The sequence below is a fragment of the Leopardus geoffroyi genome, chromosome A2 (genome assembly GCF_018350155.1).
Source record: "Leopardus geoffroyi isolate Oge1 chromosome A2, O.geoffroyi_Oge1_pat1.0, whole genome shotgun sequence".
Taxonomy (NCBI): Eukaryota; Metazoa; Chordata; class Mammalia; order Carnivora; family Felidae; genus Leopardus; species Leopardus geoffroyi.
The window spans coordinates 1,655,260-1,921,046 of record NC_059331.1 but is presented as its reverse complement, the minus strand read 5'-3'; the positions used below and the strand labels follow the sequence as shown (position 1 = coordinate 1,921,046).

The 265,787-nt window shown below is 56.0% G+C and overlaps 7 protein-coding genes and 2 long non-coding RNA genes across 21 annotated transcripts; 4 read left to right on the top strand and 5 right to left on the bottom strand.

Moving 5' to 3' along the window:
* Nucleotides 1-16,069: 16,069 nt before the first annotated feature.
* ZNF555 (zinc finger protein 555) lies at nt 16,070-29,789 on the bottom strand. The gene is made up of 4 exons (XM_045491386.1): nt 29,624-29,789; nt 19,522-19,648; nt 18,903-19,086; nt 16,070-17,792 (listed from the first exon to the last, which is right to left on the bottom strand). Exons 1-4 carry the CDS (start codon nt 29,624-29,626, stop codon nt 16,232-16,234), a joined length of 1,875 nt encoding a protein of 624 aa, XP_045347342.1. The 5' UTR covers nt 29,627-29,789; the 3' UTR covers nt 16,070-16,231.
* Nucleotides 29,790-37,342: 7,553 nt separating this feature from the next.
* On the bottom strand, nt 37,343-52,689 carry ZNF554 (zinc finger protein 554). Of its 5 annotated transcripts, none has more exons than XM_045491392.1 (5): nt 52,354-52,689; nt 43,433-43,505; nt 41,063-41,189; nt 39,476-39,667; nt 37,343-38,705 (listed from the first exon to the last, which is right to left on the bottom strand). In XM_045491392.1, the coding sequence occupies exons 2-5, from the start codon at nt 43,463-43,465 to the stop codon at nt 37,546-37,548; spliced, it is 1,512 nt and encodes a 503-aa protein (XP_045347348.1). In that variant the 5' UTR covers nt 43,466-43,505; nt 52,354-52,689; the 3' UTR covers nt 37,343-37,545. The 5 variants fall into 5 exon arrangements, with proteins under 5 accessions (XP_045347348.1, XP_045347345.1, XP_045347344.1 ...); XM_045491389.1 differs by having other exon boundaries at nt 43,455-43,505; nt 52,354-52,406; XM_045491388.1 differs by lacking the exon at nt 52,354-52,689 and adding an exon at nt 50,254-50,772.
* Nucleotides 52,690-74,078: 21,389 nt separating this feature from the next.
* THOP1 (thimet oligopeptidase 1) lies at nt 74,079-95,711 on the bottom strand. 2 transcript variants are annotated; one of them, XM_045491383.1, is made up of 13 exons: nt 95,459-95,643; nt 92,540-92,752; nt 89,629-89,777; nt 88,200-88,307; nt 85,352-85,454; nt 82,393-82,553; nt 80,802-80,937; nt 79,986-80,352; nt 79,439-79,640; nt 76,506-76,692; nt 76,213-76,341; nt 75,009-75,145; nt 74,079-74,570 (listed from the first exon to the last, which is right to left on the bottom strand). In XM_045491383.1, the coding sequence occupies exons 1-13, from the start codon at nt 95,472-95,474 to the stop codon at nt 74,412-74,414; spliced, it is 2,067 nt and encodes a 688-aa protein (XP_045347339.1). In that variant the 5' UTR covers nt 95,475-95,643; the 3' UTR covers nt 74,079-74,411. The 2 variants fall into 2 exon arrangements, with proteins under 2 accessions (XP_045347339.1, XP_045347340.1); XM_045491384.1 differs by having other exon boundaries at nt 74,080-74,567; nt 95,459-95,711.
* Nucleotides 95,712-97,357: 1,646 nt separating this feature from the next.
* On the top strand, nt 97,358-114,944 carry SGTA (small glutamine rich tetratricopeptide repeat co-chaperone alpha). Of its 4 annotated transcripts, none has more exons than XM_045491379.1 (12): nt 97,358-97,486; nt 104,757-104,896; nt 105,185-105,291; nt 105,513-105,597; nt 106,594-106,693; nt 108,147-108,251; nt 109,126-109,264; nt 109,941-110,003; nt 111,085-111,122; nt 111,997-112,086; nt 112,295-112,417; nt 113,744-114,944. In XM_045491379.1, the coding sequence occupies exons 2-11, from the start codon at nt 104,797-104,799 to the stop codon at nt 112,407-112,409; spliced, it is 942 nt and encodes a 313-aa protein (XP_045347335.1). In that variant the 5' UTR covers nt 97,358-97,486; nt 104,757-104,796; the 3' UTR covers nt 112,410-112,417; nt 113,744-114,944. The 4 variants fall into 4 exon arrangements, with proteins under 4 accessions (XP_045347335.1, XP_045347333.1, XP_045347336.1 ...); XM_045491377.1 differs by having other exon boundaries at nt 112,295-112,441; XM_045491380.1 differs by having other exon boundaries at nt 97,466-97,796.
* A 2,887-nt stretch (nt 114,945-117,831) lies between these two features.
* LOC123605067 lies at nt 117,832-120,104 on the bottom strand. The gene is made up of 3 exons (XR_006715567.1): nt 119,976-120,104; nt 119,066-119,175; nt 117,832-118,297 (listed from the first exon to the last, which is right to left on the bottom strand). It is a non-coding gene; the product is annotated as an uncharacterized LOC123605067 (long non-coding RNA).
* Nucleotides 120,105-120,309: 205 nt separating this feature from the next.
* SLC39A3 (solute carrier family 39 member 3) lies at nt 120,310-129,619 on the top strand. 4 transcript variants are annotated; one of them, XM_045491373.1, is made up of 4 exons: nt 120,442-120,653; nt 122,151-122,482; nt 124,781-124,844; nt 125,539-126,221. In XM_045491373.1, exons 1-4 carry the CDS (start codon nt 120,518-120,520, stop codon nt 126,102-126,104), a joined length of 1,098 nt encoding a protein of 365 aa, XP_045347329.1. In that variant the 5' UTR covers nt 120,442-120,517; the 3' UTR covers nt 126,105-126,221. The 4 variants fall into 4 exon arrangements, with proteins under 4 accessions (XP_045347331.1, XP_045347329.1, XP_045347328.1 ...); XM_045491374.1 differs by lacking the exon at nt 124,781-124,844 and adding an exon at nt 121,412-121,529 and having other exon boundaries at nt 120,544-120,653; nt 125,539-129,619; XM_045491375.1 differs by lacking the exons at nt 120,442-120,653; nt 124,781-124,844 and adding an exon at nt 120,310-120,401 and having other exon boundaries at nt 125,539-129,619.
* Nucleotides 129,620-133,661: 4,042 nt separating this feature from the next.
* DIRAS1 (DIRAS family GTPase 1) lies at nt 133,662-139,686 on the top strand. 2 transcript variants are annotated; one of them, XM_045491381.1, is made up of 2 exons: nt 133,662-133,779; nt 136,416-139,686. In XM_045491381.1, exon 2 carries the CDS (start codon nt 136,484-136,486, stop codon nt 137,078-137,080), a length of 597 nt encoding a protein of 198 aa, XP_045347337.1. In that variant the 5' UTR covers nt 133,662-133,779; nt 136,416-136,483; the 3' UTR covers nt 137,081-139,686. The 2 variants fall into 2 exon arrangements, with proteins under 2 accessions (XP_045347337.1, XP_045347338.1); XM_045491382.1 differs by lacking the exon at nt 133,662-133,779 and adding an exon at nt 133,829-134,627.
* A 2,301-nt stretch (nt 139,687-141,987) lies between these two features.
* GNG7 (G protein subunit gamma 7) lies at nt 141,988-261,908 on the top strand. The gene is made up of 4 exons (XM_045491371.1): nt 141,988-142,038; nt 170,802-170,859; nt 255,505-255,623; nt 259,081-261,908. The coding sequence occupies exons 3-4, from the start codon at nt 255,543-255,545 to the stop codon at nt 259,204-259,206; spliced, it is 207 nt and encodes a 68-aa protein (XP_045347327.1). The 5' UTR covers nt 141,988-142,038; nt 170,802-170,859; nt 255,505-255,542; the 3' UTR covers nt 259,207-261,908.
* Nucleotides 199,750-201,346, bottom strand: LOC123605063. Its single transcript, XR_006715566.1, has 2 exons — nt 201,066-201,346; nt 199,750-200,217 (listed from the first exon to the last, which is right to left on the bottom strand). It is a non-coding gene; the product is annotated as an uncharacterized LOC123605063 (long non-coding RNA).
* Nucleotides 261,909-265,787: the final 3,879 nt, after the last annotated feature.

Below are 265,787 nucleotides of genomic sequence, written 5' to 3'. Positions count from 1 at the left end.
ATAGAGAAACTTTAAAACTTACTTATATATCTGAATTTTATTTCATTTCACTGATTACTCAATAAACCTAAAAAGTTGGCTTGATCCCAACCTTTCCATTTCATGCAGTATGGAGCTTGCACAAACTTACTAAAAATAATCGTAAAGGTTTCCAGTTTTTTCACAAGTAGGAATTTAATACACGATAATTATGTGCCTCTTAGAAGTTAAGTAGAACCCGCTTGTAAATCTGCACCTCACAGGCCTTTATATTTCATTACACACAGACTGGGGAGCCCATACATAGGCACAAAAAAACCACTACGGCATGCAGGGAGACAGGCACTGACACTCCTGCCTGGACACAGGGACTATCATCACCAGGATGATGGAATACATGGAACCTATCGGACAGACACATGTGGCCCTGCAGACAAACATACAGAATCACCCAGCCTTCATCACTGGAAATACCGATGGCACCCCCAAGCACACATCCTAGGCACAGCCTCAGAGATAACGGTCCCAGAGGAAGGAAGACTCTCCCAGAGGCACACACAGCTCAGGCCCTCAGCACACCCCTCCCCTCGCATTGTTTCTTCTTTTGAGGAATCACCACCATCCGCACAGTGCGTACTTTACTTACATCCTTTGTATTTTCTGTATCCTAGAACGTCCGCTTCAAGGGGATTGTGATATTTTGCCTGTTCTGTTCACGACGGAACCTATACTACGATCGGTGACACGGGAAAAATCAAGAAACACCCATGGACTGTCCGGGCCCAACAGACGCAAGAACGCAGGTGGTGGCGCACCACCGTCGTCGTCGAGCTACACCCACTGCAACTTCAGGAAGTGAACTGGTTTTCGCGCGCAGCCCACGCGGCAGAGGCCCCCACACCCAAACGCAGGTGCTTCAACCAGCCTGGTGCAGAGGGGCGTTCCTGAGCCATCACTGGCCACCTAAGAACTGACGAATGGGGACTCTGGGCCCCTGAGGCTCAGTGGTCAGACACGACGGCGACAACGATGCCCCAGGCCCTCCCAGAGAGCTGCGATCCTTCCAGGAGCAGGCCCTTCTTCACTCGCGTCTGTCCCCTCGTTCAGCCACAGGCCCTCCACGGCCGTCACCTCTGACGCCATCACCTCGGCTGCAGCGTCCTCCTGCACCCGTCGCGAGGACTCCGTCGGACTTCAGGGGCCTTCCTCGACAGTCAGCGCTGTCCCAGCACAGGAGGATGCGAGCGGACGGAGGCCTCAGGAGCTAGGGCCACCGGGCCAACCGCCACTAACTCACGGCCCACCAGAAGCCGGGGTTGGGGGAGCGGGGGCGGGACTCCCACCGCTTCCGTTACCACACCCGCCTTGAACCCCTTCGCGGGTCGCCACCTCCAGCGGGTGCGCCTGCGCAGTTCAGCGAAGACGCACTCCCCGGCGTCTCCAGGGCACAGCTGCTTTCCACGCAGGCCAGCGCTGCATGCTGGGAAAAACCTGAGTGGCTGGACTCCCAGCATCCGAGGGGGCCTCCTTTCGGAACTACGTTTCCCACAGGCCAATGGGCTGCGTCCTGTGCCGTCGTCGAGGCTCCACTCGAGAAGAAGTGCGCGTGCGCCGTGGCTGGAGGCCCGGAAGACTTGCCCTGGAGCCCGAGGATAAGGAACGCGCGGTGGTGCGTAGTGGGCGTCTTGGGGGCGCAGTGTCAGACCTGAGCAAGCGGAGAAGTCCCTTCGGTGACTGTGGGGGAGTGGGTGTGACAAGCAGTTTTGAGACCCTGAGAGGTGTGATTGTACTTGCGGGTCATGAGATGTGTATGGGGCTGCAGGAGTTGCAATGGCTGGGAGTCGTTTTGTACCCACAGCGTGTGTTCTGTCACCGCTTCTTCTTCCCTCTCGGCTCGCCGCCACGTGGGGCTGCTACAGTGGTCCCAAGGGATGTCGGGATGAATACTGGTGTTTCCCAGCAAGAAGGCGGGGGACTCGCTTGATGACAGGGTTAGAGCTGGAAAGGCGTGATGCTGATGCCTAAGAATTCAAGACAGGCCCCGGAGAGTCACGATGCTGGTGCCCAAGGGTTAGGACGCCCCCAGGTAGGGTCCTCCTTGGGGAACAACCGAGAGGTCCACCTTCAGGTTTCAGAACCAGAGCGTTGCTAAAGGTCTGATCCAAAGAGCCTGGTGTCAGATTAAAGATGGATTCCAGACGAGGTCTTACTTCCCTCCAGGTATGTGTGTGAGGCGAGGGCCCTAGACAGTGTTTTCTAACTACTAACTGGCTTCCCAGAAGGGCCTGAGAAGTCCTTTCCACATTATGAAATTCTTCCCAAGATACCAACGTGATGGAAATGTCTTGTTGTACACCTATGTATCAAGGTTGAGGAGAGTTTTAAACTTCCTCTAAGCGTATGAAAGCAGTTTTGTTTTTTGGTTTGTTTTGTTTTGCTTTGGTGGCTGTTCATTTTCTAGTAATTCAGTTTTTTTTTTTAATTTTTTTTTTCAACGTTTATTTATTTTTTTGGGGGGGACAGAGAGAGACAGAGCATGAACGGGGGAGGGGCAGAGAGAGAGGGAGACACAGAATCGGAAACAGGCTCCAGGCTCTGAGCCATCAGCCCAGAGCCCGACGCGGGGCTCGAACTCACGGACCGCGAGATCGTGACCTGGCTGAAGTCGGACGCTCAACCGACTGCGCCACCCAGGCGCCCCTAGTAATTCAGTTTTAATACACATATATCAAAATTCATTATTTTAAGTGTAGTTCTATCAGTTTTCCAAAATGTACACTTGCACTGCAACAATCAAGATACAGAACGCTTGATCACCACCCAGAAAACTCATGGTGCCCATTTGTAGTCAGCACCCCCACCCTTAACCCCTCATCTGTTCCCAATCTCTATACCTTTGCCTTTTCCCAAAGAATGGCACATAAATGGAACACTACGTTGCCTTTTCAGTCCTATGTGTAAGTTGTGGTGTCATATTTTTAAAATTATGTATACTTAGTTTACAGAGGTATTCTGAGTTTCAGGTTTTTGAACAATACCCATCATGGTGGTGGCCTATATTATACAAAGTGACAGATTTCATTATTATTATGAACCATGTGAGATCAGAAAAGACTGTGCCCCGTTGCTCAACTTTTTTCACATGTACCATGATAGAGATGATGTGAGGCGGGTGGGGGTCAAATGAGATACTAATGATTATCAAATCACACTAATTCCTTATTTTAAGAGGTTTTTGTTTGAGAGAGAGAGTGCGCATGTGCACACAAGCAGGGGCGAGGCAGAGGGAGGGAGGGAGGGGGAGGGAGAGAGAGAGAGAGAGAGAGAGAGAGAGAGAATCTTAAGCAGGCTCCATGCTAAGCATGCAGGGCTCCATCCCATGACCCTGGGATCATGACCCAAGCTACAATCAAGAGTTGGAGGGGCGCCTGGGTGGCGCAGTCGGTTAAGCGTCCGACTTCAGCCAGGTCACGATCTCGTGGTCCATGAGTCCGAGCCCCGCGTCAGGCTCTGGGCTGATGGCTCAGAGCCTGGAGCCTGTTTCCGATTCTGTGTCTCCCTCTCTCTCTGCCCCTCCCCCGTTCATGCTCTGTCTCTCTCTGTCCCAAAAATAAATAAACATTGAAAAAAAAAATTAAAAAAAAAAAAAAAAGAGTTGGATACCCAACCCCCAAATCACATTAGTTTCTGCGGCACTGTGAAAATATAAGTTAACATGGAGAAATGGACAGATTAGACTTTATTTGTTCTGTAATCAAGCAGAATGCTGTCACATTTTTTTCTCTTCCCTAACGTGCTAGAAATATATCCATATAGAACTTACACCTGTGAAAAGTAGAATGGGGCTTTTGGACTTTATGGATCATTAAAACAAAAACCTTCCACCTTCTATAAAAAGCATTAAGGGGCGCCTGGGTGGCGCAGTCGGTTAAGCGTCCGACTTCAGCCAGGTCACGATCTCGCAGTCCGTGAGTTCGAGCCCCGCGTCAGGCTCTGGGCTGATGGCTCAGAGCCTGGAGCCTGTTTCCGATTCTGTGTCTCCCTCTCTCTCAGCCCCTCCCCCGTTCATGCTCTGTCTCTCTCTGTCCCAAAAATAAATAAACGTTGAAAAAAAAAAATTAAAAAAAAAAAAAAGCATTAAAATTTTCCCTGCTTGAGAATATCAAGTATACCTTTTTTACTAAATTGGAGTATTATTCAAAATGGTACCAACTGCAGATCATCTCAGTTTTTCATAGATAACTGTCCCCCTACTCATAACTTACCTTGCTTCTGAAAGAAGGTTACAGTCTACTTGCGTTAATTCACTATACTCATAAGACCATGATGGGGTAGAACTGTGCAGTTGACCATAATGCTTAATCAAATTAAGTGCAACCTATGGTTTTCTGGGGTACAAATTGTGTGAGTCAGTCTACAGTAGCAGCAAAAATATTTCAAGTATATAATACAACTTACCTTTTTTTCCCCACAAGAGTATTAAACACCCACACCCTATACTCTGCATAACTGGGAAGAATCTGGCCCCAAATACCCATGTCCAAATTCATGGAAACATATCACATGCTTTAAAACATTAACCATTACAAACATTAAGCTGAACCAGACCTATACCTTTATTTTTATGGAGAATCATTATGGTTAACTACATGAACGCACGACTGTCCATATCATTCTCCACTATTTACAAACAGTGACTATTTGAAACAGTGCTTATTAAAGACCTATTAGATGATGGAAAGATAAATAAATTAATGATGAAATCTTCACTCAATGAGTTTCTCATCCCCCACAAAAAACTACACACTGGAATCCCTGCATTCTCTATTAGCTCCCTTGTCTTTGTTTCCTTCCCAAACTTCTTATGAGCCTAAGTTTTACCACTTGTTAACCACTACTTTTTTCCCATAAAAACATAAACACTAAGACTGCAACAACCCGTGTGTGTTTCCTGCCTCTCCATTCAACATAAAACAACATAGAGTACATTGGTTACTTTTGACTATAGCTGTTTAAATACTGAGCCTACAGCACATGTCATATATGGATGCTCAACATTAGCATCAAGTAAATAGTATGGTCTCTGAGTAGTAAGAGCTTGAAACCTGATTATGTCTTTGTCTCCTGCTATCTTTGAGATCTCTGGTAATTTATGCAAACTTGTATTTGTCAGTTAACTCATAAAAGGGCATAGTGTATTCCCTGTCTCACAGAGTTTGCTGAGGAGTAACTGAATTTCTATATGTAAAATGAGTTACTCAATGAAAAATACTAAAAAGCGTCCGATGCAGATTGCAGTGTATACAGAAGCAGCCCAGACAACCCAGAGTTGGCCTGGCAAAATAAAGAATCTCACACAACACCATCATTAGACAACACCATTTGGTGACCAAACTGGATCAAGACAAAAACAAAAACAAATGCACTCTAAATAAATCTGTAAAAAGTAAAAAAAAAAAAAAAAAAAGTCCCCAAACTCCCCTCTTCTTGTTAATATAACTGACTGCTGCTTCTTTAACAATTAGTGTTATCACCACTCCATTCTTCTTGCCTTCTGGATTGAAACTTAAAATTCCCAATGATGAAATTACATTCAACTCCTGATAGCATCCAATAGAGAGCAAATTCAGCTTCCTTGAACATAACCCAAATCAACTAATACAAGCAGAAGTCCTATGATAAGTCTTTTTTAAACACTGGTTTAACCCACAATCATTAATGGCGTGTTTCTAGAACTCAGTACACCCAACATCTTTTACCACAGGTGTGATCCTGGTGGTCTTTCTCTAGAGGACACCAACAAACCATTAATGTTTCACTGTTATTAATAAGAAGCTATCTTAATGACAAAAACTTGAAGTATATAAAAATAAGGTTTATCTGAAAGAAAAATGCCTAAACTTATATGCATCTGGCAATATTGACTAAGAATTTATAATGTTCAATTTGACAAAGTTACAAAAATCTTCACACAAAAAAAGGCCAGCAAACTAAATCTACCAACATCTTAAAATGATTATACATCATTACCAAATGGTATTTACCCCAGGAATGCAAGATTGGCTTAACATTGAAAATTAAGTTAGGGCACCTGGATGGCTCAGTCAGTTAAGCATCCAACTTCAGCCATGATCTCACAGTTCATAGGTTCAACCCCCACGTCGATCTCTGTGCTGACAGCTCAGAGCCTGGAGCCTGCTTCAGCTTCTGTGTCTCCCTCTCTCTCTGCCCCTCTCCAACTCGTGCTCTCGCTCTCTCTCTCTCTCTCAAAAATAAATAAACATTAAAAAAAATTTAAGAAAAGATAATACACCATATGAACCTCATAAAAGTTAAAAATCACATGATAATCTCAATAGACATGGAAAAGCACTTTGGTAAAATCTAATACCATTTTATGATAAAAGCACTCAGTGAACTAAGTAAACTCAGTAATCTAAGATGAGAAGGGAACTTTCCTAACCTAATTTTAAAAAATCCCAAACTAACATCATACCTAATACTGAACGACCAAATGATTTCCCCCTAATAACAGAAACAAGATAAATATGTCTGCTGTTGCCACCTCTATTCACCATTGTAATGAAGGCTCTATCCAGAGAAGACAGGCAAGAAAATAAAGGGCATCCAGATAAGAAAGGAAGAATTAAAGCTAAGTCTATTTGCAGATGGCATGATTTTTGTCAGTAGAAAATCTTGTACACTAATTAGGACTGATAAACAACTTCAGCAAGGTTGCAGGATACAAGATCAAAAGGCAAAAATTAATTGTATTCCAATACTTTTGTAAATCAATGAAAAAGGATACAGGGTCTGGAAATAAACACACATACTTAAAGTCAACTGATTTTTTTTTTTTTTTTTTTTTTTTTACAAAAGTGTTGAAATAATTCAATAAAGAAAGTGTAGTCTTTTCAACAAATGGTGCTGGATCAATCAGATACCCATATGTAAAAAACAAAACAAAAAAGGGGTGCCTGGGTGGCACAGTCGGTTGAGCGTCCGACTTCAGCCAGGTCAGGATCTCGCGGTCCGTGAGTTCGAGCCCCGCGTCAGGCTCTGGGCTGATGGCTCAGAGCCTGGAGCCTGTTTCCGATGCTGTGTCTCCCTCTCTCTCTGCCCCTCCCCCGTTCATGCTCTGTCTCTCTCTGTCCCAAAAATAAATAAACGTTGAAAAAAAAAATTTAAAAAAAAACAAAAAAACAAAAAACAAAAAACTCATGCTGTTTACAAAAAAACTCAAAACTTATAATAGACCTAAATGCAAGATACAAACAATAAAACTTCTAGATGAAACAAAAGCAGGAATTTCACTGTGACCTCAGCTAGGCAAACATTTTTAAGAGATGACACCAAAAACAAGGTTCAACAAAATTAATGAATTAGAATTTATTCAAATTAAGCTACTTTCCCAAAGACACCACTGACAACAGTAAGCCACAGATACCAAAATTCTCAAATCACATCGCTGGTAAAACATGTGTGTCCAGAACACATGAATTCTGGCAAAGCAATGACAAACACCTCAATGAAAAGTGTGACCTTATTTAGAAATAGGGTCTTCAGATGTAATCAAGTTAAGAAGTCATTAGAGTGTGTCCTAATCCAACATGAATTGTGTCCTCGTAAGGCAAGGATAAAACATACAAAAGAAAGACACACAGGGAGAATGCCATGTGATAACAGAGGTAGAGGTTGGAGTGACGCAGATCAAGGCAAAGAATGTCTAGGGTTGAGGGCTTGCACCAGAGGCTAGGAAGTGACAAGGAATGATTCTATACACAGTCACAGAAGAAGCATGGCCCTGCTGACAATGATTTCAGGCATCTAGTCTCCAAAACTGTGAGAATAAATTTAAGCCACCTACTTGGATGGTCTGCCCTACATTCTGGAAATGCATGCCTTCTTTTTCATGTAATCCTTTTTCACAAGAGTTTTAACTGCCCCAGGTAATAGTCATCAAAGCTGGCTTCCATCACAAAAAGATAAATCGCTTCCTTTTTGACATTTTGAGGGTGATCCATGAAAAGGATGTGAGCCCAGAATGCAGTAGCACACATGAGCTCTATTCAGGCAATACTCTGTCAGGTTTGCCTGTAGGGAAAGTCCCTCACAGCATGAGGCCGTCCAGAGGCAATGGCAAGGGAGCTACTACCCAGAAAGGGAGGTGCGCAAGAGAACTCCCAGGGAAGAAGGGTATCAGAGACTTACATGGTTGGGTGAGGTCGCTCTGCAGCCCAGATGGAAGTCTTTGGATCAGAGAGTTCCAAAGGGCAGCAGCAGCCTGGGTCTTTCATAGCTACAGGGATTACCCTATTTATGGCTAGCAGCTGTTGGGCAAAGTTTCATGGGGTAGGCATGAAAAGCAAGCAGGCTCTAAATAGCTAAAAATGCACTTATTTGAGCTATGTTTAAAACAGATAAGTAAAAAATTGAGTTTGGCACCACTGGGCTTTTGAACCACTGGTTTACAATGAAGAAATAAACCACGGAGGGACAATATACAGAGGCCATCTTTGTCTCATGTATACAGAACCTCCAGACTCTATGTGCCTCCAGGTAGAAATACTCAAATAATATCTAAATTATACTCGTCAAAATATCAGACCTGAATACGGTCACACCTGTAGATCTAACTTGCAATTACTTGCAAATATAAAGAACAGAAGACGTTTGGGGCGCCTGGGTGGCGCAGTCGGTTAAGCGTCCGACTTCGGCCAGGTCACGATCTCGCGGTCCGTGAGTGAGTTCGAGCCCCGCGTCGGGCTCTGGGCTGATGGCTCAGAGCCTGGAGCCTGTTTCCGATTCTGTGTCTCCCTCTCTCTCTGCCCCTCCCCCGTTCGTGCTCTGTCTCTCTCTGTCCCAAAAATAAATAAATGTTGAAAAAACAAAAAATTTAAGAACAGAAGACGTTAAAAAACAGCATGGAGATATAATTAGAAGACCCATTCTATGAAAATTTCTACATGATTTATTCAACAATTACATTACAAAGAAATACATGCTAAGGGAACTATAGATTAGATACAAAGGAGATAGATATTAAGTTGTAAAGTATGGGTCTCATTAGATCCCAATGCAAACAATCCAACAGCAGAATTTTAAAATTATGTAAAAAACTAGGAAAATTGACCACTGCCTATTTATTTGAATATATTAAGGATAATTGTTCATTCCAAAAATTTTAAGATTGAAATGATATACTGAGAACTGCTTCAAAATTATCCAGAGGAAGCCAAGTGTTGTAACGAAAACTGATGGAAATTGTTGAAGGCAGGTAACAGGTATAACAGATTTTCCTAAACCATTCCCTCTACATTTACAGAGTTTGAATTTTTACAAAATAAAATTTTGTTAAGTTTATTCATTCTGAGAGAGAGCGAGCGAGTGAGCAGGAGGGGCAGAGAGAAAGGGAATGAGAGAATCACAAGCAGGATTGGCACTGTCATCACGGAGCCTGATGCGGGACTCGAACCCATGAACCATGAGATCATAACCCAAGCCAAAAGCAAGAGTCAGTTGCTTAACCGACTTCGGCTCAGGTCATGAGTTTGAGCCCTACGTCGGGCTCTGTGCTGACAGCTCAGAGCCTGGAGCCTGCTTCGGATTCTGTGTTTCCCTCTCTCTCTGCCCCTCCTCTCTCTCTCTCTCTCTCTCTCAAAAATGAATAAACATTTAAAAAATAAAATAAATGATTAAGGTGCACCTGGGTGACTCAGTTAATTTGGTTTCAGCTTGGGTCATGATCTCATGGTTTGTGAGTTCAAAACCCTGCTTGGGATTCTCTCTCTCCCTCTCTCTCTCTATGGATCTCTCCCCTACTCACTCTCTCAGCTCTGTCTCAAAATAAATAGACTTAAGAAAGAAAGAAAGAGGGGCGCCTCGGTGGCGCAGTCGGTTAAGTGTCCGACTTCAGCCAGGTCACGATCTCGCGGTCCGTGAGTTCGAGCCCCGCGTCGGGCTCTGGGCTGATGGCTCAGAGCCTGGAGCCTGTTTCCGATTCTGTGTCTCCCTCTCTCTGACCCTCCCCCGTTCATGCTCTGTCTCTCTCTGTCCCAAAAATAAATACACGTTGAAAAAAAAATTAAAAAAAAAAAAAGAAAGAAAGAAAGAGAAAGAAAGAAAGAAAGAAAAAGAGAAAGGAAGGAAGGAAGAAAGGAAGAAGGAAAGAAAGAAAAACTATTTATAAAAGGAAGTTTTGGTATGGTCTCTATAATTATGCTAATGCAACCCCTTTCTTAAAAGGATATTCAGATTGTGTGGTAGATTTTCCAATCCCCTGTGAAACAATCTAGCAATGTCCTCATGATAGCACAATAGTAATTTTTCTTCCATTTTGAACCATGTGACTCACTTAAGCCAGTGCTATGTGAGCAAATGTTATGGCAGAAACCCTAAAATGTGCTTTTGGCTTTCCTCTGTTCCTCTAGTGCCTCATCTTGAAGAAGCTTCCCTGAGCTGGTGCTATCCATTCACTTTCAGCCCCAGAATGGACATCTCAGATCAGAGCCAATACAGCTTCCTGAAAACCCACCACTTGTCACAACCCACCCAAAGTCAGACCTATGAACATGAAAATAAATGCTTACTGCAGCATGTAATAAGCAAAATCTGACTAATGGTTATTTGCACAATTGCAATTAATGACAACATTTGCACAATTAGCAAGATGTTGGACAAAATATGCTATTTATAAATAGAAATGATGTGCTCTGGGAGGTCAGAGAAGGAAAAGAAATTTATACAACTGACAAAGAGCCAAGAAAGTCTTCATGCAGGAATGGTTAGTGAGTGCTTGCATTTCCCCATTTTGTGGAATCAGATGATACGAATTTTAAATATTTGGAAACAAAATGTTATTGAAATGATACAGAATTTAATTTTTTCTAAGATTGAGTAAGTTCAAACTGAAGTGCAAATTATTATCCTCTTGCCACATAGAAGTTTCTCTTAGTGATCTACAGGAAAAACCAAATAACAAGATGGCATTGTGTCAACCATATTACCTTATTTGCTCTTTGGAGATCCATTTCCGTGTCACCTGTTCATTTACTTTAAGAATGATCACAATCTAAAATACTTCATCACATGACAATTATCATTCAAGAGTTTATCTGAACCACCGTTGGTGTTAGAAACTTGAAGTAAAAAATCAACAGATAAGGAAAGAAACTTAGGTGTGAGAAATTCTAGAGAAGTCCAAATTACTGCCAGCAGGTGCTATGCTGTTAATCTAGGACTAAGCACTCTGTAGAATGTTGGAGCTCATGAAAACCTACCAAAAATAATTGTGAAGCTTTCTCTTTTTAAATATTTCGTTAGAATTTATTACAGTAAATATTTGACTCTTAAAAGTTAAACACAAGTGACTTGTAACCATCTGTTTTTACTGTGTATTTGGGTTTCCATGCACACAACTGCGCAAAAACCCAGAGAAAACACTACAGCCATGCAGTAAGAGACGCGGACGATAACAGACACTCCTGCCAGCACAGGAACCACCACTCAAACATCTGAACTCTCTGACATATGCACACGCTGCAGCGACAAAATCACAAAAACTGTCACTGGGACGACACACATGTGGACATAACCAGACAGACACAGAAACTCAGACACATTGGCAAAGATGATGTCTCCAGAGAAAACTAATTCACTCCCAGGGATACACAGGCCCTCTGAAAACCACCCCCCCAACAGCTCTCTACTCCAGACTAATCCGCATCAGCTACACTACACGTTTTACTGCTGTCTCTCCTCCTGGAACGGGGACTTCACACTTTCTGAATCTGTGCGGTAGGGAAAAACCTCTCTCGATAAGAACCCCTACACAGGAATCCGAGGAAGTGGAAGGGACCCTATATGGCTGGGGTTATGGTGTTCCAGCCCCACACGCTGCTTTTAGGATTCTTTGAGAAATGCACTCATCACTACTTTGACCTCTTGTCACTGCTTTCCAACTGGAAGCTCGGTGAAGGCAATAACGCTGCCCATCTCGTGGACCGGCAGCCACCGTGTCCTGCACTGCGGTCTTCCTGGCAGTCCTCCCCTCTCCTGGTCTCATGTGCCCACACACCTTGCTCCATCCACCCTGGGCGGCCCCAACCTCCTCCCAAGACTCCACGGGTGGACACCTTGGGCACTCAGGAGCTCGTCCCACACACGTCTCCCAGCCACTGAGCCACCCATAGCAGAAGCCAGGCAGCGACGGGAACTGAAGCCCAGGGGCGGGGACTCCACTTCCCTCTTCGCTGGTGTAGTGTCTTCCGCGCGTGCGCGTGCACGTCCGCCCCGCCCACACGTGCCTGCGTACTTCCGCGTGGGCTTCAATCCCTGGTGGCTCTGAGGAGTACTTCCTCACGGGGCGCACGGCATGCTGGGAGGAGTCTGAAGGGTGGAGCTCTGAGCCTCTGTGGAGTCTCTTCCCGAGACCTCCACTTCTCACAGGCAGCAGGGCTAAGACTACGCAGAACCGGAACGCAGAGCACGGGCGTTGGTAGAAATGCGCATGTGCACTGGTGAGGTGGCGTTGTGGTCCCGGATGGGCGGCGGGTAGGCATGAGCTGTGGTGAGGAGTCCCGGCGCCGACAGTGCTTGTGCCACAGCCTCAGTCCTCAGGCCAGAAGATTCCAGAACACTGGGCAGGTGAGTGAGGGACAACAGGTGTGAGTGTGCATGCACCTACCTGAGGGCCCTGACCAAACATCCATTAGTGACTTCACTGAGGGTTTGAGACTGTTCACACGGCCAAGGTGGGGAGCGATGAGCAGGGGCTCCTGCGGGAATAGGGGCTGCTGTGGCCATGGGGCACGTGCTCTCAGCCCGGTGGGGCTGCCGTGACGTCCGAATGGCATCAAGTTTTACAGACTTCTAAGACTATATACAGGCATTCCTTTTGTGAGACATGACAAAGACAGGGAACTAAGATCACTGACTAGGTTTGGGGGATTTGAAAACAAATGGGCACCTCTGTTCGAGAGTGATGGTGTATTCTCGCTCTCTCTACCTCTTGCTGGCTCATACTCTGGCTCTCTCTCTCTAAAAAATAAACAGAAAAAAAAAACTTTTTAAGAACTAAAAGGCAACATATTCAATAAAGGATTAGTATCTAAAATATATAAAGAATATATAAAACTCAAACACCCAAAAAACAAAAAATCCAATTAAAAAATGGGCAGAAGACATGAACAGACATTTCTCCAAAGAAGACCTACAGATGGCCAACAGACATATGAAAAGATGCTCATCATCACTCATCATCAGGGAAGCGCAAATCAAAATCACAATGAGGTATCATCTCACACCTGTCAGAATTGCTACAATCAACAACACAAGAAAAAACAAGTGTTGGCAAGCATGTGGAGAAAAAGGAACACTCGTGCATGGTTACTGGGAATACAAGCTGGTGCAGCCACTGTGGAAAACAATATAGAAGTTTCTCAAAAACTTCAAAATAGAACTACCTTATGATCCAGCACTCGCATTACTGGGTATTTACCTGAAGAATGTAAGCACACTAATTCAAAGGGATACGTGCAGCCCGATGTTTACAGAAGCATTATTTACAATAACCAAGATATGGAAGCAGCCCAAGTGTCCACTGATAGATCAATGGATAAAGATGTGAAGATACACACACAATGGATCATTCAGCCATAAAAAAGAAGGAATCTTGCCACTTGCAACAAGGATGCAGCTGGAGTATTATGCTAAGTGAAATCAGTCAGAGAAAGACAAATACCATCTGGTTTCACCCATATGTGGAATTTAAGAAACAAAACCAGCAAAAGTGGGAAAAAAAGAGACAAATCAAGAAATAGACTCTCAATTATGGAGAACTGCTGGTTCCCAGAAGGGACAGAGTAGGGGGATGAGTTGAATAGGTGATGGGGATAATGTACTTGTGACGGGCACCGTGTGCTGTATGAAATGTTCAATCACTATATTGTAGACCTGAAACTAACATAGCACTATGTTAACTGGAATTAAAATTTAAAAAAATTTTTTTTAAAAAAACCTTCTTCTCAATGACTGCTCTACCAATTTTAGTTAGCTAAATTCAGTTCTTTCTGCCTTCTACAATCACCAAACACAAGCCAAAATCTGAAAATATATCCTTTCAAACACCCTCTGGCTGATACATCCCACTGTCCATGTGTTCACTCAAATTGCTTGAATTCAATGCACCCAATTTTCATTGACTACCAGTGTGTTCCCAGCGGTTTGAGTTAGAAAGCTTTGACAAAACAATTATTTAAGGTTTTATTAGCAATGAGTAAGAAATCAGTTTAATGGGAAATTCTTATGCAACAATAAAAAAAGTTACACGACAAAAATGTGTTAAGTTTGTATGCACCTGGAAATACTGACTTAGAATGTATAATGCTTACCAAAATTACAGTTGATCTGGAATGCATAATTGCCATGGGATATTTTAATGTGTTCTCTCAGTAAATGAAAAACAGTATAGCATTTGGTAGAGTTACGGGTTGAATTGTCCACCAGTCCTATCCCCAGCACCTCAGAATGTGATCTTATTTAGAAACAGAGTTACCACCAGTATAATTAGAGGAGGTGATACTGGAATAGGATGAGCCCTAACTTGATATGTGTGGTCCTTATAAAAAGAACCCCAGATGAAGAGATAAACACGCATGTGGGCAGAATGCAGAGTAAAGATCAGTTATATCGCCCCAAGCCAATGAACTACCGAAAGCTAGGAGAGGGCTGGAGCAGACCCTTCCTTAGCACCTTCAGAGGAAGCATGGTCTGGCCAATACTTTGAACTTAGACTTCTACCTTCAGAACCATCAGACCAAAATTTCTGTTGTCCTAAGCCACCCGACTGTGGTACTTTGTTACAGCAGCCCCAGAAAAGTAATCCTGTAAGTGCACAGATGATAATAAAAACACTGTAAGCTGTGTATTTCTAGGAAATATCTACAAAAGATTTCCCTTGATAAAATACATACTGTTTTTAATGACACATAATCAAACATAACAGTAAAACCCTTAGCAAGAAACAGCATTTGGCTCTCCCAAAATCTAGTATACGAAGGTGTTTTTTTCTCACGTCGAAGGACTGACTCAGCACACTATAAGATGTAATAGGTTAACTAAGTCCCATGTGTTATTTTGCTTTGTAGCAACACTGTAGCTTTTATGGCAGAATCAGGATCACGGAGTCACTAGAAGTATTGAAAATAAGGCGTTCACTATACAAATTAGACCTTATACACATATGTGAAGATCTAGAGAAGAGTGAAATCATAGTATCAGAAAAGATCACTAACCATGAGTCTGAAATAGTGGTCTAGAGGACACATCAGAGTTTGTAAGAATATCCAAACTGTGAGCGCAAGACCACACAAATGGATCCTTTATACGTAGCTCAGGAAGATATTCATGGAAGCCTGCAACTCTGAGAAAAATGGGAATCAAGCACATGGCATTTCTTTTGCATGATACTCTTGATTGGCAGGGCCAAAATCAGGGGGGAAAAAAGCTCCTTTGCATCTATCACACTTTAATATGGCTCCAAACAGAAATGGCTTCTTCACTTCCACCCTCCAAATCTCGTGCCAAGTTAGGCTATTGGTAAATCTGAACGTAAAGGGAAGGGTTTCTGGGAAATGTAGTTCCCAACACTGCCCACGTTGACATAATACAATCTGGAAGAACCACCTCAAACTCTGTCTTATATCTCATGGTTGCAAAGTATCTCTCAAGTAAAAGCCTACTGTCCAATTTCCAATCACACTCAAGGGCAAGGAGCAAAGGGAAAAAGTTGAAAGTGACAATTCACATGAGACTATGCTTTGAAGAACTCTGCATAATTATCCATTTCTGCAAACTATTTGTAGAGCAAATGCAATAAGGCTCCTCTGGCCAAATTAAATAAATAGATTCTCAGTATGGCAGAAAATACGTAACAGGTGATACCCAGGATCTGCCACACCAAGCTAGTAAGAAAATCCCAAGAAATACCAAAGTGTCATTGTTCCAAAAACCCCTTAAAGAATTTAAAGAACTAAAAAACTAAAACTACTTATGTATTAAAAACACACTTCAAATCACCAGGAGTCCAACAAACTGTAAAGATAGGTTTATTTACTGAAATGTAGGGGAAAACATAGTATTTGCAAACTTTCGTATGAAAGCTAAGAGTACTTGGAGAGCTATTCTGCACCCAAGTTTTTATCTGTAAAAGAACTGGAAATGCACACCCCATGGGTCCGCTTTGATGGGGTTCTCACAAAGGCAGTACCATATTTACAACTTTTATCAGATTTCTCTCCTGGTGTGGATTTTCTGAAGCATGGGGCATGAATTCATCTGCAGAATTTCCCGCAGTGCATAAGTAGTGTCTCTCGGTAGTGTGTATCCTTACATGTCTTCTTAAGGATGAGGAACAACTAAAGGCCTTCCCACACTCCTTACATTCATAGGGTTTCTCTCCAGTGTGCACTCTCATATGTATCGGCAAGGATGACGGCCATTTGAAGACCTTCCCGCATTCCTTACATTCATAGGGTTTCTCCGCGGTATGTGTTCTCACGTGCTGCTGCAGGAGTTCAGGCCAACTGAAAGCTTTCCCGCACTGCTTGCATTCATAGAGTTTCTCTGCGGTGTGCCTTCTCATGTGTTTCTGTAAGGATATGTGGCAATAGAACGCTTTCCCGCATAGCTTGCATTGATAGGACTTGTCTCCTGGATGCATCCACACATGTTCTCGAAAGCAAGCAGACAAATTGAAGGCTTTCCCACACTGTTTGCACTCGTAGGGTTTCTCTCTGGTGTGTGTCCTCATATGTCTTCGTAAGGAGATGGGCCAGTTGAAAGTTTTGCCACACTGACTGCATTCATAAGGTTTCTCCCCAGTGTGCACTCTCATATGCCCTCGAAAGGACGAGGGATGGCTGAAGGCTTTCCCACACTGGCTGCACTCATAGGGCTTCTGTCCACCATGAGTCCTTTCGTGTCTTCGAAAGGACTGGGGATAAATGAAGGTTTTCCCACACTGTTTGCATTCGTAGGGTTTCTCTCCAGTGTGAATCCTTTCGTGTCTCCGGAAGGACTGCAGGTAAATAAAGGTTTTCCCACACTGTTTACATTCGTAGGGCTTCTCTCCAGTGTGTGAGATCATGTGCCTGCGAAAAGCTGAGGAGTAGCTGAAGGCTTCTCCACATTCCTTACATTTATGTGGTGTCTCCCCAGTGTGTGAGATCATATGCCTCCGAAAAGTTGAGGAGTAGCTGAAGGCTTCCCCACATTCTTTACATTTATAGGGCTTCTCTCCAGTGTGCGTTATCATGTGTCTCCGGAAAGTTGAGGAATAACTGAAGGCTTTCCCACATTCCTTGCACTTATATGGCTTCTCTCCAGTGTGAGTTCTCACATGACTAGTAAGACTTGAGAAATCAATGAAGGCTTTCCCACACTGCTGACACTCATAGGTTTTCTCAGCAGTGTGAATCCTTACGTGCCGGTTGAGGGAAGAGCTACGAGGAAAGGTTTTTCCACATAATTTACACGCGTAAGTTCTCTCTCTGTTGTGGGTTCTCACATGCATTCTTAGGTGTGCACGACAGGTATAGGCCCGCCCACACTCCTGACACTGATACGCTTTGTGTCCAGCGTGCATGGCGATGTGATTCTCGAGGGAGTGACGCCCGAAGACTTTCTCATACTCACTGCATTCATCCTCTTTAACTCCACAAAGAGTTTTCTCATACAGATTAAGATTTGGAATCTGACTGGAGCCTCCCCTGCACTGACCATTACTTTCAGAGAGTCTCTCCACCACAGGATATCTGTTAAGAAGAAGAAGCATGTTATCAACAGTTTGACTAATGATTTAATATTTACTAATAAGTATCAGCATTACATTCTTAGGGGCGCGTGGATGGCTCAGTCGGTTAGGCGTCCAACTTTGGCTCAGGTCATGATCTCATGGTTTGTGAGTTCAAGCCCCATGCCAGGCTCTGTGCTGACAGCTCAGAGCCTGGAGCCTGCTTTGGATTCTGTGTCTCCCTCTCTCTCTCTCTCTCTACTCCTCCCCTGCTCATGCTCTGTCTCTCTCTGTCTCTCAAAAATAAATAAACATTAAAAAAAAAAGGATTACATTTTCATCAATTTCAGTGAATGTGTAGGCTATCTGATAAAGCAGAGTAAACAATATCATGAGGAGATTGAACCATAGGCATGATGAAAACAGTTTCTTTTTTTTTTTTTTTTTTAATGTTTACTTATTTCTTTTTTTTTTTTTTAATTTTTTTTTTTTCAACGTTTATTTATTTTTGGGACAGAGAGAGACAGAGCATGAACGGGGGAGGGGCAGAGAGAGAGGGAGACACAGAATCGGAAACAGGCTCCAGGCTCTGAGCCATCAGCCCAGAGCCTGACGCGGGGCTCGAACCCACAGACGGCGAGATCGTGACCTGGCTGAAGTCGGACGCTTAACCGACTGAGCCACCCAGGCGCCCCAATGTTTACTTATTTCTGAGAGAGAGACACACACACAGAGCGTGAGGGAGGGAGGGGCAGAGAGGGAGACACAGAATCTGAAGCAGGCTCCAGGCTCTGAGATGTCAGCACACAGCCCAATGCGGGGCTTGAACCCACAAACCATGAGATCATGACCTGAGCCAAAGGCGGGTGCTCAACGGACCGAGCCCCCCAGGCTCCCTGAAAACAATTTCTTAAACATGGGCTTTTCCTCCTAATTGTTTCCAACTGAATTATGTTTCTAACACTCAACATCAACATCATATTTAAGGAAATTTTTTTTTGTAAAGATTCTCACTGAGTAAACAAATTTGATCTAGGCTCCTGTGGGTGACTTGTTTTCTTTGCTTTTTAAATTTCATGACATACTAGGATTCTCTCCTGGAATACTGCTTTCTTTTGTGAGTGCAGCTCACCTCAGGTGTCTCCCCTGGTTTGTGGGCTGATCTTCCGTGCTGAGTTCTTCCCAAATTTCCCCTAAAACAGAGGCCCAGGATTCATTTCTGGTGAACTTTGCCAATTTGTTTCCCTTGGATATTTTATTCCCATAAGCATCCTGCTGAGAAACAGACCCATTGGCCTTCAATTGAGTCTCATCATCTGAAAGCAAAAAAGGGAACAAAAGTTTTAAAGGAAGAAGGTAGCTGTTAGTTGAAATTTCACTGAGGACTTTAGCTGTATCGGGACTTCACCGATACAAGTATGAGGGCTCAAAACGGTAAGCAATTGAACGAAGGCAGTTGAATTCTCATACGGTTACATAAACTTCATTGGGCTCCTTAATGACCCATGAAATCGGTATTTTCTGATGACGCAAAGGGAGCTTGCTTTATAGAAAGAAAAAAAAAATCAGCTTAATACAAAGATTCTCATTCTCATGCAGACATTATAAGATTCTAGCTCTCTGATGGTTGTGACCCTGGCTTACTAATTAATAAGCATTCCCTTTCCACATTTAAAATCTTGAAACAGGCTTGATGTGTAAGAAATGCTTATTCTCCAAACAACCGCGTGAAGGAACGAGGTCACTCTTACCCACTGCGGCCAGGTTTTTCAAGTTTTCCAGCATCACGTCTCTGTAGAGCTTCCTCTGAGCAGAATCCAGCAAAGCCCACTCCTCCTGGGTAAAGTCCACAGCCACATCCTCAAAGACCACGGAGTCCTAAAACACCCGACATACGTGCAGAAGGAAAGTTGAGACTCCAGAGCGAGTCGATTCAATTCACAGGACATTCAGACAAGACCCTGTGGTCACCCAACGTCCACTCTATGACTCAATCATCAGATCTCTCGCTCTGGCCACACTTACATCCTCCTCACAAGTTCAACAGTACCACTCACCCTACTGAACTTATCTTTACACTCTTACGGCAACCACATCAAATCTCGTTCTCCTTTAACCAAAGGGTTCGGACCACAATGGAGAATTCACAGAACAGCTCTCCAAATGAATCAAATACTTGCATTTTAAGACCCACCGGTCCTTTGTGATACAAACTACTTTCGCTCCTTCCCTGTTGCGCACCATGGCAAGCCCCAGGTCAAACGTGGGTGAGGTTTTTTGAAATAAGAACACACTCAAGGATTGGGGACTTTTCCTTCCTGAGAGACTTGGGGGAATCCAACTTGCAGCAGGGGCCCACTGACCACAACATCTTAACTCCAGGCCCTAAGTAGACAGGTCCTACTGGGTAAATGACAAAATTCTCTTGAGGAAGTACTGTTTATGTATTTGTGTCATACAGGAATAGGACAGAAAGTTGTTGAGAGGTCAGAGCTCAGGGGAGAGGAAACAGACCTGCATCCATTCATTCCCCACACCCCCGAGTCTCAGTGCGACTGCCCGCCGGACCCCCACCAGACAAACGTTATCTGGTGACAAGCAGCTCTTTCCACCAGAAACATGGAAAAGTACTGAGGAGAAGGTCGAGTCCCATCCCACCAGGGGGTTAACTGAAGTCAAAAACACCCATCAGTGAATTCGCCCGTGATGATAAAAACAGATCCGGTTAGGCAGTGCCTTCCTACAAAGGAAACCCTCCCACGTATCAAGTTGCAGGTAAAAGCTCCCCCCTCCATACATCATCCCAGAGGCCATGCTCTCAATTCCTCTCCTCCCCCTGTCCCTCCCCTGCTGGGCACGTGAGCATGTCAGGCCAACCCCTGAGAGCACAGGACCCACTGAGCTGCATGCCTCCCTTGAACCCTGGTCTAAGTTCATCGGCCCACTGACATCTATGAGCAGGAGAAAATACTCTCAGTCAGCAGTTCTGCTGCCAGAATTTACCTGTTCAACAGGGTAGCAGCTGAATGGGAAAATCCCCGTGACGCACACAGGGAGCAACCAGTCCCTGAGTCAGCTGCAGTGAATCCCCACTCCTAGTGTGTACGAAACGTGCCATCAGGGGCCTTAACTTTATTCGTAGACACAACTCCTGGCAAGACTGGTGTCTGGGAACCTGGGTTTCAGGTTTCACACCAGCCTGACTGATCTCACCCATGGAGTCTAAACTGCTGTGCACGTGACACGTTAATACACAACTCCTGCCTTCCTTCTGGGAGTCTGGAGTCAAAATGCCGGGCGCTGGGTCTCTACCAAGACTCCCTGCGTGACGGTACCTCCCGCGTCGTCAAGACTCATTGCTGGGCGCCCTCCGTGTGACTCCACCGGGAAAGAACACTTTTCCCCACGTGCCTGTTCCCTGTGCTAGCTCTGCTGTGTCTCCGTTCGTTGTAACAGATCACAATCACGAGTAAAACTATACGCTAAGTCACGAGGGTCCTACTCGCAGGACACAAGGATGGTCTTGGGGGACACCGGACACAGTTGGCATCAGAAGTGGAATCTGCTAGAACACCCCTGGCTCACTGAAACATAGCAGAAGCCATGTGTATGGAGAGAAGGTATGGAGAGACAGCTGAGCTGCAGTCTGTCATGAATCAAGAGTTGACAGAGGTAAAGATGACAGAGGTCCATCCCCAAGGGGGGCTGGCGCGCTGGGTATACTGCTGCTTTGGGCCATGCTATCTGAGCGAGAAGACTTAAACAAAACACAGCTTTGGTGAGGTCTCTGATTTTTGTTCTCTCTTCCAGGCAGGAGGAGAAAGGGCCCCCAGGTTCCCAAGGGTAAACTATGGATGGGCAAAATATATGAAAAGTTTGCATTGTGCTGGGAGAAAAAAATTAGTTAAATCAGTTTCCAGGACTGGAGCAGAACTTCAGATAAACCAAGGGAACAGGGGCAGGGACCCTCTCCCCATCCTTCTGCCTCCCGGCCCACCCCTCACATGGCAGCCGGGATCGTCCCTGGCAGCTGTAGTGTTACCCAGTAAATGCTGGACTCACTACGAGGGCCTCATCGTGGGTTACGCTGTCTCCCAAAAAGGTACGCTGAAATTCTAACCCTTGGTATCTATGAATGTGACCTTCCTTGGAAATAAGATCTTTGCAAATGTAACCCAGTTAAGACAAGGTCGGTAGGATGGGCCCAAATCCAATCTGGCTGGTGGCATCCTGAAGGGGGAATGCCAATGCAAAGTCAAGGACACGCAGGGACGGCAGCCACGTGAAGATGGGGTGCAGAGATTGGAATTATACCGTCACCAACAAAAGAACACCCGGGGCTGCCCGAGGCCGTAAGACACCAGGATGACACAGAAGCACAACCCTTCGCCATCTTGATCTTGGGCTTCCAGCCTCCAGAATCTGAGAGAGTAAGTTCTGAAGCCACCCAGTTTATGGTCACTTGTTACGGCAACACTACAGAACTCAAACGGCTTCAAATAAGTTTGTGATGAGGAAAAAGGGAAAAGGTTGTTTTGTGGGTTTTTCACTTAAATTGGTTTTGTTTTGTGGCTACTGCATCTGCAAGTAAGATAAAAATGGACGCACATGCCTGTAATGTAATAAATGCTAAAGGAATCATCCCAACCAGTGCAGGGAAACAGTGTGGACAGGACACGACCCCCTTGCTTGTTGCCACTGGTGCATGGGGTGGAATTTAAACTCCTAAGTGGTAGAACAAGTTTAGGTTTTTTACTGAGTTTTTACCTCCCGGAGGTTCACAACCAGAGGTCTGTGAAGCAGGCAATCTCTAAATGGAGAGATGCTTTGGGAATTTTAAGTACAAGTTTTCAGCTTGCCAAAGAGCTCTTACAAAAACCTACTTCTTTTTCTTTCTTTTTTTTTTTTTAAGTTTATTATTTTTGAGAGGGTGAGAGACAGGGCGTGAGCAGGGGAGGGGCAGAGAGGGAGATACAGAATCCAAAGCAGCTCCAGGCCAGCTCCAGCTCTGAGCTGTCAGCACAGACCCCGACGCGGGGCTCGAACCCACAGACTGCAAGATCATGACCTGAACTGAAGTCAAATGCTCAACTGACTGAACCACCACCGAGGCGCCCCACCAAAACCCATTTCTGATGGCCGCTAGAGGCAGACGACGGTCCGGCAGTGTGTCACGTGGACTCCGATGAGAGCAGGGACCACACGTGCAGCTTGGAACACACAGTTCTGACCCTGCAGCGTCTCAGCTCTGCTGCTTCTAAAAGAGGCCCCTGGTGATTTGGGGAATTGCGAACCGCCTGAACTTGACTGCAAGCTAATGGCCCGCAGTGTCCGCAATGGCTGTTTTAGCCTCACTGCACGCTGGGCTGCTCTGAAAGCAGGTGCAAGCTCCAGGAACAGGACTCTGACTGGGAACCCTGCAAACTTAGGACACTTGTCTGAGGTCCTAACCCACGACAACCTCCAGGTGGTCCATCTGGGTCACTCGCGGTTGCCGGTGATGAAGGCCTTGTTCTCCAATGAGACAATCTGAAATCAAGCTGTTCGTTTCCGTTACTTTCCACACAGACCACCCCCAGATGCCGTCCCCACCGGTGAGGTGGACGAACTAGTGTTGTGGGTCACAAAAGTGTCTGAAGGTGACCACCGCAGGCATCCCTGCTAACAAGGACCAGACTGCGTTACTTCAAATAGGCTGCATTGAGGGCGCCCGGGTGGCTCAGTTGGCTAAGCGTCCGACTTCGGCTCAGGTCATGATCCCGTGATTCGTCAGTTCGAGCGCCATGTTGGGCTCTGTGCTGACCGCGTGGGGACTGCTTGGGATTCTGTCTCCCCCTGCTCCTCCCCCATTCACCTCCACCCCCCCCCACCCCCACGGCCCCTTCTCTCCCGGTCTCTCAAAATAAATAAAGTTAAAAAAATAGGCTGGGGCGCCCGGGTGGCTCAGTCGGTTAAGCGTCCGACTCATGACCTGAGCCAAAGACGGATGCGGTCATGATCTCGCGGTTCGTGAGTTCAAGCCCCACACCGGGCTCTGTGCTGACAGCTCAGAGCCTGGAGCCTGCTTCATATTCTATCTCCCTCCCTCTTTGCCCCTCCCCCACTCATACCCTGTCTCCCTCTCTCTCAAAAATAAATAAAATTTTTTTTTCAACTTTTTTTAATTTATTTTTGGGACAGAGAGAGGCAGAGCATGAACGGGGAAGGGGCAGAGAGAGAGGGAGACACAGAATCGGAAACAGGCTCCAGGCTCTGAGCCATCAGCCCAGAGCCTGACGCGGGGCTCGAACTCACGGACCGCGAGATCGTGACCTGGCTGAAGTCGGATGCTTAACCGACTGCGCCACCCAGGCGCCCCAATAAAAATATTTTTAAAAACAATAATAAATAGGCTGCACTGAAAACTCCAGGGCAAGCCCCCCCACCCCAGAGTCCACAGTGGGGACCCGCTGACCTGGCTGCCTAACGCATATCCCATCAGGGCGCTATCTTATCCCTGAAAGACACTCAGAAAAGTCAGCCAGAGTTGTGCCATGCCAGAACGGACACCTGAGGCCAGGTGAAAATGAAACAATACAGAAATTTTGAGGATGAAGCCTCCTAATGTTCTAAGACCTTTACCTTTATGAGCAACGGGATTTGCTTGAACTGGACAAGTCAGGACCCATAAAGGGCATGACGAAAACCAATACCACAGACTGGTCTCACTCGGCTACACAAGGTGCCACTGATAATAATTTTGCTGTAAAGATGTCTTGTCCAAGGGCCAAAGGAACGGACTGTTCAAAAATTTTTTTTGATGTTTTTATTTATTTTTGAGACAGAGAGAGACAGAGCATGAGCAGGGGAGGGGTGGAGAGAGAGGGAGACACAGAATCCGAAGCAGGCTCCAGGCTCCGAGTTGTCGGCACAGAGCCCGACGCGGGGCTCGAACCCACGAGCTGTGAGATCATGGCCTGAGCTGAAGTCAGACACTCAACCGACTGAGCCACCCAGGTGCCCCGGAATGGGCTGTTCAGAAGTGTTAACTTAATAGGCCTGAGTCCTGCTCCCAAGGTTGGCCCTTGGCTGGTTCACAGGAACTTGGATTTGGGAAGGCTTCCCACCACCCTGTTAGGAGAGGCTCCCTATGTCTTGTTATGCTAGTCATGTCTTGTGCTGAAGACCAGCTTTCCTTCTGGGAGTCTAGAATGTTGGTGCGTGCTAGGCATAGGGTGTCTCCATGACCCGGTACCAGAGTCTCTCGTTAGCTTCCCTGGCAGACACCATTTACATGTGCCCTCACTCCGGGCTACTGGAAGGACTGAGCATATCCTGCATGATGTCCCCGGAGGGGACACCTGGAACCCTGTGGCTGGTGTCCTCGGGACTTGGCCCCAGGCACATTTCCCCTCTGCTGACCTGGTGCTGTATTCTCTCGCGCTGTAATAAATCAGGGCCGTGAGTGCAACTACGTGCTGAGTCCTGGGAGTCCTCCTAATGGACCTCTGAACTTAAGGGCGGTCTTGGGGACTGCTACGGACTGAAATGTTTTTGTGCCAAAATTCAGGTTCAATCCTAACTTTAGTGTGAGGGTACTAAGAGGTGGGGCCCTGGGGAGGGGATTAGGCCAGGAGGTTTCAGCCCTCATAGGTGGGGTGAGTGCCCTTATAAGAGGCCCGAGAGAGCTCCCTCGTCCCTCCCGCCATGTGAGCACACAGTGAGGAGACCACTGTCTGTGAGCCAGGAAGAAGGTCCTCACCAGACACGAATTCTGCCAGAAATCTGCCAAATCTGACATCAAGACACCTTGACCTTGGACTTCTCGGTCTCCAGAACTGTGAGAGACAAATGTATACTGTTTAACGTTTATTTATTTTTGAGACAGAGAGAGACAGAGCATGAACAGGGGAGGGGCAGAGAGAGAGGGAGACACAGAATCTGAAACGGGCTCCAGGCTCTGAGCCATCAGCCCAGAGCCTGACGCGGGGCTCGAACTCACGGACCGCGAGATCGTGACCTGGCTGAAGTCGGACGCTTAACCGACTGCGCCACCCAGGTGCCCCAAATGTGTATTGTTTATAAGCGCCTGGTCTGTGGCATTTTTTTAATGTTTATTTATTTTTTAGAAAGAAAGACACCATGAGTGGGGGAGGGGCAGAGAGAGAGGGAGACACAGAATCGGAAGCAGGCTCCAGGCCCTAAGCTCTCAGCACGGAGCCCGATGTGGGGCTCGGACTGACAAACCGTGAGATCACGACCCGAGCCAAAGTCGGACACTCAACCGACTAAGCCACCCAGGCGCCTCAATTTTATTTTATTTTTAAAATGTTTATTTTTGAGAGACAGAACGCAAGCTGGGGAGGGGCAGAGAGAGACCGGGGGGACACAGAATCTGAAGCAGGCTCCGGGCTCTGAGCTGTCAGCACAGAGCCCGATGCGGGGCTCGGACTCACAAACCGTGAGATCATGACCTGAGCCGAAGTTGGACATTCAACCGACTGAGCCACCCGGGTGCCCCTGGTCTGTGGCATTTTTGTTACAGCAGCCCCAGCAGATGGAGACAGGGACTCCCAACACACCTGGCTCAAATCCACCATCTTTATGAAATTAATTTTTTAAGTGCCATGCAGAACCCAGTGTATGCAAAAGATTCTGCCAAAAGCCTCGTATGCATTAGCTCGGATATTCTTAAAAACTCTGCAAAGCAGGTATTATTAAAACTGGCTCACGGCAGAGGAAATGCAGGACGGTCGGTAACATCCCCAAAACTCCTCCAACGCCTGCACTCGTACACATACCGTGTGGTGGTTTCTCTGTTGTGACTGCTGTTTCCCAGTGTGGTAAGAAGAATGCACTGACTTCTGCCGGGCACTAAGGTGAGTAGGCAACAGGAACCTCTCCTATTGCCCTCATGCCCTCACGCTCCTGCTCGTGGCAGAGCCCTGTGTCCCTGCAGGACCGCTCTGTCTGAGGACCTTACCTCTGGCTCTTTTGCGGAGTGAACTGTATTCAGGTCGCGGTTACTTGGGTCCTAGAACCTGCGGGCACCGGGGCTGCAGCGCTGAACAAAACAAGAATTCTGAACCACGTGGATTTTAAATTCTCTTGGGAGGAAAATGATAAATAAGAAAATCAAGTTGCCGTACTACGGGAAATGTGCCACACAAGCGGGTTCGGAAGAACGTATATATGTTGACGTGTGTGTTTGTGTGTCATTCATTGATCTCTGTGTGGCTATTGACATAGATACATATGAATGGCTGCAGGGCAGAGGAGAGGAGAGCAGGGAAATTAATCATTTCAGATTATGCTGCAGATGGATACCTAAATCGCTAAAAAACATACACACATGTACATGTTACATACACACATGTAACGATATGCGTGTACGGAACTCTATGGGCAGAACCACAAATACACACATACAAGTCTTCATATACTTCTACGTATTCGTTACCCCTGGAGAGGGAGAGGGCCTGCCTGGGGTTCACTTCGAGTGGGGCTTCTCGTGTGAAGCCTTGTTCTACATTTACGGCTGAATTTCACTGCACGGAGGGTTCTTTCTTAAGGTATCTGTCAACTGAACCTGTGTCAAATGCATTTTCCTGCATTAGTGCTATATTACACAACAGACTATGCTAAAACCAATTCGTGTGATTTACGTGTAATGCTCCCAAGAGACGTCAAAAGCCATTTTATAATATTCAGCAATCATACGTAAAAAATCTTACCACTGGGAAATGATGGTAACATGCCCAACCTGGTCAAGGAGAACCAATGAAAGAAGGTTCAAAACAGAACAAAGATCATATAAAACGGTATGAAGCTCATTGTTTCCTCCAAAACAATTGGGTACAAATCAGGTATGCCTGGCACCTCACTCTTGATTTAATCAACATTATACTAGAGATCTGATCCGGTACCACCAGAAAATAAACACAGGTCCAATACTAGAAAACAAACACTGGTCTTCGTGCCTAAGCTTAAAAACGGTATATACGGGGGGCGCCTGGGTGGCTCGGTCGGTTAAGCATCCGACTTCGGCTCAGGTCACGATCTCACGGTCCGTGAATTTGAGCCCCGTGTTGGGCTCTGTGCCGACCGCTCAGAGCCTGGAGCCCGTTTCCGATTCTGTGTCTCCCTCTCTCTCTGCCCCTCCCCTGTTCATGCTCTGTCTCTCTCTGCCTCAAAAATAAATAAACGTTAAAAAAAATTTTTTTTTAAAAACTATATACGGGACACCGACGTAACAAAAATGACAGTCACAAAATAAGGTTTTTAACAAGATTCCAGGATAAAAATTCAATATGAAACCAAATTTCATTAACAGCAAGTCAAAAATTCATTTAAAAAAGATAACACATACCATGGTGAAAACCAAATTTCAGTAGTATCAAATAAGTAAAATGAAAGCTATAGAAAGAGCCAAATGGAAAAATCTGAAACCATTAAGGGTTAATACCCAAAAAGAAATAAATGGAAAGAAAGCACAGAGACAAGATCTCACCGTTACTAAGATACCAACCCTCCCAAGACAGACCTACAGTCTTCGGAATATTCTATTAAACCCACAAGCCCAAGTGTGGTTTTTTTTGGGGGGACTAGACAAAGAGTAATTCTGCAAATCTAACAAGAAGAACAAATGTTCAAGGACAGGCAAAGTGTTCTAAATAACAAGGCAGGGCCTGCCGACACTGGGGATTTTAAGGCAACAGCACTCCGCCATGATGGAAGACAGCCGAATCAATGGGAAACGGGTCCAGGCCTACGGGGAAACTCGATTCACGGCGGGACAGACCCTGAAGAGCGGAGGCAGAAATGATGAACACTTTAATTCATGAGACAGTGACAGACTGACTTCTAAATAACAAAGATGCTTGCATTCCTACCCCTTCCATGGACACTAATTTGTTGCACATTACAGCAAAGTGCATCCGAAATAAAAGGAAAAGGTACTGTCACAAATGCTCCACGCGGCCAACTCAACGAGATTGGCCAACCGATCTCACAGACTGGTTTATCCTTCTAATTTACCAACTGACCTACCACGCTTTGCGGAAGGGTATTCGTTCCTCCGCAGCCCACGGGAAGGGAGATGTTCTCTATTCCGCGGACACTCTTTTCCCCAGAAAGGCTTTCCCGGGGAGGCCCGGGATTCCACCTGTCATCACCCAAAGGCACAGACCTGAGAAACTTACTACACACGGGGACGGACTTCCAGAGAACGTTTAACAAATGGAATGTAAGGCATTTTCTTATTTTTCTGAAATCCACTCCTTTGAAAACATTTCATGCTCGCCTTCGCGCTATTAACTAAACGGGTTTGACATCTGCTAAAACACAGAGGATCCGGTAAGTGAATACATCTTCTGGGGGGGGGGGGGGGGGGGAACGAACCAGGCAGGCGCGGTGCAGGGCCCCCGCACTGCACCCCCGAACAAAGGGCGCCGACCCCGGGCCCGCTGCAGGTGTTGAGGGGAGGGCATGACGCGTCGCAGGAGGCCGCACCAGCCCCCCGCAGGGGGGAACCCAGGCGCCGGAACCGCCTCTCCCCTCAGCCCCAGATCCAGTCGGCTGTCTGCCACGTCCCTTCCAGGAGCGGTTACCTGGGGCCAATGATCTGTCAGGGGGTCCCCCCCACCCCGAGCCCAGGGCCCCAGACAGGTCCCCCCACACTCCTCGCCCGCCCCCCGAGGTGGGGGGCAACCCAGGACTGCGAGTCCCCAACATCCCCCCCCTCCCTCGCCCGAAGGCGGAGACTCGGGTCGGGAGCCCCGGGGACGGGGACACCCGGGCCGCGGCCTCAGGGAGCGGGTTCCGGCCGGATGGAACCAGCTACTCCCGGTCTCGGCCCGGGCCGCGCGCACTCACCATGTCGGGGCCCGGCTCCGAGCTCTCCGGGGAAGACGTCCTCCCCCCGGGCCGGAGGGCCGGGCAGGTGAGAGGACACCTGGGTCCGCGCGGGCAGGTGCGCAGGAGCCCCCGGGACCTGCCCGGAGCCACGTCCACGCGGCCGCAAGCGCGCCCGCCCCCGCGCCTGATTGGACGGTGTTCCGGGCCCCCGCGCCCTGATTGGATGGTGCTCAGAGTCCTCCCTCTCCCAGGGCTCCTGATTGGATACTTTTCCTAGACCCGCCTCTGGTGCCCTTGATTGGACAGTGCTCCTCACTCAAGTCCCTGATTGGCTAGTTATCCAGGCACCGCCCCCGGGGCCCCTGATTGTGTTTCGAGAAACGCCCTTGTCGTTCTGATTGGACGGTTCTCCGTGGCCACACCCCTGCACCTGAGCGACAGGCCGTCCCGACACACGTGGCTGACCCGCTCGCTCCGGATGTGCGCCGGGAGTTGAGCCTCCTGGTGGCGCGGCGTGGCAGGCCCTGACCTCCTGACTCGGTTTCCCCGCGGAGCGTCCCCTGCCCGGAGCTGGGACCGAGAAGACAGGGCCGGAAGGCCCGGAGGCGAGGTGACCGTGGACGAGTACTCTTTGTTCAAGAACAAAGACCCTACGCAGTGACGTCACCGCACGGAAGGCCGGGTCGGGCTCGGGGTTCAGGAGTGACCTTTGACATCTGAGGCTCCGGCCCCGTCCCGGTCCTGGAGGTCCGCTAATTGCGGGGGATCGGGACCTGGCGCCCCGCTCCAGTGCGGGCAGCTTTTGAAACCCGCAGGTGTGCGTTTTACGCTGCAGAGACATGTATTTCGAATCAGGTTTCTGTTGTGTCCCCAGGGAATTCTGCAGCCTAAAAGCGTGATGTCCCCGAGGCAATTGAGTTCCTATCTTAACTGATTTGAAACAACAGGAAAGCTTCCGTAAGGCTTTGGGACGGACCTGCAAACACTTAATAAATGGGGGCTTAACACCCAAGGTATCTAATAAGGCCTACCCGCTTAAGAAAACTGTGCCTAGGCTGGGTCTGGACGTCCAAACGCTTGGTACCACTTACTTGATTTACAAACAGAATTAAAAAAAAAAAAAATCGGGGGGGGGGTTGCAAAAAGGTTTTATACGCTGTCATAAAAATGAGTGTTTAGAAAATTAATACACAAAAAGCTTCGAGTTAAAAATAAATGACTTGTTGGATTCATAAGCTATTTAAAGTATGATTATATACTTTTTTGCTTAATATGGATTAATAATGAAAGCCAAATTTCGATAAATCAGCATGAGATTTAGAAGTCTGCCTTAAGACTGGGTTCTGGCATGAACCTCCAGCACCGTCTGCCCGCCATAGTGTGTTCAGATAAATACCCTGTAAGCATCACTCATAAAGGACATGTCATTTCGTTCATTAAGGTGAAAAATGAGGCTGATCTCGGAATTCTTCACAAAACATTCATTGCACAGAGAAGAACGTAAAACTAGCAACCTGAGGGGAAAGAAGTGTGAGTCAAGTTATTTGAGATGTGATTCATGTGCGGAGGTAACAAAGGCATTCTCAAACGCACGAGTCACAGGACGGGAAGGAGCAGACCCCTTCTCCCTCCTGCGGCCTCCATCCACCCTGCGGTTGGAGAATTCGGGGAGCCGCTGGCGAAGTAGAAATGTGGTTTCCTGCATGTTCAGCCCACTTCAACCCCACGTCATAAAGCCAAGTATGAAAGATGTGGCCAGCAGAATGAAGGTGCACACGTGGTGATCACCAGAACCTGTGAACATGGCCCCGCACATGGCAAAAGGGACTTTGCAGAAGGGATTAAGGACCCTGAGGTGGGGGTGACCCTGGGTTCCCAGGCAGCCCAGCGTCCTCAGGAGGTCCTCAGGAGACAAAGGCAGGGGGTAGGAGTCAGAGAGATGGTCAGACCCCCAGCTGCTGGCTGTGAGGATGTCGGAGGGATCTCAGGCCAAGGAGTTTGGGTGGCTTCTAGAAGCCAGATAAAGGTGAGGGAAGAGATTCTCTCTTAGGGTCTCCAAAAAGAAGACGGCCTTGCCAGCACCTTGATTTTAGACTTCTGACCTCCAGAACTGTTGTAAGAAATTGGTTAAGTCACTAAGTATGCAGGAATTTGTTACAGCAGTGACAGGAAGTTCACAAGATGGCTCTGAAGCAGAGGAAAATGCCTCAGCATGGGGCACAAAGAACGCCTCTTCCCAGCCTGATTTTTTTTTTTTAATTTTTTTTTTCAACGTTTTTATATTTTTGGGACAGAGAGAGACAGAGCATGAACGGGGGAGGGGCAGAGAGAGAGGGAGACACAGAATCGGAAACAGGCTCCAGGCTCCGAGCCATCAGCCCAGAGCCTGACGCGGGGCTCGAACTCCCGGACCGCGAGATCGTGACCTGGCTGAAGTCGGACGCTTAACCGACTGCGCCACCCAGGCGCCCCGTCAGCCTGATTTTTTGTGAGACGACTTTGAACTTTCCACGGGCTCCTTCCACATGACTCTGCTCCCACAGCGGCACATCTTGGAGGGATCTGACCGTTTTTTAGAGAACAATGTCTTTGCATCTTTGTGTTTGAAAGGTAGCACTTTTCAGATAGATGATATTCTGACTAGAGATTTTATCCAAACCGTAAGCATCCATTCGTAAGGCGTTGGGAGGGCTGGTTTTTGCATTCCTCAAAGAAGTATCTCCTAATGATAACCACAACATGGGGAGCAGGGGAGCACTTTCAACCCGTCACCCAACATTTCAACCATACAGAACATGCCACAACATTTTCAATACTCATGTATCTACTGCCAAGATGTATGAAATCCTGTCGGTTTACCATCCTCTATCAGATTTCTTGAAAGAAATCTGATAATCTGATACATTACAGGGGCGCCTGGGTGGCTCAGTGGGTTGAGCATCCGACTTCGGCTCGGGTCATGATCTCACAGTTCATGGGTTCGAGCCCCGTGTCAGGCTCTGTGCTGACCGCTCAAAGCCTGGAGCCTGCTTCAGATTCTGTGTCTCCCTCTCTCTCTGCCCCTTGCCCGCTCACACTGTCTCTCTCTCTCTCTCTCTCTCTCTCTCTCTCTCTCAAAAGTAAATAAACATAAAAAATAAATAAGATAAAATAGAAAGAAAACATCACAGATAGAGTTGAAACGCCCTGTGTATCACCTCCAGAATCCCAAGATCCCTTCCACGTCCTCCCAGAGGAAACCATAATCACAAATTTAGTGCGTATTATTGCCACGACATACATTTGGATCCACAAACTATATATAACATTTTCCCGACTTTCAATTTTAAAGTGCCCTTATATACTATACACACTCTGTGACTCGACCTTTTTATCCTACAAAAGCTGCTTAATATTGATAATCACTACAGGTTTCATTATAGGGTTTAATGTAATAAAATAAAATGCCAAAAGAAACTGAAGCAGGAAATACACCTTCCAAAAACACCAGCAAAGAAATACACTCCACCAATACAAACAACAGTAGAAGACAGAAAATAAAAGCTTCAAAAATAAGAAAAACGACATAAAATACATCAGAATTAAAGCCAACAACATTTATCAAAGCAATAATTGGCATAAATGTGTCCTTTAAAAACAAATGGATTTTCTGCTTTGAATCGTAAAGCAAAATTCAATTATGTACTAAAAATGAGAGATGCAAGGAATTTTAAAGGTTGAAATTCACAGGAGGTGAAAAATTATTCCAAAATTAAAGGCTAGTTTTGTTTAAAAAGCAGAGGTGGGGTGCCTGGGTGGCTCAGTCGGTTAAGCATCCTGATCTCACGGTTCGTGGGTTCAAGTCATGATCTCACGGTTCGTGGGTTCAAGACCCACGTCGGGCTCTGTGCTGACAGCTCAGAGCCTGGAGCCTGCTTCGGATTCTGTGTCTCCCCCTCTCTCTGCCCATCTGCTGTTAGCATTCTGTCTTTCTCTCAAAAATAAATAAACATTTAAAAAAAAATTTTTTTTTTTAATTTTTTTTCAACGTTTATTTATTTTTGGGACAGAGAGAGAGCATGAACGGGGGAGGGGCAGAGAGAGAGGGAGACACAGAATCGGAAACAGGCTCCAGGCTCTGAGCCATCAGCCCAGAGCCTGACGCGGGGCTCGAACTCACGGACCGCGAGATCGTGACCTGGCTGAAGTCGGACGCTTAACCGACTGCGCCACCCAGGCGCCCCTAAAAAAAAATTTTTAATGCACATTACTGGGCACCAACTCTTACTTGTTAAATCTGAACGTCCTGACGTGAAATTTGACAGCCAATGATTAAAAAGGTTGATGCAGCAGGCAAGCCAGATTCCAAAGCATAAAAACAAAGAACACAGCTTCTCCCCCAAGATCTAGAGAACGTTTTAAAACTTGATCACAGGGTACACCACACAATGAAACTCAACACGTTTCAAAGATTCAGGACAGTAGACACATTCTCAGACCACAGCACAATAAAGCAGAAACTTAACAAGATAATAAAGATAATGGGGATCTACAGAAAGCCCACAGAAGTCCATGGTGAAGGACTGAATGCTTTTCCCTAAGATCTGGAATAAAGCAAGGAGGTGTGTTCTCAACACTCCTGTTCAATATTGTACTAAAGGATTGAGCCATTGCAATCAGACAAGAAAAAGAATTTGTTTTTAAAGAGAGGGAGATGGGCATTTAAACACCAAGAAATTGAAAATATATATATACATTCTCTCTCAAAATACTTTGAGATAAATAAAAAAAAATGTTGTAAATATTTTTCTTAATGGGCTCCGTGTCCATAATCTCATAACCTTGAGATCAAGAGTCACACACTCTACTAACTGAGCCAGCCAGGTGCCCCTCTAAATAGTTTTGAAATATGTGAAAACAAAGCTAAATGAAAGCTTTCCTCTGGTTAAAGTCCTCACCTTGGAAGCCCCAGTGACTCACATTTCAAATTAAATATCAGGTTGTCAGAAAGGCCCCGAGGTTAGTCACTCTCTTTTTATCTATCACGGCATCATCCTGTTTACGTCCCCAAGAGCACCACCAAAATCTGCAATTATTTAATTAAAGTATTTGGTTAGCTATTTCACATCTGTCCCTGCCCCTCACTCCATCATGGATCTGGCTATACAATGAGCAGAGTTCACTGCAAAATGAAAACATAGCAGGGGGATCCTCTGAATATCAAGATGGGGGGCACCTGGGCGGCTCAGTCGGTTAATCGTCCAACTCTTGATTTTGGCTCAGGTCATGATCTCATGATTTGTGGGATCAAGCCCTGTGTCGGGCTCTATGCTGATGGCACAGAGCCTGCCTGGGATTCTCTCTCCCTCTCTCTGCCTGTATCCTGCTTGTGCTCTCTCTCTCAAAAATAAACATTAAAGGGGCGCCTGGGTGGCGCAGTCGGTTGAGCGTCCGACTTCAGCCAGGTCACGATCTCGCGGTCCGGGAGTTCGAGCCCCGTGTCAGGCTCTGGGCTGATGGCTCGGAGCCTGGAGCCTGTTTCCGATTCTGTGTCTCCCTCTCTCTCTGCCCCTTCCCCGTTCCTGCTCTGTCTCTCTCTGTCCCAAAAATAAATAAACGTTGAAAAAAAAATTTTTTTTTAATTAAAAAAAAAACAAAAACATTATATATATATATATATATATATATATATATATATATATATATATATATATATATATGGGGCACCTGGGTGGCTCAGTCGGTTAAGCACCAGACTTCGGCTCAGGTCATGATCTCACGGTTCGTGAGTTCGAGCCCCATGTCAGGCTCTGTGCTGACAGCTCAGAGCCTGGAACCTGCTTCGGATTCTGTGTCTCCATCTCTCTCTGCCCCTGCTCAGCTCATGCTCTGTCTCTCTCAAAAATAAACATTAAAAAAAAAAAGAAGAATATCAATATGGATACACTAGAGTATTTAACCAATCACAGGACCTTTGTGAGACACACTTGGGTGACTGCACACATCACAACCGACGAGGCCGTCCTGCTTCCCCACTCCTCGAATATATGTGCAGGGAGGGCAGACACCTCATCCACCTTACTCACAGCCACTAGCACAAGGAGTTCCCAACAACTGTTGGAGGGAGCAAGGGATAGAGACCGGAAAACAGTGCGCTTGTGACACCCCGACGTCAGCCAGCCCTCAGAACTGGATGAAAGCTACAGATGCTTCCCCAGATGACGCGCTATGCCCCAACATACATCCTGCATCGAGCACAAGACTGTTCGTGGAGCCCTTAAAGAAACGTATCCGTCAGCCCAGTAGGGTCTACACAGACCCCAGATGAGGGATCCCTACTTTTGAGAAAGGCAGCAACAAACGACGTGATCAGGTACCACTTAGGTGAGAGGAGACCCGACAGGCAACCTTCCTCATCAGCCGCAGAGACAGGGGAAGATCTAGACGAAGGTCAAATGACTTCCAAGGGAGAATTTAGAAAGCACAGTCCCCCTGCATCCAAATGTGGCACGGGCCCTTGTACAGGTCGTTCAGGTTCAAATCCTGGGTCCGGCACCGTCTAGCCATCTGACTCTGGACAAGCTCCCTTATTTCTGTTTGCCCTTTTGTAGTGTCGGCAGGTGAACAGCTACTATCTCTTGGGCTTGGTGAGAGTCAATGATGAACCACACAGAAGTGCTGGAAACAGAGCAAGCAACCAACAGGTGACGCTGGTGCTGGTGCCGGTACACATCAGAGCTCTCGGTCTCCACTCAGGCAAGTCCGCCTCGCAGGTGGGATTTCTCCCAAGCTGTCAAAGGCTGCTCCACTCCCCCCTGTCCCGAGACCGACTGCACTCTACCCTCCCCACCATGGCATCGGCAATCCTGATCAAAGAAACCTGATATCCCTTGGGGTTGTTTGATTTCTATGATTATAGCAACGCCAGACAAAATGACAAAAGGCAGGAAACCACACATCATCAGATAACTCTGACAAACCCTGTCCAGTTCCTCCACATCTCTGCCCAGCCTTTGTCCGTTTATGTACATATTCAGAATACACTGGACGGAGTCACACATACCATTTTGCACGCTTTATTTTTCACTGTGCACCCAGGGCTCTTTCCGTGTTAGCACAAGTTCTGTGTTGACACAGCCGGGCACGAAACAAGTTAGCACCTAGCTAAGGGACCGACAGGGGCAGAATGACTAAGTAAAATACTGAAACAGATATTGAAACAAAAGTACTGAATGTGGGGGCACCTGGGTGGCTTAGTCAGTTAAGCGTCCAACTTCGGCTCAGGTCGTGATCTCGTGGTTGGTGGGCTCGAGCCCTGCGCCTGTGCTGTCAGCTTGGGATCCTCTCTCTCTCTCTCTCTCTCCCCGTCTTTCTCTGCCCCTCTCTTGCTAGCCTAATCTCTTCCCATAATAAACATTTTTTAATACTGAATTTTGAAACAAAAGGTATTCTGTTTCAACAACTAAATTAGTATGACGATTCTTAGCAAAATCCCTTTCCACATTGCTGTTCACATTTATCAATCTTTTCCAAAAGGACACGCCCCACTCGGCACAGCTCAATGGCAATTTCCCCCACTAAAAGGTCCCTTCTCAGATCTAGACCTCGGAGCTTTTCTTCAAGAACGTGCATGGGGCACCTGGGTGGCTCAGTCGGTCGAGCGTCTGACTTCGGCTCAGGTCGTGATCTCACGGTCTGTGAGTTCGAGCCCCGCGTCGGGCTCTGTGTTGACCGCTCCGAGCCTGGAGCCTGTTTCAGATTCTGTGTCTCCCTCTCTCTCTGCCCCTCCCCTGTTCATGCTCTGTCTCTCTCTGTCTCAAAAATAAATAAACGTTAAAAAATTTTAAAAAAAGAACGTGCAGAAGCCTACTTCTTTTCAAACAGTCCCATCAGAAGGGCAAAATCTAACCATACTTCTGTAGCAGAGAGCTAAAAGGTACCTTACAGGCAGCAAGTGGTCTCTAAAACCCAATGAGGTTGCTGCTCTGATAGAAAGCTTTCCCACAATCAATTATTTTATAGGTTTTCTGACTGGCGTGAGTTTTCTGATGTGTGATAAGGGACGAGCTCTGGCTGAACGCTTTCCCACATTCGCTACAGCCGTACGGTTTCTCTCCGGTGTGAGTCCTCTCGTGCCTAACGAGGGAAGACCTCTGACTGAAGGCTCTTCCACACTGATTACATTCATAGGGGTTCTCACCGGTGTGAGTCCGCTCGTGTTGGTTAAGCGAGGAGCGATCACTGAAGGCCTTTCCACACTCGTTACATTCATAGGGCTTCTCGCCCGTATGCGTTCTCTTGTGCAAGACCAGGTAAGAACTCTGGCAGAAGGACTTTCCACAGTCTTTGCATTTGTAGGGCTTTTCCCCTGTGTGAATCCTCTGGTGTTGGGTGAGAGACGAAATCCTGTTGAAGGCTTTCCCACATTCGCCGCACGCATAGGGTTTCTCTCCAGTATGAGTTCTCAAGTGTCGTGTGAGGGTTGAGCTGTGCGTAAAGGCTCGCCCACATTCCTGACATTCATATGGTCTCTCTCCTGTATGGATTCTCTGATGTTCACTCAGGGAATGCCTCCGGTTAAACACTTTCCCGCAGTGGTGACATTCATAGGGTTTCCCTGCTGTATTCACCGCGTTGTGTGTTGTGAGAGCCATACCGTGAGGAAATGATTCCCCGCTTTCGGCGGCTCCGTTGTGTTGACTGAAGGCACTATTGTGGCTGACGTCTTTTCCGCATTCGTTCCCTTCACAGGGTCTCTGATCTGTATATGCCATCTGATGATGGTTTGAGAATGGATTAGCTACCAAACTCTCAGTATCTAGACCACAGTCGTGGGAATGTTCTTCTATAGAACCTCCTTGAGATAAAGCAAGGTCGGAGCTCATACTACAGGCTTCCCCAAACTCATGCCAGGCAGTGGTCTCCCTTTGAGCAAACACCTCCGCCTGGGGGTACGCCAGCTGCCTCAAAAGCCTGTGCAGGGCTTCACGATTCTCCTCAAGTTGACCATAGCCCCAGTCTCCTTTGGGAAGCTCTACTATAGTCATACCACTGGGTGGTTCTTCCCCCCAAACCACCTTCTTACAAGATGACTCTTGGCTTTTCAGTATAGCAGCCAAATCTGAAATAAATTGAGAAAAGGGGGGGAGAGAAGAAACTTTTAACTTAATAATGGCGGCACAAAAGTACTTCCAACATGCATGAGGTACATGTGAATCCGCGTTCAAGTATCAGCACTCAACACAGGGAGAAAACAGGAAAAGCTCCCGAGGCCAGGACGCAGTGTGAGAAGTTTGCCGATGATGGAAAACAGGGGGGAATGTAAATGTAGAAGGGATGGCCGTACAGAGGAGGGGGGATGAGAATGGCAAAGAGAAAGAGTTAACAAGAAGGCAGAGAGGGAAGATGCGTAACAAGAAACACAGGTAGAATAGCTTCCAGAAGGAAATGAAGGGCTCAGTCGGGTGAGCGTCCGATCGCTCAGGTCACGATCTCACAGTTCGTGGATTTGAGCCCCACGTCGGGCTCTGGGCTGACGGCTCAGAGCCTGGAGCCTGTTTCGGGTTCTGTGTCTCCCTCTCTCCCTGCCCCTCCCCCACTCATGTTCGCACTCTCTCTCTCTCTCTCCCCCTCCCTCAAATAAACATTAAAAAAAGAAAAAAAAAGAAAAAAGAAAAGAAAGAATTGAGATATATTTCCTCTGCACCCAAAGGCTTGTAGAAGCCAGCGCACAGGACAAGCCTGCTGGAGAATGAATGAAGGTATCTGGGAAACTGCAACCAAAGACCTCAACCTTCTCCTTATGCAAGAGGGCGTCTGTGGAGAGACCCGTGACCTGCAGTCCCCAAGACGCCGCCCCCATTCAGTGGCTCGTATCTGCCTGGCTCTCACCTGAACAGGAGGTTTGGGGAGTTCCTTCCCCCCCCATCCACACAGCTGCTCCCTCCTCCAGCTGGAAAGGCACCACTGGTAGAAAGAGTGAACCCCCCACCCACGGGGAAGGACCGGCGGCCTGAGAGGCTTGGGTTGAGGACAGTGCACCAAACTCAATGCCTGCATCAGCACTTCCGGTCTTCAAGGTTTCTGGAAGAGACAAGAGAACACTGGAGACGTGGCGTGTTGACCAAGCTGAAGATTTTATTTTCCTAATTAAAAACTTGCGGACCTCGGGGCACCTGGGGGGGTTCAGTCAGTTAAACACCCGACTCTTGATCTCGGCTCAGGTCGTGATCTCACGGTTTGTGGGTTCGAGCCCCGCGTCGGGCTCCGTGCTGACAGCTCAGAGCCTGGAGCCTGCTTCGGATTCTGTGACTCCCTCTCTCTCTGCCCCTCCACCGCTCATGCTCTGTCTCTCGCATTGTCTCAAAAATAAACATATAAACAAACAAACAAACAAGGGCAGGGGTGCCTCAGTGGCTCAGCTGGTTAAACGTCTGACCTCAGCTCAGATCATGATCTCGTGGTTTGTGAGTTCCAGCCCTGCGTTGGGTTGTCTGCTGTCAGCACAGAGCCCACTTCAGATCCTCTGTCCCCCTCTCTCTCTCTGCCCTTCCCCCCCCAAATAAACATTCTTTAAAACTTAAATAAATAAGGGGCGCCTGGGTGGCGCAGTCGGTTAAGCGTCCGACTTCAGCCAGGTCACGATCTCGCGGTCCGGGAGTTCGAGCCCCGCGTCAGGCTCTGGGCTGATGGCTCAGAGCCTGGAGCCTGTTTCCGATTCTGTGTCTCCCTCTCTCTCTGCCCCTCCCCCGTTCATGCTCTGTCTCTCTCTGTCCCAAAAATAAATAAACGTTGAAAAAAAAAAAAAAAAAAAAAGCCTTAAATAAATAAATAAATAAATACGAAAAAAAAACCAGGAAGGACGTCCTGCCACCTGCCACCACGTGGAGGGACCCGGAGGACACTGTGCACAGTGACAGAAGCCAGACACAGAAGGACACGTCCCGCATGACCCCACTCACAGGGGGTCCCTAGAGGAGTCCCGTCCACAAAGGCAGAGAGTGGATGGTGGGAGCCAGGGGTGGGGCAGGGGGTGGGGAGTCAGTGCTTTGTGGGGGCAGGGTCTCAGTCTGGGGAGATGGAAAGTTCTGGAAACAGATGGTGGGGGTGACTGCACATTTTGAATGTAATTACTGCCACTGAATTGTATACCCCAAAAATGGTTTGAAAGGCAGACTTTATGTTATATATGTTTTACCACACAGACAAAAACATGTTTCATGATGACTCTGTACCCGAGGGGACTCGGGGACATTATCTAAGCCTCAGGTGAGATGGGCGGCTCGGCAGCAGCTCTGGGAGCAATCGGGTCACTTGCAGTGTTGAAGAAACCAGTGGACCACTCACCCCACAAGGGCAGGGGCCACACAGCTGCCTTATTCACCAACAACCCCCACTTCCTGACACGGCTCTGGACACACCGCGGAGGCTACGTGCGTGTGACCCGATGGGCAGGTGCGTGCACGGCGCTGGTCTTACCCAGTGCGGCCAGGTTCCTGTAGGTCTCCAGCATCACCTCTCTGTACAGCCTCTTCTGAGCAGGGTCCAGCAAGGCCCACTCCTCCCGGGAGAAGGCCACAGCCACATCCTTGAAGGTCACTAACTCCTAAAATATCACATCGATTTTGCTCAAGAAAGGCCCCCCCCCCCGCAACCTTTTTACAAGAGGGCCGAAGGCCGTGGCCAACAGGAGACCCACAGGGAGCAGGGAGCGAAGCCCGGAGGTCAGATTCTGCTAGCACTCAGATCTCGCGGGAACACATGCCCCGTTGCCTACTGAACTGGTGAGTCCCACTTTTGGATCTGTGAGCCCAACATTCCCACGTGAGAATCTCCCCCTGCTTATTCTAGAAAGAGGTAGCTTGTGGGATCGGACATGTATTACTGACTTTCCAGGACGTGGCCTCCTCATCTGCTCAATGGAAGGAAAATGGAAGAAACTCTTTCCGCTTCACGGGGTGCAGTGAGGCTGAGTAGTTCACGCCGGTCGGGGCATCTGCTAGCGATACGGTCAGAGAACCCAGAAGCCACGCCTGCCGATCCGCACGAGCGGAGGAATGTGTGGCAAGAGCGCTGATGGGCAAAGGAAGGGCACGTGGAGGAGGGATGGCGAATGTGTGGCACCTGGCTGTCTACTGCAGCCGTCCTGGCTGGAACCAGCAGCTGGGCTGCTGTCTGTCGTGAGGGGAAAAGTTACCTATGGACTTTGAAAGCGATGGCTCCCACCCCAGGCGAGCAGGCCCGCTGGACCCGCTGGCTGGTTTTGGCCATTCTGGCTGAAGTTAAGGTGGTTTTTTGTTTCGTTTTTAAAAAGCACAGTCCTGAGGCTCTTGGGTGGCTCAGTCGGTTGAGCGTCCAACTTCAGCTCAGGTCATGATCTCCTAGTTCGTGGGTTCGAGCCCAACATTGGGCTCTGTGCTGACAGCTCGGAGCCTGGAGCCTGCTTTGGATTCTGTGTCTCCCTCTCTCTCTGCTCCTCCCCTGCTCATGCTCTGTATTTCTCTCTCTCAAAAATAAGCAAACATTAAAAAAAAATTTTAAATAAATAAATAAAGATGCAGGCCTGAGCTGCTAAGGGGCTCCCGTGAAATCCTGCGTGGCCTGGACAGGCGATGACCCTCCGGCCTGACCACCTAGGTCTGCGTGGCTCCGTTTACTTAACGTGAAAAGAGATAAGAAGGGACCCTGCCTGGCCTCATGGCATCTCAGCTCTCCTGCTGCCGAGGGACAAGCCACAGCTTTGTTTGGAACCCTGACCCCACAGGTCCCGGGGGCGGCGTGGGCTCCAAGCTGAAACCTGACAGTGTCCCCGGGGGCTGTGCCAGCCTCAGCGAGCACCAGGCTGGCCTGAAAGTGGGTGTGCCTGCGATGACCAGGACTTCCATGCAGGGGCCAGAGCAGATCAAGTACCCCTCTCCAGGGGGCCCCAACAAGGACAACATCCAGGACACTGACTGGACCCTTGGGATCGCCTGCAAATGCCCACAGGAAAGGGCCTGTTCTCCCAGGGACCACCTGAACCTGAGCTCTCAGGCGGCCCTATATTTCTGGCGCAGACACTGATCACTTTCTCAGACTTGTGGCTGCCATCCGAAGCCGAGAGCTAAGGGACAGGGACCCCATCTACCAGTCCCCACAGATGTGTTGTCCCAGTGGATGGTGGCCTCTGCTGTCCTGATGCTCATGGCCTGTAAGGCAGCTTCACATTAAACACAGCTCTTCCAGGCTTATAAAGACTGACCCAGCCTCGGGAAGGAAGGACGTCCTGCCAGCTGCCACCACGTGGACGGACCCGGAGGCCACTGTGCACAGTGACAGGAGCCAGACACAGACGGACACGTCCGCGTGACCCCACTCACAGGGGCTCCACAGAGACAAGAGAGCGGATGGTGGGAGCCAGGGGTGGGGCAGGGGGTGGGGCGTTGGTGCTTCATGGGGACAGGGTCTCAGTCTGGGGAGATGCAAAGTTCTGGAGACGGATGATGGAGGCAGCTGCACGACACCGTGAGTGCGCTTGGTGCCGCTGAGCTGTGTGCTTAGAGAAGGTCACGATGTAACCTTCGGGTAACGAGACGGTGCTTCCCAGGCGGCCCCCCGCCGCGGTGGGGGAAGTGCTCCCTGCCGAGGACAGAAGCTCAGCTGTCTTGCAGGGAAAGACGCACTGAACAGCACGTCTGTGCTTCTGCTTACAAGAAGCAGAGGTTCTCGGACCCAGACGCTCACGGGGAAGGCTCCCCGAGCTCCCACACAGCAATGGGGCTCCCTTCCCTATCTGGGAATGCACTTCTTGTAGGAGTGCGTCCTCTGGGCACACTGGACACTTTCGGGGAAGAGGAAGGTCCCGCTCACCTGGGGCCCGGGGGACACGTACTCAGCAGCCATCCTCTTCTCTTGGGAAAAGCAGGATCCAGGGCAGGCAGAGCTGCGGGAGGAGAGGGGACCGTGAAGCCCAGGCCCAGGCCTGTCCCTGGTCCCCAAATCCTGGACCTGGACACCTCTGGCACAATCCAGGTACACCCCCCCCCCACACACACACACACAGTGTGGTCAACAGAAGCCAGGACAGAGGCCACAGGCCTGAATGGCCCCTTAACCCATGCACGGACCAAAATACTGAAGGTCTTGGAAGCTTACAAAGTATACCAATTCTATCACGGAGGAGTCTGTGCAAGTGTCCTGGGGGCACTGAAATAAACGACCACACGCTGGGGGCTTAAGACAGCAGAGATTTATTCTCTCACGTTCAGGAGGCCAGAAGTTGGATCAGGGTCTCAGGGCCAAAGCCCCAGAACAGGGTCCTTCCTGCCTCTTCCAGCTTCTGGGACTCCAGCTTCCCCTGGGCTTGTGGTCACATCCCTCCAGCTTCTGCCTCGGTGGTCACGTGACTGTCTTCTGACTCTGTGTCTCTCTTCTTATAAGGACGCCAGTCGTTGGATTAGACTCACCCATTCCCATATGACCTCATCTTAACTAATTACATCTGCAAAGACCCCATTTCCAGATAAGCTCACATTCCAAGGTTCCGGGTGGACACGAATTTTGTGGGGAACCCCACTCAACCCAGTAGGACCTCCCAGCCTCGAAGCCCACAGGCCCCCACCCTTGGCGCCTCCCAGACTCATCTCTGCCTTCCCACAGCCCAGCCGGCTCCCTGGGGCCCCTCTCCCGGGCCCCCTCCTTTGCCCTGGACTCTCCTACCGGACCACCCCAGCTCTGCAGCAGGAAGGATCCAGATGCGCCTGTCCCACCCGGAAGGCACGGGCCGGACTGTGAGCCCTGCACACTCCCGGGAGGCTCCCTTCCCTTCCAGGCTGAATCTGGTGCTGCCTGGTGGCACCAAGGACCCTCTCTCGCCTCTCTGAGCCCTCCGTCCAACTAGGCCTTGACCTCTGGGCTTCTGAGTTCAGCTCAGATGCTCTGTTTTAGCCAGAGCCCTGCTAAGCACTTCAGCTTGCAGCCCCCGCCCCGTGTCTGATCACCCTGGATATCCGGCCAATTTCCTCCTGCCCCACCCAGGTGGCGGGGGGTTGGGGGGGGTGGGGGGGCGGTGGGGATCACCCAGAATGCCTGCAGCAGCAATCCTGTCAGGTCTGTTCAGCCAGAATCCCCCGTGATGCGTCCTCACGGCAAGTGCCCGTCTGCTGAGCCCCACCTACTCCCTTGCTGTAAACCCCCGCTTGTCCACACCGCATCGGGGATGGGGCCCAGGTGCACCAGAGGTCCTTCCCCACTGCAACAGGTCCTGAACGGGTCCTCGTGCTGTAAGTACTGTCTGGCTGTGGCCCTCTGTTAACAACGTCCTGGAGCAGTCCTGCCCTGTCCCCACTCACTACACGTGAGCCACCGGCCTGCTCTGGGTGATGTCGTAGGCGTGAAGTCTCTTGTAAACGCAAATTCTCAGGCAGACTCATGAGGAATGAATAGAGGCCAGTTACCGGATACTTATGACGGGCGTGATCTGGATTCCTGGATGAAAACTTCAAAAATCACCACCCAGCCCCGTTAACAGAAAATCACCATGGGATTTTCATGGGAACACCCCCGGTGGTCATCCCCGCAGACAAGGCCCACGGATGCACACGTCATTACCGGGGACACTCCAAGGAGAGGCGGGACATCGGGTAGCAGAAAAGTCACACCTCCAAAATACTCGTTAATTACCGCCATGGTGTTAACGCATCTGTAAATTCTTCCATGGTCCTCCCTCCAGGACGCGGAGCCTCCCCTCCCCCGCGCCATCCACGCGGGTTCACTCAGTGACTTGCTTCCAGCAAATAGTGCGGATAGAGTGAAGAAGGGGAACTTTATTCCTGGAGAAACCTGGCGGACCCCGCCCTGGCCAAGTGATGAAGATCAGTGTCACTGTGATGAGGACAGGACGCCTGCTGTGATGTCCCCTGATGTGACCGGACACCTCTGGGCCACCTTCCAGCCAAACGGTAACCTCAGTGTAATCACGAGAAAACATCAGACGAACTCAGTCCAAGGGACCTTCTACAAAGCACCTGGCCACTGCTCTTCAAAAGCGTCGAGGCCACGCAAAACCAGGAAAGTGTGAGGAAAGGTCACACTGGAGGAGCCCCAGAAAACAAGACGAGATGGCGAGATGGCGAGATGTCATGTGGGACCCCGGATGCGGTCCTGGCCCAGAATGAAGGTCCTGGGCTAGTGGGAAACCTGGTGAAATCTAAATGAAGTTTGCAGTCTGGTTAATATTCTGAACCAAGGTTGATGTCTTGGTGGGTTGACGTGGCTTCTTTTGTTTAAGTTTATTTATTTTGAGAGAGAGAGAGTGAGAGCGAGCGAGCAGGGGAGGGGCAGAGAGAGAGAGGAAGAGAGAGAATCCCAAGCAGACTCCACGCTGTCAGTACGGAGCCCGACGTGGGGCTCGATCTCACAAAGTGCAAGATCACGACCTGAGCTGAAGTCAAGAGTCGGACGCTTAACCGACTGATCCGCTCAGGAGCCCCAGTGGGTTGATGTTTTTAAAAACGGTCTGTGGTAAGAACGCTTAACATGAGATTTATCTTAACAAATTTTAAGCGTAGAAGGCGCTGTTGCTGACCGTGGGGACGACATCATCTGGTGGCCCTCATCTTCTGTCACTGAGACTTGATGTTGCCCAGCCCCCTCCCTCGGCCCCCGGCGGCACCGCTCGGGGGTCACGTCTTGGCTGTGAGAAATGTCCCACAGTGAGACGTCAACATCAGGCGAAGCGTTCCCGCTACGGCGATGTTAACCCTGAGGTAGCACAAATCGGTTCTTGGGACAGGGAGGGGAGAATGTAGAAAGTATTCTTCTACACGCATGCAGAACAGAGGCAGATACGGGCATGTCTCATTTCATTGCACTTCACGGCCACCGCGTTAAGACTGGAGGTCTGCGACAACCCTGCGTCACCCCGTTGGCACCATTTTTCCAACAGCATTTGCTCACTGCGTGTTCCTGGGTCATGCGTTGGTGATTCTCACGAACTCATGATCTTTTTTTAACTTTATTTTGAAAGAGAGAGAGAGAGAGAGCACACGTGCAGGAAAAGGGGCAGAGAGAGAGAGGGAGACAGAGAATCCTAAGCAGGCTCCATGCTGTCGGCACAGAGCCCGATGTGGGGCTCGATCTCACAAACTGCAAGATCATGACCTGAGCCAAAACCAAGAGTCGGATGCTTAACTGACCGAGCCCACCAGGCGGGTCTGCACTCATTATTCTTATAGTTGTTACGGTGATCTGTGACCAGTGATAGGACTGGCTCACAGTTCACATGATGATAAGCATCTTGTAGCAGTTGAAGTACTTTCAAATTAAGATATTTACATTGTTCTTTTATTTATATTTTTGAAAAAGTAGTGATTTTTTTAACGTTTATTTTTGAGAGAGAGAGAGAGAGAGAGAGAGAGAGCGAACGGGAGAGGGGCAGAGAAAGAGGGAGACACAGAATTGGAAACAGGCTCCAGGCTCTGAGCTGTCACCACGGAGCCTGATGTGGGGCTCGAACCCATGAACCGCAAGATCATGACCTGAGCCAAAGTCGGAGGCTTAACGGACTGAGCCACCCAGGCGCCCCTACATTGTTCTTTTAGATACAGTGCTATTGCACAAGTCCGGCAAAAACATAACTTTTACATGCGCTGGGAAACCAAACAATTCATCTGACTTGTTTCGCTGCGGTCGTCCGGAACCGAACCCACAATATCTCCAACGTTATGTCTGTACGCATATATCTGTTGTCACGGGTTAATCTGTGTCCCCTCCAAATTCATACCTTCCAGTCGCAACCCCAGGACCTCAGACGGTAAGTGTATTTCAAGATAGGGCCTTTAAAGAGGTATTAAGTCGGGGCGCCTGGGTGGCACAGTCGGTTAAGCGTCCGACTTCAGCCAGGTCACGATCTCGCGGTCCGGGAGTTCGAGCCCCGCGTCGGGCTCTGGGCTGATGGCTCAGAGCCTGGAGCCTGTTTCCGATTCTGTGTCTCCCTCTCTCTCTGCCCCTCCCCCGTTCATGCTCTGTCTCTCTCTGTCCCAAAAATAAATAAACGTTGGAAAAAAAAATAAATAAAATAAAGAGGTATTAAGTCAAAATGAGGTCGTTAGGAATGGGCCTGGATCCAGTAAAAACAGTGTCCTTATAAGAAGAGAGGATTAGGACACAGACACGTGGAGAAGACAAGTCTATTGTGGGAGCCGTGCAGCCCCAGCACCCAGACGCATCTCTGCTACGAAATTTTCATGGCGGGGGCGGGGCATCCGGTGGCTCAGTCGGTTAAGCCGCCGACTCTTGAGCTCTGCGCTGACAGCGTGGTCTGCTTGGGTTCTCTCAATCTCTCTGCCCCTCCCCTGTTCACACGCGCTCTCTCTCAAAAAAATAAACATTAAGATTTTTTCATGGCGTGGGGGGGGGGGGTCAATACCCACGTGCGGCTTTGATCCTACGCTATTGTCAGGAGACAGGCCAAGGGGGCGAGCTGGGTGATGGGTGGGTGGGACTCCAGCCCATTTTTGCAACATTGTATGAGTCTAGAATTAAGTCAAAGCTGAACGTTTAAGAAAATAGCCGCCTCCCCACCAGGAAAGGGGGATCGGGGAACAAGGTTCCTTGGGGTGAGGCTGAAGGAAGAAGCCGGCGGAGAGCACGCACGAGGAGCGGTGGCGAGGCACTCAGGGCCCCCGCGCACGCCTCTTCCGGAGACGGCGACTCACTTCCTAACAAAGAGCTCCCGGAAAGAACAGGCACTTGTCCAAAGGCGACACGCGAACGACCAAGCCGCATGGAAAGGATGATCGATCTCATGAGTCATCACGGAAATCAGACCCACAGTGAGGAGGCCCCTCCCGCCCAGCAGGATAACTGGAGGCCACAGGACAGGAACAGGTGTCGGTGAGGATTGGGGGGGGGAATGGCCACCCTGGAGCAAGGCCGGGGGGGGGTGGGGGGGAGGTGGGTCGCTGTCCTGGAAGACGGTCTGGCGGTTCCTCAAATGGGTAAACAGTTTCCACTGGACCCAGGGATGCCTCTCCTACCGTCTGCCCGAGAGACACGAAAACACACGTCCACACCAAAACCCGTCCACGAATGTTCGTGGCGGCACGACTCGCGGTGGCCAAAGAGCGGAAACAACCCCAGTGCCCATCAACGGATGAACGAGGAAGCACAATGTGGTCCAGCCGTACAGTGGAATATCACTCAGCCGCGAGCAGGAGCGAGGCGCCCACAGCCGCTGCCCCGCGGTCAGACCCGAACACATGACGCTCAGGGAGGGAACGAGACACGAGAGGCCACACGGGGTGTGTGAAACGTCCAGAACGGGATCATCCAGGGACAGGCAGGGGGCTCGTGGGGACTAGGGGAAGGAGGGTGACTGATGGAGACAGGGTTTCTTCTGGGGTGATGGAATGTTCCAGAACTAGGCAGACACGATGCCTGCACAACTCTGTGAATACACGAGAAATCACTGAACTGCATACCTGAAATGAATGAATTGGTTTGTGGACTATATCTAAATAAAGCTGTTAGCCAAAAATAAACCTAACAAACCTGGAAAAAAATACCATGGCTAACTCCAGTAAGCATGTGTAACTTTTTTTTTTTTTTTCTTTTTTGGACATGTAACTGTTTAAAAAAAATTTTTTTTTAATGTTTACTTTTTTAAGAGAGAGAGAGAGACAGAGCATGAGCCAGGGAGGGGCAAAGAGAGAGGGAGACACAGAATCCAAAGCAGGCTCCAGGCTCCGAGCTGTCAGCACAGAATCTGACCTGGGGCTTGAACTCACAAACCCTGAGCCAAAGTAAGACACTTAACCGACTGAGCCACCCAGGCGCCCCATAACTGTTTAAATTATCTAGGAAGGGGCGCCTGGGTGGCTCAGTCGGTTAAGTGTCCGACTTTGGCTCACGTCATGATCTCACAGCTCGTGGGTTCGAGCCCCGTGTCGGGCTCTGTGCTGGAGCCTGGAGCCTGCTTCGGATTCTGTATCTCCCTCTCTCTCTCTCTCTCTCTCTCTGCCCCTCCCCCGCTGGCTCACGCATGCGCGCGCGCGCTCTCTCTCTCTCTCTCTCCCTCTCTCTCTCTCTCTCTCAAAAATAAATAAACATTAGGGGCGCCTGGGTGGCGCAGTCGGTTAAGCGTCCGACTTCAGCCAGGTCACGATCTCGCGGTCCGGGAGTTCGAGCCCCGCGTTGGGCTCTGGGCTGATGGCTCGGAGCCTGGAGCCTGTTTCCGATTCTGTGTCTCCCTCTCTCGCTGCCCCTCCCCCGTTCATGCTCTGTCTCTCTCTGTCCCAAAAATAAATAAACGTTGAAAAAAAAAAATTAAAAATAAATAAATAAATAAATAAACATTAAAAAAATTTTTTTAATAAAAAAAAATAAATTACCAAGGAAGATGTGATCTGTAAGGGCAACTTCTTATGAAATGAAACAGATAAAGTAGAACAAAAGTCTGAAAATCTATAAGATGAGCCGGAGTGCCTCAGAGTTCTCGCGGAGAGCCGGCCCTGCCTTGCTCTACGCCTGTAGCTTCAGCTACAAAGGGGAGCAGGCTGTGCCCGGCCATGCCCCCAGGACATCAGACGTGTCTTTACAAGGACACGCATGCTTCACCCTGACGAAACATCTGCTGATGACACTGAATCAGGTCCTCTAAAAGACACGCTCCAGCCCTGACCCTCTGGTACCTGTGAAGGTGACCCCCTGTGCAAGCAGGATCTTCGCAGATGAGATGAAGTCATATAGGAGTAGAGTGGGCCCGATGCCACGGGCTGGTGTCCTTAAAAGAGACGCAGACACACAGGAAGAAGGCCATGTGACAATGGACGTAGAGGCTGGAGTGACACAGCTGTAAGCCAAAGGACCCCAAGCCAAGGGACCACAGGGAGCTGGAAGAGGCAGGAAGGGTCCTCCCCTGGAGGCCTGCTGACCCTGGATTTCAGACTTCTGGCTTCCAGAGTGTGCGAGAGGAAGCTTCTGGCGTTTCAGCCACCCAGTCTGCCCCGGGACGCTCACAAACACCAAAGGCAAACAGAGGGGCAGCGTTCCTTGCCCCCCCCCCAACCCCCTAGCCTTGCTGCCAGGGAGCCTCACGCAGGGGATTCTGTGCCAGCGCCTGAAGGCATCTACCACGGCCTCCCACGCCGCATGAACTTCCATCTTTGCTCTTGGGACTTTATAAATATTTTTGTTAATGTCTGAGGGACAGAACGAGACAGAGCATGAGCCGGGGGAGGGGCAGAGAGCGAGGGAGACAGAATCCGAAGCAGGCTCCAGGCTCTGAGCTGTCAGCACAGAGCCCGACGTGGGGCTCAAACTCCCGAACTGTGAGATCATGACCTGAGCGGAGGTCAGAGGCTTAACCCACTGAGCCCCCAGGCGCCCCGGCTCTTGGGACTTGAAGTCGCAGCTCAGGGCAATGGGTCCAGGTCCCCCAGCCCCTTCCTAGGTCTTGCAGAACAATTCTCTCCCATCGTCTGATGGTTCGAAGACCCTCCTACCTTGTGGCAGATGCCAGTGGTCCCTTCAGCCCCCTCCTTCGCCTAAACCTGTGCCACATGGCTTGGGACCTTCCCTTTCAATGTTCAAACCACAGAAACTCGTCATTTCTCCCCAGGAAGGGCCTGATGAGGCCAATGAGGAACTCCTCTAAGGATAAAGTGTAAGTCGGGATCTCAGCATTGTGAACGGCGGTTGGGGTCGTTCTCGCCGGGAGGCGGGGGGGGGGGGGTGCTCTTCTGGGCACTGGGAGGAGTTGAGCAGCGTCCCTGGCCTCACCTACTCCTCCCCAGGGCTCAGCAGGGTGACAACCACAGATGTTCCTAGATACCACCACGGTCCCTTAGGGACAGAGGCACTCCCCAGTGAGATCTCCCTGGTTTAGGGGAGTCTACCCGCCCCCAAGACACTTTGTGTGCCATCATTATCCGCTCTACGGAGGTCCCAGGAGGCTGCACACAATTAAATACACACACGGGGGGGGGGGGTCACTCTGGTTCCTACTGTCTGACCCTTTGGGGATTTATTCTGGTGTCTAGTGAGCAGGGATCGGACTCAACTGGTTTTCCAGATAATTAACATAGGGTGTCTCCGCCTCAACCCTGTGGACGCTGGGGCCGGATCATTCTCTGGGGTGGGGCCGTCCTGGGCACTGCAGGGGGCTGAGCAGCATCCCGGGCCCCCACCCACTCGATGCCGGGAGCGTGCCCCCAAACACTGCCGCCCCCCCCCCCCCCGCCCCGTCATGACAACCACCAACGACCCCAAGCACTGCCAAGTGTCTCCTGGGGGATGGGGCAGGCAGAAAGGTCTGGGGGAGACCCCGGGTCAGCCAAGGAGCCCTAGTGAATTCACATTCCCAAGTCTGAACGTTCCGACCCCTCTCGGCCTTTAAGAGCAAATAGGGTTTATTCCATTTCCCTTTCAAGTGCGGCCCCTCCCTCACAGCACAGCGCGCCCCCTGGGTCTCACGCTGGGGCCCCCCCCCGCCGGGCAAGGGTCAGATGTCCCATTCTGGGCGCTGGGCGGCCTCCGTCGCCCCGAGTGACAGACAGGACAAACGCCCACGGGAACGCCTCGGCCGCCCCTCCCGCCGGACCCCCGCCCAGGGCCCCGAACACCCGTCTTCAGGCGCGGTGACCCCGGGGTGGGCGCAGGTGCCAACCGGGGCGCAACGCTCGGGCGCCACCGGCTCCCGCCCGGGCCCGCCGCGGCCAGTCCCGGACGCCACCTCCCTCCGCCCCCCGGAGCCCGAGCCCCCGCCCCCTCCCTGCGCCCCGTTAACTCACGCCGCGCCGCCGCTGCCGCCGCCTCCCCGACGAGCGCAACCAGGACGGTCTCCGCAGTGCGCCTGCGCACCACGAAGCCGCGAACTACAAGTCCCAGGAGGCTCGGGGGTGGAGCTGGGTGTCCCCCGTCCCTCTGGGGCAACGAGTCGAGTCACAGCGCCATCTGCGGGCGGGAGGTGTCTCCGCAGGACTGAGAAGCTTCCCGCAGCTGGGCACAGCCGCCGGCCGCAAACGCGCGCCCGCGCCGTCGGGCAGGTGCGCGGAGGGCTCCGCCAGGCCTTAAATGAGGGGCGAATTGCCAGCCTTCCATTTGGCGCGGTGCCAGAGACATACAGATTTGCCTATTGATTAACAAATCATGGAAACGTATAATCCGTTTTTTGCTTGCTAACGTTGTTTTAATGATACTATTTCTTACTAATACCAATATGTTGATTTGTGTTATCAATAATATGTTGCAACAATAAAACTACCATAATTAATGTATTAATGTATTGGAGTTTAGTAATATCTAATGTTGTAATTAACTATAATATTCTGTATAGTACAGTAAATGTAACCAACCTTCTAGACGCGTCTGGGTGGCTCTGTCCACTCTTGGTTTCAGCTCAGGTCACGATATCACTGATTGGGTCTGAGCCCCGCCAGGGGCTCTGCACCGGCGGCGGGAAGCCTTCTTGAGATTCTCTCTTTCTCTTCCCTCTCTGCCCCTCCCCGCTGGCTCTGGCTCTGAAAAATAAATATTAAAAAAAATGTAACCATCTAGTAATAAAACAGTAATAAATTATATAAATATGTGCTAAATTCTACATTTAAAGAATTCTTATTATTGGTCCAAATCGTGATATGTATTATATGTATTTCTGAATATCATTTCTCTTTTTTTTAATGTTTATTTATTGTTGAGAGAGAGAGAGAGACTGCACAAGCCGGGGAGGGGCACAGAGAGGGAGACACAGGATCCGAAGCAGGCTCCAGGCTCCGAGCTGTCAGCACGCAACCGGCGTGGAGCTTGAACTCACGAACCTCGAGATCATGACCTGAACCGAACTCGGACGCTCAACCAACCAACGGAGCCCCCCAGGCATCCCTATTTGCCTTTCTCACTCTTTCTCTCTATGCAATGCCCAAGCCCTGAGCTGCGTGTTTGCCTTAGAGAAGAAATGGGGTCCCCTGAAGTGGAGAGAAGTTGGCAGTGTTTCCTCCATTACAACTGATGCTTTACTGGAACCGGAGATGGTGTGTCACGTGATACGTAATTATAAACATCATGCTTGTGACTTTGTCACCCGATCTACAGGCACTGGGGCAGAACGGATTAGGATCTTTTCTCCAGAGTTGCATCTTACTTGTTTCAAGCCTAGACTGGGAATCTAGTCTTCGAGTGGCTTTGATTTAAGTAGGATAAACATCAGGTGAAGGTCCCAAGGGTTGGATGAATTTGTGTGACAGATGGCCCAAGCCAACGCAACAATGCACATTATGTGTGTTATACCTGAATGTGTTCCCCACCCCAACCCACCCCCAAATTCTTAGGTTGACACCTGGTGGCCAGTGTGATGATATTAGGAGGTGGGGGCCTTTGAGAGGTGGAGTCATCACGGATGGGATTAGTGCCCTTATGAAAGAGACCCAAGAGAGCTCCCTCGTCCCTTCTGCCATGTGAGGACACAAGGAAGAGGTCGGCTCTCTGCAGCCTGGAAGGGGGTTCTCCCCTACCCGGGCCAGGACCCTTTATTATGCCAGCCTGAACAGGCTCAAGGTGTTGAATGATTTCCCAACCCCACTTTTTCAGTCTGGTTTTTCCAGTCTTAGCCCGTGATGCAGAAGATACGCTGTCCAGACTGCCTGTTTAGGACTGGAGGATCTGTTCCTCCTCGTACCCCTCCACACTGCTGCTGGCAGTCCTGGGCTTTCAGCCTTGATTAATAAAAAATAATAGCAGTGGTTCCCCGGGGTGGCTCAGTCGGTTCAGCGTCTGACTCTTGATTCTTCAGCTCAGGCCGTGATCTGAAGTTTAAGCCCCACATCGGGTGACTGAGTGAGTTTAAGTGTGAGTTGAAGCCCCACATCGGGTGAGCCCCTTCTCTCTCTCTCCCTCTCCCTCTTGCACCAATTCTCTCTCTCTCTCAAAAAAGAAAAAAAAAAATCCCTTTGCAGCCAGCCTACTCCTCTACTGACCACTCCTTTGTGGTCTATTCAATAAACTTCTATCTCCTCTTAAAAAGTCACTTTAATTGTTACTGGTTTAAATACCTAAATTAAAAGTCATAGATTGTCATATAAAATGGTAAGACCCCAAAATGTGCTGGCTACAAGAAATGCACTATTTATTTATTTATTTATTTATTTATTTATTTATTTTGAGAGAGAGAGAGAGAGCGAGCGTGCAAATGGGAGAGGGGCAGAGAGAGAGACAGAATCCTAAGCAGACTCCACGCCTGATGTGGGGCTCGATCTCACGACCCTGAGATCATGACCTAAATCAAGAGTTGGATGCTCCACGGACTGAGCCACCCAAGCACCCCAGAAATGCACTTTAAATATAAAGACCAAATAAGTTAAAAAGACAAGGAAACTGAGAGACACAACATGCTCATACTAGTCAATAGCAGGTAAAAGTAGCTATAGTTCCATCGAAGCTGATGTCAGAGCAAACAACACGAGCATGGAAGTTCCATTGGGGTCACAGAAGCATCAAATAAATCAAAAGGACATAACGATCCAAGATATTTATGCGTCTATTAACAGAGCTTCAAAATACACAAAGCGGGGCACCCGGGGGGCTCAGTCGGTTGGGCGTCCGACTTCGGCTCAGGTCACCATCTCACGGTTCGTGGGTTCGAGCCCCGCGCTGGGCTCTGTGCTGACAGCTCGGAGCCGGGAGCCTGCTTCGGATTCTGTGTCTCCCTCTCTCTCTGCCCCTCCCTTGTTTGTGCTCTGTCTCTCTCCCTCAAAAATAAAGACTTTTTAGAATTTTTAAATAAATAAATACAAACAAAATACACAAAGCAGAAACGCAAGGAGAAATGGGTAAGGGCACACTTATCGTTGGAGATGATTTCAATATTCCTCGTATCAATCAGAGTTCCTGGAGGCAAACAGGGTGGTTAACTTTTAGGAACTGCGTTATGTGGTTACGGGGGCTGACAAGTACAACATCCACAGGGCAGGCTGGAGACCAGGGAAGAGTAGCCGTTGTAGCTCAAGACCAAAGGCCGTCTTCGTCCTGTGGCGGGATTCCGTCTTCCTCGCTGGACCCCAGCCTTTCCTCCTTGAGGCTTCCAACTGATTGGATGAGGCCCCCTGACATGACGGAGAGTAATCTCTTCACTCAAAGCGGGCTGATTTAAATGGTAATCACACCTGGGGCTCCCAGGTGGCTCAGTCCGTTGAGCACCCAACTTTGGCTCGAGTCATGATCTCACAGTTCGTGAGTTCAAGCCCCAATTCGGGCTCACTGCTGTCAGCGCAGAGCCCGATTCAGATTCTCTGCCCCTCCCTCTCCCTTTGCCCCTCTCCCACTTTTACTCTTGCTGTCTCTCAAAAAATAAAAAAAAAAACATTAAAAACAAATAAACGTTAATCACATCTAAAGATTCGACCTCCGCAGCAACATCTAGACCGATGTTTGACCAAACAATGGGTACCATAACCTACCCCAATAGGTGCATAAAATTAATCACCACCCCCCCCCCTCTCTCTCTCAATAATTAACAGAACAAGTGGGCAGAACGTCAGCAAAGGTGTCGATTTAATCAACCCTATCGACAAACTTGACGGGACTGCCATGTATGAGACACTCTAGCCAACAAGAGCCAAACACACATCCTTCCCAAAAGCGCACAAAGACAGATTATATTCGAGGCCATAAAACTGTCTTCGATACATTCAAAAGGATTCAAGTCCTACAGAATAAGCATGATTGGCTAATGTGTCTTAACACAGTACTGGGCTCCCTCACGCTGCTTCCAGTGGGGGAATACTGGACCCCACTCTTCTCTTCCCCTTCAGATCCCTGAGGGCCCTTTGGATCTGCCCTTGAATGGCAAAGCTGTTTCCAGCTCTGCATCAGATGGCGTCCAGGGATGCCGTTCTGGTCCCAGACGCGGTGGCCGTGTTGCCGCATGGTGGCCGGACCTGGGTGGGGCCGTGTGTCTCAGATGACAGGAAGGGGAGCAGTTCCTCTGGGATTTGAGGAGGAAACGGTCAGGAAAGGTATCTTGCACAGCCTTGTACGGAAGGGATTCCCGCCACGGAGCGATTCCAACCTCTCTCAGAATGGATTCCCAGAGTCAACGATTTAACAGCCAACGTGACTTTCGTTTGTGGGGACACCCGTTCTCCGATCAGCTTCCACGTAGGTGGGATGAACACCGTCATCACACAGAAGGTGTGGGCCAGGCCACCCCGAGGGACTTCACCGCCGGTGGGAGAGACTCCACGCTTGACGCTTTCCAAGGGACTCTTGCCTTTTCACACCAGCGTCCTGAAATTCCTGGTTTCTCACGTTTGATACAGACGGTTAACCCTCCTGAATACCCACAAGACGTCATCCTTAGGGAACGCTGGCGATTTTATTTCAGGTGGTCATCGCCAGGATCCGCCTGCAACGTTTTGGAGGGATGCCCACAGGATGCGTCTTTGGAGGACACACGCCCGCACTTCTATGACAGAGTCCCGTGTGGCTCCCAGGCCCTCCACGAGACGCTCTTCGCCCGGCCAGAAACGGGGTCTGTGGGTAACTCGAAGGGTCCGACGGTGCCCCAAGTGTGACCACTGCCACCGCTGCGTTTGGAGCCTCAGCAACCACAGTCCATCGAGAATGCCTGCCGGCGACAATATGCCCTCAGAAGGCCAAAGGGGCTCGGTTTTAATGAACTGGCGTTTTCCTCAAGAGTTGTGGGGATATCTGTGGTTGCATTTTCTAGGCAAGGACAAAGAGCGCCTGAGCTGGAAATGGCCCTGAAGTAGACGGTGCCTCTGGGTGCAGGAGATTTCATAAAGCAGAACTCAGTATCAATCCTTTGCTGCCCGGAGAATCTTAATAACCAGTCAGATCTGCTTTGGTCAGTGGGATGGATTTCCCAGCCATGATGTCTTGTAAGGATGGTGTGAAACGAACCAAGTCCCCCTTCGTGCAACTGCTCTGAAGAAGAGTTTATCCATTTTTTAATTTAATTCTACGAGCACTTTAAGGAAAAACTTTTGCTCTCTCCTTTTTTACAAATGAAGACATTGGCTCTTAAAGGGTCAACTACCCAGGAGCTTTAAAATGTAAGTTTTTTTTTTTTTAAGTTTACTCATTTATTTTGAGAGACTTAGAGAGAGAGCGGGAGAAGGGCAGAGAGAGAGGAAGAGAGAGAGAGAATTCCAAGCAGGCTCTGCATTGTCAATGGAGAGCCTGATGCGGGTTCCGAACCCATGAACTGAGTGATCATGACCTGAGCCGAAGTCAAGAGTCGGACGCTTAGCCAACTGAGCCACCCAGGTGCCCCTAAAATGTAGGTTTTATTATCTGGGTGTGGTGGGGCCAACAGATCAGGAGAGAGCTGCCATGGAAAAGACAGTTCATTGCCGACACTTCCCAAATGGAGGGAGCATGCCACTGGTGGGGAGCACTCCAGGATCCATCAGGAGGCAGGGGTGTGGGCAACATGGGCGGGGACCTTCATTGTGGTTTCCGTGGGAAGAAACAAGTGAGGCGATCAGACACAGCAGGTTTAGGATTCACTGATGTGAAGAATCTCAGCGGGCTGGGGAGCGTATGCGTTGTCCCTAGTCGTCTGGAAACTGGCCCTGGAATGGTTAGGGCAGGGGGAGAGTGACCCAGATTGTGAGAGCCCCACATAGGAGGCGATGGGGCGTCGACCTGGAATTGATGGGTTTGCATATGAAAGGGACACTGCAGGTTGAGTTGTTGCCGATCTTTAGGAATTAGCCCCGGGAGGGGCTGTCCCCTCCGGGATCAGGGAGGTCTCAGAGATCAGAGCACCAGAAATAAAAGGCAAGGTTAACACACCAGCCCCCAGGTCCTAGAGTAGTCTGGATTTGAAGCCAGAATGTTCTGAATCCCTATCAGATGCATAGATGGAGCACCTCAGTCAGTTAAGCGTCTAACTTCAGCTCAGGTCGTGATCTCACGGTTAGTGGGTTGGAGCCCCGAGTCGGGCTCTGTGCTGACCTCTCAGAGCCCAGAGCCTGTTTCAGATTCTGTGTCCCCCCACCCCATTCGCGCACACTCTCTCTCTCTCTCTGTCTCTCTCAAAAATAAATAAACATAAAAAAAGTTACCAGATGTGGGGCGCCTGGGTGGCTCAGTCGGTTGGGTGTCCGACTTCTGCTCAAGTCATGATCTCATGGCTTGTGGGTTCGAGCCCCGCGTCAGGCTCTGTGCTGACCCCTCAGAGGCTGGAGCCTGCTTTGGATTCTGTGTCTGCGTCTCTTTCTTTGAAAGATGACAACAGTGCTGGTGACCAGGTTTCTTTGGACAAGAAAAGAAAATATGTGGAAAGATAACGATATTCTTTTTTTTTTTTTTTTAATTTTTTTTTTCAACGTTTATTTATATTTTTTGGGGGCAGAGAGAGACAGAGCATGAACGGGGGAGGGGCAGAGAGAGAGGGAGACACAGAATCGGAAGCAGGCTCCAGGCTCTGAGCCATCAGCCCAGAGCCCGACGCGGGGCTCGAACTCCCGGACCGCGAGATCGTGACCTGGCTGAAGTCGGACGCTTAACCGACTGCGCCACCCAGGCGCCCCAGATAACGATATTCTTAACTATGGAAATTTTCCCTTGGGACTGGGACTTGAGACGGAATGACATAGTATGTACCCCTGGCAAGCTCACGGTCAAGGCTGGACCATCCAGGAAGACACGACTGAGTGGGCCGTGGGGCTTCTTGAGGTTGGATGCCATTTCAATGTTGGATTTATACTTCACACAGATGTTTGAGGAGAGCATTCCATCAGGGCAATCACAGATTCCGTCTCATTTCAGGTCCAGATTTATGGCGAAGCAAAGACTTTTCAATTTACGTAGACTTCTTTCTTACGCGTTGTCCAGGGGCTAAAGAAATACCACACTCACACATACAGATAATTTTTCTGTAATTTTTTATTAAGCTAGTATTCTGTGGAGAACCTTGTGATTCCTACAGATTAACTAAATAGATTGACTTCTTTTTTTTAATTTTTTTTTTCAACGTTTATTTTATTTTTGGGACAGAGAGAGACAGAGCATGAACGGGGGAGGGGCAGAGAGAGAGGGAGACACAGAATCGGAAACAGGCTCCGGGCTCTGAGCCATCAGCCCAGAGCCCGACGCGGGGCTCGAACTCACGGACCGCGAGATCGTGACCTGGCTGAAGTCGGACGCTTAACCGACTGCGCCACCCAGGCGCCCCAATAGATTGACTTCTTAAACTAAGCCGTTTGAATGTGCAGATACTTGATAAACACCTGGGGCTAGACCATGTATCACATTAAATGAATGTGCTCCTACATTTAAACTACATATTTTGTTCTAATTTAACTGTTTCTTTATTGGTGGCATTTGAGTTGTTTTGAACTTTCCGTGATTACAAATAATGCTACAATGAACATTTTACGTACAGCTTGACCAAATGTGTGTGTACTTCATCAGACCCCTAGATATGGGATGTTGGGGTGGAGTGCGTTTACATCTTAAATTTTAATAGATAATATCAAATTACCCCCCGTAAGGCTTTGTCAGTTCATTCCTTATCCCAATCCTGATATTATCACATTTTTAAAAATGCTTCCAATCTGCTGGGTGCCTTATTGCATGATCTAATTAGATATTTCAGTGCTACCCACATCTCCTGTGTTTTGGAAGTGCGAATTTAATTGTTATTTGGCCCATATGGCTTCCATTCAGCTTTGCAATATGGATTGGTATACCTTCTCCCCCCCACCCCTAAAACCATGGACCTATTTTCACTTACCTGTTATTTCCCTGATCATATGTATTGCCATTGTCGGGTCTGCAACACAGCAATTTTTGTCCATGTGAAAACACTATCATTATCTTTGTGAACCATTGGCACTCCCCCTGCTGCTAGCAAGACACGTGTCTGTTGGCAGAACTCGTTTTCAGACTCCCCTCTCTGTGCGCAGCGAGGGCTGTGGTCCCGGGTTTACGAAAAACCCTCAGGAGAGGATGCCTGCCTACTGCTCGCAACGCCCTTGTCCACATGGGGAGGGTTGCAGTCAGACAGGTGGGCACCCGCAGAAGCATCTTCTCTGAACACCCCCCAAGCCTTCCTTCTCAGCCCACTGGACTGGCCGTGTCTCGTGCCTTTATTCTTACACCACTCGTTCCTTCAGGAAGTGCGTTCTGTCAACCTGTCATAATAACTATTAGGACACTTTCACTCGTTTGGAATGCCCTCGCCACTGCCTAGAATCCTACCTAGGGCCTAATCAGGAACTCTCTACCCTTGAAAGGTCATTGAGCCCTAATGCAACTCAGCAGCTACGTTTAAGAAGCCAAACGCTCAAGTTTCAGGAAAAGGAAGAGTACAGCGACTGGACGGAGGTGAGCTGTCCAGGTGCTGAAACAAGATACGGAGTGAGACAGGCGCCAATTAAGAATCGTCTTACGTTGCAATAAACTGTACCTGTGCTCTAAATGGACACAGCACAGATCAGAAAACCGTTAGCGATCTAAGCCAGACACACTGCAGAGCACACACGAAAAGGAAAACTGTTGCCACTGTTGCTACCCCAAGAAATTCTAAAGGAAATCACTGTTGCCAGGAAGTAAGAACCACGTGACGCCTCCAAGCGCTCGGTTCCAAAGAGAAGCCTTCAGGTGAGAACTCTCTGGTCCAGGGGACCAAGGTCAGGTGCCTGCACCCTTGCTGCAGCGGAGAGCTCTAACGTGAGCTCTGAGTCCTACCTCAGAGGTAGAGTATTCATGAGATGTAACTTTCTCCACACGTAGGAAGGTTAACCCCGAAATCAAGCCCAGCCATCAAGAGAACACACACATCTCATACACAGTCACACGCCGAGTCTCTTCTCTTGTGGGAGTTATTTTGAGGAAACTTTTGCTTTCAACCCACACGGCAACCCCATAGGGTATTATCATGACCATGGTTTTACTAAAAGAATTGAAAACACGTGGAAAAGTAAACGCCTTTGTAAGCCGCAGGGCCAAGATTTGACTCTGAACCTACGGATTCGGAATTGCCTTCTGTTTCAGGAATGCCACCCTGGAGGGTCACAGTCCAGTGAATGAAGGGTTGCAAATCAACGGAGCCCTTCACCATTTTGTGAAAGGCTGTATGAGAAGCTTGTATTGGGAGCTGGACCAGGACACAGGGAATGAACATGACAGTCTTGAAAGATCTGGGAATGGTTGCCAAAGGAAATGATGCTTGAGCTGAGTTTTTGTCCCTCCTGACCCCCCATACACCTGTTTCTGTCCCGCCCTCTGCGCTGGGAAACGGACTTCTATGGATTATATCAACGGAGCCCTGTCTTCTGACTTCTATTTGGGTTTGGCCAACCTGGAGCAGTCTTGCTGGCTCCGTCCATGCTGGGTCATGGTTTGTCCATGGCTGATTGCCTAGTGAAAGGTATGGTCCCTTTGTGCTGGGTTCTGGGATCAGTTCGTCCACTTTTCCCTTCGGATCAGAGGTGGTAACAGCTCCCACTCTTGCAGAATGCTGCAGGGTCTCTGTTGGCTCTCTTCAAACATATCCACACATTCACAGACACTCCTCTCATTCAACTTTCTTCCATCATCCCCTAGAGGGTGCCATCCACTTTCTACAACACCCTTACCAACAGAGAGGGATCTTCAGGTCAGAGAATATGTGCGAGGGCACAGAGAAGTGAAAGGCCTTGGGGCATCTGTGGAATTTCAAGTTATAAGAGTGCCTTTCCTGCTAGGCTAACGAGTGTAGACTTTATCCAGAGCACACGTGATCAGTTTTAAACAGACTCATGATCAGATTTACATGCTTAAGCAGTCACTTCATTAGTGGTGCTCTTGTAGGAGGGGATTAGACCCGGAGGTGGGTACCACCTGGAAATCCACTGCAAGCAAAAGGAAGGGGCACAGTGAATATCCTTGTGTGTTTTTGCACAAGTGGCTGGGGTTTCTGTAGGACGGATGCCTGGAGGTGTGGTACTGACCTGTCCGTATGCACATATGCTTGTGACCTTAAGCCTCTTTGGCACATTTTACCAAACTGCTCTTTCAAATTCTTGTACCTATCTATCAAAAACCTCATCCCTTTATCCCTTTAAAACTAGATTTTGCAGGCCACCTGGGTGGCTCAGTTGGTTGAGCATCCGACTTCGGCTCAGGTCATGATTTCGAGGTCTGTGAGCTCGAGCCCCGCATCAGGCTCTTTGCTGACAGCTCAGAGCCTGGAGCCTGCTTTGGATTCTGTGTCTCCCTCTCTCTGCCCCTCTCCCACTCACCCTCTGTCTCTCTCTCTCTCTCTCTCAAAAACAATAAACATTTAAAAATTTGTTTGAAAACTGGATTTTGCAATTGTAAACAGTTTGGCTAATCTACTAGGTGACAAACAGTATGCCATCATTTTACTGCACATCCCTAGATTTTCCTTAAGGGTGAAGACCTTTTCCTAGATGTCTTCGCTATCTATATTCCCCAAACTACCTCTTTATAGCCTGTTTTTATTACAGTATTGTTATATTCTTACTGATTTTAATAACTCTTGATAAATATTACTCCTCTGAACCAGGTCAGTAACTCTCAACACTTTTCCATACATATTTTATTTTTGTATTTCTGATGCATTTTAAAATAGTTTATAGACTTAATAATATCTCACCTTTATTTTTTTTTAATTTTTTTTTCAACGTTTATTTATTTTTGGGACAGAGAGAGACAGAGCATGAACGGGGGAGGGGCAGAGAGAGAGGGAGACACAGAATCGGAAACAGGCTCCAGGCTCTGAGCCATCAGCCCAGAGCCCGACGCGGGGCTCGAACTCACGGAATGCGAGATCGTGACCTGGCTGAAGTCGGACGCTTAACCGACTGTGCCACCCAGGCGCCCCTAATTTTTTTTTTTAATGTTTATTTATTTTTGAGACAGAGAGAGACAGAGCATGAACAGGGGAGGGGCGGAAAGAGAGGGAGACACAGAATCTGAAACGGGCTCCAGGCTCTGAGCTGTCAGCACAGAGCCCGATGCGGGGCTCGAACTCACAGACCCATGAGATCATGACCTGAGCCGAAGTCGGACGCTTAACCGACTGAGCCACCCAGGCGCCCCAATATCTCACCTTTAAATGCTTCAGCATCTAACTCTGAAAAGAGGTTATGCCATCATTAAATGGCAATGCCGTTTTAATATCATGATCACCCTTAGAAATTAACAATAATTTGGGGCACCTGGGTGGCTCAGTCAGTTAAGGGTCTGACTCTTAATTTTGACTCAGGTCATGATCTTGCAGTTCGTGGGATCGAACCCCACGTCGGGCTCTGTGCTGTGCACGGAGCCTGCTTGGGGCTCTCCCTCTGCCCCTCCCCTTCTCACAATCAATCTCTCTCTCTCAGAAATAAACGTTACAAAATCTTTTAAAAAATTAACAATAATTCCCTGATATCGAATAGATTATTAGTATGTTTTTTCCCAGCCTGAGATACAATTGACATAGAACATGGTATAAATTTCAGGTGTACAACATAGTAATTTTATATGTATAGAGAGATGTATACACATATCTCGCCACATATGTGTCACTGAATGTGTGTTATATATGCATCACTATGTATGTGCATAGAGTACATATGTGTAGTGATATATGTATACGATATGTACATATAGTGATATATATACATATATATATACACAAATATGTACCCAAATACATATATATATAAATGATCACCACAGTAAGACTAGTTACACATAGGTACAATTTTTTTCTGGGGATGAGAATTTTCTTTTTCCAGTTTTACCACTCTAAAATTGACATATGGCAGCGTGTAAGTTTAGGGTATACAGCGTGACGACCCACATACACTGTGCGAGGATTCCCAGTTAGTTAACGTCCACCGTCTCGTAAGGGATGTGAACTCTTAGGATCCACGCTCTTAGCGACTTCCATACGGACCGCACAGCGGTGTCCACTCTGGTCCTGCCGTAGATCATGCCTCCAAAGGGGCACTTGGCCAGCCCCACCTACTTCTTCCGCCGTTTCCCCTCCCCCCTCCCCAGCCCATGGTATAATCACAAGTATGGTGTCTTTTTCTGGATCTAGTTTCCTGTGTTCTTACGGGGAAAAAAAAAATAATCCCGGTCAGGTAAGGCTGTATATATGGTATGTGACCTAGAGAAGTAATATGTAAGGTCTAAGAGTCTATTATAATTTCAAAATTATTTCCAAACGAGGGACAGTGAAATGGCTACCTTCCACAGTGAAACGCTAGAGGAAATATTTTGTCCATAAAACCACATGCCAGGGAGCAGTGTAGACATGGCCCCACTGGGTAGACAGTGTGTCTATTTTTATCACGGGAATCGGTAAGAAATGCTGAACGGAGGGGATGGTTTCTGCTTCGTTCATCGGATGTAGAGAAATGTGTGAAGGGTGCAGCCCGCGGGTACGCACGGATGGCCGTGTCCGGAAGGGGGCGTGCTTCCTAGCTTGTAAAGACCCCCCCGGGAGCGGCTCTGGCCTGCACGACTATGCGCCTCCCGGTCCTCCGGGCTGTGGTCCTGGGGTCTTCAGGAAGCACCGAGGCACTCTCCCACTCAAAGCCAGCAACAGGGCCCTCGGCTACGTCCTGCTCAACTCCCCCACCTTACAGTTCATCGGCCGTCCCGACACAGCCACCCTCGTGCTCCAGCAAGCCGCATTTGGAGTGGTTTCTATCGTGGCTGTTTGCACTGTTACGGCCCAAACCATCACTGTGGCCTTGGTCTTCAGGGTCACTGCACCAGGGAAGAGAGGGCGGCTCCCTGAGCCCCAGCTCCCTGTGGGCTCCGGCTGGGAACCTCGCCCCGTTCCCTGACACAGACACAGCCCGAGCCTGGGTATGTCCTCCTCCTGTGCAGCAAGGGCTCCGTCACTGCCCTCTGCTGTGTGCTGGGATGCCTCGGCTCTGGGCCCCCAGCTCGGTCACTGCCCTCTTCTGTGTCCTGAAATGCCTCGGCTCCCGGGCCCCGGACAGCTTCATGGTGGCTTTCCTGACACCTCCAGCAAAGCCAAGTTCCTGACATCCTGGCATTCTGTGGCATCCAGGCCACCCTCCTCCCCGACCAAGGGCAAGGTCATGGAGTCTGGGGAGATCGTCTCCAGCCCGCCTCCGGCGAGGGGCTTCAAGGCTGCGTCTTTGCCCCCAGGGGCTACGTTATCCTCCCTGCGGCCTGGCCAGGACACCCCAAGAGGGGTTATGGAATAAGGTTTGGGGGACAATAAGCCTGCCAGATAAAAGACTAACACTTAACCAACAAATCATACTTTTTCACAAAGTCTTATCGAGCAGGGTCCCTGGGGGGCTCAGTCTGTTAAGCAGCCGACTCTTGATTTCGGCTCAGGTTGTGATCTCACAGTTCACGGGTTCAAGCCCTGCGTCAGGCTCCGTGCTGACAGTGCAGGGCTTGCTTGAGATTCTCTCTTCCTCTCTCCTGGTCTCTCTGACCCTAGCGCACATGCGTGCTTGCGCTCTCTCTCTCTCTCTCTCTCTCAAAATAAACTTTGGAAAAAAAGTTTTGTTGAGCAAAAAATGGAATGTACTTACCCAATTAAAAAGTGACTGCCTGGGGCGCCTGGGTGGCGCAGTCGGTTAAGCGTCCGACTTCAGCCAGGTCACGATCTCGCGGTCCGTGAGTTCGAGCCCCGCGTCGGGCTCTGGGCTGATGGCTCAGAGCCTGGAGCCTGCTTCCGATTCTGTGTGTCTCTCTCTCTCTGCCCCTCCCCCGTTCATGCTGTGTCTCTCTCTGTCCCAAAAATAAATAAACGTTGAAAAAAAAAAAAATTTAAAAAAAAAAAAAAAAAAAAAAAAAGTGACTGCCTGCCTGGGGCGCCTGGGTGGCTCAGTCGGTTGAGCGTCCGACTTCAGCTCAGGTCACGATCTCGCGGTTCGTGGTTCGAGCCCCACATCAAGCTCTGGGCTGATGGCCCAGAGCCTGGAGCCTGCTTCCGACTCTGTGTCTCCCTCTCTCTGGCCCTCTCCACACTCTGTCTTACTCTTTCTCTCGAAAATAAACACTAAAAAAATTAAAAAAAAATTTTTTTAGTGTTTATTTTCGAGAGAGAGAGAGAGAGAGAGGGAGACAGAGCATGAACAGCGGATGGGCAGAGAGGGGAGTCACAGAATCCAAAGCAGGCTCCAGGCTCCGGGCTGTCAGCACAGAGCCTGGCGTGGGGCTCGAACCCACAGACCGTGAGATCATGACCCGAGCCGAAGTCACCCGCTTAGCCGACTGAGCCACCCAGGAGCCCCTGTTCTCATTTTCCATCCAATCACCTCTCTAGCCTAGGAACCAAATGACCGCTGCAAACTGTTACTCTGTCTTCTTTTGCATGTTTTCCTTTTAGAAAGAACAAAGAGAATGTGTTGTGAGCATGGAGAACGTCGGGGAGACAGGCCTCCAGTGACCCGCACCTGTTATTCACGCCCCGTGTGGCTCCCACGTGCACCGCCTAGAGACTGGTAACCGGCAGGGCGTTGGGAACGTGACGAGTGTGACTTCCGAGGCCAGGTCGCAAGACACCGAGGCTCTGCCTTGCTCACTGTTGGGTGACTCAACTGGGAAAAGGCAGCCACCATATCGTGCGGACGCTCGCCACCCCTCAAAGCTCCCCACCCTGAGATCCTGCAGCCCCGGGATGGTGTTCGGATGATGTTAACCTCACGAGAGACCCCAAGCCAGAAGCCCCGGCTGAGTGGCTTCTAAGTTCCTGACCCAAAGAAAGCGTAAGATAGTATTTACTGTTGTTTCAGCTGGGGGATAAGGTTATGCATCAACAGCCAACTCAAGCAACAGGATAGAGGTGTTTCACCAAAGACCTGGAAAGCCAGCGTCCCAGACACCTGCGGCAGAAAGGACAGGGTGGGGGGCATTCCCTACTTAAAACCCCTCAAGCCAGAGCGGACTCAAGCTCAGAACGCTCTTTGTCCGCTGGCTCGGTTGTGGTCTTGCTGGGATGGATGCACGTCGTTAGCCAAGGCGACGTTTGTCCTCCTAACGCAATCGTCACTCCTCCTGCCTTTTACACCCTGTGTCCCTGAACCCTCGAATGTCTTCATCTTGAAAGTGTCAGCACTGAAATCTTATCATCTCAATGCTTCCTGAGGTATTTGTGACGTTTTAACCAAAGAGTGGATGTCGCTGGTCCCCATCAACCCTAAGTCAGCTTCACTTATAGGAAGAGTGGAAGCATCACGCCATGGCCCCTGGGCTGGACCAAGGATGAAGGTCCACGGCCTTCGCCCCCCGTGCCTCCCTTGTCATTCCTATCGTTATTCCCATCAGCTCCTCGAGGGGCCCTTCACTGGGATGGGAGAATGGGGTACAGGGCGGGTCATCACGAGGGGAGAGGTGATGCTTCTCCAGCCTTCGAGGGAGCCCAATCCCATCTCTTAGCCCAGCCAGGATCCAAGGGGATCCTCTAGATAACGATCAAGGTTGACTATTCCTCCCTCGACCTACTCCAGGACACGAAGAGTCTGTTCTTGCAGACATGCTCATGGCCAGGTACAAGATGTAGTCCTCTCCCCACCGCAGACTTCCAGGGACCACGGAGGTTTTCCCTGGTGCCACCCAAGCCGCAATGCTTTCCAAAGCACGGGCTCTTCTCCTGGGCCCAAGCATTCCAGGGCCTGCCCGCTCACAATGACACGGTGCCTCTGCCCGGCTGTATGTAGGCTCTACGGCCACTCAACTGGCCGCCTTCCACGTCTGACCCCAGACACGCCGGATTTGGGGACCTTAGCCTGCTCCACTTTGACTGGATGAGGGAAGCTGAGGCCAGTGCCCATTCGTCCGTGTGTTTCTCAGGACCACCCAACTCCGGTCTCCCTGCTGTTCACGTGGGACGCGCACCATCCCAGGCTTCAAGGTCTTTGCGCAAATCTTTTCTGCCACCACCACTGCTGCCCCACCAGGCCTGGGTATTTATTGCATTTGGCATTCAAGTTCCCTAGCAATTAGGTCACAACATAAGCTCCAGGGTAGACCACCCAGACACACAGGCCCCAGCCGCGGCTGATGGAGAGGTCTCAGAGCTCCATGCGACTGATATGAGCTAACTGCCTTCACCAGGCCAGGTGGTTTTTCTGGAAGGGTCCAGACTCTCCTTCACAGGGGTTGATGGACAGCAGAGACCGTCACCAGCCTCCGGTTCTAAAACACATTGCGACAGAAACTATTCCTGGTCTTGCCCCACATGCTTGCATAGAATACCCTTTGGGTATTCCACGCCCCTGCCTCCCCTGCGCAGGAAACCTCTCTAGTCCCGGGACTCTAGAACGCCACCCCAGGGACTGGAACTCTCAAGCAGAGGGACCCTGATCTTCCCCGGTCTGGCTTTCCCGGTACCAACAAGACGGAGACACATTATTTGCATAAGCTTTCATCGTTTGCAAGGGGGTTCACACATACATTTCTGTCACTTTCAACAAGATTTACTGCAAGACTTTACATGTTGGAAATCTGAATGACCTACTTTGTGGCCAAACAACAGAATCTCCTGGGGCTGTTAAAAGAGTTTTCTTCCTTAATCTCCACTGGACACTACCACCCATAACCCTGGGACACCTTCCCCACAATCTACTGGTGACTGACGCTCAAAAGGAGGGATCCTGAATCTGTATGGATGGAAGTGATGCAGGTGTTCAACAGCACAATCCTTGGGCCCTATCTGGTTGGGCCCACTTAAGAAAACTGGTCTTAGAGTTCTAAAATGTTTTCATCAATATCAAGAGTGTTTATTCGGGGCGCCTGGGTGGCTCAGTTGGTTTAAGCATTCGACTTTGGGTCAGGTCATGACCTCACAGCTTTTGGGTTTGAGCCCCGCATTGGGCGCTGTGCTGACAGCTCAGGGCCTGGAGCCTGCTTCGGATTCTGTCTCTCTCTCTCACTCTGCCCCTCCCCCCCTTATGGGCGCTCTCTTTCTCTCTCTCAAGAATAAACATTATTAAAAAAGGGGGGGGGGCCTGGTTTCTTTTCACTTTTGAGAGAGCATGCAAATGGGGGAGAGAGGCAGGGAGTGGGGACAGAGAGGCGGGGGGTGGGAAAAGAGAGACAGAGAGAGAGACAGAGAGAGAGAGAGAGAATCCCAAGCAGGCTCCACACTCAGCATGGAGCCCAACACGGGGCTCGATCCCACGACCCTGGGATCATGACCTGAGCTGAAATTAAGAGTCAGACGCTTAACCAACGGAGCCACCCAGGCACCCCAGGATGCTGATTTCTTCTAAGCGTCTCTGGATGCATCATTCCAGGCCAATTCCTTTAGGCCATCGATAAAATATTCAGTATTGTTTGATTTTAGTTTGCAGCTACAAGTAACAGAATATGCAATTCAAACTAGCCTTGTAAAGAGGAAGTTCTGTTTGCACAGAAAATAGGGAAGAAGTCCTAGTCCCAGGGTCAGCTGTATCAAGCACTCGTCAGCCTCATCTGCGAGGCAAGCTCATCACGTCCGTCTTCCACCTCGGTGGCTTGCTGAGGTCACACGTGGGAGGCCCACAACACGGGCCAAGTGTGGAAGGTCCTCTCTGACACCGGGTTGGAGGCACAGGTGTGATCAGGAAACACACGTTACAAGAGGAGCAGGGCACAGAGGGCGTCAACGGGAGTGACAGCCTTCCCACGCAGGGTCCCGTCTGGTGTTTTCTGCCCAGGTCACGCACCGTACCATCAAGAGACATCAGCCCTGGGTGGCTACTGAGCCTTGAAACCTGGCCAGTCCGTGCTGAGATGAGCCGTGTTATGAAACAAGATGCTGGATTCTGAAGGTTCTGTTCCCCCCAGAAATGTTTCTCTGACGGTGTTTTCTATCGATAACACATTGAAATGGTATTTTGGATACGTTGCATTAAGTAAAATATTAACTTTGCCTGTTCTGTTTGTTTGACTACTAGATTTAAATACTGTTGGGTGCTTTTTTTTTTTGGGCTTGTCTAGGAGATCGAGACACCTGTCCTCCACCTTAGAAGGACTTCCATCCAGGGACCTTCTAGAGCGTTCTCTGAGGTGTGAGCCTTGAATGGCTGCATGGGGCACGGCCCTGCCACCCTGTGGACATAGCCCATACTGCAGCCCGCCTGCTGGGTTCATTAATTCTGCAAATACCCACCACTCTGATGGGTTGACGCTGGGCAGCACCACGTAAGGCCGTACGTGGGGTGGGAGAAGAGATCTGAAATATTTGCTGCCCTTCGGCATCTAGCTTTACGATCCATTTAGTTCTGTTTTTGTGCGGGGCATAAGCGGGGGGATCAAGGTTCGGGGTTTTCTACCTGCAGGTCCACTGGCTGAAAAGGGGAGTCCTTCCCCCAGCGACGCGTAGTGACATCTTGGGTGCGAATGCAGGTGTCTCCTGTGTGTGGGTCTGTTTCCGGACTTCTGGGTCTTTTGCCCCACCAGTGTATTTGTCCATCCCTCTGCCCAAGCCACACTTGCTTCATGACTGCAGCTTTCTAAGTCTTGGCGACTAACTGCTTGTCCCCGAAATTTCTGCTCAAGGCTGCCTCGGCTGTCCTAGCTTCTTCGCCTTGTTATATACATTTTAGAATCATCAAGTCAGTTTCTACCGAAAAAAAAAAAAAAAGAAAAAGGCTGCTGGAATTTTCGTTGGGAATGCATCGCGTCTGTCGATCCGCCGGGGGAAGCAGCAGCACCTTCCCAGCCTCTCCGCTCCGTGAACGCGCTCCGTGTCCCTCCCTCGCCGGTTCTTTTAGAGCAGCCGCACGTCTTGGTCCGGCTTTTTCCCAGGTGCGTAATGTTTTCGACGCTATTATCAATCACCATCTTTCAAACATGCGACTGTTTCTGGTCCCGACTACTTAACCGCCAGTAGATAGAGACAGGTAAGAGACCCGGACGCCTCACCGGGGAGCTCGGATGGCAGACACACGTGTGGAGAGCCGCTCACTCGTCAGGAGGCAAGAAAGAGCGAAGTAAACCCGCGACCAGACGTCCACGTGAAGGCGGTACACAAACGTCCTCGGCAGTTTTATGAACAGCCCCAAGCCGGGGCCAACCCCAGAGCAAACCAGATGAACACGCGGACGCACCCACAGAAGGGAACACAACGCAAGGCGCACACGGGGCCTGCGTGGACGCCCCTCAAAATAGCCACCCGCCCGGCACCCGCCCGCCCGGATCACCTCAACACCCCCAGTCAGAGGGGGGCTCCCGGACAGCCCTCGGAGGCTGAGAGGCCGGTCTGTTCTGGCCAGCCCTGCTTCAGCGGCCACATCCCTGGGGCGGGGGAAGGGCAGGGTCGGCGGGGACGGGGTCAAGGGCAGAACTCTGGGTTACGGGTGACAGAGGGCTGCTCAAACTGGCTGAAGCAGGAAAGGGAACTCACTGGCTCGGCGCGAAGCTGGAGCGGGCACCCAGGCAGCGTGTGGAGCAGGCTGTGGTCTCCCCCAGGGCCTCCCGGCCTCACTCGTCCAGCGGCTCCATGCGGGCCACAGTCTGTGACCCCAGTCTCAAGTCTGGGGCGGGGGACACAGAATTTCTCCTCCCGGTTTCAACAGAAGTCACGAGGGCGCCAGCACCGGCCCAGTGATGCTATTTGTCACGGTGAACTGCACTCTGGCCCGAGGGCTGGGCAGTGCCTTACTCTAACCTGGCGCCCGTGGGCCCCTCTGGGATTAAGCAGAGCCCCACCCTGTCTCACATGCTGCGGGGCCGGCAGGAAAGCTCACGGGAAGTTCGGGGTGTGTGAGCAGCCAAGGTCAGCTTGCTTTCCCGGGTCACACGGGCTCCCACCTGGCCCAGCCTGTGCCCAAAGTGCACCTGGGGCCCCACTCATGCAACAGTGCAGCCCCGAGATCCAGCCCGGGATCCCCCTGTGGGCTCCCAGACAAGCAAGCCGTGCTCACCAGCGAGGCCGCACCGGGCCATCTCTCGCCCGGCTGGTGCTGCTGGATGGGGATGCCCAGGAAGGTGTGGACCCCGACCCCGGTCCTGAGACGCCCCACCTGCAGCGGCCCCCAGGGGAGGGCGAGTCAAGATGGCTGCTCCAGCCCACCAACCAGAAGGATCCAACGGCTCTCTCTCCCCAGCGTCCCGAACGGACCTCGAGAGCAGGTGCGGGCGCACAAAGCCCGCGGCCCTCAGCCAGCGGGCAGCAGGCAGCACCGAGCGGGCCCCGTGTGCCAACCCTTCATCTGCCCACCCGGGGACCCCCGAGGCCTGGGCATCCTCCCTCCCCGGCCCCCGACTGCCCAGCACGCCGCTGGGGTGCCGGCGCCCCACCTGGACTTGGCACAGGGACCAGGTAGCGGCCATCTGGGGTCTCTGTGCAGGAAAGAGAGCCCCAGCCCCCCAACGTGACTACCACTGGCCAGAGGCCCCTGAAGCAAGCCCTGCTCATCTGTGTTGGTGTCTTTGCGCCTCCTTGGGCCCCAGATGGTTTAAGAGTAAGCAGCAGCAGCCTCACATGGGTCTCACCCCCTCCCTCCTAGCAGAGCCCTCACATGCCAGGGGCTCACCCACCAGCCAGGGGCACACGAGCTTCGGGCCCTCGTCCCTGCACAGAGGTGGGAGCAGGAAGCGAGCTGGGTGTGCATAAGGGTGGATGCCACAGTCCAGGCCACAGCCGCCCAGCCCGGGCCTGCTGAGGATGGGCAGGCAAGGGGGCCCCACAGACACAGCTGCCTGGTTCCTCACTCCCCTGACCGGTCCCTCTGCAAGGGGCAAAGGACTGGTGGGGACCATTCAGGAGCAGGCGGCAGGGCTCCCACGGAGCTCAGAGACCAGGGAAGCAAACACGGGATGGCCCAGACCAAGTGAAGGCGGGATACGTACCCGTCCTGCTCAAGAACCCCTTCCGAATTCCCAATGCCACCAGAGAGCATGACCTAAGGCGTTCTGAACAATTTCCAGAGGCCCCAGGAAGGCCCCCGGCCATTACCGAGACTTGGCTGCGTTGCCACCAGCCAGACGGGGCTGGGCCAAGAGGGCCACACATATGCCTTACTCAAGGTCACACGGACCAGAAGGTCACAGCCTGGCTTCCAGCAACTGTGCCCGCTAATCAGAAACCGTCACATCACAAATCCCTGAGTGTGTCCAAGGGGTGGGGACAGGAGCTCTGCCCAGTAGGCTGGCTCAGGGGCCGGAGGGCAGGCCACGGCTCGCTGCATGCTCCAGCCACCCCCCCTGCATGGGCACAGGCGGGCGGGCGGTCTTGGCCTTGCGGCTTCGAGGAAGGGCTGAGCCTGGTCCTACATGGGCTGCACAGGAAAGGGGGCAGCCGGCAGCAGCTTGGAGAGCGGTATGGCCACACCCGTGCCGCGGGTCTCCTCCGCAGGCCTGTCCCCGCACGCGCTGTGACAGCTCGACCAGCTCCCAGAGACCCACACCCATCACCATCCAGAACACTTCACGCAGAGCAGCTGTCCCTGGCCCGGGGGCCGATCACAACCACATCTAGGGCTTACTGAGCACAGTAAGCACTCCATCCACCTGTGACAGCCTGCTCTTCGGTGGCAGGAGGGACAGAGTCAGGGACCAGGCCGACAGTCTCACTCTTTTCTTTTTTTTTTTTTCTTTTTAATGGCTGCATTTCAAAGAACCATTTTTCACTCAGAAAACTTCCCGGGAAGGGATGGGTTAGTGCAACAAAGTGGCGGGCTCGACTGCTCAGAGTTCTCCAGGCACCTTGAGAAGACCTCGCCAGCCCGGGCCGGCCACCGAGGGCGGCCTGTGGAGACCGGATGCGGGGAATGAACAGGGAGGGCGAACAGCGCCTCTCCTCGCCCCACCCCCGCCCCCGGGGCAGCAAGCACCCCGTTTCCCGGGCGGCGGGAGCTGGGGCGGGGCTGAGCCCGCGGCCTGGGGCCCTCGGAGCCCTGGCGTGTCAGCAGGCCGGCGGCTCGCTGCTGTCCACGGGCAACCCTTTGCTCAGGAGGAAGGCGTCCTGCTTGGGGTCTCGGCCCAGGAAGAGCTTCAGCATGACGCTGGCGTCCTGGGAGCCGCCGGGTCTCAGGATGCAGCTCCTGTAGTCCATGCCGACCTGCTGGGAGTAGACCCAGATCGGCCCTCGCACATCCCCTCCCTCCCCTCTCCCAGCCACAAGCGGGCTTGCGGGCGCCCGAATCAGCACCAGAGAGAACGCATGGGCACGAGCGCACGTGTGCAGGAAGCCCGTCCTCAGAAACTCCTCGGGGCCCTTCATCTGCACAGGGAGTGAGGCCCAGGCCAAGCCCCACAACACGGGTGGTCAAGCCGCCATGGTGGCTAAACACAGGTCTGGAGAGCCGGCTGAGCACCCGGCCCCGGGAGGGTCTAGGGTGGCGGCCCCTCAGGGCCGAGCACCTGGCAAAGACCAGCAGGTGCCTCGGCTCTCCCAGCCTGGTCCTGGGCAGCGGGGAGCAGAGCTGAAAGGTCACCTGCTCCGTCCACGGGCAGGTGTGCCCCCGCCCCCCGCCCCAGTGAGCGGCCGGCCTTCCCTCACCTTGCCGTTCAGGACGCCCTCCTGCTTGAAGCGCGTGTGGAACATGTCCATGGAGTACACCTCGCTCCACAGGTAGCCATAGTACTGGGCGTCATAGCCACCTGCCAGGTGGCCGAAGGTCGCAGGCATGTTGGTCCCTGGGACAGATGCGGTGCGGCTTTCACTGCGGCCCCAGGCATCCCCCGGGCCCCATGAGAGACGACCCCCACACACCCGCAAGGAGAACTGGCCCGACACTTCTAGAAAGCAGGAGCTGGACATCTTGGCTCGGGGAAATACATCTTTGCCCACTATCTGCTGACGCTCAACAGTTTATGCAAAAGGAGGGACGCTGGGTGGCTCAGTCGGATGAGCATCCGACTCTTGATTTCGGCTCAAGTCACGATCCCAGGGTCATGGGATCGAGCCCTACGTTGGGCTCCGTGCTGAGCATGCAGCCTGCTCAGGATTCGCTCTTTCTCTCTCTTTCTGCACCTCCCCTGCGCACATGCGTTCTGTTCCTCTCTCTCTACAATAAAAATAAAAAAGCTTTTTGAAGGAACTTTCTACACGCTATGGAATAAACCAACGCCACACGCCCTACACCAAAATGCCGATTGTCTTCAATCATGTTAATCCGAGCATTTGTGCTGACGGACGAGCATACGCGTTAATACTTTATCTACTATCTCCAGGGTGTGAAATCCCTGGTCCTTCCCGCACCTTTCCAGGCTTGTTCCAAAGCGACATGTCGGAGGGCACAGGTGTCAGTGGCGATGGAGCAGCACGCGGCCTGAGCAGTAGGAGGGACAGCAAGAAAGGGCAGAGCTGCCCACACGCACCCGCGGCCGGCCTGAAGCCGTGTGCTTCCTCCTGGGCCTCAGCTGCAACCTACAAATTGGCCTGACTCCCTTCAAACATCACTAGATCCTTCCGGGGCGCCTGGGTGGCTCAGTCGGTTAAGCGTCTGACTTCAGCTCAGCTCATGATCTCACGGTGTGTGAGTTCAAGCCCCGCTTCGGGCTCTGTGCTGACAGCTCAGAGCCTGGAGACTGCTTTGGATTCTGTGTCTCCCTCTCTCTCTGGCCCTCCCCCGCTTACACTGTCTCTCTCAAAAAGGAATAAAAACATAAAAAAAAAAAAAAAAAAAAATCACTAGATCCTTCCAACTCGGGGAATGGCTGAGCCCCAACCCCCAAGGTGGGCCCAGCCCGCGAGCAGCTACCTGGTGTGGCTGGGACCCCAAGGATCTCCTGGCAGAGGCGGGCATATTCCTCAGCTGGGTCTGCAGACGTCTGGGTGTGCAGGGCCTGGTCCACCTTAGCCAGGACGATCTGGCGCAAGTTGAAGAGACCTGGCGGGCGGAAGGAGATGGGGAGGCTGGCTCTGTGCTCCTGACTAGGCGGTGGAGAAAACCCATGAGGGCACACGCCTGCCCTCACTGGGTGAGGCGTGAAGGACTCCCTCCCCACCAGAGGGCTGGGCAGGAGAGCGGCCCCCCCCCCCCCCCGCGGGTACCTGTGTTGGCCTGCCGAGACTTGATGAGCTTGTCGAGCAGCTCCTGGGGGATGGTGTCGCCCGTCCTGTAGTGCTGGGACATCCTGAGCAGCGGCTCCTTCTCCCACACCCAGTTCTCCAGCATCTGTGAAGGTGCCTCCACGAAGTCCCGCTCCACGTGTGTCCCGCTGAACATGGCGAACTCCGCCTGCATGGGCGGACAGAGCCACAGGAAGGTCTGGACCCTGCCCGATCCGTTCCTGCCCACTGGCCTTGCCTGGGCACACGGGCATGCAGTGCCCCCCTAACAAGCACACCAGGGCGAGCAGACAACAACTGCGCGAGGCCCCAAAACCTGAGGCTCCTGGGGGGCTGTCAGCCCGGTACATGAGGCGGCGGGGAGCATGCCCACCCTTGAAGGCCACCTATGCTCCCTTCTTCCACCTATAAAGCCACTGCTCTCAAAAAGCCCTACACTCCAAAAGGCATTGGCCCGGAAACGAAGGGATCTGGAAGGCAACATGGCAAGGCACCCGGTGTTGTCTCCACTTTTGTCTGAAATTTTCCTGAAAAACACGGCGCCTGGCCAAGTAGTGCTAGAACCTGGCTCTGGCAGCCAAATGAGCCACACGACCTTGGGCGAGTCCTTGCCCGGCCCAGAGTGAAGCAGGGCAACGGTGGGGGGCTGGGGGAGGCACACGCTGCCCTTGTTACTGACAACCGCTGTGACCTCACCTACTTGCTAGACTTTTTTTTTTAATATTTGTTTTTGAGAGAGACAAGAGACCATATGTGAGTGGGGGAGGGGCAGAGAGAGAGGAAGACACAGAATCCAAAGGAGGCTCCAGGATCTGAGCTGTCAGCCCAGCGCCCAACGCAGGGCTTGAACTCATGAACTGTATGATCACGACCGGAGTTGAAGTCGGATGCTAAACCGAGCCACCCAGGCACCCCTACTTGCTAAACTTTTCAACCCAAAACCAACACCTGCGGCACTCTGTGACCCTTTGATGCTCTGCCTTTGGGTTTCAGCTCTGACTGTAAACCGGTGTCCTTTTCATCAACTACCAAGAGCCCCCCCACCTTTTTATTTGCATTTTTGTTTTTGTACGTGGTCTGCCTGAAACGGATCCCAACTGTCACGCGGAAGCACTGTCTGGTGTTCCTGAGCACGAGAAGGCCGTGACGGGCCGAGATAGCACACGGGCCAGAGGCCCTTCCTTCAGGCACGAGCTATAGCACCGTCGGCCGTGAGTTCAGTGTTACGGCAACGACGCAGGAAAGGTGTCTTTCAACAGAAACGCGTGACATGAGGTTACATATCGGTGGGTCATGACCAGAGGCTCGCAGGGACCTGTGTGTTCCCCCAGGAGCGGTGCCTCGGTACCCGCGAACTCCGTGTTGGCGGCAACTTTACACAACTCTGAATGGTGGTAACGTGTGTCCGAAGAGGCCTGAAGGAAACGAGGGAGCCACGAGAGTTCTAGTTTTGGGAAATAACCAGTAAGAGCACAGCGCAGAGGCAGGAAGAGGGCACGTGAGCAGAGCTGACAAGGAGACCAGGGTGCACGGGGCTAGTGCTGTGTAGACACTGGCTGTGCCCTGCGTGGCTGCTGTAGGTGAGGGCCGACCCCCAACCTCACACCACATACGACACTTAACTCACAGTGGACGACAGACCAACACAAAGAGCTGAAACTGAAACTTCTAGAAAATTAGGAGAAAGACTTAGTGTCTTGGATTAGAAAATGATTTCTTCAACAAGACACAAAGATGCAAAATGTGAAAGAGAAAAACACGACAGTCAACATCTGCTCAAAAGATACTTCTCAGCGCTGTACCCACGCACACACATGTCCCCTGGCCGCGAGGAGTGAGGCGCCCACACCCGCTGCCCGGCGTAAGGATCTCTGAACACACGATGCTCAGGGAGGGAACCAGACACAAGAGGCCACACAGGATGTGAGTCCACGTATGTGAAACGTCTAGAACAGGTTCTTCCACGGACGGGAAGGGGGCTCGTGGGGGCCGGGGGAGGAGTGGGAACAACTAAGGGACGTGAAGACTCTTTCTAGATGACGGAAATGTTCCAAAACATCTAGTTGGCAGCTATACACCTTGGTGAACAATCACCAAGGTATTCAACTTAAAATGACATCACTGGGGTGGTCCTAATCCAATGACCGCTGTCCTTATAAGACATGAGGGAGGCACCTGGGTGGTTCAATCAATCAGTTGAGCGTCCAACTCTTGATTTCGGCTGAGGTCATGACCTCATGGTTGTGGGACTGAGCCCCACGCCGGGCTCTGCACTGACAGCATGGAGTCTGCTTGGGATTCTGTCTCTCTCTCTGCCCGACCCCTGCTTCTGCACACGCATGCGAACTTTCGACGTGAATAAATATTCTAAAAAGAGAAATAGGGGCGCCTGGGTGGCGCAGTCGGTTAAGCGTCCGACTTCAGCCAGGTCACGATCTCGCGGTCCGTGAGTTCGAGCCCCGCGTCGGGCTCTGGGCTGATGGCTCAGAGCCTGGAGCCTGTTTCCGATTCTGTGTCTCCCTCTCTCTCTGCCCCTCCCCCGTTCATGCTCTGTCTCTCTCTGTCCCAAAAATAAATAAACGTTGGAAAAAAAAAAAAAATTTAAAAAGAGAAATAGATGGGGACGCAGACATGCAGAGAGAAACGACCCTATGAAGACAGGGGGAGAACACAACTGTCTGCACCCCGAGGAGAGCGGCCTCACGAGGAACCCGCCCTTGGACAGCTGATGTCAGACCCCCAGCCCCTGCTGCTACCCACGAAGCCGGCCGTCTGTAGGGCTCCATGCTGGAAAGTGGCACAACAGGGCATTACTGTGGCCATGGGGACATCAGAGGAAGACTCCACCAGGGAGGAGGCTGCCTCCGGACCCGCTAACCAGCAGCGCCGCCCGCCCCCACGCACCCTGCACCCACCTGAGAGCAGAGCTGGTGCATCACGTGCCCAAACTCATGGAAGTAGGTCTCCACCTCGTCGTGCTGCAGCAGGGAGGGGGCATCCGGGGTGGGCTTGGTGAAGTTGGCCACCATGGCCGCGATGGCGATCTGGCGGCTCCCGTCCTGCCGCAGGCAGCCCGGCTGCAAGCCAAAGCAGGCCGCGTGCCCGTACTTCCCTTCCCTGGGGAAGGAGGCAGTGTCAGGCCCAGCCAGGGATCTACTCCATCCCCCAGCTGGCCCAGAGAGGCCCATAAGGGTCCCTGATTCCGCCACTCTCTGCCTCTGCAGCCCCTAATCAACCCGGACGACTGGACAGATTGAGAGGCTCAAGCTTCCTTCTCAGGAGCGGGGGTCCTGCCCCACCACCCGTCCCCCCGACTCGGGCAGAACCTCCCGGGCACCCACCCGCCTCCCTGGACGGTGAACGTTCCCGGCCCCTCACCTGGCCCCGCGCTGTGGCGGACACAACCTATTTCACAGATGGAAACGCTGAGGCTCAGAGAAGGGTCGCCCAGCTCACACGCACCTCGGGTAAAGGTCCAGGTAGAACTTCCCGATGACCTTCCCGGAGGCCGAGTCCCTCACGCAGTACAGCTTCACATCTTCGTGCCACACGGTGGCGTTCTCCTCCAGGTTGAAGGTCAGCCCTAGCAGCTCCTGGTAGATGCTGAGCAGTCCCTTGGTGACCACCTGCATGGGGAAGTACTCCTTGAGCAGGTTCTGGTCCACGCTGTAGCGGGTCTCCTCCACCTGGTTCATGTAGTAGCGCATGTCCCAGGCGTTGATGCGCCCGTCGAAGTCCAGGCCCCGCTTCTCGCACTCGGCCTTCTTCAGCTCCAGGATCACGGCCCGCTCCTGCTCCCCGAGGGGCTTCAGCTTCTGGGCCAACTCGTCTGGGAAGGACAGAGGGGAAGGCAAGGCTATAGCTCCTGCGGCGGCCGCCCCCACAGGCCCCAGGCCGCGGCACGATGGCCCCGGCGCCCCACCCGGGAGGAAGGCCCGGGCCGCCAGCACAACTCAAACACGGGTGATACATCGCCCTCAGCAGCCAGGGAGGCTCTGCCCTGTCCACGAGCGGGAAAGGATGGCCACAGTGGGGACGCTGGCCCAGAGCTCATGCCAGGAAGCCACAGGGCCAGGCGGACTCAGCCTCACCCCAGAGCCCCATGCTTGACTGCTGGGCTGGGGCCCCTCGAGGCTGAACAGGGTTAGGGAGGTGTTGGGGTTCCCTCTGGGGTGGACAGGACACGGCTCTCCGACGCGTTTGCACGTCGCAGTCGAGAACCACCCAAACCCCGCTCCTGGAACCCATGGCAGGAGGCTGAGGGGAGGCAAGGCTTACCCAGGAACGTGGCCACCACCTGGCTGCTCTTAGCCATGTTCATCTCCAGGACGTAGTCGGCGTGCGTGCTGAACCCCAGCAGACTGGACTTCTGGGCCCGCAGGGTCACCAGCTCTCTGAGGATCGCACAGTTCTCCTAGAACCGACCAGCAACCAGCTCTGTGGGCGCCGGGCCCACCACTCCCACTTGGGCCCCGTGGCCAGCACGGTTCTGGACCGCCAGGACCCAGTTGGCTCGTTTCCCTCCCTCCTTTCCCTGGCCTAGATTTCGGTGCCCGCCACGTGACCCGGCCATAACGCCTGAGTCTCTATGAACCCTCGAGTCTCATCTGGACCCAGTAAGAGCGTACACTGTGAGGGGTTCTGAGGCCGTGAGCGGAGAGCAACATGGGGCCGGGACTGCAGAAGAGCCTCGGGGGGTGTGCATGGGGAGCTCCCCACCGGCCCAGGCCTGGCCCCAGGCACCTCCGAGGGGCTGACCCAGCCAACCAAACTCACGGGACCAACACAAAATGAAACGCATGGGACTCGTTTCCAAGGGAAAGAGAGGGTTGTGCAGAACGCAGCACTCACGGGGTGCCTGGTGGCTGCTGGGTGAGCGTCCGACCCAGGACTTGGGCTCAGGTCATGATCTCACAGTTCATGAGTTCAAGCCTCACGTTGGGCTCTGCGCTGATGGCGCAGAGCCTGCTTGGGATTCTCTGCCTCCCTCTCTCTGCCCCTCCGCCAAATGTTAAAAAAAAAACAAAAACAAAAAACAGAATGCTCCCACCAATCAGGTCCACAAGCAGGAAGTTGAGTGGAAACCTTCCTGACCAGGGGGCTCAGGGCCACGGCACCAGACAACACGCCAGCTCCCTCAGAGCTCTGGGGTCGAGGCTGGGGGCGGGACGGGCCACGAGGACGAGGTGATGTCGACCCCACCAGTCCTGATCACAGACCTGAGGGCTCTGCTCTCAACAGTATAAAGTTGCTGCTGACACCCCAGAAGTGGCACGTCCCCACCAGAACCAGAATTCCCGGCTCCTCCACGAGCCACCACCCCTGTTCCTGCAGCCCCTGCCCGTGTGAGCGGGCTTCTCTAGGGCCACATCTCGATCTGAGGGAGGTGACCTGAAAACATCGTTTCCTTAAGGCCAGCATGGTCGGTCTTCAGTCCGGGAAGCGGGGAACACGGGACCTGAGCACACGCTTCCCTGTCACCCTGTAAGGGGCTCAGCCTCCAGCCGGCGGCTCCCGTCCCCCAGCCACGCAAGCACCGTGGTGTCCCCACGGAGGCCGAAGGGCCCCTCCATCACCTGCTGCAGACGCTGAGCAGGAGGAGTGAGGCCGAGGCCACGCTGGGGTGGGGACAACAAACACAAGTGTCCATGTGGGAACAGGTGTCTGAGCGGTGAAGACGCCCAGGGCTGCAGCTCGAGGGCCCAGGCCACCACACAAAACAGAACAAGGGAGCTCGAGCCCGGGGAGCACCACCAGACACAGGGACAAGCAAACGTAAGGCCTGGGAGCAGTGGCCACGGACGGCCTGCCAGCCACCGAGCCTGGCCCAGAGCATAGGCCTGGCGATTCCCGGGCGCTGCCCCCGCACCTGCTTGCACCGACAGTTGAAGGCCTCCTCCACCTTCCTTCTGGTCTCCGGCACATGGCACTTCTTCAGGAGGGGAAAGTAATGTGGGTACTTGAGGGTGACTTTCAACTTGTCATCCCCAGCCTTTTCCAGGGAGTTCAAAAAGTCCTCCGGGAGACCTCCTGCAGGAACAAGACCAGGGCTGCTGAGAGCCCGACAAGCTGCCAGGCTTCCCTCCCACACGACAGGCGGGGACGGGAGCCTGCAGGGGACACGCCCTGCAGGGGTCACTCGCGGCGTCCCCACCCTCAGCCCCTCCTGGAAGATGTGGCGCTACGGCCCTCCCACCAGGCTCCTAGGGAGGAGCAGCGCCACTCGGCTCAACCCTGGACAGAGGGCTTCTGGGGGTGCAGTCTCTTCCCTCACCCTTCCCTGGACAGCAGCACCTGCAGAGGACAGATGACCCCTGCGGCCCTCGCCATCCCGGTGGCCACACTTCTGCAACAGCCTCCCCCCCCGGCTCCCCACCCCAGACCCCTGCAGCTCACACTGAACATCTCCAGGGGCCAAGGCCTCACACCCCTGGCTCTGACCTGCCCACACCTCCTTGAAGGCCAGGCTGGGGCCCTCACCTCAGTACAGGTGGGAAGGGACGCTCTGGAGCAGGGTGGACGGTGCCGGGCAGGGCACAGCTTGGGAGGTCACAGCTTCCAGGCTCAGCGTGTAAACACAGGCGTGCAGACGCCCATTTCTACTCCGCCACAGGGCCTGGGAGCAGTGAGCACACCGGCACCCACAGCTGTTTCTAGACATCAGGCAGGGCAAGGACAAAACGGCCTGGGGCACGAGTCCCAAAGAAGCTGCTCGAGAAAACACAGGACACCTCCACCTGGAGGAGCTCTCGCGGTTGCACTGAGACCATCTTGAGCGTCGAGTTAATAGAGACAGCAGCAGACCCCAACCCACCGAATGACGGGCCCCGTCCACACTGACGACTGCTGATAAATCTAGTAAGTGGGGGAGGGAAAGCCGACTTGTGAGGGACAAACACAAGGAACGATGGGGTCAGAAGCCTGTCCACAGGAGCTTCCCCTCACGGTGCGGCATGAGCAGCAGCAGCCCCAAGGCGCCTCTTGGGGGCCTGTGAGCTGGGAGAGCAGCTGGGACTCGGGGAGGGGGATACAGAGATAGAGGCAGTGCTGTAACTGAACAGCGACTCCCTCTTTGGCAACCGGAAGAAAACAAGCACCACCAGACTCCTGGCCTTGGTCACTGCCCCGCCCATCCCACGGCCGCCAGAGCTCCGCGGGGGTCCCCGGCCGCCTATACGGGAGGCCGGCCCAGTGGACGGCGTGGGTGAGCAGCTTCGTCTGCCCAATTCCAGAGACCCAGGACCCTCCCCTGCCTGGGAAACATGGTGGCCATCTGTCCTTAAACGTGGGGTCCACGGGGAGGGACCCGCCGCCCAAGGCCCCAGGAAGGACCGAACCAGAACGAAGGGCGACAGAGGACGGCGCCGAGGGACCTGCCAGCCCCTGTTCAGGAGACTCGAGTCCGTGGCACCCCTAAGAGAAAGCTGCCCTCAGGGGCCTCTGGCAGCCAGGCCGAGGCCCCGGCCCCCCATCCCCGAGACGGCCGCTACAGGACCACTGCCACAGTGCTACACCGCCTCACAGGGGACGGGTTGGAAACCCGGTCCCCGAGCCCCTGGCAGGGCTCTCCCAGGCGGCAGCAAACCCACCCGCCTGGGCTCTTCAGAAGTGTCCACGGCAGGAAAGGTGGGAAGAAAACACTTTCGTGAACAGCTGAGGAGTGGTTCAACAAGAAAGGAGCCCGTAAGGACAGGATGCTCCCTGACATGACTCTGACTGGGAAGCAAATACAAACAGTGTCCTCGGGGGCACCTGGGGGCTCCATACGTTAAGCATCTGACTTTTGCTTCAGGCACGATCTCACTGTTCATGAGTTTAAGCCCCACATCAGGCTCTGTGCCGACAGCTCACAGCCTGGAGCCTGCTTGGGATTCTGTGTCTCCCTCTCTCTCTGCCCCTCCCCCCCCACCACACATGCTCTTTCAAAAATAAACATTAAAGGGGCGCCTGGGGGGCTCAGTCGGTTAAGCATCCAACTTTGGCTCAGGTCATGATCTCCAGGTCCGAGAGTTTGAGCCCCGCTTCGGGCTTTGTGCTGACAGCTCAGAGCCTGGAGCCATTTCAGATTCTGTGTCTCCCTCTCTCTGTCCCCCTCCCCTGTTCATGCTCTCTCTCTGTCTCAAAAATAAATAAATGTTAAAAAATAAATAAATAAACATTTAAAAAAAAAAAAAGGCACGTCCTTGGGACAGCAGAGTAAGGAAGCCCAGACGGGTCTCCTAGGAGGTCTGCTGTTCAGGGCTCCACCTCCCAAGTGCAAGATGTACACGGAGGTGCCCCAAGGATGGCCTCAGTCCTGGGGAAGGCTCACGAGGCCGCGGACAGGGGTCTGACAGCGAAAAGGATGCGTGCAGCAGTGTCCATGTAAACACAACGTGCGACGTCAGCTGGGGGCCGGCACAGGCTGAGTACACAGGGCTTCCCACTGTGCTGTTCCTGCAACTTTCCTCCAGCTGTGAAATTTTTCAAAACTAGACATTTGGGGAAAGGGGGGAAAAAGTAAAAACTGAACTTTCCCTTCAAAATGCCCACGTCCGGCCGGATTTGGGAGCAGCAATCAGCCAGGACTCAGCCCAGCCCCCCTCGGAAGGTTACAGCGAGAAGGGCGGCAGGTAGGGGCCTTGTGGCTGAGACCTCCTCGGCCCAACCCAGCGCTCCTGCCGCTGCCCAAGGAAGGATCTAGAAACGTTGATTCCAAAGTGCTGAGCGCTCCAAGTGAAGAAACCCCCTCCCCAGGGCAGTGAGACACAAATTCCCCCCCCACTTGGGAAGCCTGTGGGAGGTCAGCACCGCCCCTGCCCCCCGCGCCCCAGGCCCTGGGCCAGTACCCAGCTCCTCTCGACTGAGCGGCAGGAAGGTCGTGTCCTCATTCAGGTTCTTGTTGAAGTCGATGCACAGAAGACTCAGCTTCTTCTTGATGCTCTTGATTTTCTGGAGGGAGGAGCACAGCCGTGAGGAGCACAGCCTCCGGGACTGGGGGCTCCCCCCTGCAAGGAGAAGTGGGAGAAGCAGGAAAAGCAGGTAGAACCGTCTGCACGCAGATACCCACCGGCCATGCCGAGCGGCCTCAGTGACCCCGGAGACCTCGGGCTTGCGTCCCCAACTGTTGTACGTCCCCAGCCAAGAGCCTTCTGGACCCTATTCCCTTCAGAGTCTGCAGTTTAGGCATTGGATATTTTGAGAGGACCGGGGCTAAGCCTCAGGGAGGAAACTTCTGATGGGGGCGGGGGGGGGGGGGGGGGCGGTGTGTGCCCTGGGGTCACAACATCTGTCCACCACTGCCTCAGGGGGGGCCCTGGAGCCCAGCCCAGGCCTCGGGCATAACAGCTGCTCTGTGCCGGGAAGGTCGGGCAAGTGTGGCTGACAGCTGTGCAGTGACCTGGGGGCTCCTCGGGTGAGACCCGGGCTCAGAACCAGCCCGCATGGGTGCACTGAGCCTCCATTGGCCATGACCCTGCGCTGGGCACTTCCACTTATTTCCTGATCTCGCTGAAGCCTCACAAAACCAAACGCGGCCGTGCCAATCAAGGTTCTAAGGCGTGAAAACAGCTCGTGCCCCAGGAAACAAGGCACGGCTTCGGCTTCAGGGTCCCCATCCAGCCCACGGCCAGTGTCCTTCCTCCACCCGGAGCCCCCCGTGTCCCTCCCCGTGCAGCGGCTCTCAAGTCACAGTCAGGACTTTCAACGACGTGACGACAAAGTTTGAAGCACAGCCCTGCAAGCGTGTGGGTGGCCCAGTCGGAGGAGCATGAGTCTTGACCTCGGGGTCATGGGTTCAAGCCGTACGTTGGGCATAAAGTTTACTTAAGGGAAAAAAAAAAAAAGTACAACTGTGCTTCTGTTGCTCTGGCTGAGTTTATCACCTGCGCCCACAGAAGCTGAGACACCACACTGGATTCCAGTTCCAAGATGGAATTCGACTCAAGTCTTACCAGCACTGGTTTTTTTTTTTTTTTTTTTTTTTTTTAATTTTTTTTTTTTTTTTGAACGTTTATTTATTTTTGGGACAGAGAGAGACAGAGCATGAACGGGGGAGGGGCAGAGAGAGAGGGAGACACAGAATCGGAAACAGGCTCCAGGCTCTGAGCCATCAGCCCAGAGCCCGACGCGGGGCTCGAACTCACGGACCGCGAGATCGTGACCTGGCTGAAGTCGGACGCTTAACCGACTGCGCCACCCAGGCGCCCCTTACCAGCACTGGTTTTAACCACAAGCACGCCTCATTCCCCTGATTCTCCAACCAGAAGGTAGAATCAGTTCTAAGTGACAAGAGAGAGACGGTCACTGAGCTCTGGGTGTGGATCTGGTATCTGCTTTAACTGTGTCTTTTGTCTCCTGTGCCCTGGTGCTTTCCTATCGGGGGCCTTGCTGACCCCGGAGGGAGGGCTTCTCCTGAGGGTGGCCAGTTCCAGGGGATGGTACCCAGCTCACCCATATGTGTGCCTCATGTGCAAACCAGCCAGCCCAGAGCCCACGCTCCGGCCATCCCCTCTGTGTGGCTGCGGGCCCTTCAGAGAAAATGGGAAGGGAGTGGAGCAGACAGAGACCCCCAGCGATTAACCCAGGACGGGGGCAGGTGCAGCCCTGCTCGCCCTCTGCTCCAGAAGGGAATGCCGGCGATGCCATCCACGACTGGGGGTTTTGATGAGCAACTCATATATGCAGTCTTCGTTCCCATTCCTGGCACACGGCTCCTAAACCCTTGGAATTAGTGACAACACGACACTGAAAGAGCTCAAGAGATGAGGTGTGGGGACCACTGTGCTATCTCTTACCAGCCCTTTCCACCACACTTGAGTGCAACCTAATGAGATGCCTTTGGAAAGCCCCTAGGATGGGGGCGGGTGGCCAAGGAAGTCCCTCCTGCCTACTTAGGGAGTCAGTCACGGATGGAGTGACTAGTCGGGCTGAAGTGATGTGGCGGCCACAGAAGCCCTCAGGCACAGGGTTAAGGGAGTTTCCAGTTGGTGAACGCGTGGAGGTGCCCATGAGGGCGAAGCACACAGGGTACCGAAGCTCCGTGCCTCTCCCCCGCCGACCTGGCCCTCCCAGCTGGCGGTTCTAGGTGGTACCCTTCACGATAGATCAGTAAGGGCAAGTAAGCTTTTCCCGAGTTCTCTGAGCCACTCTGTCGAATGAATTAAACCCGAGGGAGGAGTGCCGGTCGGTCAGAACCAAGGGACACCCTGGACTTGTGGCCGGTGCCTCAGGTCGGGGCGGCGTGGAGGGGCCGAACCCTGATGCTGTGGTTCCTGACACTACCTCCGTGTACACGGGTCAGAACTGAGTGCTGGCATCACGGAGGCCAGCATGGTGCGGGCCCCCCCCGCCACCCCTCCGTGTGGGGTCAGAAGGAAGCCATGCCGTCGCAGCAGAGTCCTGAGAACAGGAGACCCACAGCCAGAGCGAGCTTCTCCTTGCTGCCATTGCACCCAAGTCACGGAGAGGACCCCCTGAGCCCTGCCACCTGCCCCATGCGCTCTCCCCGCGGCCGAGGCAGCGCCACGCTCTCAGGAAAGCCTCACCAGGACCCCGGAGGATCCGAGGCAGAACGGGTGCAAAGAGAGAGCTGCTCCACACAGACCGCCCTGCCCGGAACCGAGGCAACAGAGCGCACACCAGGACTCAGGCGGTGCCCGCGATCGCAGGGGCCCACCCCCCCCAGCTGGCACTCACCTCCTGAGTGTCTTTGGGCAGGTGGAGCCCATTCCTTCTGCCCAGCTTGATCAGTCGCTCCAGGTACCGCATTGCCTCTGGCCTCAACGAGTCCTTCTGGATTTTTTCCTGGAGTAAGAAAATCAAAGCTGTTTATAACGAAAAGCCGTGATGCTGCTGGATGTTGGTGAGGCAGCAGGGAAACTGGGTCACTCACTCCAACATCACCGGAAGGAGCATGAAATGGGGCAGCCGCCCAAGAGAGCAGTTTGGCACAAAACGTGCGACTACCACCCGACTCCGCAGTCGCACTCCGGGCGTTTATCCCAGAGAATGAAGACTGGGGTCACACAACACCTGTTCCCAAACGCCTGCGGGGAACAGCCCAAACGAAGAGCAGCCCAGAGGGTCTTCCCCTGGTGAACAGTTACATGGGAATGAGTCTGGGGGGTTGCATCAAGGTCTTTAGCCCGGTGGTGACACTGACCGGTTCTGCAATACGTCACGTGGGGGAAACCGGGCAAAGTACAGACAGGCGCTCTCCGAGCTATTTCTTCCCGCTGCACGCTGGCCCGCAAAGATCTTAACACAAGAATTAAATACAAGACACCGCTGGTGCTTCCACAGGCCACCCGCCTGTCTGTGCACCAAAGCACACTCGTGTGCCTTCCTGCCATCGAGGGGACACGGCAGCAGGTGCTAAGACAACGAGCAGAGAATCATCTCGGTCCACTTCCGACATCGGCAGCCATGGCCCAGGAGGCAGGACGATAGCTCTACAGGGCACCCAACAAGGTCAGGAAAGTAAAAAGATGTGCTGGACGGAGGGAAGGCTTAGAAAGTCCTAGGCACAGGGCACGTGAGCGCGGTCAGTTAAGCGTCTGACTCTTGGTTTCGGCTCAGCTTATGATCTCACGGCTCGTGAGTCTGAGCCCCACGTTGGGCTCTGTGCTGACCACAAGGAGCCTGCTTGGAATTCTCTGTCTCTCTCTGTCTCTTTCTGCCCCTCCCCAACTCGTGAGCACACGCTTGGTCTCTCAAAATAAATAAACGTTAAAAAAAAAAAGTTTTTTTAGGCATTTTATATTTTATTTTTGCATTCCTGCCCACTTCTGCCATTTTTTTCATGTTTTTTATCGTGGTAAAATACAACGTAAAACTTACCACCTTAGCCACTGTTAAGCGCGTGGTTCAGCGGCGTTAAGTGTACTCACACTGTCACACAGCGATGCCCACCAGCCACCCACAGGGCTCCTCACTCTCTACCTTTTAAAGTCTGAGGAACAGAACGATCACACCTAGAGAGGTTCTGACCCTCCAGTGCCACCTGGACACCGGTCTGTCCCCCCACCTCCCGCCCCCCGTCTTCCACCTCCAGCGGGCCTGGTGCGTGCCCCATCAGCCGCGTCCCGGGGCTGAGCGGACGCTGGGCTTGTCGCTGTCCCCTCACCTGCAGCCAGACAATCCTCTGGTATACATCCTGCCTCATGCTCATTTCCACGTCAAATTCAGACAGCTTTTTGTCTGCCTCTGTGCTGGCCGTCCGAATGTCCTTGGATGGAGAGACATGCTGGGGGAAGTCAAGGATATTCCTCTGAACTGAAACAGGGAAACAGGACAGGTGTGAAAACGGGCCCCAGGTAGAAACTGGCAAGTACCGACCTCACCCTGGCCCGGCACGTAGCCCACCCGCGTGTCTCCATGTTCCGTGAACACTCTCCACACCGGGGCCTGGGGTGGGCACTGGAAGAAAGGAACACTGTCACCCATGTTCTTGGGGACCTCACAGGCCAACGGGAACAGACTCAACTCACAATACTCCAAGGTCCATGAAGGACCGTAACAGAGGAGTCTGACAAGATGGGGACAGGCTCCAGTGGCTCCGGCCCAGGAAAGAGCCACGGCTGCTGAGAGCAGTACTTCACGTTCATAAACAATTTTCTAATTTACAGAGCATGCTGACACTTCGTTAAATAAAGGGAACATGGTAGGGGGGAGGGGGGGGCCTGAGGGGCCCAGTTAGTTAAGCATCCGACTTTGGCTCAGGTCATGATCTCACGGTTCATGAGTTTGAGCCTCGCTTTGGGCTCTGTGCTGACAGCTCAGAGCCTGGAGCCTACTTCAGATTCTGTGTGTGTGTCTCTCTCTGCTCCTCACTGGCTCACGCTGTCTCTCAAAAATAAACATTTAAGTAAATAAATAAAGGAAGCATGAGTAACCATAACAATGTAAGCTTTAATTTTCTTTCTTAATTCTTTTTAAGCTTATTTATTTTGAGAAAAAGAGAGGGTGCATGTAAGCAGGGGAGGGGCAGAGAGAGAGGGAGAGAGAATCCCAAGCAGGCTGTGCTCAGCACAGAGCCCAACAGGGGGCTGGACCTCACCGACCTCAAGATCATGACCTAAGCTAAAATCCAGAGTCAGATGCTTAAGCAACAGAGCCACCCGGCGCCCCATAAGAGCATCAGCTTTAACAGGTATCACCTGACCCAGCACCCCACTCTCAAGCACCCACCCTCGTGAAATGAGAACACGTGATCACACAGAAATCACATACATGCACAGCAGGAGGCCCAGTAATGACCAAATAGTAGAAACGGCCCAAACACCCATCAAAAGTGCACGGAGACACACGTGTCTGGCACGCACAGCAAGTCACTTGGCCGCAAACAGGAGCGAGGCGCCCACACCTGCTGCCCCGTGGTTGGACCCTGAACACACACTGCTCAGAGCAAACCAGACATGAGGTGTGTGAGTCAAGGTGTGTACGATGTCCAGAACAGGCTCATCCACAGATGGGAAGGGGGCTGGTGGGTGCCAAGAGCTGAGGAAGGGATGGGGAGTGACTGCTAATGGGGACAGGATTTCCCTTTGGGATGGCAGAATGTTCTAGAATTAGAACATGGTGATGCTTAGGTGACTATAAAAACCACTGAAACATAGGCTTCAAGTGAGCAAATCGTTAAGGTCTATAAATCAGATCTCAACACAGCATTTACGTTTTAAAAAGCACATACTCTGGGAAAGAGCTGCATTCAAATCGCAGCTTGGTCACGCCCGGGGGCCCCAGGGCAGGCCTACCGCTGGCTGCCCGAGAGGGGACAGTGAAAAGACAGAAACAGCATCCGTCCGTCTGGGATTTACAGGCTCACAAGCGCCTGTGATCGCACCAAGCACGACAACAAAACAGTGCATGCTGTCAGATCAACGCAGGCAGCTGTGTGAGCAGAGGGGGTGCAGGAAGGGGCTCCTGCGGGGGGTTAATCTGTGATCACAGAGAAGCCCAACATCCTGCAAAGCGGGGGGTGTGGGAAGCCCCGAGACGGGACAGCGTGAGCAACTGCGAGGCCACGTGGCCAGGCACAAAGTGCAGAGGCGGGTCAGAAAGGGGGAACCGTGCAGCACACAGACCACCACCAAGGACCCTGGCCTCCGTCCAGAGGGCAGTGCAAAGACAGAGGGGCTGGCTGGGGGGAAGGCCATGATCCAGTCTTAGTCTCCTCTAAAATTCCGTGGGCTACTGAGAGGAGACAGAAATAAAAGCCTGCGGGAGTGAAGTGGGGGAGAGACTAAATGATGGCTGGCAGGGCCACGCCCAAGAAGCAGGAATTAGCATCAGGCAATGCCCGCGAGCCTCTCTGGAAAGAGATGGGAAGGGGAGCCTGAGGCACACCCGCATGAAGGCGGAGCAGCCCCTGCCATCTGGCACACCCCCCCCCCCCCCCCCCCCGCACAGGAGGCTCCTGGAGAACCCCGCTGCCAGGATTCCCAAAGGCCCCCCGGAAAAGGACTTGTGCTAGAGATCCGGGGGCTCGGAGTTCTCCGTCGCAAGACTTGCTTGGTCTTCTGTCCCCTTGCCATCAACCTCCACACAGGGGCTCTGGGAAGCAGGGCTGAGCACCTCATCCTTCCCTCACAAAGGGAGCAAACAGACCCCAAGGGGGAGACAAGGATCCAGGCGGGTGGTGATGAGGACACCTGACGGCATCAGGTTGCCCAAAGCACAGGGGGGAGGCAGCGGGGAGAGGAGGCAAAAGGGGTCCAAGTTCAGTCGCCCAGAGAGAAAACAAAGCTCTCCTGTGACACGAAAGGGGTAAGAAGGGGCTCTGGTTTCGGGGCTGGCACCCGAGCTGACTCCTGGAGAGAAGAGCGGTCACACGTGCTGTCCCGCTCTGGGCCCTCAGATGACACAGCCCAGAACTAAGTGTGCCAGGCCACGAGTGCAGTAGGGTGTGTAGGAGAACCAGCCCTCCAGGCTGCCCCTGGCCTGGCCGAGGGATCCTTTACGCCCCTGGGGAGTAGGCCGCCTCCCCCGCGGCTGGGCGCTTCCGCCTCCCCGCCTGGGTCCTGACCTGGATTTACCTGTGTAGGACACCTCCGCGTCAGCCAGCGCCTTGAGGGTGCTCTCGTAGGACACGTCTTCAAACTTCTGGGAGCCCACCTGGTCATACACACGCTTGGTTTGCTCGATGAGCTCCACAGTGAGCTCCCCTATTTGCTGGGCGCTCAGGTCCCACCGCAGATAGTTCACCTCAGAGCACGGGGCCGCTGTGTCCAGGGCATCTCCGGCACAGGCTAGACAGAGAAGACAGAACCCCACACTGAATGTGTCTGCTTCAGGGGCAGAACTAGGGTTAGAGTAACTAGGGGCTGGAGGGCAAGGCCAGGAGCACCGCTTCCCCATGCAGGTTGACAAGGACCCGGGGCTCTGTGGGGGTACACAGGTTGATGGATCCTCTAAAGCACATGAAGATTCTGCACCCGGGAGACACCGGGTGACCTGTGGGGATGCTTGCACTTGTCACGACGGGAGAGTGATGCGACTTCATCGGGCGGCGGGGTGTGGGGATGCTGCTCAACACCCCCAAGCACCTAGGATGCCCCATGATGACCCAGCCCCGACATCGGCCGGCTGGGGCGGATGCTTGGCATACACCTGCACTCCACGGGGTTCATTTGTTTGATTACTACCTCCGACGTCCCTTGTCGTACTGTGACGTTTGCACCATGTTACTTACCTAAAATAGGGGAATTCCCGAGTCCTGAACGTCCCTACCACGAGAATTTTTGAAGAAGGGATTATGGTCTAGAACTGCTGTCACGGGAACTGCTGTGTGGCGTTCAGGGTAAAGATGTTTTGCTTTCGTTCCCTCACTGAATTCACGGCTCTGTACTCTGGGACCTGTGTGGCCCCCATTTTACAGACGGGGGTCCTGAGGTTTGGAGAATGCAAGTCTCGTGCCACGATCCCACACCACCAAGCAGCAGAGGCGGGGGCTCAAGCCCGTGCAGTCGGACTTCAGCTCCAACGCTGCGAACTAGCATACTGGGTACACCCCACCTTTCTAAACGTCTCATTTGCAGGTGGGGCTGCCCCTTTCCCTTCCCAGGGCTCCACCCACACTCAGGATTACAGTCCAGCCTTTACTGGAGTCTGTATCAGAGGCTGGCAAAGTCTGTCTCTGCACAGCCCATAAGGTAAAGGTGACGGAGAAGGAGACTATGTAACTTGCCAAGACTGAACTAATTAGCCCTTTACAGGCTGGTCTGCTGACCCCTGGTCTAGATCATCCCAACTCCACTGGGTCCTGCACGGCAGGTTTGGCCAGTTGGTTTTGCCAACTTCCCTGCGCTCAGGCACACTGGCTTCCTTCAAGGTATCTCCCAGGCCTTCCCACAGGTTGCCCCCTCTGCCCGGAGCCCCGACCCTGCCAATCTTCCTTTCTTGAATGTCCTGCTGGCATCCCTGTAGCACCTGTAGAGCTCAGACGGCTACACCTTCCCCCAATTACTTGTCGAGTTAATGAACAGAGGCCTGTCCTGTGTGAGCCCCCAGCAGAATACGCAGAAGCCGCTCCAGGAAACACCCACCTGTGCCCCATTTTCCCCTTCCAGCATGGCGGGGAGGGGAGCAGGGCCACAGTGGTCCTGGACAAAGGGGGGCGGATCTTCGCAGGGTGCTGTGTTTGGCATCCCTAGGACAGGGCTTTTAACAGTATTATCAACACCTGTGTCTGGGTCACGCTCTGGGGTGGGGGCCACCCTGGGCACTGTACCGTGTTGAACAGCACCCCTGGTGCCCATCCACTCGACGCCAGGAGCACCCCGAGTCATGACAACCACAGATGTCCGCAGACATTGCCCCAGTGTCCGCTGGGGAGGCACGATCTCCCCAGCTGAGGACCACTGACATCTGCTACGTGGGAGAAAAAAAAAAAGTCTCTTAGGCCAAGACAGGCCAGGTATTCTGGCCACGTGACTGCTTCGAGCTTACGGAAAATCTTTGTGCCTGCAGAGCATTTTGGACTTCAGAACCGCAGCAGAGAGAAGCTGTGCGTCTGGGTTAACTGGTAGCCGAGGGCTCCAGACGCTCAGGAAAGGTGGGAGACCCGTGTAAGCCAGAACTGTCAGCCAAACTTCCCGGAGGGAGCTAGGATTTGAAACACTGGAGCAGACGCTCCCGTTCTGCAGTATCTACAGATCCCCACCCCCGAGCTGGGTCTCCCAGCTAACAACCCGGCAGCACACAAGGCAGACAACACTCCCCGAATAACCCTAGTTGTGATTTACCATTAAATGCAATTATCGTCACAGCCAGCTGGGAGAAAGAACTGGGGGAAGACAAACCGGCAAGAGAAAATTCCAGGAGGCATCATACGACCCCCGGGGAATTTTCTATAATCCGGCACGCACATCCTATCCCTCCCATAACGAAAACCCTTTCACGACGCCCTTTGCCCTTCCAGGGCTGTGCTCCGGCCAGAATGACTTGTTGCTACGCAAACGCGTTTACCCTCGCAGCTCCTGCCACCTGGGACAGGCCTCACGCAGGTCTTGGCGGCACCGCCGCTTCTCCACTTTGGGTCCTGGCTGATATGCCGCCTCCTCCGAGAAGCCCTTCAGGACCGCCCTCAGCCCCACCACTGACCACTCTCTAAGGCGCTCGCTTGCTTTCCTGCTGGTTGAACGTCTGTCTCCGACTCTGGAACTCCGCCTAGAACTCAGGGTCTCCCCTGGAGTCGGCACCCCCTGGGCCCGACCCGCCCTTAGCGGCCGCGACCTGGAGTTTGTTGAATGAGTGAACCGCTGGGAAAGCTGGTCCATTCATTCGGCCGCCGAGGGAACGGGATCTCCGGCTCACCGACCCATCCCCGCCAGGCTCCAGTCACTCGGGGGTCACTGGGCTCGGGTCCTAGGCCCAAGTCGCGACCCCGGGAGGCGAGAAGCTGGAGGGGATGCCGGGGTCCGGGGAGCGGGGCCCCGCCTCGCGCCAGCCAGTACCTGCGGGGGGCTTCATGGCGGGCGGGTGTGCACCGGCGATCCCTTCCTCCACCTGGTCTGCCTCGGTCCGCCTCAGCCGCGGCGACCCGCCGCTTCGGTCCGCTCAGGGGCCGCAGCAGCCGGGACTGAGGTGCCCGCCGCCCGCGCGCCCGCTGAATGCTGGGAGCGCGCGTGCGCCGAAGAACAGAGCGCACGCGCGCCCCCAGCACCGCCCACACACCCGTGGCGGGGCTTTGGCACGCTATCGCACTCTGCGCACGCGCTGGAGCCCTCCCTGGTCATCATTGGCTCTCGTGGCGAGGGGGCGGAACCTCCGGGGAGGCCCGGGAGGGACGTTTCCATGGAAACCACACACAGAGGTTGCTTCAAAATCTGTGTGCATGCGGTTCTTTCTGCCGGTAGTTCTCTGTCTGGGCTTCCAGCCTCAGTGTTAATCCGTGCTTGTCACCTTTCTATTTTACAGTTGTGTATTTGGCTAGTTTTGCAGGTTTCCCCTTCACCTAAGGATCACGTTAGTGATCCCTTACTATACTCGTCTCAGGCTCTTTTTGTAGATTATCCCAACCAGCATCCTGCCCAGCTTCCTGCACCTAACGAAGATGAGGCGCTCCACGAGTACCAGCAGAATCCGGTGAATCAATTAAACACACTTTTTTAAAAAAAATCGGGAAAGCTTCAGAAAATGAATCCACGAGTTCAAACAACAGGTGTTTTGAGACGGTGCAGTATCCTAACCTGTAACTATTGTCCATTAAAACGAAAAACGAAATCTTGATCTAAGGCGTCCAGGAAGAAAAACATACCAGAACTAAAATGGCCAAAAAACACACTCCCCTTATTTCTGCAAAAGAAATTAAATCCCCGGGCTTTAAACACGTATGCGTTTTAAATAGGATAAAAGTGAATTCGGAGAACCCTTCTTGCAACTTTAACGGTGGTCAGTTGTGGGTCTTCCTAGAGACCGTCCTCATCGCTCACCCTCTATTAAGCACAGCAAGTTTTATCCTACTTAATAATCATTTCCACTGTTCTCCATACCTGGAGGGTTTTTTTAAGGTTATTTTATTTTATTTTTTTTTAAAGAGAGAGTGCTTAAGTGAGGCAGGTGAAGAGAGAAAGAGGGAGAGAGAATCCCTGGTAGGCTCCGTACTGTCAGCCCAGAGCCTAGGGCTTTAATTCAGGAGCCATGAGATCAAGACCTGAGCCGAAACCCAGAGTCAGATGCTTAACCAACTGAGCCACCCAGGCACCCCATACTTGGAGGTTTTTTTGCCTCATCCTCCAAATCCACATCTACAAGAAAGATCTTCCTTAACCATCACAGCCAGATTACCTCCCCAATCATAATCACCGCACGCCGTTTTATTATCAAGCGAAAGGTGTTTATTTACATACTAGTTTACGAGATCGTCAACCCCAGTAGGAGTAACGAGAGCAGGCACTTTCCTGGTTTTGATAGTTGCTTTGCAACTGCTATTAGGCACCTGCTGTAAACAAATATATCTGTATTCCTTTACGTCTTATAGATGGAATGAATGAAAGAATGCATTTGTGGCCTCGCGGGTGGATGGGTGGGTAAATAAACGTGAAACATAGCGCGTAACAGTCACTGGCATTCACAGAGCCCCTGCGCTGCTCTGGGCGCCAGATACCAAACTGAGCCACCCCACGTGGCCGGCTCGGTGCCACGTGACCGGCTCTGCCAAACGCGCGGGAGTCCGCCACTGTCCCACAATGCACCGCGCTGTTACCGCTCGAGAGGGAACGACAGTCCTGATTTCCGGCCTCCAATCGGTCGCAGAGGTCAGTTGCCCTAACGACCAGCTAGCCCCTCCCAACCCCCCCCTCCAACGTCTGAATTACGTCACTTCTCCCCACGCCCGTCTTGATAATTGACGCGCTTGCGCAGAATGAAAGCCAACGAGCGCCGCCTCCTTCCGCGCAAGCGTCGCGGCCGGGGGCGGGGCCGGGTAGCGCTGCGGTGCGCACGCGCAGCCGTCGGCGGGTCGGCGTTCGGCCGCCAGTGAGGTGAGTGGGGGGTGTTCGGTGCTGAGCCAGATGGGCTTAGGGTCCGCGGCTTGGAGCTCCCGGGGCTCAGAGGCCCGTAAAGAGAGCTGGGGCTGGGGCTGGGGTGGCCGCGGTCCGCTGGGTGCTGTGAGTGGGCGGCGCGAAGGGGAAACTGAGTCAGGGCGGCGTCGGGCAGGCCCTCGCCAGTCCTGGTCCGCCTCACCCGGACCCGAGGCCCGGCAAGTGCTGGTTCGAGGTGAAACTGCAAGTGAAAGTGCCCCGCAAGCAACGAAGGTGTCTTCTGCCCGGAAATACGGTCCCTTTGAATCAGGTATCCCGTTAGTGGGGCTCCGGTCGGTGTCCTGTCCCAGCGCCGCCACTCTCCACCTGGCTGACCTGGCCAGCCTCTTGGGTTCCCGGAGCCTCATTTTCCCCCTCTGTAAAACGGGTGTAGTCACGGTCCCTGTCTGATGTTTGTGGGTGGGGGCGGTGGTCCTTGGGAAGATTGAAGCCACAGGGACCGGCGCAAAGCCAGAGCTCAGTGGGGTCAGCAGGTGTTAGGTCTTTCACACCCAGGGGCTTCTGTATATTGACCTAAAGGCGGGAAGAGTCCGCCCCACCACCTCTCGCTGGCTGTGTGAGCTTGAGGAAGTCGCTTGCCTCTCTGAGCAGCGCTTTCCTTCTAGAATAGGGGCCGTAGGAGAATGCGCTTCTTAGGGTCACTCTGCGGTTAAGTAAACAGAACATTCTGTGCCCAGGCTCCTGCTGCTTGTTAAGAGCATACTGGAGAACCGCTAGGTTTCTTATTAGGTGTCAGAAAACGTGTGCGCAGCCCGCATCCCTCAGGTTGCAGGATCTTCCCGTGCCCTTTAGTTTTCCATCTCCGATTATTCCGTCTGCTTTTCCTCTCCCCAGACCGGTGGTTCTGTCACCCTGGGGGACACAGGGCGGTGTCTGGGGGACATTTGTTGTCACGACTGGGTGTGATCTTGGCGCCGAGTGGGTGGGGCCAGGGTGATGCTCAACACCCTGCGGTGCCCAGGACGGTCCACGAACGGTCCACGGTGTCCTCAGTGCAGAAGTTAAGCCCTGCTCCAGACCAGTTGGAGTCAGACTGCTGGGTTCAAAAGTCCGGGTTTGTGTCTTAGCTGGGTGACCTTGAGTGGCACCCCCATCTTTCTAGTGTCCGTGTTTTTTTCTGCAAAATGGGGACGGGGTAGACGAGCCAAGGTCTCAGCAAACTGTGATTGGGGGGGCCAGACCCAGCTGCAGCTTGTTTTCCTGAACGAAGCCACGCCTCCATCGCAGACCCCTTAACTGTGGCTGCTGTTGCACAAGAGGAAAGTTGAGTGGTTGCCACAGAAACCCTGTGGCCCGGGAAGCTTACGTGGGCCCTTTTCAGAAAATGATCACCTATCCCCTCCATAAGCCATTGTGTGAACTGCACTTAGCTCGGGCCTGGAAGGCGCTCAACACTCCGAGGATTTTGCGTGAGGCTTGTAATTTGGTCTTATTGGAAGGGTGAGCCAACTCCAAAGATAGGGTTATAAGCTCCGCCTCAGATGGAGAGCTGTGGTCTTAACTTGGATCCTACATCTTTATTTTATTTTTTTTGCCAAGAGCCAGCACTGGCCCCTGTGGGAAATACTCAGGAAGAGGGTTGAAGGAATAAAGGGAATTTTAGTAGGGAGGCAAGACCCAAGGTTTGTTGTCTCTTCTGCTTTTCCCAAAGAACTTGGTCAGGTGGCTCTGAATTTGACAGGGATCTAACATTTTCCCAATACTATATGGATCAAACACTGCTCGGTGCTGGGGTTCAAAGGGAAGGTGTCTGTCCAGTGGCTCATAGTCGGGGCAAGGTCAGGGGACAGATGACAGACCAAGGAGTTTCAAAGCCCACTAAGCCAGTGATAAGACTGGTACTTGGACTTTGCCAGAAAAAGAGGGCGTCTAGCTCTGAGGCAGCAACCTTGCGGCTCGGTATTGAAAGGAGTTAGAGTTTCCAGATGGGTTGGAGCAGTTGTGTTTGAGTGGAGCCCCTGAGGGTTTGGCAGAGGGCCTCACGCGCACACGCATGACATTTCGGGGGGCTTTTGACGGTTTTAAAGCGTACGGGGCATTCTGGTGGCATTTTAGAAGAACACAGGGCTGCGGTGAGGGTCGTGGGCTCAAGCCTTGAGACGGCCCTGCTCGGACACTGGAGGTGTGCTAGGTTGAGACACAGGAGTAGAGCACTGACCTTGCACACCGCTGTTTGTGAGCAGGGCTCTGGCTTCAGGATGGAGGCGGAAGCCCTCGGCAGCGGCAGCGGGCGGTTCAGCTCCCGAGGTGGGGGGAGGCCTCACTTTTTTTTTTTTTTTTTAACGTTTGTTTATTTTTGAGAGACGGAGCATGAGCGGGGGAGGGGCAGAGAGAGAGGGAGACACAGACGAAGAGGCCCCAGGCGCTGAGCTGTCGGCACGGAGCCCGACGTGACCCTCAAACCCTTGAACCCTCTAACCGCGAGATCATGACCTGAGCTGAAGTTGCACACTTAACTGACTGAGCCACCCAGGCGCACCAAGGGCTTGCTCATTTTAGCAAGGCATGCCGTTTTTTTCCCCTTTCACCAGTTCTAGGCTCGGAAATAAAAGGAGTAGAGGCTGATTTTTTCGTTGTTTAATGATGAAATGAAAAGGTGGACCGAGAGCCGGAAGGATTGTGAGGACCACCAGCGGGGCTGGCCCCAGGACCCTGCCACACCCTGGGACTCTGTCCGTCCACCCTCACCAGGCTCACCCGAACTGGGCCCTCCGTGGTGCTTCCTGAGAGCTCATAAAGCACTCACTGTTCAGAGAGCGGGCTGCTTTTGAGAATTTTGTCCAGTGGCCAAAACCCTACAAGTCGTGATTGTTCCGGGTGCCTGGTAGGAGTCGAGGGAAAGTGCTGTCCTTGTGTTTTGCTGGGCCTCACTCTGTGGCGAGCAGAAGGCTCGTTCGTCCCAAAACCCCTGCGTGGAAGTGAGATTTGCAAACTGTCTCGCAAAGAAGCGACAGTTTCGTGGACCACCTGTGTCAGAGGCCCTGTGGGTCCTTGTCGCACCTTGGGGAAGTAGTCCTCGGAAGCAGACCCATGCTCCCTCTGCTGCAGGCCTGAAACCCAAAATGTTGCGCAAGCAGGTTTTCAGAAAGTGTGCAGCAAAGTCATTTGGCCAGAAAAGTCTGACTTGTACTGACTTAGAGCCTTCCAGTGACTTTCACTGGGGGGTTTGGACATGTCTGGGACATCTGTGGTTGTTACCACTGTGGAAGGAGGTGCTCCTGGCATCGAGGGGGATGGGGCCAGGGATGCTACTGAACCCCCACCGTGTTCAGGACATCCCCATGGAGAGCGACCTGCTCCTAAGGTCAGCAGTGCTGAGCGGGAGAGACCCTGCATTGATTATTTGGGAAAATACTGAGTCTGGTCCCTGCCCACACTAGACACCAGAGTAAGTCCTCAGGGGTCAGAGGGTACAAACCAGGGCCGCCCCGGTGCCTGTGGGTCACCCTCCCTCCCTCCCTCCGCTGTTTGTGCGTATTTCTATATGTGCAGCATCCCAGGACCTCAGTAGTCAGATGCTTACAGAACACAGAGACTCCTGGGGGTGTCCCTTGGGGGGGTGATTCTGCCCCCCGCCTCGGGGTACACTGGACAGAGACGAGGGATGCTGTTAAACTCTTCAGTGAACAGGACATCCCCCTTGCCACACACACACACACACACACACAGCAAAGAATGATCTTACCCCGGATAGCAATAGTGGAGAAAACCCGAGTTAGGTCTTTTTTTTTTTCTTTCCACATTTATTTTTTGAGAGAGCACAAGTTGGGGAGGGGCAGAGAGTAGGGACAGGACCTGAAGCAGATTCTGTGCTGACAGCACACTCAGGAACCACAAGATCAGGACCTGAGCCAGTCGTATGCTCAACCGACTGAGCCAACCACACGCCCCGTAGGTCAGAAGTTCTTGGAACAGCTGTTAAGGACATCTCTGTTACCCCATCTCATAGGAGAGGGAAGTGAGGGTATCGGCTGGGACAAAGCAGTCCTGAGCTTAGGAGTGGGGAAAGTGACCTGAAACTGTCATGGGGCAGAAATGGCTGAGCCTGAGGCTGACTCCAGGCCCTTGTCCTCCCAGGCAAATCAGGCTCCCTGGCCTGTCATCCATACACCAGGCCCAGGGCAGGCTCCAGGGGGCGCTCTGACCTCTTGACAGTGAATCCCTTTGGAGGGGCCACCGTTTGGGAGAAGATCAAGCGACAGACCTGGTGAAGCCCAGGAAGCAGGCAGTGAGAGCTTATCCTGGGGAGATCAGGCCAGAGTGCCTCAAATCCAGTGGGGACAAGGGATCCTCACGTGCAAACGCCCTGAGGTTCCAAGGGCCAGGGGCACAGAAAGGAGGGTGACTTGGTCTTTTAGTTTTTTGAACCCTTGCGTCCATGAGCCTTGATAGTCTCATACACAGCACCCCCCGCCCCCAGCTTCACCACTTGGTCCGGGGGGGCAGACTTCTGCTAAAGACCAGATTTCCTTCCTCAGTCTACTCTTTTTGTGTGTGTGATAACTTATTTTTGAGGGAGAGAGCTTGAGCAGGGGAGGGGTGGAGAGAGAAAGGAGGACAGAAGCTCCAAAGCAGGGTCTGAGCTGACAGCAGCAGGCCCGACACGAACCGCGAGATCGTGCCCTGAGCCAAAGTCAGATGCTCCACCGACTGAGCCGCCCAGGCGCCCCTATCTTTCAGCTATTGTAAATAATGCTGTCAAAACAAATACCTAAAATGAAAACATTTTGACGTTTTTGGCAGCGTGTGTCTGTTCTTTTTAGATCTGGCTGTCAGCAGACTGGTTTGCTCTCCGTGCCCTCTTAGCTGGGGAGCGTGACTCCCCTCTTGAGGCTTCCCCCGAGATGAGTGGGATGTGGTGGTTGATCTCTGTGGGTCCCTCTGTGTCTCCTAAGGTCTTCAGGGCCGGGACTGGCTGTCTGTCCTACAGGCTCTGGCGGCCCATCCTGATCCCAGACCTTGCAGTTCTGGGGAGGCTCTTCAGCCAAAGGCACTTGCTGGGTAAAGGGTCATTGTGTCCAGAAATGGGAGCGGGTGGGGAGGAGGGGGGCGCTCATTACCAGCCTTAACTTTAATTCCCTCGCCAGCTTTATACAACAAGTGTTTTAAGTTTTTTCCTTACTTAAAATTGAGATATAATCTGTATACCTTGAAACAGCGGATTTTGGTAGATTCACACTGCTGTGGAAACATCAGCTTTTTCTAAGTCCAGAACGTTCCACCTCAAAAAGAAACTGTGTCCCCATCAGCCATCCCTCCCCAGCCCCCACGAACCCCCTTCCTGTCTATGGATGCGCCTGTTCTGGACGTTTCACACACGTGGAGTCACATCCTTGTGGCCTCTCGTGTCTGGTTCCCCCGCCTTTACGAACGAAGCAGCTGTTGATGGACGTAGGTTCCCGTGAACCGGAGACAGAGAGAGGTCTCTGAGGCCGGCCAGCGCCAGGGGTCTTGACGGCGCTTGCCCTGACCAGCCGTCTGCATATTCACATCATCTGAGTCTGATGCCAGCCAGTTTGTAGAGCCTGGGGCCTAATGACTGACTCTTCCTGGTTCTGCGGGGCATAGAGGCATTTTGGGGAGACCAAGGTGCTTCATGCTGCGGGTTCTGGCTGCACGGGTGGACTTGAGCCGCCTCGGGCCGGCTGCTCCTTGTGGACCCCCAGCCCCCACCTGGTGCCCTTCTCAGTGGGAGCGACCGTGGAGGTCATGGTCCAGAGGGAAGGAGATGGTGTTATGTACGGTGCTTGGCCCATCATAGGCCTCCAGGTGGTGGACCCCTCCCACCAGATCGTTCCACACCAGGGCTCTCCCCTGGGCACTGCTTATGCTGGAGCCAGAGAGCTCTCCATCACGGGGACATCCTCGGTGCCAGGGGGCTAAACAGCATCCCAGGTCCTCACCACTCACCACTGGGAGCACCCTGTGGTGATGGCCACGGATCTCCCCAAACCTGGTCCACAGTCCCTGGGGCAGGGTCACTCCTGGCCTGGGAATCCAGCACATCGTGGAGGGACCAAGAAAAGGCTCTCTGGCTGCCAGGAAAGGGACCGGTGCCTCTGGGCCCTCCCCCTACCCCAGCCCATCCCCCCACTGCTCCCTGCCCCCCACAACACTTGTCCGACCCCCTCGTATTCCTCGGGGGTGTCAGGACTTGGAGAACCGTCAGTTTGTTTTCTCAGCCTGAATGGAAAAGCAGGTGGGTCTGTGGTCCGCCTTGTGCTTAGCTCAAAACTCGGGGTTCATAGACCTGCAGGAGTAGTGCTGGCAGTCTGGCCCTCCACACCCCTGGGAGCCCCCGTCTGTGAAAGGGTGGTGATGGTTAAGGCCACGTCACTTTCTTTCTTTCTTTTTTTTTTTTTTTTTCAACGTTTATTCATTTTTGGGACAGACAGAGACAGAGCATGGACGGGGGAGGGGCAGAGAGAGAGGGAGACACAGAATCAGAAACAGGCTCCAGGCTCTGAGCCATCAGCCCAGAGCCCGACGCGGGGCTCGAACTCACGGACTGCGAGATCGTGACCTGGCTGAAGTCGGCCGCTTAACCGACTGAGCCACCCAGGCGCCCCACATTTATTTATTTTTGAGAGAGAGAGTGCGAGCAGGGGAGGGGCAGAGAGGGAGGGAGACACAGAATGGGAAGCAGGCTCCAGGCTCTGAGCCATCAGCCCAGAGCCCGACGCGGGGCTCGAACTCACGGACCGTGAGATCGTGACCTGAGCTGAAGTCGGCCGCTTAACCGACTGCGCCACCCAGGCGCCCCGCCACGTCACTTTCTTTACAGTAATGAGGCAGGGTTGCCTGGGGGGCTCAGTTGTTCGAGCGTCCTGCTCTTGATTTTGGCTCAGGTCTTGTTCTCATGGAATCGAGCTCCGAGTTGGGCTCTGTGCTCCCACTTGGGATCCTCTCTCTGTCTGTCTCTGTCTCTCTCAAAAAATAAGTAAAGCTGAAAAAAAACTTAGAATAAGGAGGCAGGAGGCTGGAGCAGTCCTCTGCCCATGAAAGCCCCAGCATCTCATCCGTGAAATGGGGGTCGTAACCATTTCCCCTCACTTGTCATTCAGATTAAATTGTTTCGTGTGCCTGAAGCGGCTTCCGCAGGGCCAGGCCTGGTGAGCCAGGGCCCAGCAGTCCAGGGGCGTAGAGCACTAAGCACCCCAGGCACAGCGGGGAGGGGCACTGCCCGCATGCCCTCTGCTTCGGTCCACAGATCCCGAGAACCCCTGGGCGTTGTCTCTTCCTGTCACAAGATGGATAACAAGAAGCGCCTGGCCTACGCCATCATCCGGTTCCTGCATGACCAGCTGCGGCACGGGGGGCTCTCGTCCGACGCCCAGGAGAGCTTGGAAGGTACGTGTGGGCCACTGCCCTCCCTCCTTCCCGCCGTGCAGACCCTAGTCTCCTGCAGGTATTCTCGTCACTACCCATCTTTCATCGAGGTGCGGTTCCAGAACGTTCTCCACCACTACCGCATGTGTGTGACTCCAGTGATCAGAGAAAGGCTCTCTTGAAAGAGGGGGTAGGGCAGCCACGGTGCCCGGAAGCCACGTGGGGCTGAGGGTGGGGAGGCCATCTGACCCCCAGAGTCACAAAGTCGGGATTGTGTTCAGAAGGAAACACCTCTGTTCTCCCTCACAGTTGCGATCCAGTGCCTGGAGACTGCTTTTGGGGTGACCGTGGAAGACAGCGACCTCGCTCTCCCTCAGACTCTTCCGGAAATATTCGAAGCAGCTGCCGCGGGCAGGGTGAGTCTCTGGGCTTCCCAGAACAAGAGCACCAGCGCCAGGCCTGTGGGCAGGGCAGATGGGGGCTCGGCCCGGCCACCTGGCCCAGGGCGGCTCCCTCGGAGCTCAGCTGCCCTCTCAGGCGGCCTGAGCAGGAGGGCAGCCAGAGGTGCGGGGCTGGGAGGAGGAAGATGGCAGGGCTCCCAAGCCCGTGAGACGGCTCATCCCTGCCTTGGACCCAGGAGGCGCCACAGGACCTGAGGAGCCCTGAGCGAACTCCGCCTTCAGAGGAGGACTCGGCCGAGGCAGAGCGCCTCAAAACCGAAGGTGAGACAAGGCGGGCCGGTCCCCAGGGTGTGGCGGCCGGGGGGCTTGCTGTCACGCGGCACCGCGGCACACGGGCTTGGGGGCCGGGGGCCGCAGAACATGCGGATGTGAGGATGTGCACAGGGTGGGGCCCCCGATGCGGCTGGTGGGGCGTAAGCGGGCCGTCGCCGTGGAAGGCGTTCTGACGGTAGGCGGTCACCCGATGGTGTGGTGTGTGGCCCGGCCTCTCCCCTCCCGGGCAGAGCCATGGGCCCAGGAAAAATGCAGGCGCGTATCCACAGCAGCAAAAAGGGAGAACAGCCCTTGTGTCCACAGACCAGTAAAAGGGATAAACAAAACGTGACACATCCATAGTCAGGAACATCACTCGGCCGCCAGCAGGAGCGAGGCACCCACACCCGCCGCCCGGCAGATGGACCCTGAACACACGACGCTCAGGGAGGGAACCAGACACGAGAGGCCACACGGGGTGTGAGTCCACGTGTGTGAAACGTCCAGAACAGGCTCGTCCGTGGACAGGAGGGGGGTTTGTGGGTGCTGGGGGAGGAGAGCGGGCGATGGCTGATGGGGACGGGGCTTTCTTTAGGGGAGAGGGAATGTTCTGGAAGTGACTACAGTGATGGACAACTGAATATTTTAAAAACCACCGAGCTGCACACTTTGAAAACGTGACTTTTATGTTATGTGAGTTACACCTCGTTAAACTTGGCTGTTTCTGAGGGGAGAAGCAGAAGTGAGGGTATTGGAGACTTGTCTCCAGATGTCACAAGCAGCGACAGTTGTCCTCACTGGGTGCTGGCTTGGGCCACGAGCCCCGAGATGCCGGACGCAGCCGCCCCCTTCTCCCCTGCCGCCGCCCTGAGCGACTGAGCGCTGCGTCCCGCCCAAGGCTGTCCTCACGCCTTCCCACAGACGCCCGGGAGAGCGGAGCCCGTGTGTCAGAGCCCTCGGGTCTCGTGTGAACAGCGGGGGTCACCAGTTTTCCTTTGTTTTTAGGAAACGAGCAGATGAAAGTAGAAAACTTTGAAGCTGCCGTGCACTTCTACGGGAAAGCCATCGAGCTGAACCCCGCCAACGCCGTCTATTTCTGTAACAGGTACCAGCCGGGGCTCACGCGGGGCGGGGACTCCCGTGGGGCCTGGGCAGGCAGGTCGCGTGTCCCCAGGAGACCAGGAGAGGTGTCCGAACAGTCCGCTAGGGGTTGTTACACCGCAGCCCCTGAGAAGCAGTCAGTGGCAGGTGGCCAGGAATGTGTCAGTAAGCGTTGACAGCGGCCTTAAAATTAGGGAGCACCATCCTCCACGCGGGTGTCGCGACGAGAAATAAGCTAACGCTTGGGTGGCGTTTCATTCCTGTGTTCACATCAGCATCGTCGCCAACTGTGAAGAGTTGCATCTGGCTTGTACTTTAGTTAAATTTTTTAATGTTTAGTGATTTTGAGAGAGAGAGAGACAAAACGTACGCGGGGGCGGGGGGGGTGGGGAGGGCAGAGAGAGAGAATCCCGAGCAGGTTCCGTGCTGTCAGCGCAGCCAACGTGAGATCGTGACCTGAGGCAAAACCAGGAGTAGGATGCTTAACCAACTGAGCCCCCAGGCACCCCTGGCTCGTGCTTCTGAAGGGAGCGCCGTATCACCCCAGCCTCCCAGTAGGGACTTTCTTGCTCACGAGTGGTTCTTGGTGACGAGAGGGACTGGATGGGACGTGGGACAGAACCGCACGTTCATGTGAAAGGCACAGGAACCAGCGGAGAACAGAGACCGGAGGGGGCACCAGACGTCATCCACGTGGTCTGCAGGGTGAACTGCTTTAGCTTTAACGTCTTTCTCTTTTTGGGGCGATCACACAAACGGGTGGACAGAAAAGGTAGGCACGTCGTACAGAGTCCTGTACCCCGCTTCTGCCAGCGTAGCCGCTCCGTGCTTTCTAGCTGATGTCTTTCTGTACTTCAGAAACTGGGGGAAGCGTAAAGGGGAATATTAAAAAACACCCAGTGAGGGGCGCCTGGGTGGCGCAGTCGGTTAAGCGTCCGACTTCAGCCAGGTCACGATCTCGCGGTCCGGGAGTTCGAGCCCCGCGTCGGGCTCTGGGCTGATGGCTCAGAGCCTGGAGCCTGTTTCCCATTCTGTGTCTCCCTCTCTCTCTGCCCCTCCCCCGTTCATGCTCTGTCTCTCTCTGTCCCAAAAATAAATAAACGTTGAAAAAAAAAAAAAAAGGCCCAGTGAGAAAAACTATCAAATGCGGCAAGTCGTGAGCGTGGACAGGGGTCTCGTGGCGGATCAGTTATTTTCTAGTAGGTTCTCCCTGACGCACAACAGGCACCAGCCCTCCAACAGTGGCACCGCCCCATGCGGGGCAGGGTTGGGCCAATCTGTTCTGCCTCCTTCAGCCTCGGTTTCCCCGGGAGGCTGCCGCAGCCCCGGCACAGCTGCTCCGCAGGCAGAAGCCTCGGCAGCCCCGCGTCCGCCCCGCCTGACAGACGGGGAAGCTGAGGCCCCTCTGTGGCAGCGAGCCAGGCACACGACCCCTGACCTGTGCTTTGTCTCCCCAGAGCGGCGGCCTACAGCAAACTGGGGAACTACGCAGGGGCCGTGCAGGACTGTGAGCGAGCCATCTGCATAGACCCGTCCTACAGCAAAGCCTACGGCCGGATGGGGTGAGTGCGCCCGTACGGTGTGTGGTGTCTGTCTTCCCAGACCCCTCCCCTGCGTCCCGTGCTTCCTCTTCCCATCACCCCTGCAGTTCGCTTCAGTCCTGACTCTGCCCAGACCAAGTGTCACACCCCACAGGGTGAGGACTCGGCCCCACTCACGTCTGGGCCTTCCATACTTCTGATCCGCCCGCTGTCTGGGCTCCTGCCACTCTCGCTCTCATGCCTCCGTGGTTTGCGAGAGCAGGTCGCAGGACTCAGGAGCACGCCCGTGCTTCCTGCTTGATCGAGGGACGTGGGTGAACAGCCAGACGAAGAGGTCCACAGGGCAGGGTGCAGGGGATCCCCCTGGAGTGGGGTGGCCTCCCTCGCAGCATGTGGTTACCTTCACCAGCGGGGACCTTCTCCAGATCTCATTGTTGAAGAGTTTTATAGCCTCTCCAGCCTTCTCCCTCTCAGAAGTTTGGGGGCCATGAGATTCCCCCCAACTCAGATCTGAAATTTGGTCTTCCTGGCCACCAGCCCCACCCTGAGTCACATCATTGGCATAAACTCAGATGGGGTTCAAGGGGCTCGTTACAAAGAACAGGAGACGCCTATGACTTAGGAAGTTTAGGGTTTTAAGAGCTCTGTGCCAGGAACAGAGACCACATCCGACCACCCCGCCCTCTGGTCCCCTGCTTCGGGCCTTCAAGCTCTTTGTGTGGGTTCCTCTGGGCACCAGCCCTTGTGCCTTTGAATTTTCATACGCCTATACTCTCGGCCCCCGTGGCCCTCGCATGCCATTCCCACTGGACGCTGGCCACAGCGACACTGGAGCAGTTTGGGGTGTCGGGCAGCTTCCCAGGCCCTCCCCCACGTCGCGGTGCCTCTCTCCCAGCCTCGCGCTCTCCAGTTTGAACAAGCACACCGAGGCAGTGGCCTATTACAAGAAGGCCTTGGAGCTGGACCCCGACAACGAGACCTACAAGTCGAACCTCAAGATAGCCGAGCTGAAGTTGAGGGAGACGCCAAGTCCCGTGAGTGGCCCCGGGGAAGAGAGGGCCCTGGCAGGCAGGCCAGGCAGACACTTAGGGCTGGCGGCTTAATCCGGTCCGGCAGGAGACAAAGACACAGAAATGCCTGTCACAAAGGAAAAAGTTTATCCCCACAGGCCCTGGAAACGGGAGGCAGGGCCACACACAGGAGCTCCAGGGTCGGCCAGGAGGCCAGTGCCCCTGTGGTGATTTCCGGGGGAGGAGCAGGGAGGCAGGGGATGCAGGCTTAGGATCAGCTAGGCGAACAATTCCAGCAGAGTCCGGGGTATGGGGGCCAGCCCTGGTGGCCGAATGCCAGTCCCTGGGGAATGGCTGACTGGCTCGTGCACTAAAGGTGGCCCGCAGGTGACTGTTCACTCTCTCTGGGAATTACTCACCCTGAGGGACCATCCTCCAGGGTTCACGGGGGCCCAAGACATCAGAACGCTAGAACGTGAAGGACGGCGCTCTTGTAAACGTTCATAACTGGTTTGTGCCTTTCACGAAGTGCTCTCTGGCCTCGAGGCCTGGCTGCTTGGTTGGTGGGATGTCTGAGCCGTATGCCTCTTAGAATTTGGACAGGCCCCGCGTGGGGTGTTGTGTCTCAGTTCTTGGTTCCTGGGGGCGGGGCCGGCCACCGTGGTCCTATGACCACTCACCTGGGCTTTTCTCCCCACAGACAGGAGGTGTCGGCAGCTTTGACATTGCTGGCCTGCTGAACAACCCAAGTTTCATGAGCATGGTAATCCGCACTGCCCCCTCTCTCATGGGTTCCGGCTCCTCTGGGGGCCATGACCTGGGCGCTGGGGGCTGAGCAGCATCCCCGGCTCCACCCCTGATGCCAGGAGCCCCCCAGCGTGACAGGCACAGACCGCCCTTGTCGCTAGGGCAGCATCGCCCCCAGTGAGACCCCCTCAGCATGGAGCACAAAGGACAGACTGGGTCCTGCCTCTCACGGTCGCATGACCCAGGAAAACAGCATCCCTCTCTCCAGCTCGGTTTCCACCTCACACTGTGGAGACCTGCACCTGCTCCTCGGAGGAGGAGACACCGAGGAGCCCGGGATGCCACCAAGGTGGAGGTCTCACCTTCCCATGCCAGAGACTTGAGTCCCGAAGCACCTGTTCTGTGCAGCGCTGTCCTTTGAAGGCAGGCACCCGCCTGTGTCCTTGGGGCTGGTCCCACATATGCAAGTTCTTTCACAGTGGCCACAGGGCCCAGGGTTTCCAAGTGTCCAGAAGAGGGAAATCCTGCGCCTTCTGGCGGTCAGAAGCATCCCCACTGCAGCAGGAGGCGGCCAGCCAGGCATGGCGATGGGCCGGGCATCACTTTGTGTTTTTGTCGGCACACGGCCACACCCGTGCAGTGACGGCGACACAGGGCTGTCTGGTTGGGGCAGGGATGGGCCCATAAGGCCGAGAACCTTGACTCTGGCCCTTCACAGAATTTAGCCAGCCCTCCTGAGCCACGTCAGGAAGACCCCGCTTTAGCTGCCCACTCAGCCACGTCCTGAAGTCGGTCCTAGGGAGAGAACCCTCGGGGAGTTAAGTTTAAATGCAGGCACGCAGGGTAGTGATAGTAACTGAGGAAACAAAAGAGGCCAACTGTGCTGACAGATCTGTTGGCCGGAAAAATGGATCTGGATACATCTACACAGCAAAGAGTAAGCAGCCAGTAGGAGATGACGAGGTGCCTGGGGGTCTCTTTAAAGACAAGTCTTACGCGGGATGGAAGCGCGTCAGGAAGGCCGAGCGCCCTTGGGAAGCGTGTGCGCGGGAGCCCCTGGGCGCCTGCTGTGTCTGATCATGTGTTCCTTTCTGCAGGCGTCAAACCTGATGAACAACCCCCAAGTTCAGCAGCTGTAAGTGACAACCGTGTGCCTTTGACCCTCTTGTGGTTACATTTTCCATTGTGACAAGACACGTGACTTAAAACCTGCCTGTTGTAACTGTTTCAAGGTTTACAACGCAGAGGCATTAAGCATTTTCAACGTGTTGTACAGCCGTCACCGCTGATTAACTTCAGGACATTCCATTATCCCAAAAAGAGTCCTTGTCCCCATTATAGGCATTTTAAACCCCGCCCCCCCCCCCCCCCGTGGTTCCTGGCCCCCACAAACCCCCTTCCCATCCGTGGACGAGCCTGTTCCGGACGTTTCACACACGTGGACTCACACCCCTTGTGGCCTCTCGTGTCTGGTTCCCTCCCTGAGCGTCGTGTGTGAGCGCCTGTGTTCAGTTCTTCTGGGCCAACACCCAGGAGTAGACTTGCTGTGTCGTGTGGTGATTCTGTGTCACTTAAGAATTGCCAGACTGTGGTTAAATCTTAAAGCAAAATTTCTGAAGGCAGCACTGCTAACATTGGGGCAGTCACTTGGGGGGGGGGGTGTACCAGGTGCCGTGGGGGCTAAACACACGCCTGGTCAGCCCCCACCCCTCACTGCCAGGAGCCCCCCAGTCGTGAGGACCACAGATGTCCCCAAACATGGGCCTGTGTCCCCTGGGGCAGAATTGTCCCCCTGGTTGAGGACCACTGTCTTTAAGCCAGAAACGAGTGTTCCCGAGTGAGCCGGTGGCGTTCACAGCAGCCGCTGTCAGAGGACGGACGGGTGGGCTGGGCAGCTCTGGGCCCCGCGGGGCCGCCAGGTGGCGGCAGAGAGCAGCTCGTGGTGGAGGCGCAGGGCCCAGCTCTGCCGGCCAGGCTGTGTGTGCACGTCGTGGGCTCTCTCCTTGCAGCATGTCCGGGATGATTTCGGGCGGCCACAACCCCCTGGGGACTCCGGGCACCAGCCCCTCACAGAATGACCTGGCCAGTCTCATTCAGGCGTGAGTAGACGTGCCTGGTGGGACTCTGGGGTGGTGGGGGCCCGCCCTCGAGAATAAAAGCGCAAATGCTGTGCCCCTGGGTGCTCGGTAAGACCCCGCTACTGGGACCCAGTGAGTAGCCGCACTGCCTGTAGGGGCACGCGCCTGGGAAGTGGCCAGGAGGGTGCCCCGGGGCCACCAGCTGAGCCCGGGCACGCCCTTCCTGCAGCGGCCAGCAGTTCGCCCAGCAGATGCAGCAGCAGAATCCGGAGTTGATAGAACAGCTCCGAAGTCAGATCCGAAGTCGGACCCCCAGTGCCAGCAACGATGACCAGCAGGAGTGATGGCCCACGTGAGTCCACTGTGGCCGTGAGGGGTGAGAGCCTTTGCTTGACAACCCGGGTGCACGAGGTTGGGGGTGGTGTCTGGGGCCATCGGGCCCCTTTCCGAGGTGTTTCTGCTCGAATCCTGTCTCTCCCTTCCCAGTTCCCTTCTGTGGGTGGGTTTTATACAGAGGGGCTGAAAGCCCACCACTCCCGGACAGGGCTGCTGCCCGAGGGCCTGCAGAGAGTGGGCGGCCACCACGATGGCCAGGGAAGTCTCCAGGGGTGGGATGACAGGCCAGCCGTCCCCTTGCTTCCCGTGCTCCCCTGGGCTTGTGTGCATGTGTGTCTGTGGTGAGTGGATGTTAACGAGGGACAGCTGGAAAACAAATGGGGTGTCCCAGAGGGCTCCTGGCCACCTTGGCCTCAACCTGTGTCCACTAGCCTTGCCTCCTGGCATAGTGGGCTTCCGCCCAGAGGCCTGGGCATTTCTATCATCCCATTTCTCCTTTAACCGTGATTTTTCTATTAAAAATTTTGAAGGACGGGGGCGCCTGGCTGGCTCAGTCTCAGAGTGTGCAACTCTTAATCTCAGGGTCGGGAGCTCCAGCCCCGTGCTGGGTGTAGAAGTTATTAAAAAAATAAACAAAAAAAGTTTTAAGGATTTTAAAAGACAAAAATATTAAGAAGCAAGAATAACAACTTTGATCTCTCCGCCCACGACACCTAACGTTAGTTATTTGGGCACTTTTTTCCAGTTTTTTTTTTTTTTAGCACTCTTTTTTTTTTTTTTTTTTTTAATTTTTTTTTTTTTTTCAACGTTTATTTATTTTTGGGACAGAGAGAGACAGAGCATGAACGGGGGAGGGGCAGAGAGAGAGGGAGACACAGAATTGGAAACAGGCTTCAGGCTCGGAGCCATCAGCCCAGAGCCCGACGCGGGGCTCGAACTCACGGACCGCGAGATCGTGACCTGGCTGAAGTCGGACGCTTAACCGACTGCGCCACCCAGGCGCCCCTTTTTAGCACTCTTAAAAAATAGAAGGAAACATAGTTAAGATCAATTTTGCATTTGTTGTATGTCGTAAGCTCATCTGCATGACACCTCTGCCAATGTTTCCCTGTCTGTGGCCTCAGAACCTACAGCGCAGTTCTGTGTCTGTGCTGACGTGGTGCCGCCTCCCCCCACCCCATTGAACATGGCCGTGGGGCCACGGAACCACAGAGATTTAGGCTGAAGCGTCACAGGGCTGGTGCCGCCTGGGCCGCAGCCGTCCCCATCCCCACGCCTGAAGTCTGGCCTCCACCGTGCCCAGACTCCACCCTGACTGGGCCCTCGTGTCCTCTCCCCACAGCCCTCCCAGCATCGCCAGCTCCTTCCCACCGACTGGAAGCCTTCTCGCGTCTTGCCGTCTTCTCCCCTTGGACTGCCCAAGAGAGAAAAAGAAAAAGAAATTGGACCTGCATGTTAAGATGGATTTTTATTATTTTTATTTTGCCCTTCATCCTTCCTTCCCTGTTTGTAGTCTCCCATGGCCCCCTACCCCTCTCGAAACAGAGCCAGCAAGCTGTGAATGCAGACCAGCTCCCAGAAAAGCCAGTCACTAAAGTATTTTTTAGACTGTTCCAGGGCGGGGGTCGTTCTCGAGCCCCTGTCCAGGAAGCAGCCAGTTTTATGTCAAGCCACGTCAGGGACACCCGTGGCTCTCAGAGCCCCGTTTTGCAGCCCCCACGGTCTGTCTTCAGAGGCCTCCGCAGCCCGGTGAGAAGACACTTCTGAGTCAACCTTGGCCTCCCCAGCCGCGCCCTGCTCAGATGAGCTCACTGCCAGCCGCGGTCTGGGCGCCAGTGTCTGCCCTGCCCCTCGGACTGCGGGTTTTCGCGTGAGGAGCTCTTCAGATGCATTTTCCTCGATGACAATTTCCGTTGCCTCACGCCCCAGCGGGAGCAGGGGTGGGACCGTCCTGGGGCGCACAGGACCAGGTACCGGGACTTCCGATCGAGCATTTTGATGGACACGCATCTCATCTCCTCTGACCCTTTCATCCCGGTACTCGTGACTGACAGATGCAGATCATGACCTTCCAGCCCGTCCCCAGCTGGGTGTCCCAGCCCCACTGCCCTTCTGCCCACAGGTGACCCTGCTGGCCAGCATGTCTAGGTTCTTGGCAAGTTCTGTCCTGTTCAGGGCTGGGGGCTGGCGGGGGGCCCTGGTGCCACCAGAGCTGCTTCCAGGGTGGGAAACCTGCCCAGGACACAAGGCCACCTCAGACATCCCCACGGCCTCTGCTGGGGGCAGTGGGTGGGGGTTGGGGGGCAGGTCCACTAGCCCCGCTGTACCAGCAGCGACGTGGACAACTGGATCGTTCGAGGTTCCCTGGTGTCGTCGGCTGTCTGCGAGCAGACCCAGTACCGTGTGTGTCGTAGGTAACTAGTAGGAAGACGGGCCACTGCCAGCCACCGCGGTCCGTCCTGCGTCTGGCAAGATGTGTCATAACTCTTGAGTGCTAGCCATGGTGACAAGCATAACGTGTGGGGAATAAATAGACATCGTGACCTCTGCTCAGCTCTGCATTGACCTCTGGCGCCACCCTTACCCTCTTGCCCCCGGTTTCTAGAAGCCCCCAGCCTGGAGTTCCTACCTCTGGCACATGCTGGGTGTGGATCTTGTCAATGCCTGGTGTGGCGAGGCTGGAAGCAGTTTCTCTGTCCAAGATCACAGACGATTCCAGAAACAGGGAATCTCTGGGCTGGTTCTGTATTTTCTCTCCCTTGTTTTCCTCTCCCATCACCCTCCCCTGAGGGGCCAGCCTGGACTCCTGGCCTCTCAAGAACAGGGAGACTCTTCCATGTTCTTTCTCTAGTGTGTTCTGAGAGTCCACCCTTGGGTAACCCCCGGGGCCTCCCTTTATAACTGCTGCAGGCAAGGGAAGTTGTCCCTCCAGCGGCTCGTCCTGGCCCCCACCCCGGTGCTCTGTGTCAGCAGGGACTTCCTGGGGACCCCACTCTGCGGGCGGCCTGCTCCATCCGTGGGTGGAGAGACCCAGTTTCCAGGTTTGCGGCTGCCCTGGGGAGCACCCGTCTCATGAGCACGAGGTTAACACGCATCTCCGAGGGCACGTGAGGCTCCTCTGGGCTCACCCGGGCGGCCCTGCCCTGGGGATACCGGTCTGCGTCAGGATGGCTGTGGCCGTGGCAACCACACTCCTGGTATGGAGCGGGTGGGGGCCGGGGATGCTGCTTCGCCAGCCCCCATCGGTTCTGGCCTTCACGTGGGCAGCCCAAGTGGTGCTGATGCATCTGTTTGGAGAACCCTGCTCTGAGAAGCACTGGCTGGCACGTGAATACCAGCCATACGTTCTGGAAACATCTACATATGTCTTCGGTCTTCCCACATAATCTCATTTCTTCTGTCTTGTGTGTCCGTCCCTGAGCGGCCCCACACCCAGCCTAAGTGTTCAGGAAAGCTCCAGAAACTTTGTGTTGGAACCGCTGGCAGAGTGGGATGAGGGGAAGGAAAGGAGCGGCTGTCAACATCTCCTCCCAGAAGCTGGCAGCTTCTCCGTGCGCCTTGACAAGAAGTGTGTCACGCTTAATTACTGCCCGATCCCACACGAGGTAGAAATAGGATCTTTCTGAACATTGCTGTCAGAGGTGCGTTGAGGGGGAGAAAAAAAACGGCAATTAAGCACAGAGTTAGCATAAGTCGTGACTTGGAGAAAGCTCCCGGGAGTGGATGGAGCTTTGGGATGCAGGGCAGCAGCAGATGGAAACGGGGGTCTGTTCCCGTCCCTGCACCCCCAGGCTCCTGGGCGCCGGGCTGCAAGCCCACCCAGCTTCCGTCCCAGGACGCTGAGGGGTCTCCTGCGGTCAGTGCTGCCCCTAGGGGACCGGGCAGTGTCTGGGGATGTGGCGGGGGTGGGGGTTTGTCACAGCTCAAGGGGCTGGGGCCAGGGATGTCAACCAGCCCCCCGCAGTGCCCGGCACACCCCCAGAGGACGACCGTCGGTATTGCCGGCACCTGATGTGCCCTACGTAAACTTGTCCTAACAGTTTGCCCCCACGAAACCAGTCTGTTTGCTGGCTCTAGGGGGCTCCTGTAAGTCTGCAGTACAAACTTTGTGCGCCAACCTGGGTGACTTGAAAACCCCAAACTGAGCTGGCTTTCCCAGCACCCCTCCACCTCCTCTCCCTTTTGAAAAGCGATGATTTCAAAGGGACTCTCGTGGGTGAGACGCTCGGGCCACCAGGTGGCGCACCGGCACCGCGGCCTCCCGCGTGCCTCCATCCCAGGGCTGGCGCGCGGCCTCTGGACAGAAAGAACAAGGCTACATCCATTTCTGAAACTACCTGGGCGGGAGGCTAGAAACTGCCATGGCCCTGGGGGTCAGAGCCGTGCTTTCAGACCTGGTTCCCTTTCAGGTTTGTAAATCCTCACAGGCACGGGCTTTCTGCTGGGCGCCGTGCCACGACAAGGCCGCCGTCCTGGGGTGCCTGGTACAATATAGGGTTGGAGATACAGACCCTTCTGTGCCCAGGTCGGAGAATGGAACCACGGATTCTGCTCGGCTCGTGGCTGTCGGAAGCTCTTTGTAAGGTCAGGTAGATACGGGGGTCCACTCTTCTCTCCCTCCTTACTAGGCTGCTCTTTTCCTCATAGCGTAACACAAGCACATAAGTGCACACATCACGGGCAAACAGCCCGATGAATTTCCGTGCAGGGAGCATGCCCTTGTCATCGGCACCGGGGCCAAGAACAGAACCCAGCCATCTCCCCTGATATCCCCCAAGGGTAACGCTGCCTTAGTGTTTATTGCCATGGGTTAGTGTGGCCTGTTTTTGAATGTGTGTAAAATGGAATTTTTTTTTAAAGGCAAAATTATAAAGATCATAGAAGAAAATTTAGAATATGACATGAGGTGGGCAGATTTTCTTAGAGCATAACGTTATGATAGTTAATTTTTTAACGTTTACTTTTGAGGGGGTGGGTGGGGAAGGAGCAGAGAGGGAGACACAAAATCTGAAGCAGTTTCCAGGCTCTGAGCTGTCAGCACAGAGCCTGACATGGGAGTCAAACTCATGAATGGTGAGATCATGACCTGAGCAGAAGTGAGACACTTAATTGAGCCACGCAGGTGCCCCCATAATTTTATGTATCCACTTGGGCAGGCAATGATAACAACAGCCCAGCTTCCCAGTCCCTCAAATACAGCAAGTTCTTATCTATGTTTATACCAACTGTCCTCTGCTGCCCTACATTACACACACACACACACACACAGTGGACTTGGTTAATTCACACACAAAACTCTTTCTCTTCAGGGCTTTTTTTTTTTTTTTTATAAGAGAGCGCAAGTGGGGGAGGGGCAGAAAGAGAGGGAGACACAGAATCTGAAGCAGGTTCCAGGCTCTGAGCTGTCAGCACAGAACCCAACGCGGGGCTTGAACCCGTGAACTGTGAGATCACGACCTGAGCTGAAGTCGGATGGTTAACGGACTGAACCACCCAGGCCCCCCTCTTCAGGGCATTTAGTACAGCCGGTAGTTTTTCCTTTACGTATGTGCATTACCTAGTTACCTTCTACCTAACAAACTACCCCCCCCCCCCAACTTAGTGGCTTTGAAACAGCAACATTTGTTATCCCATAGTTTTTGTGGATTAGGAATCCAGGTCCCTCAGCTTCAGGGTCTCTCAAAGTCTATAATCAAGGTGCCCACTGAGCAGCAGTCATCGGAAGGCATGACTGAGACAGGACCCCCTTCCATGATCATTCATGATGTTGGCAGGATCCAATAATTTAACAGGCTCTTGCCCTGAAGGTCTGCTGACTGTTGGCTGGCGGTCATCCTCAGCCCCTTGCAGTGTGGGCCTCTCCGGCATCTCAGCTTGCTTCGTCAAGGCATACAAGCTGAAAAGGCAATGGAGTTGTGCTAGGAGGACAGAAGTCGGTGTTTTGTAACCCAGTCAGGGAAATGACATCCCATTCCTCTGCCATATTCTGTTTGTTAGAATCAAGTCACCAGGGGCAGCCCAGAGTCGAGGGAATCGCACAAAGGCATGGGTACTAGGATGTCGAGATCATGTGGAACCATCTTAGAAATCTGTCCATCGTGGTGTGCTATTAATTCATTTATATTTGTCTCTCTCACTAGACTGTGAACTGTGAGGACCTAGGGTTCGTTTTATACTCCATTAATGAAAATTGGGGGGGGGGGGCGCCTGGGTGGCTCAGGTGAGCATCTGACTCTTTGGCTCGGGTCATGATCTCACAGTTTGTGGGGTTTTGCCCCTCGTTTGAGCTGTCAATGCAGAGCCTGTTTGGGGTTTTCAGTCTCCTCTCTCTGCTCCTCCCCCGCTCACACTCTCTCTCTCTCTCAAAATAAACAAACATTTAAAAAAGAAATTTAAAATTTTTTAGTTGTGGTGAGATATACATAAAATTAAATGTACCATTTTGACCACTCTTAAGGGCACAGTTCAGCAGCATCAGGCAACACTCACACTGTCATGCAGCCACTCCCACCATCTGTCTCCAGAACTTTCCATCTCCCCAAACTGAGACTCTGTCCCCATGAAACACTGACTCCCCGCTCTTTGTCCCAGCACTGGATCCCACCACTGCTCTGGATGGGATTCCTCTAGGGACCCCCTGTGAGTGGAGTCACACAGGAAATACCTTCTGTGTCTGTCTTCTGTCACTGCACACAGTGTCCTCTGGGTCCATCCACACCGTGGCACTCTGTGCTTTATTCTTAGCAGCTCTCTCCATGCCTGGCTCATAGTACACTGACAACAAGACTTTAGTAAACAAATGAATACAGTCTTCTCTTTTATAACTCTTATTGCTTTAAAAAAAATTTTTTTTTAATTTTTTTTCAACGTTTATTTATTTTTGGGACAGAGAGAGACAGAGCATGAACGGGGGAGGGGCAGAGAGAGAGGGAGACACAGAATCGGAAACAGGCTCCAGGCTCTGAGCCATCAGCCCAGAGCCTGACGCGGGGCTCGAACTCACGGACCGCGAGATCGTGACCTGGCTGAAGTCGGACGCTTAACCGACTGCGCCACCCAGGCGCCCTAAAAATTTTTTTTAATTATTATTTTAGTATATGTGCTGCCGAAGTGAGCACATAACTCTGGTTGTTTTTATAGGGCAGTGAAACAAGCTTTTTAAAAAAGTATTATCTTCTCTCCGTCTAAAGACTATCAACAATTCTCAGTCTTCATCTTATTTGGCCTGTTAGCAGCATTGATACAATAACCAAATGATTGTGTTAAAAGATGCTGGATCTGTCACGTCTCTGACCAAAACTGCAACTGCTCCCTATTTCCCTCCAAGGCCTCTTGTGACCCATGTCCTCTTATCCTGTGCTTTGGCCACACTGGCATTCTTGGTGTGTGTCTTGCCAGGGCCTCCGTATTCTCGGTTCCTTATGTGTGCGACGGTCTGCCTCCATATACCCGCTGGACTAACTTCTCCATGTTTGCCTTTGCTCAAACATTAAGCATCTTACTTAAAATAGCAACCCATACCCAGCACTTTTGATAGTTCCTCATTGGCTCTTTTATCCCAGGGCACTTGTTACCTTCCGACATAATTCCATTACTTATTATGTTTACTGATTATTTTCTGTGTCTTCTCCTAGAATGTAAGCTCCAAAGTTGGCGGGGTGTGGGGAGGGTGGCGGATCTTGGTTTGTTCACAGATGTTCTTCTACAAGAGGCCCTGGAACACATAGAAGGCAGGGATGTGGACACAGATGAATCTGCGTCTTAAATTGAAGGGAAGGACACCAGCGTCGTGGACGCTCAGGGAGAGACAGTCTCCCGTAGCAAATGGTTTCCCATCAATGGTCAAACCTCCCTAGAGCGGGATTCAGCACCAGGCACCCCTGGACAGCTCTGGCAGCCAAGTCGTACCGGAACCATTCCTCTAGGGCTGGAGTTTCCCGCCGGAGGCACCTGCTGGCTGTACCTACCGCTCCGAAACAGGAAACTACTTTCCCATGCCGGTAGGAGAGGTGGCGGGGGTGGCGGGGGGGGGGGGGGGGGGTGGTCCACAGGATGAGTGGCAACCACAGCGGCTAATGAACACGATGCACTCGGCCCGTGGCGCTCGGGGTAGCCAATGAGCAGCGGCGTGGGCGGGGCGTGGGCAGCCGCGCGCGGAGCCGGGGCCGGACAGGAGCACGGCTTGTGGGGTCGAGACCGCGCGGCGGTTGAGCGGCGGGAGGCGCCGGCGGGCGGGCGAGGGCCCGGCGGAGGTGCGTGCGGACAGGGGCCGGGGACCGGGGGCCTGGGGCTGGGTGCCAGGGCGGGGCGTTTCGGGGTCTGGCCGGCTCAGCCGCCCGTTAGCGGAGGCCCGGCTGCGGCCCCGAGGCTGGTTCCCCCCCCCCCCCCCCCCGATCGGCGAGGTTTGTCTGTAGTAATTAGCTTTCGAGTCCCCCGGCAGAGCGCGAGTTGCTCCCTCCCCGGCGGAGCCCTCTCGGCCTCGGCCTCGCCCTCCCCTGGGCCCCCGCTGCAGCGCGGGCACACAACAGACGCTCGGTGTGTAGTGAGTAAATGAATGAATGCGCCTGTGCTGTCCTGGTCCCACCCCCATCAGCCCCCGGGTTGAGAGCGCACAGCCCCCCTCCCCACCCGCACTGCACAGACCGGGGCATCTGGACACCCGGCAGGGATTTACGCGATGCCCGCCGTCGACCTGACTGTGCACTGGGTGCTGCTGGGGGGCCCGCCTCCAGCAAGACAGGCTCTCTGCCCGCGCAGAGCTTGCAGCCCTGAGCAGGGGAGCTCATTCAGGGACTCTGAGTTCTGCAGTTTCCTGTAGCACAAATAATGCCAGAACTTCACGCCAGGGAAGGGGAGGGAGAGGCCCCTCCATCCGGTGGCATCTGAGCTGAGACCTGAAGACCTCAGTGAAGTGGGGTGTGGGCAGTGAGAGCTGGGAGGTTAGGAGGAAACCAAGGGACAGAGGAGCAGCCAAGGGCCCTTGTACTAACAGTGACGCTTTCGAGTCCAGGGCGAAATCTGCACCACTTGGGTTCGTGGAGTCCTGTAAAGAGGTCCACATGCTTCATTCAGCTCACCTGTTTGCTTGCCAGTGGTTACTGAGCATCTGTTCTGCACCAAGACTCGCGGTGGGTACAAGGCATACAGTTTAGGGCACAGGTCCGCCAGGGGAGGCCCTTCCAAGGCATCCTGGAGGCAGTGACCTAAAAGACAAGACATCATCGGGAGGTCAGGGGGAAGACGTGTTCCAGGACAAGAGAACAACCCATACAAAGGCCCTGAGGCAGGAACGGGCTAGGCATATTCAAGGCCCACAAGAGCCCATGTGGGGTGAGTGAAGCCGATGGTGCAGGGCCTTCTGTACAGGGTATGGTGCTTGGTTTCACGTACGGGCAGTGGGAGACCAGTGGAGCAGCACCACCCGATAGAACATTCTGCAGCAATGGAGATATTCTCTGTCTGCGCTGTCCAGTATGGTGGCGACGGCACTTGTGTGGCTATTGGACACTTGCAATATGACTGGTGTGACCGAGGAGCCGAATTTTGCCTTTCATTCAGTCCTCCTTAGCTTAAATAGACACACGTGGCCAGTGACTCCCATACTGGGCAGTGCAGCCGTGGATACTCCTGTGGAAGGCAGGGATGCGGGCCACGCCTGGAATGGAGCAAGGTCCTGGGGGTGATGGGCTTGGTCACTAGAGCTGGGCAGGTGATCCAACAGCTGACGCGGGTGCCCCTGGCGTTCACAGCGGATGTCCCGAGGCATGAGCCCCCAGCCCCGTGGCTGGGCCCAGTAGCACATCGTGGGACGGGAGTGTGCGCCCACACATGGTTTGGCCCTGCGGTGACCGGAGCAGCCTGGGCCACCACCATGATGAAGTTGTTGGTGGCCAAAGTCCTCTGCATGGTGGGCGTGTTCTTCTTCATGCTGCTTGGCTCCCTGCTCCCGGTGAAGATCATCGAGACGGATTTTGAGAAGGCCCATCGCTCAAAAAAGATCCTCTCGCTCTGCAACACCTTCGGAGGCGGGGTCTTTCTGGCCACGTGCTTCAACGCCCTCCTGCCCGCCGTGAGGGAAAAGGTAAGGGGTCCCCGGGGGTAGGCGCCGCCCTTGGCACCTCATGGCCAAGGGTCACTGACGTTTTTTCACGAAAGCCACCAAGCTGGGTGGAGCCTTGACACTGTCAGAGTGACAGGAAATGGATTTGCTGTGTGACCGCGCATTGCTTGCTTCTTTTCTCTGGGCCTCGTCTGGTAAACAGGGGGTTTGAACTAGACACAGGGTTCCCCGCTGGCGAGCTCACCCGTTGCTACCTGAGCAGACTGCCCACCATGGCTGCCACACACTTTGTCCTGAAGCTGGCAGTTTGGGCCTCTCTTCAACACCTGTATCGGTTAGCTGCTGCTGCCTAACGAGTCACAACAGACTTAGCATCTTAACCGGATACGTGTTTATTATCACAACTTTTGTGGGGCTGGAGTCTGGACACCACCTAGCTGGGTCCCCTGCTCCGGGCTCTCTCAGACAGCGTTCCGGGTAGCCGTGGGCTGTGTTCTCACCTCAGGGTTTGAGGAGACGGGTCGCTTTCTGAGTTCATGTGGTGGTGAGGCAAGTCCAGCCCTTCCCGGTTGTCAGACCCAGGGGCCTAGTTTCTCCCCGGCTGCTGGCGGCGGATGGCCCTCAGGCCCTGGCCACGTGGGCCTCCCCGACACGGCCGCATGTTTCATCAGCAGGCCACAGCCGGTGCCTGCATCTTGGGCGTCCAGAGCTGTGAGTTGACACGTTTCTGTGGCCTTCCGCTGCTAACCTCGTGCTCCTTTGTTCACAGTGTGGGCGACTCACACAGTCAGCGTCCAGGGGGGATAAAATCTCAGAGTCCTCAGGCCCAGACTGCTGTGATGGTGCATGTGGCCCTTCCACGGTCCTCCCAGAGCCACTCCATGCCGCACGCCTGCCTGCACCTGAGCCTTGGCGGGTCAGGTCCCTCCCCTGCGGCCCCTGGCCAGCCTCAGCTGGCACGGTCACCCTGCAGAGAGCAGTGCTGCACGCTGTGGCTTTTGCGTCTGCCTTGTCTTCCTCGATCTGATCTGACCCGTGTTCATCCCTGGGGTGGGGGGTTAGTGCTCCCCACGTGCTGGTGTCTCCCCAGGGGTAGCACACGCAGGCCTCTGTGAGATGTTTGGCAAATGAACGACGCGGCTTCTCTACAAAACACGGCCTCTGCTGCAACGGGGGTTCCCCTGTGGGGGACGACTCTGCCGCCAGGGGACACTGAGTGATGGCAGGTCACTGGGTCAGGGGGTCTCACCTGGGCGTCCTACCCCCAGGGTTACTGGATGATGTCTGGAGACATCTGAGGTCATCACGACTGGCGGAGCTCCTGGCATCAGGTGGGTGGGGCCAGGGATGCCGTTCAACACCCTCTCCCACCTCCCTCTGGTGCCCAGAACGGCCCCCGACAGAGAATGACCTGGCCCCGATGCCAGCACTACCCGTCGCAAGTCGTGACGACCAAAATGTCCTCAGACTTTGCAGGTGTGCCCTGGGGCAGGATAGCCCCCAGTGTGTGTGTGTGTGTGTTCCCGGGCTGTCACGAAGGCTGTGACACGAAAGAAAGGGGTGCCACGAGCATAGTTTGGAGCGCCTGGCTCAGGTGGAGCCCTCGGGAATTGCGTGTGCACGTGAGCATTGTGCAGCCGTGAGTGAAAGTGGAGGGGGAGCGGTCCAGACGGCCGACAGCTCACCCTGCAGCCCCCAGGCCGGACCAGCGTGGAGTGCACACACACCCTCGTGAGCAGGGGCCACCCGACCCAGCTGTGAGGAGTGGCAGCCTGTTGTAGGCCTGTCCAGTCACGTTTCAGTGACTTAAAATGAAACACGGTTCGACATGCCCGTCCTTGGCCGCACCAGCCACGCCTAAGGTCCACGTGGGCCACGCGCGGCTAGTGACTTCCGTATGGGTATCAGCACAGACAGAAAGCCTTTCTGTCACTGGAAAGCTCCACTGGACGGGGCTGGCTCGAGGCATCTGCTGGGGTGCAGGTGGATGTCTGAGGGGTCTCCCTCGTTCCCAGCTTGTCCACCCAGGAGGCCGGGGTGCCTTGTGCAAGCAAACCCCACGCAGGCCCCAGGGCTGCAAAGGCCAGTTGCCGTGACCGTGATGGAGGCCAGAAGGCTGAGATCACCGTGTCAGCAGGGCTGGGTCCTTCTGAGACCGTGAGGGAGGATCTGTCCTGTGCCCTTTCCCTGCTTCTGGAGGTTTGTTGGCAATCCTTGGCATTCCTTGACTTGTAGGTACATCACCCCAGTCTCTGCCTCTGTGGTCACATGCCCGTCTCCCTGTGTCTCTGTGTGTCCTTTCCTTTTGTGTCTCATAAGGACACTGTTGCTGGACTTAGAGCCCGCCCTGATTTAGGACGATCTCGTCTCGGGATCCTGATGCGTGAGTTTCCTGGGGCTGCTGTAGCCATGTACCACAGCTCAAACCGTGGGCGTTTACTCTTGGTCAGTGGGGAGGCTGGAAGTCCGAGACCAAGATGCCGGCAGGCCTGGGTCCCTCGCAGGCCTCTCTCCTTCCTGCCTCTTCATGTGGTGGTCCCGTGTCTTTCCTGTTCCCGTAAGGACTCCAGTCCTGTCGGCTCAGGGCCCGCCCTAACAGCCTCACTGTCACTGAATCGCCTCTCTCCGAGTAGGGTTAGTTTGGAGATTCTGCGGGCTGGGAACCTTTAACATACGAATCTCTCCGCCGGGAGCACCTGAATTACATCTGCAAAGACCCTTCTTCCAGAGAAGGTCACGTTCTGAGGTTCCACGTGCACGTATCTTTAGGGACCACGGTTCAGCCCGCGGCAGCACAATTAACGTTACTGGGCCGATTGAGCAGATGTCACGTAAAGCCTCACAACCCCCTTTGTAATAGGGTTATTTTTATGTTGTTGTTGCTGTTTTTTCCAAATCCACCAGAGGCTGAGTCCACCTTCCCCCGTTTTTAGCCTCTTGTGTGAACGGGGGGCCTCTGTGCTTTGCTAGCTGATCAGTGGGATCTGGGGACCCTGTTGTGTTGGTGGCGGGTGTCCAGGCCTCCCGCCTCTGAACCCCTCTCCCCCTTCTCCTCCCTCGCACATCCTCCGCTCCAGCTCCAGAAGGTTCTGAGTCTCGGGCACATCAGCACCGACTACCCGCTGGCCGAGACCATCGTGATGCTGGGCTTCTTCATGACCGTCTTCCTGGAGCAGCTCATCCTGACGTTCCGCAAGGAGAAGCCGTCCTTCATCGACCTGGAGACCTTCAACGCCGGCTCGGACGCTGGCAGCGACTCGGAGTACGAGAGCCCCTTCATGGGGGGCACGCGGGGCCGTGCGCTCTACGCGGAGCCCCACCCCCACGCACACGGGCTCAGCGTCCAGGAGCTGTCGCGCTCCAGCCCGCTGCGGCTCCTCAGCCTGGTGTTTGCCCTGTCGGCGCACTCCATCTTCGAGGGCCTGGCCCTAGGCCTGCAGGAGGACGGCGAGAAGGTGGTGAGCCTGTTCGTGGGGGTGGCCGTCCACGAGACGCTGGTGGCTGTGGCCCTGGGCATCAGCATGGCCAGGTGCTCCATGGCCCTGAGGGACGCGGCCAAGCTGGCCGTCACCGTGAGCGCCATGATTCCCCTGGGCATCGGCGTCGGCCTGGGCATCGAGCGGGCACAGGGTGTGCCCAGTAGCGTGGCCTCGGTGCTGCTGCAGGGCCTGGCGGGCGGCACGTTCCTCTTCGTCACCTTCTTTGAGATCCTGGCGAAGGAGCTGGAGGAGAACAGTGACCGTCTGCTCAAAGTCCTCTTCCTGGTGCTGGGTTACGCTGTCCTGGCCGGCATGGTCTTCCTCAAGTGGTGAACTGCCCACCGCCCGCCCGCCGGACACAGGCGGTCCCCCAGCCCCCCGTCCCCCAGGCGGGGGCGCTCAGGCCCCGGGCTTCCGCCTGTGCACGGAGGGGCTGCGCCCCAGATCCTATGCCCTGAGCCCGAGGCACCGCGACCACTTTTAAAAATACTGCTCTTGTAATTACTTACCAAAGCTGTGTGGCCATGTCGTCCTCTGGCATTGGGATCTGAGGACTCGCACAGGCGCTGGGGCCTGGGCACTCAGAGGGGGTCGGGCTGGGACCCTCCCCTCCCCCGCACACTCCCACCTGTGTACAGGACAGGGATATGGCCTATCTGAGCCACTGAGCCCAGTCGGAGGCTTGAGACTTGCGTCCTCTGCTCCCGGCTGGCTCTGTTCCTAACAGAGGAGCCCGCCAGCCTGGAGCGTCTGACCAGGGATCACAGGGCAGCTCTAACTCCTGCCACCTGACGCCGTGCCTCCTGGGAGACGGGCAGGGTCCTGGGCACCTCAGGACTCCCCTCCTCCCTGCCTTCCTGCGTGCCCCCTCCCACACACCCTTGGTGGGCCGGGTGAGCGTGTGGGTTCTTTAAGGGAACAGAGGCCCATGGACCCGAGAGATGCGCAGGTGGGGCCGGGGGCCAGCGTGGTTGGTTGGTTGTCAGTCCTGTCCCCGGAGTGAGACAGACTTCCGTGGGCTATGGGGGCAGGGCCACACGCCATTCACCTTGCCCGACGCACAGACACATGCAGCCAGCACCTGCCTCGGGTGAGCGTGGGGCTGGTGCCAACCCTGGACGTCGGCTCCGTGGCAACCTGTTGTCGCAGAAGCCCAGAGCCGTGCCTCTGGGAACGGAGTCAGGGGTGACAGCCTTTCCCAGCGGATTCCGCGTGTCTGGCTTGAAACTGCCAGAGGTGCTACAGGAGGGAGGGCGGGCCGGGTGTTGGTGGCCTCAGCCTCGCAAGCTCCGTCACGGGCACTCAGGCCTCCTCACTTGGCCACTCAGCTGCGGGCACGTGGGCCCCAGAGCGCACCTTCCCGGGACCCTGGATCTCCACCCTGCGCCCCTCACGGCCGGCCGGCGGCCCTTCCCCCCCCCCCCCAACCGCTCAGCAGATTAAGCCCTGGCAAGCACAGGCCCCTTCTGCCCCGGGACGTGAACTGCCTGCCCAAGGGAGGGTGGGTGGGCGCACCCGTGCCCCGGGGGCTGCCTGCTGCCACCACTCAGCCCCTCCCAGCACAAGGCCCGAGGGGACACCTGTGCCGTGGCCCTGGCCCCCTTGAGTTTTGTCACAAGAGGCGGGGGGAGTGGGGATGTGTGTCCGAGCCCCCCCACTTGTGCTCTGCCTGCCCCCACCTTGTCATGTGAACTGTCCCATTGCTAGAAACTTCTTTTCTTCTGGGGCCCCATCTCTGAACCCCACACGGCCCGCCCTGTCCCTGTGCTGGGACGATGACCGCCATGGGGGTGGGGGCCTCCACCCTCCTTTCCACGGTGGCCTAAACCCAGTGTTGGCAGCCTCTGCTGCCACACTTTACCCCACCCCGGAACTGGAAGTTTCCACCCATTTGGCCTTCTCCCCAGGGGTGGGGAGGCAGGTGTCTGTGGAGCCACCAGGTTCTGTAGCCCACCTTCACCTGGACCGAGGAAGTCTGCTCCAGGGTCTCAGCCTTGTATCCCCCATCACTGCCAAAAGCACACACACAGCAGGGTCTCCCCTCCTGCCAGCCATCAGCTCCATGGAGTGGCCCTGGGGACACCACAGCCTGACTGACCATGTCCCCCCGCCGAGCCCATTGAGGTCCCCAAGGCCATGTTGTTCCCTTCACCCTGAGCCAACTTCCTGACCAGCCAGCCCGGGAAGGGCACCGTCACGCCAGCCAGGAACCTTGGGGTGTGGGAAGACCCGGGTGCCCCTCTGTGGGCCCCAGGCCAGCCACCCTGGTCCCCAGCATCCTAACCCTCTCCATCTGCTGGGCCATGGCCACTCCTGGCTGACCTGCTCTCCCTGCGGTCCCACCAGCCCCAGCAAAGCTGCTTCAAGGACCCCGGAGCCCCGAGAAGTGTGAGGGGGCTATGTTGGAAGAGCGGACACAGACTGCCACAGGAGCCCCCCAAGGCCACTCCCGGCCACCCCTCCTGTCTTCTGTGGTCAGCGAAGCCAGGATCCGCCCTGGGACCTGCTTATGGAAGCTGCCACGGTCGGCCAGCCGTGAGGGGTGACAGTGTCTTAGCATTGGTCAGCTTTCCCCGCGTGGGGCGAGGAGCAGACTGTCCCCACGTCAAGGTCGGAAGAGTGGCTGTTTTGCCCTCTGACGGAGGCCCCGGAGGAGCAGCACTCACTCTTGAGCTTCCCTGGCCCCTGGTGGCCCTGTCCCCCCACCAGCTCTGACACAAGAGCACTGCCACTTGCTGACAGGAGCTTTGTCTTGAACAAGACTGGCTGGCTCACCACCTGGCCCAGGATCAGCCCCCCTACGAGACTGGACGTCAGCCGCAAAAGGCCATCGCTATGCAACTTTGTCATATTGAGGGAACGTCGGTGGAGATTCCCGCCTCCTGGGGGTCTTTCTCAGTAAGGGGGTGACCCCCTAGGGCGCACCAGGCAGTGTCTGGGGACATCTATGTTTGCCACATGGGGGTGTCCTGGCACCTGGTGGGTGGGGCCGGGGTGCCACTCAGCCCCCGCAGTGCCCTGGACACCCCCGCAGAGGATGCCCCCACTGGGCTGAATGTCCTTGGTGCAGACAGGGAGAGGTGCTGCTTTGAGTCACAGGAAGCGATGGTGAGTTGCGCGTAGAGGCCAGTTAGCCGTGAGATCCTGTGTGTGTGTGCGAAAGAGGGAGGCGCACACCTGCTGACAGACAACGTAGCACACTCGGCCGGGACTGGAGGCGCTGCCGTCACGGCGTGGATGTGAGTGCCCAGACCGCACACCCTGCTTTCTGTCTTAAATAACCGCAGCCTCAGCTCAGAACACCGGGCACCAACCTTGTCTGCGTGGACTTGGCAGGGTCGGGGCCGCCCCCAGCCACCTGATTGGCCCTGACCCGGCAGGTTCCTGCATGGGCAGGATTAGGGGGGGTGCCCTGGGCTGGGGGCGCCATTCAGAGCTCTGCCAGGAGGAGAGTTACCCCCAACCGGGCTCTGGTCGTCGGCCAAGCCCACTGGAGCGTTTGCCTCCACCAGGAAGTCCCTGGCCCCACCCTCAGCCCTCTGAGGTCTGCTGTGCGTAGGGGTTCACGGCACAGGCGACAGCTGGATGGAGTCACCCAGATTCCCCTCCCTCATCTGGAGACAGGAGGAAATTACGAGGCGGCACCCAGGCCTCGTGGATTGAATCAACCTTAATAGCAGCGTGTCAGGGCTTCTGTTGTCTGCTGTTTGCATGTCTGGTGGAGAAGTTATTAGTGTGGGGCGGGGAGGGGCAGCACCGGTTCCCGGCCGGTGTCTTTCCAGCCCCCAAGACAGGCAGTGGATGGGGTGGTGCCTCCACGGATGGTGTCAGACCTCCCCTGGCCACTAGCTCTGGACCCTCGGCCCTGTCAGGAAGAGGGAGGCATGCGTCCCACCTGGCCCAGCCTGCGCCTGCCCTGAACTGTGCACCAGCTTGTGGACGAAGCCAGTGACCAACCTTTCTGACCTTCCCAGAGCCTCCTGCAGGCGGAGAGGGGTCCACTATAGGACACGGGTGTCATTCCAGAGGACCCTGGAACTGTTCTCTGGGCGGTCAGGTGCTGAAGCCACACTAGGCCGAAGCAGGGAGAGGCCCTTCCGTGTCCTGTCACCCCAGAGGCCTCTGTAGCTCCCGGGGCAGGGACCGCTGACCTGGCTGGCTGCGGTGTCCCAACTGCGGGCTGTGATCGCGGGCTGCCCACCCTGGCTGGACAGATGGGCAGTTCAGAGCTCCCACTTCCGCAGCGCACGGGAGGCATGACCAAAGTAGACTGCTGCCACAGCTGGTGGGGCCTCTCCCTCAAGGGACCGGCTGGGCCTCCCTCTGACCCCTTGGGCTGATGGCCTAGAACACTGTCTCCATCTCGGCACCACAGACATTTGGGACGGTCTTGCCCAGTGTAGGGTGGGAGCAGCATTCTGGCTGCGGGGTGGGGCTGCCGGACTTGCATCTCTGCCAAGCCCCCCGGTTATGCTGGTCTGGGGACACGTTTGGAATCCATTGCCCTCCTCTGGGCTCTCTCCCCCAGAACTGCCGACACAGGACTGTCCTGGGCACTGTGCAGGGGCAGGGGGGGAGGGAGGGAGCAGCATCCCCAGCCCCCGCCCACGTGATGCCAGGAGTACCCCAATTGTGGCGACTACAGATGTTCCCAGACACGGCCCCGTGTCCCCTGGGGGCAGACTCACCCAAGGGTGAGGCCCACCACCCTGGGACGCATAGCAGCTCACCTAGTGAGGGGACAGATGACACCCACGTGCAGTGCAGTATCAGGTGACAATGACAGAAAAAGCAAAGCGAAGGGAGAGAGACAAGGAAAATGGAAACAATGTTAGCAACATGGTCTGGGAGGAAATCTCTACGAGCCACTGGAGTCCCAAGAAGATGGGGGAAGAACTTTTCCAGTGGTGGGGGGGGGGGGAGGTGGGCAGGCTGTGCAAAGGCCATGAGGTCTCTGGCAGTCGTGGCCCTTTTTTCTGACCGACCACAGCCACCCTGGCATCACAGGGCTTTATCCTGCCAGTGCAAAGACTTCAGTGACCCCGTACTTGGGGAGGAACCCCGGGCTGCCTCCACTGGCCCGCCAGGTGGCTTCGGCGAGGAACCATCCTCTTTCAGCCGGGGCTGGGGTCCAGCTGCTGCAGAGACTGACTGGCAGGAATTCGGGCTCGGGAGGGCCAGCCCATTCATTTTTCAAGGCAAACTGAGTTTTGACAAATGATTTTCTTCCTTTCAAATGTTGACACCAAACTTAAAAAAAACAAACAAAAAAGCCTTTGTGGGGCAAACTGCATCTGTTAGGGGCTGCGTGACACTCAGCCTCTGCTTTGCCCACCTAATTGCATTAATCCTGGGAGCACAGAGCCAGAGAATGCATCTCAGCCACCTTCCTCCCCCCACGGTACCACTGGGAGTGGGGTGGGGGGGGGAGGAGGGGATGAACATTGGGACAGGGACAATTCCCACGGGCTGCCAGGCCAGGCCAGGCGCTGGGACTTTGCAGGTGAACGCTTGTCCATTGCAGCGGAGAGGGCTTCTGCAGGACAGGGATGGCCAGCCAGGGACAGCAAGAAGTCTGGGTGGCGGCTTCAGAGCTGGAGGGACTCGAGTTCCAGCCCCAGCCGGCCTCTTGCCAGCACATACCCATGCTCACGAAGGCCAGGGCCCCCCGGCCGGCCATAGGCAAGGGTCACGGCTATCCTAGTTTGGGGTGCTCTGATGGCGATTTGGGCCCCCGTGCCCTGGGGAGAGCAGGGAGGGGACTCGGGCCTGTCCTCCCCCAGCTCACAAGGCCAAGAGCCTGGCCTGGGAGCTATAAATAGCCACAGAGTGGAGTTGCTGGCTGCGCCCACGCTCCTACGCATGAGTCAGCCTGCCCTGGCCTGGGCAGGCACCCGGAGGAGCCGGAGAGCTGGCCAGAGGCTGGAGGCCCAAGCCAAGTGTGGGCCGGTCGCTCAGGAGACCACGGCAGGCAGGCCATTGGAGTGGAAGGGAGCGGGGCTGTCGCCGCGGGGTGCCCATGTGCCTGGCAGCCCCACGTAGGCGGACGTCATCCGGATCACTCCCTGCGGCCCTGAGAGACAACAGTGATCTTCATTCGCAGATGAGGAAACTGAGGCTCAGAGGGGCACTTGGCTGGGACATGGCATCCCAGACCAAAAGTTCTTACCTATCTGCCGATCAGGCTGTCTTCATCTCTGGTTGAGGGCACCCCAAGATGAGGGGCTGGGGCCAGATCACGCTCTGAGGTGCCCCAACAGGACAGGAGGGAAGTGTCCCCGGGGAACAGCTCCAAGCAGCCCCCAGGGACCAGGAGGAGCGCTCAGGCCAGGCCTCAGAGGAACTTGAACGCCAGGCTGAGAAGCTGGCGAAGGGAGCCACAGGCAGCATTAGAGTATTAGAGGCCCGTGTTGGAAGCTGGGCATTCAATGCCCGGGAGGAAGGAGGGTTGGAGGGGTGATCCTGGGAGACCAGGAAGGAGGCAGGTGAGAGAGGCCTGCAGATGAGGGTCTGGAGGGTCTGGATCGGGGAGAAATGGGGGCCTCTGAGCCCCAGAAGCAGGACGAACCTCAGCCCAGCCTCTGTGGGAGCCAGGTGGCTCCGAGGGACAGTGAAACAGTGGCCACGTTTCCAAGGGGAGCAGGAAGCATCCACCTCAGTCGGAGCCATGGAGACGATGAGTCAATGAGGATCCAGAAGCCAAAAGCCCGAGGGGCCTGTAGGCTCCAGCCGACCATCTGCTCACACACCTCATGATGGGGAGCTCACCACCTATCAAACACCATTTACCCTCCCACTGTTCTGGCCCCAGAGAGTCCCTTCTCGTGGGACCTTGGTGTCGACCTTCCCACCAAGGGGCACCTTCCTCCAACGGGCTTTTTGGAGCCTGGGGCTGTCATGCCCCCACCTGACAGTCCAGTCTCCGAGATGAGCCTCTGGCCTCCATCCTGTTTTTCAGGAGCTATCTTGTTGCCTTAAACCGGACACACGGACACCAAACGCGCAGGCACTTCAGAAAGGCAAACATTTATTCCCAGCGACAACTCCTACCAGAGGAAGATAGACGTTTCCGACAACAAAGCCACCAACCCGGCTCCGAAGCCCCCTTTGTTCACCCCTCCATTCAAATGGGCCCCCGGTCTTACAGCTGCCATCCCCCCCTGGGTGGGCTGCACTTAGGGGCACCGACCCAGACCTAGCCGGTCTTCACTTCCTCTCTCGCTCCCCTCTGCGGCCCCTGCCGGGGCGAAGCCCCTCAGGTGGGGTTGGGGTCTCCAGGTACATTCCCACTGCCCCCCAGCCGCTGCCTCAGACATCTCCTCGTCGGAGATGCCGTCTTCATCCCAGCAACAGCCCCACTCTAGTGTGGGGCCCCACCAGCCCGCCCCCGCCCCCGCCGGCCCCTTCTGCTCCCCCAGCCCCTCACGTGCACTTCTGCCAACGGCCCCCTCCCTTTGCTCCCCGGGTGACCTCGACTCTGCCCGGCTCTTGCCCAGCTCCTGGCTCCGGGGTGACCCTGGGGCGCAGGGGCCCCCCGGAGGCAGACCCCACCCCACGGCGCCCCCGCGGCCCGGCGGCTCCCCGGTGCGCCGGCAGGGGCGCGTGTGCGCGGGGCGGGGGTCGGCGCGGCGGTGACCTTGGCCGGGCGCGGGTCCCCGGGGAGGGGCGGAGCGCGGCGCCCGGCGGGCGGGGACGGGCGGGGACGGGCGCGGGCGCGGCGGCGGCGGCGGCGGCGGCGGCTCGGGCGGGCGGGCGGCGGGCGCGCGGGGGGCGGCGGCGCCCGAGCGGACACGAGCCGGCCAGCAGCAGCCGCGGCGGCGCCGCAGGACGAGCGCCCAGGTAGGCGGCCTGGGCGGGGGGCCGGGGCGCCGGGCCCCGCCGCCCCCCACGCGCGCGCCCCTCCTTTGTCCGAGCCCCACCCTCCCGGCCGCGGGGCCGGGCCCTCCTCCTCCCGGCGGCCCCCCCACCGGAGCCCCCTCCCCAGATCCGAGGGGCCCTGGCCCTCGGCGCGCCCACCTTGGACAGCTCCCCCTCCGCGCCCTCCCGCCCCCGCGGTACTTGCCGGGCGCCCCTGGGCCAAGCCGGCCCCTCCCCCAGGTCCAGCGCGGGGCCCCTCTCTGGGTGGGTCGGTCCCGCTCAGTCAGAGCCCCCTCCGCGCGGGGCCAGTTGGGCCCTGGGCCCGTCTTCCCGCGGGGCACCGGCTCAGCTTCCCGCCCCTCGGCCGAACCAAGCCCCTCGCCCGGGAGCCCCTCCCCTGGTCGGGCCCTTCCCCCACCACTGAGATCCTCCGCTGGCCAAGGGGAGCCCCGTGGGCAGGTCCCCTGAGTGTGCCTCCCCTCCCTCAGGCCCCCTGTCATCCAACCCCTAGGTCCCTAAGCCAGACCCCTCCCCCCATTTGGTTGAGCCCTGCGTGTGTGTGTGTGTGTGTGTGTGTGTGTGTGTGTGTGTGTGTGTGTGTGTGTCCTATGCCCTCCCCTGGGCCCCGGCCTGTTCTCCTGGCCCCAGGAGTGTTGGGGAGGGCTGCCTTGCACAGGAGGAGGTCTGTGTAGCCAACCAGGGCCCAGTTCAAATCCTGCTCTGCTCTGTGACCTTGAGCTAGTCCCCCCCCACACCCCTGGAGCCTCCTGCCGTGCCCCCTACCCCCACCCCGCAGGAGGAGGAAGAGGGTGAGATTCAAACAGCACAAGGTAGGTGCCTGGCATGGGTTATTGAATGGGGGCTCCTACCCCAGGGTCGCAGGGCCCTTTCTAGAGGACACCATGCTGAGGGGCCTGGAGTCCTGCCAGGGGGTCTGCACCCAGAGCAGGACAAGGGCGGTCTGGGTCTCCCAGCCAGTCATGGCGGTGCCTGGCTGCACACTCACGTGCCCACTTCTCTGGGTGCCCACCCAGGGAAGGGCAGTGCCTGCCGAGCTGGCCGGTGCCCCTCGCCACCCCCCTCCCCCGCCACCGGCTCCCAATGGTGAGAATTGCTATGCACATCACCACCGTGCCTATCCGGTCTACTAGGAGGTAGTACTGGGAAGCCTGTAGAGGCAGGCCTGGCACGTAAGTGGGGTATGTGTCTGCTGTTACTTTTATCGTTCTGTCTCTGGCGAACCTGGTACCTGTGATCCTTCAGAACCTGCCCTGAGCCCTGGTGATTGACAGTTACGACCGCCCATCTTTACCGGGAGCCCCCGTGTGCCGGGAGCCTGGCCACGGGCTTTATCCGGCTCCCACAGTGCTCGCCCCAGCAACCTGTGGAGCAGGCAGTGTGCCTGCTCACATTCACAAAGGACAAAACCACGGCTTGGGGGCCCCAGCTGACCTTCCCGGGTTCTCCCCACCTGGTCTTACACCCCTACACACCCGAGGGAGGTGACTCGGTCCAGGTGCGATCTTATGTCTCCTCTCTCCCACTGTGGACCTACCTCCGTACTCAGGGACCCGCAGAGACAGCTGGGAAGAAAGAAGGGAAGGGGTGTCCCGCTCTTCCTAAGTAAGGACATAGGCTGGGGACAGGCCTTCTGCTATCCCCACCCCCCCCCGCAGCCCAGGGCTCTCCCCTCACCTCCGTCCTTTCAGGTTTGTTGTGCTGTGTGAGCTCCTGAGGCCACTGGACCTCTCTGACTACAGGTGCAGAGAGACATGATAGGGGGATGCCCTTTCAGGAGGTTCTGTTCCTACAGACAACAGCAGACCCGAACCGGAGGCCAGGACAGGCCAGACTATCCTCTGGGTGCAGAGTGCAGAAAGTAGGGACCTTTCTCTCTGGGCTCAGTTTAGTTTTCTCACCTGCAATCTGGGCTGCTAGCAGAAATCAGGGCCACGATTTGCAAGATTGTGACTCTTGGACCTCCAGCATCAGGATCGCACTTACGGGATAAGAGAGGGGAGCGGCTTTACAGTGCAAGTTCCCTGGGCCACCAGGTTTGTCACTTGCGGGCCCAAGCGGACAGGCCTGTTAAAGACACGCGGTTCCCGTGAGCTTCAGGGGCCTCTGGGCTGGGGGAAGGGCAGGGAGCCTGTGGTTGTCGGAGAGAGGCACCAGGTCACCCACTTCACGGAAGAGGACACTGAGGCTCAGGGTCACAGAGCCAGGTCTGCTGGCCTCTAAGAACTCACGGCCGTCCTGGGAAGGGAAGGAGAAGCCAGGGCAGCCTGGGGGAGGGGGGACGTGCAGGTGGGGAAAGAAGTTTGTGCACTGCACGCCGCATCCCTGCACCTCTTCCAGCCCAGGGTCCCCTGGGAAGGAGCTTGGGCCCCAGGTTGTGTCGGGGCTGGGAAGCAAGCGAAGGAGGCTGGCTCCAAGCCTGCCTGCAGGGTAGAGTTGCCAAGTCAGCCAAATCAACCAGAGGGCCTTCCCAGGATGCGGGAGAAGCGCCGTCTCCTCTGAGAAGCTGCCCCTTGTGCCGTATCACCTCACCCCCAGGGGCCCAGAGCCGTCCCCCTCCTGCCCGGGGCCTTTCGTGCCTGACACTCCTCTCTGTGCAGGGTCGGTCTGGGGTTCTAGCAGCTGGCACGAGCCCTCCCGGCCCTGACCCCCACCCACCGCGTGGAAGATGCCTGAACAGAGCAACGACTACCGAGTGGTGGTGTTCGGGGCGGGCGGCGTGGGCAAGAGCTCGCTGGTGCTTCGCTTCGTCAAGGGCACGTTCCGGGACACCTACATCCCCACCATCGAGGACACCTACCGGCAGGTGATCAGCTGCGACAAGAGCGTATGCACGCTGCAGATCACCGACACCACGGGCAGCCACCAGTTCCCGGCCATGCAGCGGCTGTCCATCTCCAAGGGCCACGCCTTCATCCTGGTCTACTCCATCACCAGCAAGCAGTCGCTGGAGGAGCTGGGGCCCATCTACAAGCTCATCGTGCAGATCAAGGGCAGCGTAGAGGACATCCCCGTCATGCTGGTGGGCAACAAGTGCGATGAGACACAGCGGGAGGTGGACACCCGCGAGGCCCAGGCCGTGGCCCAGGAGTGGAAGTGCGCCTTCATGGAGACGTCGGCCAAGATGAACTACAACGTCAAGGAGCTTTTCCAGGAGCTGCTGACGCTGGAGACGCGCCGAAACATGAGCCTGAACATCGACGGCAAGCGCTCCAGCAAACAGAAGAGGACAGACCGCGTCAAGGGCAAATGCGTCCTCATGTGAGCCCGGGACGCCCGCCACCGGCCGGTCCAAGCCTCTCCCAAAGCCCCTGCTCCTCCTCCTCCTCCTCCTCCTCCTCCTCCAGCCCTCTGCTCCCGTCCCTCGATCGTCCCCGCCATCCTCCCCCTTCTCCTTCTCTCTCCCTCTCATCTCTCTTCTTCCCTTCCTTCATCCAACACCTCTGCGGGGGGGGGGGGGGGAACCGAGGCCCCAGTGAGCCCACGGCAGGTCTGGGGCTCCAACCTGGCTCTGCCGCACGGCTCTGCCTTCCCTCCTTCTCTGCCCCCCAGCCCTGTCTGCACCCCCCAAAGCCCAGTGCTGGAGGTGGCCCCCTGGATCCGCACATGAGAAAATGGGGAAGCTGCCCGTCCCCGCTGAGCCTGAGGACGCCAGGTCTCCCCTGTCTCTGCCCATCTCTGTCTCTTTCCCTTGGGTGCCCCGAGCCAGACCTGTGTCTCCCCCATTAGATCACTGTGACCTTGCTGGGGGCGGGGGGGGAGAGTTGAAATGCACATGGACCTCAGAGTTCGGTTCCTCCTTTTTGGTGTTTAATATACACTGCCCCTGCTCCACCCTTCGTGACTTCTGGCCTGTGCCCCCACCCCAGGTCCCAGATCAGTCCTCACCTCTGTCCCCACAGCCTCGGTTCGGGGGTGGGGGCAGGGGGGGGAGGCTTGCAGGATGGGTCTCAGGCCACCAGGCAATAACCACAGAGCCTGCGACAGCACCCCGCCAGCCTGGAGTCCCACGGCTCGCCCAGCCTGAGGTGAGGCTGGGGTGCAGGTAGGGGAGGCCTAGGACTGGCCCATGGCCACAGCACAACCCAAGGGGACTGTCCAGCGTGAATATGGAGGGTGTCCCCAGACAACGGCCCACAGACTGGCACAGTGTGTCACCACCGAGCCTCAGGCAGGGGGACATGGGGTGCTGGGGAGGCGGTACCCGGGGCCCCATCCAGGGACAGGCGGCTGGACCCAGCACCAGCAGGATCTGAGGGGGCTCAAGGCAGAGTCTGTCTCCCACCAGCTGTGCCCCAGAGAGAGGGGGTCTGCCCAGGAAGGCGTGTCTCCTGGGGTCAGGGCTTTACCTCCGCCAGGAGATTCTGAGTGCTCCAGACAGTCTAGATAACGCCACACTCATGGGACCCCGTGGGACTGTGTCTGACAAGCCATGAAGTGGGCTGTAGGCCTGGGGGGGAGGGGGTGCGGTGACCATGGGTGGTGCATTTGTGCAACTTGGCGTGGACAGGCAGATGGCTTGTGTCTACGCTTACACTCGTGTGTGTTTGTGTGTGTGTGTGTGGCTGTCATTCGGGTAGGGTGTTACTGTGGTAGTCTGTATATGTAATGATGGTGTAGGCTACACGTAGGGGTGGGCAGTGCAATTGTCCATAGGAGTGGATATTTGTGTTGGTGGGAACCTTTGTACCAGCGTGTGATTGTAAGTGACCGTATTTGGGGGAGCGGGGGACGTGGCTCATAGGACAGTGTCTGTAAACCGTTTCGTTCTGCCTGAGGAACACGAGGCCTGTCTGACTTTGTAGCAAGGGGGCTCTCGGCTCGAACTCTGTATCAGTCAGATGATGCTGCCTAACAAACACATGGCCACAAATCAGCAACTTGAAACAACACACGTTTATCACCTCCATCCCTGTGGGTCAGGAGCCTGGGGGTGGCTCACCTCGTCTCCTACTTGGGACCTCACGAGGCTGCGATCGGAGCACGGGCTGGCTGCAGTCTCATCTGAAGGCTGAGCGGGGAACCGTGCGCTCCCAAGCTCACACGGCTGTTGGCAACATTCAGTCTTCTGCTGTCACGGGACCAAGGGGCTCAGAGGCTCGCTGGACGACAGCCAGAGCCACCCTCGGCTCCTCGCCACATGGATCTCAACCTGGGGTTGCTGGCAGCGTTGGGACTGACCCGTGTGTGTGTGCGCACGTGTGAGAGAGAAAGGCCCTGTGGCTGGACAGTCGTGCGACTGCGTGGGGACTGTTCGTAGGCAAGAGGGGCTGTTCGTGTCCATCTTGGTAGCAGCGTGTTTGACTTTCCCTGTGTCCGTGTGACTCCACAAATGTTTACTGAGCACACTGTGTAGAGAGGGAGGGAGTGTGTGTGTGCACGTGTGTGTCACCACCTGGCACGTGGACGGGCCCTTGGAAGAGCTGGCAGCATCCTGCCTGGGCACAGCTGGGCTCCTTCATCCTGTGGCGGGTCCAGGGCCCAACAGCATCTGGTGATGCTCCCCCCACCCCCACCCTGGGAGCTTTTCCTGGGCCTTGCCGGGCAGGTGTCTGCAGCCCTTTCTCAGGGACACACCCTGATAGCACAATCTCCCTGAGACCCCGCCCACCTCCAGGCCTTTCCCACCCCAGGCCCTGGTTCCCTGGGGAGAGGGATCCTGCAGCAGGAGGGGTAGGAGCCTGCGCCTGCTGCTGGCCCTTCCTGCCTGGGCATCCCTTGTCCTGGGGACCGTGCCAGGTCATGCTTGCTGTGGTTCCACCCCTGCCCCTTCTCCCCCCCGCATGTGGGTGCCCCCTGCCCCCCATTGTGGGGTCTGTGTAGCATTTGCTCTAGAAATAGTCTTCCTGCAATAAAGAAGTGGATCCTGCATTCCCCATCAGTGTCCTTTCTTTTGGGGGGGGGGAGGCAGCCCTGCAAAAGATGAGAAACGTGAAGGGTGGGGGCAAGTGATGAGGAGGAGGTGAGGGATGAAGGATGGAGGAGGTGGGGGATGGGGGTGAAGGGTGGGGACAGAGGGAGGGGCTGTGGGAAGAGGTCGAACGTTTGCCACGAAGACAGTTCAGCATTCCCCCCGGGGGGCCCCCCCACAAGAGACCTCACAGGCGCTGCTGGAGCCCATCCTCCCTGCAGCCACTTGTGAGGAACGAGCAGGTGCATCGAGCCGCCTTTCACACGGGGAGGAATCCGCGGGGCCCAGCTTCCCCATCTGCTAAATGTTGGCTTGGGGCAGAGTTTGCAAACTGACGAGCAGGGGCAAGATGAGGGTGAGAAGACTGAGGCACTCGCTAGGAGCACAGAACTTGAGTGGGGGATGCCAAGAACTCAGCCACGGAGATACATATGTCAAAGCAGTGTTTAATGCAAAGGAAACCGTGGTGAACACATACCGATGTTTTAAATAAAGACAGGATCTGTCAGGGCCTGGGAGAAGCAAAGCTCCTGGCTGGTCCAAGTGCAACGTCAGATCTTGTCTTTCCTAAAATTTTGGTATTTTGTTCTTCCTGGATCATTTCTGCATTTATTTTGAATTTTTAAAATATTGCAGTAGCACAGTATTTATCTTGATAGCAGGGTTTTGGTTTGTTTTTCATGGGGCCCCTTTAGGCTTTGGACTTGAGGAAAGTGCTTGCCTCACCGCAGTCCCGGTCCTGCTCTGTCTTTAGGGCCACATGATGATGCCCTTGAGTGCTCAGCCACGTCACCCAAGTGGCCCAGGAATGGCCAGACCTTCCTTCTGATCTTTCAAGGGTGCCTGGAAATCCAGATTTCTTCCTGTGAAACGTCCTTATTTTTAAATGTTGGCAACAAACTTACACTTTTAAAGCACTCTGGGGCCACATCTCATCCGAGGGCCACCAATCTGTGACCCTCGTTTAGGTAACAATTCCTTTGTGGAGATGTGGACTGTGGAGTGAGAGGCTGGGCCCCAGGCACTTGGTTCTCTCTGTGCACTGCAAAGGGTGATCGGGAGGTTCCTGCAGGGAAGACAGGAGCCCTGTGGGGGCTCAGCTGGGAGGCCAGAGGCTCAGATCACAGAATGTCAGCTTTGCAGAAAGTTCTAGAAGTCCCAGAATCTGGAGGTCCGTCATCCCCTGTGAGAAATTCTCCCCTCCGTGATTGCTGGATAATTTTGGAGACAAACCGCACGTGTTTCAACATCACCGGGGGGGGGGGGCTTATTAAAAATACACATTCCCCTTCAAAAAAATAAACATGCACATTCCAGGGGTCCAGTTCTTATAGGATTCTGTACCATTCAGTGTGGGTGGGTGCCTTGGAAGGTGCTTATTTATTTATTTTATTATTATTATTTTTTAATCTTTATTTTTTTATTTTTGAGAGAGAGAGAGTGAGCGGGGGAGGAACAGAGAGAGGGAGACACAGAATCCTAAGCAAGCTGCAGTTTCTCTGAGCTGTCAGCACAGAGCCCGACATGGGGCTCAGGCTCACGGACTGTGAGATCACGACCCCAGCTGAAGTCAGCCTAAGTCAGACGTTTAACCGACTAAGCCACCCAGGTGCCCCAGCTGCTTTTTTAGATCCAGGCCCAGGAGTTAGGAAATTGAGAAACCCTGGAAATTATGAGCTAGGCTTAGGCAAATGACCTTGGGTTTAACTTCTCTGAGACTCGGTTACCGCCGCTGTAAAACGCAGACAATGGAATTTCACCTCTTAGCCTTATGCAGAAGATTCAAAATAAGGGAGCAGTTATTACTGTCCTGCTGGTTAGGAAGCGATACACTTCTCCCTCAAGTGAGGCTAGGATGTTGGATTCGAACTCGCAGCCCCGCTGGGGATTCGAATTCGCGAAGCGCCTCGCACCCCGCTGACGTCATCGAGTCACCTCTGGAAATCCGCTGGTCGTCAGCAGTGGAGTCCACCACAGCGGGACTATTTGCATATTAGCATAGCGCCGCCCCCCACGCCGTGCTCTTCGTTCGCGGGTGGCCAGCGGCGGTGCCATTCAGCGCTCCGCCTCCTGGCCCCGCCCACATCGCGGGCACCGCCCCCTCGCCTGCGCGCAGCCTACCCCGCTGCCTGCCCTGCGCCCCGCCCCGGCCGGGGCCTCCCGCCGCCGAGGCTCTCGATTGGCCGAGCTGGCCGCCAGTGCCCGCCCCCCGGGAGTAGGCCCCGCCCTGCGGTGGGAGCGGGCGCTCGCCGGCTAGGCAGCGGGTTCGGCTGCGCGGCGGGGCTGAGGCGGCCGCGGCGGCCGGAGCGCAGGTAAGGGCGCTCGCAACCGCGGGCCGGGCCGGGTTCCGCCGCCCTCGCCTCGGGCCCGGGGGACAGGGTGCGGCCGGGGAGGAGGGCTGGCGGGGGCGGCCAGCCCAGGGAGGGCGCTCCGATTTGGCCGCGGACCGAGTTGGGGGTCGGAGTCAGCTGAGGAAGGGGCTTGGGCCGGGGGTCCGGGCTGGAGTTGGGGGTCGCGGTCAGTGAGGAAGGGGCTGGGGTAGGGGTGCTGGCCAGAGCTGGGGGGTCGTGTTCAGTGAGGAAGGGGCTGGGGGTGGGGGTCCTGGCCAGAGTTGGGGGTCGCGGACCGTGAGGAAGGGGCTGGGGTGGGGGTCCTGGCCAGAGTTGGGGGTCGCGGACCGTGAGGAAGGGGCTGGGGTGGGGGTCCTGGCCAGAGTTGGGGGTCGTGTTCAGTGAGGAAGGGGCTGGGGGTGGGGGTCCTGGCCAGAGTTGGGGGTCGCGGACCGTGAGGAAGGGGCTGGGGTGGGGGTCCTGGCCAGAGTTGGGGGTCGCGGACCGTGAGGAAGGGGCTGGGGTGGGGGTCCTGGCCAGAGTTGGGGGTCGTGGACAGTGAGGAAGGGGCTGGGTCGGGGGGTCTAGGCCAGAGTTGGGGGTCACGGTCAGTGAGATAGGGGCTGGGGTGGGGGTCCGGGCCAGAGTTGGGGGTCGCGGACCATGAGGAAGGGGCTGGGGTGGGGGTCCTGGCCAGAGTTGGGGGTCGCGGACCGTGAGGAAGGGGCTGGGGTGGGGGTCCTGGCCAGAGTTGGGGGTCGCGGACCGTGAGGAAGGGGCTGGGGTGGGGGTCCAGGCCAGAGTTGGGGGTCGCAGACCATGAGGAAGGGGCTGGGGTGGGGGTCCTGGCCAGAGCTGGGGGTCGTGGACAGTGAGGAAGGGGCTGGGGTGGGGGTCCTGTTTCCTGGCTGGAGTTGGGGAGTCGTGTTCAGTGAGGAAGGGTCCGGGGGTCTAGGCTGGGGTTGGGGGTCGCGGTCAATGAGGAAGGGGCTGGGGCCAGGGCCCCGGCTGGAGTTGGGGGTCAGAGTCAGCAGAGGAGGGTCTGGGGCTGTAATTAGGGTCTGGGCTTGGATTGGGATGGAGGTCCTCTGAGGAGGGGGGTGGGGGTGGATTGGGGGCTGGGCCAGCAGGGGAAGGGGATCAGGGTTAGAGTTGAAGGTGGAGGTTATTTGAACCGGGGCTGGGAGTGGAGTTGCGGACCGGGGGAGGGGTGATTGAGGAGTCCCTGGTGAGGGTGAGCTCAGAAAGGGGGCACTGGGAGGGGAGGGCTGAGGCATGAGGGTAAGGCCGGCCACTTTGAGTAGGAGTCCCAGGGCCGTGGGGACCCATGCTGGAGGCATAGAGGGCTGGGAAGCCTGTGCAGGTGTTTGGGGGGGGGTGTGCCTAGTCAGGAGGAAATGGGGGGTCTTGGTCAGCTACTAGTATCGTGGAAGCCACTCGCCCCCTACTTTTTGGAGGCTGATCATTTGGTGTCGAAGGTGGGGAGGCAGAGACCCTGTGGCAACAGTGAGCAGGAGGAGACATGGGTCCAGCATACTTTGGGGGGGCTGCTCCTAGGACGTAGGGTGTAAGGAGAACGAATGTCCTGGAAGCAGAAAGCCTCGTGTCGGGGACTGAATATTTCAGGAATTTTTGGGCTCAGGAGTCGAGGAACCAAGGTGGGAGTTTTGGGGACGACGGTATTGACAGATGTGGGGATGTGGGTGGCACTTTGTTTTTCCTGGGGGGCGGGGGTTGCTAGGGGCTGGAAGGTGGGTGGGAGAAGGCAGGCGTGAGGACGCGCGGCTCGGAGGCTCCCACTGCTGCTAGGGGTCCAGGATGCAGTTCAGAAACGTGTCCCGTCGGATGCTGAGGTCTTGCAGAAATGCAGAGTGGAGTGGGCTCGGGAAGGCCGGCCTGCGGTCCCCCCTTCAGCTCCAGCTGCTCCGGGAGTCTGCCTTGCTTGTCCGTGAAATGGGTGTAAGAAAGCAGCAGGAGGCACCTCACAGGGCTGCTGGGGGATCAGAAGAGGGAAGGTGCCACCCAGCACGCTCCTGGCACGTGGCGAGGGGACGTGAGACATCGATAATAATGTTCTAAATTAAGGCTTTTTTGGGAGGGGGGGAAGGTGGGTGGATAGAATTACTGCGTTGTCACAGAGGGTGGGGGAGGGAAGGAATCAGCTGGAGCTTGACTCTAGTCCTTCAGCCTTGGGGTGCAGTTGACAGTCACCCCTGAAGCTTTAAGACAGAATTTCCGGAGGGGAAAGAAAGGTCCGTGTCGTTAAAAGTGAGGAAAAAACGAAAAAGGAAGAAGGTTCTGACACCAGGAGATTCAGAAGGTTTGTCCAGAAACAGGCACATCCACTTAAGAGAAGGCTGCACGGGTCATTCTGATTTAGGGGTACCCCCCCCAGGAGCCATTCCAACGTGTACCCCAGGGGTCGCAATCATATGCTCTTTAAATATGTGAGCTCTGCTTCTGGAGCTCATGTGATGGACCCGGGTCTCTCCACTCGGCATCGCCGACACTGGGGCAGGGCACCCGTTGGGGGTGTCCTGGGTGCTGTGGGGAGTGAGCAGCGCCCCTGGTCCCCACCTGCTCCATTCCAGGAGCGCCCCAAGTCGTGACAACCACAGACGTCCCCAGACGTCCCACTGCCCCCTGGGCGCAGAATCACCCCCGAGACCCAAGACCCAAGTTAGTTTCCCTTTTAAAGCCCACACGTCGTCACCTTTGATCCTTAGGAAGTTCAGCCATTCAGATTTGGGGTCGCCTTTCGATCACCCAGTGTTCTCGTTTTGAGTGGAAAACCGCACGTAGAGGCTTCTAGAAATGCTGCCTTCTCTCTCAGTGCGTCTTTTGTGTGACTTTCCAACCCTTGCTACCGTGATTTTATACACGGGGCGAATGGATACGTCGCAGGCATTGAGAGGCACCGGCGCGTTCGAGTCGTCTCCCCGTTTTTAACCCAGCGCATGAGGCTTCCAGAGACGCCACAGTTGTTTGGGCAAGTCTTGGTCTTATTTAGAAAATACCCGTGACTGATGCCATTGTTTCCTGTTTTTGTTCCGCGCTTCGTGAAGCCTGGGCCCTATGGTTTGAAGGGAGGGACGGCTGAATACGAATTACCCGAACACACAGACCCAGCTCCGTGTTTACAGAGTGGAGGCGTTATTTTTGTACACCACGTAGCAGAGTAAAAAGCTCCTTCTTCCGTTCAAGGTGTTGTTACGAATTTTCTCATTTGCATCTGGAAACCGATAACAGGCTTTAAAAAGAGGCATTTTACTAGGTCCTTCCTTCTCTTGAAGCTCTTTGTAGTTTCTTACAAAAGGGCTGTTGTGTGTGGCCTCCGTGACTTTGGAACTTTCTGGAGCTCTCTAGAGGGGACGGTTACCAGGATAGTTGTGGGATTGCCGGGCGTTGAGTTACAGCTGCCTTCCTTTGTGCCCCACGGTGGCAGCCAGTGGGTGACTGCCCAAGCGGAGTCTTTGTCCTGGGAGGGTTTGTCTCCCGTGCCACGCACGCCAGAGTCCCACGGCCCCTGCCATCCAGGGGGCCTCCCTCAGGTTCCCACGGGTCTTTTGGCCGGTTCTGGACCTCGCTTCCCATGGCTTCTGTCTTGGGCCACCCTTCGGCGTGGCCTCTCTCTCTACAGGCTCTGGAGAAAATTCACCGTGCGTGTTGCCCGCCACACCTTAGACACCAGGTGGAAGAGCCGAAAAGGTGGAGTCACTTGTCCCGGAGGGTCCCTTCCGTCCTCCCCCTGGTCCTCCCTGCCAGCTGGAGTGCAGGGGGGACTTGGGGCAGCTCTGAGACTCTTCCAGAAGCGGCTATTAGCTTTCCCTGGGAACTTGGCAAAGTAGAAGATCTTACTGCTTTTCACTTTTTAAATTGGGGTACAATTTCCATGTCATAAAACTCAGCCAGTTGAAGCATAGAGTTCAGTTTTCTGGGAAGTTTATGGAGCTGTGCAACCTTCCCCGTAAACCTTTAGAACCTTCCATCACCCCAGTAAGATCCCTATAAACGTTAACCATCACTCCCTGTTCCCCCCCTCCCCAGCCCCCGGCCCCCACGAGCCCCCCTTCCTGTCCCTGGATGAGCCCGTTCTGGACGTTTCACACGCGTGGACTCACACCCCGTGTGGCCTCTCGTGTCTGGTTCCCTCCCCGAGCGTCGTGTGTTCGGGGTCCGTCCGTGGGGCGGCGGGGGTGGGCGCCTCGCTCCTGTTCATGGGTGAGTAATATTCCACCCTGTGGCCAGACCATCCTTGTCTATCCGTTCGCCTGGCAGTGGGCTTCTGGGTTGCCCCCATGTTTTGGTACCGAACCATCAAGCTGCTATTTAAGTGGCTTTTTCCTGGCGCTTGGTGGCCTGTTCAGTTGAAGCTTGGGGGTGGCCCGGGTGTCAGCCATCCGAATTCTGCCTCTCTCTTTTCCGCCTGAGTGAAATGCTTCGCCGTCTCTGGTTCCACGCATGCTAGCTGGTGGGCTGGCTTCACGGCCCACTCAGCAGGTGGCTCCGCACGGCCAGAACCCGCTCTGTAAAGGCATAGACGTATCGTCAGTTCCCGGCCACCTCTACCAGCTCATCCCCCACTTGACAAGATCGAAATGCCTCGTGCAGCCTTGGTGGCACCACACAAGTTGGCCCCGCCTCACCTTTGCAGAGTGACCTTCACTTTGGCTGTAGGAACCCGCCCCTCCTGGTCCTCCCTGCCACCCGCCCAGCACTCCCCCTTTCCTGGATGGTGCGGTTTGCTGTCTCCTTTGTCTGAAGCCTGCCTTCCTTCCTTCCTTCCTCTCCCCAACAAAGGCTGCTTGTGTGCCTATTTTAAGCATCAGAACGGGTGCCAGGCTCCGGGAGTACCACGTGAATGAGACGCTTGTGTGCATGCGTGGGGAGGCGTGGAGACAGGGGACCCAGGGCCGTTCTGTCCCTGGCCTGCTGTCTGAGTGGGGGTCCCGGGGGGTGGTGGAGACAGGCCCAGGCCTGTGCATCCCAGGAACTCCATAAGTGCTGTGAGAAAGGAAGCCTTCTGGGGGCGGGGGGGGGGGGTCCTGCGTGAAGGACAGGCCAGAGACAAGCTTCACACTGGCCAGTTTGCCAGGTGGGGGGTGCAGCCCACCTTGTGCGAGCCCCGAGGCAGGGCTGAATCCTTCCACGTCATTTCCCTCAGGGTCTCCCCCTCGGCACTGCTGACATTTGGGTCAGGTTGTCCTCCATGGGGCGTCCTGCAGCATCCCTGACCCCACCCCCTCGAGGCCAGGAGCACCCCCATCACGATCACCGCAGATGTCCCCAGACATCACCCAGTGACCCCAGGGGAAATCCCCGCTGGTTGGGAACCATTGGGCTGAGCGATGATTTTATGAATCTGTGATCAGATTAAAGTAAAAAGGCACATTGGGGCTTTTTTTTTAAAAATAGACTTTATTTTTTAAAGCAGTTTTAGGTCCACAACCAATTTGAGCAGAAGGATTTTCTGTGTCCCCCTTGGCCCCCACCCCCCAGCAGGCCCCCACACTATCAAAGTCCCCCGTGAGATGGGGCATTTGTTACAGGTGGTGAGCCTACAGCCGTGTCCTTAGGCTCACTGTTGGTGGTGTAGTGTGGGTTTGGGCTGATTCATAAAGACACATATCCGCCATTAGGGTCCCACACGGAGTGGTTTCACTGCCCTAAAACATCCCCTGTGCCCCACCGATTCATCCCCTCCTCCCCCCTCCCCCCCCCCCCCCCCCCCCCCCCCCCGCCACACACACACTATTTTGCTTTTATGGGCAAAGGGATAAGAATAGCATAGTAACCTTGAGTACCTTTTGGGAAAGATGTAACCCTGTAGCCTATGGAGTCTTCTGCGAATTATTCTATACTCTCCACACCAAGAAACTGTACTGTTGAATAGAAACAGGATTCTAGAGGGGCATCCGGGTGGCTCAGTTGGTTGAGCATCCAGCTTCAGCCCAGCTCACGATCTCACGGTTCGTGAGTTCAAGCCCCATGTCGGGCTCTGTGGCCGACAGCTCGGAGCCTGGAGCCCGCTTCCGATTCTGTGTCTCCCTCTCTCTCTGCCCCTCCCCTACTCGCACTCTGTCCCTCGCTCAAAAATAAATCAACATTAAAAAAAAAAAAAAAACTTTGTAAAACCATATAAACTGAAACAAACAAACAAACCGGATTCTAGAAACATGATCCCACCCTGTGTTGGTAATTGGAACCATTCGGCCAGCCACATTCAAAAAGGCAAAATAGGTGAGAGTAATCTTTTTTTTTAATTTTTTTTATTTTTTTTTTAACGTTTATTTATTTTTGAGACAGAGAGAGACAGAGCGTGAACAGGGGAGGGGCAGAGAGAGAGGGAGACACAGAATCAGAAGCAGGCTCCAGGCTCTGAGCCATCAGCCTAGAGCCTGACGCGGGGCTCGAACTCACGGACCGCGAGATTGTGACCTGAGCCGAAGTCGGAGGCTTAACCGACTGAGCCACCCAGGCGCCCCGAAAGTAATCTTAATGATATGTTTTACGTAACTCACGGTATGCAAAATACTAACATTGCAACGTGTAATCAACATAAAGAAGGTACGATCAAGCTACTTTCACTCTCTTGTATCAAGTTTTCAAAATCTAGTATGGATTCTGCACTTGCAGAGTTGTAAGTCTCAGGATCAGCCACATTTCAGGTGCTCGGTACCACGTGCGAGATGTCACAGGTGTAGGACGGGAATAGGGGAAATTTTAGGAGAAAATGGGACCTCTCCAGGCGTATGAATGTAGCTTAGCGTTTGGACACGTTGTGGGTCGTTTTTAGAGCTATTGAAGTATCTGCCGATTGAAAATGAGGATTGAGGGTCTCAGAAAATCAGTTCTGGAAGGACCTCCTAGACTGTCCGGTCCAGGGGATGGCAAGCCGTGCCCCTCGGGCCAAATCCAGCTCACTGTCTGTTGTTGTTGTTGTAGTTGTTTTAACATTTATTTATTGTTGAGAGAAAGAGACAGAGCACAAGCAGGGGAGGCACACAGAGAGAGACACAGAATCCGAAGCAGGCTCCAGGCTCTGAGATGTCAGCACAGAGCCCGACATGGGGCTCAAACCCTCGAACCGTGAGATCATGACCTGAGCCGAAGTCGGACGCTTAACCGACTGAGCCACCCAGGCGCCCCTCATCATCTGTTTTTTATGTGGCCCTCAGGCTGAGTATGGTTTTTACATTTGAAGTGGTTAAAAAAACCAAGACAAGCATAATTTGTCCTGATATATGAAAACTGTATAGAATTCAAGTTCCAGTGTCCATCAATAAAGTTTCATTGTCACAGAGACATACACATTCGTTGACAAGTTGCCTGCGGTGGCTTTCAGGCTACAACATATGAGACCACGTGATACCGATTCTCTGGCCCCTACAGAAGAGGTTTGTCAGCCCTGCTAGACTAACTTGTGTGATTTACAGACGAGGAATCGGCCGGGTTTCCTGGGCTCACGGCAGTGCTGGGACTTGAACTTGGGGGTTTCATAGTGCAGCTTTATCCTTTCAATTTAGCACTGCCCTTGGGAGAGCAAGTGACGCTCGACTTCAGAGAGCTGCCTCTGCCGCTGTCCTTGGGCTCTTGTACCCCCTGCAGCCTCCTGGCTGAGCAGAGGTTAATGATCTGGGGACAAATGCACAGCGTGATTTTTTTTTTTTCCCCATCGCATGGTGCCCGTACTTAGGGAGGCTGATCATTTAATTTCTTTAGGGTCACGACACAGAACAGCCGATTTTAGAGATAATGGGATCTTAGATTTGATGAACTATGACATCTGATAGCTCCAAATAGATCCCATTTGAAAATGCCAGTGACATTCATTATCATGTTACTTAAAGACGCCCGAGTGTAACACTGCATATAAATGTCTCCTGCTCGTGGCTTTTAGTGATAAATCGAGAAAGCCTGTCAGGTAAACAAAAGTAAAAACGGCAACACAGTGGTTGCCAAATGCACATTCAGACGGACTGTTTTGATGTCAGGCGATGGGTGTCGTTCAGAACGATGTCCAGGAGTGACAGTTTGCCCCGAGAGCCCCCGTTTGAAAAGCCAGTGGGTCACGGTGAATTTCACCGTCTGCAGCCAAGGACGATTGTGTGTTTGACACCCACTCAACTTAGAAATGCTTTTCTCTTTAGGTTGAGCACAGACAAGCCGTGAATTCTTCAGGGAGGCTGAGTTTTAAATATTTGAGGCCAGGGTGAGAAGTGGAAGGTTTGTTTTGGTTTGCTTTCGTCTGTCTTTTGGCCAACCGCTGCTTTGGGAATGTTCAGTTATTTCATTTGGCAACGAGAGGTGATGGGAGGAAATGGGCCGGGGGGCTTTGTGGGCAGGCCGGGCATTCCTTATTGTTTGAGAAACAGATCGGCGCCTGTCTTTCTTCTCTCCCCCTCTGCGTCTGTGTGGCACTGAGCGGTTCCAGGAGGCTCTCAGCTCTGTGTAAAGAAAACGAAGGCATGTCCACGCTGTTCACAAGCTTCAGACACCTGTATTGGGGCTCAGAAGGACGGGGGACCAGGGTTACAGAATCTCAGTCCCAGCCTTGCCTCTCGATCCTAAATTGCCCAGGTCCCTGACCCTCTCTGCTCCCCTTCCCCTGGCTGAGAAGTGGGGCACGGGGCTCGGGGAAGTCTCTGAGGGAGCCTCTGAAAAAGATCGTGCCCTGAGTTCTGAGACCTGTTTTTTTGTTTTTTTTTTTTCTTTGATAGAATGTCAACTTTGGGCTAGTTTTTGGTGTACAGACAAGTCACGAAGGCAGTGCAGGGCACCCCCGTGCTAGCTAACATCCGCACCCCCCCTGGTGCCTGCCACCCTCGGAGGTTAATGTGTCTGTGTTGCTGCTCTCCAAGGCCTGTGCTTCGTGTGCACGTCACTACTTTTCCTCTAATGTCCTTTCCTGTCCCAGGACCCCATCCAGGGCCTCACGTGACACTGGGCCCCTCTGGGCTGTGACAGCCTCTCTGACACCCCTTGTCTTTTACGCCTGGACAGTCTTGAGGACACCTGGTTAGGGATTTTTTCACCACGACCCCCAACCTGGGTTTGTCTCATGTTTCCTTGTGATCAGACCAGGGGTTACGGGTTTGGGGGTAGAACACACAGTGGTGAGGTGCCCTTCTTGTCACATCACACCAGGGGTCTCTGCCACCCACATGACATCACTGACGGTGTTGACCTTGGCCACCTGTCACAAGCAGTGTTTGCCTACCCACCGGGTACTCAGAGCCCTGGATTAGTCTCTTTTTACCCTTCCTTCCTTCTGCAGAGAGGAAGGGGGGGGTACACCTGCCTTTGCTCTCCGTGCTGGGTTCCCCATCCCCTGTCCTGCCAGCTTTGTGGTCTGTCTTCACAGCCCGCGACGTTGACTTTCTCCCGGTTCCACCACACCCGCACTGGAGATAGTCTGGGGAGTTGGAAAATCATCATCTTACACGTTGTGGCCGCAGACACTGCAGGGTGTTGGGGAGAACCGTCCCCCTTCCGATCTGAGACGCACGGGTCCCACCCGTCCCAACCCCCTGCGTTGGTGAGGAGCGTGGATGGGTCCCAGGGCTGGTGACAGAGCGTCCATCCCAGCCCTGCGTAGATACCACATGTTAACAAAAGTAGGGTGTGCTTTCGGTTGGGGGGCAGAGTTGGGACACTCACGGCCAAGGCCCGAAACCGCCTGCCGGCGCCCACGTTCCTACCCTCTCCACCCTACCACCTGCCTCCCAAAGGGACACGGTGGGTCTCAGTCCACCTGTGGATGCAGCGCCCAGGGAAGCGAAAGATTGCTGGAAAGCAGGCAGTTTTGTAGGGAGGTGTTTGCGGGTCCTTTGGAGGCAGTGGGGCCCCCCCGGGGGAAGGGCGGGATTCCCTCCAGCCGCCTGTCCCACCGCCTGCAGCACTGCGTGGTCTGGCCGCGCTGAGGCCTTTTCCTCTGTGGCCTCACGATGCTCAGCCACCAGCCGCGGGATGATGCCAGGTGCTGGGTGTACGGCCATCCCCTGCCATGCGCCCTGCCTCCGGGGGGAGGGGACCTGTCAGCTGTGGCTGTCACCATGGATGGGAGCATCCGTCACACATCACACATCGTCCCCGTTTACGTGTCCATCTCTGCTCCGTGCGGCACCGGCGTCCCACCCCGTTCCCTGGGCCCGCTTCGGTTTGGGCACCCGTAACATCCGGCTCGCCATGGGGACCACTTCCAAGCACACGGCTCAGCGACGTCAAGCACAGCCACCCCCGCCGTCCACCTCCAGAACTTTCCGTCTCCCCAGACTGAGACTCTGTCCCCATAAAGCACTGACTCCCCTCTCCTCCCCCACCCCCAGCCCCCACGAGCCCCCTTCCCATCCCAGCCTGTTCTGGACGTTTCACATGCGTGGGATCACACACACCATGTGACTTCTCGCGTCCGATTCCCTCCCTGAGCGTTTCGTGCTTGGGGTCGGACCACGTTTATATTTTATGGCCGAATAACATTCCGTCCTTACCACTATGGGCACGTGGGCTGCTTTCGCTCTTTGCTGTTGTGACTTGTGATGCTGTGAACGTGTGTGTGCAGACGTTTGTGTGGACAGATGCTTTCAGTCCAGGGTGGATGGCCAGGGGGTGGCCTCGTGGGGCCCATCCCCTGTTATTAAACTTATTGACTTCGTGCTTCTGTGCCTGGCGGGACTTTTGCCCATTTGCCGCTTCTTTCGCAGCTCAGCCCTGGGGGCTCTGGGAGGATTCGAGTGCCTCTGCTCTGGCCGATCCCGTTTGTTCGTTCTTTCCTTCGCTCGCTTGCTCGTGGGCTCCATCCGGGTCCGTGGCCGGACCCTGCGGCAGCCTGCCCCAGGCGGCTTTCTCAGCACAGTTGATTTTTCTCCCTCCCGCCCCTGGGGTCTCGCTCCCGTCTCCCTGGCCTGGAGTGCCCTCTGCACTGGGTCCTCCGCCCGCTCCCTGCCAGCCCGCCCCTCCCGGGGCCACGTCTTCACCTGGCCCTGCTCTCCACCCGCCCCTGCGTCCGCTGTTCTCCCACCACCAGCGCTCTGGGCCTGCCGGACTCCCGGCCACTCTGTCTGCAGTCGCCAGGGGGCCTGGCCCAGTTTTCTTTAGACTGAGCTTTAGTTTTCCTTGGTTTGTCTGTCTCGCCCTCTCCGTCCCCCTCCTCCTGCTCCCGGTCAAGGTGACTTCCTGGCCACCCTTGTCTCCCGTTTAAAACCGTGTGTGGTGGCTTCTACCCAACTCCCTGAGATGCCCTTCTGAGGGCCAATCTTCAGATGAGTCAACTGAGGTTCAGAATGAGAGCTTAGCCAGGAAGGACCCCAGCCCCCGGGCTCCCTCACTTTGTAGCTCTTCCTTGAGAATGTTTCTGATTGTATCGACTGCCTTTTGCCCGGGATTTGTATGTCTCAGGGTTGGACCAGCCACACTTCCTTCTAGCCATGGAATTGTGTATGTGAAGCCGGCTCTGGGGCACCTGTTTCCTAGTATTAAAACATTTTGGTGTCAGGGCACCTGGGTGGCTCAGTCGGTTGAGCGACAAACTCAGGTCTTGATCTCAGGGTCGTGAGTTCAAGCCCCACATTGGGCTCTACACTGGGTGTGGCGCCTGCTTAAGATTCTCTCTCCCTCTGCCCCTCTCCCCTGCTCGTATTGAACCCCTGACTCCTCTCTCCCTGTCTCTCTCTCTCTTTCTCTCTCTCTCTCTCTCAAAAAAAAAAAAAAAAAAAAAAAGTGACCCATGGAGTTTCCATCTGACCAAATGATTCCACTCCTGGGTATCCATCCTGAAGAAACTAGAGCATACGTCCACACTAAAACCTGCACACACATGTTCACAGTAGTGAGGTTCACAACAGCTAAAAAGTGGAAGCAACTTAATGCCCATCCATGGATGAATGGATACACAACGTGTCTACATCCACAGATGAACGTGTCCACCGCGCACGCGCGTGTCCCTCGGCCGCGAGCAGAAGTGAGGCACCCGCACCCGCCGCCCCGCGGGCAGACCCTGGACACACGACGCTCAGGGAGGGAACCAGACACGAGAGGCCACACGGGGTGTGAGTCCGCGTGTGTGAAACGTCCAGAACAGGCTCATCCCACTGCTAAGAGGGACGGGGTTTATTTTTGGGGAAATGGAATGTTCCGGAACTAGATAGAGGTGATGATGGCACAACTGTGTAAATATACTAGATGCCTTTGGAACATACACCTGGGTTACAATCGTAAATTTTATATTATCGTATTTTACCAACTGCCCCTCCCTACAAAATATCTCTTAGTCTAAGTGGTCATATTTTGGAGCATGTGACCATTGACGTCCTTAACGGGCCTTGGGGGAACAGCCCTGTTTTCCTCGGAGAGCCCTCCCCTCCCCTGCCTTAGGTCAAGCCCTGTAGGGCTGTGATCACAGGCATGTTCTCATTTTAAGTAATGTCCTTGTGAGTCCACCACAAGGGCGTGAATTCCTCTGCGTCTGGGTCTGCTAAGCAGTCACACCCTTGACTTAGGTCTCGCCAGGCCCGGCCCTGACCGGCCACAGGAGGGCAGAAAGGTGCTCCTGGGTCTCTGGGAGAAATCAGTGAGTGAGATGTGGCACTGCTGAAAATTCTGTCCCTCTTTGAGGAAGAGGGACCCAGGGAATAAAGTAGGTAGGAGGTGAGATGTTGGGAATTATGGAACTTTCTGGAACCTTCTGGAATGTGGAGGGCGTTGTGGCATGGTGAGGCTGCGGGTTGGAATTCCTGCTCACCCTGGATGACTTTCTCCCTGTGTGATTAGACCTTCCCTGTTTCTGTCTCCTTGTGGGCAAAAAGGAACAGGAATCATCACCCATGTTCGTTCTAAGTTATGGGATGGTGTGCGAGCCGGTGACCCGCCTGTAGTGATCGCTGTTCTGTTTGGGCTGTTGTTCTGCTGTGTGCTAACATAGCCTTCTGTCTGTGCCGCCGTCGCCACTCCCCAGCCACCACCACAGGCATGGACCCAACCAAGGGTGGGATTAGGCCCGCCCCTGCCGACACGGTGGCAGGATCGCCCCTCTTTGTAAAGGGATCAAACCCAGAGAAGACGTGTTTGAGATTTGAGGCTGCTCTGGGACATCCAGTTGATGGAGTGACACTTGGGGCTTAGACAGCTGGGCTTAGACGGCTCTGGAGATGCACCGTGGAGTCCGGTCTCCAGGTGATGCTCCCGGCCAGCCTCCCTAAGGAAACTCTCGGTGGCCCACATGGAAATGTAATTAAGTGGCCGTTTTCCCCTCTGTGGTGATGACACAGATTTGGCTCTGTAATAAAGATGAAGGAATCCCTTTAGATCTGAGGGCCAGACCCGGCGGGGTCCCCCACCGCCCACCCCCAGCCCCGCCCTCCTGACATCGGGGCAGGTCACTCTCTGTGGGGGCACAGCAGCCATCCCTGGCCCCACCCCTTCGATGCCAGGAGCTCCCCCACCGTGACAACCACAGATGTCCCCAGACATTGCCTCACGTCCCCCGGGGGCAGAATTGTCCCACTTCTCCCATTGAGAACCATGTGCAAGGAATAACACGGTTTTCGTGTTTGTCTTTTGTGCCCTGTAGGACCCTGGGGAACTGCTTTCCTGGCAGTTCTTTACGCATCGAGACCCACACATGAACCGATTTAGGTCATGGCTGTCCTTCAGAGCTGTCCTCATGAGAGGGGCCATGCAACCTGATCTTTCTGGTCTCAAAGCAGCCTAGTTTGGTAAATGATGTTCCCTGCTTTTACCTCTGAGCAACACCCCCTCCTCCTTGCTGGCCTGCATTTCCTGGTCTTTTCAGTTGCAAGTTTTCATTGGATAACACCGAACTTGGCCATAGCACTGTCCCTTCATGTTCCCCGAACCCGGGTGTCTCACGGAAGCCACACCCCCACTTTCTGTGATGGTTCGGGGGGTTAATTAGGCCCCTCTGGGGGCAGAGAGACACTTTAGTCTCCACTGTGCGTCTGTCCCCAAGAACGTGATGTGTTTTGGTTCATTTACGAACACATCCAACTGTTAGGCTGGTTGGCACGGTTGCAAATATGTTTGAAGAATATAAAGCAGTTTGCAACCCCATAGCATTTCCCATGTGTTAAAACATTACCAATCCCAAGTGTGTAAAAATCTGGATTTTTATCTATTCTAGTCTCAGCCAGAGGGGGAGGCGTTACAGCAGTTCTGTTTTAAGAAAAGTAGTACGAGATATATATATAATGTATAGTGTTATTTCCTGAATCAGTTTTTCTTTTTGATGATATACAACAGAACAGCTTTCGAACTCCGTAGTGCAGAAAAACCGCCTGACGGAGTAGATGCTGTTGAGCGCAGGAATCTGAATTGTGAGCGTCCGCTAGGGAAATCTGTGTTTTCTTCACCACCCCCAGATCTCCCATCAAAGCAGGTGTCCTCCACATTCTCAGTCACCTTGGGAGAATGTGCACCTCGAGCCGTCAATTCCAAGCAGTTGTGAGTGCCTTCAAGAGCGGGCTGTGCTGCCCTTGTATACTTCAGCTATACAGGTTTGTAGGTTTCAAATAAATCTCGGGTTTTCATCTTTTGCGGGTAGAGACAGCTTGTATTTGTCTGCTGATGCTGCATAACAAATCACTACAAACTTAGTGGCTGGAAACCACACGTTTATTGTCTCCCAGTTTCTGGGGGGTGGGGGCAGGGATCTGGGTGCAGCGTAGCTAGGTCTTCTGCTCAGCGTTTCTCAGGCTGCAATCAAATTGCCAGCCCGGGCTGTAGACTTAACTGGGAAAGAAGACTGTACCTCCAAGCCCGCTCACGCGGCTGCTGGCATGGTTGAGTTCTTCTTGGCTGTTGCCTGGAGGCCACGCTCAGTTTTTTGGCTGCTGGTTGGTAGGCAACCTGCTTTATCACAGCAGCAAAGGGGGCGGTCTGCTAGCAAGATGGAAGTTACTTTGTCACGTCGGATAATCGTGGAAGTGACATCCCATCACCTGTGCCATATTCTAGAGGTTAGGAACAAGCACAGGTCCTGCCCACACTCAGGGGCAGGTCCGGACACAAGGCATGAGTACCAGGAGTTGGGGATCACTAGGGAACCATGTCAGAGTGCCTCCCACCCAGCCAGAGGTCACTCAGTGGTGAGTAAGGTCAGTGGTCCAACAGGAAGGGGTCAATTTTGGTCGAATGGGAGATTCATTGCCAAGTCCTAGGACTGTATTTCTCAGGTATAAGAGTCTTTTCTCCTTCCAAAGGTGATTTCTGAGGATGCATCCAGAGATGTCATGAGATGGCATATTGCTTTGAAATAGTTTCCCAGAGTGGCTAGTGGAAGGGGAGAATAAATGACTTAATTCTGTCATGTAGGTTGATTACCCAACTTGTATCACCTTGCTTGGATCACCTGGTTTGTTAGTGGGGAATTAGAGGCCAGGCTTTGCATGCTCGGAGGAGGTGAGGACGGGATAAGAGAGAGGGAGGCATGCTCATGGTGTTTCTAGATCCGGAGTCTTTCACGTGTGGCTTGCATCTGGACCGGCTGTTCACCAGCTGTGTAACTTGGGCAAGTCACTTAACCTCTCCAAAGCCTTATCTTATCAGCACAATGGAGATGTTAAGCCTTAGTTTATAAGGTGGTTCTAAGGATTAGGGACAACAGATAGAAAGTGTGATAAATGCACTGTGGCATCCTAGATGGCATCCTAGAACAGAAGAGGGCCATTAGTGGAAAAACCAGTGAAATCTGAATAAACTGTGGGGTTTGGTTAATAGTAACGTAGCAATGTTGATGTCTTGGTTGTGACAAATGCACCCTGAATATGTGAGTTGTCAACTTTTAAGAGAAGCTAGGTGAGTGATATATAGGAACTGTCTGTATTATCTTACAACTCTCCAGCATATCTAAAAATATTCCAAAGTAAAAAGTTTATTGCAAAAACAAAAAACAAAAAACAACACCCGAGAAGAGTCTATTTTTCACCTTTAAAGTAGGTGAGGAGTAATAAACAATGATACAAGTGTTGATGAGGGTGTGGACAGAAAGATAGTATAAAATGGAGTAATCTGTTTCAACAATAACTTAGTAGTGTATTTTTAAAAATCTTAAAAATATTTAATGCTCTCTAATCCCGTAATGCCATCTCTAAGAACGTATACTAAGAAAGTAATTAGAGACAGGCATAAAGATGTTCACTTTAGCATTATTTATAAAGCAGAAATTGGGAACAGTCTACATACTCAATAGTAAGGAAATTGGTACATCACTTATGGTATATTATTAACTCATTGTAAATATATGGGCAGCCATTAGAAAATTGTTTTCAAAGAATACTTAGAAAATGCCAATGATAGAATGTTAAATAAAAGTGGCAGAGGGAAAAATACCTAGATTTTTCCCTTTATAATTTAGAAGCTATTTTTGAGGCCAAAAGCTCAGAGCTAAAATCTTCAAGTTTGCTTTTCTAGAAAGCTTGTGGCCAACACCCAGTAAATTATGTGTGGAGGTGTTCTGTACGGTGTCTGCTTTTTGTGGGGGGCACTAGGTTCCTTCTTTGTGTGGGATAGCCTGTTCATTGACTGCATGTGACTGTACCGCTGCCTTCTGGGAAGCAGATTCCTAGAGCTCAGGTCCACATAGAATCCATCTCCATGGAACAGTCTTTAAAGCATGGGTTGGGCTGTGCACTTGAATTGAAATTGATCCTCGTGTTTCCTGTGGGGTAGTCCATAGCTGCTACTTTGTTTGATTTCATATCTTGGATGCCATCTCTTATCCCCAGCTGTGACTGACTCATTCTGTCTTACATATTGGTCTGCATTGATGGTTGCCTTTGTTTTTCCCTCTTAATCATGAGTCTTTCTCATGTTTCCCATTTCTCTGCCTCCTTTCCCTGGGGAGGTAATCTTTAACACATCACTTCTTCGGTGGTCATTTCTTTAAATTATATTTGCCATGCATCTGGGTTTTTCAGTCGAGGCACTGTTGGCATTTTGGGCTAGGTAATTAATATAATCATATCCCCAGTTAGTAGAATTAATTTTTGAACTATCAATTATGCTCATGGTAAATAAAATTTGAAATTATATATAAGGACATAAAACAATGAATAAATCTCCCACCCCTCAGTCCTCCTCACCATTGTAACTGTTAATAGTTCTGGTGGTGTTTTCTTCTAGAATTTTTTTTCCTTTGCATATACAAGTACGTGTACAAATGTATCTTTTCAAGAAAATGTTGTAACTCAGATGGCTTGTGCTAGTTGATGTACTTGTCTGTAGTTCTTGGTACTTACCAATGTCTTGGATCTCCTACAGTGTTAGCACATATAGGTCTGGGTGTATGATAAACTATTACTCCTTCCCTGTCCATCAAGGGCTCACGTCTTTGGCACTATGGACATTGGGGCTGGGTCATCGTTTATGGGCCGTCCTGGGTACTGTAGGGATTGAGCAGCATCCCTGGCCACACCCCTTCCATGCCAGGAGTACCTCCAACATCTCCAGACATTGAGTGTCTCCAGGGGAGATCCACCAGGTCGTAAGGCATCTCTCCCTTTGTGAGCTTCGGAGTTAAACCTCAGTCTGAACTCTTCCATTCCTTTTACTGGCTTTGGGCAGTGTTTTAGGTTTTGTGTAGCTTAAAAACAAGCAAACAAACAAACACAGCTTTTTTCCTTAACTGAGACAGAAAGGGAGTGGTTCCTGATCTTGTAGCCATATTGACATGAGGGTGAAGTCATCAAGATCCTCAGAGCCCCAGCTCAGACAGCAGCTGTGGTCACTGATACCACTTGGGAGTGGTGTCCACTGATGTGGTTTCGAGGCCCTCCTTGGCTGAGAGGCTGCTGGGAGGCCAGGGACCTCTGTGCCCCTCTGCACCATTGAGGGCTGGGCTCGCGCCCCCCAAGGGGCTCCACCACCTTCTATTTGTGTCATTGCTCTCCTACCTGGGTCCTGGGTCTGCTGGTTCATAGATTAAACCCTGTCCACATGCCTGGGAGCTTGGCCATCCCAGCAGCTTTTTAATTTCTAAAAACATGTTCATGGCTATATATTTATATTTCTCTGATGGTCACTTTTGAGAACAAGCCCACTGAGTCTGGAAGACAAATTGGGCCTTCCACAGCAAAATATAAGGCCGTCGTGAACATCCTGTGGTATGTTACAGCAACGCGCCTGGTTTGCAGTTTGCAAACCAGTCTTTAAAATAAAGTTACCTGGCGTGGTTTTGAATTTGCAGAAAAGTTGCAAAGACAGTGCAGAGAGTTCCCACGTGGCCCACGCCCTGGTATTGGCATCTTACGTTAGCGTGGTGCATTTGTCACAATTATTGATCCAGTATCAATACGTTATGATCAGCTCAAGTCCATACTTCGTTTGGATTTCCTTATTATTTCCCATTTCCCAGAAAACGTCTCTTTTCTGCCCCAGGACCCCACATAGCATTAGTTGTCACGTCTCCTTAAGGCTTCTCTGGGCTGAGACGGTTTCTCTGACTTTCCTTGTCTTTTATGCCTGGACAGTCGTGCAGAGGACAGGGCAGGAGTCTTACAGAACACCCCCCATCTGGGTTTGTCTGGTGTTTTCTCCCAGTCAGACGAGGGTTGTGGTTTTGGGGTAAGGACACACAGAGGGACACATGCTGTCCACAGGGCTTACCGTTCTTGGTGTTGACCTTGATCTCTGACTGAACCAAACCCAGTGGTTTTAAACTTTGAATTATTCCCAACATTGAAAAATCTGGAGATTTTATAATAAAAGACCTCCCAGCTCCTCAGGATACTTGGGAGAGCTGATGACATCAGGCCACTTCCCGTGCGGTGACAGAGCTGGGCTGGAAGAGGTGCCCCCGTCCAGCGAGCCAGGACCCCCATTGTCACCACCTGCCTGCCCTGGGGCCCACCTCCCTCTTGTGACCCCAGGATGGGCCACTAGAACGTGGTAAACTCCCCCCGCCCCCGCCACTGTGGCCTTGCACCCTCGTGGAGGAATGTCCTCGTGCACCGCTCGTTCCCAAACACAGTCCCCCAGGAGGTGGCCGTGAGTCAGAAAAGCATGTTGGAATGTAGGGGAGTGAAGGTTACCTGGGCACATATTGTGGTTCATCTGAAGGACACGGCTGGCCACTCCGGCCATGTGGGGCTCAGAGCCACTGGCATCTGGGGCAGAAGGAGGGGTGGCCTTGAGCCTCCCACTCCGGAGTCGTCATCGTTGGCCACTCCTGGGTCGTGGACTTCTGGCCTCCAGCGCTGGGAGACAAGTCCCTGTGGTTTTAAGCCGCCTGGTCTGCGGTCACTTGTTACGGCCGCCCCGAGAAGTGTGTAGAGTTGGTGAGGACCAGATCCGGAAGTATCCAAGCTACAGAAAACAAGGACCGACCAGATCGCGTGTTTGGAACTTGTCGGGCGCAGAATGTCTCAAGATGTCAGGGGCTCTGCGCTGGAGTTTTGGTTTCGTGGAGCCCCTGAGCTCCCCTGGTTCAGCCTCTGGTGGAGTCGAGTCCAGCATGAACACCCAGCAACTCCTTTTATGGAGCGAGCAGTTTCCATATTTGCCACCGGCCAAAATCTGGGGACATTTTTCGCTGTCACGACTGGAGTGGTCCCGGCTTCGGGTGGGTGGATCCAGGGGTACTGCTCAGCCCCCAGAGTGTCCAGGACACCCCCTCCCCCAGAGCATGACCCGCCCCCAGTGCTGGGGGCAGAAACCACGGAGCGAGGTGACCTTCAGATTCCAGAACATTCTGTGGGTCCCAGCACCGGGGCCCAGAGCTGTGCCGAGGCAGCTGGAGCCCCCGGAAGATGAGCTGGGCTCGTCCTCACTCAGCACGTTTTACCCTCTCGAGGCTGCAGGGCTGACCCACGGAGTCAGGCAAACACCACAGCTCGGAGCAGAAGCCTCCGCTCCATCCCACGCGAGAGCAGGGTCGAGGTGACAGCACAGCCCACACACCAGGGCCTCCAAGGCACACGGGCTGGCGTGCTGCCAGCTGCCACTCACCTGACAGTCCCCGCACACCCACAATGACACGCGCTCCCTGGAAGGCGGGTGGGGAGGGAGGAGAACACAGGGCGGGCCTCCTTGGCCAGAACCAGGCAGAACCAGGCCAGACGTGCTTCCCCTCCGGGGAGGCTGCCTGTGTTGTCTGCATCTCTTCAACAGCACATTCCCTGGGCACTTGGACTGCGGGGCCTTGGAGTGGTGGTGGAGGGTCTCCCTGTGAGGCGTCGACAGACTTTCTGTAAAGGGCCAAAGGGTGAGTGTTTTCAGCTTTCCAGGCCAGAGGCTGCAGTTGCCGGGTTCTGCCTTTGGAGGTGCAGCTGTGCCTTGGATGGTGTATACGTGAAGGGGCATGGCCGTGTTTGAATAAAACTTTATTTACAAAGCAAGTGGTGGGCCAGATTTGGTCTCGGGTCTCTGATAGGTCAGCGCTGCCTCCTTCCCAGTTCAGAGGCCTCTCCTTGTTAGAAGTGGTGTTCGACACGCATGACTGTCCCCTTCTTCTCTAGCTCGGTGACCTCAGGCTGGTTTCATCTCCTCTCTGAGCCTCCGTTTCCCCATCTGTAGAGCAAGGATAATTATTTTTAGGGGTTGTAACTAGATTGTTAGGCGTCATAGGACAGTAGTTCTCATCTGGGGTGATTTGGCCCCGGGTCATGTGGTTGTCATGACTGGGGTTGCTCCTGCCATGGAGGGGGTGGGGCCAGGGATGCTTCTCAGCCCCTTCCCCCCCCCCCCAGTGCCTGGGACGCCCCCAGAGAATGAAGTGGTTCTGAATGTGTGTGGGGCTGGAGGGGAGAGACCCCGGTGTAGGCGGAAGTATCTAACAGGGTCACGTGCAAAGACCAGGATGCCATATTAGTTGTTAGTTGTCTTTCTTTCTTTCTTTGGCCCACAGCTTCCCTCTTATTTTCCAGAATTCCCCATCCATAAAACCTTTGCCCTCCTCCAGGCCCGGGCACTGGCTGCAGACTCGGCAGGCCTTGCTCGAGTGCTGCTGGACGCCACGGCCCCCTGAGTGAATGTGCCCTGTCGCCCGGGTCTGCCGGAGACGTCTCAGAGCCTTGCTCCAGCAGGACCCGGGGCCCCGCTCAGCCACCTTCTCCCCTCCTCCCCCCTTCCTGTCAGAAAAGCAAACTTCCCTTGTCGATTAGCATATCCTGTTTTTGGCGTCTTTCTCTTCTAGGTTTTATATAATCGTGTCATTATTAGACGCTGTCACAGGGACTCAGTGCTCCCCCAGTCACACTTTGAAGCGTTCCCTAGCATCAACGGCTAATTGCCTGTCGTCACTCTTCTCTTCTCTTGTTCAGTAAACTTTCACTTTAGAATAGTTTCAGATCCTCAGAGGAAGTGGGAAGGCAGTACAGAGTTCCCACGCAGCCCGCAGCCGGGGCCCCTTTGGCCAACACCTTCCATCAGAGCAGTGCACCTGTCACAGTCAATAGGCCCATATTCCTATGTCATTATTAACTGCGCTCCATGCTTTGGACTTCTCTGCTTTCCCCCTAATTATCTTTTTCTGCCCCAGAACTTCATCCAGGACCCCCACATGACACAGCCCCACTGGGCTGTGGCAGCTTCTCAGACTTTCCGTGTGCAGAAACCCTGTCCCACTGGGCGGTGGCGGGGGAGGGGAGCGGCGGTCATCAAGGGCATTACCGGTGGCGATTTCATTCACCAGACCTAGATGTTTAGGGCACCCTTTGCAGCCAAGGTTTGCTAGCCCACTGATGAAGAGGTATTTACTAGAAAGTCGGGTGATGGATTTTTTTCAAGGTGACCTTCCGGGCAGCAGCGGAAGTGGCCCCTCTGTGGTTGTGGGTGTTTTGTGTGGCAGGATGGTTGGAGGTAATTTTGCTGGGTGACAGTCAGGGGCAGCGTGGAGCTTTTCCATGTGACCCAGGGTCTAGCTTCAGGATGAGATGGCCATGGTCTCTCTGTGGTGGCGCCTGGATATGAGAATTTGTGGCTAAAATAGTGCCATGTTAAAAAAAAAAAAAAACACCCTGTTTTTAATGTTTATTTATTTTTGAGAGAGAGAGAGAGAGAGAGAGACAGAGTGTGAGGGGGGTAGGGGTAAAGAGAGAGGGAGACACAGAATCCGAAGCAGGCTCCAGGCTCTGAGCTGTCAGCACAGAGCCCAACACGGGGCTCGAACTCACCTTGGGATCATGACCTGAGCCAGAGTTGGATGCTTAACTGAGAGAGCCACCTAGGCGCCCCTAGTGCTGTGTTTTAATAGACTGACTTCTGTTCCGGGGGTCACAAACTACAGCCTGTGGGCTGAATCCAGGCCTCCTGCTTTTGTAAATGAAGGGTGTTTTTTTTTTAATGTTTATTTATCTTTGAGACACACACACACACACACGCACACACGCACACGGAGTGTGAGTGGGGGAGGGGCAGAGAGTGAGGGAGACACAGAATCCAAAGCAGTCTCTGAACTGTCAGCACAGAGCCCTGACATGGGGCTCGAACTCTTGAATGGTGAGAGCATGACCTGAGCCGAAGTCGCACACGTTACCGACTGAGCCCCCCAGGTGCCCCTGTAAATAAAGTTTTATTGGCACGTGACCGCACCTGTTTGTCTCCCGCAGCCACGTCGAGCGAGCAGTAGTGACAGAGACCACCTGACCCACAAAGCCAAAAATAGTGACCATCTGGCCCTTCCCGGGAACACTTTGCTGGACCCTGGTCTTGTCAACAAAGCAGATCACACGAGTCCTGAGTAATGAAGTTGTGGCATGTAACTTACTCTGCAATACGTATCATATAATAAGGAAGTTCTTTTTTTTTTAACGTTTATTTATTTTGAGAGAGGGAGAGAGAGAACCCCAAGCAGGCTCTGCGCTGTCATTGTGGAGCCTGATGTGAGGCTCGAACCCATGAACCGTGAGATCATGACCTGAGCCGAAGTCAAGAGTCAGATGCTTAACCGACTGAGACGCCCAGGCGCCCCTAAAGCAGTTGTATACTATTAACAGTGTCAGGTGCTGATATAAGCAGCTTATGTATGTTCAGCTATTTAATCTGAAAAACACTCACGGGGTAGGTGCTCCCATCATCTCTGTGCTGCAGATTCAGAAACTGAGGCACAGAAGAGTCCATAAGCCGTGAAGTCAGGACAGACAGTGTTTGGCAATGCTGCCTCTCAGATATAAGGATATATGTCCCCACCACCCCCCTTCCATAGGACTCGGTGTAGTTTAATTTCGAGTGGAAAAAGAAATCTGTTTTTACACATTTTGTTTTCTTTCTTTTTTTTTTTTTTTTCTGTTGGAAATTGGTCGTCTCCTAAATCAGTTGCCTGTCCCCCCATATGCTACAGTTCCAGGCGGTGTGGGTTTGATGACCGCTGCCTCGTACAGGGAAGCGGCCCTGCCCCCTGGGACAAGGGGCAGTGTCTGGGGATGTCTGTGATCCTCATGACTGGGGGACTCCTGGCATCGATGGGGACGGGGGCCAGGGACGCTGCTTAGCCACCGCGGCACCCAGGATGCCCTGCAGAGAACCACCCAGCCCAATGTCTGCAGTGCGAGGTTGGCGGGGGGAGACCCTGTGATGATAACTTGGAAAACAGTCGAGTCAGGTCCCTGACCACGTGTGACAGCAGAAGAAACCGCGGCGGTCCTGGTCAGATGGTATGGAGCAGGTGACGCCCCCATCCCCCCCAGTCTGGGTTAAGTGGAGGAGGGTCTGGAGGACCTCCAGAGGCACCACGGACCTGGGATCAAAGGGCGGCGGCACTCCAGCTGCCTTCTTGTGCTCAGCAACCGGAGACCTTTAACCCTGGGGTCAAGCGAGCGGTGCCCTCGTGTCCCGTCTGATCAGGGGTGTGATGGCGCCTGATCTGGGCCAGTCCTGGCAGAGCCCTCCCTCCACCAGCCGCCTCACCTCCTTTCCCCCCCCCCCCCCCGCCCCCCGTGCCTCCCCACTGGTGCCTTCCCCCAGGCTCCTCCTCCCCCAACTTCATTTGCAATCAGAATCAGTCAGGGTGACATATTTAGATGGTTGCTGTGGTGACGGGGGAAGGCTGGGGTGATTGTGGCAACGAGTGCATGAAGGACAGCGGCTGCATTGCTATCTGGAGCCTCCCTGGAGGCCCGCACTCCTGCTGCCTGCGGGGGGGGGGGGGTGGGCATCAGTGTGGGGAGCTAGGGGGCTCCAACACCCCGGTCCCACCCACTCCGTTCCCGGAGACGGAGACGTGAACTGTGGCCCAGGCAGGGAAGATCTGCCTGTTGCCAAGTGCTGGGTCCCCGCTTGGAGGGGGGGGGGTGTGGCCTGGGGAATGTTTGTGGTCATCGTGACTGGGGTGCCCTTGGCATCGCATGGGTGCGGTTGAGGGGTGACGCTTGATGCCCCACAACGCCCAAGATGGCCCCCACAGACAGTCAGGGGTGCTGGGGCTGGAGGGAGAGACCTGCTTCGCAGGGAAGGAGATACAGGCAGGGGCTTCCTTCCATTTCAGAAAGGAGGCGCTGGCATTTACGCTGTGGTAATTCGCGAAATTCCAAAGGCTTCCTTTTCTCACCCCTGTTGTTCTGCTGAATCTCCTGGGCCCCGTTGGGCTCTTGTGTCTCCCCAGATTATCAGGTCGATAGACATTGGGAAGACAAGAAAACGAAAACCCCAGTGAAACTCCAGTGCGGTTCAGTGCTCACCATTAGAAAAAGGTAACGGCTGCCAGAGGTGAAGGTGGAGACGTCAGGCGAGTCAGTGCTGAGGGCAGGAGTCTCAGGTCTCCGCTGCGGTGTCACAGCGAGCCGCTCCGAGCCCCGCGGGGACCACGGACAGCGAAGGGGTAGTGTGCCGCTCGGTGCCGTCTTGCAGAAATCCGCTTATCCCCGGCCACAATATGCTTTCCGTTGGCCAAATGGGATCTGGGAGTAATCTGAGGGAGGCGGTTTGGGACTGATTGTATTAGGGCTCTTGTCTGATCCACTCATGGGGCTGCTGTGGTCCCTGGGCCGGGGGCGGGGTGGGGGGGCAGCGGGGAAGATGGCTCTGGTGTAGGTTTTTCCCGGCCTGAGCGGTCAGGAGAGTCTGATCCTTGCCATATCATACTGTTACATTACTTGCAGAGGCTTCCGGGGGGGGGGGGGGGGGAAGTAGGCAATGCATTTGGCCAAGACTGACCCAGCTTCTCTGTGGGTCTGGTTCATAACAGCTCGTTGAAGCAATCACTGATGAATGTGAGCACTTTGCGATCATCTGGTCTAAGACAGGCTCCCTCTCCCCTCTCCCCTCCCCCCTCCCCCTCCCCCCTCCCTCCTCCCTCCTCCCTCCTCCTTTCTAAATTCAGAATTCTCCTAATTTGTCTCTTCAAGATCTTCTCTTAATAGACTGCTTTTTAGAGTAGTGTTAGGTGATGGAAAAATGCAGAAAATAGAGCTCCCACATACCCCCTGCCCCCTCCACATTTCCCCCGTTGTCACCATCTTGCCGTAGTGGGGCACATTTGTTGCAGTCAATGGGCCAATATTAATACGTGACCGTTGACCAAAGTCCTCGTTGACATTCGGGTTCAGTCTTTGCCTCGTCCCTCCCCCGGCCCAGGAGGTCGGTAACAGGGTCCTGCCCGAAAAGGGGTTTGCTTCCCAGGAGGACACGGGGCGCTTGGACATGGCGGCAGCTCCCGAGCTAGTGTGTCCCGCTGGGCACAGACTCTCAAGTAGAAGTCGACCTGTCGTCTCCCCTAACACGTAGTTTCACGGCCCTGTTTGGGGCAGTTTGGGGTCTCCAGGTGTGGGAGCTAAGGGTCCCCCCGCCCATGTCCCAGCTCACCGTGCGGAGATACTAGGCTGCAGATCTGTGGAGCCCCTCCAGCATTACGGGGGGAATAGAAACCACCCCACTGGGAAATTAATGGTGGAAGACCCAGCGCGCCTTTGGTTTGTGATCCGCGGGTTTTGTCTTCCTTTATCACGTTGATACATAACGCAGCTGCCAGCAGCGGCTGACAACAGGGGCTCCCTGAGCCCCTGGGCCCGTCCCGTAGGCGTGCAGCGGGGTTCCTGCCCGTTCCGTTCCAGAGGCGAGGCTCGGGCTGGAACCGGCCCACAGGGAGCAGCTCTGTGGGGACGGCCTGGTCTCCCCTGGGTCCTCTGGGCTCCGCAGGCTTTCCCGTAGCACCAACCGGGACGGGAAACCCCAGTGGTTACTGAGCACATGCCGAGTGCGCGGCCTGCGGTAAACCGCGGCCCAGGCACTCCGGGGTCTCCCTTCTCCCAGGACACACGATCCTAGCAATGCTGGCGGGCGCGGGGTCTCTTCAGGGGGTAACGACCACGTCCTGCAATCAGCCCAGCGTTCGTACAACCTCGCAGATATCCTAAAAGCCGCTGAATCGGACACTCGGAAAGGGTGGCTTTTATGATCGGTGGATCACATCTCAATTTAAAGGAAAAGAAAAGAAAAAGGAAGCGCGTGGACAAGATGGGGGTCCCAGGTTGTAAGAACTGTGGCCCAGGATAAATGGAGGTGAGAGTCCTTCCCACGCAGGCGCCCCAGTGGCCGCAGTCACGAATGGTGTCTGTTTCCAGAGTGGTTTACAGCCCCCTCGGCACGTGGCCCTTCCCACCAGCGTTTCCTTTGTTGGTGTCTGTGACGGTGCTTCCCGGCAGTGCCTCCGGCGGGTCTGTGTGGGGTCGGCAGGCCCCGGGGTACCAGCGTCCCACCTCTTCATCCCACTGCTGGTCCTTCAGGATGGCCTGTGGGTCCCCCTGATGGGGAAAGTGAAAGCCCAGCATTTTTGCCTGGGTGAAGGTCACGGGGACGGGCAGGCGCCAGCTGGTGCCACTCACAGCCTGTCTCGTGGGCCGCGGGCGAGCTGGTCTGGTTGTCTGCGGGGTTCTCCTCAGTGCTCAAGTTCAGGTCCCAGGGCTGGAGGACAGCCAGCGGCCGGTGTTGAAGGGCTAGGGACGGGGAGATTTGCAGTTGGCACGTGTGAAGGCAGAGCTGAGAAACCGTCTTTAAAAGGCGTCGTGACCCCACGTCCACAGCAGCACGATTCATAGCAGCAGCAACCAGGAGGTGGAAACGCCCAAGTGCCCATCAGCAGCGAAGGGGTACACGCAGTGTGTCCGTCCATGCACGGGCACATGATTGGCCGTGAACCGCAGCGAGGCGCCCACCCCCGCCGCCCTGCGGACGGACCCCGAACACACGACGCTCAGGGAGGGAACCAGACACGAGAGGCCACACGGGGTGTGAGTCCACGTGTGTGAAACGCCCGGAACAGGCCCATCCAGGGACAGGGAGGGGGCTCGTGGGGGCCGGGGGTGCTGGGGAGGGGTGATGGCTGATGGGGATGGGGCTTCCTTCAGGGGTGATGAAAAAGTCCTAAAATTGTTTGTGGCGATGGTTGCACAAGTGTGAAAATAGTAAAAAGCCCCGAACTGTGTGTTGTGTGCGAATTGTGGCCTGAGGACCGTGTCTCGGTAAGAAGGCCTTAGAAAACAATGCCTAGTGATGGGTCAGTTTCCTGGGTCGGACAACGGCCCCTGGTTGTGCAGGGAGCCAGCACGGTTGGAGCTGGGTGCGAGGTGCCCAGGACCCCTGGGCACGGTTTTGCACCTTCTCGTGAGTCTTTAATTGAGTCAGAAATAAAAACTTGAATGATCGTATGTGCGGACGTCCCCTACAAGGCTGAAGTGAGTGAAGGGAGTTCTCCAGGGCGGGTAGGGGGCGCATATTGGACGGGCCCTGGTTTCTCACCACCCGCCGCCCCCAGCAGTGAGGCGCCCTCTGGCGTCTGCGGGGCGCTCCAGCAGCTCCCCAGCGGCGTCTGGGGCGTTACTGAGGCAGCAGCGCCACCTGCAGGTGATGGTGGGGACTTCGGTTCTCCATCCTGGCCCCAGGTTGACAACACAATGGCCCTGAACTCTGAGAAAAGGGAGCCGGCATCTTTTGAGTTTTGGGTTTTTTTTTTTTTTTTTAAATAAGTTTTTAATTTTAAAATAATTTTAGATTTTCAGGAGAATTTCAAACAGAGTTCCTGTCTGGGGCACCTGAGTGGCTGTCAGTCAGTTGAATGTGCTCTTGATTTCAGCTCAGATCACGATCCCGGGACGGTGGGATCAAGCTGTGGGGAGCATAGAGCCTGCTAGGGATTCTCTCTCTCTCTCTCTCTCTGTCTCTGTTCCTCTTTCCCACTCTCTCTCTCTCTAAAATAAAAATGAAGAAAAATTTGATTAAAAGATAGACTTCCTGTCTGCCCTTCACTCAGCCTCCCCTGTGGCCGTACCTCCCAGAACCACAGTGCATTTGTGACGACCGTGCACGTCCATGAACCCAGCCCCACTCTTTATTCAGATTTCACCAGTTTGCCCCTGTGGTCCTTGTCCTGCCCCGGGACCCCATCCTGGATCCCACCTTGCATTTGGTCCTCACGTCTCGGCAGGCAGACCCCGGTGACCTGCTGGGTGCCCTGGGGCAGGGGGTTGACTCAGTCTCCACCTTTTCCTCTTAGGGGACTCTGAGAGTCAAGTCATGCAGGAGAACGTCCTGATAAGGCATGAAAGGTCACACGAGCATCCAATCCTTTCCTCAGTTTAGTTTGGGAGCATTTGGAGAATTTAGTAGGGACGACCTCGCAAATTTCTAACAGACCTTTCTGGTAAAGTACGTCAAGTTCCACTTCTGCACGGGAGGTCCTGAGTCTGGCGGAGCAGCCTTCATGACGGTCTGACCGTGAGCTCCAGACCCTTCCTCACCCCCGCTGCCGAACACGTGTTTCTGGCCAAATGGTGCTCCACTGAACTGTTCCATTTTTCTTCCAGGGAGCGGACATCGGGTTCCCGAGCCTCGGCGCTGAGGACAGCTGAGCCTCGTGCACAGGTCAGTGCCGTGATGTGTCTCGTACTCGACCGTCAGAGTTCAAGGGGACGTTGAATGGCTGGCCATTCTGGGCCGGGCTGAGGGGGAGGGGGTGGCTTGCTGTGGAGTCGGGCGCCTCACCCGAAGGGCTTCAGCGGGGCGTGCAGGGTGGCCACTGGCAGGACCAGAGCCGAGTCACTGGATGTGACAGACGTTATCTCAAGGCTGGCGCCCGTCCTGGCGGCTGGGAGGCACTACGTGGCCTCAGGGACGCTCTTTTTACCAAGATAGCCGTAGAGACAAACAAGGCTGAGATCCTGCTCTCTTGATTTCGGCCATCTGTCCATCTGGTCTCATTTCCAGAGGGTGTTGGGTGGCTTCTGTCGTGTGGGAGGAGGGACGGCGTGAAGGTGAGCTGGGCAAGGCGGCTCGGCCTGCGGTAGCCCCACGTCTCTCCCCTTGCACCTGCCCGCGGAGGTCTCCGCCACCCTCCAGCGGTTTTCTCTGTCGTGTGATCTGTGATCGTCACTTACAGTCAACCTCTGGCTTCCAACCGAAATGCCGAGGGAATTTTGATTCGGGTTGTGTTTGATTTATCGGTAAATTTGAGGGAGATCGGATGTCTCTGTGATGTTGGATATTCCCAAGCCGTGTGTCTGCGCCTGAGTCTAAAAGAAAAAATGTCAGAAGGAGGCAGCCCCAGAAGACGCACGTGCTGTGGGTCTGTCTCGGGGAAGTTTCTAGCAAAGGCTGGTCTGCAGGGACGGGAAGGTGCTTGGTGGCCGCCAGGGGCTGGGACGGGAACGGGGACTCTGTGGATGTGTGCCAGGAAGACTGCGTGGGGGGTGATTTCACGCCCTGGCACCCTCGCTGCCGACTCCTCCAACCATGTTTCCAGGCTTTCTGGCCTGTGAGGTGCCCCTCGGTAAGCTCGTGGTGGTCATGGGCTCAGCTCAGGAGAGAGGCTGTCCCTGAGGACAGAGACCAAGAGCCGAAACGGGAGCCCTGGGGTGGGCGTGACGTGTGGGCGCCCGGTGGGACCCACACAGATTTCCCGTGTGAAGTCCGGCTCACAGAGCAGCCGGCCAGCTGGAGGCGGACCGCTGTCCTGTTAAAGAAGTGAGGTGCCTGCGGGGCTCAGTCGGTTAAGCGTCCGACTTCAGCTCAGGTCACGATCTCGCGGTCCGTGAGTTCGAGCCCCGCGTCGGGCTCTGGGCTGATGGCTCGGAGCCTGGAGCCTGTTTCCGATTCTGTGTCTCCCTCTGTCTCTGCCCCTCCCCCGTTCATGCTCTGTCTCTCTCTGTCTCAAAAATAAATAAACGTTAAAAAAAAAATTAAAGAGGGGCGCCTGGGTGGCGCAGTCGGTTAAGCGTCCGACTTCAGCCAGGTCACGATCTCGCGGTCCGTGAGTTCGAGCCCCGCGTCGGGCTCTGGGCTGATGGCTCGGAGCCTGGAGCCTGTTTCCGATTCTGTGTCTCCCTCTCTCTCTGCCCCTCCCCCTTTCATGCTCTGTCTCTCTCTGTCCCAAAAATAAATAAACGTTGAAAAAAAAAATTAAAGAAAAAAAAACAAGTGTAAACGCACACAAAGGGGCCGCAGAGTTTCCTAAGGGCCCCGCCCAGCGCCGGCCGTGCTGATGTCTTGGGGCGCGTTCTGCCCGGATCTCCAGGAGTTACATCCACACGCGTGATTTTAGAGCCAAAGGATTTACTCTGTAACGTGCTGGTTCTGCTTGAGGGGCGTCTTTCCTCGACGGTAAACCTATGTTTCCGTCATCTTTCCGGACGCTGGCTTAGCATCCCATATTCTAGGCGAATTGTAACACGTTTCTTTTTTTTCTTTGAAAACTTATTTATTTATTTGAGAGATACAGAGACAGTGGGAGTGGGGAGGGGCAGAGAGAGAGGGAGACAGAGAATCCCAAGCAGGTTCCACACTGTCAGCGCAGAGCCCGACGCGGGGCTCAAACCCACGAACCGTGAGATCGTGACCTGGGACGGAACCAAGAGTCGGACGCTTAGCTGACTGAGCCGCCCAGGCGCCCCTGTACCACATTTCTTTTAAAATAATTTTATAACTGATTTAATTGGTCTCTGGGTGGGTTGGGGGGGGGGTGTTTTCCTGTTTTTCTTTTCTCTTTCTCTCTTTCTTTCTTTCATATTCCGGGATGACTGTCTCTGTGCAAACTTAATACACCCTTGGCTGGTTGTCGTTTGGGGTAAATGCTCACATGGGTGCTTGCCGTGCGTGAGAGAGAGAGAGGGAGAGAGAGAGGGGGGGAGTCCTCGTCGCCTGTCCAACAGCCCCAGTGCCCTCCAGGAACGCACCGTCCCCGGGGAGCAGCCAGGCCGCCTCAGGGCTGCCGAGTCCGGGTCATTCGGGCTTCAGTTTCTCCCCTGAGCTGTGTGTTCTGTGCACGGCCTGGCTGTGCTCTTTATTGACCTTCCCGGCGGGGCCTCTGTCTCATCGACGTGTTTGAACTCTTCTGACACGTGTGTCGGAACTTCCTGTCTTTCTCCGTTTGGATGCCGTCTGGTGTCCGTCACGTAGGCCGCGAATGTTTTTCTGAGCGCGCTGTTCCCTCTACTCGCCGTGGGCGTCCTCGTAGGGAATGTGTTGTCTTTGGCGTGCCCCCAAATTTCAAGATGACAAAGAGCAATTAACCTGCACTTTGTGCGGATTGCATCTTTTATGCTTAAATCTCTGAAGCAGACGGACTGGTGAGCCTGCCCCCTGCCCCAGGGGGACGCGGGGCAGCGTGCAGAGGGGCGTGGAGTGGTGCGGTGAGCAGGTGCTCCGTGGGCAGGTCCCGCGGGGAGCTCTCTGTCACAACGGAGGCACCCCTGCAGGGGGCTGCCGGGCTTTCCCTGGTTCCGTGCTAATTTGGTACTCACTCGTTGAACACACTCTGCTCACCTGCAGGTGCACAGCCACGCGAGACCCTGGCCAGGGTTTACCACCTGAGCAGCCGGGGGGTCGCCGAGCAGGGGCCCCGCCACCTGTCTTGACGGCAGAACCAGCCCTCCAACAGATGTCAGAGCTCAAGGACGAACGGGAGTTTGGGGTGTTTGCTCCGGGGGCTTGGGGCTCAGGGGTCCCCCCTCTGCCCGCCCCACAGGATGCTGCAGTTCCCGCTGGCGACCACAAGGGGGCAGAGAAGGTCCACGGGGTCTGCCCCCCCTGGGCCTCGAGCCTCTGTGGGCGCAGGTGCGGTATTTCCAGCTCTCCCCCACCCTTGTTGGAGCTCTGTGACTACCCTGTCCCTGTTCTCCAGGACATTCCAGCACCGAGAGTTCCAGGGTCACTCTGTCTCCCCACCCCCATTCCCCTTACAGATCCAGAGCCTCCGTGGACCCAGGCCCCAGCTGGCCCCTTTCACCGGGTTAAGGACGGAGAAGGAGGCACTGGCCTGTGACCTTGGCGGTTCAGGGTACCGGCACACCTGCACCCCGAAACCCACTCGACCCGGGCACGGCCCAGTGGCCAGAGCAGAGGCCATAGCACAGAAGCAAAGGCACAGGATTGGGGGTGGGCAGCCTGGCTGCTGCAACCCCCACCTCAGGGACCGAGTCTGGCTTCTGGAATGTTCCCCCCTCCATGATCTGGAGCAGTGGCTGGTGGCTCTGGCCCGGTACAGTCCCTTCCTTTGGGACTCACCTAAAGGGCACAAACCCTCAGAAGCCGCCTCGGGCCTCCCAGGTGTGGAATCTGGCCTGTGTCACACCTTCTAGTGCGGTCCCTGGGGTGGTTACGTCCAGGGCACAGGGTAGCCCTTCCCTTAGCAGGGATTTCCGAGTGTGTGCCTGGGCCTGGCCATGGAGAAACGGCAGTGACCACGTGGGGAAAACCCTTGGTTCCACAGAGCTGACGTGCTAGCAAGAACTGGAGACCCGTTGTGGGCTCCCCCCGCCCCAGCACCGCTAAGGTCAGGCGGGTCACTCTCTGGGGGCGTCCGGGGCTCTGTGAGGACTGAGCAGCATCTCTGGTCCCACTCCCTCGATGCCAGGAGCCCCCCCCGTGTAATGACCACAGATGTCCCTAGATGTGGCCCAGGATCTCCTGGGGGCAGAATGAGGACGCTATCTTAATGATCTCTCTCACACTGTCTTTATCGGGTTCCCAGCCGCTGGCCCTCCCACAGCCTTGGACTCTGGGGGCTGAGACCGCAGCCGAGGCCTCCTGGAGAGGCACCCAGCGTTCCTTCAGTTCCTTCAGGCTGCCGCTGCCAGGGACCGCGGCTCAGGCCCCCTGTGCCCTGAGGGCTCTGGACTTTCACCCTGGGCGTCACCTGGGCTCACCAGGCCACAGTGGTGCTAGCTTTCCTTTGGATGTGACATTGTCTTTGAGCTTCAGTTTCCAGGATGGTAGGTAGGCATGAACCACCGGCACGAATACCGGCAGCCGCTGAGCACCTGAAATGGGCCGCAGTGGAAATGATATTTTGCATGTGTTAGGTTAAATCTCTGATTCTTCATTGGGGCCGTCTTGTCCCCAGGGGACACTGGGCTGTGTCTGGGGCCATCTGTGGTTGTCATACTAGGGGTGTTGCATCGAGGGACTAGGGGCCAGGGTCTCTGCTCAGCCCCGACAGAGTGGCCGGCCGTGATGCCCATGGCGCGGAGGGAGGGGGAGAGCGCCCGGACAAGGACCGGCGTTCTCCGGCCTTCTTGCTCGCTGCGTAGAGCACAAAAGCACTCCGTGACCTTCAAACGACTGAGTGTGTTTTCCTGACTGCCGCTTGTTCTCCCGGGAGCGGGTGAACATTCCTGCCGAGAGCACCGTCGGAGCCTTTTATCTCTGGAGTGGCCCTCGAGCGGATCAGACCGCAGCCCCAGCCCTCCAGTCAGAGCCCGCCGCCCCCGCCACCCCTGGCTGGTTCCCCACCTCAAGTCCTTCCCAGGCTCGTGGAAATGCACGTTATTATCAGTTCTTTCTGCGGACGAGCTGTCCTCCTGCACAAACTGCCAAGACCCACAGTCGAAATCTTAAAGCGTTCTGCTCATGAAAGGTCACGGGCTGCCGCTGCCTTTCCAGCAGAAACGTACACGGCGCATGCATAGTCAGGCGGTGCCGTGTGAAGCGGGCCCAGGGGGCCCTGCCGCAGCCCGTGGCGCCTGAGACCCTCATCCTGTAGCCCGCAGCTCCGATCCGGTAGACAGGACGTGGGCCCTTCCCAAGGCAGCAGCGGTGGCTCCGACGTGAGCTTGACCCTCTAACCCAGGCTCTCCCTGGGGCTCTCCCAGGGGCCCACGTCCTGGGAGGTCTGTGGCCGTCATGACCGGGAAGCTCCTGGCATCGAGCGGGGGGCCCAGGGATACTGCTCCGCCGCCACAGCGCCCAGGACACCCCCAGACAGTGACCTGCCCCAGTGTCCGCCGTGGCCAGGCGAGAGGTCCCGGCTGTGCAGGATTCTCGGCCCCCACAGGGAGTCAGGGTCCTGCCCCACTGTCCACGTGCGTCACTGCATGGGTCCCCCCCAAGCCGTCTTCCTGACCCTGCGGGCCAAGGCACACCACAAGTTTCCGTCGGATTTTACTGATTTGGCAACGCAGACCCAGGGAGTCCCACGTGGGAGATCACCGGGGCAGGGGACCCGTCCGTGAGGCTGCTGGAGTGGAGCAGCCCAGTGGCAACTCAGGAGCGGAGGCCACGCGTCGCGGGCACGTGTGCGTTGCTGGGCAACCGCTGGCACAGTCGGCCTCCCTCGGGGCAGGGCATGGTGTGCACACGCCCCACTCGCTACTCATCAAACCGCAGCCTCTTGACTCAAAACACACAGGGCGACAGTCACGTGGGACAGGAAGGTGGGGGCGGGGGAGCCGGGAGCCGGGTGGAAGCCGCCGAGGGCCTCCCCTGGGGTGGGCACGGGGGTCCCGCATCTTCCCAGGGCCCATTTTCGGCCTGATTCCTTTGGAGCCAGTGGGTTGTCGGTTCCTTATTTTCCTTCCCTCCCAATCATTCGGTCAGCAAACGTCCGTGTGCCTGGGCCCCGCTGGGCTCACTGCTCACATCTGTCTGTGGAAGCCCCCAGGGCAGGGTCGGGGTACGCAGGACAGAGGGGAAGGGATGGCCTGGAGATGTGCTCAGCAGCAGGAGGCAGCAAGAGGGACTCCGGGACCAACGTCAGCCCGGTGGCGGAGGCCTGAGCAGGTGCGGGAGATGCAGGCGTGGGGTGGGGGGCGGGGCGCTTGCCTCGATTGCCACAGACTGCATCACCGTGCTCTCTAACTGTCGCAGGTGCCCCCCGTGTGATGGCAACCGGAGGGGAGGCCTTTGGAGGGCTGGTACCGGGCTTTGTAATAAAGACCTGTCTTGGGCTCCGTGCACGATTCCCGGCTCCCCGCTCCCCACGGCCTTGGAGTTTCCGAGCGAAAGGAGCATCCGTCGTGTGTGACCGAACGTGGAAGTGATGGGAGAGCCGTCACCTAGAGTGTGTTAGCTAGCCCGGGCTGCGTAACATCACCACACACAGCGAGCTCCACGCGGCTTATCCGCTCCTGGGTCTGCAGGGCAGCAGTGTGGACTGCGTGGCTGGGATCTGTGCCCAGGGCCTCACCGGGCTTGGCCAGCGTTGAGGTGTCATTGAGGCTTGACTGAGAAAGGACCTGCCTCCAGGCTCACTCGGTCTGTCGTCAGGGTTCAGTTTCTTTGTCATCAGACTGCGATCCCTGCTGTCTGGCTAGCGGCCAGCAAAGGGCCACCCTAGGCTCTCAGGGGCCACATGGTCTCCTCCACTGGCCCCCTCCTGCTTCCAGTCTCTTCCAGAAGGTCTCTGACCCGTTGAAGGGTTCACCTGATTAAGCCAGGCCCACCCATGTGTGTTCCCTTTTTTTTATTAATTCAAAGTCAACCGATCTGGGGGCTTAATTACGTCACTCAAACCCCTTCTTCCATACAAAATAGCCTAAGCATGGGGCGCCTGGGTGGCTCAGTCAGTTAAGTATCCGACTCTCGATTTGGCTCAGGTCGTGATTCCAGTGTTATGGGCTCAGTCCCTGTGTCGGGCTCCGTGCCACATGGAGCCTGCTTGAGACTCTCTTGCTCTCGCTCTCTCTCTCTCTCTCTCTCTCTCTGCCTCTTCCCTGCTTGTGCATGTGTGTGCTCCTTCTGTCTCTCTCTAAAAACAAACAAACAAAAAAACCCCAAATAGCCTCAGCAGGAAATAGTATCTTGCCACGTTCCCGGGTCCTGTCCACACTGAAGGTTGGTCTACACAGCGTGTTCACCAGGGAGCAGGGATTTGGGGCTCTTAGAATCCTGTCGGCCACAAAGGGAAAGAAGGGAGTGTACTCCTTCAAGACAGCCAGCCCAAAGCCTCGACCAGGGCTGAGCAGGTGATGCCTCGTCCGCCCCCTCCGTGCTGGCAGCATCACCGGGACTGGGGGGTCAGGACTGGGGGAGAAAGGGCGCGTTTGCGGAATGCACGGCCCGTCTTGTCCCAGTTACACCCGAATGTACTCACAGCTTCGCCTGGTTTTTATTTTTTTAATTTGGAGAGAGACAGAGAGACAGAGACAGGGACAGAGAGAGATTGAGAATCCCAAGCAGGCTCCATGCGGTCAACACAGAGCCCGACGCGGGGCTCGAACCCACAACACCGTGAGATCGTGACCTGAGCGGAAACCAGGAGTCGGACGCCTAACCGGCTGAGCCCCGCTTCCCCCAGGGGCAGCATCTCTCGTCACTGTGGTGCTAAACCGGGAAATTGGCGTGGGGACCCTGCGTGTGCGGTTCCCAGCCATTCCGCACACGCGCAGATTTGGCTTTGCCTCGCGTAGGCGCGTGCGGGACTGTTACACGTCCGTCAGGTGGAGAGAGCTCTGGTCGCTGGCGTGTGTCGGGCCGGCGGGCGGAGGCCCGGGAAACAGACACAGGTGTCTCTGCCTCGATGGGATGAAAAGGCTAAAGGCGCCCACTGCACACTGATAGGAATCCCCTTGCCACTAATGACCTGGACACATGACGACGGGTGACGTGGAGGCATGTGTTTGTTGGGTTTTTGCCAAAATGAGAGAGACGGAGACAGACAGAGAGAGCAGAGCGGCGGCAGTAGCAATGTGCTGGCCTTGAAGAAAGCAAGCGGCCACGTCAGGAACACTCAGAGCAAACGCCGTCCGACAGCCAGAAGGAGAACGGGGACCCGGGTCCCACAGGGGAGTGGATTCTGCCAGCCACTCACATGAGCTGGCAGGGGGTCCCGAGTTCCAGATGAGAGCTCAGCCCGGCCAGTCCCTTGATTTCGGGCCCGTGAGACCTGAGTTGAGGGCCCAGTTGTCCCCATTTCATGGATGAGAAGATCGTGGCAGAGGGGCCAAGTACCTTAAGTGTTCTGTGACATTCAGACGAGCCGCGTCTGTCCTCTGGGCCCGGTCGTGAAACCTGCAGATCGGGGGTTTCGTCCGACCCCTCGCGGGGGTTCAGTGAGTGGGTGAACGAAGGGGGGAAGGCGGCCCCGGGACAGTCCTCGCCTGACCTCCCGCACAGAGAGGCGAGCCTGCGAGCGGGACCAGTGACACGTCAGGGACAGTGAGCAGAACCCGGGACGAGTAATGATCACGTGCAGCTTCCTTGGCGGAGTCATCGCCGGAGCTGAGGTCTGAGCTCATTAGCCTCCCGGAATGTGACATGCCGTTCCCTGGCTCCCTGACGAATGTTCCCGCTGAGCCGAGCTCTGCTCCTGCGGGAGGCAGGCTCTCGGGGCGGGAGCCAGGCGCCCTCTGGGCCCTCGGGAGGCAGGCCCGCCAAGCCAGCGGCGGCCGGAGGGACAGAGGGCCAGGTCTGGCAGTGCTCCCGGTGTGTGTCCTTGACAGGGGCCGGGGGTGCAGGTGTGAGGATAGGCACACAGACTACGCGGGAAGACAGACAGCAGCGGGGACTCCGGCTGCGGTCATACCTGGCAAACCGTTAACCAGGCCCTCTGTGTCCCTTCTGTGTCCTGGTGCCATGGGGTGGAGCCAGCGGGGCACTGGGGAGTGGGGTAGCAGCATCCAGGGCCCCGTCCACTCGACGCCAGGAGGTCCCCCAGTCGTGGCAGCTACACATGTCCCTGCCTCACTCGGTGTCCCCTGGGGCAGGACTGCCCTGGGTGAGACCCCAGGTGAGAGAACTGATGGCTGACAATACTGCCTCGGAGTGAGAGCAGGTATTCAAGGAGGCCTTCCTGGAGGAAGTGAGGTCCGAGTTGAGGTTGATAAGGCCCTGGAGCTGACTGGAGGCAGGGGGATCCTCCAGGGGCACGGGAGCTGAGGCCGCTGCCAGGACCGACGGCACAGGCTGAGGGAGAGGGAGCAGGGAGGCCAAGGGCAGAGGGTTCCAGGCCCACCCATGGCAATGATGGACTGACCATGTTTTCCAGATTAGGAAACTGGAGTGCAGAGGTGAGGGTGCCCAGTCACCCCAGCGATGGCGGGCAGAGGTCCCGGGGGCTTTAGGGCTGTTTCCACGGTGCTGCTGGCCAGGCCAGCTTGGGGCTGGGAGCGGGCCTCGGAGCCAGGCCCGGGGAGCTCAGCCCTCACCTGCCCTTCGGTGAAACCGGCTTCCACCCTGACGCCCCGGGTTGTTGCAGGGAGTCTGTGAGGGCGCAGCTCCCCAGGCCTGGGTGCATGGGCAGTGTGTCCCTTCCGCCTGCGGCCATTGGGGGTCACTCCCCAGAGCCCTGCGTCTTTGGGCCCTGCCTCCCTCCTCCCTCCAGCTTCTCCAGTATCCGTGGAAACTCCGGGGCTGCGTGAGAGGCCCCCCGCCCTTCGGCAGGTTGGCGGTGAGCCCTGGACCCCTGCTCTTGTCCCAGCGCCCTTCCCTCTGGCCGGGCGAGAAGGAAGTGTCAGAACCATGGGGACAGAACGTGCCCCTGGCCGGGAGCCCACGCCCCTGGGAAAGCAGCGAATGGAGTCCCCCTTCCGTGGGCCCGGCCCGCATCCCCCAGGAAGGACGGCCGCAGGCGGCAGCTGTGTGTCCCGAGCTGGCCTTGTTTTCCTGTCCTCGGGGCGGGCCTCTGCATTCCAGGTGAACACCTGGGACGCTGGGAGGGGAGGGACTGCGGTTCCTTGCCCGCCACCTGCACCCCCTTCCTGGCACCTACCAGGGAAGGTTGCCAGAGCTGGTCTGTGCATGCTTCCCCGAAGACCGGCTTGCTCCTGGAGGGAGCCCAGCAGAGGGGGCGGCTGGGGACAGTCACCTGCACCACGAGGCCACCAGGGCTGCCACGTTTGTGCACAGGCCACATTGTGCCACACATGACAAACTGGGGACAGAGACGGCCTCATGAGCGCTTGAAGCACTCCCTCCCTCTCTCTCTCTCTCTCTCTCTCTCTCAAAATAAAGGAGCAAACTTTACAAAAAATTCATGATCCTAACCACGTCTAAGTGCACAGCTCAGCGGCATCAGGCACACTCACACTGTCGTGCAGCCGTCCCCGCCATCCCGCCATCCATCTCCAGAACTTTCCATCTCCCCAGACTGAGACCCTGTCCCCATGAAGCACGGACTCCCCGCCCCTGCCCCACCCCTGACTCCCACCGTCTGCTCTCTGTCCCTGTGGACAGGACTCCTCTGGGGAGCCCTTGTGATGGGGTCACGCAGGACGTGTCCTTCTGTGTCTGGCTTCTGTCACCGCATACAGTGGCCTCCGGGTCCGTCCACGCAGTGGCAGGTGGCAGGATGTCCTTCCTTCCTGAGACTGGATCCTACTTCAGCATGTGGATGGACACACTGCGTTTGTCCTTCATCCACGGATGGACACGGGTTGTCTCCACCCTTTTCGTGGCTGCTGTGAATCGCGCTACTATGAACGTGGGGGTGAAACTACCTGTTTGAGTCCCTGCTTGGAATTCTTTTGGGAATAAAATACCTTTCCGTTTTGGTTTGACACGTCACCCCAGGTCACGGGTCTGCCCCCCAGGACACAGGGGAGCCCCTTCTGAGCTGCAGAATCCAAGATGTGACTTCTCCCTCACCCGTCCCCACTTGGACCCGCACAGCCCTCGGAGGAAATACAGGCTTTTTGCACAAATAAGCGTACCCTGGAATAAAAATTCCCAAGGTGCAAATGACACAGGAGAAGAATGGCGTCCCCCTCCCCTTGTGCTCTCGGCCACCCTGCCTGGAAGCGACCACCATGGCCAGCGTCGGGGTCTCTCCGGGACACGCTCCGTCTCCTTCCAGGCAGAGTTGCTGGCTGAGTTCCGGCAGGGCGAACTGCACCCCTGCAAAGCACAAAGTGGGGCAGGGGAGTGCCAGGCCCATAGGCCCGTGTGCACAGGGCACCAGGTCAGCTCACCTGCCAGGGGGTGGGGCCACAGGGGACCTGCCCACCCGCGCCAGCCCGGGTCCTGGCCTGCGCGTAGTGGGCGTTTGATGATGATAACGTACCCCCACGTCAGGGACCCAGTGTTTGCATCCCCCGAATTCGTACGTGGACGCCCTGAGCAGGGGGGTGGGGGGGGGAGGTGATGCTGTCGGGTGAGGTCCTGAGGGTGGGGCCCCGCGGTGGGCCACAGCGAGGAGTCTGCCCGCGAGGAAGCTCACCCTTACCAGGGACCCTGCCCGGAGCCGTGATCTCATACTTCCAGGCTCCTGAAGTGAGAAGTGAGGCCTGCGGCTTAAGGCGCCTTGTCCGTGGCGTTCCGCGATGGCAGCCAGAAGGGACTGATACAGCCCATCAAAATTACAACAAAATGTTTTTGAAAAGCAATCCGGGAAAGGCACCAGGTGGCAGCCACCTAGGGGAGCGGGGGTGCTTCCGCAGCCAAGGGTGGGTGAAGGCCACGCACAGATACTCGGAGTGGTTTCTTGAAGACGCGGTGGGTTGAGCTGGCTCCTCCTATGCAGTCGGCGTGGGGTTGGGGGGAGACCAGAGAGGCATGTGCCAGTGTCCTGGGGCCACTGTGACAAAAGACCACAAACCAGGGGGCTTAAAACCACAGAATTTTGGGGGCATTTCAGTTGAGCATCTGACTCTTGATATCAGTTCCGGGTGGAGCCCGCTTGGGATTCTCTCTCTCCCCCTCTACTCTCTCTCTCTTTCAAAAGTAAACATTTTTTTTTTTTTAAACGCAGAATTTCATTCTCCCACGTTCCGGGGCCATATGGCTGAGGTCACAGTGTGGTGGGGCCAAGCTCCCTCCAGAGGCTCCGGGGGATGGTTCCTGCCCCCTCCTCCAGTTCCTGGGGGCCCAGCAGCCCGTGGCCTGTCCCCACAGCGCCTGCCTCTCCCTGCGTGTCTGTCTTCCGATAAGGACGCCAGACCCCCCAGGTGGGGGCCCACCCTGATCCTGCATGCTTTCATGTTAATCGAACCAGTCACACCTGCAGAGACTTCGCCCATGTTCAGATAAGGTCCCCAGAGCCTGCTCCAGCTGCCCACTGAGGGGGCAGCTAAACAGTGAAGTGTCCGTCCTCAGGGTTCTAGAGGCGGGAGGCCTGAGACCAGGCTGTCGTCAGGGCTGGGTCCTGCTGAGGCCGCTCTCCTGGGTGTGCAGATGCTGACCTCTCGCCGTGTCCCCGCAGGGCCGTCGTTCTGTGCAGACCGGGGCCGCCCTTGTAACCTCGTTTAAATTGATCACCTCTTATAAGGCCCCGTCTCCAGCCATGATCACATTGGGGGTTAGGGCTTCAACATAGGAATCTGGGGGACACAATTCGGTTCGTGTCAGGCACCTTCTGAGGCTCCCGCGGGCATGAGTCTGGGGGGTCGTTATTCAGTGCACCATGGGAAGGGGGTTGGACTCCGTCCTCAGTAAGGGAGGCTGTGCCCGAGGGAAGGGGGGCTGGGTCGCCCCAGGAGGCGGCCCCAGAGCCGGTCAAAGCCACATAGATGGGCCTCTGACCTTCGGGGCCCTCTGCCAGCAGGGGAGCCTTCACCCCATCCTTCACCCCTTTTATAAGGGAAGGCGGAAACCCAGCTGGGAGGGTGGGCCCAGGGGCACAGAACAGCCCGAGCGCGGCCGGCACTCCCACCCCGCGCGCGGTTTCTGTGTGCAGCTCCAGCTTCCAGCCAGGGGTGCCGATGGCATGAGGAAGGTGGCTGCCACCGTGGCCCAGGGAGCCCTCCCACAGCTGGGATGGGATGTTCCTGGAAATCTCTTTTGCTCTTAATGGCTTGGAAATGTTGCATTCTTGCCCGAGATCTTCCTAATTTGCTTGGATAGAGAACGATTTTGACTTTTTTCCCCTTTTCTGTGTCCTGTTGTTCTCATGGCTGAGTGTGCCCTTGGGGTGGACCCTGCTCTGGGTTGGGTGGGGGCCGAAAGTGTGTCTGTGGTGTGGATAGCAGTGGGGGGAGGGCAGCGGGGGCCAGACCTGGTGCGTGGAGGGGACACAGGGCAGCGGGAGCCAAAGTACAGGCCTGTTGGCTGTTTTCTTAATTCTATGGGTTAAAAAAATGTTTTGATAACAGCTTTGTTGAGATATAATCCACTCACCACACAATTCACCCTTTTAAAGCGTATAGTTCAGTGTGTTTTAGTACATTTACATGCTTGTGCAACCATTGCGTTGTTTAATTCCATCAGCCCAAAAAGCAACCCCATCCCCATCAACTATCACCCCCAACCCCCATCACCCCCAGCCCCCACGAACCCCCTTCCGTCCGTGGATGAGTCTGTTCTGGACCTTTCACACACGTGGACTCACACCCCGTGTGGCCTCTCGTGTCTGGTTCCCTCCCTGAGCGTCGTGTGTTAGGGGTCTGTCCGCGGGGCAGCGGGGGTGGGCGCCTCGCTCCCGCTCACGGGTCACTATGTTCCACAGTGGCGTTTGCCTTAAAAGATGTTATGTGATGAGTACCTTGACGATATTCCAGCATCTGCGAGGGCCTGCGCTCAGACCTGCTGTAATCCAGACCGGGGGTGGCCACCTTTTTCTGCGGAGGGCTATGCCTTAAGTATTTTTAACCTTTGCAGGCTGGAAAGTCTCCGTTGTAACAACTCAGCATTGCCCTTGCAGCACGGAAGCTGCCAGAGACAACAGGTTGATGTGGCCACGTGCCATTAAGACTTTGTGAGCAAGGGGCACCCGGGTGGCTCACTCGGTTGAGCGTCCGACTTCGGCTCAGGTCACGATCTCGCGGTTCGTGGGCTCGAGCCCCGCGTCGGGCTCTGTGCTGACAGCTCGGAGCCTGGAGCCTGCTTGGGTTTCCGTGTCTCCCTCTCTCTCTGCCCCTCCCCCACCCCCACTCTGTCTCTGTCTGTCTCTCTCTCTTTCTCAAAAATAAATAAACCTAAAAAAAAAAAAAAAGACTGTGCAGAGCCGCATGGAGAGTCCGGGTCTCCTGACCCTGCTTTAGGACAGAAGTTCTCAAACCTGGGTCCTGAGGACTCCAAAGAGTTTTTGTTTCTTGCAGGTTCTATTTTTATTTACTTATTTCTTTTTATTTTTTGAGAGAGCGAATGAGTGAGGAAGAGAGGCAGAGGGAGAGAGAGAGAGAAAGAGAGAATCCCAAGCAGGCTCTGTGCTCAGCGAGGAGCCTGATGTGGGCCTCGATCCCCCGACCCTGGGGTCATGCCCTGAGCCGAAACCAAGAGTCGGACACCCAGCCAGCTGAGCCCCCAGGCGCCCCTCGTGCGCATCCTATTCATCAAGTCAGTGGACTCAAAGTTAAAACCGAGAAGATATTTAAGTTTTATAAATTGACTTAGACACAAGAATAAAAAATGCTAAATGACACTTTATTAAGTGAAGAGTCACTCAGATTTGCTGAGAAGGTAGCAAGGAAAACCCGAGGGACTGGGGCAGAGCCGAGGACACCACGGAGACAGGATGGTCACGCTTGTCAGGCGTGGCCACATCACTGTGACAGACGCGCCCTGGGAGGAAGGGTGCTCCCACGAGGGGTGCTGGTTGGAGGGCGGACGGAGCTCTCTCTTCTGTCTCTGCCAGTTTTCTGTAAATCCCAAATTATTCCAACTGAAAACTCCACTTAAAAACATGTCCGGAAGGAAGGAAAGTGAGGTTGGGGGCTGCGGTCTGCAGTCGGAGGAGGGGGGTGCTCCGCCTTGGGGACCAGGCGTCGGGGTGAACAGGCAGGAGCTGGGCAGGGAAAGAGGGGTGAACGACCAGGCGAGTCGGCGAGTCCTGACCCAACGGTTGTCACGCGCTGCGGACGGTCGGTCGTCATTACCCTACCTGGGAGATGTGCTGGCGACCTGGCGATGAGGGGCCGGGAAGACAGACTCTGCAGCCGGGGGTCCAGGGAGGTCTCTGGAGAGGGGACGTCCACGCCAACCCCCGCGCGATGGGCAGGAGCGTCGGAGGCAGAAGGGGGGATGAGCCCCTCTGTCTGGGCCGGTCCCACGCCGACCTGGCTGACGCAGGGGCCGAGGCTCCCAACCCCCGAGGCAGGGTGGGGGCCGCAGAGGCAAGTGCTGGCTTAGCCCCCCCCCCAACCCCCCGTGGGTCAACTCAGCCTCCCTGGAGGAGCCCAGTTCCTGGTCCAGGCCAGCATTTTCCAACTAAAGGCAGCTCTGGCCCAGGGGACACTGGACGGTATCTGGGGACATCTGTGGTTGTCACGGCTGGGGGGCTCCTGGCGTTGAGGGGGTGGGGTCAGGGTCGCCCCACTGAGGACAGCAGTTCAGCCGGGCTTGAACTCCGGAGGGACTCTAGATAGCTCTCCGCTCGGAAATTCAGATGCCCCCGGTGCCGCACCCCCACCTGCCCAGGCAGCATTTGGTGGGGCTCAGCCACGGGGCCGATCACAGACCCGGGGGGAGATTGGGGGCAGGGAGAGCGGTGTTAGGACAGGGTGGGCCGTCCGAGTGCGGGGCCCCGGCCAGGGCAGCCGTGTCAGCCCCACGGTGCAGGCCGGAGGGGCGGGCTCTCTGGTGGGGTGGCTGGGCTCCAGGCCCCTCCGTCTGTAGGGCCCTCTGGCCATGTGTGCGTCCTCCTCGGGTCCCCCTCCTGCAGCAGGCCCAAGCTGCTGGCCTTGGCGCCTGCCCACGCTTTCTTCCCTGCCTCCCGCGTGTGTGTGCTGTGCCGAACTGACCAGAAGGCTGGGAAATACCGTCTGGAGATCTGCTTCACCCCGTTGCCGGTGACAGAAACGTGGGGTCAGTGCAGCCCTGCCCTGTCCCACCGGAGCCTCTGCCTGGCCGCCGTAGGCTTCACCTTCCTCGCCCTTCCCAGCGCCCTTCCCTCGCTGATGTGCACACGCAGCGCACGGCCTGAGCTGAGGGGGAGCAGAGGGGTGACTTATCGAGGCCGGGGTCACCCTGGCTTGTACCGCGTGACCCTGAGGACTTACTCCGGCGTCCAGTGTGAGCAGGGATCAGACTCCATTTTTGCCAAATACTTAATGCAGGGTCTGTCGCCCTCCGCACTGCGTATATTCAGGGACGTCCTGGGCGCTGTGGGGGCCGAGTGGTGTCCCTGACCCCCACCCACTTGATGCCAGGAGCCCCCCAGTGTGACAACCACAGGTGCCCCCAGACATCATCCCGTGTCCCCTGGGGACAGCCCCACTGAGAGCCACCCCTAATCCAGGCTCTTTGACAAGCGGCCGTGTGGAAGACAGAGCCCACCCTCTGGGTACAGCTGGGTCCCTCCCAGCACCTGCTGGGAGCAGGCCTGGGGGCAGCCGGTGCCAGAAACACTGCCAGACCCAGGATCCTCGGCTGGATTCTTGGCCGGGAAGTAGAAGGCTGTGAACTGCACTTTCCAGGGATCAGGCAACCAGAAATGTGAGCCCAGGAGCCCCACCTCCACAGGCTCCTCACTGTAATCCCCAAACACGCAGGTGCCCACACGGGGCCTGAACGCAGGGTCTGACCAGCGGCTTCCCAAGTCATTTCTAACACCGGACTGAGGCAGGGGTGGGGGGCCTCAGGGTGGCGGGGGTCTGCCTCCAGGGGACTGGGAGGTGTCTGGAGATATCTGTGGCCATCGTGCCCTGGAGGGTTCCTGGGATCGAGGGGTGGGACCCAGGGCTGCTGCTCAGTCCCCGAGCGCCCAGGTCACTTCCCTAGAGAACAACCCAGCCCAGTGCCGTGTCTGGACTCCTGCAGCCCTGAGATTCCGACCTCTGATGTCACGGGATGATGCGAGGATGTTGGCAGGGGCCCCCTCCGCTGTGTGGTGGGTGGCGGCCGGTCACGGGGACGCAGTGCGCTCCCTGTCCACAGGAACGCGGGCCTGAGCTCCTGCACAGCCTGTGGGCACGGGGAGCTGCTGTCGGCTGCAGGAAGGGGTGGGGGGAGGGCACCGACACCGTGACACTTCCCCCGGGCCCTTCGGCGGCAGCCAAGGGTCCTGCAGCAGCCTGGCGGGGTGTCAGCGGGCTGTGTGGCCCCGTGCCTGGGGGCTTCCAGGAAGCTCGTTTCCAGCAAGCTCTGGGTGGGGCTGGAGGCCGGCTGAGAGGTCAGGACCCGGCTTCGCAGAAGCCAGCCCAGTGTCCAGAAGTGGTGGCAGGTCTGGCTTCCGGGCCTCCGGCAGGGCTGTGTCACGCGGAGGAGAGAAAGGCCAGCGCAGCGGGCTGGGCGGGCCGAGGGAGCTTCGTCAGATCACGTGACTTCCGCGGCCGGGTGCCCCCTTCCTGGTCTCCCGAGGACCAGAGCCTCGGTCTGTCAGCCTCTTTGGCCTCGCTGCACCCTCCCCCTCCCCCAGACATCTGTGCGGCCACCTTCCCTCCAAACAGCCTCCCAGCTGCCCCTGTTCTTTAGGGTCTTTGCTCCGAGACCCCCCCCCCCCCACCTCCAGCCAGACCTCTTTTCCCCGGCGCGTCTTGGACGCTGCCTCCCTCCCACTCTGCACGCGGTCCTTCTGAACTGCCCTGCGTTCCCCCCGGTGCCACCGAGTGAAATTGTTTCTATATTACATCATTATTTGTGTGTGTGTCTATCTGCCCTGTCTAGAACATTAGGTCCGTCCAGCTTTGCCTAGACCAGGGGTCACGAACCTTTTCCGTAAAGGGCCAGATAGTGAATATTTTCGGCTTGATGGGCCAGACTTTGTCTGTCGAGACCTATTGGTTGTGCCCTTGTAAATGAATGGGCCGTGTGCCAATAAAACTTTATTTACAAGGACAGGAGGCCCAGAGCCAGGGTTTGCCTACCTCCGTGTCAGACGGTTTCTTAGAGGGACCCACGGTGACCCTGCCACATGGCGACTTGGACTTGTGTTTGAGACAGACTTTCAACCTTTACAATTGGCGTTAGATGATTGTGGGACATAAAGTCCCTTGTGGGTTGATGGAACCCTCTAATGCAGAGGGGCTCATCCGGGGCCATCCTGCCCCAGGGGACACGGGCCATGTTTGGAGACGTGTGTGGTTGTGGAGACTGTGGACTTTGAGGGAGTGGGGGGCCAAGGATGCTGCTCAGGGCCCCACAGCGCCCGGGACACCCCCACAGAGACCAACCCACCATGATGTCAGCAGCGCTGGGTGGGGGGCGGGGGTGACCCTGCCCTTATGCATACGGGCTTGGAACACCTCGTTTCCTTGGTGCTCAAACGTTGGGTAGGCCACCTGTGAGAGGTTCACCCTTGCCAGAACCCTCCGAGTTACAACACATTTTCTCTCACAGTCATCCTCACAACCAGCAAGGCAGGCTGGGCTTACCCTGTGACACCAGCTGGGGAAACTGAGGCTCAGCGCCAGGCCAGCAGTCCCAAGGCCTGTGCTCTGTCCAGCTCCCTTTCTTCAGCGTGGGGGGTCTGGCCACTAGTCTTTGGCCCAGGAACACCCCTGTTGTGCCGTGTCAGCTCAGGTCAGGCCCTGAGCTGGCTCTGGGGGCCCCGCAGCTAAGAACGTCAGCAGGGCCCCTGCTGGCAGGGACAAAGACCCGCCGGGAATGCGCCGTGGTGGCGGTGGCCCTTCACCATCTGCCCAGGAGGCCGGGCGGGCCTTGCTGCTGCCTGGCCCTGCGTCGCCACATTCTGGGGCGCCCTGTAGGGATGCAGGGTGGGGAGGGACTCCACGATGCCAGGCGCATGGCAGGTGCCCTGGGCACACATCTTAGCGAATCCTTGTGCCACCGTGAAACAAGGAGGTGCACCTTGGCCGTGAACGAATGCGCCGCGGGAGGGGGATGGCCGCCTTGGAGGACAGTGTGGCGGCCCCTCCTTAAACTCGACGCAGGGCTACCACATGATCCAGCAGTTCCGTTCCCGGGTACACACCCAGAGCGACGGAAAAATGTGCACGAACAGGAATTTGCACACGCGTGTGCACAGCAGCACGACTCAGCACAGCTGTGAACTGAGAGTAGTACGAGGGTCCCTCCACAGGTGACCCGTACCCACAACGTGCCCACCGCACACACGCATGTCCCTCGGCCACAGCAGGAGCGAGGCGCCCACCCCCGCCGCCCCGCGGACAGGCCCCAAACACACGACGCTCAGGGAGGGAACCAGACACGAGAGGCCACACGGGGTGCGAGTCCACGTGTGTGAAACGTCCTGAACAGGCTCATCCATGGACAGGAAGGGGCTCGTGGGGGCCAGGGCGCTGGGGGAGGGGGTGGAAGGGTGACGGCTGATGAGGACGAGGCTTCTTTGGGACTGATGGAATGTTCTGGAAGTAGATAGAAGTGTGCGTTTCACAAATGCCACTGAATTGAAGTGTAAGATGGTAGTTTTCATGTCACGTGCACTGTAGCACACACAGGACCTTGTGTGGGCCCCCCTCCCCCGCCCCACGCCTGCACTCCACCTGCTGGGCAGGGAGTAATTGGTGACCTGTGACCTGTGACCTGTGACCCTGCTTATGTGCAGTGCAGACCTCCTCCCCGCCTCCCTGCATCTCCGGAGCTCTGGGCCTGCTCCCAGGCGTGGCTCCCACCGAATGTGTGGGTCAGGCTCCCTCCCCTCCTGAGGAGCCCTGGGGGTGGTCCTCAGACCTTGTCCTCAGAAGCCACTGTGACTGCAGCTTTCCGCCCGGTCTTCAGTCGCCTCACGGCAACAGGACTCACCAGATGTGCCTGTGAGTTAACTGGCGTGGCCCAGGGTCTCAGTGCTACAGACGGACACGTGGGACGGCGCATTCACCCTCCGGGGGGTGTCCTGGGCACTGGGGTGGGGGGTGTTCAGCAGCATCCCTGGCTCCCACCCACCAAGACCAGGGACAGCCATGGATGTCCACAGACTTCACCCCACGACCCCTGGGGGCAAGAGCACCCCAGGCTGGGACTGCGTCCGGGGCAGCACCAGCCTTCCAGGCAAACACCCAGGAGCTGGCGTGTCCTCGATGGGCCGGTCTGGGCGGGAGGCGGGGCCAGCACCCAGGGCCCACGGAGATGTGTTCATTTGAACTTCTTCTAAAACCAGTCAACGAAAGATGAATCACATACTAATATTTAATAACAAACCCAGCCTAGTTTGTGTTCCTCCTTACCAGGGTGCAGTTGTAAAACGTAACCTACCGTATCGCCGTGTGGAGGAAGGGGACCCCAAAGGCAGACGGGCCGCCCACGTGGCCCTGCGGTCAGGTGAAGCCGGGAGCCGAGAGGGTTGTGCCTGAGGACCATTAAGGCAAATTCCAGAAGCAGAATTTTGTGGTGAGAGGTTGGCCCTCCTGGGGACACGCAGCCTCCTCCCTGGGACAGACTGGCCTCCACACCCTGGCCCCTGGGACCTACCGCCCCAGGCACAGAGACCTCTGTTCGGGCCGTGTGGCCCAGCAGGTGGGGTTTCCTGCAGCCCTCATTCCTGTGCGCCCCCAACACCACCCAGCCCTGACAGAGGTTTAGGTTCCTCACAGGTGGAGGCCAGGGGCTGCCTCTGCAGGTGACACTGGTATCAGCAACCTGGACGGTTTCTGCCTCCAAGAAGGGACATTTGGCTCCAATAAAAAAAAATAATTACCTATGCCAGTGTTTCTGACCCACAGTGACTGTGCCCAGTGGTCACTGGGCCACATGTGGAGGCATCTGTGGTGGTCACGACAGGGAGCAGGGGGGCTCTTGGCATCGAGGGGTCGGGGGCCAGGGATGCTCAGCCCCCACAGTGCCCAGGACACCCCAGAAAGAGTGACCAGCCCCCATTTGAGCCGTGCCAAGAAGGGAAGACCCTCCATTCCTTATCTGGGGAAAAGCAGTTGAGTTCAGTCCTGCTCACGCTAGACCCAGAATAGACCGCAAGGACTCACACTCGTGAACCTGTGTCTGTGAGTCGCCCCCACTCAGCGTGTATTATTTCTGTGTGCGCAGCACCCCAGGACCTCAGCTGTCAGAAGGCTACAGAGCGCAGTCTCCCGGGGTCAGTGGAGCCCCTAGCCCAGGGGTCTCACCCTGCAGATCGTGCGCGGCCTTCCCCATCACACACAGGCCTCACAAGGCCTTACCGCCAACGTCCCACAATATCCCACTCCCGAGTCACCTGACGCTCCGCGGGGCCCCATGCCGCTGTGGCCACCAGGTGGCAGCACAGCCCTCCCCACCGACTGGCATTTCTGGCTCCTGGTTCCTGCATCCCAGAAACACCGCAGTCTAGACACCAGCCGGCGAATTCCTGTCCCCTTAAGTCAGTCTGGGGGGAAACGTTCGTGATCCCGGTTCTCAGTCACCATCTCCCACTGCATTTTCGAGGCTGTCTCGCCAGGGGCCAGATCATGGAACCCAGTGGCTTCATGAGGGTCTGGGCGGGGGCGGCAGGGAAAGGGGACCCGCCCTGCATTGCTTTCACACCAGCTCTAAATGCCACTGGGTCCCGGGAGGTTATGGGCCAGCCACCCGCCTGGCTTTGGCTCTGAGTGTCTTCCCTTTGCTGCCTTCTGGGAACCGAGAGTCTCAAACTGAGTGTTCAGGAGACAGGTGTGCTCACACTGGGCCCCACTGAAACCCAGCAGCCCGGAGAAATGTGGCCCCCACGCACCTCGGTCCAAGCCCCTCCTGAAATGGGTCAGCACCTTGCAAACGTTAAAGCTGGTCTTTGTCGCGTTTCCTAGGCCCCCTGAGGCCGAGACCCTTGCCACGTGCTTTTCCTGCGTGTCGTCTGCTCGATCCAACCACGCGAGTTTCCAAGGGTGTGGGGATGGGGACAGGGCACCGCCGGCTCCCAGCAGACCTGCTAGGGTGGTCGTTCCAGTGTATCAGCCCCGGGTAACCTGGGTGCTGAAACAGTGCAAGTTCATTCTCTCCCAGCTCTGGAGCCGCAAGTTCAAGATCAAGGTGTCACAGGGCTGTTCCTACTCAGGGAGAACCGGGCCAGGCTCTCCCAGCATCACTGGGGGGATCACCGCGATCTTGGCGTCCCTTGGCCCGTAGAAGCATCACCCCATCTCGACCCCATTTTCACGGGGCTTCCCCCAGCCTGTCTGCGTCCACATGGCCTCTTTTAAAAAAGACGCCAGTAGTGTTGGATGAGGGCCACCCTCCTCAGGTATGACCTCCCCTTAACTAGGTACCCCTGCAGTGACCCCATTTCCAAATAGTTTCTCATCTGACGTGCTGGGTGTTGGGGCTTCAATGCATGCATTTGTCATAGGGACGCAAATTAACCCCAGCTGCCCTGTGGGGTCCCAGCCTGGCAACCAGCATCGGTGGTGCCTCCCACTTTCTTTCTGGGAGCCGGGATCCCCCCAGGCCCCAGGAGGTGACGGGGTGGGGTGCTGGAGCAGACCCAGCACAGGACCGGCCGGGGCAGAAGAAAGTGCCCCCTGCTGCCATCTGCGCAACTGATCCTTTTCCGACAAAGTGCCACCTGCTTCCTTGGAGCCTCACAGGTGGCAGCATGGTGGAGAGCTCCCGAGGGGGATCTGTGGGCCGTACGGGGGCCACAGCCGCCTCCCCTCCCCCCCACACACCCCAGGACCGTGTCCTCACGAGTCTGGAGGGACGTTAATCCTTCCCAGCGTGGCACATCCTGCTGCAAATAGTCTGGGGCCCACCGCCCTGAGCCCACTTCTTTGGGAAGTTGGTCCTGTGGGCCCTGAGTCTGAGACAGAGCCTGGTCTGGCGCTCGTTGGCAAGTGTCCCAGCAGCACTGGAGGCTTGGTCAGGACAACCCCTGTGTTGTGGACAAGGAAACCGGGGCTGAGAAAAATGACAGCCGCCTCCACGCACTCCCCTCTACCTCAGGACCAGCAGACAACGCCTCACTTCCTGTAGGGCGTTGGGGGCTGTGCCGGCCCCTTCCTGGTCCTGGCCGTCCGACTCGTGTTCACGGGCACCAGGATCCCACCGTCCAGATGCTCCACACGACCAGGGCCCCAGACATGGGCCACCTGAAGGGAGCCTGAGTAGCCCCAGCCAGTGAGCGGTGGGGCTGGGCTCTCCCCCCATCCGTCAGGACCCCACATCCCAGGGCCGGCACCGGGTGTGGCCAGGGGGCACCCGCCCTGCATGCAGGAGCTGGGGTGGCACCAAGACCCTCTGGGATCAAGATAAACAGCACATTAACATAGAATAAAAATGAATTAATTTGTATCAACGGTAACTTATTTATCCTAATTTGGTCTAATTTGATTTTATGTAAAAGTAGAACATTTTACGAGAACACTGTTTCTTATTTCCACGAACGAGGCAAAGTCGATGTGAAAATCCAGTGAACCAAATTTCAAAATGTTAATTGAGTCCAGACAGGATGGGGCACTCTGGTTTCTCCTCTTGGTTCAGGCTCCAGGATGACTGTCTCAGCACTGTTACCAGTTCTGGCTCGATTTCACACGTTGGTATTTCAGCCACCATGGGTTTTGTGCCTTCGTTTTGATTTTTTATCACAGAGCATTAACACGATTTGCCTTGATCGCTGGATTTTGGGCGTCCCTCGCGTTCTGTGCCTGCGTCTCGGCGCTGTCCTGCAAGGCGCCCACTGCCCGTCACCTCAGGACACACACGTGCCCTTCAGATGCGTGCGCACCTGCATGCTGACTGCTTGTGCTGTGGGGAAGCCAGCCACACGGGGCAAGATGCGAGGCCTGCTCTGGGCACGCCAGGGATGGCGGAGGTGGAGAGGGAGCCCGGTGACCCCGCGGTTCCAGCCCTAGGAATGTGCACAAAACGATTGCAGAGACGCTCAAATAAAGACACGTGCACGGATGTTCACAGCTGCACAATTCATGGGAGCCAAAGGGTGGAAACAGTCTATATATCCATCAGTGGGTGAACGGATATGCACAGTGTGTCCACCACACGTGGGAACATCCCTCGGCCACGAGCAGGAGCGAGGCGCCCACCCCCGCCGCCCCGCGGACGGACCCCGAGCACACGACGCTCAGGGAGGGAACCCGGCACGAGAGGCCACGCAGGGTGTGAGTCCGCGTGCATGGAGCATCCGGAACAGGCTCGTCCACGGACGGGAAGGGGGCTCGTGGGGGCTGGGAGCTAGGGGAGTGGTGATGGCCGATAGGGACGTGGCTTCCTTCTCGGGCTGATGGAATGTTCTGGAACTGGTAGAGGTGGTGGTTGCAGGACACTGTGAATGCGCCCAATGCCACTGAAATGTTTACTTTAAAACGGTTGGTTTTCTCGTATACAACTCTCACCTCAGTTGCAAAAATGTGGGCAGATCGGGCACGCAGATTTCGGCTGTGTTCACAGGCCTGCAGGCATCTGATGGTGGCCCGGGTGCTGGCCGACACGGGGCCAGCGAACCGCAGAGCTGAGTGCCCCAGGGCCACCGTGTGCTGCACTTGTGCTCACCCCAGGAGGGATCTGGGACTCCTCCAGCCCTCTGCAGGAGGAGACGCTGGTGGAGGCCTGGAGCACCTTGGCCTCGAGACTCTGGGGTGCGTGCGAGCCAACCGCCTCTCTCGGATTACAGGAGGAGCTGTGTTCCTCGGGGAGCTTCATGTGCTCCCCCTCCCCCCCCCCCCCCCCGCCCCCGCGGTGTGTGCGCGTGTGCGTGTGCGTGCAGAAAGCCTGCCGGGCCGCCTCTGCCACCCCAGTCCCCGAGCCTCTGAGGGCAGCTCGGTGTGGGCGGGGCCTCTGCTGAATCAGATGTTGCTCTGTTTCGGTTTTCTCCTCCCCGGCACTTCCCCTCCTCAGCTCCGCCCACTCGCCACCTGCAGCTCCTTCTGACTCCCATGCGGTTTGCCCAAACCGTGTGTCATGGAGGGGCAGCCGCCAGCCTCTGCTTGACCTTTTTCCTCAAATGCCACCTGAGCCGTGAGCCCCTCCAGGAGGCGTGTCGGACCCCACAAGCTTTCTGGGCGCTGTCTGGCTGCCGGCCAGGAAGGAGCAGCTGTTGGGCCTCGGCTCTGCGTTTTGCTGTCCCCCGGGGCTGCTCCCCAGAAAGCCCCTTGCGTGTGTTTGGTGGCTACACACTCGCCAGGCCCTCTCCCCTGCAGCCTAAGTGCGGCAGGAAGAGGGCGCTGCCGGTGGGGTTCCCGGGGCCAGGCCAGCCCCCAGGGGAACTGACTCCAGGCGGATTTCATTTCCCAACTCCGTTAAAAAAATATCGCTACCGTTTGAATGTGTTTAACGCGGACGACACGTTGGCCTTCAGCACACCGACAATGTGTCACGTCACTGTCTGGTCCTGGGCTTTCTCATCCACCAGACGGGCCTTCCCCTCCTCCCTTCCAGAAGGACAACCTCAGCTCCACTGCCTTCCCGGCCCCCAAAGCCCATGCCTCACACAGGTGCTCCGGGCTGCTGGACACGGGACCCTTTCCTCTGTGCACACACGCGTGCCCTGGAAAGACTTTGTGCCTGGGCAAGGAAGGCCCCAGGACACAGCAGGTCCTGAATCCCCAGAACCCGCGAAAGTCACGCCTGATAGGAGCACGCTTTTGCAGGTGTCACTAAGTTAAGTCTTTTGAGATGGAGGGATTTTCCTGATGTGCCTTCATTGCAACCGTCGGTGTCCTTATAAGAAGGCAGAAGGGGGGCCCCTGGGGGGCTCAGTCGGTTAAGCGTCCGACTTCAGCCAGGTCACGATCTCGCGGTCCGTGAGTTCGAGCCCCGCATCGGGCTCTGGGCTGATGGCTCAGAGCCTGGAGCCTGTTTCCGATTCTGTGTCTCCCTCTCTCTCTGCCCCTCCCCCGTTCATGCTCTGTCTCTCTCTGTCCCAAAAATAAATAAACGTTGAAAAAAAAAAAATTGAAAAAAAAAATTGAAAAAAAAAAGGCAGAAAGGGATTTGACACTCAGGTGCCCCCAGGAGCTGGAGGAGACGGGAAGGACCCTCCCCGGAGCCTCCAGAGAAAGTGCACCCCCCCCCCCGCCTCCCCCTGGCACTGTGACCTCCGCCCAGTGATACCGGTTTTGGACTCTGGCCTCCAGAACTGCAGAAATACACTTCTGCTGTTTTAAGCCAGCAGATCAGTGTGATTTGTTACAGTAGCTGCAGGAAACGAATCCGGACTGCACAAGGGGGGGGGGGGTTACATTTCAGCAGCTGCACCTCATTCACCCCCACAACCCAGCTGCTCTCCTGGGACCCCGTGGCCTGCCGTTTCGGGGGGCAGGACCCACAGCTGAGGGTGCTCTCCCCGCCAACGTCGTATACCTGTTTGGGGAAAGCGTCCCGAAAGGCCCCATTTCATCCCTGAACGTGGGTCGTGGGAGACACAGCTTCTCTCGCGTGTGGCGTGGGGGGCGTGGGGGAAGGTGTCCGCACCACTGCTCAGAGGCATGGGCCACAAAACTAGCAGCTGCTCAGAACAGAGGGGCCCCTGCCTGTCGTGTTCAGTTCCCACCCCCCACCTGTGACCTGGACCAGGCCAGACAAACCGAAGCCCCTCCCAGCCCCAGGGCCCTTCGAAAAACCGCCGACTCTGTGCACAGCCATACGAGCCAACTTACGTCATCCTCCCAAACACCGAGGCTGCTGACGGCCTCGCCCGCTCGCGCTCCCCAGAGAGCTGGCGTCCAGATTCAGCCATCGCCCACCAGCCTGAACCCTGCCCGGTTTTGTTCTGTCTCCGCCCGGGGCCCTGGAAACACGGTCCTGGGTTTGCGATTCCGAGCCCGGGACTGTTGGATTCCTGGGCTCCTCCGTCCGTCCGGAGGGTCCCCACCGTGCCGCCTCCAGCCAGGCAGAGTGGGAAGAACACAGATGTGCCTTCGCCCCTCAGCTCTGTGCACGGCACCTCTGTCTTCGGAATCGAGGGCGGTGGGCAGCTCGCCGACCCTCCCAGAGCCATGCGGATCGCGAGGCAGGACGCCCCCCCCCCCCAGGCCCCGCTCCCTGGACCCTCGACCCCTCGGCCCCTCAGCTGCACGGTGCCAGGGTCTGGGCCCCAGCCTCGATTTGGTCGCTCCCTGCCTGCCCTACGTTTCTGGTGCTTCCTTGTCTTGCCCTTGACCCCTCCCGGTTGTTAGACATCAAGCTGGCTATAAAAGGCAATTCTGATCTAAGAAAAAGGAGGACACGGGTGGCCTGCTGCCCGGGCCGAGATCGGCTTCTGCTTCTGCCTCGCAGCCGGGCGTCTGGGATTAATTTGGATTCCCAGAATACCATCGGGGGAGGCGGCACATGCTGTTAGGATTGCGTAGCGGCTCCTGCTCTGCTGCCCCAGGCCCAGCCCAGGGTGTCCCTGCACCCGCCCACCCGCCCGCTGCAGAGCTGGCTCAGGGGACCGTTCTTTTCTGCCAGCAGCTGCTCCCCGTGCAGGGGGGAGGCAGCGTCTGCTTGAGGAGGGGGCAGGGGGCAGGTGGAGGGAAGCCAGGGCACATCCTGTCTCTGGGCCCGGCAGGCTTCCCTCCCCGGCAGGCAGGTCTCCCCAGTGCTCCCTGCAGCTCCTGGAGGGAGCTGGGGCCATCTGGGGCTCGCACGGCCCCTTCTCTTCCCCGGCAGATTCCTGCCCAGGCCGTGCTGCAGGCACGTGTCTCTGCTGCCCAGCAGTCGGGACAGGGCCAGGAAACCGCCCCCGTCCCTGCCCCTGGGGAGCTGGACGCGCGCAGGTGCGCGCACGCATATCTGCAGCTGGTGAGAGCCGTGGCACGACCCGCTCGCCTCGCCTCACACTGTCGCACGTGTAGCCACAGTTGCTTTTAAGAGCACGGACGGGTCCCGGGACCAGAACGTTTCCGAATCAGTGGAATTACGGTTCCAGGAGCGTTCTGTCTCGTCTCCCTTTGAGGCCGGTGCTGCTGCGCTTCTGGGTTTATAGGTGAGGAGCCAGGGAGTCCGTCCAGATTCACCTTGCCCGCATCCCGCGGCCCGGGAGCCACAGAGCTGGGCCTCAGCGACCTGACCCACTGCCCCCTTAGCTGCTGGGAGAGCACTCCTCTAGTCAACGTCCTTTAAAAGATTAAAATTAAGGGCGCCTGGGTGGCTCGGTGGGTGAAGCATCCGACTTCGGCTCAGGTCATGATCTCATGGTTCGTGAGTTCGAGCCCCGCGTCGGGCTGTGTGCTGACAGCCGGGAACCTGGAGCCTGTTTCGGATTCGGTCTCCCCCGCTCTCTGTTCCTCCCCCGCTTGTCTGTCTGTCTGTCTCTCTCTCTTTCAAAAATAAATAAACATTTGGGGCGCCTGGGTGGCGCAGTCGGTTGAGCGTCCGACTTCAGCCAGGTCACGATCTCGCGGTCCGGGAGTTCGAGCCCCGCGTTGGGCTCTGGGCTGATGGCTCAGAGCCTGGAGCCTGTTTCCGATTCTGTGTCTCCCTCTCTCTCTGCCCCTCCCCCATTCATGCTCTGTCTCTCTCTGTCCCCCCAAAAAAATAAATAAACGTTGAAAAATAAATAAATAAACATTAACAAAGTTTCTTTTTAAATTAGGTAAGGCAGACCCCTCTGCCGTGGTGGGGGGACGGTCGCTCGATGAATCCAATGCCGCCGGCGGGCCCTCCACCCAGTGTTGGGACGGTCTGCTCTGTCTTCACCCTCACACGGAAGCAGATGGCTGGCGTGCAGGGCCATGTTGTTACGAGTAGTAAGAGCAGGAATAGCTCTCACACCCTGCAAGGCTTTCACCTCGAGGGCATCTGGAGCCAGGCCGGAGAGGGGACCTGTGCTCCCCACTGCCCGTCGGCTCTGGGCGCCGACCCTGGCCCTGCAGTCCCAGGATTGTGGGTGGGAGTCAGACCCGCTCCGTGTACGAAACTTGTCTCATGTTCTATTTTTAACCCAGCTCCCGATCGCTGATTCTGTGACGCACGTGTTACCGATGGGACTCCTCTCAGCTCCCCCAGGACACGATGGGCTGCCCCCGGGGGCAGCCACCTGAGTTTCTGCAAATCGGATCCAGTCCTCCATGCGTCAGGAACACCCCTTAAGGGGTGAGCCCAACCCGAAGGCTCAGAGGGCGCTGGCCTTGGGGAGCCTGGAACCCCAGGGAGCAGGTGCTATGTTCAGCTCAGCGCCCTCCTCGCTCCTGTCCCTCTGGTTCTTCTGTCCCTCTGGTTCTTGACTACGTTTTCCTCTGGAGGCTGCGCGTGGACCTTTGTCAAGGGGAACACGGAGAAATAGGGTGCGGTGTTACCGCTCAATGGAGTGCTAGCTGGACTTCGTGGCGGGCGCCTCCGACCTGCCCGGGGCCCCTCCGGGAGATGCAGTGTTTGCTCCTTGGGATGAAGCAAAGGACAGTTGTTTGCTCAGGCGTCAGGAGTTCCAGTCTCACCCAGGCGACACGGGGCCGTGTCTGGGGACATCTGTGGTTGTCACAACTGGGGGTGCTCTTGGCATCGAGGATGTGGGGCCAGGGATGCCACTCCGCCCCACAGGGAGTGAACTGGCACCGAATGTCCACAGTGCCCAGGGGAAAACCGCATTCTAGAAAGTTCCTACCCCACCAGGCCTTACCTCCACCCAACCCTGGGGGTCCTTGCCTCCCAGATCCTTCGGGCAGGGAGCTTCTTGTGGTTTGGAGCCCCCAGGAGCTCCCTCCATTGGAGGCGGACCCTTCATAGCGAGATTTGCATGTTGCCTTCTAACTGTCACGTGCCGTAGGCCTCACCCAGTTTAAATGATTACTTCACAGCCTTAGATAGATGCCGCAACCCCCCCAACTTCCGCAACCTCCCCCAACTTCGGGGACCCCAGGGAGGCGGTTGCCTCGGGGGCCATCCGCTCAGCTCCCCGCTTCTGCATCCTGGGGGCTGGCAGGGCCGCGCTTTTGTCCACTGGAAACCCTTGAGATGCTGTCAGGAACCAGCCTGGTTTATTTGGATTAATCACGGAAGGGGTGGACCAGCACGGTATTTGTTTTGGTGAAATCGAAACCTCAGATCTCAGCGTGAACGTTCACGAGGACAGACATTCCCCAGGTCAGCCCGGGACAGCAGGCGGGCCGGCGGCCGTCCAGCAGAGCCCCACGTGGTGTTTGTGCAGCGGGACCGAGCCCGGGAGGCACGCTCCGCCCCGCTGCTCGCCCAGCCAGCGGCCGCCCCCCTCCCTGCAGCCCCTTCCTCACCGGCACCCAGTGGAAACTCCGCTGGAAACCCGGCTTCCCATTTTTGGAGGCGCTTCTAGAAACTAGACGTCTTTCCAGCTTGAAGGGAGGTGACCTTTTCGTTCAGCTTCTAATTTCCTCCCCTTCAGCTTCAAGGAAGTTAAGGCAGAAGTGATACTGACCCGGTGTGGGGCCGTGCATTCTCCGCCTTGCTTCTCTTTCCCATGAACCCTTCCAGACTTCCTTTCTCCGGGCGCTCGTCAGAGAGCGTGAAGCCGGCCCGGGGTGAAGGCCCATCGTGCGTCGGGATGCCCCCAGTTCACGTGGCCCTCGTAAGAACTCAGTTTACACATCTGGAGGCTGCTCGCCATCGGGGGGAAAGTGAAGTCCCGCAATCAAAAAGCCGAGAAGAAAAGATCTTCCTTACCGGGGACCCGCGAAGGGTTCAGGGCCCGGGGATGCTGGCTGGCTGTGCAGCTGCACCTGAGGCGAAAGAGGAGAGAGACGGTGTCCACCGGGGACGTGACTGGACCCGCACGGAGAGTGCGTGCGGGGTGGACGACGGTCCATCCGGGCTCACGCTGACCGCTGGCCGCACGTTGTTATCACGAGCCTTGGGCTGGTTTCCTGGCTTTCCTGCGTCTCAGCTCCCTCGTTTACGCAAAGGGATGCCGGACGTGTTTGTGTCGTGGAGAAAGACCCACCTACTGCCCAGAGCTGTCGTGTGCGTTAAATTGGGGGAATTCACGGAAAAGTTAAGTAGAAGGCCCAGCGAGGGTCTGTGCTAAATACGGGCCGGTCTTCCCACTGTCCTCACTGCTGCCATTTCACCCCGGAGACTTGCTCGCAGACTTTTCCCAGACACGCAGCCCCGTGCAGGGGTGGGTGTGTCACGATACCCAGTGCATGGCACACACATCATCCTGAGCTTTACCTGCTGGCCCTGGGCGGCCTGGGCTGAGAGCGTGTTCCTTCCCAGAGGCTTGGTTTCTGCTGGGTTCCCCAGAAGCGTGGGGCCACATTTTATGTTGACTTCTTAGCTCTGGGTTCTAAGCCACTTAGGGTGAGAACAGGGCTATGGCTGCCAGGCCTCGGAGGAGCCCCGCAGGCCCAGACGGAGGCAGACCCAGAGGTGGCCCCATGCCTCTGCACAGCCGGGTAGGTTTCCGCCTAAGTCTCCCTTTCTCTGAGGAGGAAACCCTAAGCAAGTCCTGGCCTTTTAAACAGGACATGTAGCTTCTTCTTACTGTTACATAACATTCGCCATCTCAGCCATCGCCAAGCACACAGCTCAGCATCAGGCACACTCACGCTGTTGTGTAACCAGGCCCACCATCCGTCTCCAGAACTTTCCATCTCCCCGAACCAAGACTCTGTCCCCATGAAGCATGGACTCCCCACCCCTGGCTCCCACCACCCACTCTCTGACTCGGCGGGTGGGACTCCTCTGGGGACCCCCTGTGCGTGGGGTCGCGCAGGACGCGTCCTTCTGTGTCTGGCTCCTGTCCCTGCACACAGTGGCCTCCGGGTCCGTCCGCGTGGTGGCAGGTGGCAGGACGTCCTTCCTCCCTGAGGCTGGGTCACATTCCGGCGTGTGGATGGACCACACTGTGTTCACGCTTCATTTGTCAGTGGACACTCAGTGGCTTCCCAGCTGTGGCCATTGTGGACGATGCTACGGGTGTGCAAGTGTGTGTTCAAGTCCCCGCTTTCCGACCTTTTAGGCTGGATCCTACGGTAATTTTATATTTAATCTTCTTGAGGAAGCTTCGCAGTGTTTTCCACAGCGGCTGCACCGTTTTCTGTTCCCACCAGCCGGGCACGAGGTTCCGGTTTCTCCACATCGTCACCAACCCGGTTATTTCTATTGCTGCTTTTTTGTTTTTATCATAACCATCCTACGGGGTGTGAGGTGCTATCTGACTGTGGCTTTGACTTAATTCTCTAATGGTTAATGACCAGTGATGTTGACCATCCTTCCCTGTGCTTCCTGGCCATCTGTAGGTCTTCTTTGGAGAAATGTCTGTTCGGGTGCTCATTTTCAGTCAGGTTTTTGCCTTTTTTTTTTTTTAAATGTTTGTTTGTTTATTTATTTAGAGAGCACGCATATGCACGAGTGGGTGAGGGGCAGAAAGAGGGGGAGCATGTCCCAAGCATGCTCCACGCTGTCAGCACAGAGCCTGATGGGGGGCTCGATCCCACGAACCACGAGATCACGACCTGAGCTGAGATCAAGAGTCAGACACTTGGGGCGCCCGGGTGGCTCAGTCGGTGGAGCACGTGACTCTTGATCTTGGGGTAGTGAGTTCGGGCACACTGGGTGTAGAGATTACTTAAAAGTAAAACCTTTGGGGCGCCTGGGTGGCGCAGTTGGTTAAGCGTCCGACTTCAGCCAGGTCACGATCTCGCGGTCCGTGGGTTCGAGCCCCGCGTCGGGCTCTGGGCTGATGGCTCAGAGCCTGGAGCCTGTTTCCGATTCTGTGTCTCCCTCTCTCTCTGCCCCTCCCCCGTTCATGCTCTGTCTCTCTCTGTCCCAAAAATAAATAAACGTTGAAAAAAAAAAAAAAAAAAGTAAAACCTTTAAAAAAAAATAGTTTGAGTTCTTTACATATTCTGCATATTAATCCTTACTGCTTGTATGATTTGCAGATAATTTCTTTCATTCTGTGGGTTGCCTCTCGCTGCGCTGAGAACGTCCTCTGATGCACAAGCTTTTAATTTTTTTTTTTTTTAATTTTTTTTTTTTCAACGTTTATTTATTTTTGGGACAGAGAGAGACAGAGCATGAACGGGGGAGGGGCAGAGAGAGAGGGAGACACAGAATCGGAAACAGGCTCCAGGCTCTGAGCCATCAGCCCAGAGCCCGACGCGGGGCTCGAACTCCCGGACCGCGAGATCGTGACCTGGCTGAAGTCGGACGCTTAACCGACTGCGCCACCCAGGCGCCCCACAAGCTTTTAATTTTAATGAAGTCCAATTTTTTTGTTGATTCCTGTCCTTTCGGTGTCACGTCCAAGAAGTTTGTATTCTTCATGTACCAGAGGACACTTTTTTTCTGGTTTTCCTCCTCAGAGTCAATCACTCCAATCTAATAATGTGAGAAAAGCATCAGACAAACCCTATTTGAGCGACTTCCCACAAAATCCCTGGCCAGCCCTCCTCAAAGCTGTCCAGGCCGTGAAAAACCAGGAAAATCTGGGAAACTGTCTCAGCCCTGCGGGACTGTATTATCTGGGTTTTCCAGAGAAACAGAACCAATACGATATAGAGATAAAGAGGATTTCTACAAGGAACTGGCCCGTGTGGCCAGGGAGGCAGAGAAGGTCCAGGAACTGCGGTCGGCCAGCTGGAGACCCAGCAGGGCTGACGGAGCGAGCCCTCGACTGAGCTCAGGTCCGAAATGCAGAGCAGGGCCGATGTCCCAGCTGGACAGCCAGGCGGAGAGCGCATCCTCACGGGGGAGGGCAGCCCGCGATGCTCGGGCCACGGGCTCAGAGGGCACCCTCACCCCCACGCCACGCACCGGGCACGCCCTGGCCACCCTGGTGGACACATAAAACTAACCGTCGCCACATATACATGCGGAGTAGAGTCCTGTGTGGGGTCCTATGGGAGAAAAGGACGTGGGGGAAATATTAAGGAAATCTGATTCAGTTAGTAATAACGTGTCAGTGTTGGCTCGCTCACGGGACAAATGCACTCACGCCAGAAGTTAGTAACAGGAGAAACGAGGTGTGGAGATGTACAATCCTCACGGTTTTTCTGTCGAGCCTAAAATGATTATAAAAACGAAAACTTATTTTGTTCTAACCAATAACTGACAGAGGGACCGAAGAGACGGCACCAAGCGAACACGGCACACGGCCTCACTGGCTTCTGCTTTGAGCCAACAAGCCGTAAAAAGAGCCTTTTGCCGATCGGGGACCATTGCTCACAGCCTGGGGCGTAGGCGATGATGCCTCCAGCCCCCAGCAAAGAGAGCAGGGCAGAGTGGAGGCGGGGAGGCATGCTGGCACGCAGCATGGGCACGTAGGGCGTTCCTCACGGATCGGTAGGAAATGGCTAGGAGGGTGGATTCTTTGCAACTTCTGCATCAGCGGTTCCCACAAGCTGTCTGCGCGCAGAGCCCTTGTGTGTGCGTCGGGCATGCCGCACCAGGCTGTTCCCGTGTCCTCGGAGAGACGAGGGTTGCTAGGTTACCGGGAGCATCAGGAATCCAAGGAGCGATGTGCTTATCATTGCGTTCAATTTTGAAAACGTAAAGTGGGAATTGACATTTAAAAAGGATAAGAACAGTATCGAACCGTGGCTCGTCAGCCCCGGGTTTTGCTTGTACTTCTCCCGATTCTGTGGCGTCTGTGTCTGGAGGGGTGGGTGGACGGAAGGGCGGACGGACGGACGCAGACAGACGGGACGGGTGGACGGACACCCGGCATATTTTCAGGGTCCGTCCGCACTGCAGCGTGTGTGTGGTGACGTTTTCAGTGACAAACGCTGTCTAGCCGTGTGCACAGGGCCCAGGGGCTGCCGGGCTCCCAGGACGCAGGGCTCAGAGCGCTATAACCAGGCCGACCCTGAGGTTGGGGTTCCCACGATGGGTTCCCACGAACCCGAGGACGGGTACGTCAGCAGTCAGTCTGGAGCGAAGGTCAGAGCAGGGTGGAGGAGAGCAGCCCCGGACGGGACCACATTCCCACAGGGCTGGCGTCCAGCTGCCGTCTGTCCTCACCCTGCTCCCGGGGGAGGAACAGGCCCTTTGACCGCCCTGCTGGGCCCGGGGGCAGCTACCGACTTAAACAACAACAACAAAAAGCCCAGCGAAAGGCAACAACTCGCGACGTGTTTTATGAGGCCTGTTCGCTCCCTGTCGCTGTGCAGAGAGCCCGCCTGGGACTGTCTCCCTGGGGCTTGTAAGTCTGACGCCCTTCTAGCTGATCGGGATGGGTGGCCGTTCAGCTCAGCCACCGGCCGGCCCCTCCCACTCCCTGTGCCAAGCCCAGGAAAAGGCGGGTGGCTCCAGACACCTGCTTGGTCTCCGGGCAGCCTGTCAGCGCCGTGCCCGTGCGGATGGTGCCCGTGCGGATGGTGTGTGCACGTGGTTCTCCGGCTTCCTCTCCCGTCTGGACACCTTCTGTTTCACCTCCTTGCCTAGCCTCCCGGTCGGGACGTCCGGCGTGACGCTGAGCGTCGGGCTCTCGTCGTGGGTGTGGGCATGAGTGTGGCTTTCGTGGAGGCCCCCCACCCCGATCAGGTTGAGGAAGTTCCCTCTGTTGTGTTCGGTGAGTGTTTCTACGACAGAGGAGTGTCGAGATTGGTCAAGTCTTCCTCTGCATCTGGAGACGGGATTGCGTGGACTTCATCCTTCGTGCCGACGCGGATGTCAGACCAACCGTGGGCTTCTTGGGTGGGATCCCCTGAAGGTGCTGCTGGCCGAGGACCACAGACGGGTGGTCAGGGTGGTGAGGAGGGTGGGGGTGAGGAGGAGGGGCGCTGCCCGGGCAGCAGGAGGGGGTCCTGACCGTACGCGAGCCTGCACCCTGGCTCCCGGTGCCCAGAAAGACACACACTTGTGTGCACGTAAATTGTGCGTGTGTGAAACCGAGGTCGCCCGAACAAGCTCTGTGGATCACATCAATGTCAGTTTCCTGGTCGTAACAAACGGAGCGTTTGTCCGGTGATGACGTCAGCCGTGTGCAAGGCGCTGCTGTTGGGGGAAGCTAGGGCAGAGTTGCACTATACGTTTTCCTGCAGTCATGCTTGGGAATACGTAGTGATTCCGAAAGTAGAAATAAAATTTAACGTTTGTTTACTTTTGAGAGAGAGAGTGTGTGTGAGCGGACGAGGGGCAGAGAGAGGGAGACACAGAACCCGAAGCAGGCCCCAGGCTCCGAGCTGTCGGCACAGAGCCTGACACGGGACTCGAACTCACAGACTCTGAGCCAAAGTCGGACGCTCAACCGACTGAGCCCCTCAGACGCCTCTAAATTTTTTTTTTTTTAAAAAGCTAGAACTTAAAAGCAAGAAGGACGTCAGAGAGCTGAACGGAAGAGTCTGGCCATCCTGTGCTGTCTTGTCTGAGCAGACTGCGGGGTGGGCCCTGGGGCCAGCACAGGGTGCTGTGGACGCGAGGGGCAGAGCCCCGTCCCTCCTTTCTCTGGCCCCTGCAGAACTGGAGAGCCTCAGGCCGATGACCCTGCACTGTTTCCAGTCACTTCCCAGCAGGCGGGAGACTGCTTCATAGCTGGAGGCCTAAAGAGCCATCCGCCACCCCCACTAAGCAACGCGAGTCCAGAAACTGAGAATGTGGGTGGGCTCGTGGGTCAATGCGTCCCTCCCACTAAACACCCTTCTCCTCTTAAGAGCCTCCTGACCCTCCCCTAGCGAAATCAGGACCCCCGTTCATGCATTGGTGACTTCCTTCACTGGCGAAACGAGGTTTCTCATTCTGGTTTGCGGGATCACAGGCTTCTCCCCAGGCCTGTGAGCTTCGCGGGGAGGGGCGGGCCTATTCCCGAGACCCCGTGCGTGCCGGAGCACTGCGGATGTGTCGTGGATGAGGCCCTGCCAGCGTCCTTTCACCAGGTGACTGGCCGTCCCTGACCTCTGTGATCTCTTGCGTCAGCGTGCAGGGAAGCAAAGGCTTGTGAGGACCCGAATCCTGGTTCCCCGAAGCAGGGCGTGGCCGGACCTCCCTATCCGGGCGGACGCCTTGGCTCCACTCTGAGCCTCCCAGCCCAGACGTCCTGGCTGTTGCTACTTGGGGCTTCAGGCAGGGTGCCCCCCCCCACCCCACCTCTGCACTGCTGATACGGAGCCAGGCCATTCTCTCCGGGGGCATCCTGGGGGCTGGGGGTAGGGCTGAGCAGCGTCCCAGACCCTCACCCCTCAATGCCAGGAGCCCCCAAGTCATGGCAACCACAGACGTCCCCAGACATCACTTAGTGTCCTCTGGGGGGGAGGAAGGAATTGCCCCCAGTTGAGAATCACCGACCCGTGGTGGGGAAGCCCTCCCTGTGGACAATCTCTTGCTTACAAGTTTGTATATCTTGAGAGAGAGAGAGAGAGAGAGCCAGAGAGCGAGAGAGAGAGCACACACGAGGGAAGGGCAGATTGAGAGAGAGAGAGAGAGAATCCCACGCAGGCTGCATGCTGACAGCAGAAGGCCTGATTCGGGGCTCAAACTCGTGCACCGTGAGATCATGACCTGAGCTGAAACGGAGTCGGACACTTAACTGACTGAGCCACCCAGGCGCCCCTGGACGCCTTGTTTAAGGGAAAACGGGTTGGAGCGGGGTGGGGTCAGAAGGATACAGGTGCTGCGCCGTGAGAGGAGGAAGATGTGGAGGACGCGGCCGCACGAAGGCCAGAGGCTGCCGGGACCTGCCGGAAGACGTGCCTGAGAAGTGCCAGAAGGCTTCATGTGCCACCGCGTCCAGTGTCGTCGAGAGCGGCGGCCCGCCCTGGAGTCCACTCATCCGGTGGAGTCCTGAGCTGAACCGGTAGCGGCCGGCCTTGTCTGGTCCCGGCATGAGCGCTCTGGTGACGGGCGCCTGAGTCTCCCCTTCTGCCAAACGCTGGTGGGCAGGCAGCGAGACCCACTGCTTCCGTAAGCTCACGATCGCGGGCACGCGTTGGGGACCCTTACGCAGATGTCCGAGAGGCGCGGATGTCTCGCTCTCCAGCTGCGGACGTGGCTTTAGGGGCCGCCACGTGAAGTGAAGTAAATCTCACGGAGACCCTCGTCGCCCTTGTCTGGGCACGGGCCCCGTTCCCCGTTCCCCGCGTGCTCATCGCCTTCGGGCACGCGTGCCCCCGGGTCTGTGACTGCTTGTCGCTGCTCTGTCTCGCGTCTCCCCTCTGTATCTTCCGCGTACGTACGCAACGTCCGGGCACCTGTCCGTCCGCCTCCTGCTGGAAAAGCTGCCCACCGTTCGCACTGAGTTCCTGATTCCGGGCCAGCCCCTCCCCGTTCCCGCTGCCTTCCCTGCTCACGTTTGCAAATAGCTTCCCCGATGACAGAAACGTGTCTGGCTGTCCCCGACACGTCTACTCGTTTCATTTCCCCGATGACACCCACCTCAGGATCACGCCAGCTGCCTCCTGCCCTCCGCCTCTGCCCCCTTCACTGCTGGGGGTGGCGGGCGGAGGGGGGGGACCCCGTCCTGGCCCCGTGCCAGTATTCAAAGATGGGGGCTGTTGCCTGGACGTTTCTTCCTCACTCAGTGAGCAGAGTTCCAGAAGGAGGCAAGGGGGCCATTGGGGGTGGCTGCTGGCCTGGAGTCAGCTGTAAGGTTCGAGGCTGTGGAAGGTGGGGTCACTGGGAGGAGGGGCGAGAGGTGACCAGCTTCCCTCCCACGTGACTCTGCAGCAAGAGTCCCCGTCCTTATCTGGGGGGTGGGATCTGCACCTCTGAGCTCTCAGGGAGGAAAATGCAGCCAACAGCTCCCCTGAGACCAGCCAGCCGGATTGTGTCAGCAGCCTGCCCGTCCCCGACTCCAAGTCTCTATGACCTTGCTTCCCTCGGAGCCCAGAGCCCGGGCAGAGAGCCCAGAGGCACCCCTCCCATGATGTGTTTCACCCTGACAGCGACCCTCTCGGTGGGGTGAGGACTGGCCGTCACCTAGCCCCCAGGGGACACTGGGCCACACCTGGGGACATCTGTGGCGGGGACATGGGGAGTCCTGGCATTGACGGTGGGGCTAAGGATGGCTGCTCAGCCCCCGTGGTGCCTGGGATGCCCCTAGAGAACGCCCCGGCCCCACGTTTGGAGGCTCCAGGTGGGAGCCCCTCTGGAGAACAGGGATGAGTGGAGGACAGCACCTGGCGAGCGGGGTGACGGGAAGTGGGGCTCGCAGGGTGGCCCAGGGGGACTCGGGAAGGAGGCTTGGGTGGAATGTCTCGGAGAACTGGGATTCGGGAGTGTTCTTGGCGATCTCGGGAGGGGCCGCGTGTGTGCGTGCGTGTGCCCACAGATGCGTGTGGCTTCGACTGTCCAACCCATCACCCCCCGCCCCGAACTGTCACCTGTCTGTCGTCTGTGTCTGAATCTATATCCACCTATAGACACACCCTCTTTCCCCATCACCCTACCTGCCACCGATCCACTTACCTCTCTGCACACGCTTCCGTTTGCAAGTGGTCTGCGGGCTAAACATCTCCCGCGCGAGAACAGGGGCAGAGCGGCACGCTGACGCGGCACGGGGACCCCCACTGGCCCGCGGGCGTGCTCCCAGAGCCGGCTGCTGCTGCTTGCTCCCGGCCCAGGGCCCCGCAGGATCCCATGCTGCACACGCTCCTCTCCTCGGCCCAGTTCTTGTCTGTCACTTGTCTAGAGCCCGAGAGCCTTGTGGAATGTCCCACCTTCTGGACTCGGTGTCCTCCCCGTGGCACAGGGGGGACGGTCCCCTGGAGAGGAGAGCTGACGGCCGCGGGAGCAAGGATGGAATCAGAAAGCCTCGCCCAACCGTGACAGAAAGGACCGCGTGAGGCAAAGCTCACACCTGCCGTGTCAGCATCCTGGGGCCACCGTGGCAGAGTCACCAGCCACGGGGCGGCCTAAAACCGCACGGACCTATTCTCCCTTGGCTCCGCAGGCCAGCCGTCTGAGATCGAGGTGGGGCTGGGCCGGGCTCCCTCCCGAGGCTCCAGCAGAGGGTCTGGCCCTTGGCTAGTGACAGCGTCACTCTGACCTCGGTCCCTGTGCTCCCGCGGCCTCCGCCGTGTGTCTCTGTGTCCAGATTCGTGTCTTCTAGTGAGGACGCCATCATCTTGGATTAGGGCCACCCTGCTTCAGAACGGCCTCTTGTTAACTTGATTGCATCTGCAATGACCCTCTTTCCACGTGAGGTCACATCACAGGTGTGGGGGGGTTAGGACTTGAACGTGTCTTTTTGGGGAGCACGATTCAACCCACAGAGGATCCTGACACCATCAGGGGAGCATCTTGGGCACACGAGACATTTTTACCCGAAAGATGACCTAGCCGTCAGCTCCAAGAGGGAACAGCCCTGTGCGGAAAGGCAGTGTCCTCCCCCTCGGGGGCGTCCCGCAGCCGGGGGCACGTGGCACAGCCGTGACTCGCCCGCCAAGAACGGCTCACCGAACGCACTCCGGCTTTCAGACCTGGTTCGCCCACAGGAAGCGGACGGTGCTGGGGGAGCTGAGCGGAACCCTCCGGAAGCACTTGGCGAGCCCTGGTTTATCTTCTAAGTAAACCTTTTCCTTTTGGATGGTTTTAGATTTTCAGGCCGGTGGCAAAGACAGCTCAGAGAGCGCCCTCCACCACCGGGCAGCCTCCCCTCCCGTCGGCCTCGGACGTGACTCCGGTGCCTTGTCACAGCCAAGAAACCCCACATCGGCGCATCGGCCTCCGCGGCTTATCCCGATGTCACCAGCTCTGCCGTTACTGCCACTTCCTGTCCCATTTGGCCATCACGTTTCCTCAGGCCCCTGTTGGTTGTGACAGGTTCTCAGACTTTTCCTTGCTTTGTGACGTGGACAGTTTGGGGGAGGACTGGCCAGGAATTTTGTAGAAAGTCTCCCTGCTGGGGTTTTCCCGGTGATGGGTTTCTGGGAGGAAGAACCCAGACTGAAGTGCCCTTCTCGTGACATCGTTTTGGGGGTCAGTGTTGTTGACCTTGGTGCCAAAGCCGAGATGACGTTGAGGTCATGTTCTGTTGGATCCAAACACAGTATTTATTCTGAGTTCCCAGAGCGGCGTGTTACTTCTGTCTCCTTCTCGCATCTGAGGAAATTGAGTCTCAGAGACCAAGGCCCCCTGGCAGGTGGCCGTTGGGACTGGGATGTGTCCCCGGGCCGGCCCATCCCCTTCCCGCTGTTCCCTGTCTCTCGGCCTCTTCTGGGCTCACAGGGGCCCGAGTTCTCTGGCATTGTGTCACCCCAGGTGGCTCCCGTGTGCAGCCCTCGCTCTGAATTTACAGGCCTGCTGAGCAAATGGGAGACTCATCAGAGACCAGAAAGTCGCTCTAGAAGGTGGGAAATGCCAGCGGCCCCAGCACTTGCACCAATAAGGGGCCCGGCCGAGCTCGGGCTGAGCGCTGGCCAGGTCCGGTGCCGTCCCCGAGCCCTCTGGACGCTGGCCAGCCCCCGGTTCGCAGTCTGTCAAGGTGCCAAAAGGTCAGGCCTTTTAAAAATAGCTCTTATTTCCTATTTATAAAAGGAACACCTAGGGGTGCCTGGGTGGCTCGGTCAGTTGAGTGTCCGACTTCGGCTCAGGTCATGATCCCGCGGTCCGTGAGTTCAAGCCCCGCGTCGGGCTCTGTGCTGACAGCTCGGAGCCTGGAGCCTGCTTCGGATTCTGTGTCTCCCTCTCTCTCTCTCTGCCCCTCCCCTGCTAGCACTCTGTGTCTCTCTCTCAAAAATAAAGAAACTTTATAAAAGAAGAAAAATTTTTTTAAATTAGGGAAGTTCACCCGGAGACAGCTGCTGGAGTCCCTTCCAGACTGACTTGTTTTTGCTTTGGTTTCAACCTCACCGAGAAGCTACAAGAACAGTATGAGGACCCCACACCCCCTCTGTGTGCCGCTGGGGGGCTAGCCCTTCTGCCTGCCCCGCTGGCCTGTTCTCTCTCTTCCTCTCTGTGCATACACACGTGTGTGCACACAAGCACACGTGCTCATGCGTGTGCACGTGTCTGCACACATGTAAGCTTGCGCCCATGTGTTGTGCGTGCATGCCGTGTGGGTGTGCGTGCGTGTGCACGTGTTACGTCGCACACGCACAGGTTGCATACACACGTATGCATAGAGCAATGTTTGCCATGGACACAGTTATGTGGCCTCTGTACCCATACGGTTCTGCGTATACGTGGTTATAGGTGTTTGCATATTGATCTCTCTGAGCTGTTTGAGATTAACTTGGAGATACCAGTCCCCTAGCCCCCACATCTTGTGCCGGGTATTTACTGAGAACGAGGACATTCTCGTACATAACCAGAAAATCGGGAAACAGCAGAATCGGGAAATGTCACATCAACACCGTCTCATCCAGTCCAAGGTCTGCGTCCACGTTCTATCACTTGCCCCATCACTCTCCCAGACGTGCCCCCTCCAGGGCCCCTCATCGTGTCCGGGTGCCATGGCTTGTTGGTCTCTTTGGATCAGAGGCTAAAAGGAACATCTCCTGAGTCGTCTACAATGTTTGGATTACTAGAGAGTGGAACATTTTTAATCTGTGGTCATTTATGATGCTTTTTGTAGGTTGCTTACGTCTGTTGTTAACAGGACATTTTTAAAATTTTGAGAGACTTTGCAGCTAACAAAAGAGGTACAGAGACAGTACAGAGAATTCCCATATACCCTTCATCCAGCTTTCTCTTGGTTAGCATTTTCCGTAACCACCAAACACTTATCAGAACCCAGAAATCAGCCTTCCTGCAATACTACTGACCAAAGCCTAGAACTGACGCAAATTTCACAAATTATACCACCAGTGAGCTTTTTCTATCATCCACACTATTTCAGGATCTCACATTCATTAAGTTGGTTTGTTGATGTCTTATTGATTTGCCTGAGAACTTTATATATTAAGGACCTCAATATTTTGTCTCTTGTTCCTGTGGCAAAGCATTTCTCATTTTGCCTTTTCACCTTGTGGTGGTAAACTAGGAATCCCGTAGACCAAAGTTCTAATCCCCACAGGAGGCAGTGGACAGGTCTCCTGGGATGCTGCTGCTGTCCTGTGTTAAGGAGGGAGTCACAGAACCAACATCAGGCACCCAGCAGGGCACAGGCCACCTACAGGGCCCTCCACAAACTGCTCCCACAGACACCATCCCACTCCCTCCCAAACACCCACCGTTCCCCAGCACAAGCTGCCTAACGGCCACATGGCGCCTTGTAAAAAGCTCAGTATTTTACCCCCCACAGCCGTGCCAGCCACGGGCAGAGCCACGTCCTGTACCAAATCGTGCTTCACCCCGACCCAGCATCTGATGAGTGATGAGGAGTGAGTGGGACCCGGCCAGGCACTTGGGGGTGGGAGGGGCATGTCTCAGGGTCTGCACCCTCAAAGGCAGGTGTCCCCATCAATACGGAGCAGGAAGCCTCGTCCCCACAGGGTGGGGTACAAAGCCACATGTGCCGCCCGGGAGTCTGAGCACCAGTGTGCCTCTGCCACTGCATTTGGGGAACTCGGGGGTGAGTGGGGCAGCCCCCCGCCCCCACCCAACAGCAGCGGGTGCTTTTGCCTCCTGTGGTTGGAAAGCTCAGAGACCACGCCCCAGCCGTCCTGGGCGATTTGCAAGTGAGGACATTGACGCCTGGCACCCAGTCCACTCTGCCCGAGACCCCTTTTGTTGTTTCTCCTCTTGTCTCATTATCGAGGACTTTATATCCTTAAGAAAACCTCTGTCGGGGTTGGGGTCAAATCACAGATTAACGGCTTGTCAGGCTGGAATTGCCCAAGCCGGCACCGGCTGTGGGGGCCACTGAGGCTGTCCACACGGCCCATGCCGGGCCTTCCATGTGGCCAGATAGGGGCCAAAGGGGCGAGAAGACAGGTGAGCCCCAAGACGCTCAGGCGTGTGTTCTGCCTTGTCCCTCCATGTGACGAGGGGCCCGAGGGGTCATGGATGCAGGACCAGAGGGTGGGGAGGGGATTCAGCCCCGTCACCCCGCTCGTTTCGTGGCTCCTCGTTTACGCAGCATCTGCTGGGGGGCGGACACTGGGCTGCAAACTTTGCAAAGCCCCAGGGCAGCCTAGCGGGGTGGCCAAGGAGGGAGTGACGCTGAGGCAGCCTGCCCAGAGAAGAGCAAGGCCAGGAAGGCTTCCTGGAGGAGGCCGTGGCTGAACTGAGTTGGAAAAAAAGGCAGCCTGGCAGCTGTGAGCAGGCTGGTGGGTGGGCTTGGGGCAGGGTGAGGGATCCAAGAGATGAGGAGTTCCCAAAGCCTGGACACAGGTAGGTCCCACCAGGTGCTGTAACATCTTGATGATGGTTTCATTTTAAAAGATCCTTCTTGGAGCAGTATGTGTGGCCAGCAGAATAACGGTCCCCAAAGACGGTCCCGTTCTGGCCCCAGGACCTGTGAACCTGTTCCCTCACGCAGCAGACGGGACCTTGTCAAGGCCCCTGAGGCGGGGGCGACCCTGGGTGCTCTGGGGGCCCGGCGTCCTCACGAGGTCCTCTCGAGAGGGAGGCAGAGAGCCGGGCGGACCCCATGCTGTTGGCCGTGAGGATGAGGAGGGGCCGCGGGCCCAGGATGCAGCGCCTCTGGCAGCCGGAAAAGGGGGACACGGGGCTCCCCGGGGCCCCAGGGGAACCGGCCCTGCCCACGCCTGGGTGTTAGCCCCGGGAGGCCCGTCCTGGATTTCTGACCTCCAGAACGGTAAAGAACAGCATGCTGTGGGTTTAAGCCACTGGACACGTGTTTTGTCACGGTAGCACCGAGGGGCTTATCCAGTTACTGAGGGCAGGGATTCGCACCTCTGTTGTTCGCTTGTTCCACGCCTAGAAAGCATCTTTGCCGACCCCCCGCTTTGTTCTGCTGAGCTCCTCGGATGGGTGTCCCCTCCTCCAGTGTCCCTGAGGGGGTGCCCAGAGGCAGAACTCCCTGTCTCCCCACCTTGTTGCCCTAAATGCTCCCAGGCTCTCCCAGCTTGTGTGCTCAGGTCTCAGAGGCCCTGAGCCCCGCAGTCCCCCTCCTGCCAGTCAGCTGGTTCAACCAGCTCAATGGCCAGCATGGGGAGCTGGGTCCCGGTAGGGTCCCTGGTGAGTCACTGATCAGCACTCCAGGGGACTGCCCAGTCAGCTGCTGTGCAGGACAGGGTGACCCGCGGCCGGGGATGGTGGCCAGTGCCACCGGGAGGGGCCTCCTTTTCTCTCGTTAACTCTGTGACGTTTCAGAACAACCCCGAGCCACACAGCGTGTCACATGCATCTGGGCGGCCACCACCCAGGCCTCTGTACCCAGACCTGTCCAGGCAGGAGCAGGACCCCAAGATCAGGGGTCCCTCCAGAGTAGGCCGTGGTGGGCGGGTGAGGGCCAGGGCGGGGGCTGGTGGTTTGCATTCTCAGGATGTTTTCCCCTAAACCGTCCCTCCGGCCGTTTCCTGGCCCCAAGCACACAAGTGATGCTGGCACGTGGCCAGGGCTGGTTGTTTTCCACGCACAGGGCGCAGGCTGCAGTCCGCACCCCTCAACCTGGGAAGCAGGAGGCACGGGTTCCAGCCCCACTCCACCCCTTCCCGGGCTTGTGACTTGGAAACCCTGCACCATGATGTCTCTGCACCTGACACTGATGACACTGGGGCCGGATGATGCTGGGGGGGGCTGCTGGCATCGAGCAGGCAGGGCCCCAGGACGCCCCAGAAAATGAGCCGGCCTGACGTCAGCAGTGCCGAGGTGTCTGTAGGGACAGTGAGCAGACGCCTCTCTGCCCGGCCCTCTGGGTTCCACAGTCACGGGGCCTGAGGGTCCCCTCTAGGAGCCGAGCCCCGGGGAGACATGCCAGCCCTCTCAGCCCCGCGAGACCAGTAGCTTGTCGTACGCGCCCCAGAGCGGTCACGTGTTAAATTGTTCGTACGCTGCCTCGTTTCATAGAGAATTGAAATAAGAGTCCGGAAGAGATTCAAATAGAAAAAACCACACACAGCTTTATAAAGTCAAGTGTGGGGCAAGTGCAGGGGCATGGGGGGCTCCCCCCCGTGCTCGGGCTCCACGGCACTTCTCCGAGGGCCCGGCCCGGCTCCAGCATGTTCTGGCACATCCGGAGCCTCACCGCTAAAACTCCCCTCTCTGTGACACCTCCTGTAGGAAAGGTCTGCTTTGCTTCATAGGTTTATCCATAAAATAACTGCGTAGTGTATATAATATCTGACTTACGGGTACGTAAACGCAATCTTTGCGCACGCCACACGTAAGTCATATGTACCCATAATGCACATAGCAGCCCAGGCTGCCTCCCAGTTGAGGGACCACCCGGCGGGTGTCTCTCCTCTCGGAGCCCAGCACCTCGGGCACCTCCCTCCTCAGGGCCCCGGGAGATGGTCTCAGGCACTCTGCACACCTTATTCCGTGACCGGCACCCTCCCCTCGGGCACCATGCCTGTGCAATCTCCCCTCACTCCATGTGGGCAAGGTCGCTTCCACCCAGGGGAGTGTGGTGAAGGAGACCGACGTCGCCGTAAGCAGGTTCGGTCACGCAAGACTCTTAGGTCACTAGCAGCCTCTCAGTCACGGTCTCCCTTGCTGGCCGTGACCGGGAAAGCTGCCACATTATGAGGGCATCCTGGAGGGGCGGTCTCTGGGTGCGGAGCATGACCCCAGCCAACAGCCAGCAAGAAGGCAGGGACCCCACTCCTGCAGTCACGGGGAGGCACATTGTGCCAGCCAGCGGAGGCAGCAGAGACAGGCCATCCTCTGTGGGGTTTCTGGCGAGAAAGCCCCAGCCGGCACTAGGGGGCCTTGGGGCAGGGACCCCGCCCGGCCGTGTCCCCCCTCCTGGCCACCAGAACTGAGACACTAAATGGGCGGTGTTGGAAGCCACCACGTATGTGGTGATCCGTGACACGGCATGGAAAGCACACCCGCCGACCAGGGCCCAGCCTGCGTGCCCGAGGACACAGAGTGTTGCACACCCCGGGGCCCAGGTGACTGGAGTGTATGAGCCCAGAACAGACGCGTCGCCAGGCTCCCGTTTTCCAGGTGCGTGACGACCGGCAGCAGCCGCTTCTGGCCTGTCTCCCTCCCGAGCCGGCGGCCTCGCCCCGCCAGGCTTGCACGGGTCCGGGAGCCACCGCTGCCCTGCAGGAAGGAGCGGCCCGCAGCCCCTGCAGACTCCCAGCATCCCACACGCAGGCTGCACGGAGCGCGCTGCTGGAACTGGCCAGGCACGTCCGTTTTACTGTTGGCCACGTGGCTGGCCCGGGCTACATGCCTGCACGTCACCCGGGGCCGCCTGGCGCGGCCCCTGCTCTGGGAACACGCATCCGCGTGCCTGAGTGTGCGTGCGTGTGCACAGGGCTGTCCTGGTTTGCTCATCTCCTGGCGGCTTTCTAGATCCGTCCTCAAGGAGGGCCCAGATACACACCCACCCACACACACACACGACAAAATAAAACCAGGACCTCTTCCCTGGCTCCCAACAGCCCGGGGACGACCTTTCCCCTGGGAGCAAAGCAAAGCCCAACACACGCCATCTTTCGGGGGGGCCTCAGGCCTTTGGGGGAGCCGTGAGCCCATCTAACAGATGAGGACACCACGCTTCGGGTTAGAATGTGGCTCAGAGCAGGTGTGGCACCGAGAAGCCGAAGGCGTCGTGCACGGCTGGCGGGAACGGGGGACGGGGCGGCTGCGGAGGACAGCCCGCTGGGAGCACGGGTCTTCCTCAAGCAGGTAGGATCCAGCAACCTCATTTGCAGGGTTACACCCACAAGAACCGAAAGCAGGCCCTCGAGGGGACACCTGTACACCCGCGTTCACAGCGGTGCGATTCACAGTAGCTGCAAAGTACGTCTGTGGACAGACGAAGCATAAACACAGCGCGTCCATCCACACGCCGGAGTCTCGTCCAGACTCGGAAAGGTAGGACGTCCTGCCGCCTGCCACCGTGTGGACAGACCAGAGGACACTGCGCAGTGACAGGAGCCGGGCACAGAAGGACGCGTCCTGCGTGACCCCCTAGAGGAGTCCCGTCCGCAGAGACAGAGTAGATGGCAGGGGGCGGGGAGTCATGCTTCATGGGGACGGAGTCTTGGTTTGGGGAGATGGAAAGTTCTAGAGATGGATGGTGGGGGCGGCTGCACAACGGTGTGAAGTGTGCTCGGTGCCACTGAGCCGTGCACCGAACGTGGTTACGATGGTGAATTTTGTGTTACGTGCATTTTACCAGAATTTAACAGTTTTAAATTAAATCAAAAAAGTGGGCTTTCTGGGAGAAAAAGTCTCACCCACACTGCAGCTCAGCATGCACCGAGAAAAGTCCACAGCCCCGTGCTGGCTGGCTTCAGGCTCAGGGGTGCCAAGGAAGCGTCCCCTCTCTTGGGGTGCAGAGCTCAAGCCGTGGCCCCTTCAGCGCTGGCCTCTGCCACCGCGGTCTGCCACTCCCGTGCCCTGCTCTCCAGCTTCTCCAGACACAGAACCCCAGGAGGGGGGCATCCATGTCACGTGTGGATGGTTCTCCAAGGACACACAGAGGGGAGGGGAGGGGCTGTGTCTTCCCAGTGTCGTTTCCCTCCGATTAGCCTGGCCTCCGCCGTCTGTGCAGAAACCCAGTGGGAACCAGCTGCTGAGAGCTGTGATGGGAAAGGTGTCCATTAAACCCAGGAGGCCCGTCCCCTGTGAGCACCTGCGCCCTTCCGGGAACCGTCACCCCGACCGCGGGGGTCCCCCTTGCTCCGCACAGCTGCGTTGCAGTCTCGCAGGATCGTGTCGGAGAGAGTAGCTTCTGTATTTGTTGCCAGGCTGTGTGACGGACAGGAGTGGTGCCAGCTTAAAGCCCTGCCTACAGAAATGACCAGAAAGTGGATCAGGGGTCCCCAGGGCCTGGGGGAGGAGGGGAGGGGAGGCGCTGACGGCTGAGGGTACGAGGTTTCTTTGTGGGGTCACGGAAATACTGGACTGTGCACTTCAGACAGGTGAGGTATAAGGTGTGTGGGCTTTATCTCAGCAAAGCTGTTTCGGAACCCCCGCCGGCAGCGTGTGTCAAGGCTCGGTCTCCGTCCCCGCCAGTGCGTTGCGAGGGCTTGAGCGGTTGTTCAGGAAGGGACTGAGCTCCCCAGCACTGGAGGTATTCAAGAGGCCGTGCTGAGTGGCAGGGACACTGGGGGACACCCGCTCTCTGGACTTTGCTGCTGCATCACCCATGGAGGGTGGGCAGGAAGGGAGCAAGGGTCACGTGGGGGGCGTCTTCCCACCCGTTCCGTGAGCTCAGGGCACCCACCGGAAGGACCTTCTCTTACCAGAAGCTTCCAGGGAGCAGGCAGCAAAGCTGTAGCAGGTGGGCCCATAAGGGACTCCCCCACCTCCACCGTCTGACCCCGGAGCGCAGACGGGGGCCCCCAGGGATCATCCGGGGGCATCGCTCACCCTCCCCACAAACGACAGGCGCAGAGCGTGTAATGGGTTGAATGGTGTCCTCGAAAACCTCCCGTCCGCCAGGCACCTCAGATCGTGACTGTTTGAATATAGGGTCTTTGCAGATGTAGCTTAAGGCTGGAGATGAGGGAGAACCCAAACCCAGCGACTGGTGTTCTTGTAAGAAGAGGTCAGTTTGGACACAGACACACGGAGGAGAGAAGACAGGGGGCCGTGGGCACGAGCGAGGGGGGCCTGCCTGGAGCCTCGGGGGGAGTGAGGGTGGTGGAGGGCGGAGGGCCCAGGCGGGGGCGCTGTCCGAGAGCGCCAAGGCGGAGGACGGACAGCCATGGATTTGGGCGACGGACAGACAGAGTCCAGAAACACACCCGTAAGTCGTGTCAGCCGACGTAGGACAAAGGAGCAGAGACAGTGCAGGGGGCAAGGGCAGTCTTTGACCCAAACGGCCCCAGAGCAGCCCGACCTCCCCAGGCCAGGGAAGGAATCCAGAGACGGCTTGACCTGGAGTCCGCCCTCCAGGACTGTGAGAAGAAGTGGCTGCTGGAGGAGGCCCTGGTCTGGGGTCCTGTGTCAGGGTCCCCCACCGGGGGGCTCAGCCAGAGCTCCTCCTGCATGGAGGGACAGCCCCTGCCAGGGAGATACGGGGCCCGAGGCCCGCACACCCCGGACCCCACACGCCCCCGGCGGCTGAGCAGGAAAGAGGGCTCTGGCCGGGATGTCCCCTGGACCAGGGAAGCCCCCCGCGGATCCAGGGAGTCTGGGGGCCCTGGGAGCAGGAAGTTGATGGCACGCCCCCGGCCCACCCTTCTACTTGGCGGACCCCAGGCCATCAAGGTGGTTGTCCTGTGCTGTGGACGAAATGGGCTCTAACCAAGTGTCCGTGGGCAGGTCCGAGCCGGCTCCGACCAGCTCCAGTTCTCCTTCCGACGGCTGGCCACATGGCCCTCGGCGCCCGGTGCAGGAGAGGCCCCCACGAGGGAGGCCCACGCGGGTGCGGTGGTCTTAGATCCTCAGCGGTCTGAGGGCCAGACAGGCATCAGTCGTGAACCACTTCCCTGATGTGTGTTAAAGCTGAACATCTCTACGTGTTTGGGTTTCTTTTGTGGGCGAATTGTTTGTTCCCTGCCTCGGCCGTTTTCCTACTGGGGTCAGGGTGTCATTTATTCCTAGAAAACCTTCTAGTACATTCCATGTGCCGCCGAGGCTTGTCTCAGGGGCCGTCTCTCTCCATGGGTCCAGGTCCTTTGCTGCCCCTGCGTTCTGACAGGTGCCAGGAAACCCACTGTGTGAGCTCCAGGCACACGTGGGCCGCCCACGTGTGGCTCTGAAGGGACGCATCTGTCCCGACCTGAGGCCCACTCAGTTTCTGCATGACCCCCTCAGACACTGCTCCAAGTGCCCTGTTCCCAACGGGGGGTGATCTGCCCCCAGGTGTGTGGGACGCCGTCACACGGGGGTGGCGATGGCCAGGGAGGCTGTGCAGCTCCCACAGCACCCGGGACACCCCAGATGTCAGCAGGGGTCTAGTACAACTACAGATCATACATCATTTCCTGTACTTTTCCTTCAAGAATTAGGACAATCACGAGCCATTATTACCCCCCCACTTAGACAGACTTCATTCTGTTTCCTGGATTCCACTAGGCCTTTCATACCGTGGGTTCTCCCATTGATGACTTGTGTCTGTGTGTGTGTAAGTATGTACATGTTAGCGTGCACCTATGCATGCACTATGTGTACATGTGTATTTGTGTATATATAATTATGTGTAGTGTGTAATTGTGTGTATGTAAGTATATGCCTATGTATGCACGTGTGCACACACAGTATGTGTGTGTGTCTGTGTGTGTAAATGCGTCTTCGGTTGCCTGGATTGCATCGTGAAGGACATTTTCCAGAAAGGCTTTGTAAATGCTCATTTCCCAAGTCCTTGCAAGCTGAGAACGCCCTTCCTTCACTCCTGCACATCTGAACAGCATCCCGCAGACGTGTCCGGGGAACAGCATCCCGCAGACGTGTCCGGGGAAGTTCCCCGTCACACGGTGCAGACCATCCCAGCCCACCCACATCCAGTACTTCTGAGGAGAGTCCCATTTTTCCCTCCTTTTGAGCCGCCTGCCCCTTCTGCTGGAGCTTGACAGACTCCATCGGAGATGGGTAGGCAGACCTTTCCTGAAAGGGCCAGGTATTGACTGTTTCCACCTGCGTGGGCCAATCTCTGTCACAACTACCCCAGTGGCCGATGCAGCGTGAAACCTGCCACAGACAACACGTAAATGAGATAAAAGAGAAGAAACCAAAGGACAGATACATCTGCCGGTGGCAAAGGCCAGTTGTGTTTTAGGGAAACGCGCCCCAGAAGTGATTACGGTCAACACGTAACTGGGTCGTGGAACCTCCAGACCAGGGTTGCAAAGTGTGGCCCGCGCAGCGTGTTTTGTAAATAAAGTTTTATTGGCACACGGCCACACCCGTTCATTTTCACATCGCCCACGGCTGCCTTCCTGCGGCAGGGGCCGAGTGAGCGGCTGTGACGTGACTCGACTGCCAGCCACTTTACAGGAGAAATGTGCCAACCCTGCTTTGTAGTTTCTATTCAGTCCTCAGCCTTGACGTCAGGAAGCAAGTGGCTGGGGGTCACCGTGGCCCAAATTCTGGCCCCCTTGTCTCAGAATCAGGCCACGCCAACACCCAGGGGTGTCTGTGAGTGTCCTCGGGTGGTTGGAACAGAGTACCCCACCCCGGGGGCTATAACAACAGACCTTTATTCCCTCCCTGCACCCAGGGCCGGAAGCCAAGGTCAGGCTATCCGTGGGGCTGGTTGCTGCGGAGGCTCCACGGTTCACTCAGAGGCCGGACTCCAAGCCCCAGAGGCCTCCGCCGGAGAAGGCGTCTCTGCTTACAGGCAGGTTTTGCTTCTCTGGTTGCAGTGACGTGTCTGGAACTTGGCCTTGCTGGCTGCTTGAGAGAGACCCATTTACCCAGTCTCGGGTCCTGCTCTTTGGTTGGGGTACAGAGGGGCCCCCCCTGAACCTCGGAACATCCTCAATCCCTGCCCCACACCCTCAGCCACTCAGGTTCCTTGTCCCACCTGGTCTGCAGCTCTGCCTATCCCTGAAGCCCACAGGTTACTTCAGTTTCCTTTTAAATCAGAAGAAAGCCGCGAATGTAACACTCCAGACGGGATCGCATTTATCTTCGCGCCAGCAAGGTCATAAAGCAGGTTTCGTGTTTTTTCATGGAGGGGGACCTCCAAAGTCAAAACGAGGCCCCGCCCTCGTCCTTGCCACCCTGGACACATCACTGCCTGCGTGGAAACTTCTTTCTGCCCTAGTGAGAGGCCCAGTTCTCCTCACAGCAGAGTCCATTTTCCACACTTGCCCGGCTTCACCCCCAGGCCCCCCATCTACCCCCATCCTGGCCTGAACTTCAGTACTGCCTACACATGGGCCTCCCTGGGTCTCCACCTCCACCCTTGAGCTCTGTGCACGGACACGGTCTGCTCCAGGAGGCCTACTCCCTACTTAGCTCCTTTTGTGTAAAAAAATAATAATAATAAATTTAAAAAATTGAGATATCACGCACGTGCCATGAAATTCACCCATTTAAAGTATGCAGTTCAGGGGCGCCTGGGTGGCGCAGTCGGTTAAGCGTCCGACCTCAGCCAGGTCACGATCTCGCGGCCCGGGAGTTCGAGCCCCGCGTCGGGCTCTGGGCTGATGGCTCAGAGCCTGGAGCCTGTTTCCGATTCTGTGTCTCCCTCTCTCTCTGCCCCTCCCCCGTTCATGCTCTGTCTCTCTCTGTCCCAAAAATAAATAAACGTTGAAAAAAAAAATTTTTTTAAGTATGCAGTTCAGTGTTTTTGGCCCATTCACAAGGTTGTGCAATTATATCACACCATTATTTGATTCCAGAATAGTTTCATCACCCCCCAAATAACCCTATACTCCACTCCTCCCTCCCCTAACCCCCAGCACCCACGAGCCCCCTTCCCATCTGTGGATGGGCCCGTTCTGGACGTTTCAGACACGTGGACTCACACCCCATGTGGCCTCTCGTGTCTGGTTCCCTCCCTGAGCATCGTGTGTTCAGGGTCCGTCCGCAGGGCAGCGGGGGTGGGCGCCTCGCTCCTGCTCGCGGCCAAATGACATTGCATTGTATGTGTGTGTGTATGTGTGTGTATTAGTTTACTTATTCATTCACTGTTGGTAGACATCTAGGTTGTTTCTGTGTTTTGCCTATTACGGATAATCCTGCTGTGGACATTCGTGCATTCGTTTTTGTGTGGACGCATGTTTAAATTTCTCCTGGGTGGATACCTAGGAATGGAATTTCTAGAAGAGATAGAAAACCCATAAGGAGCTGCCGTTCCTTCACTTCAGGGTCTGTTCATCCCTCTGGGTCAGGGTTCTGCAAACTACAGCCAGGAAATCAAATCTGGCCCTCTGCCTGTCATTGCAAATAAAGTTTTATTGGTGCACAGCACACCCATTACATGTTGTTTATGGTGGCAACTGAGTTGAATCGTTGCAACAGAGACCATGTGTCACCCAAAACCAAAACTATTTACTCTCTGGCCTTTTACAGAAAAAAAAAAGTATATTTATAACTTAGCACTTTATTCACACACTGTAATCACCTGTTTGTGTATCTTTAAAATCCCCACACACAGACACACAGAAAGTTCCCTTAGGGCAGGAATTTGGTTTTTTATTTCGTTACTTCTGTTTCTTACCATCATTAAACCTTTGCATGTGTTCCCCACCCTCACCATCCGGGAGCACAGAACACGTCAGACTCCCAGGCCTCACTTTGCTGTGGGACACTGCACTGGCCTCACTCGGGGGTCCCCGACCTCGGCTGCCCTGGGGAGTCATGCGGGACACATCCATACCAACTACATCACGTTCTGTGGGGCAGGATGCAGTGTCTGTGTATCTTGAAGCCCCCGGGTGATTCCGAGGCTTGTGGGAGCCTTGTGCTGGCTGGTTCCTAGTCCCAGATGTCTATACTGCCCTTGGATTTCGCCCTGGATGGAAGGAACCAATAGACCCTTCCTCCCATGCAAACCGCACAGAGGTGGGAGCACCCCCTGGGGCAGGGGGGGGGGTGGAGACGGGCGTTTTCTGCATTTCCCCAAGTGTCCTGAGTCTGCCAGTCCAACAGGGAGAGGGGGACCCTTCTCACTTGAGGTCCTGGCATGTCACAACTACAGAGAGATGCACCTGCAGCCAATTCTTCCCCCCCCCCCCCCGCCCCGCCCCCGCCCCGGGGCAGCTGTAACCAATGACCCAAAACTTGGTGGCTTAGGACAGAAGTTTATACTCTCACATTCTGAAGGCCAGAAGTCCCAAATCGGGGTTTTCACAGAACCTTGCTCCCTTCCAAGGGTCCGTCCCGCCTCCTCCAGCTTCTCAGGGCTCCAGACGTCCCCCCAGTGCCTGTCTCTGTGGTCCCATGGCCTCTGCCTGTGTGTCTGAGAGCCAAACGCCCTCCCCTCTCTGAGGGGACACGAGCTGTCAGATTTGAGGCCCGCCTTCCATTCAGGATGACCTCACCCCAGGGTCCTTGACATCTCACATCTGCAAAGACCCTTTCTCCAAATGAGGCCACATGGTGAGTGTCCAGGAGAACGTGAATCTGGGCGACGGTATCCACCCCATCGCCAACAGACCTTGTTGTCGCTCAAGATGAACCCAGAACTGTCCCGCAGAGAACCACCCTCCCCACTTTGCGACCCGTCCCATGGTTTCTTTGGGGGATCACCCCTCCCCGCCCCCCACACCACCTCTGATGCCTCATTACTTGTCCTGTGACGTGTTTCTGTTCTATACCTGCATGAATGCCTCTGGTCCTTCTTGGGCCAGGGAAGGGTGGGGGGGAGTGGAAATGTTGGAATCCACTGACAGTCACCTTGGTGATGATGTTGCAGGAGGAAAGGATATCAAGTCAACACTTTGTACCTTAAACTTACAGGTGCTGTATGCCTATTATGCCAATGCAAACAAATTTTTAAAAAGTAAGTTGGCAGTTATGTTAAAAAAAAAATGCCTCCTTAAAACGAAGACAGTGGGGGATTAACTCAGTAATCCTAGAGTGTGGTTCTCAGTGGAAAGGGGGTGGGAGCGACACGGTGGGCCGTGTCTGGGGACATCTGTGGCCCTCACGACTCCGTGCTCTTGGCATAAAGGGTGGGGGCCAGGGATGCTGCTCAGCCCCCATAGCACCTGGGACAGCCCCCAGGGAGTGACTCAGCCTGATGTCACCAGTGCAGGGTGGGGGGACCCTGTCATAGATACCGAAAGTAAGGATAACTTTCAACTGAACATAAGTGATGTTTAGTTATCAGTCATGTTTCAAAAAGAAAAAAAAAAAAAAAGAAGAATGAGCCGTGGATGTGTCTCCCTGAAGTGGTGACAGCTTGGGACCCTGCTTTCCGGAGGAGGACAGGCCAAGGGCACAGGGACAGCTGCTCTGGGGTTTTATGGTGCTTCACGGTCGGGCTTGGATGCGAACCGTCTGAATCTGCAAGGCCCCAAGCGGGCAGAGGGCACGAGTGGTAGCTGCCAGCCCAGTTTCGTTCCAAGAAACAGAGCACAGAGAAACTTCCAAGAGAGGTGCCCAGGGAGGGGATTGCCCGGCAGCTCCCCAGAAGGGCCAGTCACAGTCAGAAAGACACAGTTCCCGTTCGTTTCACTGCCTGGGCAGCTTCCTGTGCTGGGTGGTTTTCTCGGCATTTCTGAGACCAACCAAGGAAAAGAGTAGACGGTCTGTTTGTCGTCTTTCTAGGAGAGCCCCGGTGTGGGGCAGGGGGACCCAGAGGCAAAGCCGCAGAGCAGGAGCCGGTGGGGGGGGGGGGGCAGGGGGTCTCTGTGTGTGATTGCATCAATGGCTGCAAGGTGACCTAGACCTGTGTCCCTGGCACTGCAGACACCAGGCCGGGCCCCACCCGCTTGGTGCCAGGACTCCCCGGATGTGACAGACACAGCCATCCCCAGACACTGCCCAGTGTGTCTGGGGGCAGGATTGCCCCAGGTGAGATCCCCCCGACCCAGCGACCCCTCCACACATGCGCACGCACACATGTGCACACACACTAACACACACACACACACACACACACACACGCATGTGAAAGTCTCCACCCACTCCTGCATATAAAGAAGGGCCTTGCTAATGAAAAAGCACAGAGTCAATTAGCCAAGCCTTCTGGAATCTTCCTCCCTTGCCCTGAACAGGCGAGCCGCAGGCAGCAGGTGTCTCCAGCACCGTCAGGGGCCCCGCTTGCTCTGCAGAAGCAGTCCTCACACCTTTCTTGGGAGCGGAGGAGAAAGAAGGGGCAGTAAGCTTCCCCCAGGAGCCATGCTGTGCCCCCACAACCCCACGTGGCCCCCGTCCAGCCGCTTCCCCCGTGGAGGCTCTGACGTGCATGCCGTGAGGATGACATCTGGGGGAGGGACCGAGGATGCTGCGGCGCCTCAACTGCAGCCCGAGTTGGCCCCGACCCCGGGAGCCACCGCTCCTGCTGGCAGTAATTCGGATTTGCTTCCACGTGGCTTCTGTCCTACACGATCTGCGTTACGTTATCCTTATCGCCGTTGCTGTGGGTAAGCGCCCTGGGCACCGCACTTGCCCTTTTCGTCCTCACAGAGACCGCAGAGCGATGCCGGGGGTCCCCATGTTTCAGGCGAGGCGTCAAGGTTCACAGAGCCAGCCGGCAGGTGCCCAGACAAACGCCTGGAGCCACGGCTGGAACTTACTCCACCCCCACCCCCACCCCCACTGCCCCTCAGGCCAGACAGACTGACCTCTCAAAGCTTCTGAGCAGATCCTGGCCGGCTGTCTTCTAGAACCTTCTAGAATCTTCTAGGCAGTTCTTCTGACTTAAGCATCTCTCCCTGAAGTCAGAATCTACCCTCTTTTCTGTCTTCAGGAGCGAGAATCAGGCTAATAATAATGAAAAATGTCCTAATAATGGAAAAGAGGGTAGTGACACATTCTAGGAAGAGGCCCTGAAAATGTTGCCATCTTGAGGCAGGTGTCGGTGACACCCGTGTCACATTTAAATGCACGGAGCTGTAATGAGTGATATCTGTTTGCTCATCTGTACGTGTGCTAGCGTTTTATACTTGAACAAGAGGGTGTGGGAAAACACGGTGACAGAATCCAAGACCCGTAGCTCACTGGCCATGTTGTGGGGGTGATGGCTAATTGCATGAGTGCCCCCCTCACCCTGATGGGACCTTTCTGCAGCCTTTTTGAAGGCATACCGTACCTTTTTGAAGCCCCCTGTACCTTTGAACTCAGGATTTACACTTAGGAATTTATCTTTAGGGGAAAAAAGAGAGGCATACACAGACAGCGTGTGAACGGATATTCGTTTTACGTGAATAGATTTTCATGGCAAAGAGGAGAAAAACAGAAACAACCTAGGCATCTAATGATGGGCAATTATGCATCTTCATGTTTCTATATTTATATGCGTACGTATGGTGGATTCATGCTGTGTGGTTCTGTTCTGCGAGGTCACCGCAGACGCTGAATTAGTGGGTACCAGGCGCGGCTTCTGGGGGACACGCTGGGTCAGGTTCCTGGAGCCTCTGGTCACATCGCGGTCAGCCGATCGAGTCATAACCTCGTGTCACACGGGCTTCCGTTTAAAGACGCTTCGATACACAGCTGACTCGTTAACGTCGCGCTCACAGCCAACAGCGCAGGAACTGCCGAACGAGGCTTGTCTGACACGTGTACCTTCTCCGTGAGGCGTGTCGCGGCCGGGAGCACCCACCAGCACGGCCGCTGTGCACCTGGACCCACGCGGCCACCGAAAGCGCCAAGTGCGAATGCCGCGGCCCCCGGTATTGAGAAGGCCCTCCGGTTACAGCCAGAGCTGAGCGCCTCGTCCCACTGCAGCTGGGAACGTGGGTCAGTGACAGATGTTTCACTGCTCTGCACATGTCTGAGGATGACTGAGAAATGCCCCCCCTCGAGAATCGATTGGGGTTTAGTGAGTGGGCAAATTTTTTTTTTTTTTTAATTTTTTTTTTCAATGTTTATTTATTTTTGGGACAGAGAGAGACAGAGCATGAACGGGGGAGGGGCAGAAAGAGAGGGAGACACAGAATCGGAAACAGGCTCCAGGCTCTGAGCCATCAGCCCAGAGCCCGACGCGGGGCTCGAACTCCCGGACCGCGAGATCGTGACCTGGCTGAAGTCGGACGCTTAACCGACTGCGCCACCCAGGCGCATGAGTGGGCAAATTTGAGAACAAGGAATCTGCAAACTGTGAGCCATGACTGCATGCCAGCCGGTGGCCCTCAGCACAGGATGCTGAGTTGCCCAGGCAGCAGGGAGGGGGCCCGAAGCGGGGAGACTTCACCAGCAATCTCCCACCCCCCACCCTGCTCTGTCTCCCCACTCGGTGCTGTGTTTTCTGGTGGCTCTCACCCAGCCCTCCCTTAAGGCTAGTTCTGCCCCCAAGGGTCATGGGCCATAACTGGGGACATCTGTGGTCATGACAAAGTTGGAGGCTCTTGGCATCGAGGGGCTGGGGCTGGGGATGCTGCTCAGCCCTCACAGTGCCCAGGACGCCCTCAGAGAGTGACCGGGCTCCCATGTCTGTGCCAAGGGGGAGAAACTCTGCATTAATTATTTAGGGGAAAATATTGAGTCCTGTCCTACCCACACAAGAGAGCAGAGTAAACCCCCAGGGGTCAGAAGGTACAAACCAGGGTGGTCCCTGTGTCTGTGAGTCGCCCCCTCTCTCCCTCCGCCCAGTGTGTGTATTTCTCTGTGTGCAGCCTCCCAGGACGGCAGTAGTCAGTCAGATGCTTACAGAACACTCTGGGGGTTCTCCTGAGGGTCGGTGGAGCCCCCTAACCCAGGGGGTCTCACCGGGGGGAGATTCTGCCCCCCCCCAGGGGACATTGGGGATGTCCGGGGACATTTTTGGTGGTTTCACCTCTAGCGGTGCTCCTGGCGTGGCGTGTCTGGGGGCCAGGGATGGTGCTCAGGACACCCCCAGAGAGGGTTGCCCGCACTGGTGTCCCCAGTGCCCTGGGAGAGACCTGCTTTAGAGAGAACCCCCCACCCGCCTCCTTCCTACACCTGAGACCCTGGAGCCTCCCGGAACCTTGGCCGGACCTCCCCCCCCAGGCAGTGGGCTAGGAGGTTTCCACCCAACGTCCGGCCCCGCCCCCTACCCCCTACGACTGTGGACTGTGATGCCTGCCCCCCTGGGGTACAGAGCGGCTGACACAGGCCCATGTGGCCCAGGAGTGGCAGCAGTGGCACGACCCTTTGTGTAAGTGGAAAAAAACCCTGTTGGTTTGTGGAAAGAGCTAATAATGTTTGCAGAGGAAGAGGGGCACCGGAGAGCTTGGGAGCCAGAGGGACACAGCCTGTGCCGGCCCAGGGGCAGCGGCTTCTGTTGACCCTGCGGGGCAGGCCCACGGCAGAATCAGCCCCAAGGACTAGCACCACTCCCCCAACTCCAAACTTGAGTCTAGCTGCCGGCTTTTCAAAGTGTGGGGGCGGTCCCCGGCAGCTGCAGGTGTCCCCCTGGCCTCCGTAGCCTGGGGCTTCCTCAGCCGCACAAAGGAGGCCACATCCACGGTGATGCAGCTGGACGGGACAGGGTCCCCACTCGCCTCTCCCTCGTGGCCCTGGTGCTCCCTCGGGCAGCTGTGTGTGTGTGGCATGGGGTGTCGGCTGGCACTCAGTCTCAGTCTCAGGGCCACCCTGCCAGCTGGACCCGGTGGCCCCCAGCGGCTGTCACACCATGTGCATCCAGTATCAGAGAGATTCAGCTCTGTCCAGGGTCCCGCCTGGTGCAGGGGTCCCGTCCCCTGGAAAACAACAGCTTCAAAGTGCCCGGGCCCACCCCGGTCTGGTCTCGGGACTTCCTCCCCTTCCTGTTGACCCCCTGGCCCTCGGCGGCCAGCCTCAGATCCCTCGGCTTCCTGTGCCCGTATACCTGTCACCTCCTCCGCCCGAGGTTCATTGGTTTGCCCGGAGCCTGCACTTTCCACCTCCCCCTTTTTCATCCCGGCACGGGGCTTCCGGCAAAGTGGAAAACCAGACGTGGAAAAACACTGAGCCTTACATCTCAAGGCTCAGTTCCTGAATGTTTTGTTTTTCTGACACTGGTGTGTCCGACGGACCGGACCGTCGTGTTCCAGAACGGGGAGTGTCCAAGCTGCAGAGAAACACAGTTCTCTCTCCCGACTGGATCGGCTGTGAAGAGTAAAGCGGACTCTCCAGAAGACCCCGATTTCTCCGGAGGACGTGGCCGATTCCCGTTCGCCCACCACGTTTTTGGCGACCGCGCCGTATTTCCCCGAGAAAAGCTGGAGGTGGTCAAGTGACCACCACCGCACCCGCTCCCTCTCCCTCTGTCTCCCCCGCTTCAAACCAAGTAAAGTGGTGTCTTTGGAAAAACTGGAAAAGGTACGGTGCATTCATTCTTACTTCATGGGTTTGGAATCTGTTGTTTTTTAGTAAAAGGAACAAGCAAGCCACAGTGCTCCATGAGCACATGACACACTGGGCCTCGGTCACCGTGGACAGGGCTCCGGGCTCGGGGCCAGGAAACCCGAGTGCACACCCCAGGTCCGCCCCTAACCGGCTCTGTCACATTGGGCGGATTCCTTTCATCTCCGCCACGGAAACAACATCCTCCAACTTCCCAAGAATGTGGCCGAGATTAAACGTGGCCATAGATCTAAAGAGGCAGGATTCCGGCCCTGGGGCAGGTCTCTGGCAGGTGTGAGCGGATGCTTTGGCCGTCGCAGGGCGGGCGCGTGTGTGCGTCCAGGGAGCCCGTCCGCCCGGCTCGGCCGGGGCCTGTGCTGTGTTCGTGGTCCTTGGTGCCCCGCACCCCCCACCCCCCGCCACCCAGCCCTCTGGCCACTCTCATTCCCCCGACGTGCGCCTTCTCTCCTCGACTCCGGGTCCATCCAGCGGGCTGGTTGCCAGCTCTGTCCATCTCTTCAGAGAACCGGCTTTTGGTTTCGTTGACTCTCCTGCGGTTTTTTAGTCTCTGTTTCATTTTTTCATTTACCTCCGCTGTGTGTTTGTCATTTCCTTCCTCCGCCGGCCCCGGGGTCTCTTGCCACTTGTCGTTCCCGTTCCTTAAGGTGTAGAGTCAGCTTGTGGATCCGCGTTCGTCCCCTCAACAAAGTCCATTTATTTCAATGTCAGTCTCATCCAGAAACAGCCTTACGGAAACATCCAGAATAATGGTGGACCACACACACCGGGGCACCCCGTGGCCCAGACAAGCCGACGTGGAAAATGAGCCACCCCAGGTCTCCCAGGCTGGGGCCACTTGTGCAGCTGAACGGCCCCTCAGAGCCCCGGGGCCATCGATCGCCACGCTCCCCGGGAAAGCAGGACAGGGCGGCCGCTGGGGAGTTGGTGACAAGGAAAGCTGAGGGGCGGCCAGGCGCCCGGGCAGACGCTCGTACACACGTGTCCACGGCAGCCACGAGGTGCAGACAGCCCAGATGTTGATCGGCACATGATCAGGTGAACGAAACATGGTCAGTCTGCACACGCACACGTCCTTCGGCCTCGAGCAGGGGGGGAAGCGCCCATACCCGCCGACCCGGGGACGGACCCCAACACACGACGCTCAGGGAGGGAACCAGACACGAGAGGCCACACGGGGTGTGAGTCCGCGTGGGTGAAACGTCCAGAGCAGGCTCATCCATAGAGGAAGGGGGCTCGTGGGGGCCGGGATTGGGGGAGGGGGAAGGGTAAATGCTAAGGGGGAAGGGGTTTCTTTTGAGGATCATGGAATGTTCTGGAACTAGATAGAGTGTGGTGGTTGCACAATAATGTGAAGATACCACTGAACTGCATGCTTAAAAATGGTTAAAACGAGGGGCTCCTGGGTGGCTCAGTCATAGAGCATGCGATTCATGATCTCAGCGTTGTAAGTTCAAGGCCCACGTTGGTCATGGAGCCTACTTAATTTTAAAAAATGGTTAAGGGTGGCTCAGTGGGTTAAGCATCTGACTCTCGGCTTCGGCTCAGGGCTCAGGTCACGATCTCACGATTCGTGGGTTTGAGCCCCGATTCTCTCTCTTTCTTTCTGCCCACCCTCCCCCATTTGCTTTCTCTCTCTCTCTCTCTACGTAAATAAGTGAACTTTAACAATATAATACAGTAAAACTTTTTAAATGGTTGAAACGCGTGTCACACGATGTATACGTTTTGTCAGACGTGCACGCGTTGAACCTGACAATCACGTACTTCAAATGGTGAGTGCTGTGGTTTCCCAACTGACCTCGCTGTGAAGCTGCTAGAAAGAAGTGGGGCGGGCAAGAGAGGAGGAGGAGCCCCGCGTGCCACGGCCGGGGGCGGGGGTGTCGCGGTCAGGTCGTCGTCTTCCTTCTGTTCCAGCGTCTCGTGCATACGTCCAGGGGACGGGGACAGGCCCTTCCCAAACTCTTGGAACGGCAGGGCCTAAGCGCTCGGTCACAGAATGAGATCCGGCTCCGCCTGGTCTCTGCCTCGGGGTGGCAGGCGTGAAGGAGACCGTGTCCCTCCCGGTGCCGGCGTGGGACCCAGCTGGGTGCAAGCGAGACCCCCCCCCCCCACCACCGGGCACCGGGAGCAGGGGAGGAGGCAGGAGTGTGGCCAGCGTGCCGTCCAGGGGGAGCGGGGAGTCCTGGACCCCTGGGCACCTCCAATGGTCACAGAAAGTCCACCGGTGTCCCGGAAAGTGCCTTCTGAAACGCACCAGAGCACGTTCCGTAGGAGGTGGCTCTTTAGCCTGAAATCAGTTTATAAGCAAATCTCTGTATTCGCTGGCGTAGCTCCACCTCCGGAGCCCGTGCTGGGGAGCAGGTGCCTGAGACGCGTGGCCCGGGGTTTGCTCCCCCAAACCAGACACACAGCTGTATCTGCCGAGAGCGGTCATTTCAGTCAAGGATTTCGGGGTCGGGAGCAAGACGTTGTTATTTTGCGTTATTTTTTTCTATTCCCTCTACGCTATTTTTACAGTCAAGTAGGTTCATTCAGGAGCGGAAGGGCCAGTTGAAGTGACGTTGTAGGATAAAGTGGGGGAGCGTCCTGGTGGCCACATCAGGCTGCTCCCCCTCCCCGTCCTCCAGGCCGGGCTTCTGTCTCTGGTCACGCTCCTCTGCTGTGCCAGTGATGCTGTGTGACACATGGCCCCAGACTCCACCCATCTGTTGTCTCACAGTCTCTGTGGGTCAGGAATCTGGGCACAGCCTAACTGGGTCCTCTGCTCAGGGTCCCACAGGCCACCATCCGGGTGCCAGCCAGGCTGCATCCTTACCCCGGGGCTTGACGAGGGGGGGAGACCCTGCCCCTGAGCCCCCTCGGGGCGTCGGCAGGGTTCGCATCCTGGCAGCTGTGGGCTGTGCACGGGGTCCCTGCTGCCTGTCCAGCCGTACGCGCCACGCCAGCAAGGAGGATCTCAGATGCAGGGACAGAAGTCGGAGAGGCTCCACCAGAGAACGCGCGGGCTGCCCTGCGGAAGTCCTGTCCGGATTCCGCGAGATCCCCCCCGCGCGTTCTGTGCGTGCACCCCGCTTCCCGTGTGCTGTCTCTCCGAGGTCCTGCAGAGGCTCTGAGAGCCAGGGCACCGAGGCGGTGAGGGTCACAGGAGACTCACACCCCCCCCCCCGGGGCAGCGCCGGGCTTGGCTGCCTTCCTGCAGTAACAAGAAAAGGCGTAATGGAATTTGGACGGTTGAGAAAGGGGATGTCAGCGTGAGCAGAGCCAAACACTCGATCTCATTGTTAGAAATTCCGCGTGGGTCATCGAAACCTCATCTTGGGGCAGAGGCCACCGGGAGTGGAGATTAGCTCACTCCCAGAAGAGGTTTCCCACAAACCCAGAGCCGGAGCCCGTGGGCACCCGTGGGCACCCGTGGGCACCCAGGCACTGAGGCCCCTCCCCTGCTGGTCACTGGGGCCCAAGGCTGCTGTCCCTCCCTGGAAGGTTTTGTAGGGGACACCAAAACCCCACACTTAGCACCCATGTGGCTGATGGGGCTCCACACCCCCCAGATGGACGTGTAGCCCCCCAGCCTCGGCCAAGGCCTCAAGAAGCCCTCCCCTCTGCCCTCACTGGCCGAAACTTGCATCCCGGACTGTGCCTCTGGCTTCTCTGCACCGTTGCTGTGTTTGGGGGTGGGGGGCCGCACCTCCCTCCAGACCCACGTGGGTTGGCACTCTTGTGGAGGTTCCGTGCAGACACCCTGACGTTTTGCCGTAGTGCAGAGAGAGGCACCCTGGCATTTGACCCCAAACCCTCTGTCTGCACCACGTGGGCATCTGGGGCCCCTCAGGAGTCGTGACCTGCCTGGACACTGAGGACTTATGGTGTGCACCAAGAGCAGGTGCCGGGAGCTGGGCTGCTTCTCCGAACCCGCTGGGGCTCGAAGCAGCACACAGATTTCACGGGGAAGCTGTGGGATTGAATATCCCTAGACCAAGGTCTCCTCGTCAGCGGACACCGGGCCAGGGCGTTCTCTGAGGGACGTCCCGGGCGCCATGGGGGCTGAGCGGCATCCCCGGCCCCTGCCCCTCGATGCCGGGAGTCCCCCCCCCCCCCCCGCCTCAGTCATCCAGTCATGATGACCACAGATGACCCTGGTGCTACGGGGAGCAGTGGCCCCAGCAAGACCCCACTTGAGGCTCTGGACCCCCCACAGCAGGAAAGTCTCTGAAGCTATTTAGTCAGTCCCATTATTGGCTGTTGGATTCTGTTGTTCTTTGTTTCAAACATGAAAAATGTCCCTAGTTACAGCCAGCCCATAGGAAGAGCCCCTCTGGGTCTGCTTTTATCCAGGACTTTCCAACAGCATCAGAGGTGGGGCGGGACGTCCCTGGGGAACCACTGACCGGTCCAGGATGTGGTGTCAGCCAGCAGCTCAGAGCCCCAGAGCAAAGAACTGCCCCGACAGCCCAGCTCTGAGGCTTGTCCTCCTTGGTGTGTGCCCTGGACAGGCTGTCCCCCTTCTGCAGAGTGGAGAGCGGCTGAGGTGACCAAGATCCCCGACTTGGTCCCTGTGAATAAGGATGCCTTCCATTGCAGAGGGGACCTTGCAGGTGGGCGCAAGCCCATGCCCCCGAGGTGGGGGTGACCCCGGGTGCCCCGGGGGGCCCACTGTCCTCACAAGGTCCTCCTGACAGGGAGGCAGAGGGCCAGAGGCAGAGAGACGGGCAGATCCCCGCGCTGCTGGCCGTGAGGATGAGGGGCCGCGGGCCTAGGACGCAACGCCTCTGGAAGCCAGAAAACAGGGACACGGGGCTCCCTGGGGCCCCGGGAGAGCCGGCTCTGCCCACGCCCGGATGTTAGCCCCAGTGAGACCTGAGTTAGAATCCTGACTCCAGAACTGTCAGAGAATATATGTGTGCGGTTCTAAGCTGCCACATTGGTGGTAATTTATGGTTTGTGACTGAGGACACAGGAAATGCATAAAGGGCCAAGGGGTGTTCAGGGAGCTGCGGGTGCCCCGAGGAGGTGTTTCAGTGCAGACTGGTTGTGCACAGACAGCCAAGCAGGGGCTTCTCAGGGGGTGACCTGTCCCAGGGCTTTGTAGGACATATAGGAGTTTGTCCGGGCCCAGGAAGAGAAGGACCTGCCTGAACCAAGGTGGGAAGGCCTGGGTTGTCCTCCCCTCTCCCCTGTCCCCTCTCCCCTCTCCCCTCCCCGCCCCCCAGCCCCTTGGCATCCATGCTACCCCATCACGGGGCCTGGGTGACAGCATTGCCTCGGTGCCCGGAAGCCAAGAGCAGGGGTGCCGTGAGCCCCGGGTGCTCAGCCTCCTGGCCCGGCCGTTCCCAGCTCACACACTCTCACATGACTGCCGTCATCCTCCGGGTGACCTCCGGGTGACAGAGGAGCCTTCTCTTCTGCTCCCGCATCAGCCACATCGTCACCCTTGGTCACTGCCCGCGCCCACAGGCCGGCTCATTCTTGGGCTCTGCACTCCCAGCCCAAGGCAGCGCTATTTTCCCCTAGCTTGTGGGCACCTCATTCATTCCTGAGTGTCCAGCGCTTTCTAAATATAGCTGCCTGGGGGACCGATTTAGCCCGCGCACAAAAAGACCAGGCTGACAGGGAGTCACGAGACGCGGCTTCTCTTAACAAATGTCTACCTGGCAAAATCCCAGCTAGAGTTTTCCTGCCCCCCACCGCACCCAAAGGTCATGGATGCACAAAGGCTCAGTGGAGGCCCTCACGTGGCCGGCCAGGGGGAATGTGACCCTGGAGAAGCCGCAGGCGGGGGGGAGCGGAGGGCGGGGGGGGACCCAGTGCTTGGAGCTTCGGAGGTGGGCAGCAGAGGCCAGGCCAAAGAGGTCTTGCGTCTGCCTAGTCTCAAGGTTCGAACACCAGCACGGCACCCAGGGCTCTTTGTAGATCCCCGCTATGGCATGAGCTCTCTGGGGGCCAGGGGGTGACCCCAACCCAGCTGCTGGGGACACCTCGAGGCACTTGCCTCGACTTTTTGCCCTTTGGCTTTCTCACCCTGATGTCCAGAGTGCTCTGTCCGTGCTGTCTGCACGTGTCTGTGGAGTCTAGAGTGGGGTCTCTCCCTCCGCGTCCCCGTGCTGCTGACGTTCTGGGCAGGTCGTTCTCTGTGGGGACGTCCTGGGTGCTGTGGGGGCAGAGCAGCGTCCCTGGCCCCCCACCCATCCATGTCAGGACACCCCCAGTTGTGAGGGCCACAGATATCCCCAGACACCATCCTGTGTCCCCCGGGGGCACAGTCACCTCCAGGTGAGAGCCCTGTTCTAGGGGCTACAGTGCAAAGGCTCCCCGCAGAGGTGTGTAGGGCCAAGGCCTCACACACCAGCGGGTGTGCAGAAAGCAGGCAGTGGGAGGCCTGTTCCCACCCCCCAGCATTGTTCTCCCCACCCCACCCCACCCCCCAGTAGAATATGGCAGCAGGTTAAGTGTTTTGAGGGTTTGGGGTTTTTTCGTCCCATTTAATGGTCGGCGGGGGGGGGGGTCACACTGTCAGGCCCTGGGAGGAAAGAATTCAGAAGCTCGGTGGGCCGTAAACCTGCTGGTTCTGGAAATTGTAAAGCAGACTGAAGGCCGTTTGTGTTCTCCCTGAAGATGCGGCGTCTCTGCAGCCCCCAGGCCCCCCCACACACACTTCAAAGCCACCTTCCGGGGGCTGTGGCTCCCCCCTGGCCGGTCCCACGGGCCGCAGGCCGGGAAGGGGACTGGGGAGGAGCGGCCGGGCCCAAGCTGGATGTCTCGAGGCCTTGCCGTCTGAAAGTGAAATGCACTCACGGCCCAGTTCACCACCGCCACCGGGACGTTTTTGTCCCGCCCCTAATGGGTGCTGCTGGGAGCACCTCTGCATCCCCAGGTGGTTCAAAAGGAAAACGGCACTGAGTCTGGTGTCCACACTCAGCGATGAGTAGCGCATGCCCGCTGGAATCACCCCAGGCTGCGGGCCCCACGGCACGGCGAGTGCTGGGAAGAAGGCAGCCGGCAGTTCGCAGACCCTGCTGCGGCCTCACCCTGGCCCGTGTGCCCGCTCGCTGCGCAGGATAACAAACTGTCACAAGCCTAGTGGCTCACAGGTGTGGAGGTCAGGAGTCGGGCACGGCGTGGCTGGCTTCTCCGCTCGGGATCTCGCCAGGCCGAGGTCGAAAGGCCTCATCTGGAGCTTGGGGCCCTCTGCGCCCATTCAGATTGTTTCAGAATTCAGTTCCGTGTAACTGCAGGACTGGGGTCCCCCTGCCCTTGCTGGCTGTCAGCTCCTAGCAGCGCCCCCAGGCCTTGCCCCAGCCCTTCCGTCTTCAGAGCCGGCAACAGGGGATCTCTCAGCACCAAATCCCTTTCAAGGTTCAAACAGTTTCTCCCCCGCCCCGCCTTTTTTTTGTTTTTCCGACGTTTATTCTTGAGAGAGAGACAGAGTGCGAGCACGGGAGGGGCAGAGAGAGAGAGGGAGACACAGAATCCGAAGCAGCTCCAGGCTCCCAGCTGTCAGCACAGAGCCTGACGTGGGGCTCGAACCCACAAACTGTGAGATCGTGACCTGAGCCGAAGTCGGACGCTCAACCGACGGAGCCACCCAGGCGCCCCCCCTCCTCCCTTTTAAGGGCTCCCCTGATTAAATCAGGCCCACCAAGGGCAGTCTCCCTTTCTTAAAGCCACTCCTGCCACGCGGCAGGACCTTTGTCTGGAGGAAGATTGTGTCATATGCTAAGGTCCCACCCACACTCAAGGCCAAGGGACTATACGTGGTCACTGCGAGTCATCGAAGAGGGATGCCCGCACACCTATCTCATCTCTCCAGCAGGCACACGGCCCCTGGCTCTGAGGAGGGGCCGCCCCGGTGCTCCCAGGACGGCAGGAGGTCTTGAGGAGCACTCCCGGTGTGAGGTCCAGGGCGTGCTGACCCACCATCTCCCGGGGCAGGCGGCCCCTGCTGCTTCAAGAAGACAAGTCTGCATGGGGGACACATACGGTTGAGCAGGGAGTTAGCGGGAGGACCAAGTCCCGAACCCCGCTTTCCCCGTCTCCCAGTGCCATCAGCCCTGGCCTTGTTTTCCCAGCTCCGGAGTTAGCCCAGAGCCCGCCTCTGGAAACCTGGGCCTGGTGAACTCGTGCCTTGCAGAAGCAATGCAGGTGGCTGTCCCCGAGGGGCCGCGACTCCCTCGCCAGTCCCCAGGGCTATCCAGGAACGTGCAGCTCCCGGAATTGCCCACGCCAGACCCGTGGCTGCCCCTCCCCACACCGGCCACAGACCCTGTGTGCCGTCGCGTCCACCTGAAGGAGCTCTCGGGGGCCCGACCCCCCTGGGTGCAGAAACACCACTGCCCCGCAGCCCAGACCTCATCTCTGATCTGCCTCCTTTTCAACGGGGCGGGGGCTGCTGGGGGCGGTGGGGGGGGGGGGTGGGGTCCTCTGCAGCACCAGAAGCTGGAGCCACTCCTCGAAGGCCCTTCTCTCCTGGCCCGTGCCCCGCCAGCCGCATTTTTCACATTCTTTTCCTTCTGTGCGTCGCAGCCTGCCAAGCCTCAGAAGCCTCCCCTGGCATCTCGTTCTTCCCCTTCTGGTAAGGGGATGGCCCGGCCGTGCTGTGCAGGCCCGGCGAGCAGGCGGGAGCAGCAGTCTCCCCAGCTATGAGAGCTATGTGTGGAATTCACGGGGAGCGCGGGCATTTCTGTCTGGCTGTCGTTTCCTGGAAAACACCCGTGAGGGTGGAGCTGATACCCCAGGCTGAACAGAGGGGCTGCGTCAGCTCCCCTGAGGGGCCGCCAGCCCTGGGCGTGTGCCGGGGAGACAGGCAGCAGACCCGCTCTCCCACCGGCGCGGAACGTCCGGGATCCCCACAGGCGCGGGGCTGCCCCGGGGCCCCTGTCTGCACCTTGGCCGTGCACGCAGCCGCACCGAGGTGCAGCCCGCCGACCCCCAGCGGGTCTCGGGTACCTGTTTGCCCTGCCTCCCCCGTGGGCAGTGCAGACGCAGTCACGCTAAGCGCCCTGGCCAGACACAGGGTCTGGGTGACATCTCCGAGCCTGCTATGTCTGGGCCTGACCCGCAGCCTTAGCTCCCGTTACTGCGTCTGACTCACCGAGACGGAAGCCGCAGCTCACCCAGCCCACGTCAGGAGGGCCGAGGAGACAGAAATACGATCCTGAGAAGCCCTCTCAAGGGTCCTCCGTGGGGTGCGGAGGTGACCCCGCCTTCCAGGGAATGCGCGGGTTTCTCGAGAGCACGTGGGCGGCCCTGTCAGACGCTGGCAGGGAAGTCTGCTCTCGTCCTTGGGCAAACATTCCCAGGACTCAGAGTCCCGGATTCGTCGAGAAACTGCTAGGCGGGAAGCATAAAGCGAAGACGTGTCGTCATTAGATGTCACTCAGGGTCCTCTGGGACCCTGGTGACTGTGCAGGGCCTCCCACGTCTGCAGCACCCGCCGAGAGCATAGACAGGGGCCAGTCCTTCAGTAGTCGTGAGGCTCCTGGGACCCCCGTGCGTGTTTGAACCCTCAGACCCAGGAGCACCGTAGGCCCTACTCCCGAAGCCCTCTGTGAGCGCACGGGGACCACGGGGGTACAAAGCCCATGCCAGTCCTGACCTCAAAGCCTCTGGGTGCAAGGGGTCAGGCACGCAGGGGCACAGGGCAGTGTGGCAGGACGCAGCCAGACTGCCCCGGGGTCTCGTCTCCCCAGGAGCCTGGTTTTGGAATTACATTCAACCCGTGGGCGGACCACCCGCCGCGTGGTCTCGGGAACCGTGGGCGTGGCGCCTCCCGTGGGCGTGGCTTACGCAGGAGGAAGCCGCTGCTGCATCTTTACTAGTTACGTATATAACAAATCAGACCCTTCTCCAGCTCCACGTTCTAAGGATGAGAGCGCTGCGACTCGGGCGCCAGGGGCCGTGCCCAGGACTGCGGCTCCCGGCCCTGCACACCCCCACAGACAGGACAACGCTAGCGCTCCGTGGTCCTGGCCACGCACCAGAAACACGGATCTTACATTTCGTGCTCCAGGGCCCGCAAGCCGTTGATCAGTTTCGTCTCCCACCTTAGTTCCGATTAAGGAAGCGATACAGGTTTTCGTTTCAACAGCAGCAAGATAAGGTCTTTCCTTTTTCTTCCTTTTCTTGTAAAAACATGTTTGCTTAAAACACTCTGCACACGTGACAGAACATCCCTCGGCCGCGAGCAGAAGTGAGGCGCCCACCCCCGCCGCCCCGCGGACGGGCCCTGAACACGCGACGCTCAGGGAGGGAACCAGACACGAGAGGCCACACGGGGTGTGAGTCCACGTGTGTGAAACGTCCTGTTTCTCAGATTTCGCTTGGGGATAGTTTTAAGCACAGAAGTCACAGGGTGAGATTTCTCCTAGAAAGGTGACTCAGGGAGGCAGGACAGGGGCTATTTTGGAGAAAGACACGGACCCCCGGCCCAAGGAACAGGCAGGCAGACAGGAGCACGGATCCCCTGGACACTGCACAGGTCCCCACGCACCATGGGAACCCATTCAGGGACGCTCAGGACGGCCAGCTGCATTACCAGGGGAGCACCCATACCCAGAGGGGCAGATGGTGGAAAAAGAGAACTCGGGTCTCTTCTGCCCCTTCTGAGGACACTGATCCCATTCAGGAGGGCTCCACCCTAGGGGAGAGGACCTAGTCACCTCTCAAAGGCCCCACCTCCTGCTACTGTCACCTTGGGGATTAGGATTTCAACATGAATTTGGGGGGACACCTTCAGGCGACAACAGCAGGTTGGACGCTGGGGGAAGATTTCCTACCTGAGGGCAGTGAGTGAGCAGCTTGGACGTTGCACTTGATTCCGGGTGGGGTGACCCCCAGTTTCTGCGTAGAGGAGGGTCAGGCTCCAGCTGTCAGAAGGAGGGATGCAGGGGGCTCTGGGGCTTGTCCTTGGGTGTCTCGCTCCCGCCCTAGGCCTGATGCATGTGCGTATGTGATCTTCGCGTGCTGACGTCATTTGTCCCGTGTGTGAAGTCACACAATCCAAAAATGTCACTAGCAAACATCCAAGGCCGCTGTCACTGGAATGCAACAACATGGCATAGTGAAAAAGAGCGCCCCACAGTTTGTAAGGCCAACACACAGAACAGCTGCTGAAAAACTGGTTGGAGGGGACTATGGGGTTGGTGGCTCTGATTCATGTGTGCTCCGGGGCTCTCCCGGGGGCTTCCAGTTCCCGTTGATTTTTCCATGAGAACCCGGATGGTGTCATCAAGTTCTGTCCCTTCCTCAGTGTTTTCCACTCACTCACGCCTCTCCTACCTTTTATTGGGGGTCCTGTTTCTCTGATATCCCTTTATTCCTACCTTAACAAGGCAGGTCTGCTGGAGAGGCAGTCCACCGCTGTTTGTCTGGAGGTGTCTGGGTCTCCTCTTAAATCTTTTTTTTTTTTTTTTTTAATTTTTTTTTTTCAACGTTTATTTATTTTTGGGACAGAGAGAGACAGAGCATGAACGGGGGAGGGGCAGAGAGAGAGGGAGACACAGAATCGGAAACAGGCTCCAGGCTCCGAGCCATCAGCCCAGAGCCCGACGCGGGGCTCGAACTCACGGCCCGCGAGATCGTGACCTGGCTGAAGTCGGACACTTAACCGACTGCGCCACTCAGGCGCCCCTCCTCTTAAATCTTGAAGTTAATTTTCACCGGGTCTAAAGTCTTCACTGAATCCACCTAATCGTTGGTCCTTTTCCCTCCAGCAGCTCACATTTGCTTGTTTGCTTTGTAATTAACCGGTTTTATCAAGGCATGATTCACATTCAGTGAAATGAACACATCATAAATACATAACTTGATGAGTTTTGACACACACACCCGTGTGCACCAACACCTCCGTCAAGACACAGAACGTTTCTGACGTCTGACTTCTTTTGCTCGACAGAATATTTTCGGGATCCACACGTGTGGCTTCTCTCCTCCGCAGGCTGTTTTTTGTCATTGTGTCATCATAACACATAGCGTGGATTAGCACAGTCTGTTTGCTCTCCTGTTGGTGGGCATTTGGGCTGTTTCCAGTTTTTGCTATCATAAATAAAGATGTGTGAACATCTTGTACAAGTCCTTCCACAGAATTATGGTTTCGTTTATCTCGGGTCGGTCCCTAGGAGCGGAATTGCTGGGGCAGAGGGTAGGTGTGTGTTTAGCCTTTTCAGAAACTGCTGAGTCATCTTCCAGCGTGGTCGTACCACTTTACTCTTGCATCAGAAATGTGTGAAACCTGGGGCGCCTGGGTGGCGCAGTCGGTTAAGCGTCCGACTTCAGCCAGGTCACGATCTCGCGGTCCGTGAGTTCGAGCCCCGCGTCGGGCTCTGGGCTGACGGCTCGGAGCCTGGAGCCTGTTTCCGATTCTGTGTCTCCCTCTCTCTCTGCCCCTCCCCCGTTCGTGCTCTGTCTCTCTCTGTCCCAAAAATAAATAAACGTTGAAAAAAAAAAAAAAAAAAAAAAGAAATGTGTGAAACTTGCAGCGTTTCCACGCCCTCCCTGACATTTACAGTCGCTGGTCTTTTTTGTCTGTGCCCTGCTCGTTAGTGCTCAAGAAGCAGCTCCCTGGATTTCACTCGTGTTTCCGTGATGACTAATCAGGGAGCACCTTTTCACAGGCGCATCGGCGACTTCTCTGTCAGCGTCTAAGATGTTTATGCTGCCTGAGTTTCCAGGACTTCTTGAATCTGTGGCTAAAAGTAGGATTTTGTTCAGTCCTCAGTTTGGGGAGATTGTCATTATCACTTTGGAGATTGCTTGTGCTCCGTCCTCCCTCCTCCTTCCAGAGTCCCAGTCACATGTGTTAGGCTGTACTGTATCCTCTCCATCTTTCACCTTCTCTTCTGCCTTTCCTTCCCCTCTGTGTCTCTGTGTTTCATCCTGGGTGTTTTCCCCTGAACTATCCTCCAGCTCAACCAACTCTCTTCTTCGTTGTCTTTAGTGATACTATTCTTTTACATCGAGTCATTACATTTCAGATATTGGCATTTTCCACATGTTTACTGAGTCCTTTTTCTATAGTTTCCAGTGCGGCTGAAATTCCGGTCTCACCTATTTATCTTCTTGAATGTAATTAAAACTGTTATTTTTAAAGTTTATTTACTTATTTTGAGAGAGAGAGAGAGAGAGAGAGAGAACTCTCTCGCACAAGTGGGGAAGAGGCAGAGAGAAAAGGAAAGAGAGAGAATCCTAAGCAGGCTCTGCACCACCATTGCAGAGCCTGATGCGGGGCTTGAACTAATGAATCGTGAGATCATGACCTGAGCTGAAGTCAGACATGTAACTGATTGAGCCACCCAGGTGCCCCTAACACAGTTATTTTAAAGTGTCTCTCAACTACAGTGTCGGGAATCCCTGTGAGTCTGTTTATATTGCCCGTTATTCCTGCTGGGTTTTGTTCATGTGGTCTTACCTCCTTGTATGCCTGGTTATTTCTCGTTGTGTGCTAGACATTGTGTTTCAGACTTGTTTGTGGGAATAGTGTGAATTCTAAGATGATGTTGTTTTCCACTGGAGAGGATTTATGTTTACTCATGCCCAGCATTTAGGGCTGCTAGCAATCTGGGGTCACCTCAGTCCAGTATCAGGGACTGAGTTTATTCAGCACTCAGCTGCAGTCACCATAAGAGCCCATCTGCTTCCTGTTTACTTGTATCCTTCTGTGTGTAATAAATGCTGGGACCACATAATTTTGCATGATTATTTGGGAAAAAGTTCTTCAAGCCAATGTCACATACAGTAAAAGTGACGGTAAAATTAAGTCCCATCTAAAATACAGTCTAGTTAGAAAATACCGTTCTTTCAAATGTCCAAGAAAAACATACACAACATCTGCCCGTGTTGTTCCCAAACCACCACGTCTGGGTTTTTCTTATACTCAGACTGCAGCACCTTGTTCCCCAGTTTGAACCAAGGGGGAGTTCACCCAGCCGCCTCCACGTGGAGGGCCCTGGATCTCAATCTCTGTATCGCCAGCCTTGCAAGGCTGATAGAAGCATTGCTCAGCCTCTTGGCAGATTTTCTGCTCCTGGGCTGCCGTCCTCCCCTAGACCCTGGCTATAAATTCTTCACTGCCCCAATAACCCTGCAGTGCCTTCAAGCAGATTTCTTCTGTGTTCTGTCCAGCTTTCCTGACTGCCCTCACGGGAGAGTCTGTCCGTGCAGTTCACCCACTGTCGTGCAAGCCAAAATCTGCAGATACGGGTTTTTATTCAAAGTCCAAGTGACTTTAGGTAGAGGCCATCGACGTGAATCGTCTTGATCTGAGAACCACCAGATGACGAACCGGGATCCGTTCTCAGCTGTTAGAACCACCCTCTTATTTCCTAATGGAGGAAGCTAAGACCCAGTTCAGGGCAGAGCTGAGATGTGAACACACTTCCAGGCGTGCACTGTGTTTTGCACCTTCAGGAAGGGGTGGCTGCCGTTGTGCCCTTGGACAAGGTGCCGGGAGATCACTCCGCTTCTCCCTGAGACCCAAAAGCTCCAGGGGCTCAGCAGGAGGGCTTTGCAGCTAAGGGCCCACAGGGGCCGGAGCGCTTCTGATCATGCTCAGAATGGCTCAGACATGGCCGGGGCATGACCAGCATCGTGGGTTTGGGGCACACAGCAAAGCATAAAAGAACCCAGTCTCACCTTTGCTGTGTGGCCTAGAAGGGACAGGGACGTACAAGCATTAGTGGGACAACAGAAAATAGATCATTTTGGGACTCTCCATTTCTGGCTCTCCCCCCGTTGCCATCCACTTCTATTTTTAATATGATCAGCTTCACGCTGCCCAGCTCTTCCCCGAGCCTGTGGGCTTTGTGGCACCTGCCCCACCCGGCCCCTGGGCAGCTGAGGGGAGTGGCCACCTCGGAGCAGCAGCTCCGTGGGGAGCAGGATTTCTCAATAGCTTCCAGCAAACCGGCCCTCCCACCTCCGCCGGGCACAGGATGTGCAGGGCACCCTGTCTCTGGCTTCATCTCTGCAGCAGCTGTGTTTATAGTTAGCAGTTGCCACGGTGCCCCAAAGAGGGCCTCCTGGGGCTGCCGGCCTCTGGACGCCCCCATTCCTTGGCCCTGGAACGTGGGGACCTGGATGTTTGCTGGGCCAGCCCAGGAAGCGAGTGTCGCTCTAAGCACTGCAGAGTTCGCTGGAGCTCAGAGAGGGGAGGTAACTCCCCCAAGGCCAAACAGCTTTGGGATCTGTGCAGAATTTGGGTCTGCCACCTTCCCCTTGGCTCCCCTTTCTACTTCTCTCCTCTCCAGCACCGGCTTCAAGAGTGTGGTTGGTGGAGTTCAAGGGGCAGCTCGCTCGCCCTGTGTAACTTCTTGTGGTCACAGAGGATCGTCGGATGCTGAGAAAATTAAGCCCCCATTTGAAACAAGCTTCTATTTTCGTTCATTGCCATTTCAGTTCAAACCGAACCATCTCGGTTCCAGAAACACTGTTTGCATTTTGCCCAGATGAACCTTTTTTAGCTGAAGTTTCTTCTGATAAGGAAGTTCCATAAAGGACTTAGATTCTGCCCCCAGGGGACACAGGGCCGTGTCTGGGGATGTCTGTGGCTGTCACGATGCGGGTGCTCCTGGCCTTGGGTGGCCGGGCCAGGGACTGATCACAGGGAATACCCTGGCCTGGGTGTCCTCGGTGCGGAGGTGAGGAGACCCTGGAGTGGGGTGGGGCGGGGGGGTGGGGGGGCCTCCCCAGTGTTGCCCAAGCCGTTTAGGATTTCACAAACACAGAGGGTTCAGCCACCTCGTAGCTTTGCCGACTGGAGCCCCCGCCTTCTCTGCTGACACTCCCACTGCATCTACCCTCCAGTCCACCCAGCGAACCTTCACGCCAGACCTCATCTGCCCCGTGAGGCTCAGGGCAGCACGGAGCTCCATGAGCAGTTCGGCCCGGTCAGCGACGGTGGCCAGACCTTCCTGGAGGGACGGGCGGTGACAGAAATCCACTCTGCACACAGATGAGTCATGGGAGGACTGGCGAAATCTGAGCAAACGGCCAGCATCGGGGTCTCGGCCTGATGTTGTCCTACCTGTCTATGTGATTATTTCAAAGTACAAACGAATGCAGTGACTTTGGGAACCGTTTGGAAAATGTTTAACTTGTAAGGTTAAACATACACCTGCCAGGGAGCCAGAAATCCCACTCCTGGGGCTCACCCAGGAGGACCGGGCACGCGGACCGCCACAAATCCTGCGTGTGAACATACAGCACGGCGTCCTTCACACCCGTGTCGCCCAGTTGGGGCACAGCCAACAATCCCTGCCCTGACCCCGGGGGGGAAACGCCACACGGCCCTGAAAAGGTGCCCTCGGCACACGACGAACCACAAGGACATTGGGCCGAGTGAACCGAGCCAGACGCTGGATGGCACGAGTCTGTCCGTAGGCTTCCGGGAAGAGGCGACACGACAGGAACAGAGCGGCTCAGGGGGTGCAGGGGCTGACGACAAACAGAAGCTCCGGGAGGTTCTCAGGGTGACGGGGTCTGCATCTGAATGGCGGTATCGGCTCCGCGACACGACGTGCTTGTGCGACCTCATCGACTCCGTGCCCAAAAGGACTGCGTGCAAATTATACCTTCACGGAAGAACATTTCATTGGAGGAAATTATAAAAACAGTCACTAACAGGGGCGCCTGGGTGGCTCCGTCGGTTAAGCGTCCGACTCTTGATTTGGGCTCAGGTCACGATCTCGCGGTTTTGTGGGTCCGAGCCCCACGTCGGGCTCTGCACTGACAGTGTGGAGCCTTCTTGGGATTCTCTGTCTCCGTCTCTCTCTGCCCCTCCCCTCTTGCACTGTCTCGGCATCTCTCAAGTAAATAAATAAACTTAAAAAAAAAAAGTCACTAACAAAATTGTCATTTTGAGAGGCACCTGGCTGGCTCAGTCAGTGGAGCATGTGTCTCCTGATCTCAGGGTCATGAGTTCGAGCCCCACGTTGGGCTTAGAGCTGACTTAAAATTGTCACTTTTTTTTTTTTTAATTTTTTTTTTCAACGTTTTATTTATTTTTGGGACAGAGAGAGACAGAGCATGAACGGGGAAGGAGCAGAGAGAGAGGGAGACACAGAATCGGAAGCAGGCTCCAGGCTCTGGGCCATCAGCCCAGAGCCCGACGCGGGGCTCGAACTCACGGACCGCGAGATCGTGACCTGGCTGAAGTCGGACGCTTAACCGACTGCGCCACCCAGGCGCCCCTAAAATTGTCACTTTGAGATTCCCTGTCTGCCTTTATCCGTATATATTTTAACACAACGGTAGATGACCGAACATTTGCACTCTGCCATTGTCCCTCTTTGCACACACACCTCCGCGTTTCTACGGACCGTTTAGAACATTGTATAGTGTTGCACCTGCGAAATGTCCCATTGAATTTGCTGTTTCCCCCTCCCGCCCGTTGCAGAGCGAGGCGTGTGCTTTTGTTCTGAGCCTTCATGGTCACAAACAACGCAGCTGTAAACACCTGTCAGTGTTCCCCCTTTAACTCCTTTGGATAATTTCCCCCTTGGGATAAATGCCCAAGCAGAAGATTTGAGGGGACATCCTTGTAGTCCTCAGTGTCCAGTTTCTGAGGCTGAGACGGGTTCCCAAGACCAGAGAGTCTGGAATGAGCGCGTCAGGTGGTGGCCTTTCTCGGGCCTTCTGGCGTCGTGGGAAGACAAAGGGGCAGCTCGAGGTGGCATCCACTGCTCGCCAGGCCGCGTTTTGTTTGCTTTGGTTTTTACCAGTTACGCCCCTGCTGACGTGAATTGCCTGAGTGAGCCCTGTGCCACAATCTCCGTGGGACCCTGGCCCAAGTGTTAGTCACATGCTAAAGGGGTCGCCCATCACCTCACTTGTGGCCTTGGCCTTTCCCTGGGTCCATGGTGTCGATTTCTAGTTCACGTCTGTCCTGAAGTTCTGAATATTTACATAAGATCAGAGCTGCCGATCCTTCTCCATTCATTCCATGGCTTCCATTGCTGAAAAGTGACTTCTCCATGATTGAGAGGAAACTTTTGATTTCTTTAAAAAAAAAAATTTGGGGGGCGCCTGGGTGGCGCAGTCGGTTAAGCGTCCGACTTCAGCCAGGTCACGATCTCGCGGTCCGTGAGTTCGAGCCCCGCGTCGGGCTCTGGGCTGATGGCTCAGAGCCCGGAGCCTGTTTCCGATTCTGTGTCTCCCTCTCTCTCTGCCCCTCCCCCGTTCATGCTCTGTCTCTCTCTGTCCCAAAAATAAATAAACGTTGAAAAAAAATAAATAAAAATAAAAAAATAAAAAAAAAAATTTTTTTTAAGTTTATCCGTTTGCTTATTTATTTATTTAAATTTACTTCCAAGTTAGTTAGCATATAGTGCAATAATGATTTCAGGAGTAGATTCCAGTGAGTCACCCCCTACGTATAACACCCAGTGCTCATCCCAGCGAGTGTCCTCCCTAATGCCCCTTGCCCATTTAGCCCATCCCCCCACCCACAACTCCCCTCCGGCAACTCTGTTTGTTCTCTGTATTCAAGGGTCTCTTAGTGTTTGTCCCCCTCCCTGCTTTTATATTATTTTTGTTTCCCTTCCCATATGTTCATCTGTTTTGTCTCTTAAAGCCCTCATATGAGTGAAGTCATAGGATATTTGTCTTTCTCTGACTAATTTCATTTCGCATAATCCCCTCCGCTTCCATCCACATAGTTGCAAATGGCAAGATTTCATTCTTTTTTGACTGCCGAGTAATACCCCATTGTATATATAGACCACATCTTCTCTATCCGTTCATCCATCGATGGACATTTGGACTCTGGGTGGGGGTGGGGGGACGCCTGGGTGGTTCAGTCATTTTAGCGTCTGACTCTTGGTTTCGGCTCAGGTCAAGTTCTCACGGTTGGAGTTCAAGCCCCACATGGGCCTCCGAATTGACAGTGCAGAGCCTGCTTGGGACTCTCTCTCTCCCTCTCTCTCCGCCCCTAGGGAGCAGGGAGAGAGAGAATCAAAAGCAGGTTCCACGCTGTTAGCGCAGAGCCCAATGCGGAGCTTGAACTCACAAACCGTGAGATCATGACCTGAGCCGAAACCAAGAGTCGGATGCTAAACTGACTGAGCCCCCAGGCATCCCAAGAATAAATATTCACTAGTTTGTGTTTATTTTCTTTCTTATTCTATGGCTGTTTGTATGGCACCTCTTTGGATGTGAATAAAGGTCTGATCTAATCCAGTGGTTCTCACCCAGGGGCAGCTCTGCCCTCAGGGGACACCAGGCGGTGTCTGGGGACATCTGTGGTTGTCACACAGGGGGGAGGGGGCCCTGGCACTGAAGGAGTGGGGCCACAGATGTTGCTCGGGCCACACAGCACCCAGGACACCCCAGAGAACAGCCCAGCCCAGTGTCCAAAGTGCCAGGGGGGCAGAGACCCCACCCTAAACTGTTTCCCCATTTTGCCTTATTTGCGCCCACCGTGGAAGAAATACTGCCCGTCCCCAGGGTTGTCTAATCCTTATGTGCACTGGAAGGTCAGATCTGTCTGGGGGTCACTGCCCCCCCTTTCTAGTTACCTCTGCTTCACGATATACCCCAGGGCGGGGGGGGGGGCCCTCCGTTGTCCTTGCCTTTCACACATTTGCTCATGTGATTCTTCTGCAGGAGCCCCCCCCAAACCTAGCATGGCTTCCTGGCCCTCGACTCAGATCCCAGGCAGGGCCTGGTGACATCCCTTAAGGCTCTGGTTTTAGGTGAACTTCACCCCAGGTTGTTCCCCTGGACCCTCAGCAGGGGCAGAACCGGGAGTCAGCACGGTGACCGGCTGCCCACCACCCACCTGCCCCCAGCTTGCCACGGCTCCTGGGGGCCCCCTGCGGCTCTGCTGGCCCAGGCAGGTCCGGCCAGGTCGGGCGCCTGGTGCCATCACGTGCTTCCTGCGTTGCGGCGACGGGTGAGGAATGTTCCCTGGGCTGACTCAGCGTAGCTGCCTGGTCTCCCGGGGCCACGGCTGGGCCGTGAGTCAGTGACGGACGATGACACCAGCCAGGAGGAGGCTGGAGTCTGCTGCACGGGCTGGTGGTGACACAGCCGGTGTCCGTTCCTGGCGTCTCCGCGTGCTCACGCACACACACACACACGCGTGCTCACCCATACACTCACATGCACACATACACTCGTACGCCCACAGACACGCGTGTGCATGCAGTATACATACACACCGACACGCACACGTATAAACACATCTGCTCGCACGACGCGCATTATGACATACAGACGTGCACACGTATACTCACGTAAGTACACACACGCACACGCCCACACATACATGCTCGTGCACGCACACGCACGCACACATCTATGCGCAGACGTGCACATGCACTCACGCGTGTGTATACACACATGCACACAAGTGCCCCGAACATTCACACACACTCCTGCACACAAGTTCGTGCACATGCACACGCACGCACACCCCCAGCGCAGCCATCTCGGCCGTTCTCTGGGGCCTGGGTCATAACCCAGCCCAGAGGCAGCCTCTCGGGACATTGGGCCTGGAACAGAAAGCCAGCCACTCGGGGGCTTCACGCTTCGGAGAGAGGCCACAGTTGGGGGTGGCCACGCGCTGCAGGGGTCCTGGAGTCCTGGCGGACACTTCTGAGTGTGGATGCTGAGCAGGATTCCCCGGCCTTCCAAGGAAAACAGGCCATGGGGCCAGCCCGTTTGTTCTCCATTCGCATCTATATTTAGCGCTGAGTAATTTAGATATTTTTAAGCCCAACCAAGGGCAGTTTTCCCTGAGTTGGATGTTTTGTGGCTGCTTTGAAGCTCTCTGCTGAATCAGAGCCCTCTGGAAACCCACACGTGGGCTCTGTGCTCCCAGAACAGACACACTCAGGCCTTTTCTGACCCAAAGCGGGGCTGGATGTCTGCCGGGAGGGACGGGGAGCCAGGCAGTGTGGAAGGATTTTTTTTTTTTTTTCTAATTGAGACTTGTACGGAGGTCACCGTAGATTCATGTGCAGTTATAACAAATCAGAGAAGCATTCCACATGTCGTTCACTCTGTTTTTCCCGACGGTAACATTCTGTGGAAGTGTGACCAGCGCCACGAAAAGCCCCTCCCACCAAGGCCGCCACCCCCAACCTCAGCAACCATGAACCTGTCCCCCATCCTGACGACAATTTTGTCTTCTCAAAAACGGTGTGTAAATGGTGTATAAACACAGACCATGTAACCTTTGGGGATTGGCTTTTGCCATGCAACATAACTGCCTGGAGATCTCCCGAAAGTGTTGTGTCAACCCTCCTTTTTTTTTTTTAATCATTATTGCTAAGTAGGAAATGTTTTGAAAATCCCAAGCCTGCCTTTACTGTTCTGTGGCCGTAGTGAGGGTGCCCTCTGCTCCCTGGCGGGGCGTCTTCCCAGACCCCCCCACCTTGGGCGTGACGCCCGGACAGGTCCTCCTGGGAACTTCCCCAGCCTGAACGCTGCAGACACTGGGCCGTTCTCGGGGGGGCGTCCCGGGCACTGTGGGAGCTGAGCGGGGTCCTCCACCACACCCCCTCGGTGGCAGGATTCCCCCAGTCCTGATGACCAGAGACGTCCCCAGACAGGGCCCCGTGTCCCCTGGGGGCAGCATCGCTCGTTAGAACGACGATACTAGAGCTCACTAAATGAAGGCTGTGGGAAGAGTAGAATTTTCCCTGCTGTAAGGAAGAGGAAAAAATGTGCACCGCCGAATTGTAAGAATAAATTAACACCACCCATATACTGCTGGTGTGGATGTAAAATGGTGCAGCCGCCCTGGAAAACGGCTTGGCACTTTCCTTAAAAATTGAACATGCAAATTACATCCCTCGGCGTTTATCTCAGAGAAATATATAGACTTGTGTTTGCACAGAAATCTGCACGCCCTTGTGGCAGCCGTACGTGATGGCCAGAAACTGGAATCGGCAGGTGCACCGCCCAGCCGGGGCCGGTCCACGCGGGGAACGCCGCTCAGCAGTGACCTCGTGGCGCGCGCAACAGGCTGGGCGCATCTCCACAGGATTAAGCGCAGTGGGGAAAAATCCCAAAAGGTCATGTGCCCTGTGGTTCCACACGTGCAACGGTCCCGAAACGGTGGCAGCTTGGGAAAGGAAAACGTCATCGGAGGTCGCCGAGAGTGGGGGGCGGGGAGGGGCGGGGACGGAACCGCCCTGAGGCTTCCGTGCATGCGCGTCATGCTGACCGCGGGTTTTGCAAGGTGTTTCCAGAGGGGAAACCGTGCATAGGGTACGCACGTCTCCGCACGTCTCCGCCCTTTCCTACCACTGCATGTGACTCTCCAGGCACCTCAAAAATTTTAATTGAATTAAAAATAAATTAATAAAAATGTTTTCGGAAAGAAAAAAGATCACCCCCTCCCCCAAACAATAGCGAAGTGGGAATCATTGGCGCCATAAAGGGTTGGTTTTCTCGGTGGGCGAGCAGGTGGGGAGCCACTCTGACGGGCCCTGAACACCCAAGTCCTGAAGGTGCGGGGAGGTGGGGTGGGGAGCAAACAGACCACGGGGCGTTAGCTGCTCAATAAAAGCAGCAAATACCCCACCACCACCCCCTCCACGGAGCAGCGGTCCTGGGAAAATTAGTGGAAGGGCTACTTGGGATTTGGGAAGAGGGTTTATCTGGAATCATTTGCCTGTGCTAAATGGGCTACTCTGAGCACACCATCCACACTCAAAGACACTGCAGGGGGAGTGAATACAGCCCCCCCCCCCCCGCCCAAATTCATTTCCACCAGATCCTCAGCATGGGGCCTTAAGTGGAAATAGGGGCTTTGCAGATGCAATTAGTTAGGAGAAGTCGTACGGATGAGTGTCCTTAGAAGAAAGCCATGTGAGGACAAGGCAGAGATTGAGTGATGTGGCCACGCCAGGGACCGCTGGCCACACCAGCCACTGGAAGAGGCAGGAAGGACCCTCCCTGGGCCCTCCAGGGGGAGCGCAGCCCTGCCCCACCTGGATCTTTGACATCTGGCCTCCAGAATGTGGGAGAACAATTTCCTGCTGTTTTCCATACCCCAGCCTGTGGTCATTTGTCCCGACCACCCCAGCACATCAGAAAGCTCTGGAAAACCCTGCAAAACCAAGTGGGCTCCCTGCACCGCCCTCCCGCTGCCCCCAGAAGCCTCTCCTGGGCCAGAGCGGGAGCCAGAACTTCTCGCTCCTGCGGAGAGCCCCGGGAAGCCTTCTGTGGGAGCCCAGGTCACTCCGCGTGGCTGTGTCCCAAGGACAGCCAGATCTGGGGTGGGAAGCCAGAACTGGGCACTGACAGCCACGGCCTCCCCCTGCGTACCACCACCCTTAGCTTGGTTCTCGGGGCAGTGACTGGTGCGTGGTGGGCCCCCCTGGGGTGGTTTGTGGGGCAAATTAGCCCGTGGATGAAGGAAGTGATGCCAGACCCGGGACCCACGGCACATAGATGCTGCCCAGGTGACCCACCTTGATCCAGAGCCAAGGTCTCACCCAGACGACTCTGCCCCCCAGGGAACTCGGGCCATGTCTGGGCACATCTGTGGCCATCACCACTGGGACGTCCTGGCATCGAAGGGTGGGGCTGGGAACGTCCCCAGAACGCCCCCGGAGAGTGACCCTGCCCAGTGTCAGTGGTGCCGGGGGGCCTGGAGTGAGGCAGGGATCCGAAAAAGTGTCCCTTGAGGCCCTCATTCCAAGCCAACCACGAGTGGACTCTGTGGTCTGGTGAACCATCCTGAGACCCTGGGTGGTCTCAACCAGGGAGCACTTACCCCCGACCAGCCCAGGGGGACTGTGGGAGACGGCTCCCTAGTCCTCCCACCGCCCCCACCCCGACCTGGGCACACGGGCGCCACGGCTCAGGTGGGGCACCAGGAGGCCCTGAGGCTTCCGGAAGGGGCGTCCTGCCTCTCTGTCCCCGTGGGGCCTCAGCAGCCAGTTCACATCCTGTCTGCTTCCCCTGCAGCCCTCTGGACGACAGGGGCCCGGAGCTGATGGCAGACAATGTCAGCCACTAACAACATAGCCCAGGCCCGGAAGCTGGTGGAACAGCTCCGCATCGAAGCCGGGATCGAGCGCATCAAGGTGAGCCTGGCAGGCGGGCGGGCAGAGGGGCCGAGAAGGGAGGAGACCCTGCAAGGAGGCCCGGTTCGGGAGGGGGGGCTTTATTCCACCTGTGCCCCTTGCTGTGTGAGCTTGGGCCACTCACTAACCTCTCTGAGCCCCAGATTCCTCAATGGGAAGACACAGCTGACACAGAACCTGTGTCATGGGCTGTTGCGGGCATCCCGTGTGCCGCAGAGCTTTGTCAGTGCCGTGGGACCAGAGGCAGGGCTGAGCCCGCCCCCAGCCCTCAGGGCCCTTCCCCACCCCACCCCACCCCACCCCACCCCACCCCCTGCCCCCGAGAGCCCTAGGCCACCCGCATGAGGCAGGCACTTGCCCATGGGCTCTGTCTGGCTCCCTGGTGCAACAGACACAGACAGAAGGTAGAGATGTGGTCCAGAGACGGCAGGACTCAGGGCCCTTGGCCGTCTACGTTCTTCACTTATGCCTCATTTGAATTTTTTTTGAAATAAGCGTGTTTGTTTTTTATACTAAAAAAAGAAAACGGACAAGTAGTTCCTGTGCACAGACACTTAACCCATCAGGGACCAGAGACCCGAAACAAAGTAGCTCCTCAGACAGACCTGTTCTTTTTCCTAATAATTTGCATAACATGAAGTTAACTGTTTCTTTTAAAGGGCACTGACAGTTTGGTAGCTTTTTGTACATTCACAGAGTTGTGCAAGCATCATTGCAGAATATTCTAGCAGCCCAAAGGGAAATCCTGTCCCCGCCAGCTGTTACCTCCACCCCTTCCCCAGCCCCCAGCCCCCACGAGCCCTCTTCCCATCCGTGGATGACCCTGTTCTGGACGTTTCACACACACGGACTCACACCCCGTGTGGCCTCTCGTGTCTGGTTCCCTCCCTGAGCGTCGTGTGTTCAGGGTCGGTCCACGGGGCGGCGGGGGTGGGCGCCTCGCTCCGGCTTGAGGCTGCGGACGTGCGCGTGCACGGTGGACACGTTGTGTTTAATATAGGTGAATTTTAAGTCCACAAGGGGTCATCAGGACGACATCCAGGGCTCACGGATTTCTCCCATAAACATGGCCGGGGCCAGCCATGCAGTCGTGGCCTCTTACATGAAAGAGGTGACTGATTCTTTTCAAAGTCACCTGCTCATCAAACCCATGTCTTTGCAAAGGAGGTCAAGGCACCTCCAATAATGGTCTCGTGCCCCAGGCCCCAGCTAGTGAGTGACCGGAAGTTTCCCCGTAGAAGACCCGGGTGGTTCCCGTGTCTACATCGGCCCTGCTTCAGCCGCCCCCTGGATCAGTCAGGGCTGTCCAGAGAAACAGAGCCAACAGGATGTGTATAGAGGGAACGAGAGGTATTCAGGAATTGGCTCACAGAACCGTGGAGGCTGGCGAATCCACAGGGCAGACTGGAGACTCAGGGCAGAGCTGATGCTGCAGCTCGAGTCCCCAAGGCTGCCAGGAGGCAGAATTCCTGGTCTCTGAAGGCCTTCAACTGATTGCATGTGGCCCACCCACATTTAGAGGGTCATATGCTCTACTCAGAGTCAGCCAATTTAAATGTTAATCTCAGGTTAAAATGACCTTCCCAGTGACATCTAGACTGGTGTTTGGCCAAGTACTTGGATACCGTGGCCTGGCCAAGTGGACATATAAAATCAAACATCAACCCCACGGATCTCTTCAGACTTTGATTTTCTGAGCACCCGCCATTCCCTGGTCTCTGGCGGCAGATGGGCTCCCGCAGACTCACACCTGACTGACATCCCTCAGTGGAAGGACATGCACAGCAGTGCCAGGTGGAAAGGCAGGGCTGCTCCAGCCCCCCAAGTTGCGGGGGGAGCCTCCCCCGAGGTGTCTGAATGTTCCAGAACCCTGAGCATTCAAAGGATTCATTCGGGCTGGAAAAAGAGAAAGCCTCAGTCAAAGCGGCTGCCCTCTGGTGAGCCGGTGCGGCCACAGCCCTGACGGAGAGCGTGATTCACCAGCCTGTTTGATGTTGGGCAGGGCCACTCCTCCCCCCCAAGCCCCCCCCATCCCCTCCTACCCCTGTCCCGCCTGAGGCTGTGCACCCCCAAATCTGTGGCCAGAACCTTGAACGTCGGTACGCCTGAAAGGCTGGGGGAGCCAGCGCCTGGCAAGTGGCAGCGTGGCGGGCATGGGGGCGGCCCCGGCGCTCAGGGCAGAGCCTGCCTGTGGATGCCAGGGTGTCAGCGGGGGCCACATGCCGGAGCCACAACATCAGTTATTTCCAGGGTCCGGAGGCTATTCTGGTTGTTTCCGAGAGTTGCTTTCCAAATACAACTCGAGAAACCAAGCTCCTTTGGCTCATCCGAGGCAGGCCTGGGAGTGGCCAGCATGCTCAGGACAGTGGCAATTGTCACTGCATGTGGGTAGCAGTGTCCCCGCGGTGAACCCAGAGGCCGGCCTGGAGACCCGGCAGCACAGGGGACAAGGTCGGGCGGCCTTGGCTTGTGGGGTGCAGGGTCCAGGGTGCAGAGGCGCCACCCCGCCGGCAGACCTGAGGGGAGTTCTCAAAGCCTCCCTCACCCCTGCCTAGTCTCGTCCGCTCACACCCACATGGCTGCTCCTTTGTCACCTTGCAGGTGGGAAGGCAGGGGGCCGAACCGTGCTGGCTGTTCCTGCAGCACAGAGGAGACCGGGACCCCTTCACCCAGCCCCCAGCCCCCAGCCCTGCCCGGGTGAGCAGAGTGGGGTGGCACCCTCTGCTGTGACCCCGCCGGCCCCCCAGATCCCTGGGCCCCGGCCAGCTCGGGCTGCCAGAGATGCAACGTGGAAGGGGCTGTGTGGCGGCCCCTCCGACGTGGACAGGCTCTTCCAGAGTCGCCTGGTCTGGGGCGGGGGTGGGGGAGGGGTGGACCTCGGACTAAATCCTAAAGAGGGCTCTGTCTCTCCCTGACCTTCTGTCCAAAATCTGGGCAGCTCCTGCCGAGGGACCCAGTCCCTTCTTTAATCTTTTTTAAATTGTGGTAGAACACACGTAACTTAAAACCTACCATTAGTGATCGCACACACGCAGAGTTGCGCAACCACCACCTTTGTCTAGTTCCAGAACATTCCATCACACCAAAAACTAACCCGGGCCTCATCAGCCGTCACCCCTCCCCCAGCGCCTGGCCCCGGATGAGCCCGTTCTGGACATTTCACACACGTGGACTCACACCCCGCGTGGCCTCTCGTGTCTGGTTCCCGCCCTGAGCGTCGTGTGTTCCGGGTCCGAACGCTGGGCGGCAGGCGTGGGCCTCTCGCGCCTGCTCACGGCTGAGTGTTGTGCGCGTGCGCGGTGCACACGGTCATCTGTGGACGTGCGCATGCGCGGGGGACACTGTGTGTATCCGCTCACCTGCGGGTGCTCCTGGGTTCTTCCCGCCGTGTTGGCAGTGGACGTGGCCGTGGCCGCCCTCCTGACCTCTCCTCTCCCGTCCTTGTGCCCACGCACAGGTGTCCAAAGCCTCATCGGAACTCATGAGCTACTGCGAGCAGCACGCCCGGAATGACCCCCTGCTGGTCGGAGTCCCCGCGTCCGAGAACCCCTTTAAGGACAAGAAGCCCTGTATTATTCTGTAGCGTTGTCCCTCCGTGTGTCCCTGCCTGTGTCTCTCGCTCCGCTAGGGCGTCTGCACTACGCACTCCGGCAACGCCTCTCGTGTCCCCAAACCTCCGGTTCCGGAAGGAACGCGAGCCGCTGCCTCCACGGATGGGGTAAACGCCTCTCCCGGCCCGGCCAGAAGATGACGCTGGGGCCGCGGCCGCTTGCCATCAGGAGTAACAGAGATCCCGAGTGACGTGGTAACAATTTTCGGAAACTCTGGGTTGCCGGGGGGCTGCGGTCCAGAGCCCGGCCGCGCCCCGAGAAGGGACGAAGGACTGGCCGCTGGCCCCGGGCGCCCCGGCGGGGGGCCAGTCTCACCCGCTGGGCCGTTTGTGAAACACTTGCCAGGTCCCTGCTGCCATGCTTTTTTTCTTCTCCTAAGCAGAGGAAAATTGGGTGGTGGGGGGGCGGGTCATGGGAAACCTCTTTGGAAACTGGTCTCCTTTTCAGTTAAGCGATTGTTACTCGGCAGCGCTGGGCCCAGAGCTGGGGGGCTGAGCCTGCAGCTGACGGTTGTGGAAAATGCACCCAGGGAATTTAGGGGCCGGGAAGGGGGCTTTGTCTGTGAGGTGCACCCCGCGTGGCCAAGTGTCGCCCTGCTGTGTGGCACGTGTGCGGCCTCTATACCGCATGCACCAGCCAACAGCCAGGCCGTGGCCCCCCGCCCTTTCCTGGGACCCCACCCATCCCACAAAGGGATTCTCCGCAACTTGTCCCGCCCACCGGAATGGCCGGCGGCGTTCCGTCTGGTGTTGAGCACGAAACGTCGACGTGGGCCGTGGTCGCACCTGGCCCTTCCGGGTTGTTGTGTCGTGTTGTGCTTTTTTCCACTTTAGCGCATCGCTATGGCCATTTTGCAAACAGAAATGCAGCCAGAGGAGGCCCTTCCTGGGGGGGCCAAAAGGTGTTAGGTGACCAGAAGGAGCCGCAGGGCCTCACCCGTGTGACTCCTCGCCGTTCCCTTCCCTCCCCTGCAGCGGTTCGTCTTTAGTCCCTTGGCCTCTGGTACGACCCGGGCAGTTGAAGGAGCCGGAGGTACAGGGAGGGCACAGGGCACACCCGTCCCCACACCCCCACCCCCCCGCCCCGCACCAGGACAGGCCTCACCCCAGGGCCTCGTGCCGACCCCCATGCTCCTGCCCCCACTCAGCCCCCTGCTAGTGCCAAGGCCCAGATCCCACCAGCGCTACGCTCAAGGGGGCGGGGGATGTGTGCACGGGCCGGCGGGTGACTCCCCCCGGTGTGCGGGCTGTAGGCCCGGCCTCGCTCCCCGGCTCCCAGCTCTCTCCGGCCGGTCCGGGAGCACCAGGGGCTTGGGGGAGCCCAGGCTCTCCAAACCTGCGGTTGGATGGGGAAGCCTTGGCCGCCTTTCATTGGGCAGGGAGCCAGAGGGGGGCACTGTCCCCCACAGAGCAGCAAGAGGGAACAACACCCGTTCCCCACCGGGGAGGCTGGGACACAACAGGATCTCCCCAGAGACTGGGGGTGGGGGCGGCTGGCAGGGTGAGGCCTGTCCAGGCCACTTCTGTGCAAGAAGCCTTAATCCCTGGGGCCCAACCTTCCCCTGCGTCCCCACTGTCCTGGTCTAATGCTCTGGCCGTGGGGCCCCACCCCAGCGGCCCCCCAGAGAGGCCAGCGGGAGGGGAGGCGAGGTGAAACCCAGGAGCCCGGCTGAGGGCCGAGCGGTTGAACCGAGTCCGGCAGCCACAGCGCCCCCCCCCCCCCCAGCCCTGAAGTGAACCTAGGTCAGAGCCCCCCGGGGCTGAGGGGTCTGAGTAAACTAGGCCCAGAGAGGGTGAGGATGGGCCGTACCCCCCGCCCCCATCCTGCCCCAGGAGCCCCAGCCTCGGCCCAGGGAGGTGGCCGTCACAGGAGCCCCACCACGGGTGTCTTTCTGAGTGAGAAAAACCCTTCCTTTTGCCTTCTCAAGTAAATCTCCGTGTCTGTAGCGTCGACCTGGAGGGCATGTGCTTCCCAGGCCAGTGCCCTGCATGAACACGTGTGCAGGGCTCTGCGGGAGCTGGCGGGTGGCAGCCCGCATTCCAGCCACATCAAGAGGGGGCATTAAGGGCACGCCCCCCCCCAAAATAAACAGGGGCGGGAGACACAGGGTTTCCCTTTCTTTCGCCTGCCTGGGTGTCCCCCGGGGCTGGCAGCTGGGGCGCCTTCCCTCCCCTCCCCTCCCCCACTCCAGGAAGGAGCTAGAAGGCACACCCCTCCCCACAGCGGTCCCCCAGGCCAAGAATTAAGTGATTGGGTGGTGGTGACCTCTGGCCCCCAGGGATGTGCGGTCCTTCTTCCTGTGACCCTGGCTGACCCCCTCCATGTCCGGGCGCTGGACCTCCAGGCAGCTCATCCGTGTCTGTGGGGCCCCAGCCCCACCGAGCTCTGGGGGCAGGAAAAGGCCACCCGCCCACCCCGAGGGCGAGTGACCAGGAGCAACTTCCAGGCCCAGGGGAGGCCACCGAGGGTTGCTCGTCCTTCAAGAACACTTACAAAAAGCCAGCCTGCCACGGAGTCTCTGGAAAAGAAGCCGTAACCATTGCCAAACATTGCACAGACCGGTTCCGGTCCGCAGAAGCCATCTGTGGTTCTAGCAGGTTCTACCCCGTCTCCGTTTGGATGTTCAGTGGCTTTTATTTCTGATTTTAAAAAAGTTTCCAGGTGTCTACACCCACTTTGCAGTGTTTTAATATTGTGTGGAATTGTTCATACAGAGTGAACTGATCCCCAGTGCAAAGGCTCGCTGGTCCTTCTGTCCATGCCCCCTGCCTGCTGGGGGTGGGGGTCGGGGCAGGACAGGCTGGTCCCCTCCCCTGGCTGCTGGGCGGGTACCCCAGATGGAGTGTGGCCTCAGGCGGCCCCAGAGAACAGCTGTCAGCTTCGACAGGCTTTCCAGCCTGTTGTTAGAGAACCTCGAGGAGCGAAGTTCGAGGACCACTAGCCCTGTGCCCCGCGGTTCGAGATTGTTTCCGTCCAGCGTGGCCTGTAGGAGGGCGCATCACTCTGCTGAGGGCTTGGAGTGCTCCGGGCCTGTTGTCCAGTCACCAGGGGCCACCGGGGAGCCCAGGGGACAGGCCCAGTGAGTCACAGCGGTCCCAATTCAGACCAGACAGCGGAGAGTTCGATTTTTGGTAACAAATCTGTAAATGAGAGATTCCGACCCCCGAGCAGAGGACTTTGTGTAAGACATTTATAGATTCCACTACATAAACATGGTCTACTTTGCAGTCAAGTGCCCTGCCACCGGGCTATGCCTCTGAAATTACCCACTTCGTGTCAAAAAGCGTAAGATTAGAGGTCAATTCGAAAACTCAAATGGAGAATTAGGACCTTATGCGACAGCCCCACCTCTGGGTGTGCAAACAGCAGCCGCCAGGGTCCCTTAGCCGATGAAGGATAAACACGATGCGGTCCATCCACACGCCGGAATGTGACCCAGCCTCAGGAAGGAAGGACGTCCTGCCACCTGCCACCACGTGGACAGACTTGGAGGTCACGGGGTGCAGTGACAGGAGCCCGACACAGAAGGACACGTCCCGCGTGACCCCATGCACAGGGGGTCCCTAGAGGAGTCCCGCCCACAGAGAGAGTAGATGGTGGGAGCTAGGGCTGGGGGGGTCAGTGCTTCATGGGAACAGGGTTTCAGTCTGGGGAGATGGAAAGTTCTGGAGACGGGTGGTGGGGACGGCTGCACCACAGTGTGCATGTGCTTGAGGTCAGTGTACTTAGAATGTTAAAATGGTAAACTTCATGTCGTGAACTTCACCACAAAAAGGGAAAAACTCACAACCTTGCCGAACACCCCCCCCCGAATGGCTACAATGTAGGACTCGGTTGGCCAGGTCGTGCAGCCGGCCCGTGAGCGTGAATGCAGCACGGCCCACGTGGAGCTAAGCACGTACCTGCTGTAGCGCCTGGCACTCTGCTCACGCGCCTTCACCCGAGAGACCGAAACGTGTGTCCACAGAAGGTGCTGGGATGAATGTTCAGAGCAGCTTTTGTCCCAATCGTCAGAAACAAACTATCCCAGGCATTCAGCAACAGGTGAATGGATGAACAGACTGGAATCCGTTCCTGCCCCAGAGTCCCACTCCGCAGGATCGGGGGTCGGCCACTACCAAGTGTAGGAACCTAGCTGCCTCTCAGTAAGCCCGAAATAGACAAGAACATGGCCAGTAGAGTCCACTGATAGAGAACGTTCTGGAACAGGCGAGCCTGGGCACGGCCTGCGTGGTCAGGAGAATGACCCCCAAAGACGTCCACATCCCGACCTCCAGAACCTGGGGCTACGTCACCTTACGTGGGGCAAGAGGAATCCCGCAGAGAGGTGGAGCTGACCACGTAGAGATAGGGGTGACCCGGGGGCCCAGTGTCCCCACAAGGGCCTCACGCGTGGCGCCTTGGGAGGCCAGCAAAGGCAGGAACTATGTGAAGGAGGCCAATCTGAGAAGGCCCCACGCTGTGACATTCTGGAAGAGCCATGATATGGAAACCGTACAAAGATCGCGGCTGGGGGAGAGCGGAGAGCTCGGGGATGAGCACGGGGAGATTTTTAGGGCACCGACACTGTTCTGCAGGATGCGGTCACCATGGAGACGCAGCATCATACGTTCAGCAAACCCCGCAGAATGCCCCCCACCAAGAGGGAGCCTGAGCGGTAACCGTGGACCACACTGGTGCAGTGCACAGGCCGGCATCCTGAGCCTGAATCCGGCAGGCCTGGTCTCCCCAATCCAGGGGCCCGCTGGGCATCATGCCTCCAGAAAGGAGGAAGGAGGGCCAGACGCCGTACCTGAGCCCTGGCTAGGAGGGCAGACCCCACACCAGCGGTGCCAGGAGACCCCGAGGTGGGAGCCCCCCCAACTCCCCACCCCACCCCACCCCCGCACACTGTGATACCCACCCCCAAGAATGGAGCCATGCGTCCTGACCCACGCACACGGGGAAGGCCTGGTGGCTTTCCTGAGCTGCACATGCTCGGGGCGGGGGCTCCCGCACCTGCTGCCACCATCACGGGCGCCTCACCCGGGGGGGGGAGGGGGTGCAGGGGCTGCTGTGGCGAAGGACCACCAGCTGGGTGGCCCCAAACAACAGGCACTTTCGCGCTCGTGTTCCGATGCGCCTCCCGCCCCCTCGGTGGCTCCCGACGTCCCTTGGCTGGGAGCGTGGTCTCCCATCTCCGCCCATCGTCACCAGGCCCCCTCCGTGTCTCTGTGTCCCTTCTCTTCTTGTAGGGACACCAGCCGCTGGATGCAGGGCCCACCCAACTCAACCGCATCCCAACCAATTACATCTGCAAAGACCCTCTGTCCGAAGAAGGTCACCTTGTGAGGTCCCAGGTGGACGTGAATTTGGGGAAGACACCAGTCAGTCAGGTGCAGCAGACATTTCCAGGTGGTCTCACTTGACCGTAGAGATATCTCGTGCGCTCCCACCAAGCACGTCACTGACTCACTCACTACGGGCCTGTCAAACGGCTGCCGGTCCAGAGACAGAGTGAGGCCCACAAAGTCAACAGTCATAGCCGCACAAAGGAGGGGACGTGGCTCCACCTGGGTGGCATGGGGGGGGGGGGGGCGGAGGGTCAGGAGAGGCTTTGGACAGGGGCTCCAGCTGGGCTGGTGCATTGGGTTCAATTGGGTCCCCCCAAAATCCGTATTCTAGTCCTGACCCCCAGTACCTGTGAATGCACACTTAAGTGGAAATAGGAGATCTGCAGGTGGTGACACTGGGTTAGGGTGGCCCCACATCCGGTGACTGGGGTCTGCGGACGAGAAAGTTGGGACATTTGGGTACCAGGCTGCAGGGGAGACACGCAGGAGAGGCCAGAGCCGTGGCTCGGGAAGCTGGGAGGGGCGCCTCAGGGGAGCAGCCAGAGCCGGGGTCCGGGGACAGGATGCAGGGGCGGCGGGCAGAGGGCCGGTGGCACCCAAGGCTGGAGAAGCAGACAGAGGACAGAAAACAGAGGGTCTTAGGGGTCATGCCAAGGAGTCCAAAACGTTTCCGGTCAGCTCTGGGGACTGGAGGGACGGCAGCCAGCCAGAAGGGGCCATCGGGCCAGGAGGACCACTGAGTCAGAGTGGCCCACAGAGGCGGTAACCACATTCAGAATGGTGGTCATTGCGGTCACTACACAAACCATCTCCAGAGACCCCACCCTTTTCAACCCATGAGGGAAGCAACTGGAAAATTCTGAGTCACGAGGCCTCTCGGGGGACCAGCTGCATGATTTCTGGGACCCCTTGCTCAAGGTGAAAAATTTCAGGATGGTAACAGTGGAACATTCCAGCAAGCCCCACCCGGGTCCGTGCAGGCCACGTCCTCTCTCCCCCTTCCTCCCCCTCCCCCCACCCCATACCCCACTCCGAAGATGGTTTGTTAGGAGCAAGGGCACCTGTGACCCGCCCCACACCCGAGAAATGCAGGGAGACGCTCGGTGACCTCGAGTTCTACGCCACAAAACCTCTGCTCGAGAGATGGCGTAAACTTCCAAAAACCAACAAACAAAAACCCCGTGTCCCTGTCAAATGCAACTGACTGCATTTCATTTATG

Excerpts from the sequence above, each read along its gene's own strand:
- DIRAS1 (XM_045491381.1), top strand. The coding sequence starts at position 136,484 with ATGCCTGAACAGAGCAACGACTACCGAGTGGTGGTGTTCGGGGCGGGC.
- ZNF555 (XM_045491386.1), bottom strand. Across the intron at positions 19,087-19,521 it reads GAAAAACCTGGCCGCAGTGG|ATGATGAGACTCAATTGAAG; the intron begins GTAAGAGTGACC and ends TTTTGCTTTCAG. Across the intron at positions 17,793-18,902 it reads AACCAGGGGAGACACCTGAG|ATATCCTGTGGTGGAGAGAC; the intron begins GTGAGCTGCACT and ends TCTTCTTAACAG.
- SLC39A3 (XM_045491372.1), top strand. The coding sequence starts at position 120,518 with ATGAGCAGCGGCGTGGGCGGGGCGTGGGCAGCCGCGCGCGGAGCCGGG. Across the intron at positions 120,654-122,150 it reads CGGGCGAGGGCCCGGCGGAG|CGGATGTCCCGAGGCATGAG; the intron begins GTGCGTGCGGAC and ends TGGCGTTCACAG. Across the intron at positions 122,483-125,538 it reads TGCCCGCCGTGAGGGAAAAG|CTCCAGAAGGTTCTGAGTCT; the intron begins GTAAGGGGTCCC and ends CCTCCGCTCCAG.
- THOP1 (XM_045491383.1), bottom strand. Across the intron at positions 89,778-92,539 it reads CGCGGAGGTGTCCTACACAG|TTCAGAGGAATATCCTTGAC; the intron begins GTAAATCCAGGT and ends TCCCTGTTTCAG. Across the intron at positions 74,571-75,008 it reads AGGGCGTCCTGAACGGCAAG|CAGGTCGGCATGGACTACAG; the intron begins GTGAGGGAAGGC and ends GTCTACTCCCAG.
- ZNF554 (XM_045491392.1), bottom strand. The coding sequence starts at position 43,465 with ATGGCTGCTGAGTACGTGTCCCCCGGGCCCCAG. Across the intron at positions 41,190-43,432 it reads ACGTGTCCCCCGGGCCCCAG|GAGTTAGTGACCTTCAAGGA; the intron begins GTGAGCGGGACC and ends GTGATATTTTAG. Across the intron at positions 38,706-39,475 it reads TCCCCAAACCTCCTGTTCAG|ATTTGGCTGCTATACTGAAA; the intron begins GTGAGAGCCAGG and ends AATTTATTTCAG.
- GNG7 (XM_045491371.1), top strand. The coding sequence starts at position 255,543 with ATGTCAGCCACTAACAACATAGCCCAGGCCCGGAAGCTGGTGGAACAG. Across the intron at positions 255,624-259,080 it reads CCGGGATCGAGCGCATCAAG|GTGTCCAAAGCCTCATCGGA; the intron begins GTGAGCCTGGCA and ends GCCCACGCACAG.
- SGTA (XM_045491379.1), top strand. The coding sequence starts at position 104,797 with ATGGATAACAAGAAGCGCCTGGCCTACGCCATCATCCGGTTCCTGCAT. Across the intron at positions 104,897-105,184 it reads CGCCCAGGAGAGCTTGGAAG|TTGCGATCCAGTGCCTGGAG; the intron begins GTACGTGTGGGC and ends TCTCCCTCACAG. Across the intron at positions 110,004-111,084 it reads ACCCAAGTTTCATGAGCATG|GCGTCAAACCTGATGAACAA; the intron begins GTAATCCGCACT and ends TCCTTTCTGCAG.